The following is a 286,729-nucleotide window of genomic DNA, read 5'->3' as shown; positions in this document are numbered from 1 at the left end:
TCAGCCATAATTTCATTCATATTTTCCCAGTTTCGCTGCATGTTGTATCGTATTAAATAACGTTTTAAATGTTAACACAATCAAACTTTTGACAGCTCCAGCTATAAACTCACAGGAGCCAGAAAACTCACCTTCATTTCAGACTCCCACAACCGTTTCTCTCCCTGCATATGAGCAGGGCCAGAGGTTGGGAAGAGGACCTGTCTGAGGTCTGACTGCGTCTGCCAGAGCTTCCTCCCACCTGTCTGACGCTGCTGAGATTTATATGGCTGCATAGGAAGAGGCCAATCCAGTGTGTGGGGGCCATATGTAGGCTTCCCCTTTCGCTGACAGTTGTGTGCACGATGCTGTAGCTGGTTTCCAGTGAGGCTTGGCCCAGTGTATCTGGAATCTGTCATAAGTGAAAGCTTGAAAAGGTTAGGACAGTTCAGGGAAGATAAATGGTGAACTGGGAGGACAGCTGATGTAGGAACACAAACACTTCAAGACGATGGAGCGGACCGAGGCCAACCCCTCCCCGGCAGCCCCCACCCTCCGTCGACAACGCGCTGCGGTGGTTCCTCATTCATCCCCGGTGTGCTCCCCCACCAGAAGTTTCTACAGACATGAGTCACTCTATTACTCTCATCAAAACAAATGATAAAGAATGGTTATTAGGTTTTCACAATGTCTTTTTGTGTAATAAGGCTCGTTAACTGCATTGTGCAAAACAAATGGGCAGAATAATCAGTATGCTTATTGACATTGTGTCATCTCTGGTTAGAGCAGGAAGGGGAAGCTGACTGTGGCTCCGGGCTTCGCCCTCTCAAGAGGAAGAGCACTAATGGCTCTAAAAAAAGCAGGGATCGAAGGAACTCATAAAGCTCTGCAGGACGAACGCTATTAATCCTTTTTAATTTGAATACATAGCGTTTCATTGACTACAGCATGCAGACTTGAGAGCAGTGTTATGTCGCATCGCAATAAATAATTGCATTGGGCTGTCAGTGGGATGCAAAGTTGAAACGCTAATGGGATTTAAGATAAACTTTTGTTTTTCCTTCTTTAATTTCCCCAAAAAAAGAAAAAACCAAACAACAGAACTGAGCAGCAATCCAATTACACCCTCATAAACCCTGGAACTGAACTTTTTAGAAACTGGTCTGATTGCTGACAACTTAGAAAAATCTGATACTTGAATTTGAATACATGCGACTTTACAACATCGAACAATGTTAATGGATTTGACTTTAAAGATATTTCTTTACATAAAAAAAAAAATCTTCTCACATCTCTGCTGCTGGAGAACCTCGGCCATCAAGAAGACATCCACATTCATTTTGAATTAGCAGTATGAACTGAAAATGAAATCATGCACTAGTTACACAACATCTGACAACTTTAGCTTTTTAAAGGAGAAACGTGACGCAACTGCATGTAAAGAGTGTTGGCGAACAACAGCTATAGTGGACTTTCTTACACTCAAATTTTCCTCGATCTTGACCCTTCTGCTGCTACTCTGTATATTTACGATAAGAACATTGATGGTTGCTGTTAGTTTTTCTTCACATTGCCTAAGATGCTTGCTACTGAACGTGCACGGTCCTCTCTTTTTTAACACTACATTGTTCAAACATTCGTATTTGGTCACATCTGACCACGGCACTTTCTTCCACACATGTGCTGCAGCAAACATGGATCTTGTTGCCATGCCTCCAGAATAAGCAGATTTCTAGAGTTCCTGACTAATAGCTTGTTCTGCGGACAGATCGTTGTTTTTTTTGCTTTTGGGTTTTTTTGTAAAATATCTTGGAAATCACGTTTCATTTGCTTCCCGCTTCACAATTGTGCAGCACAATACGGATGTAGAAAAGTGTGTGTACTTACTCAAAATAGCACCCTGCTTAACACCTAGCAGGATTATGTAATCTGTTAGTCGCTCTATTGGTTTTTCAAACATCACAGGATGCTGTTTAATATTTGCTTTTAAAAAAAAACGCGTGAAGCCTGTGTGTGTGTGTGTGTGTGTGGCTTCACAGGTCAAACCCACAGCAGGAGAGCTGCTTTTCCTCCTCTGTTATCAACAGATGATTGACAGCTGTCATGTCTTCCTCAGTGCAGAGTGATATTTGTCAGAAGCCATCCCTCTGACAGAGGAACTGAGGGTCTCCTCAGCCCAGAGACGGCTCTCTGCTTCAGCGCCCTGCAAGGCTGCGCCTGCATCAGAGAGCCGCCTGTAATCAGCCTGCACAGGCGAAATTATGTCTGTGTTAATTTATATTGTGTTAAGTCATAACGAAGAGCAATACACCTTGGGTTTATTGTTATTATTACTGACTATTGCTCTTTATTATATCATTTCAGAGAGTTTTATTACAGCAAAGGCGGTGCAGCGTGAAGACACCTGGATTTACAGTAATGATTATTAACTTCAACTTTATTATTCACAGGGAAGACAATATACATACCTGCAATCTGTTCTCGCGTCAAGCTGCTGTCGGATTTTCATCGTTGCATACTTTATAATTTATTTAAAAGTCTATCGTTCACCGCTCGGGTGCGTTGGGTGTTTATCATCATTTATCATCGGCATCAATCTGCTCTCGGCTATAAAGAACCACGCTGAGCGAATGAGTCTCTGCTGTAAACTGTTGCTTTGTAACCGCCGCCTTAACAACCCAATCAGCTGGCCTCGCTCTCACTCCCCTCATCAATGCGGGCGTTGTAATGTATGATACAAGCCGTGATTTATAATCCGCGCTCAAAATTAAACAGCATAAATTACTCTTATTTACTCTGCAGGTGATAAAGATCCCGTCAAATAATGTCACTTGAGCATAATTTTTATAGAACAAATGAAATTTGTTATCAGGGAAAAGCAGGTCAAGTTCATCAATTAAAAAAGTCTGCTTTTTTTCCTCTCTCTCTCTCCCCATCTCTCTTCCCTCCCTTCCTTTGCTGTAAATGGTCCAGAGCTATTTAAGATGATTGATTTTATTATTTCTTCATTTATTAAAGTACTACGTGGAAGCTGTGGCATGAGCAATCAGGACAACAGAAACTGACTCAGCACGAATGTCTTAAATTCCCATTTCAGCGTCTCCTGTGTTGTGATTAGATCCCGAGTGAGTCAACAAACGGAGGTTTCCCGATAAAATTCACAAGGAAGCCGAAGATTGTGTTCGAAAGTGCTTTATTTAAAGGAACCTTTTAAGCAAAGCACAGATGTTAAGTGCTTTGCCGCGTGTGTTATAGGCCCGTGGGAAATGACTTTGTGAATAATATATACAGCCGAGGGAAGCGGAAGGACTTTTAACAAATGTCTTGTCGCCATCTCCAGTCATCCTATAATTGAGAGGGATTCATTTTCATGGAACAGATTTCAAAACTTGGGTTCTGGTTTGGCTCCACATAGAAAGGTGAGACCTAAAACCTGGCAAGGGTTAAAACCTGTGCTACTCGGAGTGTTCCCCCCACCACCACCTCCACCACCTCAAAGAAAAGGGATGAGGTCCCCGGGAATGTTTTACAGATAAAATAAAAAGAATCAGGAGGAGAATGAGGAGAAAGAAGAGAAGTTGAATATATATTTTAAGTGATAAGAGAAAGATGAAGCGAGAGAAAAAAGATTCCATTACAGCTGCGACAGTTACAAAACTGCTGCTGTGTAGAGTAGCCTCTGTTGAAAAGATTGATGCAATAAGGACTGACCTTGGCTTGGAGCAGGAGTCGGTGATGTATGTATGAGCATCTCCCTGCTAAATGGACCCAGATTTGTAGCACTAATATACATGGAAGCCCAGTACCAAATTCGCCACAGCTATAAATCAACAGCCACTTTGGATGTCATTTCTGGTTTATATTCTACTATTGTTCTGTGCTTTTAATTCGTGTCACTGCCATCTGTTCATTTGATGCAGTTTCATACTGTATGATTTGGCTGCAGAGATCCTGTGCAGACAATCCCTGTTAGACCATCGGAGTGGATTAACTGCACTGATAAATTCCACTCAGGCCGTCTCGCAGCCGCACCCAAATGGAATCTAGATGAAATCTTCGGCTGTAAAAAAAAAAAAAGAAAGAAAGAAACTCCAACTAAAAACTTTTATGAGTTGTCAAGTAATAATTTTTTCCCCTCTTTCTGCAAATTTTATTTCTAGATTTTTTTTTTTTTTGAGAAATGTGATGTTTTATCAGCTCATCAAAAACAGGTGCAGTCAGGAAGCACGCTGGTAAAGTGAGCAGGTTGAATTCGACCAGTGAAATGGGTGAAAAAATATGAATATACTTTAACAGCTAAAACACACTGAAATGAGTTTAAATCGAGGTTTTAACGTAGTTTCCCTGGTTCACTCTCCCATGTTCAAAAGAAACAATCGTAGCAACTGGTTTGTGATTAAGAGAAAATATGATAAACATGAGAGAGTGAATCAGAACCTACAACATTTTAAACTGGAGTTCAACTAATGTAAGTGTATATTATCTGTTAGAATATATCTAAACAAAGTTGTATGTGTTCTACTGATTTGGTTAGTTTAGTTTTGCAGAAGCCAGATCATTCTGGGTGTGATATTTACCCATTTAAGTGCAACATGCCACGCAGATATTTATATGTAAAATCCATCCAACGACAATGCCTTGTATTTGCGTACAAGGTCGGCCATTTAGCAACAGCAAATAGAGAACGTTGATGTACAGCCAGTAATCACACAAAGCAAAACCACAACCTTTCAGTCTTTTCAGGTGCAATCATGAAAAACAGACAGCCATAACCCAACAGAGGCACAAAGGTTACAGATGCCAAGTGTTTTCTCACCAAGAGAAAACACATCAGTCTGGTCTTTTAGTCTAAGTTTTAAATGTCTAGTTGTAGCAGGTAATTGTAAACCTCTTGTCGTTTCGGGAAATTTAGACAGCAACTCCTTGTTTTTTTGTTAATAAGGGGTTATAGTCACAATTACAACCCGAAGATCTACAGCTGTAATCAGTGGATGAGAAATGCTGACCACCCTGCTTGTGATTTGTTTTTACCCTGGAAAGCAGAGTCAACATGGAGCACTCTGAATCACGGAAAAACTACCCTGGTTCCTGGAAAATAGTCTTGCAGCTCAGCTGTCTCCTCCATTTGCCACAGTAGCTATAAATTATCACAGACTTTTATGATATGAGAATAAAAAGGCCTTCATTTTTGGATTTCTAGATATTGTACTCATTAAAGTAACATATATGTAAATAAAGATTTGTGTGAAAGGACTTCAAGAGAAAAGAAAATCAACGAGTGAGATTCTGAAGACTGCGCCTCAAGACCGTTTGATGTCATGGAGTACTTAGCAGAAACATTTAATTTCTTTTTTTTTAGCGGTTCAAACATTTGTTTCTGTTAGCTGGTAATACTTTGGTCTTCCTTTTGTTCTTAGTAGTGACAGGTGTCAGAAAAGCCCTGTCTGTTTTCTGTCTTGGCAGAGTTGCAGGGTATTGTGTCTTATTAAGCTGGGTACATCACCCTAAACCTAAAAATCATTCTCTGCTGCCTTTAATAAACGCACCCACCCCCCGCCAAATGGATAAGGGCCCTTTCATCATGCGGCCGCCTCGATTTTAGCAAGGCCCCGAAGTTATTTAATCAGTGCCGCAGCGTGTCCCATTCGCGGCGTATTACCAATTCCGTCTGCGATCCTTATCAGCGCAGTGATGTATGTATGAGGCAGATGTTCGAGGAGGCAGAGGAAACAGAGGCCATGAATGAATGAATTATTGAACTCGTGAAAAGGAGCTATAGATATAGAATTTTGAGCCCTGTAATATGTTTGCTTTCTTTTGCTTATCTTGCCAGACAAAAACATACCTTATCTCAGCCTGCCCGGGGTCTTGCGTGAATGTGGAGCCTCTCCAGATCGTCGTTCTGTTCAGGTCTCTTTGTGTTGCATCCAGATGGGATGTTGTGTTTGTTGGGGCTCTTGTTATTTTACTTTGCTGTTGTCGTCGCTTCTCTCCTCGCCAAGGAATCTGCAGATTCACTTTGTGTCTCAGTGCGGGTCAGTGAGGGAAGCAGGGGGTGGGGGGAATGCTTTTGATACTGAATGTACTTGAGTTTAGACAGGAGGAACATGATCACCGATACAAACATCACACCACCGTCACTACCGCACCGATCCCTGTGTACACATGCATGCCGTGTCCTCCCCTGCCCTCATATAAGGACCTTGACAATAACAAAAGGCAAAGATGCCAACTGTTTTTCCCTATGTTTACTGTTTTGAAAATCTGCAGTAAGCATGCAGAGAGAATGAAGACACACACACCCCCACACGCGCACACACACACAGAGAGAGGCATGCGCAGAGCTGCGAGCCAGAAATACACTTGGCTGCAAGATAATGAGGGTGGACAGGGCGGAATTATCACTTCACATCACAATAATATTATCCTTCTCACAACTCCCGCAGCATCTTCCATGACGGTGTGACATTTCCATTTTACTTGAGTTTAATCTTGGTCCTCTAAATAAAACCATAGCCTACAGGCTCTTCCCAAACTGACCCAGTCCTATTTTAATCACATGGAATTAAATAACTGCAGCTTAACACTGCACTTGTTCTGACAGCAGTCATGACAAGTGGTTTGCGCGGCGAGCCTCCCCTCTGGTCAAATACAGAATAAAAACAAACTAAATGAGGGCCTAGAATGACAAGAGAGATACTTCTGGGAACTATGGTGGAAAGAAACTGTTTGTTAATCATTTGTGAGATTTCATTAGTGGGGTTTTTTTGTTTTGTTTTTAACAAATATGCTCTTTAAAGTATCGCTTATTTCTGCAAATCATGCGTTTAGCCCCATGATACAAGCTAAGCTTCATTCATATAGTAGCTGAATGTGTCAATGTCAAAGACTTTCGTCAAATAAACTTTCAAGTGAGATTTTGCAGCGCACTTTAAACTACCAAGTGTCTTCTCTGCTTCCTTTACAGCTACAAATGTCACAGAATTAATATTTTATATCATGACTTTTTGTGTGCAAAGCCATCCAAGTCTCCATAAAAGTATTATCACCTGCTGAAGTTCTTGCAAATATTGAACCAGTCCCATTTAACCGGTTTTCCTGCAGCACATATGTTACTGTCGACATTGACTCTTCACCAGTTTGTACCCTCATTTCACACACACACACACACACACACACACACACACACACACACACACACACACACACACACACACACACACACACACACACACACACACACACACACTGCCATTCATCCATTCTGATTCTCATCTTGTACACGTATCCTTAAGTCATTGCACATTCTTTAAGCATTAAGCATTTTTTATGGAGATAAACTTAAAAATGCATCAATCTCCGGTACAATTTAACTAAATGTTATAATTTCTTTGAAAAGTTTGTATTTCACTTTAATACTTATGATTTTGATTCTGGCCTCTGAGCAGGTTGACTCTTGGAATACATTTTAAGTGAATGCCTGCTGATGAATATTATTTTATCTGATATCACTACTATCAGAGTTATATAACCTTACGTTGGACTATGAGTAAAATGAAGGTAATTACTTCAAACCGTTGGTTGCATAGTACAAAACATCCCATTAACAAGCACAAACTGATCCATGGTCAGTACCAAATATCCTGCAACACATTGTTTCCTTCGTACCCAACAACTACTTAAAATACAAAAATACAATATATGTGAAATTATGATGGTACAACATGACTGGCACCTTTTAGTATTAATAATTATTAATAATATTCTACCATTAATGATGGTAGAATTTATAAATATTTCATTAACTTGCATTGGGTCACACAAAATTGGCCCGGCACATAAAATTAGAGAAACTGCAATCAACATTACAGTTTCAACATTTGCAGTATGCCAGTCAGAAATAGATATTTCAGATGTCTTGCATTCCAAATCTGCTTTTCTATTCCATGTTTGCCCATTATTGGGTGAACAATTGGTGCCTACATTGTAGTAACTATGATACTAAAGCTCAAAGAAAAGCTCAATGAAGGAAAAGCTAAATGAAGTACAAACACACACACACATATACAGTATATATGTGTGTGGGGGTGTACTTGTCATCATGGAAAAATAATATATAATAAGATCATTTATATTGGTATTTTCACAGTGGTTTGTACTATAAAATACCTATTTTTTTATTTAGCTTAACCAATTCTGATTATTTTTTCTTCAAAATCGCTGAATGTTTGCATTTTCCCATTCAAATGCTCAGAAGCGAAGCCGATGATTGCGCAACCTCTCGCTAACTACAGTGGCTGCCATTCTATAGGAGCATGCTACTCCTGTCTGAACGTCGCCAATAAAATGGCTAAAAAAGATTTAATGTATGAACTAATTTTCCATAATTTAGCGTATGTATATAATGTACAGTGTTTTTTTTTGTCACCAACTGTGTGTGTAACGTGATTCCTGTGCTGAGGAGCGATCAGAAACGGCAGAGAACAGACTCGAGGTGAGGCAGGCAGTTCTCTTGCCTCATGGCAGGGGGCGCTCATGATCCCAGGCATTGTGACTCCACAGCTGCAGAGTAAGAGACAGTAACAGCGAGCTAGCCATACAGTAGCTGCGCTGATACAGAGAGCGAGAAAGACGTGGTTTCGAGTTGTACTTTAACGTTTTTTCCCTTTGATGTGGAGCACAGCACGACATTAATAATATCTACATTTCCAAGTTTGATTGGGTTAACGGAATTATTCTACGGCGGCAGCGCGGCTATGCATCACATGTAGAAGAATAGTCTTTTTGCCCTCCAGCGTTGTCCGCATGCGTGAAATTTCCTTCCGTAAACAATAACATGCAGGGGGTCTATATTTATAAATCTGATTATGGTTAAGTCAGTGCCTCACCAGCTATGAAGCTCACCGCACGTCACTGATATATATATATATACATATATATATACATATATATGTATGTATGTATGTATATATATATAGTTTTTCAAAACTAATAAGTTTCTGGAATCTTGCCATGGTAACTACTAATCGTCTCATCCCCAGTAATGGCCAGTTCACTTGACAACTCCCAGTGGTAAAGAGTATGATTTGTTAAAATAAGAAGGACATGAATTTTCTTTTTTTTTTTTTTCCTGGTGTCATGTGTTGCTCCAGACACTTTTTCTAATTTCTCCCACTCTGATGTGAAATTCGAACATCAAACCACCCTGATAGCTTTATGATTTCCCGAAAGGGATTGACATAAATATACACTTGCGAGATATTTTTATTGGCACCTCTGAGTTTTCCTCCCGGCTCAAATGGCACTGCAAGAACTTCCATTCTGCATCCCTTGTCAGTTCAAATGCTGTGCATCTCTCCCTGTGAGCCAGCTCTCTTTCTCCATCTCATTCCTTTGTTGCACTGGGGCTGAACACTATGTTAACCTAGTAATTGGCACTGGGCCTTCCCCATTATACGGCTTTCTATTGAGCCGTTCTACATGACTAGTTAAAGAAGATGGCATGAAGATTAATGAAGTCCAGCTAATACAGAAAGGGGGTGAGGAGGGGGCTCCTCTCCAACGTTTCCACTGAGGAGATAGCAGAGACCAACAACAGCCTGCCCTCAGCTCAGCCATTTCACTGCACCTTTTTTTTTTTTTCTTTTTATACTGCCTGTTTTAGCTTGTGATCCCTGGACCTTCCGCTTGTAAAGCAAATCCATGGCTGTGTCCCGGTGTGATTGATGTCGCTACAGCAGTCACTTTTTTCCCTTTGAATTGAAAGACACAGCTCTCTGAAATAGATTTTCCAGCAAAATCCACACTGGCTGCCAGCAGATAGACTAGCAGGGCTGCTGCCACTTATGCAGTTTCATTTAAAACCAAAAGGTAGCTGACCATTCACAAATGGTTCCTTTGGATAAGGTCTCTAGAGTTCAGCCTCATAATGTGTTAAGAAGGTTTATTATGATATTGTTAACAAAATGTTAGGGCATAAGCCTGAAATGTTTGATTGCGTAAAAAAAACAAAAAAAAACACACAATGATAGCCAACAGATTGCTTTTACTGATTTTTGATGGTTTTTTTTGCCAATTTGCCTGAAATTCTGACTGGTCTTTTTTTTTTTAATTCAGAGTTTCTTTTTAAAAAGAAAACTAGATGCTGTGGATTTCCTCTTATCCACACATGATCAAACGAAATATACAAACATATAGATACATTCCCACAAATGTTTTGTAGCTATAAACGTCTAACATGATCCTTGATGAATACTTGATCATTGTTTTTGTCATACCTGGTAAAGTTCATTTAGATATTTGTATTTATTTTTTCAAACTCACACAGCTTTTTTAAGAACGGTCCACAAACGTCCAACCAGGTTGAGGTCTTGATCATTTTTATTTGAGTACATTGTAAGACCAGTTTTCATGTGTGTTTGAGGTCAGTGTCCCGTTCCCAAGAAAACACCATCTTCTGCAAAACTGTCAAGTTGTTGATGATTCCTAATGCGTTGATAGTATAATTCAGCCTTTAAGATTCTTCTTTATTCTTTTATTTTGCACATTGCCTTTCTTTACAAACTGTGGTCTCTGGCAAAAAAAGAACCAAAAAAAACAAACAGCTGTTGCGTGACATCCACGCTCAAGATGATCATATGCAAACTTCACAACAGAACTGTAGGACTTCCGTCTCCTGTAGCAACAACTGGCTGTAAAACCCAAAACTTTGTTGGAGATTTTCTGTCTGATTTTTGGACCTGACGTGTGAAGCGGGAGATACTTACATTTTTTGACACACCACCAGATTGGGTGGCCATACTAGTGTATAAAGATTTAAATTCACTTTTCAATATATTTGGAAGAAGTAAACTACTGTATGTCATTCTTATTTTTTTATTTTTTAGACACCTGCTGAAGTCTTAGCACTGCGTCAATGCGACACGTGGAACGGTGAGTCTGGTTTGCTCTTTGGATGCTCTTGTAATCAGATAAATTAACCAAGGCTATCAAAAGATTGCAATAACACTCAGCGCCGCCATAAAGCTGAGAGCTGCGACTGGAGCTTTATGACAGACGTCACTAGATTTATTTGCGCGGCCCTGTCCTATCGATCTCTCGTACCGATGCCTAACTCTGCCTCTCAGGTTCTCACCAGGAACCATCGAAATGAACTCCAAAGCACCAGGATATTGAGCGTGGGCTGCTACTTTCATGACCCCCAGCGCCTAAAGGCGAGTTGTTCAGTTCTGTTTGCATGCCCGTGTTCCACTGGTTGCTTGTGTAACGTTAGAACATCGGGAAGGAACGCTGCTAATGAAATTAAATAGAAAGCATGTGTGGGTAGCAAAGTGACCCGTGTCCCGTTTGTGCATGTAATCAATATTATAGCTTGGCCTCTCTCAGTTGTTACTTTAATCAAGAACAAGCTCTACCTCTCCTAATCGCTCGGTCCCAAGATGAATGTTTCACAAATGCTGCACAACATATGCTTTGATATATATGCACCTGATTGGTGTGTGTAATATATGTGAACCCTCGTTTTTTTCTTTACCCCAATTGGTTCCAAGAAATTGTAGAACCTGGATGGAGAATTTCATTAATTATTTCTATCTGCAGCCAGCTTTTAGGAAATTCACTATTTTCCCCCCACGTAGACACCTTTTTTTTCTTCTTCTGCTGTTTTAATCATAAATGAAAAGTACGACACAAAAGGGCACCCAATCATATAGCGCGACTTGCCTCATCCTTTTAACAAATATGTTTCACAGCCCTATTAAAAGGGGTCTTCATCTGTCCTGTCAAAAGGCAGTCTAGCAAGGTTTTTTAGTTTAATTACACTATCCAATTAAAAAGGGAAAAAAAAAACACTGAGCCGCATTCTGATCCGCCTCTCCTTGGGTTTGAGTGGATATGACATTTACAAGGCTCGCCTTTCAAGCAGACAATGGCGTGATTGATGAGGTGCAGACGCTATGAAGGAGGCGATCGCCATGTGGAAGCAGTGCTTAGCGCGCTTTGATTTATTTATCATCTGTTTCTAAAGCCGGGGCTGCAGGAAAACTGCTAGGTGAGCCTATAGGTGGACTCCAGCTATAATCTGCGCTCTGAGTGCAATTTAACACCAGAAGCAATCCTGTTAGACCCTGAGTCGCAGTATCTTAAAAACCGCCCGACCCCACGAATTCTTTTCCTTCGTTGTTTTGTTGGTGTTGAGTCCACTAAACATTGCTGCTATTGACACTGACACGCTGCGGTCAGCCAGCAGGGGCCTCTTGTTAGCTGACTCTTGCTGTTTTGTGTGTTTAGATAATGATTAATTCATTCAGTTGAGGAATCGCTGGGATAAGTCCACAGACGGATGCTGACGGGTAAGAAATATAGGCTCAGGGCGCGAGTGTTTACATAGCCCTTCGTGTCAAAAGCCTTTGATGTAAGGCAGAAAAAGGAATCCTGCTCTATGTTTGTTGTGAATGGATTGCTTTGGAATTTTATAATTACACCCAGGAGGACAGCGAGACTATAAAAAACAGATCTCATTAAGTTGAAAGGAATTTTTATGGAACCAAATCATTCTGAAAGCTTTTGTCCCAAACCTCATAATCACGTCTTCTTTTTTTTTTTTCTTTTAGCACAAAGTCAGGGTACTTTATCAAGTCTCAAAACTCACTTTTCTATAGGAGACGGAAACGTCTTGATTGGAGCGTCTCGAAAAGGCGTAGCTGCATTGAAACTCAGTGAGGCGTGCTCGCTTTCTGCGACGGCGAGCACCAACCTCATCAGAATCCACTGATGAACTTAGCCTCTGACATCTCTCTTGTCTCCTCACTTGTACAGCGATGGGAGTCAGAATAATTCAAAAGCGGTATTGCATGTTGCGCACGTACACCGCACGTACGGGTTAACGAACGCTCAAACCACTGATCTTGGCCATAGTGATGGCTCTCTGTTTGAAAAGTAATTACTCCTTGTAGAACTGTGCTGTTGTTGGTGACCCGGAAAATGTGTTTTGTTTGTAATCCCAAGCTTTTAGGAAAATTCTACGAGGCTGTATGAGAGCACTGGCCGAAAGGAGCGAAGGCAGAAACCGCCTATAACCTCAGCCCACCTTCTCAATCTTAGTCTGACCAAGTGGAAACGGGTGACACTGTTAACTCAGCATGATGATGGTCAGTCCTTTGGGAGGCAGCGAGGTTGAGCCACCTTTGTTGTTTATCCTCTGCCTGTCCCTCCCGTCCCCCCAACCCCAGACCCCCACCAACCTCACAATGCAGAGACTGAAAGGAGGGGAGTCAGGAGACAGATGCTTAACGACTCCCTCAAGGCCAAGGCTCTGGCCCTTATCTCATCCCCAGTTTGTGCAGGTTGCCATAGTAACTGACCTGAACGCTTGAAAGGATGAGTAACATTATGGTGTATGTTTGCCCACAAGCCAGCGGAAAAATTTATTGAACGGGGTATGCATTGCCAATAAAAGCCTGACGTAATGTTGGGTTAATGTGTTTGTTGTGTTCGCTGTGCTGGAATGGAGTTAGAAATAACTCTAAGTTAACTTTTTTTTTTCCTGAAACATATTTGTGAATACATATTTACCACTTACAATTTTTTCCTGTTTTTGTTTTTTTGTGAATATTGCAGTATTGCAATCACCATGTATGTAAGTTCTGCATGCCACTAGTAAACTGGACCTGTTGGATGGACGTTCCTTCCCCCTACTCCCCACATTAGGTGTATAGTTTTATTGACCAAATTGTTAACGACTCTGCATCCCTTTTTTTGTTGTTTTTTTTGTCACACATAAATGTTTCAGATTATCAAGCAAATTTTTATATCAGACAAAGCTTGACACTGCTGTCAAGGAATTATGGCTCATTGTTCCTAGGAGAATTGTTTAATTCAGGCACATTGGACCATGTCTGGGCAATGACATCCTGTTTAAGGCTATATGCCACCATTTTTCAGTCAGATTTAATTATTTCTGCCTTTGACTAGGCCACTTTGGTTGAACTTTGGATGATGGTCTTGCAAGATAAACCCAGATGTGCTTGAGCTTAATTCTTCTTTTGCATGTTCTTATAGAGAACAGCATTTAGGCTTTGATTAATTTAGGTAAGTTGTACAGGGCAGCCCACACCATCACAATACCACCACTGTGTTTGACTGTATGTTCATTTTCTCAAAAATCTTTCTTCTTTTTTGTGGGTCCATATGTAACACTACACATATCTTCCAAAAAGTTTTGCACGAGTGCATAAAATCTTTTACGGAAATCTTGTCGATCGTTTGGATGTTTTCTGGAGAATCTGCGACGGGTCTTTGTACTTTTTTACAGTGACAAAAGGATTTCACTCTCTCCCCTGTCTGCCATTTTCACGTTAACCGAGGCCGGTTATATGCCATTCTTGACTCATTTGTGTCCTCTTGGAGTAATTCTGGTAATATTCACCACCTTCAATCCTTTCTAGCTTTCACTTTGGCTTGTTGAAGCCCCAATGTCTGTTATGGCTTTGTTACCCTTTTCTAAACTACCTCTAAATGTAAATCAATTTTCTTTCTCATCTTTTCTTGAATGTCTTTCATTTGGTAAATAACTTGTTGCATTTTGAGGTCTTTCAGCCTACTTTATGCTCTCAAATTCTTAAATGGCAATGGTGCAGCTAGTGAAATGGTTCAGCTGCCTAAAATGTGGTGAGTTTGAACAGCTTTATCTCCTTAATAAAGAAATTGTCTTACTGTGCATTTGACACTGTGGGGCGCACAATTTGACTACCAGCTAAGAAAGGCTGCCATAAAGTTTTTTGTATCTTACAGAACTGTAGTTGTATCCACTGCAAATCTCACATGACCTTTATGTCCCACATGCACCACAAGATATACCAGCACCAACCCAAATACTAACATTATGTTATCTCATTCAACATTATAATGGCTTTTCTAGACTAGCTCTAAAGGTAAATGAATTTTCTCTCATCTTTTCTTGAATGTCTCATCAAAAACGTAAACTGAAATGAAACTGATTTCATTACCTACTTTCTCATTCATCCGACTAATCATTATATGGCCACCAGGGGGAACTCATAAAATAATGAAATTCCATTTTCACAACATGAGTAATGTTGTGAAAATGGCAGAAAACTGTGAATTTCACAGCCTTGATCCCAATATACAAGCACTATTCAAAGAAGGAGCCAATCAAAAGAAACACAAACTTCAAAGACAAGGCAGGACTTGATTTCTGTAAAATACGCTTCATTTACTCATGTTTCGAATCAGCCAATAAAGTAGTGTGAAAGTGAAACTCCACTTGTAGTGTCTAAGTTTGAAATGTACAGTGCCTGTCAAATGTAAAAAAAAAAAAACCTGCAATGTTTAATACTGAAAAACTTTTTCAGCTCTATGTTTTTTTCTGTTTTATTTTAAGAATTACCTTTATGCTCATAGAAAAACAACATAATAGTTCATACTGGAAACAAAAACACTTCAGCACTGGATGAGAAATGGGCTGTTTTTCTTTGTTTTTTTGTTTTTTTTATTCGTGAACAGCAAGGTTGGAAAAATTCTCTGCAGGGTCTTTGTCAGTCGAGGTGTCCATTGTGTACTGTAGTCACACACTGATCCTTGAAAAAGCAAGCTAAACTAACAAGGACTGTTTGCACAGGTACTAGTTGCACCAGCATGTGCACCATGGTGATCAGACAGGTGTTTTGACATCTCCCTCTCTCCTCTCACAGAAACATCTGGCATGGCTGCCAGGCTTAATTGTAACAATATTTTGCAGGCTGTCAGTAACCTGGACACTAACAAGCAAAACAAAATTAGAATAATGATGCGAGTAAAGCCTTTTACTGTTGGCCCGCACCGACTGTTTCTGGAAGCTATAAAAATGTACTTCACTTGTAATTATTTATTGCTTGTTTGGACTTCTCAAAGTGCCTCGAATTATCTACATAAAAGGTGATTATCGCAGGCACTTCGGAGGAGATGGCGTCCTGAGGTTTGTTTTTCTTTCACGCTGCGCTTCAGGAAAACACAAACATCTCTGGTTATTCTGTGATAACAATTAACATGATCAGTACCTACAGAGATACTGTGAGAGAAGTTACTTATTACATCCATTATGCAACTCTAGCTCTGCCGCACCAGAGTCAATCATTGTCAGATTTAAAGTGGTAGGAACCCCGTTACGTTCCTCTTAAGTAATCCATGTGTAAATTAGTTTCTGATCAAGAGTGGACAGACATTACCACTGCGGGCTCATCGGTGTCTTGTTTCTGTTTTGAGATGAACTTTCTTGAATTTATCGAGGCATTTTGTCTACTGCAACACCAGATTTTACTTTTACAGTTTGTCTTGTGCATAATTCTGAGGCATGTAGAAGTTTTCAAACTTTTTTTCTGACAAACATTTGAAAATTGTGCCATGCAATTATATTCAGACAGATTGGATGGACTATTAGAGAATTGGTCTTAGACATATTGCCACAATTTAATTTAGATCGGGACTTTGACTGGGCCATTCTAAATGGTAAATGATGTTTTGATGGAGGCACATTTGGGGTTGTTGTTGCGGTGGGAGGTGAAGGTCTGGGGTATTTGTGATGCGGTTTGTTCACTAATGTTCTCTGAAAAATCTGAGAACAGCCGAACTTATGCTAGGTTTGATTTCCACAACTGTGGGCCATTTTATACTAATCAGGTGAATACTGAGGCAGCTGATTGCACATCATGAAAATGTCAGGTGGGGTGTTAAGATTTACTATATAACATATGTATTAATGCTGAAATAATGTGTCAAAAAATATAAGTTTATATCTATGTATTTGAGGAGCACTAAGGGGATGAAAGAAAAGTCCACATCTCACACTCTTATTTAATCTTCATACATGTTTCCGTTGATTTACCGATATCTTAAATTGAATTTAATCTGGGAATGCACACTGTTTATTGCTGTTGTCCGAAGGCAAATTATGGTCTTCGGTTGAACCTGATTTATTTACAGTAGCTCCACACCTTTAGGATTCTGTGAACAAAGCAGCTTCGCTTCCAACTAAGATTCGCCGCTTTTTTTTGATTAGCCAGCACTGCACGTGATGGTTTATGTGTGTGCATGTGCGTGTGTGTGACAAATAAAGAATGAACGGCGTTATAAATGTAGACAAAAGCCTGTTAAGTAGAGGTGTGGTAGAGAAATTAAATGAGTACAATAAAAATGGTATAAAACGCTTTACGAGTGACAAAGATGCTCACTTTTACAACGTCCAGAGGACAAATTCCTGTGGCAGTTGTAAGGAACAATTACTTAAATAATTGGGCTTTCAAAGAAAAGATTGATTGTCTAAAAGCTGTGTTCTGTGGCAAATCCATTAGGGGAAACCATTTTTTCTGGCTCCCTGATGTAGTGCTTTTTTATTAATTTTTGCTCACAAAAGATGCATGATTCTTTGTCGTATCGTTTTATTTATTTATTTTTTTTGCAGCTCTGTCCATAGTGTCTATGATGAACGACACTGAAGGAGAAGAAGCCATCAGATGAACAATTTGGATTCCAGCTCTGAATTTCTTTAGCTGCTAACATCTATAAATTGCCCTGGACTTTTTTTTTTTTCTTTTTTTTTCCGCCCCCTTCCATTGTGGAGAAGCTTTGGTGTGGCTGGAAGATCCGAGTGAACCGTAAAGTCGAGATGACAGAGGAAACGGAGGTTTCGTACGCTTGGATTCTTGCTTTTTTGGCCTGCATGTATCGCATCTTCTTTACATTCACAAAGCTTAATTAGCAGCCATTCAGTAGATGCTATTCACAGAGCAAACCGAGGTGAATGCTGGGAGGCATCCTGAAGGTTATCTCCCAGACAAGCTGCTCGGAGACGCCGCCACCTCATTCATGGTCGACCATGAGCCGCATCGCGCGGGTCGTGACCTGCTGCCTTAAAACCAGATTTTTTTTATTTTTTCTGTTTTGCTCATTTTGGAGAATACATTCCCTTATCTAGATCCCATTTTTAGGCCACATACGACAGGCCCTACCTTCCACTTTAACGTAACGGTATAAGTACCTCGATGATTGATTCAGCATCTCTTATAGTGCGGTGAGGTGTTCTGGAAAGACAGGGTGAGGGGGGGGGGTGTTATTGTTAAAAACGTATCATGCCGGCGGGATGATAAGGTGTCTCCATGAATGCCGTTAATGTGAGCAGGGGCCTGTGGCCATCTTGAGTCCCCCTTCTGTTGTGCTGATGGGACAGAGCCACCGCCATCTGCTTCCCATCCTCCCCGTTCTCCCACCCATGGATGCAGCCGCTCTCCGATGCCCTTTCATCCAGCTTGCTTACATTGTCTTCCACCTCTCCTCCCGGAGGTCATGCGGTGAACAAGTACAATAGGCAAAGCGCAAACAGTAAGCGCCCAGAATAAAAAGGGAAATTTTGGAGGCTGTCAGTTGATACCCGGCAAAAATGATTTAGTTTAATCGAGGTCGTGTTTCGTGGTAGAGATGTTGTCATGTCTGTTGCCCGGCAGATAACAGGAAGGCCGACGTGTTTATGTTGATTCAATCATGAATGAATGGGGTGAGCTCAGGTAATTACACTTGGATACGTTTTTGGTTATCAAGTTTAAAAAGATGAACCCAATGAATCATGCATTTTTTAGTTGTCAACTCAGTTTGTGTGAATAAAATAAAGTGTGTGATATTTTCTGAAAAGCATTGGTCAAGCAATAGTTGACAAAAAAATATAAAATTAAAGCAACGCACTTGGTCATTTGGAAGTTATACTCGATTACTTTAAGCTGTAAATATGGTGGTTATCACTGATATCTATGATGTGCTGGCATTCTTGTGTGGGAGCTTCTTACAGTCTTTGGAAGATGAATTTGGTAATGTTTCATGTCGGTGTCGAGGTATGTCTTCTCGTTTTCTCCGCATGACTCTAGTGCTTCTTTTGCTCTGTTTTTTTCTCCACTTTGTTTCTTTACAAGTAATTTTTCTGTGTTGTATCACCATGCCTGTATGTTTCTTTTTAACCCGGAAGACAAATCTGATGACGACGTTACCTAGCCAAGGTGTTGAGATAGTGGGGATCCTCTGCATCTTTAAAACTTGTTTGCAGTGCACTAATGTCACCAACAGAGACATTAACGGGTGCCTGCACTGCGAGCAGTGTGACGAGACCTTGCGATGTTAAAAGAGCAACACATTTCTCATCAAAGCAAAGTGCAGAGTCCAGTCTGAGCCATCTGACCTGCTGTGTTTCAGGTGAGTAAGTTGGGTGCACACCTGGGTCCGCTGCTCCTGGTCTTAAACCTGCCTGTTTCTGATATCCTCGACTGCTCCTGGTCTCCAGGCAGCAGGCAGTCGTGGGATTTTGGCCCGGGCTTTGGTCTGCTCTAGGTGTTAGGCATGGCTGGGTTGGTTATTTTGTTTTGCACCATTCAACTCTTGCACATTCGTGCTCTCACAAACATTCACACCGAACACCATTGATTTGCTGATGTCCACGTGACGTGCCTTCAATGTTTTGGCTTATATTTTTGGTCAATCTGCATACATTCAATAGAAAATGATTATTTGGCTGTTGACACTGGCATGTGTCTTCTTTTGTCATTTCTGTATGAGTCAGGAGTCAGAGAGGCGAGTTTTTCTGTCAGCACATACTTTTGTCAGATGAAATAAGTTTACACTGCAGCTATGATTCTCGGACGTAAAAGTGAGTATTGTAACCAAACTCTCTGTATCTTAGATTTAAATATTATTTCAAAGCATAAATGCAAATATTCCATGAGTTGTCACCTTTCAAAATTGGTTAATGGCATCTAATAACAAAGAAATAGTTAGGCTAGCTGATAGTGCTGACCGCAAGAAATTATTGAGTAATTAACATCACTTTTAAATAGCTCTGTTTTGTATAATTTAGTAGAACTTGTTGGACTCATTCAGAAATCCAACATTGATAGGTTTTAATCTTTTTTTTGTTATTTTTATTTCAAAGCACACATACCTATTTATATTTTTAATGGGGTTGATTTATATTATGACCCAGATATAAGTACTACATTTTGAAGGTTCATGTGGTAACTTATATTTTGGGACAAACAGGAAAAGGCTGTGAATCTTAACGTACTCCGTTGCAGTGTTGGTGCTGCATTAGATGTCATGGATTTCATGAGAAAAAGTTTCTTTCAGTAAGACACATGAAACCCAACTCAGACTTTTCCCCTCAGAGAAGTAAGACCTGACTTGGCATAATGACGCGTGAACATCTCCTATAATAGGGAAGATGATTTTTGGACCGAGAAAGTGTGAATGCGTGTTATTGTCATAAGTTTTTCAAACTGTTGTTTAAGACAGATTAACAAGTACTGCTTTTTGCATTTAAAGTTTAGATTGATATGAAGGAAAATAGACTCGTAGGTAATTTAAATAATCTCAGCAAAATAATCATAAAAATTTCATTCTGTTGACTAAGTAAATAGTCCTGGGACAGACTGGCGACCTGTCCAGGGTGAACCTGGACGGGTTCACCCTGGACCTAGCTAACCGGAACGTTAGCTGGAGATAGACACCAGCACCTCCCGACCCCACTAGGGACAAGGGTGTACAGAAGGGTTGGATGAATGGATGGATGGATGGAGGGATGAAGTAAATAGTTTCTTTTTACACAACTTACTTAGGTGCCTTTTTTTTCTATACTTTTTCAAGTAGCGGAAAACCACATCAATTTTATGAACCTAAAATAGTCAAAAACCAGGAGCAGCCATGATGGTTTTTTTAGCCGCTTAACTCATTCTTGCATAACTCCATAAACCTGAGGGCTGATAAAAGTAATAGTGTGCCTGGTAGAGAGTTGTGCAAATGTGAGGAGAGAGAGAGAGAGATGTGCAGTCCAGGAAAATAAGATAATAAACTAGAATAAATAAATAAAAAAATCCTCTTTATTTACATGTCCTACATCTCAACTTCTATTTCAATCATCCCCCCACCCCGCTCCACCACCCTGCCTCCCTCTGAGAAGGGGTACCGGCAGCGTTGCTCCGGGGCAGTCTGGTCGCCTTGTGACTGACACCCTCCGCTGCTGCCCTGCCCCACACCCCCCCACACACACCCTCACCCTCACCAGGATGCTTCACACACACAACCTGGGGGGCCCGTGTAGAATTAGCTTTAAAAGTAGGCCACGGATAATTGTCTGGACAAGAAAGTGTATCAGTGCTCTGTCATGTTCAAGCTCCTGCCATTCAACCTCGCAAAGCTAATCTGGAGGAACTACGTCGCTCTGCTTTTTTGACTCATTCCTCTGCGCTGGTACATACATGTTAATGCACTCCTCAGCCCAAGGCAGTGGTGTGTAATTAATATGTATGAAAAGGTGGAAAAGGGAAGAAAATAGGTGTTTTTGATTAATTGTCCCTCTGTGTTGGCTTTACCGTATTAATAACCAGGAGGATTAAGAAGGTCAGGACTGACCTGGTAAACATTAAAATTTCATGGAGCCACTACACAAAGCTGACAGTAAAAAGACAGTAAGCGTACGCATGCGGGCTCCCGCACTGGCATGAATATAAATTACTCACACGGAATAACAGCAACCAAATCTGAAAAGTGTGCTGCGATGTCATTAATAATAAACAGGCAGGCTCCCATTTATTAGAATAGTGAAAAGTCATGTTTTCTCAAATGTGGCCTATTTTAAACGTGTGTCTGTGGGAATACAGGAAGCGGTGTGTGTTTGTGCAGCCCTGTGCAGAGTGCAGGGCTTTCCGGGTCCCCGCTGGGAGGAGCGCGGCTCCAGACATATCCGAACACACTCCTCATCCTGCGGGGGACAAACAGCGGAGGGAGTGATCTGCAGAGGCTTTGGATTTTTTCCTTTCCACTGTATCTCCATTCTGCTTATCATGTAAAGATCTGGGGTTTTATTAGCCATGAAAATGTTCCGTAAATTTTTATGTCTTGAGCTATAAAATGTAATGAAAAGGGGAACACCCCACAGTGCATAAAAAAATTTGCTCAGTTTTCGGCACGGCGCCGGAAGATCCAGCTGACACGCGGGCCACGGGGTCCATTTTTATCTTTTGATTCCTGCATTAACCTTGCATTAAAATTATCTGTGTTATCATCGCCCCAGATTTGGCCTAATAAATTCCAGTTTTATGAGCCATCTTGGAGGAGAATTATCATGATGTTATGCTTTAAGTAACATATGTTCCAATTTACTGACATCCACTGGATTGGACGAGGCATCAGCCATCCATTCACATAATCATCATCATCATCATCATCATCGTTTTTTCTTTTTTTTTTTTTCCCCATGGCATGAAATCCCCTGCAATGAGATGCTTTTGGTTTTTGATGATCAAGCAGCACATGGAGCCAGAAATGAAGAGACTGGTGCAGAACAGGGACCGGCGCCGGAATGAATGGGCTTTTATTCCTATCATGATCATAGAACGTAATGTAGTGCTCTCTTTAAAACTGTAAAGATATCATCTCTGCTCTGAAATATGCTTCCAGTTTCCACTGTAAGAATCTAATTTATCAGCTATTATTGAATTGATTCGTTTTTAACAAAAAAAGAAAAAATAATGTAACAACGATTTGAAAGAGATTGTTGCCAGAATGGTAATGAGAAATTCTTTCTTACTCTATTGTTGTTCAGGACAGAATGCAGCCAAGAAATACTCCCCAGCCCTCATTTCGCATGAGTGATAATTGTTGGTTGATTTATAGCTGAAGTTGAAAGATTTTTTTTTTTTTTTGAAGTATTGGGAGATGTTTGGAGTCTCTGAGGTGTTTCCCGCCAGATTTACCGGGTGCAGCCTGACAAATGCAGACGTAAGTCAAATTTTTAAAGGTTAATGGTTTAGAGAATTCTGAATCATAAATAAGGAGTAATATTCCTTAGTTTTCTTTTTCCATCTAGAAATCAGTTAAACTTTCTCCGCATGCCATAGCAACTTTTTACTTTTAATGCCAGGAAAAAACTGCTTTTCACCGGGAAAGGAAAAATTAACAGATTTTACCTGCAGATAGGGGTTAAATAAGCAAACTTGTATTGGCAGCTGTAATCTATTGTGGCACTATAGAAAGATGAATCATACAACGCCGGAGACACCAGAGTGACATCACTGGCTGCCTTGACACCTCTGCACTGTGCTAGCGGCAGCCTTTCCAGAGGTCACTTGGAGTCAAGTGATGGGAGCAAGACTCTGGGGCAAAAAAAATTGAACTTCCTTGGACAGCTGCCGCAATAACGTGAATAGATGTGTTCCCCACTGCAATTAAACCCTCCCTGATTACGCCTCCCCGGCTATCGATTGGAAACTTTCACTTAATAACCACTAACATGGTTTCTTATCTTAACCCCGGGGTCTAGCCTTCGAGGACTGATTGTGCGGAGATTTATGTGTGCTTCGCTTAGCGACTCCTCCGGGACATTGTGTCATTTCTGTATTCCAAAGTGAGAAGAAGTCGGGAGATGTGGAGTTATAACCACATCATTAAACACAGGATTTTCTCATGTTTTGATTTTGTTTGTCTTTTTTTTTTTTTTTTTTTTTTTTTTGTGGGGCTTGGGAATAGAACTGCAGTAATAATAAGAAACAAGATATTACTTTGATCTCTGTCTGAGAAACATTGTCTGTAGATGATTTTACACAGTCACAACTTTTCGTAACCAGTTTTCGTTATTAAAAAATGGTCATTTAAATTAAGCACTGCTTTTCTGTTTGAGAAATATGACATTTTTCTTTATTTCTTTTTCCTGTGATGCTACCATCTCATTATTTTTCCTTTTCCTAAACTATGATCACCTGACCATCTTGGGCTGAAAGTGTATCCATTCTATGAAACTTTCACTCAATAACTTAATAACTTTCACTTAATATCCAGTCCCAAAATCTTCAATACCAATAATTATTAGGTGGTTGGACCAAAAAATACATTGACCTCCCCTACCATAGTAAGAGCTTCAAGCAATTCATATGCTGAAGTGAGTCAGTCTTATTCATCAGCGCTGATGACAGCCTATGCATGGCATAGCACAAGATTAGGTAATGCTTTAAGTTAAGCATATGAAGGACACAACTCCACACAATCTACTGTGACATTTGTATAACTTTGACATAAATCCCATTGCAGTGAGGTTTTCTTGTTCCTCAATGGATCCTTGCTTCTTTTAGTGGCTTTTGTTTTGAATTGGCAATAAATAAAACTAAACAGAATTGAATTCATGCTTAATCATTAATCGTTTGGAAATTCATTACTTTTTTTTAACTGACCAAAAACTGTCAGGGTGACTTAGCTCGTACACACTGATTATTCATTAAAAAAAAAAACAATGTGTGACTGAATGAATGTATTTGACAGATTATTGACCCAACCTCTTCTCCCTTTGGCAGGGTGTGTTTTTGGTGATGGGTGTGTGCACTCGCCGTTGAGGAAAGCCAGCAGTCTTAGTCTGCACTGTTTGTGTAGAAAAGTAATATTATTCTCAAGTATTATTGCTTTTCCAAGCAATATGCAATATGTTCATAAACGTGTGTGTTTATATAGACACAGGCTGATTAAGGTTCTTGCGTGGTTGATTCAGAGTTCAAATCAAACACCATATTAAAGTATCGGTGCCACGTATCAGTATCATGTATATGATTGAAAACATTTTTTTCCTTAGATAGCAGCAAAGTAACAAACCATATTTCATCAATATTGCATCACTTAAGGGAGATTGTTCTTTTCCTTAATGAGTTTCTGTAGGATGGCCCTGATTTGCTGCAACAACATAAGGTCAACACAATTTGTTTTCACGTAGATCAGTTAGCTGAAATGTTAGGCAAACACAAGCAAGTGTGCCCTTCTGTTTTTATATGACTTGTTGATATTTCAACCTGTAGCATTAGCGTAAGTGAGACAAAGAAAAATATATATTCTTATTTTATATCGTGCCAGGTTGTTGTTGGTAAAGTCCATCACAGGTTGGAGTTGTCTGCTTCATATGTTTAGCTTAAGGGTTCATAATATTTAATGGTGAGCGTTTCAGCTACGCAAGGCAGAGTTTAGACGTAGGAACGGGCACCTTGGCAGAGACAGGCTGCCACAGCAGCTGATACGGTATGTTTTCCACTAGGAATGTTATTGTAGTACATATATAATATGTATATAAATGATTTATAATGATTTCGCTGTCTCTCAACCATAATGACAGATAAACAGATCTAACAATTAATAATCTTTGCCTATTGAGGCCAACTGTTTTTATTTGCTGTAGCATTTATATGATGTTTTTTTTACTTACTTACTTTGCTTCTTTAATTCCGAATTGGATCTCAAGACATACTTGTTGAGTCGCAACCCCAAGTGAAGTAGCAATCTTTATTTCCATCAAAAAAATAATAATAATTTCTACATTAAAAATAAAGGCAATCAGCAAGGCAACATTAAGAAGGTCTTTAAAATTAATTATTAACTATGTAAGTTGAACACGAATACCAACTAAAAAAAGACTTTGGAGAACTGACATTTCCATTAAATTAGACTGATGATTCCATTATATTGTAATCGTTCGTATTTGTCTTACTAAAAACCTAAAGTTTATTATTTATGATTAGTAAAGTGACGATGACAAATAGAACGTAAAGCGCATCGTGTTCCTTGATGAGCTTGCTATGAAACAACAAAGATCACGTGGGACAAAAAAATAAATAAATAACAAAGTCAGTGTGTGTGTGTGTGTGTGTGTAAATGTTTCCTGGGCCTGTTCCAAGCTGCTATTTGTTCCAAATGCAACAATGACTTGTATAAGAAATTCACCCTTCACAGCTCACGCCTCTGAATCATACACCTGTTTGGTTTCAGTGTGCCAGTCTTCCTCGCTCGCTCTCTGCTCAGCCATGTGAACACAGCGCAGGTTGTCCACAGTACTGCCCTCAGGCCCCGCAATGTGTTCATAGCCCCGGCTTGGCTGGCTGGCTGGCTGGGTAACATGCGCGCATGGAAAGAAGGTGGGGGGAATTAAATAAATAAAAGTATGGCCTTTCTCTGGGTGAGTAAGCAAGGACAGAGGAAGAATTTTGAGGAGGCAGACACGGTGCCCTTTTATTTTCTGTAGCTTTGAGCCCTTGCTCCTTCTTGTTAAAGGAATAGTTCAGAATTTTGGAAGTAAGGTTCTGTTAAAAGGTTACATGCTGTTATAAAGGGGTATTATCTGACTAATACCCCTGCCATGCTGTGCATCTGCTTTTCATTTCAATTGCCTAGGAAAGTACTGGCAAACATAATAAAAATTCTGCTGCTACTGCTACAACCTTTACATGACTATTGCTCATATATGGCAGCAATGACCGATGCAAAAATAATATGACCTAATCTCACACAGCGCCATGAAGCTTCACTCAATTTGAGATGATTGAAACTGAAAGCAAAACTGGCTTGATCTAAACTTTAATTGCGTCCACTAATTATGTAACATATAGTATAGTATTACATATAGTAGTGTGAATTAGAAGATCTGTTGACTCTTGAGTATAAGAAAAGAAAGTTAATAACTTCATGGTAAAAGTAGCAAAGCCACTGACACTGTGATCTTAAATGTACACAGAACATTAAAATTGACTCATTGCATCAAAGAAATGACTCAACTTGATGTTTCCCAAAATGTCCTTCATTTTATTATCATTAGATGCATGCAATGTTTTCTTTCTAATATGCCATCACTGTCATGAAGCGGTGTGTTGAGGTGGTGGTGAGGCAGACGCAGCAGACCCAGGTAGGATGAATAAATGATTTTAATAATGAATGTCCCAAAAAAGTCCACACAACCAGGCAGCACGACTGAGCAGAAGCCAGGGCTCAACGCCGGTAGCAACTGGTAATTTGAATGGACAAGACGAAGGACTGAACGCACATTAGACGAGGACCCGACAAAGATGCAGACACACAGGTGGCATTAAATACACAGAGGGTAATCACAGAACGAGACACACCTGGGAACAATCAAGGGGGAGACAGGACAACAGGGAGACTCAAAGACACAGAAAACTCTAAATAAACACAGAAAAACACAGATCCTGACAATCACTTTATTTTTATATCGTGAGAATAAAAAGTGGAATTGGTCAAAATCAGAAACAGCAGGTTAGACCTCCAAGAAAAATGGAAATGGAGGTGTAGCACCAGAAATGATATTTTTGAGTTAAATCTGTACAGAAAAACAATCACATTTAGTGTTTTTTAGTCAGAGAAACTGCATGTTTTGTCTTCTTAACAATAACTTTAGACTGGAGTTGATTTAAGGCACTCAAAGCTTCCTTTGGCCTTGTCCCCATCAGACTAGACATTAGCTTTACTCTCTGGGACTAGCTCATCTGAATTTGTACTGAATGAAGTCGGCATACTGCAGAGATTAACTGCTTATAACCTTCTGAGATAGCTTCATTTTTAAAATCTTGAACTATATGCCTAATGCAAAGCCTAATAGTATTTTTTGTTGTTTTTGTTTTGTTTTTTCAAAATAAATCTACACGAGCCACATCTCAGCTCTGTTTGTACTCTGCTGCATTTTGGTAATGAAAAGCTGTACGAGTCGTTCATGTTGAACCTACAGGGTACTGCCTGGAGAGTCTTGTGTGTAGAAGGCTAGTTTCTGTTCCCTGTCTGGTGTCTGATCTTGGGCTAACTACTGCATTCATCAAAGGCCGAGTCAGACACACAGAGACAATAGCTAATGAGTGGGAGCTCCCAGTTGGGCTGATCGGGGCTTTGGTGCTTCAGACAATGCAACAACATCTGTGCTGCTGAGTGCTGGCGTGTGCTGACAGAGGCATCCCCAGAGAGGAGGCAGAGGGGGTTGTAGATTGCTGTGTGGTGTCTTCACATGTTCTGGACATACAACCCACTCTGCTGCATCCAAGCCCCCTCCCCCGTCCTCTCCCCATCACCCATCTGTACAGGGTCTTGACATAATGACGGGATGGATGCAGTAAAACTATGATGTGTTTCTCATCCAGACACACCTCTTGCACAGAGGCCAAAGCTAATGCTAAAAAAGCATTTGAGATGTCAAGAGTTTTAACTTACCCCTGTGTTACCCACCTCCTTGTGGAAAGTTCTTCTCGAGGGAAGGGTTAGGGATGACTGGGGCTGGATGGATGGCTCCCCCGCAGGGATAGAAGTGAACATAATTCAGGGAAGATTCTGGTCTCCCTCTAATGCACGGAATTAGGTATGCCGAGCGGCAACAGGCCAAGCATGAACAATAAGACTCCTGTTCTGGATCAAGCCCCACACTGCAATGTTTCCGGGAGTATCTTATTGTTAAACAAGCAGGCTGAGATAAAGACGGCAGGTTTCGCGCACGCACTCCCACCAAAGCAGTGACCCATCAGGAGGACTAGGTGTACCTGGTAATTAAAATGCAATTTTTGCTGCTGTGCCCCCTGGAGTGGCGGAGGCAGCAGACTCGTCCAGGAGCCTGGGGGCGAGAGGTGCCACCTGCACTGCCGCGCCACCTGCGCCACCACTGCCTCCCTTCATTAAGCCTGGTATTTACACTAGCGTCTGCCCCCCTCTCCCTCCTCAACACCCCACCCCTCCATCCGCCACCTCAAGCAGCCGTGGTCTTCATGGGCCCTGGTAAGGCAGCGCTTTATTAGAATTAATGTGGCACTTCAGAGGAGAGTGTCAGTGTGGCGCGTACCGGGGTGCCAGGAGAAAGAGTCCCCAGCTCTCCTCTGTCACATTGAATAAAGGCGCGGCGGTCGGCCCGGAGCTGGGATGAGCGTGGACAGCACATGACAGAAGTGTTTTCCAGAGCCAGGGGAGTAAAAGTAAAAGTATTCTTTATTCAATCTGTTTTCATGTTTACAGGATGAGCTATTACATCGCGGACGCCGAACATGGAAGCGGCGAGGAGAACATAAACGGCGCAAGACGAAAAAAACGTGTCAGCCTCTTAACGGGAAAGTGGACGTCTGATGGGGCTCGCCCAAAAGCGCGGGCGGGAAATGAATGCAGAGGTTTACTGCGGGGCCCTGCGTGCGTTGCGTTTTGAATGATGTAATTGTCATCTTTATTAGGACAGGACACGTCACATGCGTGGGCGACGCCCAGTGTTCTCACTTTGACTGCCGCCGCATGCCTCAGAGGGCAGTTAGGATTACACTTCCTTGAACCGGTGATGCAAGTATCACATTATAAACCCCTAACACATCAACGTGGCAAGCAAAAACAATCTGAAATCAACATGACCTAATAGGTTCTCACTTTAGTCATAGGGCTGAGTGCTACATGTAGCAATTTTTCACTTTGTGACAGGCCAAGAAATAAAGCCAAACTGTGGCATTTAGACACGTTTACTGTAGCACCTAATATCTTCCTGTTGTGCTGCCACATGAAGAGTAGGGGAGATTGTACGCGTGTGTTTCCGTCATTCCCAGGACGGCTCGGCCACTTCTGCCAGGATAAATGGGGAAGGAGGGGTTGCAACACCGATGCTACTTGTAGTCAGGCAGCAGGGGAGGGCATTAAAACCTAGTTTGCATCACTCAGCGCCTCCAATTAAACACGAATAACCAGATACAAGTTCCTGTCTCCGAATATGCTTTATGAGCTCCTGGGCAGCGGGGGAATTCTCCAGAATATACTGTATGTCTCCCCACAGTTTGGCCATCTCGCTGCGTGCCTCAGTTCATTAGTGTTAAAAATGGTAAGCGTTTTACAGCCACGTGTACTTTTTAAGTCTTATTAGCTTCAGAGGATGTTGTTTAAGGGGCAAGTGAGGTTTCCAATTAATGTTGTTGAAGATCAAAACAGAAGTTTACCCATTCCCCCTCTTCCACTCACCCCCGAGAGTTAGATGCAACTTTTTCATGAGACTGCTGCAGGTAATTCTCGCACAGCTATCTGTTAATCCTCAGTACGATATCTTAAAAACTCAAGGAATTAACATTTGATGCATGAATGTAATTTTTAAATATACAATATATATTTCTAAATACATTTTACAATAATCCTGTGTTGGTAGAACATGGTCCAGCTAATACCTACAATTTTTAAGAATTGAACATTTCGTAAAGCCGTTAGCCAGAATTTTCATGGAAATTAAACATGCAGTTTGTCACCTACAAAACGACACGCCAAGGCCAGTTTTTTCTTTTTGTTTTCATATTTTTCTGTAAATCATTACTAAAGCCAGATTACATCTACCCTCCCAAAACAAGCTGTTTCTGGTGCACATGCATCACATAAGGCAACTGAACACAGTTCTCTGGTGTGCTATTGGTATTCTTCTTTTTTACTCTTTATTTGCTACAACCCCAAATTTGTGAAAAACTGGCACATAGTCTGACTGGTGCGTTCTCTTAGTGCCTTTCTTTTCTAAGTTTTATTTACTTTTTTATGTTCAAAAATGTGTGTTTTTGCTGTCAAACAGTTTGGACATTAATTAGAGACTGTTAATTTGATTAAAGCACAAAGAACAGATGTAGATGTTGCCGCTTAGTGTGCAAATTACCTAACTTAGCTATAGCTGGGCGTAACTTAGACCCCTAGGTGGCACTAAAGTGATTCTAATAAAATCCTTTGTGTCTGTTAAATATGCATCAACAGGTATTTGTGTTATATAAGCAACGCCGCAGCTTTATGGCAACCTACTAGAGGTTAAAATGATTTTTAAATTACAATAATGTTGCTTGCAGATCTACATGCTCCTTCAGCAAAAATAAAAAATGTCTGTAAATTCTGCAAAAGAACAAGGAAATGTCTGTATGCTAAAGGTGGCATGAGCAGGAACACTGTGATAAACACATTTCAGAGCTCCTGGGATGCACACCGGGCCTTTAGAATAACAAGTTACACCATGCACTTTTTGGCTTTAGACGCAACCACATGAAAATATCAAACACCTTCAGTAAACCATATTGACTAGACCACAACACAAAAAAAGAGAAACATTGATCATGCCCTGTACGCATCAGGCTTACATGGCAGTGTAAGCCTTTAAAATAGTTTTTTTCATTTTAAAAATTAACTTTTTAAAATAATGCATACTTCTGCTATTAAGTATATATTGTTCTTTTTTAACTCTAAATCCTTCTTGTAATTACCCAGCTGCGTTTTCATCGTCAGTGTGCATTTATTTGTAAAAGAAGCCCACACACACTGGGTGGTATATTTAAAATCTTCACTCTAGGTTAAAGATAGAAAAATGATCTGGCAACTTCCTCCCAAATGCTTCCCGTTACTTTGAGAGATACATATGTCCGTGTCATTCCTGCCCAGCCAGTCCTTCTGAGTTCACCCTGAACAGTGGAAGTAGACAACAACAAAGATCCCCTTTTTTCTTTTCTTTTTTTTTTTTGCATCTTCCAGCAGCAGGGGGGGTTTCTTGAAGCCGGGCCGTGCTGCACTGCCGGTCCCTTTACAGTGCTGTCACTATTCATTCACGGCCTGCCCTTCCTCCTCGCGCCGCAACCTCAACAGGGGCATCGCTCATGATAGAAAACAATGAGCGTGATTTGTGAACTCTCGCCGTCTTTGTAATTTCATCAGTGTAATGGGATTATATTTCAAATCACCACTCCTTTGTTCATTACACATTTAAACTCCTCTGACAGACAAAAACTTAAATAAAATGTGCATGTCAACCCTGGTTGACTTTGCCTGCGCCCGCACTTGATTAGACAAACAGTGCGCCGGGGCTGTGGAAGGGGGGGAAATAACGTGCTCATTTATTCATTTTTCAGACAAGTCACAATAGATTTTTAACGACCAGCGTCTGACCTCCCTTAGGTGCTTCTTGCTTAGGGGGGTTAATAAAGCCTAACGCTGCGGTGCTCAGGAGCCACGGCGAGGAGCGCACCGAGAAGACGCCTGTGATGAAATAAAGACAGGACCAAATCAAGAGTCTCCAAACGCCCGGCTCTGGCTTCAGCAGGAGGGGACGGGGGAGTGGTGGTGGGGTTGAGGCTGCAGAAAAAGAGACTGGTATTCCACTTAGATTCCAATTCCACAGGTCTCTGAGGGACAATTAAACCAAGTGAGGAAGAAGTGCTCTCTTTTCTCAATGCACTGGGGCGTGCATATTAGCCGTTGCAACCATGGCGATACACTCACACACAGAAGGCTCTGCCAAGATTCTAAAGTGGGAGAGCTTGCAGGAGAAGGCGCTCTGGAAAAAAACCCCAAAAACTTCATGTTGACACGTTAGAACACGGAGATCTGGATTGTAAGCTTCGGTCAGCCTCTGCAGCATTAAAAGCACAAAGCGGTTTGTCCTTAGAGCTTTAATTCGCCCGTATGCACAAGATTATGTGCAACCCCTTGTTAAAGTATTCATAACCTATGAACTTTCCCACATTTTTTTCACATTGCAAGATATTTTCTTGGAAATTTGTATTTGTCAGAGCTACAAAGAATGTTAAACCCTGAAAGCTCCTTATTTCATACATAGAAATCGGATGAATGTGATGTGCGTTAGCTTGTAGTCTCCTTCAAGGTAATACCCCCAAATGAAATCCAATGCAGTTGATTTCAGAAGTTCCCTCATTTGTAAACAGCGCACGTCTGAGTTGAATGGGATCTTAGTATAAATCCAGCTATTCTGTGAAGGAGTCGGAGGTTTGTTAGAGAATATTAATAAACAAACATTTTTATGGAGACCCAGAAGCACAGCGGACAAGTAAGAGAGAAAGAAGTGGAGAGATTTAAAGCAGGATTAAATTATAATATAATATCTCAAAGAGCACTATTCAGTCAATTATGCCAAAACCAAGACAAGACATGACTGACAACATAAGCTGACTGCGCTGGGCAAGGGGAGGAGAGAAGCAGCCAAGAGTCTCCTAGTAACTCAGGAGGAGCTGCAGAGAGTCACAGCTCAGGTGAGGAAAATATCTTGACAGGATGGCGATTAGTTGTGCACTCCACAAAGTTGGCCTTTATCAAGAAAGAAGCAAGAAGAACGTCGTTTGAAGAAAGCTACACGAGCTCCTGCTTCAGGTTTAGCACCGGGTATGTACGGGTAAAAGCAAACGTGCTGAGGAAGATGCTCTGGTTGATAAAACCAAAACCTAGCATTTGGCAAAGTGCTATATGTGGTTCAAAAAACTGGCACTGCACAACATCATGAACACACTTTTGTCAGTTTGACATGGCATTGGCAGCATGATGCTGTGGGGATGCTGTTCTTCAGCTTTGACAGGGAAGCTGCTCAGACTTGATGAGGACATGCGGAGTTATTAGAGGGCAAGATTAGAAAAACAAACCTGTCAGCACACAGCAGGACAAAAAACACTGGAAGAGCCACAGTGGAACGGTTTCGATCAAAAGGCCTAGTCAAAGTTTGAGAATCTGAGGCATGAAAAAAAGTCTGTAGCTGTCAATTAAACAAAAGGAGGCAGTATTGACTCAAGAGGGCTTTATGTTGTACATTTTATTTGCCAAATAAAATGTAAAACACATGTATTCTTTCACTTCACAGCTCAGCAAAAAAAAAGTGATGTTTGTGCCTATAAAGCAAGAAAATCGCAAAGGGTGTGAAAACTTTTGCAAGGCACTGCTCAATATTTAGATGTGGTGTTCCTGGTGAAGGCGTCAACCATTAGGGACTGAGCAGTACAGCAAAACCGAGGGAGCATGTGCAGATGTGCTGCCATTAGACATCCATCTTGTTTTCACGCTTTGCTCAGAGCTCTATTTGTCTGAATCTATGTCATTTTAGCTCACTCAGGTCAACAGCAATTCAACCTCCTCCTTCGTCTGAGCCACTTCAGAATCATAATGTGATGCATGCGGGTTAGGAACCTGCTAAACACAGTCCCTGTCACTGCTCAGACATTGCTGGATATAAATGATACACGAGGCCTGCGCTCGCCTGCCCCATTCCGAGTCGCCCTGTTTCCACCTGTCTGTGATCACAGCCTCGTTTTAGATAGAATCTTGTTTTTGTTGTTTTCTTTTTTTTTTTTTGGCTGGTTGCAATCGCACCTTTAGTAGTACCATTAAAATAATAAATCCGCAAGAAAAAAGTAACAAAAGGATTCATTCAGGAAAGTCAATAATTTATACTTTTTCTAGGCTCAGCCTCTCTCTCTCTGTCTCTCTCTTTTAGTTGGCGCAGCTCGCTACCGGGCGCCTCATGGGAACGAAGAAAATTACATCCTACCTGATAATTAGCAAAGTTCAGAGCAAACTAAAAATCTGCCCCACTCTCTTAGCTCCCTACCACTGGCAGCGTCCTCTTAGCAACTAATTAAGTCCGCCTCTGAGGTTTTCAGACAGAAACGGTGCTGGATGCTGCAGCAGCAGAATTAAAAAACAAAAGGGAGGAAGGCTGAGAATGAAGAGCGCGAGTTCACTCTTCATTATGTTTTCCCCGTTTCATCTTTTCACACTGACGAATAAAATATGACAATTGTATTCCTGGAGGGAGTATTATTATTTCACACATGGATGCCTTCTTCAAATAGAAATAACAGCGTTGGCCGCCATTATGCATGGTAGCAAAGAGCGAGGCGCCCTCTGTCCATAATGTTCTTTAATTATTATAATGTCATCATCCATATCCGGCAATGTTGCGCAGACAAGAAAAAAAAAAACGGGAAAGAAAAGAACAGCGGGACACACCGGGTATTAAATGCAAATCACTAATCTTCTCACAGTTGAGGGAAATCACACTACAAAGACAGCATTATTAGTGATTCTATCATCACAGCTTTACATCGGAACTGAGACTTTTCAAATGAGACGTCTGTGGGTATGTGGCGAGGTTTCACACTTCTTTTCAACATTACACTTAAAAATATATATTTCTGCACTATCAAAAATACTTAAAGTCTCACATTGTTGGCTTGGGATATTTTAAAGAGAGGCTTGGTTAAGATGTTTTCAACTGTCCATACCTTACCTTAGCTAACTCTTTAGGCATCTTCGCTTAGTATAAATCCAGATTAATTGGCCTTGGAGGCTGAAGGTAATGGCCAATTTAAAAGATGCTGAGACCAAAGCAGACTTAAAATAACTCAAAAACATCACAGCTGTTCATGGCTCTGTGTCTTTTTGTATCTAATTTAGGAACACTTAAACCGTCATTAAGCGGTTATTTACACACCAGCCGATGATCAGTGTTGCCAATTACCCAGTCAGGAAGGTAGCCGCTGGTTCTCCTCAAAGTTAAAACTGGAGGAATGGACAGTCTTTGTCCAATTCTTGTCTTTTAATCTCACATTGCTATTCCCAGTCCTCCATCTGGGCATCAGCAAAAGTGATCTGTGTGATCCGAGTTTGTAGCATTTATTATTGACATTTTTAACTTTACATCTGGTTTGATTTTTGATCTTAAGGCAAAGTAAGGTCATTTTATTTATATATCACATTTTCAGCAACACTGCATGTCTAAGTGCTTTATCTTATGTACCAAAAAAGATATAAATAATGATTATTTACATAAGAACTAGAATTAAAGTGTTACCAGCCACATAGTGACAATGAAACTTGTAAAAGTGCACAAAGCAACAGAATAAAGGTTTAAGTGAATGATATTAAACCTTTCTGTGCTTTTTTCTGTGGGGCAATTACTCTGTAAATACGCTCAATACGTTTCAGATAGGAATGTTATTATTGGCGCACAACCTCCAACCTACATTTCCTGTGAAAATACTCCTCCACTTCTGTGCAAAACTGAGAGTTTGTGTCATTAGATCGGTGTCACACATAATACCATACAACCTCTATTTGTGAGAATTGTCCCTTAGGTGTTTTACAGCTTAAGATGGAAGGTAATTCTTTATTGTCTTGAATTGACAATAGTTGTTAGCACCACACCAAATACCATTGCTTTTCAGGCTAGCAGCTAGAAAACCCCCAACTTGGTTGTGATGTTATTCGCAGCGTTACACCAAGAGCGCTATCTAAACAGAACCTCGCTCGAAATATCCAGAACTCTCCCGTTTAAGAGCAGCTTTAGCAAAACGACCACACAGAAAAAGTGCTAATCAATGAGATTCAAGGGAAACAAAGATTGAATCTAACCGTAATCTGTCATAAGAAAGCTTCGGCTAAGCCCTGCCCAGCCCTCATTAGAGACGCCGCCGGTACCGGGCCACTGATGACTCACGGTGCAAATGGAGCCGGCTTTTAAAAGGCAGCCCAACCGCCTCCTTGATAGGGCTCTGGGTTGCACTGAGACTGTTTGTGATGTGCAATCCATGAGAGACAGAGCAGGCAGGCAAGCAGTCATTATTTTCTCCACAATTACCTGAAGTCCTTGATAACGAGCGAAAAAAAAAGAAAAAAGAAAAAAAGCCATATAATTAGAAAAACACCAGCAACACCATTATTGTCAGGAGAACACAACAGTATAATGAAGCAATTATAAATGAGCAGCTTTGTGCTTGTCATTAATTTCTGCTTTTAAGGATGTGGAGATGAAGCGCGGTTAAACGTCAGAATGAGCAGGAAGGATGTTTAGGTGGGTTAAACTAAAATGAAGCAATCTGGTGGGCGTGTGAAGGTGTGTGTGTGTGTGTGTGTGTGTGTGTGTGTGTGTGTGTGTGTGTGTGTGTGTGTGTGTGTGCGTGCGTGCGTGCGTGCGTGCGTGCGTGCGTGCGTGTGTGTGTGTGTGTGTGTGTGTGTGTGAGAGAGAGAGAGAGAGCACAGACTGGTCAGGTCTACAGAACTGCCAGTGATGAGTTCACACAGTCTGAGCTCAGGCAGAATGTCCTCTGGGGGACACTTTAAACACGTTATAATAACCTCCTTTATGTCTGCGAGTCTGACGCTTTAAGGTGGAAACGTGTGTTTATGCACAGATGAGGATGTGCAGGTTCCACTGTGGCTACACACAGCTCAATATCAACATGCTGTGCTCATGTTGGACTTTTTTTTGTGTCTGGATTAAGTGTAAGATGCTCAGCTGCAAAATGAAAAGTAATGAGGAAAACATGCACTCTTGGTCAGAAACTTGCCCTTTTCACACATCATCACAAAGATTGATCTAGCGTTCATTTGATTTTCGGTCTCACTCGAGAGCTACTACATTTGAAATTCACGCATATTTTTACTTTTCCTCTGATGCCTTGCAGTTAGCCAACATGTTGCATTTCATTTAAAAAAATAAAATAAAATTCAGCCCGAAATCTAAGTGGATTAGACACGTGTCATTCCCTCAATGAGCCTTTTCTTCCCTCTTTGATGCCTTTACATTTTGAGATGAGTCGAAATACCGCTTTTCCTCCTGACTTCTCAGGACTGCCTCCAGATCAGCTTTTTGCCACCCAGAAGGCATCAAAAACTAAAAAACAAAACAAATGAGACCGAGTGAAGTCATCCCACAATCTCCTCTGATAGTAAAACTCCAAAGCGTTTTCCTCCTCAGCTCGAAATGCCAGCTTATTAACACATAGCACGGCACACTTCATCATATTGTCTTGAGGAGGCAATTGTATGGAAGGGGCAATTAGGACGGAGAAGCTGTGAGGTTGCCATTATTTTAGAATTTAATGACCACGCAATACGGTGCTAGATGTAGAAATGAGGGCTACAATGCTACAATTATGCATAATCTGGCAGATCTTAGCAGCACCCCCCACACTCCTTTTCGTTGTGCCGTGAATAAATTTACATGGAAAATGCACCTCTGCCTAATTTATTCAGAAAAATTAGAATATACATTACAAATATTTCCATGGACGACATGAGCAACATGCAGTTAGGAATCTAATGACTTATTTTTTTGCATCCTTGCTTGTGGATTAGGTTAGGCAGAGCACACCCGCCCCTCAGGGTTTTTGAGAGAACAGGTAAATAATTAAGCACAGACATAGTGGGGGAAAAATGTATTGGACACCTCACATTTTTTTGTGGGTTTTTTCTCCATTAAAATATCTCTAGTGGGGCTATTTTCATGAAATTCACAGCTGATGCCAATAATAAAGGTAATTTGTACTTAGAAATAAATCAAAATAAATTTCTCCATATATTAAGCTATGTGCAATTGTGTTTATCTACAGAATAGGCACATAGTGCAGGAAGAAAACAAGTTGCAAAAAGACACAAAAAACCAAGAAACTAGCATTTAGAGAGCAATCCAGCTCCCGATCAGTGAAAATTAGTATCAGCTGTTTTAGTCCTAATTGACGGACTACATAAAGGTTTCTCATTACCAAAATATAATACAAGAAGCAACTTGTGATGGGTGGAAACAAAGAAGAGCTTTGCAACTTTTTTGTTTGCAAAACATACCAGTTACAAATGTATGTTTTCTCCCGAATGCTCCAATTAACAGGTACAGTCGTTTCAAAGAAAACAACTGTTTTCGTTCAACAAGTGCCTCGGCCTCTATGGAAGCTCACTACTCCACTGCTGGAGAAAGTGCATGTTAAAGATTATTCAGAGTTTGCTGCAGAACATTTATACACATCAGTGGAAGAATCAAGTCTGGTCAGATGAAACCAAAACTGAACTCTTTACACTTTTTGGTGGTGAAACCACCTCAAATACACCAACTGTGAAGTTTGAAGGTGAGTATGTCATGGCGTGGGACTGTGTCAGCATATGAGACTGGGGTACTTGATACAATGTCAAGTAACATCAATCAAGAAAGGTACCGGAATTGTCTTGATATGGATCTGAAGATTAAACAAAAAGTGGATTTTCTTTCTTTTAACGAGTGCAGCGATCCTGAACACACAGCAAACAAAACTCTGAACTGTTCTCATAGATAAAGCTGCTAGAAAAACCCAAACAATCGCCAAACATGAATCCACCTGAAAAGTATGGAAAGAAATTAAGATTGGAGTATCTAAAGGAGCATTCGAAAGGCAGTTTGTGTGGATAATTAAACCTATGTAAGTGGCTAGTTTCTCCATTCAGAATACATGTTGGAGCTGGCATTACCAAAAGTGATTTTAAGTGTTGATTAACTTTCATTAAAAATGTTAAACAGCTATTTTTTTGGGCCGTAGCACTTTATTACAGGTAATGTATTGAACAAATTTCTCTGTACATGTGAAGTACTTGGGTTGTTACCAACATGTGGGGTGAATTTAGTGTCAACAGCCTCATTAGAAAGGTAGAAAAACAATGATGTGTTCAATACTTATTTTAACTGCTTCAGAATGTTTTTGTTTTTTTTACATATTTATATTCAACCATCTTTTCTTTCCCTATCTAAATCCTGTTCAATGGGGAACAAAAAAAGCTTTCTACCCCATAACTCTAGGGACACTGAGGGGGGAATGAGAGCTCTATGTCGGGGTGTGTGTGTCACTATGTGCGCTTATAGACTGTAAAAACCTAAGTGTGTGTGTGCCACTTAGCAATGGCAAGATGCATGACGCTGGACACAACCCAAAAGCAGGGATTATTGACATAGATGCTCCACCATTAATAAGCCTGCTGCATCCTTTGTGTTCGGGGTCGCCAATGCTGCAGTTAACTATAACTTGTCAAGGCTGCTCCAGCCGCACAATGCGCACCTCATGCATCTCCTGTCAGCAGGCATAATTCCTGCATGCCGGTGCACCGCTGATTTCTGCATAAGTGATGCGAGCCTTCGAGTAGAGTTAGGAGCACGAGTCTTTTGCCATTGAGAGATGTTCATCATTCTTGATCTAGCTCTGTCAAGACCTGGTGTTTTAGTGCCTCTCACGATTAGGCAGAATTGACAGGCCAAGAAGGCGAGTGAATAGCAAAAATGCAAGGAACCAAGGGGGTGTGGTGTAGGCTGGAGGGTGAAGTGGAGTGTGGCCGCCATTTAATCTGCAATTTATCAGTTTAGGCTGCACCATGTAACATCAGGGAGATTACATTCCAGAGAGAAGGAGCTCTATCTCTCCATCCCCTCCTCCTCCTCCTCTTTCTCTTCCTCCCCTCCTCTTTGGCTATCTCCTCTCCCATGCCTCCTAATGTTGTCTGACGGCAGAATGCAGAGCACAAAGGGAGGACTGTCTTTATCGTCACCATTATTGTTTCTGAGTCCCCTAATTAATATATAGCATTGTGGGCCACTCCTTGAGTACGCAATGAGGTGCCAGTGAAAGAAAGATGGCACAGAGGAGTCTCGCTGCAGTTAGACGAGCCGCATTTTTTTATGGATGTCATAAAGAAAAGTTGGGCCATCTTGAACAAGCGCGGGAAAAAACAGAAAGAAAAAAAAAACTACACATCCTCCGCCAGTGAAGCACATGACCTCTGACAACACCAATCACTTTGGGCCAATAAACGCTTAATTGCCATTTTTCCATTGGAGTGCTTTATCGATGCCATCTCAGAAGTGATTAATATGAACTGTTAACTAGCTGTTGCATTTAGCATTGAGTACAAGTGAGCCGGCGTGGAGGACGTCGATAATTTCTTTGATTTTTCTAACAATGAACTCCGACAGAATTGATAAAAAAAATAAACTGTCTGTATAGATTCTGTTTATTATTTAGCAAATCTTTGAGATTCTGCTGCATTCCGGATGCAATCGCATATATTTATGCAAACACTGATGCAGCTCAATAAATTAGGAGAGAGGTGTTAGTTTTAGAAATTCTATTTCAAACTCACATGCTTATGAGAACCCTGAATTTAGCTCATCAGAAAATCAGAATATGTTCTTAGATGTTTAAAATTAAATATTTAACACAATAATGTTGATCTGCTAACAAATATGTCCATGCACTGTAGAGATATGCAAACTTGACCATGCCTCTTTTTTTGTAAAAATAACAATCAGTGCAGCATGGCACTCTTCCAAAATTTAGATTGTTCTTTTCAGTCATCTGAAAATAGGACTATGGCTCACTGAGTCTTTTTCTCTTTAGTTTGGGTAAGACGTCTCTGTTTCAGAAATGACTTGACACCAGGAGTGTGTCTGTTGTGTGTCCTGGATATGTCAGTAGATGTGGAAGTTCTGACCCCGGTGCCAGTCCACATCTTGTGTCTCTCCACCAAAGTCTTAAGTGTGTTTTGCCCCACAAAATACTGTTAAGGCAGCAATTATCTTTGTCACATGGGTACCTTTTTGTAGCCACAGCTTTTCCTTCCACTAAACCTTCCAGACATATGTTTATATGTGAACAGCCAGCTTCTTTAGTAATGTTGTGTTGTGACCGTAGCAAAAATATATTTCTATTAAAAATCCTGTTGTTTGTTTTTATCGTACTATGCAATATTCACATTTTTAATACAAAAAAATACTTGAAATAAGCCACAATGTCATTCAGGGTTGTTGTTTTTTTACTTAATAACTGAAATACATTTAATAAGATGACATCCCACCACCACCTCACACACATCCTCTTTGTGATATTTAAAAAAAGAAATGTATTTGAACAGGATCACTACCCCTTTTATTAAACACTGTTGGGATGACACCAGAAGGATCGTGCAGCACTCCGGTTTTTTATCTCTCGGTCTGGAAGGGCAGAAACAGAAATATGAAGACGTGGCTTACAGGAAGGAAGCCTGTGGCAGCCTGATATTAAAATGGTTCAGGAGTCAAGTAGAACAAGTCAAGCAGCTGGAGGGCAAATAAAAAAGGGAGAAGAAGGAGGAGAGAGAACAGGTCGTTCTTAAAAGCTAATGGACTGTCAATGGTCAAATTATATTATAGAAAATAATGTAAAATATGTTTGCTTTATAGTAGGAGTGTGCTGTCAGACTTAAATGATCAGTATTTAACTTAAGCCACTCATGTGGAGTAACAAAAACGTCTTAGCAAAACTCTCACGCTACAGGTTGTTAATATATTTTCTGCCTTGAATGTCACATTAATACCTAGAAGATAAACTAAACATAAAGTTATACATTCAAGCACCAACCATTCTGAAATTCGTTCTGCTTGCAAAACACACAGACATATTTTTTATGAGTACATTCAAGAAGTGCTAGTGGATATAAGCAGTAAAAACGGAAGTCGTAAGCTACAACTTAACGTGGAAAAATAAGAAAATGTGGGGGTTTTTTATCATGAAACTAACAATAAAACACGACTGGACTTATACTAGAAGGGTAATTGAAAACAAATTCTTAGAGGTCAAAATCGACCATAAACTCAACTGGAAGTCTCACATTCATCACGCAGAAGCCCGTGGCACTCAGATTCCAATTTGGTGAGAAACTGAATTTTGTCTTTTCATAAGCTTTAAGCCATGATCATCAAAGCTAACAGAATAAAATGCTTGAAATGTTCCACACTGTTTGTAGTTTAAAAATAATATGCTCTTCAGCAAGAACATAGTTTTGAAAAGGGCCAGGCAGATATGCGACTATGATTCCCTTCTATATTCTATATTGCTTGTTAATCTAAACCCATTCAGCATTTGCACTGAGGTCTGCAATTTTAGGATCTTGGTAACGTCTGAACAATTCAAATTATGTAGAACATTAGGATTTACCACCTGACATAAAGGTTATTCTGTGCTTAAGTGAGGCCTTCTAGTTGGAGAGGCTCAGGGGGGATTTTAAAGTGGCAAACGAGGGAAGAGCTTTTGTATCTTTATTTCTGGGATCAAACTCTGAAATGGTTTTAGACAAGAATCTGAAACTATGCCCAAGCATTCAGCAGCTTAAATCACAGCACATGGAAGTGGTGTTCATGAAGTACAAGTTAGAGACAGCGTAGTGGCAGGCATGGGTGTTTGCAGCAAACTGGGAATTTAATTATTTTGGCAAAACTAATTTTTCTGTCCCTTGTCTGGTTCTTTTTATAATGATTATCTTCTGTTCTCTTCTATTATATTACATTATGCAGACAAGGCTGTGGTGTGTCATGAGACAGTATCTCTATTTAAATGTTGTCTTTAAAGGTAATTTTGCTTTCTGTAACTTGTAAAATATATTTACATTATTTAAATGTCTATGCTCGAGACCAACAAACCTTACCTAACTGATTCCCGATTTGCATCACAGTATCTAAAGTTGGAAGATACCCAAGCTGGTGCAGCAGATTCCCTCATGATCATTCCTTGCTAAGCACATCTTCATCCAAGGGATGATTTTCTAGATGTACCCAGAAGGACCGATCTGCACTGGCTGTCTGCAGCGACCGAGAACTTGATCCACTCTGAAAGGGGGATTGAACTCTCACAAGATAAAGACATGACATCTTCAGCTTACTTGATGTCAATGATAGGACAGCTCACTTGCAGATCGGGCATGTCGCCAGCCAGCCAGCCCTCCCTGGGTCCCGAACGCTGTCTCTCGACGGAGGCCTGTGACACAGATGACATCCGGGGGAAGCCCTATCACCTGTTGCTTAAGGACAGAATAATCAAAACGGGTCATAGAGGGATGCCGGCCTTACAACGTCCATGGCCATGCAATGCCCGTGCATGTATGTGTCAGTGTGTTTTCTAGAATATGTCAGGGCAACGGCCCTGAAATCCACCCTATAGTGACAGAGACGATCAGCGTCAGCAGCACATCTTCAGCCTGGATCGTGCTCGCAGCGAGGACCAATGCCAGGCAGAAACACCACTGCAATCTGCAGACAGGAAGGAAAAACTCTGGCAGCCAACAACATTTCTGACACCTATTTTTGAAAATATGCAAATTAGTGTAACAGTATAGGCATGTTTGAAACCAGTAACACCAAAAGACATTACGATGTAAACAAATAACACCTTTATCGATTTACATGCATCTCGATAAAGTGCATGCATTATTGCTCTGTTGGGATACTTTTTCCCTTCTCTTTTCTTTTCTTTTTTTTTCCTTCTCCTGATCAACACTTGACACGCAAACATAACAATATTGCCTAATTGCAACCTTGACAGAACGCACAGGCACAATCAGAGAGGCCAGCAAACGGTGGAATTTATGAAAACGCACAAAAGGGGCTCATGTTAGTTGTAGGGTACACCTGCGCTTGTCAAGGTACTCAAGAACGCGGGGTAATTGGCTGTTGATTGCTGCCATTAACATGTGATGGCTAAGTGCATCTAATTCCTGTTCCATTTCCACGGTTCAGTTTAATGTCACCACCCACTCTTTCCCCTCGGAGGTGATTAGCCGGGACTGTGAAAATTGTTCTTTTTGTAATGATATAAGCAAAATAAGAGAAAGGCAAATGCAGTAGTGTAATTGACACTTCTGCCTAATTAAGAATCATTTATGGAGAACAGAAATGGAAAATGCAAAGGGTATACATTCGTTCCTTTGTACGCCTGTTCTGGAAATGCAACACATAGTAATAGTGCTATGGTGGAGCTAACACTCGATGTGTGCATTTGTTCCTTTCTATTGACTCGAGACAGCAACCTTATGATGCCTTTTTCTAACGAGGCACAAATCCCCTTTTCAAAGGCTTTGTCTCTATAGTTTTAAGCTGAAATTATTAGGGTGAGTGAGAGTGGGGCTCTCTTTTACTATTTGCATCTCTTTCAATATCAGCACCTCTGGGCACAGAGACTTGCTATCCCTTTGAGTTTTAATCTTCTCGTCTGCCTGCATCCTCGCGGCTGTTTCATTTAAGTTTTAATATGTGTATTTGACATTTTGTTCATTTAGGCACCCCCCCCCCCCCCCCCCATTTCCCCCTCTTCATCCCGTTCCCCCACATTTAATTTAATTGACGCCTTGTGTTGTTTTGTCCTGAGCGCAGGCCCAGCCACTGTAGCAGCTGGATGTGTACAGTCGCGCTCAATAACACACAGCCATGTGTGGGTGCAGGCAGGCTGGCAGCGCGCGAGGGGTGAGAGGGCGCGTGCGTGGCGTGTCTTCTAAAGGTGCTTGCCACGTAGCAAAAAAAATGGCACGTGGACCTTCGCATCATAGCGTAAGAATCATCATTAGCTTCACATACATAAGTATTGAAGAAGAAAAAAACAATCTTACCACTATTACTACAACAACAACAATACATAATAATAATAATAATAATAATAATAATAATAATAATAATAATAATAATAATAATAATAATAATAAAAGAACAAAGCATGTTTTCATGTTTTTACCAGATAGTAGGTCCCTAATGGTTTTAAATGTCAGTCGTCGAGCTCCATGGACTTCTTTGTCTGAGCAGCAGTGCGGCGTCATCAGGAATGGTGTGTCTGCCATCTGCAGGCCACCGAGGGTAAGACACATTCTGGTGCGCCTGGATTGTACAGATTTATCTATAAGTTATATTATCATTCAATGGTTTTTTTTCCCCCGTCAGTAATGAAAATCAAAATGTGAATCTCATAAAATACATACAGAGTACACAAAGATAAAATAGTTTCTGTCTGTGTTAGAACGCTTTATGAGAAACTCAGAGCGTTTCTCAGAAAACAGGAATATTACAAAAGCCCAATAAAAATATGAAATGTAATATTGTGGGGAATCTGGTTACCTAATAGTTATACAGAAAACACCCTCCACAAGGCGGGGGTAAGCCACAAAAGTGTTGTATCAAAACACATTAATGGAAAGTTGAGTGGAAGGTAAAAGAACAGAAAATGTGGACAAGCAACAGAAATAGTTCTTGTCTTGAGAGTCTGGGCGAGTCTGACCTCATAGACCTTCATACTTCATATGTCTTACCTGGGCTGAGGAGAAAAAGGACTGGTCTGTACTGACATAGTCCAAGGTCCTTCTTTCAGATTAAAGTAAATTTGGCATTTCATTTGGAAATCAGAGTCCAGTGAGAACGTTCAGGTATGTTTGAGATGTGGTGTGAAGCCATGTCATCCAGTTATTCGTCCACTATGTTATGAAGCTTAAAGTTATCTATCAATCTGTGTCTAATGATCCAATTTGTGTTTTACCTTTTGAGCTGAATGATTGAAATAATACATTTATCATATCTCAATTTATTAAGGTATACAATAGAAAACCCCTGATGTTGTTTTTTTTGTGTGTAGAAATTGCTTAGTACCATTCTTTATGTACAGTTGCTACAAGTTTTAAAATGCAGTCCACTAGATTTAGAAATCTATCAAAGACAGGTAACAGGACTCAACAAGGGGATATCTCTTATCGTTGTATAATAATCTGTGCTTTTTTTTATTTATTTCTAAGGCTTACACAACAACAAAAATACTCAACAGTGCCTACATTTCTTTTATTTTTGTTGTTGCACAATAAGTGTTGCTAAATAAGCGGCTCCCATTTGGGCACTCTTTACAAAACATACCCGTTTAGCTCTGAACAGTTAGTGGTCACTTCATCTTGTCTTTTGCAGAGGAAATCTGGGTGAACTCGTTGCCTTCCCACGAGGCGCGGAGAGATGAAATGGTTTATGGACACCATGAGATCATTGTCTGCCGGTAAGGTGGGAGGCCGTTGTTCCCCCTACAGCCAGGAAGCGCCACACCAACATGTGAAGTCATGCATGAACCCCGCTGGACTGATCATCTGTTATCCCACAGCCATCTGGGTGAGTCCTCAGGCCTGCTTATGTCTTCAAGCAACAGAATGACTTCAATATAAAACAAAGATGAGACCAAAAAAAAAAAAAAAAAAAAAACATTTAAAAAATTACATCTTCAAAAAGAAATTCCTGTGATCCATCTGTCATCACATGTTGAAATTAACTTTCAGCCCAACTCATCATCTCCATTGCCACATATCTTATTCCACATCTCGTCACATTTTGACCACAAACTTCAATGCGTTTTATTGATATTTTGAGTAAAATGTAAAAAAAAAAAAAAAAGTCTGGAGTGCACTTATGTTCAGTAAATGCATAAAGAAAAAGCTTTTTTTTGTCTGAATAAAAGCTTCAGAGAATCACCTTTGTTATGTCTCTACCAGCTTTGACATCTAGAGATTAAACCTTATCCTTCCTGAAAATTAGCTCACAGTATTGAGTCTCAATCTATCCTGCCCTTCAACTCTGACCAGCTTCCTGTCTGTACTGAAAAAAAAAACAACAAAAAAACATCCCCATAGCATAATGCTGCCACCATGTTTACCCATGAGAGTGTTGTTCTGTGCTAAGTTGTGCAACCACACACCTTTTGAGCCTAAAACAGTTACACTTTGGTTGTGTCCAAGACCTCTAATGGCCTTCTGTTGACTTTAATCTCGCCACACTGTGGCTGGAACAGCTGACAATTGTCCTGCCGATAGGATCTCCCATCTGAGCTGTGGATGTCTGCAGCTCATCTAGAGCATAACGCACCTCTCCGTGTCATCTCTGTAGGTTTGGAGTCGAGCCATGCCTTTCGTTTATGGACGACAGATTTAACAGTGCTCTGTCCAAAGCTTAATCTTGTTTAAGAATTTAATCCCGTTTTAAATCTCTCCACAACTGTCCGCTGTGTCTCTTGTTCTTCATGATGCTGCTTACGCAGAACATCTGTACTGTGAAAGCCTTACAGCCTTTTATCACACAGGTGGACTTTGTTTACCAATTAAGTAAGTTCAGAAGGCAATTGGCCGCACAGGATTTTATTTAGCTGTACCAGATTAAAGGGGCTTGATTACAAATGGAACTTCGGCCTTTTCAGAGGCTTTGTGAAAAACTTTGAAATGATGGAAAACCAGATTTCCGATTTGCAATTATGCACTGCCTTGTGTTGGTATATATCCCATAAAAGACATCACAAAAATGCGCTGAACTAAACATGTGATTGAGCTACGAATACATTTGCAAGAAACTAGTATATCCTTATTCGTATTTATATAAATGAATAAATTTAAAAAGCGTGCTCATCAGTTGAAATTTAAAACAAAACTCTGTGCAGCTCAGATCTGCTGAGCATCAAAAGTCTAAAAGATCCAATCTTGCCACTGGCTTATGCTGCTAATTAACTTTACTCACCAATATTTGAATTTAAATGAACAATTAAGAGATATCGTCAGGGGACACAAAGCACCCCACGAACAAGTTTATGATGGTGAAAAGAAGGGTAATAGAGAAGGCAGTCGGTGAAGGAAGGAGGGCTTTTAGACGGGGGGATATCTCCAATTACAATCCACTGAAACTCCACTCAGCAGTAATGAAATGTTTGCAGAGACGTTGCTATTTGTGGATAATGCACCTCTGTTGTTCCCTCTAACAATTATATTCTGTGCATTGTTTGTATAACCTTTTGCAGCTATTGTGCAAATAACTAGATACAGCTCTGACTATCCAAGGAGCTTCAAAGTGATCAAGCATTATTGTTCATTTATAATGGGTGTTGTTGGTTTTTTTTTTGTAGCTGTTGAGGAAAAAAAAAAAAGTTGAAAAAGGGGAGGAAAATGTCTGCATCTTTTATTTATTTTTAAAGAATTACATAATGCATTAATCACAGTAAAGACAAACCGGCCTTTCCCGCATGTCAGAGTTGTGCAAGCTTAAAATAAACTTACTAATCGGATGCAAAATTTAAAACTCTCAGTGGTTCAGGGAGCGGAGGAGGAGAGCTCTGACACAAACTCTTTAGACCGTTTGGTTGCTTACAATGAAGACTTCAATTTCATTTGCAGAAAGTTTTTCTTTTTTTTTGCACAATAATTTGTTTTCTCCATGAGTACTGTTGCCGCAATTGGCTGTCTGAGGACACGCTGACACACAAGGCCGGGTCCGAGTAATTTGATCCGATCTGTGGAGTATGTATTCCCCCAATTAAAGTGACATCACATAAAGCTAAGTAGTATAGATGCAACCTGCAACTTGATTTTCCAGTGCGTGGTTTTCTCATCGGGTTCATTACTCTGACTGCGAGGAAGTGCACCGCGCACACACAGAGAACCTGCTTGTGTGCTGTTGAGGACGCGTGTTAAGAAAAGAGGGGGGGGGAGAAAAAAACAACAAAAAAACCAGAAAGTTAGGTTGTGAAGTTGCCCATTACTTGTTCATCAGCTTGAAACAGAAATCAATGAGATGTTGTAACATTGCTATTCATTTTAATCACATTAGTTGCGTTCAAGGTTAAAGGCAAAAAATAAAATAAAATGCACTGCTCCCTGTCGAATCTTCCAGGAAAACAAGTTTTGTGCAAAATACACAGTTTTTCTGATATGCATCTATCGCCGACACAAAAAGAAAGCTTTGCATCCTTCTGCAGGTTCGGCTGCAGGTCTGTGGCACTAATCCTATTCTACGGTTTATGACGACTGAGGATGCGCAGACCGTCCGATGACTTCATGCAAGAGGCGGCACAGGGTCAACAGGTCGCACAAGCCTCTCGCACCTACACCAATCACTTTAGCGTCAACTCAAAAGTCAGTAACAAGTCAATAGTGTTGATTGTTTTCTTGTTTTTGGATCTTTATCATATTGTGTACTGTGCTGGCAGGTCATTAACTGTGAAAAGAAATGGATCGTTGAAAACTATAATACATGTGTCACAACCGTGCAGAAAAATGAAGCAGGATTTAAAGGGGAAGGGGGAAAAAAAAAGTCATTTTTGGATAGTTAATGGCATGCTTAAACCAAAACGAGGAAAAAAAAAAAAACAATGATACTGAGCCATCACAATGCACCGTAACTGGGGAAGACAAAAAAAAAGAAAGAAACAAGCGCACATAAGTACAAGTCCCTTTTGTAGAACTCATAAGGAGGTAGACGGCCAAAATGGTTTCCACACAGAATCGTGGGAATCTCAGGTATAACGTTACAAAACTTACTACAATGCCATCAACAAAAAAGGCTGCTTTGATAAAGAGAGACGATGGCACAACAGATATCACAGTAGTTCAATTAAATATTCAACTTCTCTTCTATATTCATCTTCTTTTTTTTAAACCAGTGTAAAGGTGATCCAGCACTTTTTTGTCAATTAATGCAGGACAATTAATCTGATTTTAGGCTCATTGGGTACAACTCTGAGGTAGGTTGGGATTTTTTAAATTATTATTTTGTTTTGTTCCTGCTCAGGTGCTTTAAAAAAAAAACAAAAAAAAACACTACACGTCTGAGCCGTGACGGTGAAAAGTGTGGCGATGCCCGTGTTCCAGCAGAGGGACATAAAGGGATCTTCAGTGGCCCAATGGAGTGTGCATGTGGATGGGGGACAGTGCCTATTTTGGATTAACAAACAAATGTAAAACCTGTACAGAGCACCCCACATCAAAGGCACTATTTCAGTATATCCATAAATGCCACTGTTGCTCTGTGCATGAGTTAACCCTGTACATCTTAATCGCCCTGCTAAGGTGCCTTCCCGTCTCAAGCATTTCAAACGAGTTTATTATAACCTAGACATGATATGCATTGTTATTTTTTTTTTCTTAAAGTTAGACAAAGCATTAAATAGAGCAACACGTATAAATACCTTGAAGTTGTTACACATATGTAGGCCCCGTCTGTTCAAATTAGTTAAATTTTGGGAAAAGATTGAAGTAAACAATTCCTCAAATAAGCTGCCCAACTGTTGAAAACTTTATGACAGTATGGTTAAATGTGTACTGATCTCACTGTATCCCATCAGCAGCTATAACTGTGAAATCTCCACCCTCCCTGCAACAAAATGCTATTAATAAACATTACAATGACATTAATTTGCAGGCCCATCCCTCAGACCTGGGTGAAAAACAAAAGAACAGCAATCGTCACCTAGGAAATCTGGTCCCTTTAGATAAGATTATATTTTTACATTTATTTTACCTCATATTATCAATTGTGAATACATAAAATTCCTAACAGATACCCACCCACCAAAAAAAAAAAAAAACTAAAAGAATACAAGGAAAATTTTTTTAATCAGATTCAGCACTTTTGTTGCCAAATTTTGCGCCCCCGCCGTGGCTAAAATCTGGATTTCTCCACATACGTACAGTAATATATATTTTGTTATCTATCAACGTCTCTGGCTATGTACAAGCTATACAAATTCGGAGCAGGGATGAGAGCCAGGATTTCTGAAGCTGTGCAGAGGGAGCAGTTGGTTGGGAAGTCTCCCAGTCTCCCGGCTCCTTCCCCCGCAGTCTGCCCGTACAGGTGGCTGTTCTGCTTCACTTGCGATCGTCGATGGTCTTAATGAATTCCACCGCAGCGGTGAACTGCATCCACCAATAGCACTCCTCCCCACTCAGCCGGCTGGCGTAGAAATTATTGATGTACTGAACGGTGGACAGCAGGCAGGGCGGGTTTGCCTGGAGGGGGAGGAAACGAGGGGATGGGCCCACATTAAGAGCATGGAAGAGGCTCGAGCAACAGCGTGCGGATTATAATCAGAAATGTGTCAACAAAAAATAATAACATACACATGCGGGTTTCTAACAGTGTGTTGCAATCGCAGTCAAAACAGAGGGAGAATTTTTCCCATATGATCATTCTTAATATTCACTGACAAGAAAATCGGCCAGTAAATCTGGACTGGAAGTTTAAGAGATAACTGCTAACTCAGCCCAATGTCAGACGGAACAAGTGGAGGAGGAAGAACTTACTCTTATGAGGACGAAGACGAGGACTGGGACGAAGTCGTCTGCTCCTGGCACCGAGTCCTCGTTGGCTAGACTCAGCAGATTCATGATGGTGGAGCACATACGCAGTATGCACTGGACTTTGTCTCGTGGGGTCTTGTATGCGTTGATAGTCCTGATCTCAGCCTGAGCTGAAGGCCAGGGAGCCTCTTTAAGGTAAACCTACAGCCAGGACAGGTTAAATAACACTGGACTCTGTCGACAGGTGCAGCTCAATAAATTAGAATATCATTGAAGAGAGAATATTTCTTTTTGCAACTGACTTTATAAAGTAAAACTATGTACTATGATTATGTAGGTGCATTACATGACACAGTGAAGTAATTTGGATGGCTTGGTGATAATGAAAACTCAAATAATCAAATATTTGACTCTATATATACAGCATATATATATATATATATATATATAATTATTTTTTTTTAATCATCATTGCCAAATATATTTCCAAATATGTTTTCCTTCCACCTAACTTTCCAAGAATACATTTAGATAACACAATATGTAGCTGTATTCCACACCTCCTCATGTCTTGAATGGGATTCCTTTCAAGAATGGAGTTTCTCTGTTGCTTGCTCATTTAACCTGCTACACTTTTTCCTTCTACTCAACGTCCTATTAAGTTATTCTGTGAAAAGCCAGCTTCCTTAGCAATGACCTCCTTACACAGGAGGTCAGTGACTGCATGCTGAAGAGCTGTCAGTTCAACAGTATTTTTTATGACGATGTAGGTCATAATACAAATAGAAATAGAAATTATTTTACTACTGGTATTGTGTAATATGATTTTTCTAGAAAAGTTTTTGGTTTTAATTAGCAGGAGGCCATAATGTTCAAAATTGCCAGAATCAAAGATGACAAATATATTACTCCACACGTAATGATTCTTTAGATATTTCAAAATGAATGACTAAATAAATTTACTTCTCAATTATATTTTAATTTCTTGAACAGCAGCCGTAGCTCCTGTTCTTTATGAATGCATCAGGGGAAAGAAAGTCATCAAGATAATACCTCTGGGATCTGCAGAGCTTTGTGATTTGCCGTCACAACTTTTGAAAGCCGCTGGATGTGTTCATGGAACAGCCTGCGTGCAACAAAAACACCACCATTTGAGACCAGCATGGCACATGTGGAGTTCACATATTACACATATCAGAAGATTACTTGGCACGGCAGATGCAACAGCCACTCACTGGTCTCTGAGAATATCTCCATCCTGATTGGGGTAGAAGGCCAGTTTGAAGATGCGGTTCATAACGCTGCGCTCGATAGCCATCTGGGCATCCTGCAGCTGGTCCTCGCTTGCATACTGCCAAATGGCATCACGGGCCATGGCACCGTACAAGTAGCGCAGAAAATCCTCCACTGCTGCAGTCTTGTCATCGGCTGCTGTGCACCCCTGGAAAGCTTGAGGCAAGCACAGGAACAATAACGAATGCTCATGTGCCAAAACTTGCCTTGAAATGATGTGAAGAGTTACAGGAAATTGCTTGAAAATAAACACCAATAAAGTAGGACTTTTGATGTAAAACATTTAATCAGTACAATTTGGTTTAGTGTTGTGACTGACAAGTAATATAGAGAAAAAGCATTGTAAATCATGTATAATATGTCAAAAAGTGTTAGAAATACCCTAGTAAGATTGTCAGAATCTCTCCTCTGAAGGCTGGCAAGTCAATATGCTCAACCTGGGTTTAGCTGTGGAGAAGATGGTAAAAAAAAAAATACCTTTAATGAACTCGAGCATCTTTGTCTCCATATGTTCGAGGAGGAGGCGAACGCAGACGGTGGTGAAGTAGCGGTTTGCCACCTCCTTGTCTCTCAGCACCCTCTGCAGGAGCCTCTCCAAGTGGGCCTGAGATGTCTGCAGACCCTGGCGGCACCGGGTCAGGTAGGCTATGTACGGAGCCCGCTTCCTGAAGAGAACACAAAAATTACCGCTTATTAGAATGTCCTACAAGCTGGCTCTTCAAATAAACCCCACAAAAATATACAGTTTTGCTAAAGTATTCGTACCTCTGACTATAATACGATTTTGTCACATAGCTTTAAACATTAATGTACTCCATTGGGATATTGTGAGATCTACAGACACAAAATAGTGCATAATTGTGAAAATGGAAGGAAAATTATACGTGAAGTTCAGTTATCTGATTAATGTGCTATTCATTAATATTCAGTCCGTATCTCATTACTTTGTAGAACTACAAATTATTCCTCTGTGCTAGAAGCTCGAACTCAGTCAGATTGGAACACAAAGTTTCAAGTTTTGACAGATTCTTGGCTGTATTTATAGTGCTTCTAAAAATGACTACATCAACCAAATGTGGCTTCTTAAGGGGAGAAAAAAAATCCCCTCAAAGTTAATGTGAAGAATAATTTCTACAAACTGACAAACCAAAAGTGATTGCAATGATATTTACCCCCATTAAATTGACTGACCTAATTTAACAGAGGTCCAGTCAATTGGCACCAGTAGTCTCACTACTAGTGGATTGAACATTACCTGAGGGAAGTGAATGTGTCTCAAGTCATTGTAGTAAAACAACTGCTGTGTGTCGTAATGGAAGGTCCTTTCACTGGTTAAGTTGAGTTCCTGGCTACCATTACAGCTTGAACAGCTTAGTAAGGAAGAATGAAGTAAAAGTCCAGCGTTCAGATGTGTAAACCTGACTGAGACCTATCCACACCGACTCTGTGCTGACATTGCAGTCAAAGCTGCATCTACTAAAAAAAGGGGGTGAATATTTATGTCATCACATGTTTTATGGTAAATATTTTTAGCAGTAATTTAAGTGTGTCCAGCAAAAAGGGGGCTGAATGCATCAGTTGTGTTTGGTAAAAATGTGAAAAACACGCATTACTTCCACTCTTATTGCCCAATTATGTATCACTATGTGTTGTTTAATCTCACAAAATCCTGATAAAGCACACCGCATTTTGTAGTAGCATGACAAAGTTCAAGGGACTGCACTAAAACCAACAAAATATTAATTACAGACCGACGTGAGTTGAATGGCCCGATCTCTAAAGGAGTTCTGAGTTACCTGTAATCTTCCGCGATGGCGGCAAGCAGCTTCCTGCAGGTGCGTGCATCAAAACGGCTGACACAGCGTGTGGTCTCCTGAATCTGGGCCATCTGGTTCTTATCCTGAAGGTTGATGGCCTCCGCCAGCTGGACCTTCAGGAAACAGACGATCTCATTGTCTGAGAGAAACGAGACAATAGAGAAAGGATTGATAAAACAGCCTGCTAAGAAAGGATCAGCATTCTTCCACCTTCAGGAGACATTAAGTTTATTTAAACTAAACCAAGTCACTCAGCAACACCTGTGTCCTTAAACAGGCAGATGGTGGTCATTCTACAGATGTGAAGTCGTTGGTTCATTGAAAGGAAACCTAATACAGCATGTAGTAAAAATGTGTAGATTCAAACAACAAATATAAAGACCTGGGTAACCATTTGCCATTTTGTCCAAATTTAACTTCAGAGTATCTGCTGAAGAACGAACTGAAAGGTTCCTTTTTGCAAAGCTTCATGCTTCTGCAAGCACCAGAGACATTATGTGTCGACACATGCAATATGGTTTAATACACAGCAGAAAAATTTTCTTTAAAGCTTGTCCCAAGCTTTTACAGTAAGGTCAGAGTCTGGAGGTTGTGCAAACTTGCTATTTTGCTAAAGGACACTTTGAGCAACAGGGATGTTTGCCAAAATTTTAGGCTTACACTTAGTTTCTAACGGGCATTAGGGACAAAGATATATATGCTTTTAGGAAGTTGTAAAACTTATTCTGCACTGTTGTGCTCAAACTAGTAGCAATCCATCATCACTAAACAGCTCAATCACCATTTTTGGAAGAAATACATGCCAAATAATAGTGCACTCCTTCCCTGTTCCAGTGCCGAAAATTATTGGCTGCTCAGCCAATGCTGCAAAAGGAAAACCAAAACCAAAAAGTGTCGATGAAAACAGAAAATTAAATGTAAACAGAACAATTAGTTTGTGGCCGATCGAAGAAGGTCTATGGTTACTTGTGAGTACTGTCACAATAAGATGAGGCTTATGTGAATCCAAACTATTAGGAAGTAGCTACTGTAAAGTCTGGTGTTGGCTCGGGTATCATAACAGGATCAGTTTGAAAACATCAAAATAACTGAAATGACCACGATGTTTTAAACTCAAGAATAAGACAAACACCAACAAGTGAGCAGCACCTTGGGTCCAGTCCGAGAGGATATGCATTAAAGAGCTGTCAGACCAATCTATAAACCTTAACCCAAGAAAACTTGCAGAGTGAATCAAACTTGCCTAAAAATTAGCAGGAATGGTAAAATGGAATACAATCCCCCTGGGCTGGAATACATCTATACATGTGCAGCTTTTACAAGCAGTTGTTAAACAGTCAAATATCAATTCAGTGACTCACAGAAAAGCCACATTTTCAAGATTGTTTTCAGTTCATGCAGTTTATATTGAAGTCTGCAAACTTCAATATATGCATTTGTGCAAACTCTGAACATGTTTTGCTTTGGAACAGAATGTGTATTGTTGCCAGTGCATTTCTATCTTCAGAAACATCAAGATCAAATTTGTATTTTAAAATGATTTCTAATCAATATGTGCTTTTATTATCCATTTGTGACATATAATGAGGTGTGAATCGCTACATTGGACTAAAGCACTCCCACCTTCAGGATCCATGTGATCAGGCAGTCCGTTACGCGTTGTTGTTGGCGCCATGATGGGGAGAGCTACAGAGTCTGCAGAGCACAAAGCCAACCTCAGCTTCTTCTTTGCATCGCTGCAGGAAAAGGTCCAATCAAATGTCAGAAAAGGCGAATTGAGTTGTAAAATTAGTTTTTTTTAAAGCACCATTTTGAATGTCTCACCTGAAAGAGAATTTGGAATCGTGCTGCTGTGCTGTCTGGCTGGCTGAGTCTGGCAGATCATCTGCAGAAATGTTTTGCAGAGCATCTTCTCTGGGAGGGTCATTCACATTGTCCTCCACACACAGCTCTGAAAATATACACCATTAAAGTCAATTACTGTATCTAAAGGCATTCATGTGCCTTGAACACATGTGTCGGTTTTCTCTGCTGACCTCCTGATCCATCATAAGAGGCTCCTCCGGTGGCTCCATCACTCGGGCTGGTCCTCTTGATGTTCCTGTACTTGTCCAGGATGTCCTCTGCTGCCTGGGCTTGAGTGTTCTGTCTTGGCACTGGGTCATCTGACAAACCACACAGCAACAATCAAGCAGCATGAAAACAAAACCCGTCATGGAGGAAGAGTTTCAGACATGCAAGGATTTTTTTTTAAAAACTTTAAAAAAAACAACAAAAAAAGAACCCAGTACTGACCTTGTGGGACACGATCCTGTGCAGCATCTTCCTTCTCATGTTTGTCCTTCTTCCTGAACGCCGTCATTGGCGCTGTGGAGGAGAGACGTGTGAAGAGTGACAACACTGTTAAATCCCCACAGGCTGATTAGTCATCACCAGTTCATGGCCACTTCGATAAAATTTTGTTATTTCATGGGATGTTTTGAGATGAAAATTATCACCGAGTTCCACTCAGAGATTAACATACACCCATAACCAGAAAGAGTGATCAATTTACTGATTCATTTTAACTGTTCTTTTAGGCAAAATTCAACCAACATAAATAGGTATGAACAATGTATTGGAACTAACATTGGTATAAGCATATATGTTATTTTTTTTAACATATTGGTATTGGTCTGATAAATAAAACTGGGCTGATTTTAACAACTGATATTTATTTATTTCTTTTTTTTTTAATCGCCCCGCAAGGGGTCTTTTTGTGGGCTCTAGTGTCCCTTTTTCAAAGTAGGCTGACAGGAAAAGGGGAAGGAGAGGGGGGAAGACATGCGGTAAACGTCGTCGGGTCCGGGAGTCGAACCCGCGACAGCTGCGTCGAGGCTACGTTGCCTCTGAATGTGGGTCGCACTAACCCCTCCGCCACCACGGCACACCCTACTGATATTTATTTCTATCTTGTTATTTGTTTCTCCAGAGGGAGGGAGAATGTTGACAATGTGGTATTTGTTTGATCTTGTGACATGATAGTGATGCAGTGCAGGATTTTGTGGATTTTAACTGAAGCTGCAGTGAAGTCAGGCCGTTTTTTTCTATGGTGAAACATAAATAATATTGGTAAATAGCGTTTTTGGCAATAACAGCAATATTAACACTAGATAACGATAGTGGCCCAAATTTTTTAAATAATTGCATTCTCTTTGAAATGAAGAGCATTCAGCTAAAATTATGTCAAGACTTTGTTGAGAGCTATAAAAAAGTTGTCTGAGACAGGAAAAGGGACATTTATCCAAATATTAATCTAGATTTCTGTATGTAAAATGTCAACTCTTCCTTGTTGTAGTGTAAAACTGCCCTGAACATGCAGGCATCCAGCCTCTCTTTACGGCATGCCTGAAATGCAGAGATGGGACATGTGGGAGGAAAAAAACAACTTTTTTTTCATGCTTTCTGAAAAAGGAACATTACAAATAAATAGCTAAAACTATCCCATTCATTCCAGTGGTGAGCGTATGTAAACTCTGAGCAAAACTGTAGCAACTGCATTTTTTTTCAAAAATGTGACCAAAATAAAATATAAAGCCAAAAAATATATGGGCATCTAGAATTAGACCTTTGGCATGTAGCAGAATTTCACAAAGGTCCACCATGATTCATAAACTGTGAATAAAAAGCAAAAACTCCTACTGATGTCCATCCTATTAAAAGTGGTGCCAAATGGACAAGCAAGTTACAAAGGCCTCCTCTGAGGCAACAAAAAGAAAACATGCTTTAAACTGTACGATGAATGACACTAGCATAAAAACAGAAGTGGGGGTGGATAAAACCGGATGCACGGAAGAGGAGCGTGACTGTGTGAACTTAGCCTACACCACGTCACACCACAGCTCTACAGCTCTAAGGTGACATCTACGAAGCAGCGTGGCGCGCAGCCGTCGGCTTCAGCGCTAACAGCTAGCACGACGACGACAGCGTGGAAGCGTTTACCTGGGACGTCACTCTCAGCCGTCCAATACAGCACTGCGAGGAACACAACAGACAAGGTTGGCCTTTGCGGGGACTACAGATTGAGCCTCACCATGTAGGGCATATGACACAAAAAACCCAAACGCTGCGGTGGTTTGGAGACAGGCTTGCTTGAGGCTTCACAATTCCTTTTTCTATAATTAAATAATATGATTCTAAAGAGTATTAAGCAGGATTTCTTTGCAGACAGAAGTTTGAGAAATGGTTATAGACTAGAACAGCAGCAAGAGATGTATCATCTATCGGTGCTGACAACAGAGAGGGTCTATCTAATGACCATTAGCTGCTGGCTGACAGCACTGCTGGGAGGGCTACAACCACACCATTCTACACAGTTAAAGTTCCTCTGGAGACTGATCAGCTTTGAAAAGTCTATATAAATCTGCAGCTGAGAGACCTGTGAGGAAAACAACCGGACGTGTCTCAGCGGTAACTTCAAACAACATGAAACATTATTTTCCAAATGGAATTCCATCAGCAATAGAGCAGAGATCACACATAATCATTCTCTTCCCCATGTTATAAATTGGTTTTGCTTTGCTCTTTAAAGTGTGATTTTTCCTGTCTGTAGTTATTTGGAGAATCTTTTTACCAACGCCCCACACCCTCCAAAAAAATAACAAACAAGTGAAAGTCATAAAAAATACGTTTAAAATGACTACATTTAATTTTTAATTTTAGCAAAAACAAAAAAAAATGAATGAAGACAATGCATCCATTTCCTTACCTTTGGGAATGGCTGACACAAAACGTTTCTTCCACCAGGGTCTGTTGCGATCAGATTTCTCATCGTCGCTGTCTTTTCTGTCTTCCACCTTTGGACAAATTGGACAGACGTTTAGACGTTAAAATGAGGAAAGCGTGTATTTAAAGGGCTACATGTGTGATATGTGACACCTTCTCCTTTATACATGTGGGCAATAACTCCAATTGCCCCAAAAAGCTAAGGTTTTAAAATAGCTTCTTTAGTGTTTCAGCTTAATAGAAAGTCACTTCTTTCAGAGAAAGATGTTTTTGTTTCTACTTTCACCCAGACCTATTCCATAAAATCCCATTAAAATAAATAAAAGCAAACATTTTGCTTTGCTTTTAACAAAAAGTACCACATTTACAGGTTCAACTTAAATATTTTGAATATGTGAAAGTGTTTTTTTTTTTTGTCAATGATTTTAAAAAGCAAAACTCATAAAATTATTGCACATAAAGTGAAATAATCCAAGGCTTTATTTCATGTAATTTTGACAATGAAAATACATCTATGAAGATGTTGATTTTATTTTCCAACAGGACTTGGCTTGACTTAAAGAGTTTAACAAGAACATGCATAAATATTCTTTTTGTAATTCAACTGATTGGAATCAGCCCAGCAGCTCAGTTGCACTGCCAGTGCAATTACTATATTGAATTAACCAATTTAATATTGGGTGTACTATTTTAGGTATTGTGTATTTTGAACATTTGAAGACAACAAGTGTCAATATCTAAAAAAAGACAAATGTCTGCTTTATGAGCATTAAAACACAGATTATGACAGTCGCTAATCGATAGGGTAAATAAAACAGAACTTGACCGTAGATCTTGTTACCTCTCCTTTCAGGGAGTCCTTGCTCGGCGAAGAGGAAGGTCCGGCGGCAAAAGCTCCGGGAGGGTCACGCTCTTCAACCGCCACCCGCCTGTTAAGGCCGGGGTCGCTTGTGGGCCGGCGGCCCGGGCACACGATGTCAGAACTGCGACTGCGGACCAGTCTGTCGGGGAAGGAATGGCGCTGCTTTGATTGCTCGAGCTCAGCCTGGGCCAAGCACTGAGCTGTGCAAATGGAGTGCCGTATGTCCGGGCCCATGGCACTGGCTTCAGGGATGGGAGGGTCAGGGGGAGGATGAGTGGGCCTGGCGTAGTGCACCTTGGGCCGAACTATTGTCCCTGTGGAGGAGCCTAAAACAATAAGGAAGAAAAGGAGTGAGGAAATCCATAAAACTATAGCAATCTAGTAGCAATATGTAGCAGTGTTCAGTAAATTATATCTATTTTCAAAGTAATTGACCAGTTTTCTAAAACTTTCTACAGATGTGTATTATGCTTGACTAAGAAAGTCCAAACATATTTATGAAATGGTACTTCTTCTCTGTATCAAACCATTTTCTGTTTCTAAAGAGACCACTTGAAACCTAATCAGCAGAAAAAAACTCTGTGTGTGTGGGGGAGAGAGCTAAAGAGAGATGTTGGTGGGAGATGAGCCCTAGGTGGAGGTAGGCCACCTGTTCCAAGGGTAGACTCTCTCCTGAAAAGCTTCCAATGGCAGCCTCGTGCCATAAGCACAGTGGGACAAGGGGACAGTGCCAAAGAGCCTGGGGTGAGGTCTCTCAACCTGTCATCCCCTCACCTTGCCTTAGAGTCACAGACATTCAAACATTTTCCTGCTCCACAAAATAAAATGCAAAAAGGGAAAAACTGTCAGAAGCTAAAGCTGGACATTTTATAACACTAAATTAGCTGAAAGAATGGGCATTTCCCTTTGTGTTCTTATAAGTCATAATGAATAATTTTAGTTTTAGATGACTCAAGCATGACCCATGCTCATGTCTAGCTTTGAAGGCCCACAAAACATTGTGAAATTGAAAATTACCTTCACCAGAGGAGAGTGGATCAAACATGGCGAGCAAAGAATCGGCCTGTGAAGGCGGGGATGTCAGATGATGGGCTCCTGCAGACGCATGAAAACAACGAAGCAATTAACAAGTGTTCCTGAAGATGAATGAATTTAAACTGTCGTGATGATGCACAGGGTTAGCCATGAGGTTAGGGGTAACGTAGTGGTCAAACTGGATGGGAGAAAAAGAATTTCCGTAAAAATTCAAATTAGATACCCAATCAATTTATTTATACTATATAAATTTTAGCCAATTATGTTATAAAGCCTGAATGAACAGCAGATTTACCTCCATAGAAAATTCAGTCGAAAAACCAACTTTCTAACTATCCAACTGTTCATGATAGTGGGCAGATTTTAGTTATCTTTGGTCAGTAAGAACCTCCACACTGAAGAATGTTACTGTTATTGTGACTGGTTAGTGCTTAGAATCAGAACCTGATTAGGTTTAGGGGTCGCCAATCATCAGTAATAGCTGATCAAGCTGAAAATCTATTTACTGCAGCCACTTACTCTTTTTCTCCATGCATCTGTTATTAGATAAAAAAAAAAAAAAAAAAAAAAACAACCACACATTTTTCTGACTCAAGACCAGAACTCCAAACACTTATACATATGTAAATATTTTCATTCCTGATTACCATACACTTTCATTTTGAATAGAATGCAATAATAGAAATATCAGAACAATGTAATACAATATAAGAATAAGCTCTGAAAAAATGAACATAGGGAGAAAAGCAGTTGTTTAGTTGTGTGGAAAGTATGGAAGTGGTAGCAGTTTTGGTAAAAAGGATCCAGTTAATGTGGATTAGACCATGTAAACAGCAGAGGAAAAAATAAATTTAAATCTCCTACCATGACCCGACTCCTCGCCATCCGGACTGGTCACGGAGTCCTTTCCGCCAAAATCTGAGCTACACTCTGATCGCAGGTCCTCGATCTTGTTTGGGATGTCTTCTGAGGTCGCACTGATACCTGCAGTGAACATGTACAAAGTGAACAGTTCTTTTGAGGTTAAAAGCAAATTCAATATCACCTCTGCAGATAGATGTTTTAACTTGGCACCAGTCAAAAAAAAAGTGCATGTGCAACGGTTTTTAAAACAAAAGAGGATATTTTTGTCTTTAGACTTTGCTGTATTGTCTCTCTCAGGTGGGAACCCAGTGGGAACTTTAAATTGGTAGCGTAAGCTCCCATGGGTTAAGGGAAAGACACGGGTAAGAATGATCATCAGAAGTGGACCATCCATCGGCAGGATCCTGTGGGACTTTCCTCCCGTGAGCTGAGCCAGGAATGTCACCGCTGGCTTCTTAATCTAGAATACTACTTCATGTACTTCCAAACTACACGTTCCACCTGAGCCCACGGACGAAGCAACCAGCATTAACCCCTGTGTCACTCAGAAAAAGTCACACACCAATGCAACTACGCAGGTTAGTTACCCTCCCAGCAACATGACCGCTCTAAAACAAAGAGCCTGGGAAAGAGAGGTCTTCTGTTTCTACCCAAACACACCAAAACATTAAAATTAATATCGATTAATATCTTTCCAAAGGACAAAAACAAAAAAGCACTACAGAGTCAAACACTGAGGACTCAAAGTTTTTAGGACACAGAAGCAAGCAAAGCAGCCTTTTTTTTGTTTTTAATTACATATTTACCTGAGACAACACTGAGGCCTGGTGTGCTGGGTCTCGAGCTGACTTCTCTGACCTCGGTGTCATCAGAGGTGCTGCCAACCCCAGAGCAGCTCTCCAGCTCCTGCAGACGCTCCTCCTGCTTCAGGTCTGGGGCTTCTGCAGACAAACCAAGAACAAAACTGTTTCATAAAAAGATTTCATTTTTATATTTTTCTCATGGCTAGTATTACAAAAAAAAAGCTTAAAAAAATTATGCCCTACTGCTGGGCAATAAATTGATTTTATCGATTAATCAAATTTTTGGTTTGGAAGATTTAATTTTTGGGAAATCTGAAATTTTTCTCATTAAAACAACTTTTTTCTCAACTTTAAAATATTTTAATAAAATTGAATCTTTATTCTGCTAATATTATAACTATTGTCATTGTTAAACAAAAATGTTCACAGCCTGGTCCTAAAGCTCTGTCATACAATTCACAGAAGGGATGATTAAAATAAAAATAAAGTCAAACATTTTATCTTTAAGCCACATCACCCAGCCCTGTTATGCTCCTTCCCTCAGTGACTGAGCACTGGCAGTGAGCTGGCTGATAGAAAACTCTTGAACTTTTCCCTCTCTTACAATAAAGACAAATTCAACTCTTTAGAAATAACTCACAAAAACCCTTAGAAACAACAAAACAACAACAAAAATCAGTATTTTCACACAAACAACAAATACTCAGATCCCACTGTAACTCATACATGGGCATTTTTAAAATCTTCCACTCACTTTGTTATGATTATCAGGGAAGCAAAAATGCACATATGAAAAACATAACACAGCCTACATCATTATTAGCCTTATAAGTGCCAATCTAAACAATAAAGCAACCGCATCCAATTTTTTTTTGCTACCCTGTGGTGCTGTTGGGGACGACCCAGAGGCTTTATTCTAGCAGCAGTGCTCGTTTGCATGCTCGTTAGTAATAATGCGTTGCTGAAGTGCTCTTTAGAGTGTAGTTTTCTGCTGCCTAGCCATGAAACAAGCACTGTGCTCGAACTGAGCACGATTTCGCACCATTATCGAGCAGAACAGGGGCAACAAATGGAACAAAAAAAAAAGCAATCAAGACACTCATGCATGTCATTTTTGTTGCAGTGCACATATTGAAATACTGCACTGCTTTAATTAACACAGGCCCAAGCTTTTCAAAGGAACACTTAAGACTGTTAACAAAGCTCTCTATTGATTTCCACAAAGCACTCGTTTTCAAAAATGGGAAGTCAGACACGGCATCTCTAATTGATATAAGATAAGAACTTTAATGTGGTTCATAAGGATGCGAGGAAGCGGCTATGAGTGCTGATGTTGCAGACGGAAATTCACAAACTTGGTCTCAAAGCAGCAGCTTGGCAAATCTGTCCAGATAAAGAACTGACAGTCTATAGGCTGACTGTAAACTGAGGACAGCTGCTGTCCTTGTGCTTCCTTCCCTGCTGCTGTCACAGGTGCAATCGCACCTGGTGGTCCCTCTAAGGAAACCCTTAGCTGCCTTTTACTGGCACAAGCAGAGCTGCCCTGAAAGACAGGCAAGTGTACAGAAATATGATGACAGATGTGCGCATACGTTCCTAGTGTGGAATGCGATGGAAAACACACCTGGTATTCCCCCCACTGTACTGAAGAAACATAAATGTGCACACATAAACACGTGTGTTCAAATGCACATCTGAGGCTGTCATTTAGTTGCAGAACAATACACGACACTGGAGCCAGTCCAGAAGCAACCTTTCGTTCCCACCTGAGTCACTTGGAAGGACCTCCACGCTCCAGGCCTCGCTGGTGGTCTCTGACATGGTGGAGCCGTAGGGGTCCAGCAGAACCGAGCTGGAGCCGGGAAGGCACAGCAGGCTGCCGAGCATGTTCTCCGCTGCTGCTCCTGAGAGCATGAGACAAAGGGTTAACGTCCTGAATCGGCACAGAGCAGCTACACTGTCTGGGGGAAAAGAAAAATGCTGACCCAGCAGCAACTTGCAACAGTGGTCTGACTTACAGACATGTTTACTTTATCAAAAGGCAACTACAGATGTGAATAGAAAAAGACTGTAAATATGTAGATTGTTGCAGTAAATCTTGAACTCAAAAATTCAATATGTAACTTCGGTAAACATATTCAGTGGCGGTTCTTTGCAGAAAGTTAAAGTCCCATTACAGTTCAACACAATCCACATTTATATTTACGATGATAGACCAGTAAAGTCTACCAAATAGCAAGTAGATATGTAGATTGCGTCTAATGGTTGTTATGGAGAATTGCTGACCAAAAGACACCACTATTTGCAGCAGTTCTCCATCAGTGAGCATTGGAGCCATTTGTTAACCTCTGTGGCATCCTGCTCATTGTGTGTGGGACATTACATATGGATCCTCTTCATCCAGCCTGTAGCTAATGACAGTGGCGCTCTTTGTCAGGTCATATTTGTACAGGAGCCAGAATGACATGGATTATGTAGTAAACATAAGGTAAAAAACACTCTGATTACTTTAAAAGAGGAAAGTGTAAATAAAAAAAAATGCTTTCTATTCATTTATCCTTAAAGGGAGTGCTCAGGGGACTAATAACTGTAAATGTAATTATTTTTATCATGTATAAAAAACATCAAAATGGAAAATCCTTTTTGTTTGTCTCATCCTATATTATAAAAAGTAAACTATTCTATCAACTGATGAATAACTTTTACAGGGTTCTGCAGGTTTCATCAACTCAAATTCAAGACTTTTTAAGAAAATTGCAAATGGCATTTAAGACCTGTATCACTACAGAAACGTACAAAAGAAAATCAAAAATAAATAAATCGTATCAGTTGGCAACAAACGTTAACCAATGGCTACGATGAATGTCACCCAGACAACTGCAGATAAATTTGCACCAACCCATAATCAACATAAGCTAGCTAGAGTTACCCTTGCAGGGTATATTAGCAGGTAGTTAGCTGTAGCCGTAACACCCTCGAGTCACAGAACCAAGTGAAAATGTCTGCACACGACTCAAAGTTTTGCATAATTTTGAAGTCCCGTGAGAACTACACAGAACATATAAGATTAAATACTTCTGCACAACAAAATTTAGGACCTGTGCATGAGGTATTTAAGGCCAACTTAAAAAAAAAAAAAAAAAAGACATTTAAGGCCTTAATTTTAAATACATTAAGTTGAAGCTATTTTAAACTGAACAGCACAATGGTTTGTGATAAGCAAAAACATGACCCGTCAAAGGACTGACAGAGTTGCACATAGATACACTAAGGTGTCCATTTGCTTTACTGGGACACACAAGTGGATGCACCACTGTGCCAAGGGTCAGAGGTTAATAGGAACATCTCATCCCATACTGGCCTCCGGGGCCACGACTTAGAGCTGCTGATTAAGTGCGGCATAATTCACAACCAAATTACTGCTTTGTTCATCGTCCTAGAAAGTCCCTCTATCTCCATTTGGGAAGCCGTGACTTAACAAGGCGGAAAAATGCAGCAGAGGAAGGGAGGGGGGAGCTGGGCAAGCAGGTGTGAGTGGGAGACGGTGTCCACGGCTCATGACCAAAAAGTCAACCTGTGGTAGGTGCACTCCCTGGTTAGTGAAGCTTCCACATCACAGCACATGCATAAACACTGTGAGCGCGCACACATGCCAGCACCCAGACAACAGTGTGTGCTGCCTTTTGGCAGGGGCAGGCCTCTCACTGACAGTGGGAGCGCTCCATCCCGCTGTCCATGTTTACAGTCTTCAAGGTAGGGGCGCAGAGTACTTGTCTTTCAGGTGGATGATTAAATGAGTGGCACAACAAGAAGTGAAACAATTAGAATTTCTGCCTCATTATCATGGTAATCTTATCAGAGGGATAATGAGGTATTAATGGATATTTAATGTGCATCTCATAACCCAATCCCTTGGAGAAAACACATAAGGAAATCGCTGTAAATTCACTTAATGATGGAAAAGTCCCCCAACGCCATATTCCGAAGAATGAAAAATGGTGGATGCAAATGAGAAGGAACCAAGGTCAATAAGACTGCGGGGACTGAGTGAATGTCAGCGAAGAGAGAGGAGGAGAAATAAGCAGGGGAAAGAGTACTGACAAAAAAAAACAAACAAAAAAAAACAGCAGCAGCAGCAAAAAAAAAAAAAGAAACAATGAGGGTCTCAGCGACACAGACGCTCAAAGATCCTTTCTGGTTGGGCTGTAAATAAACTTTTCAAGCTCATAACCTCAGTGTTCCCATCACAATTTTAGCCTTGTTTAAAGAATGCTCTATCCATTACATCCTTGGAAATAATCACTTTAAATAACATAGCTGCATCATTTCTTTTGAAACGGCAACTAGCTACTCTTTTTTATCTCAAATTCGAATACTACTAAAGAATGTTATTTTATTGATTGAATTCGAAATGTAAAGCTCATGTCATATAGTTCAGCAGATACTACACTATTTATGATCATTTGAATGATGATTAGAACTTCAAGTAAAAAAAAAAGTTTCTTTGATAATTAGAAGTTTTTTCAATCATCACTGCTGACTTGACAGTTGTCAAACTAACAGTAGTTGACACCCAAAAGCAGGGTAAACTACAAAAACCCATTGCTTGCATGTTCACAGAGTGCTGTATACAAGAATCTTGATGAAAGGTTTAGTGGAAGGACAAATGTGGTGGAAAAAAGGTGACTATATAAGCCTTGAGAAGATTGTCTTCGTACTTGAGAAGCAAAATAAGCAAATGCACTGTCCCAAAAAAGCCCAAAATCCAAGTGAGATACAGTGTGAAGTTTCCACACTCAGTGATTAATTTGGGAGACAAGTTCAAAGTCAGGGCAGCACACCAGTTCATGCTTACGTCAGCTGACAACCTTTATTGAGATGCTGATTTCATTTTCCAACAGGACTTGGCACCTGCCAGCACTGGGAAAAGTGTCAATACCTGGTGCAATGATCATAGAAAACCTATGTATCATCAAGAGGAAGATGAGACACATGGCAGCCAACAATGCGGACAAGCTAGAAGGCCGCTATAGAAGCAGTCTGGGTTTTCTTAAGATCCCAGCAGAGCCTAAGGTTCTTTGATGCTATGCCACTCAGTCATGCAGACGGAGGCCTGATCAAAAACTGCGTGCACATATGGTACATAGACATACGTTTCCATAAACCAGAAAAAGTCTCATTGCATATTAAATTTTTTACAGAAAAAAAAAAAACATTAAAAAAAAATTTGGGGGGGTTTCTGTAAGCATTAACTGCCAGCATTACTTGAAATGGATCACTTTGTGATGAATTTCAATAAAAACCAAGTTTCTCTTTTTGAAATGAACCAACTACAGCTGTATGTGTTCTACATTTCGCAGCAGGGGGCTAAGACATGAAAATGTGCTTTTGGATGCTGTTTCACCCAAATACCACAAGGTGATGACATTTCTCTCCATTTCCCTAAATACAGACGGTCTCTGTGTTCAGCAAACAAATGACTTGTGTACGTTCATTAATTACCTTTTGATACACAGAGTGAAAGTTTACACACATATGAAGAGCACAAAGAGATTCTGCACCTGCTATTTCCTGCAGTCGATCTTCATCCATATTTGGGTCAAAGTCGCTGCCAAGGACGTCAGTGCTCCAGGTTTCACTGACCGTCTCGGAGATGTCCCGGTCATCCGTCAGACCCATCATGTCTCTGATCTCGAACTTGCGCAATTTGTCATCCAGGTTGTCCTGTGTGGTAGCTGAAGGAGACAATCAAATTCAGAGTGAGCCGGCCCATTTTGTGGATAATTGTGCATGTATCGTGCTAAATATTTTAGTAACATTTAGAGGTGCGAGCACACACCCTGTTCGTGCTCCAAGAGCTGCAGCGCTTCTACGCCGTTGCTCCCCGAAGGTCCGGCTCCCAACTCGGAAACAGACTCTCCCTCCAGGTCCAGTGAGGACACAGAGTTGGAACGATTGGATGGTCCTTAGATTGGTAAATAGATCAATAAATAAATGCCAATGAGTCAACAGAAGCGTAATGTTGTGACCTCATTTATCAAACTGGAATACTGGATCTATTTGTTTGTTTTTTTATTCATCTATGCATGAAAAGATGAAAAATATTTTATTTCCTTTTTGTAAAAATACACAAAAAAGTCAACCAATTGTGATTTAGCATGCTTTAACTGTTTGACCTCAGGCTGCAGACTGACCCTCTGAGATTCCTTCCAAGTTGTCGCTGCACAGCGAGAAGCGCAGGGTTTTGTCTGGTTTACCATGCAGCTTAGTATCGTCAGCCGGGCCGTCCCCCTGGGGCCCATCAGCCATCTGCAAGTTCAAAACCTGCAGAGCAGAGGAGGGATAAACAGACAGCTCGTAGAAACTAGATCTGTGATCCTGCTTTGACATGAGCCATTCTGGTTAGGGGGTAGAGGTTACCAAATAAAACGACAGCAGTTCAAATTTCATTTGGAGCAGAGAATTAGTTTTCCACAAAGTACATATTTCCTTTTCCATTTATTGCCTATCCTTTGTTGGGAATGTAAAATGTATAGAAGAGACGATGAGAGGTCTCACTCCCCTTCAGTGACAGGAAATAATATTGGGCTGAATTTATCACATCATCATCTCCCCCTCCAAATGAGTACATTAATTCAAGTCCCATTACCTCATTCTCTGACATCATCCCAGGGACAGTTTGAGGACCAGTTCCGAATGAAATTACTAGCACCTCCTCTGGCATCAGCTCTTGCAAGGACTCCTGGGAGCTGGCCTCTGCCTCCCCCTCCTGGGCTATGTTGGTACGGCTACGGCTGCGAGCAGCTGCTGGGTTGTAGGTGACAGAGAAAAGAAAACGTATTTTAGAAATGTTAAATTTAAAAAAAAAAAAAAACTTAACCCCCCCCCCAAAAAAAGCTAGAGAGAACAAAATGTAAGCTCTGACAATAAATCACAAGTCTAAGACAGAAAACATAAAACCGTAACGACACAAAGACAGCTATTAATATAAACTAATACAATTTTAATTTATATTAAAGGTATTAATCATTAATAAAAGTGAATTACTTTACTGTATTAGGCATGGGTCGGTTACCGGTGACCAAGATTTCAAAAGATCACGGTGTTCAAACCTCTAAATCACTCATGACGCTCAGCTGAATGCAGTGCTGCACACTGCCAGTCAGCTGGCTGACACTGGCACCGCTTGCATTATGATTTCGCTGTTACCAAAGCTACAGCTGACAAGCCATGACCTGCATGCTTATTAATCAGCCCAGGCTGGCTACCCAAGCAGATAGTTTGATTAATTAACAAGCTAATTTGCAACTTGTTTTACTTGCTTTTTAGAGCAGAGGAGGAAAGAAAAAAGGTAGAATATTTCACGTAATAATCAAGTTTACTTGTACTCTGATTCTATATCTGCACATTTTAATTATAACTTGTTGCGTATGTGCTGTGCAATTTTTACTCAAGGTTAACACACCGTGAGAATGCCACACCGTCCCATGCCTGTTGTGTATGGATTAGAAGCAGCAATTAATTTGTTAGGCTGCTTAAAAGCAGACATATACAAAAGCTCATGCATCGCTTATCATGGGCTCCAAAAATAAAAAAAATAAAAAATAAAAGCCAACATGTCTTTTTATGCCTCCCTGTTTTCTAGTACAATTTATTTTTCCCAATTCCACTGATAACAAAAATCCAGATAATTCAAGAGTTTATTTTTTATATACATTTTAATAATAATAAAAAAATTATAGTCTAAAAATGTAATAAAAGTCTAAAGAAATGTACTTCAGTAATGTTTATTTTAAAAGGGATTCTTAGAAGCGACACTTCTAATATATAAATATAATTATTTCTAATTGTGTTTTTTCCCCATTTCTGAATAAAAATGGGAGGTTTTATTTTTTGAAAACATTCAGTGTGAGGTTACTCATACAATATTTTTTTTAAACTTCTTACACATTTGTACTAGTAGTGCCAGTAACTACAATGGTTGCTGTATGATTATTTTCAACCTGAGAAACAGAATAATAGTAATGGGTTATTTTCATTTTTTCACTTGATACCAATGGAATTACATCTGTATTCAAAAATACAGATGTTAAAAATACAGATGTATTTTTGAATGCATCTGTATTGCACTTATTGCAACTGGAGACATACTGGTGAGACTTTTTCTGTCCAATGCAGATTTCAGATTCCAAATTGAGACTCAGCCTGCTGCTGATTGGCGGTTTCAGTATTTGGCCTGTGGTCACAGCTCAGACCAGTTCAAGAGAAAATATGTTTTGTTTTTACACTAAGATAAAATTAAATTTTCTAAAGTTCCACTGTATACTAGTGCTGGTTCGAATATGAATGCTATGTAATCCTACAGAACAGAATAAAATATTTTGTCTCCACTCTACCTGGTAACGAATAGCCAAAATCTGATGAATGGCGAAGCAAAAACAATAATAAAAAAAACAGTTTAAACAAAATTAGTAAGCAAAACAAAACAAAAAAAACCAAACATTTTCTTTATCATGATCAGTAAAAGCTCTGTGCACACATGGACGACAGCAGTATTACGCAACAGAAAGCACGGTGGTCACTGTGCAGCGTGGAGAACGGACTAAAGCTTAATGTGTGTTATCTGACACGAAGGCTGGGTGAGACGACAACAACAGTGGGTTAGGTGCTCTGAGGCTCCCAGCTAACCGACAGGTTACCCACCAAAAGGGGTTACTAATGGAATGTGAGCAGACAGAGTGGTGGTTGAGGGGTCCCAGGATGTTATAGCGGCTAAATGTTGTCCTGGTCATTCAATGGCAGCACGAGAGGGGAAGAAAAGGACAAAGTAGGGAGTTGGAGACAGAACAAACACAGTATCTCAGAATTCAGCATAACATCTGAGTTTGAAAAGAAGCAAACACAAGTGGTTCATTTTTATGCAAGAGTGCTGCTTCACAATCATTTGAGAAAAAAAAATCCTAATGGCAGTGCTCTATGCTTCTTTTTTCTATCCATTACAATTAAAATAGTTCATTTATATTTGGTAATTTAATTGGTTGTCATTTCTGTAATTGAACCTTAATACAGGGCATGCCAATTATCCCTGTAACAAGCTGAAAAGTAGCACATTAGCTTCCCATGAAACAGCTTTTCACCACTCAGCTCTGCTTCGATGTAAGGAGTTTTATGAGATTTAGTGCATATCTTTTAGTACCTTATATCTAAAAATTACATCTACAAACAGGTCAGTAAATAGAGCCTAAAAACCTGAACAGCAAGAAGACACAGATGGAGAATGCAGCACAGGAGGGTACCTATGGGTAATCTGTTCTTCTTGTTGGCAGGGGTTGTAGCTGGGGAAAGCTGAGGGGTGTTGGAAGGAGTAAGCTCCAAACTGTTGCTCTTCACGGTTCGAGAATGGGGAACGTTAGCCAGCAAAGTCTCCAGGGCCATGTGATCCTCCTCTCGAAGGTGGTCACCTGCCATTACGCTCCGAACAAAGTCCACCTATAATACAAACGGAAGACATTTCTCTCAGAATCAAATGAATTCATTAACTGTTAGTTGACTTGGACAAGTTTATACCTGACATTTTAAAGTCTAAAAAGTAACTAAGAGTATTTAAGACACACAACACAATTACAAGGTGAATTATGTTGTGATATCAAGTTACATTTTTTTTATTTTTACTAATAAAAATCTAGAAAGCATGGTGTGTATTTCTACATAGCCATCCTGAGTCAGTATTGTGTGCGACCATTATTCGCTGAACTTACAGCTGCAAAAGTTTATCAGCTTCACACAAGCAGACATTTTTATCTGCTAAAGTCATACTGAGGACAGTCTAAACCTGATCCAAGAAGAGCAATCTGCAGAAAATTGTGAAATGGCTCCGTTTTTCTTACATGTATTATTGATGAATATTTAGCTCAAGATTTTTTTAGCAATAACTCTAAAACTAGGGCCCTAAAAACTTTTTTTTTCTTCCAGAGTTTTTTTTTTTTTTTTTAGAAATTCTAATTTCTCATCTTTTGGACAGTAGAATGAGAAATAAAGTTTGGTAATATTGTGATTCTACATTTCAGTTTTCTTTTTAGTTATAGGAAGGTCCTGACAGTTGACTCCTTAATGTATTCGTTTCGGTGTTCCTCTGAGTAAACTCTCCCTCTTTAAATCGCTGTAAGCCTTAAAGGAACATTGCACACCACACCTTTAAGATTTTTATCTGTAAAAAAAAAAAAAAAAATTATAAAAACAACCATGAATCATTTCCCTTATACTTGTCAGATATGCACTGTGAGTGTCCATCACATAAAATTCTGATATAACACGTTGATGGTTTCTTTACAAAGCACTTGTAAGGAAATAACAAAAGTAAAAAACGAACATAATATTTTCTGGACCGCTTAAGCAAAACCTACCAGTGCAAGCAACTGACTATGAGTAATATAGACTGCAGTTCTACTGAGCCCTTCGAGGAGATTCATGGAGGACATGGGCGGGGTCTCAACTGCTCGTCCTCCAATCACCACATCCAGAAAAGCGGCAACACAACTCTGGAAACAGGGGCAGAGCAAAAGAGAAGTTTTTCTAAAAGCACATCAAGAAGTGGCTCCTCCACAAGGCACCTTGATAGCTGAGTTAAAATAATGGGCTGCAGCTAACAATTAATAATCAATTATTCTATCAATTAGTTTTGATGATTTATCAGATTAAATAATGGGCACATTCAACAGATTTACAAAAATGTTTCTACCCTAAATGCAAAAAAAAATTTTTTTGTACAGGTTTGGCTTAATTACTGCTCTAAGCATGTTGTTTTTTCAACCAATGGTCTTTTTTTGAGTGTGTATACTCCAGTTAATGATTAATTAATAACTAAATTAGTTTAATTGATTCATCATGATTAATCCGATTAATTGTTTCAGAACTACACAGCATAAGACTGTTAAGTACTGCCCTTCTAATCCAATACTAAGAATAAGACATTCATTTGTCTTTATCAATGGTCAACCAGTGTGCAGAAAGTTTGTAATCACCTTATCAAACTTAGACAAACTGCTTTTCTTCCTGGGGTCTATATCATCATCGGCCATGGCTAGCTGCTGCAAAAGCTGCCCCACCTGTAGAAGAAAAGCAAAACAGCACCAGATAGTTGTTTTGTGGTCTTAATGTGCAAATATGTGCCGATAGAATCCTTCAGGAAACTCACCTGCATGAGATTAAAACGAGCCACTTCATTGATGGGTGCATCCGAGATAATGCCGTACTGTTCTGGGTTGACTATAGCCGGGCAAATGAAACAGGTCAGCAGGAGGTCGGTGCACATGGTGCGCACCTCACCCACCTCGAGTCGCTCCACACACGACAGAGTCTTGTACATCTGGGACACGATCCAGCGCAGGCTGTGAGGGAAGCAGTAGGTGTTCTGCTTCAGGTAACCAATGAACTTGTTCACCAAGGCAACCAGCTTGGCTTCGTTGGTCTCCACAGCTGCCTGAACTCTCTGCTTGTAGTCCTCAGAGCCTTTCTCCCCGAAGCGTTCCTGTTGGGCCGGGGTGAGGCGCTCCGTCACCTTGGCCGGGTCGGTCTCCAGGTGATCCTCATCCTCCACCAGCAGTTGCATTATGGGTTCGTGAAGGGTGGCGGTGAGGAAGAGCTTGGCCGAGTACAGGCCCTCTGAGAAGAGTTTGAAAAGGATGCTGAAGGCACAGGTTCCACGTCGCAGAAGGCGGCGGGGGTTGTCATTCTCCTTCAGCTCAAATTCTACCAGGTATCGCAACACCTGCCAGGAAAAAAATATACAAGTTAAGGCCAATCATCTTATGAAATGCCTACCAGACTTGTTCTGAACGTCTGACCTGCAACAGGTAGCTCTCATCCTCCTGCATGATACAGTTGCCATAAAGTGAGGTGAAGACGTTATGGATGACGCCCTGGGTGTGCTCCTGGTTAAGTCTTTCTCCTGCCACAAGGCAGGATGCAACAAGCCTGGGGTTTTCCCTCAGCCTGGCCAAGAATTCGCCATAGATCGTCTCCTGGAAACCCAGAGTCTTGTAGCCGTCGATGAACTGTGTATCTTCCAGCATCTTGGCATGTTGGCAGCACTCAGCCGGAGAGGCCTCCACACTATCGGACAAATATTTTTCATAATCAAAATAATTTAACTTAAAAAGAATTAAAATTCTTGCTTCAACAGACAGTTAGTTTTTGATTTTCTCACAACTAAGGCTCCACACATGGTTAAAACTTAAAACAGAGTTTAAACGGTGAACAATGATCACAGACATATAGTAAAGTTGGTCTTGAAAAGGTTGACATTGGGCTTCCTGATTAATCCACTCAAAGCCCTGAAATCAGTTTGATTCAAAAATACTTTTTTTGATCCCAAAGGGAAATTAAATATAACTCATACTAATTCAAGATTCTTCAAAGAGTTAAATGACCTACGCTTTAGACTCATGGCAGGACTAAGCTCTACCGACTCTCCTGTGAGGGATGGTTTATGTAAAATTGTGGTTTCTAAAGCCTCCCCAGTCAAACAGAAAGCCTCATGGCAGTCTGACCTGGTGAGAATGAGCCGATCAAGGTTGATCCTCTGCTGCTTGGCGATCCAGGCCGCTCGGTACAGCCTCTCGGCCGTCTTTAGCACATCGCTGTTGAGCCTCTGGATCAGCTGCTTCTCCGATGCCACGTACAGCCGCTCCTGCTTTAGGTGGTGGGCCAGAGTGTGGATGTCTGGCTTCACCATCTTCACGGGCTCACGCAGACCGAGAACGAAATGGCTGCAGAACGAATGGAGACAAAAATTAGAAAATGAGACAAAGTCAAAAGCTCCAAAAAAAAAAGTCTTTCAATCAAAACGTCTCAGAGATACAAGTGACGGGAAATAAAAATCCTGTTAACCAGGTGCCATAAATAGTTGCATAATGCCTTTCAATGAAGTTTAGAAGAGGTTTTTTGAAGTCTGGGAAAACGGACCACAGTGATATCATCAGGGTTATCGCTGCTTGGGTTTCAGTTCCATTATTCTCCAAAAAAGGAAGTCAGCATTTATGGTTGAATGGATTGCACCATAAACCCTTCCAGTCACTTCATTGGAGAACTCTCAGAGCCATGGCTTAAATTATTTCATGAAAACAAAAAAGATCACACTTTTTGCTCATCTAATGAGAGCTATCTATTCAATTCAATTAAAGAACAACTTTAATCACCCCAAAGGGAAATTAAATGTTTCCGTAACTGCAGGGTTTCACCTAGAAACTTACCAAGGCGGGTGGTTCGGGCGCTAAGGCAGTCATCCAGAGGCCTATTGTATTATTGTTTTAAGGTTTTAATGGCTCTAGTGGCCTTTATTGGAGAGTGGTTTGACAGGAAAGTAGGTCATGAGAGAGGGGGAAGACATGTGGGGGAAGATATTGGGTCACCAGGCCTGATTTCGGGCCACCAGGCCAGAATCGGCTTAGTAGCCGATTTCAGCCACCAGGAATCACCCTGGTGGCCGGAATCGGCCTCCATGGACACGGTCGAGGCCATGATTATGAAGGCCTCGACCAAGGCATCCTTACATGAGCTGTGCTTTTTTTTACGAGTTGTAAATACTGAAGGCTGGGGGCAGGAAGAATTTTCTGTAGCAGTCTGGATTACAGCGGATCTGACAAAGCCTCTGATTGAAGATACTCTGTTGTTGTATGGCTGATTAAGAGCATTTATTGTATTGATCTTCATCTTATGAAGTATCCCGAATTGCACGACCATCTCCAAAGGTTTCACAGCATTTTTCTTTATCAGCTTGTTTATTTTTTTATTTTTTTTACTGAGGATAGTTTTTTTAGAATCTCCTAAAAAGTTTCTAGGACATTTTTTTAGAATCTCCTAAAAAAACAAAATAATGTATGAAGAACTTGTACTCAGCTGGACTTGGAAATGGTTGTGTTTTCTCCTAAGTATTGCGTGAACATTAGTTTGAGTGATGACAGCCCCATCATGCGAGGGAAATCATCATTTGCATTCTGTATTCTTTTCACAAGGGGCCCAATGACAACAAAAGAAAGCTCTAAAGCTCCAGCAGACATCACATGGCCAAAAAAAATGCAAATCACTCTTTCTATTCAACATACCCACGGCCATAATATGCGATCCAAGCTAAGTGCATGAAATCTGAATGATTTCTAAGTGAATCCTTCCCTCAAAAGCCTCTTTATAGTCGGCTGTTTACAGTGAAAACGGAGATTAAAGTGTGGAATTGGGGCTCCGGGCAGAGAATAGGACAGGGACAAGAGAAAACCGCCTGAGAGTGGGAATGACTGCGAGGCACTGTCAACCCAAACAATCTAACAGACAGTCACAGTGTTTTCATTGATATGCTTGACAAATTAAATTGCTTATGTGTTTTTAAGACAAAAGATAAGCTCTACAGTTAATTACTGTATCAAATCATAAAGAAAAAGGCCCTTGAAATACCAGATGTTAAAATTCTGAAAATGACCCAAATTTGGGAGGACATCAAACAATTCATTAGATTTAGAAATGCAGTTTTTTCTTTTTGGTGCTGGTATCAAAGTTCTCGTACTGCATTCTACAGTGAGATAAATGTAGTGACTACTGGGCTGGAAAATCTTTCAAAATTTGACAATGGTAGTCAACCAGCAGATCATTTGGTGTAAAGGAAGACAAAGCATCACCTTTAGTCTTCCAACATAACCTTAGAACTTAACAGAGTCGTCTTAGTTGAATCTTTGTTCATTTCCCAACTAATTTCTAAACACCTAAGTTACTTCTCCAATTGTACTTGATGGAGAACTTCAATAAAAACCAGCAGTGTTACACTGTATCAATATCTGCTTTGCTGTTTCCCCAGTGAGACTTGAAACATCATCAGCAACTTCCAACACACAATGTCATCAACCAAGAATGGACTGCATAAGCCTTGGAATGCTATTGAAAACAAAATTGTGATAATTTATTTTATCAATCCAAAAAACTCAAAAAGAAAATAAAATAAATTAGATTGTAATTTGGGCCGGTCTGGTGATATAGATAAAAACACACTGTTTTCCTCAGGAATAATCCCACTCATAATTTGTCAACTTGAAGCTCTTAAAAAACTATTCACCATTTAGGGAAACATGGATTTCTAAACATATTCACATCAGTTTGCTTTATTATTACTGTATTGTTATTAGAAATAGTAGCAATATGTTTCATAGGTTCACTTTTTCCACCAACACATTTAAAGTATCTTCTATATTATGTCATATTTGTTAGGGAAAAATAGCAGTATTTCATCCTGAACACAAAATAAAGCTTAACAAGATATGTTGTTTAAAAAGTAGTGTGCTTTGTATGTTGCTCTCTTTTTGTGAATCTAATCTTTGAGCAAATTGGGAGTACAATGACAATTGACCAAAAATACATTGCACAAACCTAACATTTTCATGAACTGTTCACAAAATTCACAATTGTAGAACATTACTTACCTTCCCGTTCATCTTAAAATAATGCATTAATTCCACTATTTTGCCACCCTTACAAAAAGCTTCATTGAATGCTCATGGAGTGAATTGCTGTTTAGAAAGCAGCCTCCTAAATTGTTTCCACAACAACATCAGTGAAATAGTTCTGTGTAATCCATTTAGAGAAAGACTATTTTTAATCCAGTAACCAGATTAATGTAACTGGCAACCATATTACCACCAACTGTGGAACTCTTCTCCTCAAAAACCCATCAGGCTCAAGCTTATGACTCACTTTCACATGCACAATCATATTCTTAACACGGAGCATTCTTCACACAGAAGTGAAAAAGGCAGTCAAGATACTAAGTGGCTAGCAGGAAGGAGGACCGCTGTCACTGGGCTGTGCGCCCTTCAGCTCTGTTAAAATCCACAGTTTAGAGATAACTGGTGAGTCAGTCAGGGAGAGCGCTGGGGAACTCTGAAGCAGAAGAGAAACCCAGTAACGCACTATGTGGATAATCTGCAACTCTGAAGTGTCCTGAATGAGGATGCTAATCTTAGTACAGGAGGCGAAAGGCACTAAATATTCCTAACATGAATCACGACAGGGGCAGTTGTTCAGCAGAGTCATTTATAATTCTAACAAGGTAGAGAAAAATAACAGGTGAGGCGAAAGCAAGGCGAGGAAACAGGAATTTTGTACGCCGATCAGGTTTGGAACACTGGCCAGTCCTCCTAGTACATGATCCCACACACATTCAGGCAGCCCAACCAAAAGTACAAAGCGTCTCTGACGGCTATTAAAAGGATTTCACTTTCCACTAAAGGCATTCGTGACTCTGAGCCAACATCCTCTTCACACTTCCTTTTCTGAAAATTTCTTACACTGCTCAGCAAGCAAATAGTACAACTGAAGCCCGTGTAGTTTATCAAAACGGACCCTTTCCTCCTTCTGAGAAATCTTTCCGGAAAACGTAATAAATTCCAGCTTTTAGTGCTTGGACAGATTTTCAGCTGGGTGCAGAGTAAAAAAAAAATAGACTCAAACATTTTACCTGGCTTAATTCCTCATTCTCATCTGGAGTACCTTGGTCTCACACACCTGCCTCCCCCCCTCACCCTGCTTTCTATAACGCTTCAGAGACCACAAATTGAAAGGAAGAGCTGAACATGTGACTTTGTATTTAATAAATCCAGAACTTTATGTTTGACACGATAAATGATTATGCTAAAAACACTGAGGTACTTCAGCTGACGGTTACAGAGTAGCTGTGGAATGTGCTGTCAGCACTCAGACTGCAACTGCATCAACATCTGTGTTATGGTTAGCAACAATGCTTATATGAGGTTAAACAATAGCTAAACATTAACGTCTACTGGACAGGAGGTCAACTGAACTTTAATGAATAATGCGCATCAGTTCTAACACTACATATTACAAAAAGAAAACAAATAATGTAACTCAAAGTATCTTCGAAGAGTTGTGGATGGTGATGCTGTGGGCAGGAAGGATGTCCAGTAGCAGTCAGTGTTGCAACAAATCTGAAATATGATTCAAAAACCAGGCAGAGAGACGTGATCCTTTCCTATTATCATCAATGGAAGAAATGGTTTGTACTTCCTCCTTTTCTCTCTGCTCTGCATCCATGATGCCTCCGTTTCAACGCTTCTGGTATTTTGGGGCATAGTTCAAGTATTATTTGAGTGTTTTAAATGCTAATCAGCATCTCCCAGTTGTTAAAACAATATCTTGCTGCCTCAATTACGCATCATAACTGACGGAAAGTAAAAAAGTAAAGCAATAATCCATCCAGTTGCACAACATCCAAAACCAAAAGGGACAATTGTCCAAACATGCAATGCCTCACACAAAAAAATTCAAAATAATGAACCAAAGTAAACAAAAAGAACAAATCATAACTACCATACAATTGCCACCATGAACGACGCAATTCTAAAACTAATGTAAAGAATTGTGCATCAACATGAATGTACAATGAAGCAATTTAAGGATACATAAGACTACTTTCTGCAAAAATAATTATTGTTCATTCATAATCATGCTACTTTAGTGTTGAAAATATCCTGCAAGCTCCAGCGTTTCCTCACTACATAAATCAAACATGTACGACAACCTTTCTAGTACAAAACTCATTTTTCAAAAAAGGGGCAGGGGAGGGGACACATGAAGGAACATGAGATTGTTACATTGGGACAATCGGTTCCAGGACACACAGTCTGCACACTTCAGATCTCAAGTTTTTCTAACAGTGATCAGAACAGCAGGCTCATGTTACATCTTCTTACGGCAAAGAATAATGCATTACCATTAATAAAACAGGCTTTTAGACATCCGGATAGTTTTCTATTCAGTGAAGGCACAATAATAGAGGTGTATTAGTTCACCCACAAATGTAAGATCGCCATTATCCATCATTAAGAATAGTGGGTTGGTATTTTTAAAGCTGAACAGCAGCTAAGAGCGCTAAGTGCTACAAGCCACACAGCATCGGTTCTGATCAGCAGAACTGCAGCAATGGGCTTGAAACATGTTAAATTGTACCTGCAATACAGTTATAGTGATCAGAGTCATCAATGTGCTTCAGGTGGTACTAAATAGAAGAAAATTAAACAACTAGAGTGTAAGCTTGCTAGATGACTATAAATAAGTGCTTTATACCATGATAGTTTCATCAACAAAATAACAGACTTACAATTTGCCACTGATTAGGGTTGGGTTCTCAACTAAAGCTTTAAATGTTCAGTGTTGCTCAGTGGCTAAAGCTAATCATGGGGCAGAAGAGCGCTGTGACAGAGGTTAAGGTTAATGAAGGGGGGTGAAGGGTATATAAATGTGACTTTTTTGAGCTAAATATCATGTTAAAATGTTATTCCCTCATCCAAAACACACCTGGTGTGTTGCTTTGATTTCTTTCACACATGTATGAGAAATCCTTTAATCTCCCATGGCAACCACTCATGGGTACCTAAGCATGCTCTCACAAATTGCCGCCTATTTCCACAAAGCTCCTCCTTGGAGCTACAGCTCCCACTGAGCTTCCACAAACCAAAGAATGGTTGTAAACAGCATAATGGAGGAACACTGTTATAAAGGCGGAGTGCTGAAAAGAGTAGGAGCTTCTTAAAGAGACATAGGCCAATTTAAAGACAAATTGTGAAGCGAAACTTCAGCATTTTTACAACAACTGAGGGTAACATAGTTACTTGATTGTGCTAAAATATGGCACTATGTGCCAGAAAAATATGTAATACTGCCCCTTTAAAATATATCCCTCAGTTATTGGTGCACGCCTTGTAAACGGGCTGTTGTTCAACAGGTGCATGTTCTGGGCAGAAGTCCCTTAATTCACAAATAAAGCTCAAACATGGGTTTTTTAATCAAACAATAGAAAGCAATTATAAAGTAGCCAGCATATTTCAAAGTTAAAGGTGGAGTTTATGACTGATGATGATTTTTTGCTAATTCCACTTAATATTTAGAACTATAATAAACAGTTCAAATTAGTTCTTTCTAGCCATACAGCCAAGAGCAGCCATTATTTAAGTGGATTTGAAGCAGAGGCGATTTCACACCATCTGTGAGAGAATGTGGTTGCAGTAAAGCTGAGTTTTAGTTAAGATTTGTAAAACAAAAGGATTTTGGCATTTTAATGTATTTTTAACATCTGCAATAGACATCACAATTGGGGTGGTTATGATTACTAAATGTAAACATCAGTGTCTGTGTAAACCTTGTAATGTAGACCTTAACTCCAATTTACAAAAATCTGCCAACTTTTTAAATCAGCACATTCCATAACAGATTTCTAAAGCTGAAAGATCAACTTTATTTCTCCCACTACATTTTTTCTATCTTCTTCATATCTATTAACGTCAGTTCTGGATCAGTTCACTCCTTTAACAACTTGACAAAATGTCCAGAGTGTCCTACATGTGCTTCCAGTTGACGGAGGGAACAACAACCAAAGAACACACTTATTTTATGTGTCAGATAATGATTCCTAATTTATAAGAGGAGCAAAGACGGTTCAGCGCAGATTCATAACCTCAAACCGTTCCAAGAACAAGAGTTAAAAAAGGTTTATCATCCAATATACTCTGTGTAAGTTTCTGACCGTTTCAGATACATTAATTCTGGATGAGCATGGGCATCACAATCCAAAAACAATGCATAGAAAGATTGTTTAGGAAAGCTGAAACATTCAGTTTAAAATGCCAAACTCAGATCTTCTGGGAATTGTACAATCAATCAAAAATTAATACTATGTACATCTGGAATCAGATAACTATTACAATAGGGTCAATGAAACATTATGGTTCAGCGGAAAGGAACATTAAGATCTGAGTCAGAATGAATGCAAGCAAAATTCGTTAGTAAGTCGGAATATCTTTCATAACTGAACAAACTTGTAAGGAGGGAGTGTAATCACATGGGCCTTATTCATCCAAGTCACATTTGTCACTAATTATGAAAACTGACAATTTATGAGTAATGTGATTAAATCAGCAGAACAGTTGAAGTAAAAGCTTGTTGACTAAGCTTCACATGAAGTTGATGAGAATTTAAAAATAAGTAATCTCTTAACGTTTACATTAAACACAAAGTACTAAAGTACAGACAATTTAGGAGATACAGTGTAGTTTCTAGAACGTCAATTATTAACTTTGCTATGACGTTCCCATTATTTTTCAGCAAGTAATGTGTGGGAAACATTCTCGTTTTAATGGAAAACACAACAGAAAAGCAACTGTCCCATTAATCACCCTACTTATTGTTGTCATTACAGTATCTTAGGGAAAAATGAGGACATGATTATGTTCGTCTCCTCCTTAATCTCCAGTTGCTACAAACAGCTGCCAGTAATATTTGGTGTTTAAACATTTTATCGTGTCAAATGACAGCATGCTGTTCAACTACCACCCCAGGCCTAACTCGTTCCAGCGTCCCATCATCTATTGTGCAGCTCGGTATTTTAGCTCGGACATTCCTCTCACGGGCTGGAGGGGGACACATTTTGTCAAACTGGCAAATGTTTTAAGGCATAAAACTCAAAGTCCTACTGTTAAAAGATGAAGAAGAAAACCTGGTAAGTAAGGCAGTCAATAAATTCCGATAGCGTCTATGAACGTCAAGTGAGGTTTTATATAGCCAGCTAAGGTGGCTTGTGCAGGGCTCTTTCTCTATGTAAAGGACCATTGAATAACCAGTTTGACGGATAAACACAACGGGAAAAAATGAAGGCAGTAAAAGAAACCAAAGGGCAACAAACGGACGAGTAAACGACAAAGTGTGTGTTTGCACTGATTTGGAGGAGGGGCGCAGAAAGCAGCCTGGTGAGCAGGCTAACATTAACGTTAGCAATTCTAGCAACGAAAGCTAAGGATAAGCTAGCAGACTTAGCTTAGCTTTCGACTATGAGGTTCCACAGAGACCAGACGTTGTTCAAAATACTTGGCGTGAAGAAGGTCGTGCTACTTACCAAATGTAACTGGCCTCTGCAGGTTATTCCCGGAGTCTCTAAACACGGCTGGTCATTAGACTTGTCAGGTCAGACGAACAGTTTGTTGGCGGTTAGCGGTTTAACACAGGCTGCGGCTAAACAGGACTGTCATTCGCTGTCATCACGAGGAGACATGCGCAGACGGGGGGTTGTTGCTGTTAAAGGGAGCTTCCCACTTTAAAATAAACAGGTATGTACTGTGCATCTTACAATGTGAGCAGACATGCACACTATTCACCAGTGCTTTGGGAAATTATCCATATGTTTAAAATTACCCACGGTACATTAATATATATATATTTATATATATATATTTTATTATTATTATTCCAAAGGGAAAATAAATGTTGTTGTTGTGTGTACTCATCATCCAAGTATCTTCAGAGAGTTGTGAATGGTGTTGCTCTGGGCAGGAGGGCTCTCCAGTAGCAGTCCATCTAGCAACAACTCTTAGGCCTCTTACTGAAAACTGTTGATGCATGATAGTCTCATGACTGTCATGACATGGTAACAGCTCAACATTCAGGGACAGAGACGATATTTCACAGTAGCATGACCTGGATAACACTACCATATGTTGTTAGCATGCACTGCTAATCCACCTCATTTGCCTTTGCCACTTTCTGCTATGTTGTCCTGCTATGCACCCATGAAGCCTCCGTTTCAACTTCTTTAGGATTTGGGGGTCATAGTTCAGATATTACTTGAGTTTTGGGGATGCCAATCAGCCGTTCCCAGTTGTGGGGGGAAAAAAAGGTTACGCAGCATAACAACAGTCAGTAAGTAAAAAAGAAAGAGCACAAAACTTTTCAGCTTCATAGCATCCAAAGCCAAAGGGAGTAATTGTCCAAAAAGCAATGCTTCAACCAAAAAAAGATGAACAAAAGATGAGTCTGCAAAAAGAACACATCAAAACTAAGGTAGCAGAGCTATTCTAACATGATGCCAGTACAAGCTGCACAAGTCTAAAATGTTTTGGTGATCTTCCCTTTTTTCACAAAAATAATTTCTATCTGCAGAACTACTTCTCTGGTACCATTCTCAAACCAAATTTACTTCTATACTTTTCTGTATTTTTTATCTCATGATAGCATTGATAGCATTGTAGTGTGGATTTATCTTGTCATGTCCCTTTCTTAATTTCACATCAGTTAGGCAGTATGTTTGTTTTGTATAAAGAAGAGTCTGAATCACTTTTATTGGTAGATCAGACAGGAGCGAATAACAAGTGCTGCTGACTACTTTATTGCCTCTGAAATCAATCATAACATTGATCTGGAAATAAGACTGACATAACCATGTTGAGTTTCCATTTTGAAAAAACCAGTGGGACTTGCCCTCTGTTGTAATTTGTAACAAACTAACTAGTATTAGCATAAGAAACTAATACCTGCATTCTTTTTAAATTTATTTATTCAAACATTAAAGGAACTCAAAGTTCACTAGTAGAGGTTGCTCGATATGGCGTTTCGGGCCTCCATATGTTCATGCAGGTTATCAAAAATATTAGTGGAAGTAGTAAGTGTTTTCCTCCACTTGGTTGTGCTCTAACAACAGAAATGCCACAGAGCCCTTGAATAAGCAACACTATACAACACACACTAAGAACTGATGCTCACTCACATTTTGTGCAAAAACATTGTTTAAACAAGTCACTATGCTGATAACTGGAACTAAATCCTTCAGAAAAAATTATTAAAAATAAGATTTGGAGCACAGCTACTTAGCTAACATGTTAACAATCCCCAACCTTACTTTATCTGCCTGATAATGCTATACTAGCATGTATCTCACATTCAATTGAAAGACTTAAAGGACTAACAACATTGGATTCAGTATGTATAAAATATGTAATTGAAGTTTGTTTAAAAATATTTGTTCAAGTTTGACGTTTGTTCAGGCAGCTGAAATCTCGGTTGAGCATTTAAAGTGGTGTTGTTGCTAAATGGAACTGCATTAAATCTAAACTAAGTTCAAATATTTCACACTTGGCCACTTGTTAAAATCCATTTATTATATATTTATACAGGTTAGAAACATGACAAAATAGAAACTTGAAGAGAGCTCTTGCACAAAGATATATAATCCAGTAAAAGAGCAACCTTAGCTTAGTGAACAAGGGCAATTAAAGCAGGCTAAGTTCAGTGCTGGAGCTTTGTTAAGAACTATCATTTTAGGACTCATGTCTTAGTGCAAACAACTCTTAATTTAAAGGAATTATTCATTTTTTATAGTAAAATAGGATTTTACAAATCAAGGTTGCTCTTTCATTGCATATGGTTAAATTCAGAATGTGTGGTGGTAATAGTTTCAATGAGGTCTCTAGGTCAAGATGTTCAAATGATCCAATATCCAGTAAATACTGTGCGATATACCTCTTGCATTTTTAAGCAGCAGCTGTTGTCAACATAATAAATTCACTTATAAGCAAAAGCAATTTAAAATACTTAAATATAAATAACATGCTTTGAGCAAAATAGTTATCTATGTACAGTTCTAGTTAAACAACCTATATCTAAAGCTCTTAATACTTTAGAAATATCTATCCCATACATTGCTCTGTGTCAAATGCATTTGTTTGTTCTTAACTGAAGGCCACTTTCATACTAAGCAATTTTTACAAGAATGACATCAAGCATTAGTATTAAATGAGATAAGCTCCAACTAAAATGCTTAGTCAGACTGGCAAAAAAAATAGATGGTTCGATTGTACTTCTTTGTCTATGAAACATCATTGAATAAAGTGTTGCTAAATAATATCCACATAACCATACCAAGGAAATACTTGAATACAAACAGTTGTAATATTACAACCACTGCAACATGGCATTTCAATTTCTGATATAACATTTGATAGTGAAAATAAAATTACCACTGCAATATGGTATGGGCTGGCTTTACTACAATATGGAGTGAATGGATGTGCACTCCCTGAATAATATGTGCTTGATATATTGTCTTTCTACACTTTAAAACACCTGAATAACTGGGTTTAAGCCTAGTCTACATGCAGGCTATAAGTTCTTCTGAGTGCATCATGATCGAAACAAGCCAACACAGGTAAACCTTTAAAAGTGCATTTGTTTTGTCTTTGAATTGGGGGAGAGTTTGGGAACAGACAAAACTAAGAGAGCGTGAGAAAATGAGTAAGTTAAGTCACATATTTATACATATACAGTTGTTCAATTTTCCAAACCACCATATGAATTAACAGTAAATACAATTAGTGCTGCTGACATCATTATTGTTACTATTAAGTGCTATACTATATAATATCATCTAAAAGATGAGGAGTACCCAACCAGTCAAGTGTTCTTGGCTCAGATGCCGCCATGATCATGCACATGAACTGCTTCCCTGTTCTCTTGTCTATCGGGTAAATTGTTGTGGGAGTGAACCTTTTGTTACTCTCCACAAACTCGCACAGCTGATTATAGATTTTGGGGTACTCATGACGGAGGAAGACTCCCCTGGTCCTGAGTTCACGCTGGATGTTGACGAAGCACACCTCCCTCGCTTTCCTTCCCTCCTCCCCTTCTTTGTCAATGTCGGGTGTGCCTGGAGGTGGTGTGAGAATGAGAGTTTCCATTTCTTCATCCTTCTTGAGCACTTTTTTGTCTGGACTCGAGGAGGCCAAAGACACCTTTGCATATTTTCTAACTGTTGGTGCTGGGACCCTTGGTGAAGGTCTGTTAGGCACTAGTTCACCAACAGCTACTGAAACATTCAGAAGGAAACATTCATTGGGGTCATATTCATTGCCTGCCTGCTGCAATTCCTTGCAATATTCTCCTAGGTTGTCCTTAAATCCATCCAGCTCTCTAAGAGACAAATATGTAGGAGATATGAGGAGGCTTTCCAGTCCAACTTGCAAGAAGTTCTCTGCAGTCTCTGGATTTGCAAAACCCAAAAAGAGAACTCCTCTCCCTCTGGAGAGGTAGCCTGCTTTAGCAATGCGTGAGAAGGCCTTGTGGATTTCTGAACTCTCTCTGCAGAACTTAAGGGTATGCCGACACACACTGCTGACACGACCATACAGACATGTCTCTTTATGGATCTCCCAGTCATCTCTACGACAATTTCTTGAGCAGTAAAAGGTATAGCAACTGTGACAGGACTTGAAGTACAAGCAAGCATTGAACATGCTCTCAATCCGATTGCACTTCTTATTAGCACATGCCATAGTGTCATCTTCATCTGTGCTGTGGTCTGGAGAACATTCTTCTGCGCTCCTTTGGAAAGCATCACACCCACTATCAGGATCTTTCAATGTGTCTGGGCTGGATTTAGAGGATGGAAGCTGTCTGCTGAGGCATTCTAAGTTTTCGAGTCCCGGGGATTCTGTGTTTTTGTCGTTGTCTTCTGTGATCAGTTGTTTTAACTGGTCTAAAAGATTTTCACTGGACTTTTTGCTCGTTGGGGGTTTGTAGTCAACCACCAAATCAGCTAAGAGTTCATCCAGTTGTTCCAAACTCTGCTGGAGGGAGAAGTTATTATGTTTCCTTTCTTTGGTGTTTTCTGTCTCTGTGTTGGACTGCTTATTTTCATTAAGTAGCCTCTGAGTTGATGCCTTATCACCATCAGAAGTATCCCAGCTGACAGAATGGACATCACGACGCCTGGCATTTCCTGCACATAGGTCATTGTCTGTTATGGTGATCTCTGGAGTAACAAACCAGTTTGTACTCTTAGAATTTCTCCATGGTTTGTTTGAATTCCTCTCCAAAGAGTTCTCTGATAAAGATAGTGCAGCATAGCGCCTTGGTGAACTCGAAAGGTTAAGTATGACCGGCTTAGCTGTAACATCAGAGGTTGTCCCTTGCCTTGCTTGGTGAAAGAGATTTTCATAGCTACGTCCACGCGGCACAGTTTGCTCTCGTTCGTGCCGTGGACAGATGATGTTGTCCCAAGACTTAGAGTGGTTTTTGACATCAGCTCCAAGTCGACTGGCCTCTGTGTAGCTGTTAGTAAACCATGGAGGAATGCTGAGGTCTTGTCTCACTCTTGGTGGTGTGTTCTGCGATGAGTGGCTGGAGAAACCAGAAATACTAGAGCGATACCAGTCATCTGAAAAGGCCTGAGACATTCGAGGGCGTCGATAACCCTCTGTGTTGTATAGCCTTGGTGGAAAGTACTGCTCTTCAGGAGAGAGCGGTTTAGAACAAAACGACCTTGAGCTATTCATATTGTATGGAGTGAACCGACTGTCTTCTCCATAGTAAGCCCTAGAAAGTGGAGTTTGGGAAAAATATGAACCTCTCTCACTTGTGGAGTAAGGTCTGTTATATACAGAGTGAGCTGCCTCTCTGTTGGTAAGGTGGTCGGTATAGTATGACCTCACAGGAAGTGTGTGCACCCATCGAGTCCTTGGATCATACTGACTTGGGGTTGTACTACCAAAACTGGTTAGGCTGGACCGATCATCCTGGAAATACGTCCTAGCGTAGGGATGAAGTGGATACCGGACAGCATCCTCTGTATAGAAAAACTTTGTTGGTATGTTAGGATTAGAATAGGCTCTGTGTTCTTGGCTCAGATATGGTGTTGTTGGTGACGGCATCCGGTGTGTGTCTAGATGCTGGTAAGAGATCGGAGACATGCTGGTGGTATAGAGATATCCTTGTCTAAAATCTCCACTATAGCATTCGCTTGGAGTTGGTGTTGGAGAAGAGGCAATGTGCCGTGGGACATATAAACCAGACCTGCTACTGGCCTGTGAGTACCTTTGCCAAAGATGTTCACCATGTGTGTTGGGAATCTGCCTTGATGTGTGCTCCAGTACAGCAGCATCTGGTTTGATGTCCACACGGCACCTGACATGAGGGCTTACAGCAGGTTTTTCAGTTTTATCCTGCTCAAAACAGTCTGAGACATAGAGGGGCGTGTGGGGCTGTAGTTTAATAGGATGCACCTCATTCAAGAAAGGCTTGCTAGTGGATTCTCGTTGGATTTCAGCAGTCCTCATGAAATCTGAAACAGCCTGAGATCCGTCCCTCCCATTCCTGGCTTGTGGTGGAGATACAGAGATGGGGACAGGGGTGAGGGTAGCCTTTAGTCTAGGGGCACTTTTAGACCTTGACCTCTTTTTGGACTCTGACCACGTAAGATAATTTGTTTTGTCTTCGGTAGCTTGCTGCTGGAACTGCTTGGTATTAAAAAGGTCAGGAGATGAAAATCGAAGATGGCCTGGCTGATCAAGTCCATTCCAGAGATCTTTGTTTAATGGCTGATTTTCAGGCCTATTGTAGTGTTGCTCCATTGAGGAGAAGGACTGTGGGTCATCCAGGGATTCAATGAAGTCAAAACTACGGCAGTGTCTTTTATTAATTATCTCCGATTTATCGAGCATTTTCAAGTCACATTGCTTTGAGGAATGGAGAGAAACGGAGTGACCAGTAATGTCGCCTAGTGTGATGTCCTGGTACAGATTTGACGCCAGTATCTCAGGGGGATGGGTTCTGGTCATCTTGAAGAAACTTCACGGCTCTCCTGTCAGTTCCATTTAGGATCAAGACCGCCTAAGGAAGAGACAGAGCGACAAAAGAAATGCATTTTTCATCATATTTCTATTTTTCCTAGAAGCCACAAACAGATATGTAATGGAAACCCAGTGCTTTAAGTAAGTATTGCTCAGGGACAACAACTGATACCAGCAAAGGTGCCTCTAAGTAAATAGTTAGATACTCTGTTACTCTGTATGGTTGCCATGGCAAGAATCATCCCGCATCACAGTATGTAAACAAAGTAGCAATCATTTACCTCTTAAGGCTTATGTTAACAGTTAACATAAAAGAGTAATCAAGGCATATATGTTTTTTTTAGACAAGAAACAATTTTAAAATAGGATATAAGTAATCATTCTTTGGTAACTAAGTTAGAGAAAGAAATGGAAAAAAATATGTATACTTGGCAGTACACACAACAAATTGGCATTTATGTGCAATTTGATCCAAAAATAGTTTTTATTGATGCTGCTGAGATGCATTGTTGCCAAAAACAGCAAAAGAACTTCAGCTTAGGTTTAATTTATGATTAAAAAAAAAAAAAAAAAGATTTGTTATTTCATGTGGGTTTTTTGGTTTAACTTATACACTATCCTAATTCCATATTATTGCTTCAATCCAGGATTTTTGAGTTGTAATCAATCCCAATATCACAGTTTAATATCTGTCATTAGCAAAATTTTCAATGCTTTTACTTAAATTTAATGCTATTTTTGTTGTGATGAAAACTGGCACTGCCAGCCCTACGTTCAGTTAGGATCATTTCATGCATTTCAACATTTAACTTCAGAGCTGGTAAATCTGTTTACAGACTGCTGAGGCTAAGTAGGGGAGCGAGGGTCAAAGGACTTTAAAACTTAACAGCAGTTTAAATATTCTGCTGCTGTCAACTCCTTAGCTTTATTGAGTTGTAGCCACTACATCCAGCCCCTACTTAACAAACGTCTCTGCAACAACTGGTCATTAATTATTCATGACAAGGTGATTAAGAGAATTCACTTAACAGCTGAATGAAATAGTATTTTACTATTTGGCATGATGAACATATAACAGGGACTCATTTTTATGAGGGTTCCAAGGAAAACATGACATTCTGATATTATTTTTTAATACTGCAATGTCAGTATCGATTGGCATCAACATACTTATTTGCCACTCTTTCTTTTCCATCACCCCAATCTCACAACTGCCGAACCTTGGGATTTTGATCATAATTGAGGTCTATAAAAGGTGTGAAAATGAAAAAATAGTGAACATTTCTCCAAGCTGCAAAACATATTTTCAGCAACCAGGTTTTTAATTCAACACTTAATAAAATACCATGATCTACCAAGTGCACTATAGGACACATTGTGATGACAGCTGGTACGTCGTGCAACCCTATTTTTATTTAGCAGCTAAAACTGTTCGGACCGTAAGCGTGGCTAAGTTTAACATCTACCTTACTGTGTTATTTCTAGATTGTATACAGTCATATATAACAGACTGGAATATGTGTTCTGATGAGGCTAATTTTGTTAGATTAAAAATACCTTTTGAAAATAACAATCTAAGTAGGTATTAAACATGCTTTTTCACTTAGCCCACATTAGTGAATTTAAAAACTGTTATTTTTGGACTGATGCAATGTACTAATGTTAAATTTGAATTGAGAATTGTTATAGTAACAAACTTGAAAACATCAGTCTGTGAGTAATTAAATAGTATACTACGTTTCACTTAGTGAACGGAGTTAATGAAATAAATTAACTTTTGAGTAATTTAATTTATCAAATAAGTCTGCATTTGTACAGTGTGTCAAAGTCTTCACGTAGGTTGCCAAATTTTCAACTTTCATGTTCCATGGAAATTGCTAGCTACTTTACAGTTAGCCTTCCTGTTGTCTGAGCTCTCATTGTTTGCCACAGTTTTCGCCTCGGTTTTTAATACTTCAACAATTTAAGGTACCTTCCATCATAACAAATACCTAACATCTTTCTCCTTTTCTCAGGGCTAAAATATTTAAGAAGAAAGTGATGCTACAAAGCACAGTGCTTCTCTGCAGCTACAGACTGTCTACTAACAGCAGGCCTCCATGAATTAATATATATAACAATATTTTTTTATTAATTTATGGGATTGCTCTATGGTTTATTTAACTATGCGCTAAATATAACGTGTTCCTTTGTTTTATATACATTAGTTTTGTGTTTTTACATTAAAAATTATAATTGTAACAAGTTAAGTAAGTTTGACATTCAGACAGTCTTACAGTTTTTTGCTTTTCAAAATTTTACTGTTGTGCTTTATGGGGTACTACTTTGAAATCCACGGATTTCTATTTTATTTTATTTTTTGCAGTGTACAATATTTTTTTAGCAATCGGCTTAAACTTCGAGAATTGGTCAAAATACATCCTGCAGGAATCTGTGGATGAATCGGTGACCTCAGCGGGATGTCTGAACCGAGAATGAATTCAGATATGACATATATAAGAAATCAGTCATAAGTAATTGAATAGAATATCGCCCCCTGTCTTTACTATGCAAAGACATAAAATGTTTTAAATAGATAATAAATAATCTCTTACTAATTTTTTTATTATTATTTTTATTTTTAGGTTTAATAAGAACACTGGGGACAAAACGTTCCAAAAAGGGGCTTTTGTGTATCTAACACAAACATGGACTTTCTAGTTGGCACTCACCCACAAGCCAACCGTGAGTTACCATCTGTTCATCATGATGAGAGGAGTGACCAGCCATCTCCCCATCATGTCTCTGCAGCTCACCTTAATATCACGTCTGTTTACAACCGACCTCTACGCACAAACCCCCATCATTAGTCAAGGTGCACATGTATTATTAAGCTCATTTAAATTATACTAATTTGGGAAATGCTTTTCTACTTTAAGTGTGTAACATCATTTAAATGTACACACAAATTAGGTTTGACCCAATAGCTATAGAGTAAAACGTGTGCCTAAATCAACTTGAATGTTTTAGGTTGCACTCTTCTAACACCAAAACAACAAAAACCATGTGTAACAGTCCATTGTGGTCTCATCTGGATTGAAATCGTCAACTGCTAAGTCAAAATTTTATTAAAATAAAACTGATTATATATGCGATAAAAATGTGATAGAGATTTGGGAATTAGTTCACAATCACAACCCACTTCGGATACTTTCATAATTCCATAACTTTCATCTTGACTAGGTAAATATGTGCACTCCTTCCTCCATTCATTCCCCTGCCTCAAAGCTCCTTTGCAGCAGGAACACTGCACTTTCTAACAGTTTAAAGCCACATGCCACATACTGTCTCCATGGCTACAGCCCACAGCAAGGAAACCATTCAGCCCCCCTGCAGTTGCACAAATCTGTCTGAAAATAAAACTGACTAATAATTAGCGGGCATCGCCATTAAACTGGTGCTGAGTGCAATCTGTGGCATGCAAGTAACCATAAAGAATGTCACAGAAACATTTTTTTTAAAATTAATATCCCAATCTTGTTTATACGCAGATTGGAAAAGAGTAGTCTTTTCTGTCCTTTAGTTGGGTTTTGCAGGCAGTGATAAATCTATTGCAGATCCCACAGGCCCATGGGGCGCATTCAGCCTTGGGAGGACTTGCTTTAACGCTCTATTACGCCCCTTTAATTTTAGTGCTGCGGCAATGGCGCACAAGGCCGTCCGCATCCTGCCTTGTCCCTGGTCGGACGCGTTTGAGCTCGAAATGACATGGTTTCGGAAAAAATGCGGGAAAGAAAAAAGAAAAAAAAAAGTTTGGGCATTTAGGAGAGGTACCGGAAAGGCCTTACCGTGTCGGCGGTGAGCTGCTGATCGGATGCGGTGGGCATGATGGTGAAGAGCGGCAGCCTGTTATTTCTCCGCGAGTTGAAGCCTCAGCCTTATCGCACCTGCTGCGATTCTCCCGTAGCCGAGCACTCGTCCTTCATGATGTTATCTGCATCACCCAGCTCGTCCCTCTCGCTCTCGCTGGTACCTCTGTGTTGGTGCGTGATGGAGGAGGAGGTGTGTCACAGCTTGCGCCTGTGCGCGTGCCTCTGGGGGCGTGGTTGTGCGTGTTTTTAGCGGGCGGGAGGGAGGAAGAGGGGAGGGGGGTTTGTTGTGAGGGGCGCGGAGGGGACGATCTGGGCGTCGGAGCAAAGCAGCAATGCGGTCTCTGCTGAGATTTTATGGGCATTTCCGGGGGTATTATTTTTATTTTACTTTTTTGTGTGTGCATTTTGCAATGGTAGATTCGCGTTGGAGCTGTCCACTATGAGAAAATGCAACTCTGGCAACCCTCAGTCCCAGAGATTTTTACAGTAAACTAGTTATCTGCAGATTTTCTCACTTGACTGACTATTGCTGATGTCCCTCCCACACTCTTGGGCAAGAGGTAGAGAAAACCTGTCCCATATGCCAAGATTTTTATATATATATAGAGAGAGAAAATAAATGCACTCTAAAAACTGCAAGGTGAAAAATAATCCAGAGCCAGTCATTTTTCAACTCAGCTCTGGATCAAATATTAATAATGACATCCCACCTACAGCAAACAGGGACAACATTTAACACCTCTTTCCTCTTTTGGAAAATGAAGAGGAACTATTTCTTAGTTTTTCTTTCAATATATTCAACATGTTTGCTATGAATGAAGACTTCAAATATCCTACAGCAGCCTACTATTGTTAAAGCGGCAGGTCTCCTTGCTCACTCATCTCTTCAACCCCGACCAAAAATCTTCCTTGTTACTCAGAGCGCCTCTTCAAAATATTAACTTTTTGTCTTCAATTCACCTAGCTATTTTGCCATTATCCTTAGGGTCAATGTTCACGTGGAAAACCCAGTTTGCTTTTCCTTTATGATGTCTACAGATACTCGAATGATATTCTTTCAAAGCTTTCAAATAATGTCCTTTTCTTAAGACGCCATCTATTTAGTAGAGTGCACCAGTCCCTCCTGCAGCAAAGCACACCACATGTTGCTGTAAGGTGCTTGTAAACACTCACCTCTTTCCCTCCAAATTTATTGACAGTCATCATGGCTAAGCAATTCAATTAGTGTCACTAGCATGCTACTTAGCTGCCTCTGCTGTAACACACATATAGCAGCAGAAATCCAGTTTGGGAGTTTGAAAGAGCTAACTCTGTAGCTTTTAGAATATAAAATATGCAATAGCAGCAAGAAATAATACAACTCTTTCACTTACATGTGACAAATTTACTTTACAAAACAGATTTAAAAAATAATTTGAAAAGAAATTAAATGTTATTTAATTTCAATTTTTAATTGTGAAGCAGTTTTGTTTGTATGACTGATTCATTGGTCAACGTCTGAATTTTGGCTATTGATAGCACTAGCTAATGCCAGGTATTTAGCAGGTGAAGGGCTATTTTTGACTTATGTGGACAAATATGTAGTCATTAGCACAGTATATTGACATTGATATTATTATCCAGCAACATTTCATTTAATTTCATACTATAGAAGAGGGTCAGTGAAGTTTGATCAGATTCTTTGAATAGGTCAAAATGGCGGTATGGTCAGCCTCCCTTTCCTCAAACCCAATAAACTAGGGCCAAAGATTTGACTCTTTCTTTGGTTCTTCTGTTGCAACAACATGAATCCATCATTTGGGTTTAAGGATTAACATCTATTGAACAGATGTCCCGTTTGCTTTATGTATGCTTTTTCTTTTCTTTTTTTTACTTTAACTGAATAACCAAATAGTAGACCCACTTTTGCTATTCCAATGTGTGTGTATCCAAACTTGCCTAGCCCATGGATACAGGTGCATGTTGGAAGTTGTGAGTTTAATCCAACAACCTGTTTCCTTTTTCTGGCAAATCTTGTCGTTTCTACACCCATCTTCCCCCGTTCAAAATGCTTCTGCTCCGAACTCCAATCTTACGTCAACCTTCTGCATTGTCTGAATTCATGATGGGTGCAGCTGGCTGCGAGCCTCAGCTCAAATCATGTGACTCCAGCAGAGAAACTGCTTACTAAGGCTCTCTCTCCCTGCGGATGGAAGCCACTCCAGACAAACTCTGCTGATCACGGCGGTGATTGTAATGACACTCGGTGACAGAGGTCTTTTTTATCACTGGAAAAATGTGTCTCCCGTGTTAAGACGATGACCAGTGTTGTTCTTCTTTTATGTGTGTGTTTGCATGTTTGGATACGGCAAGTCTTCCTGCCCACTGCACGCTAGTTACAAAACAACCCCCGGCTTACTTACCGAGAACCCATCTGTGACACACCACGTGTATGAGATATGATTCACAAAACATTGGATCTCACATTGTGCATGCAGCATCTCTATGCTAGTATGTGCAGCTTACCGGCTCCGGCATGGCAAACTGGCATCAGCGTGTGTCAGCTGTTGATTAGCAGTGTCTGTCAGCTGGCTGCCAGCAGGTGTCTTGGGCATCTCATAGAGAGCGTGGAGAGAAAATCAATGGCTCTCTGTTGATTAGAAACCTTACTGACGGGGATCAATCAGGCTTTCTACGCCTCAAAGCAGCAGCATTGAAGCAGAGCACTGTCTTGACTGCTCAAACAAGCTTTCATGCTTTTTTTTTTCAGTAAACACCCTTCAGTTCTCTGGCTGGCTCCCATTAAGTCTATGTTAGATTAAGCAACTCACTGTAGATTTACTTTCTGGTTTCTGAGTTCCCACTGGAGGGAATTACATAAGAGATGTGGGGATGGACACGCAATCAGAAACCCAGGCATGTACAATAGCTATTGTAGACTGGAAAAATTACTCATAACTCTTGAATTTTAACACGATTTGAAACGTCACAATCACAAACATTTTTTAAAATTTCTTTTACATCTTTTGTTATTTTATATGATAAGTGGAACCTGTTTGTCCTGCATTCAGCTCTACACATCTTCCTTTCACGTCTGACTCTTCCTCTGTGAGAAAAAAGCACATCTCCAACATGATACGGCCACCATCATGTTTCACAGTGGAATAGATGTGTTCAAAGTGATTTGTTGGCATGTGTTAGTTTTCCAACACATAACTTTTAGATGTAAACCACAAATTCAATTTTAGCGTCATTTGACCAGAGCGCCTACTTCCACATGTTAGCTGGGTTACGACAGCTATTAGATTTTTATTTGCACAATGTATATGCTTTTGTTTTTGCTTTCAGCTCACATTTATGTGTTCCCTTTTGTTGGCTTAAGACACAGAATCATAATAAAATACGCTACATTTGTGGCTGTAAAATGGTAAATGGTTTGTCAGTTCAAGCGGTGTGAAAACCTTTGCAAGAGACAAATGTGGGAGTATGTGAAGTCTGTGCTTTTATTTTAGACTTCAACAATGTGCCACAGCAAACAAGGAAAAGGCATTACATAGGGATAATAAAGGCAAAGCCAGAGATGTTGTATATGGCCCCTGCACTGCTGAATATTTCAAACAGCCAGAATTAGACCCCTTTGGAGAGCCGAATCTGAACGAATATTGTTGGTTTTCTGGGATCCACCAGCAAGACATCTAGAGTCAGTGAGCTCACACTGAGAAGGAACAGACGTCCAGCAGAGGAGAATCTGAAGACTCACTGGGAGACGCACCCAGACTTCCACATAAATCCAGTCAAACCCTGATTAAATCTTTGACAAATTAAACCAGTGAATCCTCTGTCCACGTTCCTGGGCCCAGATTGTCGCGGCTGTCCATGCAGGATGCACACCACTCAAAACTTTGATGAGGATTTAGAGGCTGCCATGTCAAGTATTTAGATGCTTTACAGCTCAGCAAGGGCTCTTTAGATTCCACATTGCCATAATTTTCAGTCCCACTGGATCAGACCAGATTAAGCGCAAATGACTGTTTTCACTGTGCTTTAGTCCCGTGCAGCAGTATTTATCTCCCTCGAACCTTCCCACGTTTTCTCACATTACAACTACAAAGTATTTTATTAGCCAGACTAACACAAGGTAGTGAATACCTGTGAAGGGGAAGGAACAAACGCATGGGTATCAATAGTTTATAGAAGTACCTCAGCTGACTTTTAGACTCCGCATGTGAATTTTTGTCACACATGAAGAGAAAAATTCCTCCCGGATCAATACAGCTGAAGCTCAGTCAGTCAGCAATTATCAAGTCTTCACACAAATTGTCCATTTGATTTAAGTCAAGTTTATATGTATAACACATTTCAGCAGCAAAGCAGTTCAAGGTAATTTACGTAACAAGAAAAACAATACATGTACCTTGTAAATTGAAGTCTTTGAATGGTCAAACGTCACCAAACCTTTATTCCGTCTGGTGTGTTCTTTGGTCTTTGCGGTGCTGTTTGTTAGCTATTTTCTTTATGTATTAGCTTCACAGAACAGCTGGATTAATATATCAAACTACAGACACAATTCCAACTACGAATTTGGTGACCTCTGACAACAACTTTGTTGCAATGGATTTTATTTAATGGTTTTAATATAAAGAAAGCTGAACATATCCAAGTGCCACATTTTGTTTTTAAGATGTTTACCACATACCCATTTCCTTCCTCTTCAGGATCATGTGCTACCTTGTGTTGATCTCTCAAATAAACTCTCCAAAAAAAAGTTGTAAAGTTATAAATTATGCAAGGTTCAGAGGATGTAAATACACTTCAGCAAGTCATAATTAGAATAACCAGAGGAGGAGCAGATTTCCCTTATGTATCTGAAACTTCATGGTCTAAAAATTCGCACCTGACGAGATTTTATGACAATATCTTGGACAGAAACGAGAAAAGTATTAGACATAGTTTGCTTGTGCTTAATTAGAACATTGTGACTGCACACGGAGAGCGAGAGAGAGGGAGAACATTTCAGTCCACTCAGAGAAACATTTATAAACAAATTCATGTGCCAGCCAAACCGGTTGGGAGCGGTATCCATGGCAACCCACACTGAGTAGGAGCAAAAGAGGCAGGGTTGATTTGAAAGGGAATAAAGTAAAGGACTGACGAGAGTTATCCGCATGCAGAGACCTTAAAATCTACGTCACATCGTGAGTGAGAGGCACCGAGGCGAAATGGCTCGGCAAGACGCAAAGAAAGTTTGGCGTCGTGTGGAACGTACACCGAGAGGAAACATTGCAGCGAGCATGTGCTCTACAGAGCAGATCGTCTCCAGCTGAGATTGACAGCTTGAAGTGCAAGAGTTGTGTGCATGGCAAATCAGATAAAAAAAATAAAAAAACCTGCAGCGATGCGGCCTCTCGGATCCTCCTACTCTCTGTGCATTTGGGTCAAAGTGGGGAATGCTGTAGTGCAGATATTATTCATAGCTTGCCTGAGCAAAACACAAACTCCTCTGTCCGGGTCTCTGGAGTCCCAGCAAAAAAAAAACATCCCATGGTGAGATTTAATTAAATCTTCATTGCACACACACTCTCTCTCTCTCATCCTTCATCATCTGCCATTTTGGCCGAGGAATCACTCAGTCATGTGTGTGCAGGTTTATTAAAGGGGGAAACACTTTGGAATGAGGAGATGGGGCCTCTCAGCGGGCGCCCGCTAATTTCTGAGAGAGCTCCCGGTGATGTGAGCTGTTCGCGCTGCTGCATTGTCACCGTGATATTGTTATGTAACAGAATAGAAATAGAGCGCGGTAATGGTCCGTTTAGAGCAGCCTCAACGTGCAGTTTTATGGGTTTTTTTTGTTTCTGTTCTTCTAACACAGATTAAGGTCCGGGGAAGGGGTTTTGTAAAGCCGGACTGTCATTAAGGTCCCCACTATTCAAGACCGGACAGACAACAAATCTTTTGTGCCTCGTCGAGGGAGAATCAATGAGCGCCTTCTAAATATGGATATCATTCACCGACCACCCCGCAGCAGCACAATGCAAAAGCAGTACTGGCTTGCACTAACTGTGCCGAGCTGTAAGCCTCCTATGAAAGCTGTAACAGCCTCTTCGGGCTGCAGTTTTCAGAGTTGAATCGTGTACGTCTGCCTCTTTATCCCGTCCAAAAAAGAACAGCTGAGACTGTTTGTTATCTTCTGTGCTTGAATGGAGACACGTGACGAGGAGCTGGAAACACTTCTCTCTGCCTGGACAGCTAGGAGGTCTGTGCAGTTTGCACCAGTCGCCCGTCAAAATTGCGTGTGCATATCGGTTTGGACACCCGCTTCTATTTTTGAATTAATGCAATCTTAATACTATGTAGCTGAGCACCCTGGTTGCAGCCTTGCACATGCACGGTGCACCTGCACTTGCAGCTTCCCTGGCTGTTTAAATGGGTCAGTTCTACAAATATCCTGGATCTGAGAAGAAGTCGTGACACCCCCCCACCCCGTCTCCACCACGCACCCACGCACACACACACAAACATGCACACACCCCAACCCCTCCTCTGCTTTCTACTCTCTTGGCGGTAACAGAGCAAAACTACTGCCGGCAATATTTATGAATCCTTTGTTTGTTACCAGCAAAGTCATGAAATCTGTATCAGCAGGATTACACACAAAATGCCGCCTGTTGTTATTTTTCTCATGAATGAATCTTTTCTAAGCTATGAAAAGCAGCCTTTGGTGTTCTGACAAGATATTAAAGTCATTATTTTGGTGCCGTCATAGAAAAATCACCCTCTCCCTCCCCGATCGGATGAGCATCCTTCCCACTTCCTGAACCTGGATTTTCCAGGAGGGAACAGTGCGGTCTCTCCGTGTGGAAAATGCAAGGCAGCAAAACGAAACACCAAAAAAAAAAAAAAAGCACTGACCTTTCATGAGTGAGCAATGCATATATATATTATTCTGTCTGCAAACTGAAATTTACACATTTCTTTTTTGTCTGCAATGGAAGCTTGCAGTAGATGTAGAATCTGATCCATTCAGTGGTTAAAACTGCACCTTTTGTAGCTGATGAGAATAAGTAAAACACTCCGCTTGGTTCATCTGTAGATGGTGTCAGCTATGTATGCAGAACAGGGCCCTAGAGATGAGTGTGTGTCTGGAATGGTGGGTCACATAGTACAATGTATTAGCCTTTATCAGCTGCAGCTGCTGTATTTAGAATTAAACCCTTTAGGAAAGTCAGACTAAAATATACCACATGACATCATAAAGCAAGAAACAGGCCACGGTCCTACCAAAGACGATTTGATGATGGGCAATATTCAGTATGTTTGCGTTATTGCATAGATCGACATATATAAACATATAAATATTTATATATATAAATTGTACAATTTAAGTGTTAAAAGTAAATGAAAATAAATTATTCAATTTCAGAAAAGATCTTTTTCTATTGAATCCTCTCAAGCGTCACAAATACAACAATTTGTTCATTTGTTACACTGATAAACTGTTCATAAATGTGACCAGAGTGCACATGATGCTATTGTGATTTTTTTTTAACTGAGAGTGAGAAAATCGACCTACTTTGACCAATTGTAATGTGTAAGTGGTTCTGTGCTGCCAGAGGCTGCAGGCGACAGACTGATGGTCTGCACCACCTTGTGGTCAGTGTGTAACTGTTACACTAACTAAACGGGGAAAATCTTTTCAGGTCTGTAGTTAGTTACAATTATTTCCAAAGATTTCAATTTAAGAAAAAGAAAAACTTTACTGGACGTTATTTTTAACTAAATGCCTCAGAAAAGCATATTTGTCCCTAACAGTGCATTTCTCCTGAGCTAAAACTACAAATTTGTTCATGTGCAGAATCTGATTAAAAAAATAAATTGAAGTGAGATGAGTATCAAATTATAAACAGTTAATGCAAACAATTAAATAATGATTCCAACATATATCAATTCATCTTTAACTAAAACTACCTCCTTTTAAATTGTCTGCTGTTTCTCTTGTATGTTATATTTAGACTTGTGTGATTCTCATTCACTGCTCTCATTTGGATCGTTGCTTGTCCGCAACCCATAATCTTCCTGCGGGAAACATGTACTAATAGAACATGTAGAATATTTCTGCTAAGTGGAACTGTCTGATATGACAACAAAGCAGCAAAAAAATCAGAAATGTTATAGGAGGTTAGCCAAGCCGAAATAGCAGTGCCCACTCCAATTAATCTACAGGAGGCTTTTGAAAAGTGATATTATGGCACATTTTGTTGTTAAAGACTTGACATATTTCTTGTTGTCACTCTACAAGAACTTTCTTGGAAGCATGCTCTCCTATCTGTATTATGTTTGGGTCACCTGAGCAACCCGGCTTCATTAACAGTTTTCACTACAGTCCTTATAGAGGACAATAATGGTTTTTAAACTGTTTACTTTGAAGTCATAAAAGGAAGAAAAAAGCAGTGACGTGCGGTCAGGGGAGGCTGGTGAGGCAGTGCCTCACCAGCCATCATGGAAAGAAAGAAAATATATAATCATAAAGTAATTTAAATTGTTATATTCATCCGGTGGTTTGTACTAAAAAATATTTATTTTTCATGTAGCTTCACCAATTTCGATTTTTATTTGTTCAAAATCGCTGAATTTTCTTATTTTCCCATTCAAATGCTTGGAAGCGATGCCGGTGAGGCAGCAGCGAGCTCTGCCTCACCTTGGATTGCGCAACCCCTGGCTCTGCGCTGGCTGCTAAGCGGAGAGAGCATGTTGCTGTACGGCGTAAATAAAATGGTTTAAACAAATTTAATATGTGAACTTATTTCCAATAATTTAGCTTATGTATATAATGTACAGTGCTTTTTGTCACCAACTGTGTTTGTGTAACGTGTTTCGTGTAATGAGCGATTATAAACGGCAGAGAACAGGTTCGAGGTGAGGCAGGCAGTTCTCTTGCCTCATGGCAGGGGGCGCTCAAGATCCCAGACGTTCGTCTTGTTCACTCCTCAAATCTGATTCTGATGACGTCAGTGCCTCACCAGCTATGAACCTCACCGCACGTAATCTGGAAAAAAGTGATATCGCACCAGAATATCTTTCTTGTTCTTGAGAGATAAATTGTCCACCACAGGAAAACAGCAAATTTTTCCTCAACGTTTTTTTTTGAAAATGTTTTTTTTCCTTTTATTTTACTTCTTCTGCTCATCCCCTCATTTTATTTATGTTCTCTGTATTTGGCGCCTCCTGTGACTGAAGTTATAATAGTCCTCTCTAACACTTAAAAGTCTAGTGGTCCCAAAAATCAGGGCTGCATACAAACATGTCTAGCTATAGCTAAAGGTGGAAAAAAAGAAATGAAAAAGTGCACAGTATAAAAGTTTTGCAGTCGAGCAGACTGTGAGGTGTGAATTAGGATTTCTTCCCTTCAGTGAGCCGTAGTTGGTCCCAGCAGCATGTACCCCGTCCCAAAGCACTGACCCAAATAACTCTCAACTGTCTTTTTTAGGTCAGTGTTTGTGGATCTCAATAAGATGTGGACTTCTGACTTACGACAGCAGAAGAAATTAATGTTTTTCTCTCTGTTTTACAAAGGGACATCATTGGTGGTGCACCACTTCCTAATTCAGTCTCCTGCGTAAATACTGTCCGCTTCTGGCTAAAAGAAAATCCTGCTCCTATCTGTTATTCTAAGCGATCCCTTCCAGGTCTTCGTAGTTCCACAAGAAGAAGAAGCACAAATAAGAAGTTCGTATTTGGTCATAGACTTTATTGGACGTGTCCATGTTTCAATAACATATTCATTTTCACATGATATAGCTACATTGCATATAACATCTATTTTATTTTTACACTTAACTCAATAATCCACCATAAATTATATGACACATCGTCTTGTCTGCGACGATGAGGAACCTCGGGCGTTTGCACTTTTTCACATTTAGGGTGTAAAGATTTGAACATGAGAGGCATCAACTGACTGCTTTAACCCATTCACAGGTTCATAATGATTTTATATTTTCACAATGATTATACAGTGCAATAGGTAAACAATAAAGTCATCTGTATGAAAACAAACAAAAATGTACATTCACAGTCAGATATAGCCACAGTAAAGGATCCAAATTGGTGAAAACCCAAAGAAAAGGAAACGTCATTGCATTGCTGCCTCTGCTCATTCAGTGCGCCTTGCATGTTTTATGTCTCAGAGTGGCAAAGAGGCCTCTGAGGGTAATATATTTTTTAAAACAACCATCCATGGTAAATGCGATGGCTTGCTTTTACACATTGCTGATTTTGCTGATAGACTTGCGATAAATCAGACAATAATACGCGCCGACAGTGAGTTGCGAAATTCTCAAATGATACCCTGAATCAATTAATGCATAACATTACAAGCCCCATTCTGTGGAACCTCAGATTTCACAAAGGCAATGCCAATATAAGTAAAAAGAGCCACTTGAATACCTTTAACGTAAAAACTGAACAATTCGCCAGCACACCTAACATCAATAAGCATGAACAGCAGCAAGGGGGAGAAGCTCAGAGCTCTTTACAGCACATCTATTCGGTCTGGACATTTGCACATTAATGCACTGTTGAGCACAAGGAGACACTGTGGCTACACGAACAGACCAATAAGCACAGGCAGCATGAAGGAGACTCTGCAGAATCAATATTTTGTGATTACTGTCTACTTCTCTAAAAAAGAAGAAAAAAAAAACAGGTTATTGCAGCTCTACATGAATATTCAAATGGATTGCACTCTTTTTTGGAAGACATGTTTAGCGTCTGGTAACAAGAGTTGATTTCCACTAGCAACTTGGATTTCTGCTGCGGTTAGAGAAGACTTCTGCAGAGATCTTTCATTACAATTGTTTTGCTGCTGTCATTGTACACACAAATCTCACAATAACATTCCTTGGCTAAGTATAAGGGTGTGTCCCAGTGAAAAGAATAGGAAGCAGCGTTGGAAGTAGATGTTGAGATTCATAAAACAGACTCAGGCTTGGAGTGCAATGCAACCGCCCCTCCTAGAAAGTCAGGGCCATTGTAAAACCTGTTGACCGTTTTCTAACTCTCGGTGGGTGCTGCTCCCCTCTGCAGCTCAGCACCACCTCTGAGAGCGAGAATAAGTGAGCTGTTGCTCCATCAAGTGCCTCGTCAAATAAACCTGAAAATGCAAACTTCACACATTTGTGCATGACATTGTTTTCAAGTAAGATTTTTGCTAAATATCTGTGCAAAAGTATCTGAAACAACGTCACAGCAAAAAAAAAAAGAAAGAGAAAAAAGGCATGCATGTCCCTCATCATCTGTAAACAGCCACATAATGCCTGAAAATGGAAGACCCTCAGCCACGCACGAGTGTCACAATCAAGTGGACATCCCTGAGACAGCTCCATTTAATCTGATGTTCTTGTCTGTCTAAGGCGTGCTTTCTTATGTTCTTTTTTTTATTTTCCTTCTTAAGGTGAAGAGCGTTTCATTCGTGTGCAGCAAAAATTAATGTAAGGAAAGCGAGAGTGACGACATACCCACGACACCTACGAAGCTACTTTACTGACTAATCCACTACATGTGACGACACAGTTACAAGCGCCGGAGTGAGATGCTGGAAACCGCAACAGTTGCCTCCTATTGACATGCAGCTACGACATCACCGTGAGCAGTCGAAACGGCTCGAACACATCTAGAGTGTCTGCTAACACTGCGGGGAGCTGTGGAAGTGGACTGTACAAAGATTGTTGAGGCAGGTGGTGGTGGGATTTTGCACCTTTCAAGTCAAATTCCGACGATATTGAGATAACAAATCTATTTTCATTTCTGCCGTAGCCCTCAAGAGATCAAACTTTTTTTTTTTATCAACAGCATTTTGCTACATGCTGATTATTGAGACTAAAATTCAGCTGCTGATATTAAAGCGGATAACAACTTTTGAGTGGGTTATAGGAATGTGTTTTGTCAGAGGCACAGGATCCCCAAGATGAGGGTCGGGACCCCACTGGAGTACACAAATCAGGATGTGTGAAATCTCAGTCTTCTTCCCAATCAAAGCAAATAGCAAAACGGATCATGTTTAGAGTGAAACCATGCTTTAAGAGTAGCATAACAGAAAATAACATAACAGCAAGAGATAAAATAACACATTTGTTGCTGATGCTATTTGTATTGTCAATATATCACTCTTTAAATGACTTTTTAGTAATGCTTATCATTAACAATATCCCAGCTAAGCATGGGTTTCTTTAAAGTTTTCATGATATAACTTTGATGAAAATGCCATAGTTTCATATTAGCACCCTGTTAATGGAAAAAGTATACCAAGCTATGAAATGGTAATTGGTATTTGGTAATGGTATTTAAAGCAGGAAAAACAAAAATATATATTAAACTGCTAAAAAAAATGAAGTAAAATATGGATTATTGTAGTTGCAAAAATGTGAAAAATATGTAAGCAGGAAGCAGCAACAGATGTAAAATTGAGAGCTTGGAGTGTGGTGCTACTTTATGCTTCAAATATCGGGAGAAAACTCAGGTCACTATCTGGCATTTCATCAAAAGTATTTTAGAGCACAGGAAGAGGAAGATGAAAAATGTTTGTAATCTAGTAGCCGTAATTTGATATCTACCTTCATATATGAAGAAACTATTTTATCCCATCTACATTTTCTTTCCTGAATGAGAGCTTGTTTTATTTCATTAGGATTCGGTTGTTATTTGTTGCGGTATTTTTATACATTTTACTATTAGCTATTTTGATTTAGTATTTAGCTGAGATGACATTTGATACTTTTTATACTTTTAGTGCTATCTTGATCTTTACTGTCTTGCTTTTAGTTAGAGTGTGTTTATGAACCAATGAAGCAATGGTTCATGGGAGTTTTATATCGTAACTTCCTAATTACCTGCAGCTAGCTGAACTATTTAGCTAACTCTAGCTTGTACAAGAAAAGGAAGAAGTGGAGATTATAGCTTCTACTGTGCTATTTTTTTTATTTCCGTCTCCTCCTCTACTCTAATGCTACACCATTATAGATGGCTTCTTATCTTAGGAATAAAATGCAACACTCTTTGCCTTTGCATTAGTGAATTTGTCCTTAGTTAAAGTTGCTACATCACTTAATCACCACAAGAAGATTTGCAACCCACTTCCTGTATTCAATTTTGTTACCAAAGAAAATATTTTCTAACATCTCTTTTCAGGAAAATGGAGTGTATTTTTTTTCACTTTTATTTTAGAATAACTTGCAATAATTGTCACCAGAACAGGATTTTACAGAGGAATAGGAAACATCTTTTACTATTTTCCTCATCCCAATAACGATTGTACAGTCCTTCAGATTTTTGACCACAAATACCACAACGGATTTACAGCACCAACAAATAAGAGGAAGGAGTATCGTGTTGCTTTGTTTCTGATTTTAGTTAATGGTTGTCGCATGCACATATGTAGGCTTTTGTGAGGTTTGCTATGATGACCCAGTTAAGCTTTAAGCAAGGCGAGAAATGTCTGAAGCATCACATCATCTGACTCTATTCTACCTTTTTGTTCACTCTAATAGATATTAACTGTTTGGGCAGTGGGTGTCAAGTGTGTACACGTTCATATCACACTCATAAATTGGAGATTCTGTTGGTCCTTGCTCGTTTCCGGAGTGGGGTGGAGAAGAGAAGGGGTGTCTGTCCATCAGTTTGCCTGTCTGTTTTTCTCTCAGCTGGAGGAGAAGAAAGAGGGATGGGAGGATCTGATGCCAGCTCACTCTGAGAAGAGACTGGCAAAAGATTTGCGTAGATTGCGTATGGTTTCAGCCTTCACCTCGTCCTGGCTAAGGCTGGCTCGGGGCGCTGGGGTTTCTGGAATGTTGAAGGTATTGGTAAGAGACTGGGATTTGCTATAAAGAGAGGGAAATGGCAATAGAGGAGAAGGAAAGGCTATTAAAGTCATGCAGCAAACCAATGGAATGAAAAGACTGGAGCACAGCAAGGCAAAGACACAGAGATAAAGAGAGAGAGAGAGAGAGCGAGATACAGAGGAGAAAAGACTCAATAAAAGATGAAAAAAGGGTCAATCCTTCTCCGAGGTCATTCAGAATTACCTTATCATTTCAAGTCACCATTGACATGATATGAATAGTGAATGACGTTTTTTGGATGCACATTGGTGTGTGTTTTGTCTGGGATTGATCGTGAAAATATTTTGGCAAAATATAAATGAACAGAATCCAAATTAAAAAGGGGCATCAGAAAATTGTTGGCTAAAGAACGGAAAGAAACTCTTATGGTGTAGTTGTATCTGTGAGTAATGAATGTGTGTTAGCTTTTGCTTTTAGACCTTTTTGACAATCTGGTGTGGTTTCGGTGATTATTTCAAAAGAAGAAATATTCTGCATAGATTTGTTACTAGCTATTTGTGACTTTTGCAATCTGGCTTTGTTGCAAAATCTACCTTTTTTATTTTGCATAAGATTTATTTCAGAAATTTTCAATAATTAAAACATCTTGTCCTGTGTCCGATAAAACACAGGAGGTCCAAACTATGATACAAGTACCATCATGTTTAGTAATGTGAATGTGGTTTCTATTCTACATACTATGTTTTTCTTAATACAAAAGGCACTACCAGTGTAATTTGAAACATAAAGTGTTATCCATTAACCTGCCAGCTTGTTGGTATCGTCTTAGCCAACTTCCAGATGAATACCTCTGTCCTAGCATTAGCACATTTGGCCTTTAAAAGTAGCAGTGGGAAAGGTTCTCACTTCAGAGTGAATTCTGTAGGTTGACCACTACTGCAGAAGTTAGAAACTGTTCTTAGCTTCATTCTTTTCGACATAGGGTTGACATTTTTTCATGTCTATTTTCTCATGTGCTCAGATATGCAATTCAACAAATAAAGGATTAGACTTTTATAAGTACCCCTGATGTGTAAACAGCAGGGGTACTTACGGCTTTACCAACCGTTTATTAAGTTATTACCTGTAATTTGGTGTTTAAATGTGTCCCTGAGAAGCTTGCTTCAGAACAAGGATTTTAATGCTTGTGTCACCTGAATTCCCGTTTGTTAAAAACTGCCTGTTGCTTTAACGTTTCACAACCTCACCAGACAATCTGATATGTTTCTGTTTTATAAAGACTAACTGCTGTAAGAATGACAAATGTAAGAATCGATACAGCATGCGCATTCAAGTGGATAGCCTCTGTATGAGCGGATTTTTTTTTTTTTTATATGTGGCATGCATGCCTCAGTGCAGGCAAAAAAAGAGGCAAGAATAGACATTCTGTGGATGTTGGTTCTGAGGCTCGAAAAGTACAAATGAGATGGTACTGATCCAGTTCACTGTTCTGTTCTCGTGAACGGCTACTTACTTTAGTTGTGGAGAGCTGCCCATAGCTGGGCTGTCCTGACTGGGCTTCTGTGGGGGCTGGGGCTTTTGCTGCAGAGGGGGACGTCCCCCGGGGCCACCCTGACCTTGGGCGGCGGGTCTCGGCTGCTGGGTGGTTGGAGGCCCGGGACGGGTTGGCTGGACCTTCTGTGATCCTCCCTGTGACTGTTGTCTAGGGAGTGGAGCCGGTTTCTGCTGCTGCTGCTGCCCACCAGGAGGTTTCTGACCGGCAGAAGGTTTCTGGGAGACGGACTGCTGCCTCTGAGTTTGAGGGGAACCTCCTTGGCTTCGCTGAGGAGCGCCCTGACCTGGGGGTCGGGTTTGGGCTGAGGGGCCCTGGCTAGGCTTGGCCTGAGAAGTGGGCTCAGCGGGCCCCGGGCTGGCAGCAGACTGCTGAGCTGGTGCGGGAGGCTGGCCTTGAGGCTGGGGCCGCTGCTGGGTCGGAGGACTTTGTTGGGGACCACCTGCAGGAGGTAAAATAGGGCACCACTCATATTCATACACTGTGATATTACTTTGGTTTTGACTTTTTCAATGAATACAAAAGATCAGGATAAATTACCCTGAGGGGAGGGGCGCTGTTGAGCCTGTGGCACTCTTGGCTGTGAGACAGGCTGAGGAGAAACTGCTTTCTGCAAAACAAACAGATGGCTCAGAAAATGTCGCATCTGTCACAATATGTACAAATTATGCAGGTGGAAGCGTCCTTATAAAAGATTAAAGTTAGAGATAATTAAAACAACACTAACTGCTGAACTGTTATTTATTAAGAATGAACAACATGTTCATATTACATGACCATTTTTACCGGTTTTCTACTTCAAATATAGATCGTCTTTATTTTCACATAAAGAATAAAACACTGTAAGAGGATGAACTCTACTTTAGTCAAACACAGACCTTCACACCTTACATGAATCCTCCATTTCAAGAAAAAGCAAAGAAGAAGCATATTGTGACAGGAGTTGCAATTACAAAGAAAGATGGAGAATAAAAGAGTGTTTTTTTTTTCTTTGCTACCGTAAGCATATTGTGCACTCAGTTTAAGCACCTGTGCTGGCTGTCCCGCTGCAGCGCGTACCGAGGAAGAACTGGGAGTGCGTGGAACAGTCTCTTGCATCTTAGAAACCACAAGTTCTGCAATCTGAACTCTATCCTCATCCTGCTGGTCCCCAATCAGTGGCATCGAACAGTCGTCAACCTAAAATGCAACATAATGTTTAAAATGTTACGAAATGCCCTCGTAATAGTAGACAAACATCAGCATGCTCGCACTGCGATAAAGTACCTCGATAATGTAGTCTTTGCCATCTTTACCGTGTAGAGCCTCCACAGCACAGATGTCTAACCCGCCAAAGATGTCTGCGCATGAATCCACCCACAATTTGTACCTGCAACCATGTGTGCAATAGGAATTCTATTATCCTGCGAGACATACTGTTTGGATTTTAGTACCATTCAATCACGTGTTCTTACTTGTCTGACATGGCCACTTGCTCCAACATAGAAGAGCCCGTGTTAGTTTTCCAGTTTCCAGAAATGGAGGTCCTCCTGGTAAAGAACGCAGTTTATGATGCACTTCCAGTGAGGTGAGTGAGAGTGAAATGTGACATTCGAAATCACCAACACAACGAACTGACTCACATGTAAGCCTTGTAGTTGTTACCAATCTTCTGGATGCGAACGTCGTACTTTGCGTCAATGAAAGGCTCGGAAGTGGCGTAGGTCTTGGTCAGCGCCACAACACTGGCGATATCTTGAAAGTCATACTGATTGTCCACTTTCACCTAGTTGGCAGGTGTGAAAACACACATTTGGTAGTACTCGTTAGTCCCATATGCGATGTGTTCTACATAATATAAAGGGATGATCATTCCATCCCTACCTTTCCCATTCCTGAGTGAGCATGGCCCATCTTTACGACAACAGGGTACTTTGGGGCGCTGATCTGTAAAAAATACCCAACAAAAAAAACATTATATTATGAACTACCACACCATTTAATCCTAAATCCAGAACTCTGATGGCATTTGAAGAGATTGGTTAAAAACAAAAAAGTATGATCCTGGTAATTGGGGCGGGGGTTATGTAAAATCAACTTTTTTGAGCTTTAGATCATGTTATGATGTTATTCCTTCATCAAACCCAGACTATTGTGTTGACTTATTCATGCACCTTTAAGAAATCTTAAATCTCCCTTGGCAGCCATTCGTAGGTACCTTAACGCTCGCTCATATAACGCTCCGCCGATTTTCACAAAAAATCTTCCTTGGAGCTTCAGTCTCCAGTCGAGCTTCCACCCCACAAAAGCAACCCAATCCACACAGCTCCACCAGTACTTTATTTACGCAAGTGATGCTCAATTTGTCCTAAAGACGCAAAAGAAAAACAATCCCGTTGCCATGACAGCACCACCATCAGCAGTTGATAGAAAAAAGGATTGATCCATGCTTTCAGGTCGTTAGCCTCAAATTCCAACCCTACCATCTGAATATCACAGCTAAAATCAAGACTGGTTAGATCAGGCGACATTTTTACAATCTGGCATTGTCTAGCTTTCTTGAGCCTTTTAGTTTCCTGTTCTTGGCTGCTGTTGTCTTCTGCTGCTGTAGTCCTTCTGTTTCAAGGTTCGTCAAGATATGTTGGTTTTCCACATATCTTGATTGTAATGAACTACTTTTGCCTTTGCGTCATCTCAACCATTCTCGTCATTCTCTCCTAACTTGGGCCATCAGCAAGACATTTTCATCCACTCGACTCCCGCTCGCCAGATGTCCTCACTTTTTCAGATTGTTTTCTGTGAACGTGAGAGATGCTTGTGCATAATAATCCCAGCAGAGTATACCTTCATCACGGAAATTGCTGAAGAAAACCCCTGTTTTTGTAACATATAATTTCTAATGATTAAAACATCAATCGTTTAATCCAACAGAGAGGACACAGAGTCATTCTGATGACTTGAAAGCCAGCCCAGTTCTGTCAGCCTGAGACTGCAGGGGTGGAGATGACCACTCTGCAGCGACATTCACTCAATGTTCCTGACACTGACTCGGCAACCCAATAATCGGAAAACTCTGCCGCCGCAAGCAAGAACCCAAAGAGATATAAGCTCACAAAGAAAGTCAGACTGGCTTTAACTGCTATGTGAACTAAATCATGAATTACAACTGGACATCGGACGCCTCAGGAAGTGGCGAAGAGGAGATTTCAAAGAACTCACCATTTCCTTGTGATTTGGATAGTAAACCTGCTCAATCAGTGGGAACTCCTCCGGTCCCAGCTGCTTGTGGAGTCTTGACATCTGAGCAAACTGAGGGAGAATTTAACCCTAAGAGGCCACTCTCATTGTCTATAAATCTGGAAGCTGCTCGCCGTGGGCCGAACAGAGTTTTAAAAGACTACTTACCACCCACGGTTTGTCACAGAAGTTATAGACAGAGTGCAGGGTGTTAACGCTTGGCAGGCCAGCATACTGCAGTCCGATCACCATGTTGCGATGGTCTCCGTTCCTGTCCATACTGAACGCATGCTGCCTGATCAGCACAAAGTCTGGCCTGAAGGATCTGGCACAGAGGACATGAGGGAAATATTGAACGAAATTTCAGAAGCTAAACTTTGCAGCAGAGTGATAACTCCAAATTAAAAACAGGACTTACTTAGTAACCTTATGCCCATTCCTGATGGCGTCAATGTTGACGTTATAGGTGCCGCTGGCATTGGCCACTAGGTTGATCTCTGAGAACTCTGCCTGGGAAGAACAACATCAAATTCAAACCCTTTCCAACCGTAGAAAAATTGCACTAACTGTGAGGGTGCGTGAGCAAAAATAATAGTTAAACCATCAGCCAGGTAGACTGATTACAAACTATTAGTTACTGAAGAGATTGATTTACCCATCTGATATGCTGTGAGATTATTACTGAGTTCATTTTGTCACATTACGCCCACAAATCTCTGTGATAGAACAACACAAAATAACATGTAATTTACATGTTTTCCTCTGACTTAAAAGTCATTATTATTATTGATCTATCAGATCCAGTCCAAGTGAAATAAAACAAAGTTTGCAGCATAACAAAACGTCAAAAGTTCAGGGGTATAAATACTTTTGCAAGGCACTTTAAGTCAGAGCCGAGAGTTAAAGGGACCAAAATACACACGGATAAAAGTGCCTGAGGCAGAGAAGATGATTTTTGAAACATCTGGGCACATTCCTGCTCCTAGCATGCTATAAATAACCACCGCTTACACCGCAACCACAAACACCATTGGGCAACACGTCTCGGCTAAAACTATTAGCTAAATTACTCCTGGTCAGTCATCAGGTCACATTAACAGGTGTGGTACTTGCGTAATGTTTTGGACCATTCATAATGACTTCGTAGTATATTAATAAGTAAGAAAGCATTTCACTGAAAATTTATGCAGCTGTGAGTATCGGCTCTTACTCGATAGTGAAACGGACCCTGAGACATTTATTGTTCTGAGCTCTCTGTGAACATGGCAGCTCATTAATAATGCCACGGCTTGTTTTTTCTGCCAAGAAAAATAAACTGTACGCTAGGAGGCCTATTTCTGTTTTGACATAAGAAGATCGGAGGCAGTGTTGTCCATCAGCAAGTAAAACACTCTACAATCTCTTTAAAACAAAGCATGCAACATCGCTCTCACTGCAGACTCCATCAGGTAAACTGCTTGGACAATTTCTTTACCCTTGATCAAACTATTGTTTTGTTTTGTACATTCAGTCTCCTGCTGAAATAAAACTTAACAGTTGGGTTTAAGACCTACCTGTTCTACTTTGATGTCAAATTCGCCGTGAATCTTTCTTCCTCTGAAAACCTTCACCCTGAATGTGAAACAAGGAGGTGAATCAATTTGTTTGGTGTGTTTGGGAACAAAATGAGAAACAGTTCAAGCTTGTTTTTTGTTTTTTCTCTCCAGCCCAAGCAGGACATTTTGAAACTGGGAACAGTTTCGTCTTTGACACATTCAGGCTGCTGGCACTTCAAATTAAATCTGAAAGTGCAACTTAATTTTGTGCAACGCTGAGATTTGCATGTGATAGTGAGTCATTTTGTCCGCGTAGTTCTTGCTTTTTGAAAACTTTCAGTTCACGTGGCCAAACTTTTACACATTTCGTCGCAAACTTAATTGCATGTTATTGGGATTTTATTTAAATAGTGCATACTTGTGACATGGAAGGAAAACATTACATTGTTTTTAGAAACTAGAAATGTAAAAAATATTGGCTAATTTTTTATTTTGTAACACGTTTCACTTTAATTGCAGCTACATGATATTTGTGTTATGTCGCTACCAGGCTTTGCGCATCTGGAGGCTGATGTTTTTAACTCAATGTTCTTTGTAAAATAAATCAAGTCTGAGTAAGATTGGAGTGTTTATGAAAATCTATTTTGAGGTCTTGTCATGTCCAATCTAACATTTTCATATACTTTGATCTGAGCAACTGCATTACTCATCTGCCTGTATGTTTAGCAGTTGTTGCCCTGCTGGAAAAGGAGCAGCATTAAGCAGGTTTTCTTCCTGGACTGCCCTGTATAGCTGCAAGAAGCTTGATTTCTTCTATCCTGAGTACATTCTTCTGCAATGCTTCCTGTGTTCTTTCATGCTTTGTGTCAAACTCTATAAGTTGAACTTGTTCAGGCTTTACTTTGTTCTTGCCGCTCATCGGAAAAGGTCACGTTTGGGGAGTTCATGAGCTATAGTTGTCCAATCAAAAGATTCTGCAGCTCCTCCAGAGTTAGCATGGGCCTTTTGGCAAAGCTTCTGATTAATGTTAGGTTGCGTTTAGGTGGATGCTCATGTTTTTGCATTTTTGTCATTTTTTTCCAAACGACAATTGGAAAAACGAATATTGTTTTATAAAACGTCCTTACAACTAAATCAGGCATGAAGTGGATTTTGTTTTTGTCTATGTGGTCTAAATAGCAAACCTCTGAGAACAAAAGATTAAAAACAATGTATTGGTTTCATTCCATTTAATTTCACAATTATGCATAAACAGAATGCACTGAAGATTGTGGTTGTGATTTGACAAGAAACCTACAGGTTCAACGGTTGGGGTGTCAGTGTTTTTTCAGTGTAGTGTAACTTTCACACCAATCAAACTGTAACCTGGCTATGTTACATGATGCAGATGCAGGGTTTTCTTTCTCTCTCTTTCTTTTTTTTTGCATGCAAGGTTCATCTTTGCCATGTCACAAGCGCAGGAGCACCCTTCTTATCTAAGCATGAAGCCGTTTGGCAGCTTCACGGAGCGCCTCTCGGCATCACCTGAATCATATGACCTTCCAGATTTTGTGCCACTGCAGCCCACAGTGGACCTGGCACACATTCTGTGTCTAGACGGGCCCCTGATGCGCGCCGCTCTCTTACCAGTCGGTCTGCTGGTCGTCGATCACCAGGAGGATCTTGCCGTGGCTGGAGACGCCAGCCCGATCCGCCGCCTCGGATAGGGTTGCTGCCGCAGCGGCGGTGGTCTGCTTGACGGCATTGGATATGGAGGAGAAGAAACCGGAGCCTCCGCCTGCAGGCTGCGGCTGAGCGGCGGGCTGGCGCCTCTCCGGCGGCCCGGGCGACACTGCGGGGCTTTGCTGCGGCGGGTCGGTGCGTTGGAGGTCGCCCATGTAGCCATTGGGCAGATTGGACATGAAATTACTATCCGAGAGACGTCGACGCAAGTAATTCATGGTGGAGGTTTGTTGAAATGACGTAGAGAGAAGTAGGTCCAAAAAAAAAAAAAAAAAAAAAAAAAAATCCCACCTACTGACACAGAACTTGGTGTTCGGCAAGAAAAATATATGATTGGACTAGTTTCCCATGTGCATAAACGGGAATCACCGCCACCTAAAAGAGAATAAAGTCGGGTTTTATTAATTTGATGGTGATGATTAATGATTTCAGGTTTTTCTTTTTTAAAATGAACATAGTAAGAAATCGTGACTGCAAAGAAAATCAGCCTGCAACTAGATTACAGCTGAAATATGCACAGGTTAAATCACTCGTTCGAATCAAATTAATTCCGTTTTAACGAGACTCACCCGCAATAAAATAAGCATCAAGGTATTTCTGAAGCCTACTTGGGAATGTATCCAAAGTGATCCGCCCCAAGGATGGATGAGGCGATGGTTTCCTACTGGTCAGTCACAGGAAAAGCCTGCACGCAGGTAACCGTCATGTCCTCTGGGCGCAGAGCCAGGCCGTACATCCGACTTGAAAGCGGAGAAATAAATACGAGCTAAAGTCTTCCCAGCATCCCCACCGCCCTGCTTCCCTTCAAGACCCAGTGTTTTCCGTCTGCCCTGCGTCACTCCCAGTCATCCTGAGGGAGAGGAGGCTGCGAGGCTGGACAGTTGTCAAGGTAACGCGAGGATGCAGGAGCTGATTTCCGGTGCTGTTCAGAAGGTAAAGCCAATGACATTCTCTTTGTCGAATTTCCTGCAATAGATAGCATTAAAAAATGACAAGAATTTAATTCACTCGTGTCTACTTATTTACAGTAGTATGCTGATAGTTAAAATTAATACATTTCTCATCAGACTAGATCTTCCTGCTGATTTGTCCAGCATTAATTGTGAGGGAGAATATCGGACTTCCTGTGTTACGGCTGTGTTTAGGTGCATTTGACGCAGCAGTGTGATGGGTAATGAGGGTGGTGCTGATGAGAGCAGTGACAGGATCGTGTGCCTCTGACACACATGAACCAGCTGCTGACTCCACGGGACAGTCAGGTCGGTAGGTTATATGGGATCCCGCTGGTGGCCAATAGAAACACATCTATTTATTGCCGAGATGCTCATTTGATTTTCAATACAGTCGGGTTTTTAGTGATGCGCCATCTGTTGGTGATCAACAGACCACCCCCTCTACATACCCCCTCCCGTGGGAGCCCTTTATCCTCTACTGTACTATGGAAACTACACTGTGGTTGGAACTTGACGATGATCACAAGGGAAACAGGCACTCCTGCTATTCTCTCTTGAATCATTAATACAATGGAGGGTCAATGTATAGCTCACCCGCTGCTCAAAAAATACACATAAAAAAATGTGTTAATCTCTGGATTTTTACGTGTTTCTTGACTTACACCATGCATCCTGTAAACAAGTCATCTGCAAGGGGCGTCTCCAGAATGTTTTTGTAACGGGTGACCAGACACACCAAACTAAAAGCCATAAAAGAATGGCATGAGTTTTATTTTAATGTCAGAAAAATAGCTCTTAAAAAAGAACTAAAGATTCTTGATTTGCTTAAGCAACCAATGTGTCTTTAAATTCGTAAATTCATTGTGCAGGAACCGCTTGCACAATGGAGCGTCAATAGTTTTAGGGAAACACCAGCAAGTACCTTGTTTAAAGTTTAACCACTAGTTTATTATTCTTTACACAGAAGTTTATGGTAACAATAAAACCATTTTGGAACAATATCGTCCTCAAGTGAAAGCAGAACTTAAGCATATCAAACAAAAGTTACAGTGATATGAACACACACATATATATATATATATATATATATATATATATATATATATATATATATATATATATATATATATATATATATATATATATATTTATCTTGTCAATCTCAAATTAATGGCGAACCAACCAGACATTGTCGTAGTGGATAAACAACAGAGGAAAGCCGTTGTGGTAGATGTAGCAATACCAAGCGACTGCAACATCATGAAAAAGGAGCACGAAAAACTAGAGAAATACCAGGGCCTCAGGAAGGAACTGGAGAGGGCCTGGAAGGTGAAGACCACAGTGGTGCCTGTGGTCATCGGGGCCCTCGGGGCAGTCACCCCCAAACTGGACCAATGGCTACAACAGATCCAGGAACAACATCAGACATCTCAGTCCAGAAATGTGCAGTCCTTGGCACAGCCAAGATACTGCGCAGAACCCTCAAGCTCCCAGGCCTCTGGTAGCGGACCCGAGCTCAAAGGATAAGAACCACCTGCGGTGGGTGAGAAGGGAATTTTTTAAAATTTATTTATTTATTTGTTTGTTTGTTTGTTTCGGGGTTTCTTGTGCCACCCTTTGGCTTTAAGATGTCGTGATTCTATGACTGTTCATTCAGCTCTGTAGATAAACACAAACCTTTTGTAGATTGCCTAATTTTTCCTCAGAGTGGTAACAGCGAGAGCTTTATTTATGTTATTTGAGAAATCCGTCCTTGTCATTCCAGTTATCATGTCACCCAAAGGTTTTGGTGTGGTTTATGAGTTTTCTCTTTCATGACGAGCTAAGCTTAACCCAACTGCTTTTACATCCCGAGATTAGAGTCTTGACACCTTGTTGCACAATTGTTGCTATATAATGATCATTTTAAATTGAGTTAGAACAGTCTTAAAACATTAGCGGTCTCTCGCGTCATGTGTCTGATTTCTATTTGCATTATGGAAATACTTTGAAACGGTGAGATCACTGAGTAATGCAGTTTTGTTGGAGCATAATGCTGTCATGACACACAGGTTTAGATAATGTCATGAACTGCATTCATTAAAGAGGTTTGCTCTCAGACTTGCTTGTCCACTCACAGATTCCTTGCATTTTAAGACTAAATTCCTCATGTGGTGAAATGTTAACTCTGCAAAGAATCAGTCACTGTGTAAACACGTCTTTAAACGTGCACCTTAAAACAGGAATGTTTCATCCCTTATTATCGAAACACGCTGTAGAAAGTCTTGTTTCTCCAGTACATATCGACGTAAGGGGGCACTGTTGTGCTGAAATTAGACCAGGTTTTGTTTATGAATACTATTCAGGCAAGACCTTTGCAGCAGGAGTGCTTTGAAATTTTTTTGTTGTTGTTGTTTAAGGCCAATATTCCTCGTGCATGATTAGACGGGTGTTTTCTCGCAGTAGCACACACAGTGCGGGGTTGTTTGTTTCTCATACCGCCAATGTCGTAGTGTCTGCAGATAAGATTGTCCTCATGGCTGCAGTATTTTCAGAACTTAGGAGTCTTTGTCCAGCCGTTAACAAAAGCCTTTGGATTATATGTGAGGCGGGCTCAGAGTACAGCTGCAAGCGTGTATGGGCAGGTCAGTGGAATGACTGAAGCCACGGTGGGCTAAGTAGTCAGAAAAATGCCGTTTGGTGAGATTTCAGATCTGGGGGCGGGGTGGGGAAGGACAGACAAGGGTGGGCAAGGTGTTGATTCCACGGAGGGGAAACAAAAGGCATTCTTCACCTTTAGGAGTCACTGAAACCCCTCTTGGAAAGGAAATGTACATGCCTAAAAACTGGTTCGCTTTTTAATTATTTTAGACTTGGGAGCATAGTTAAAGGATTTGTGAATGCTCTTCTGGTAGGAGGGAGCAGTGTAACCCCGTGACATTTCAACAACTCAACTTTCCACTTTGGAAACGAGTTTACCTGTGAGAACCTTTCGCCTAAAAAACACCGCAACAATGGAGTGAATGAACGAGGCGGTCTGATTGGCCCGGAGAGCAGCCAATCTGCGTGCAGGCATGAGTCACAGGTCGAGGCGGTCCGCGCTCACCTGACACTTTACCTACCTGAGCGCAGAGCCAGAATCTCATTACCCTTCTAATACAAGCCATACCTGAGCTTCAGATTGCTCCACCGAGTGTTTTTCTCCACTCAGACAAAGTCCAGCAGCCATGGCTGTGGCTAACTTCCAGTACATTACCCGGATGAGCAGTGGCTTCAAGGTCTACATATTAGAAGGTGAGTTTGGGGAACACTTTCTCTTTGTTTCTTTGTGTTGCTTTGTGATATAAAAATACATGTACTTTTATGACCAGTAAAAGTAACACGAACCGCTTTACGTTTCCGTGATCTCTGTCAGCATGTATTTGTCTCATTAATGGACAAAGTCGTTACCTGTTTTTGTTCCACCGCTGTGTGCCTTTGTTCTGCCATTGATGTTTATGTAAATAAAGTGATTGATAAGAAGACGCTGTTCTTATCAATCTGATCAATTTGATCAGATATCAAGTTGATATCTGATCAAACTGAAGCTAAAATCCAAAAAGTACCTCATACAACGCACGTTTCAGATGAATATTGTTGGACTGGAACCTTTTTTTTTTAAATACAGGAAGTCTTGTCAAAATTAAAATGACGAGGGACTCCACTTTAAACCTCCTTTCTAAAATGTCAACAAAGGAATTGCAAAGTGTGTGCCGCTTTCGGATTTCAGCAAAAGTCTGATTAAATTTAGCCAAACAGAAGGTCATGCGGCGCACACTCACAGCTAATAAGAAAAAAAAATATCCATGCCCGAGGCATTAGAAAATCAGCATAGGTGTGGTTATACCTGCTCCCCCTCCATAATGGCACACTGTGTGAAGGAGTAGCACGCAGGTGATGGAATGTTTATGCAATAGGTAACGCAAGCTGACGAGTCCAAGCAATGACGCTGAACTCCCCCCTTTTTTTGTCCTGCACTGCGAAAACAGATAATCACCTATTGTTTCAGTCCAGCCAGACTGCAGTGGTTATTGTTGTCTTGCAAACGGAATAATCCTCCAGTCCCTTGGTGAATGTGGACTTGCGAGTGTCGAGAGAGCACGAAGCATGGGGGTGATCGCAATTTCAAGGAGTGTTGGTGTTTTGACTATAAGCATGACATCCCATCGTAAACTCTGATGGCACATTGATTTGGTTTAGTGTGTGCTCCATTTGGAATCAAATGCAGCCACGAAAGACCTGTGAAAATCACACCCTTTTCTTTTTAAACTGATGGACTGAATCTCACGATTGTGAATCTCCTCAACTCTTCAGCTTATCAGAGCCAACCTCAGCTCATGTGTTTTGGCTTGAGTAGACTCAAAATAAAATTTAAAAAATAGGCGCATCTACATTCACAAAGGGGTTTGCCTATATAACAGTTGGAGATGTTTAAATGTTTGCCTTTCTACCCCACAAAATTACATTAAAATCTGTGTTGATCGTGTTCTTGGAGGCGTGTGAACTGGCTGTATGCCAACATTGAAGAAAAACAACATTTACCGTTAGCATTGAATCAGCTGTGAAGTGTTGAAACCCTCACTGATCAGGTAGATCGAGTTTAGCTACTTAACGGAGCTTACAATTAACGGTGAAAAAAATAAAAATTTTCCCACGACTAGCTGTCATGCAGGTTGATGTCATGGGATGAAAACAACTGTTAGTCACCCATAAGTGTTAAGTACTTTCTAACAGGTAAAAACATTATGACAGGTCACTTCAGATGAAAGATGGTATCCGTCCAATAGTATATCAGGATGTTGTCATCATGTTGCGTAAACCTTTCTGATCGTCTAACTCTAGCCCCTGTTTTATAGGCCAGCCTCATCTCAGAGGTGAAGACCGGTACAGGCATATGGGGAACGAGCGACCTCGAGCTCCGGCTGTGTTTCCGGTCAAACGCAAGCGCAACTACGAGAGAGGCCTCACGTTGGAGGAGAGGTTAGCAGAACTTTTTATTTTTGCCCACATAAATGCACGTTTTCTTGAAGAAACGAAGCCATTTCTGATGACTATATCTGTTTTAGGCGAGAGCGGGCAATAAACAGGAACAAGATGGTCCAGAGGGCTGGTCCAGTGCCTGCACCCTTCAGTACCCAGCAGAGTCCATCATCTCCACAGAGCCCAACGCCTAGTCCTACCAGCCCTTTCCCCCCCTACGTCTACTACACACCAGTCAGCGATGAACCCCTGGCACTCATCAAAAAACCAAGGAAAGACCCTGAAAACGCAAGAGAAAAGACTACGGCCTCTGCTGCCACTCAGATCCAGGTATTTCAGCTGTTCTGAACAAGGGCCGCTTGTTTCTTCAACAGGCCAGATTTTGACTGAGATAAAGGAAGTTCAGGCAGTCATTACTTTGGAAACGTGGCAGCTCTGTCTGATGTTCCTTTTAACTTCAGCATAGCTTGAGGGTAACCCACAGCAGGGGTACATCTCTACTCTTTAGTCAGTGAAGTCTATTGAGTGCACACAGGCCTAAGCTTGCCTGAGCAATGCAATCCAGCCGGATTCAAGTAGAAAATGTAAGCAATGGAAAGAGGAATGCCCTCAACAAGACCAAACAGACTGCTTTCCTTCTGAACTGTTTATGGCATCACAGTAGAAGTGAGTTGGCTTTCAGGAGCAAACCCAACCAGTTTAATCACTTCTGCGTTAAACTGTGCACATTGCTGTGGTTGTAATCTTAACAGAGTGCATTCTCAGGTTTAGGCAGCAACAATGAAGGTTAAAGATTCAAAGGAAAACAAAACATAGGATCACTGTTGAAATTCTAATAGTGATTGACCCACTTTTGTCTTTTTTCCTTTTCCACAGATGCGCCCATCAGTGATCACCTGTGTGTCATCAGTACAAAGCCCTTCTTCTAGACCCGATGTCCGCAAAAGCCACTCCTCAGGTCAGTCTCTCACTCTCTCCAGACTTTCACACTCAACTCATAGACTAAATAACCACTCAGTCTTGAACAGACTCTCTCTGACTCACAGAGGTGTGTATTTGACTTGTGTCATACATCCTTCCTTTTTCCAGGAGACTCCAAATGCAATTATGATCATGTCCTCGAGGAGCATTTCCAGAGGAGCCTAGGGGTGAATTACCAACAAGCGCCCACCAAGGAACTTTCCATCAGTGTGTCCGTGGATGACCACTTTGCCAAGGCACTGGGAGAGGACAAGTGGCTGCAGATCAAATCCAAGTCGTCCTCCTGCTCCTCCACGCCTCCCAGTAGCCCCAGCGTCACCCACTCGCCCACCTACAGCCACAGTCCCAACCATTCCCACAAACAGTCACCGCTGACATCCAGCCACTGGACCCTTAACTAAGCGGAAATGGCACCACTACTGAACTTTTTTATTTTTTTAATTTTTTTTACATTTCAGCGCCTACAGTTTGCCTGTCCACGTAAAACAGACGAGCCAGCGCAAGTGTTCAGAGATGGTCAACGGATCACAACCAAGTGCACTCACCGTGGACGTGTGCACATCCAAACCCGATGCACTAACCTCTGATAAATGTAGCATTGAGCCGAAGAACGTTGTTTTGTTACATTTCTACCCTGTGCGTGCTTAGCATCTGACACTTGAAATACTATAGATGGTGTTTGGGCCAAGTAATCCTCTACATTTCTTTAAGTTTGTGCCATTAGCAGATTGCATGTTTGCCACAAATTGACTGTATTGTATTTATGTTCTGATACACTGTTTGTTTTTTTTCCCAGTCTGAATGACTGGTCTGTCTGCTGTGTAAAATTTTGCTTGTAAGCTTTATACAAATCTAAGTTTTGACAAATGTTTTTCTAAAAAAAAAGAATAAAATGAACAAAAATATATATTTTTTTATGTTTCTTTCTTTTGCATGGATGACAAGTCTGAGAGGAAATGGAAGATTATGGGTATCTTTTAAGTGAAGATCAGAGTGATCCGGACAATCTAATTTAATCAGTGAGTCAGTGAACACACCTGGCCAGAAGACGGTATCCAACAATAAGCATTGTTGCCCAACTCTAAAATTAAATGGCTGCATGAGCAACTCATTCCAGACCCCTTTTCCAGTAAATCTGAGAGAATGTAGGGAGCATGTCCCAGCAGGCGCGCTGACATTCCTGTGTCCTGAGAAAATGACTCTCTCAGATCTCACAGATCCTGTTTGGCAAGGGATATAAGGTAGGGCTGGAGGGGAATAAAGGGTTGGGCTGATCGGCCTGAGCATGAGAACTAGTCATGCTCTGCTGTTCCCTTTTTGCATGTCCTAGCTTGTCAAATTTTGAAAACGATTGGAGACTTTGACTGAAAAATACCAAAGAGGCTGTGTCTGAAATTCAAATTCTAAAAGATTACTTTGAACGTCTGGATAATTTGTTCTTGGGCGAGAAAACTACAGTTGAGTAAAGCTGAGCTATGGATATTGTTTCTGTCTTCATCTTTATACAAATGAAATAAACTTTTGTATTTGTTAGAGTAAACCTCTTTACGACAAAACGCCATCAAACGTTTACACTCAACAGTGTCTTGGGTGAGTTCGCAAGTATGGGAGCAAAATATTGATCAACCTTGGAAGATTATTTTCCCCCAGTGAGTCACAAACTAGTATTTCAACAAATTCATCCAGTGTAACCTGAATAGGGGCTTTGATGCCACCTAGAGGCTCCCAAGAAGTGCTTAAACAACCAATATTTCCAGTGACTCATGTCGTGCGATAAACAACTTCACCAGTAACTATCAGTTCTTTTGAAAACGGCTGTTTGGACGCAGGTGTTTTCACACTGAAGCGAAAGAGGAAATCATTTTCTCTCATAGAATCACAATAAAATGCATGAAGTCTCACTACATTTGAGGTTTTCCCTCCAAAATCTGGAAGGCAATGCAGTAAAAAATAAAAAAAATAAAAATCTATCAGTGTAGCAAGGAGGTCAGGACAAGCACAGCATGTCCTGAGTGCCATCATTTTGATAGATAGTTTTTGAACTGTACAGAGCAATTTGCTATGAGAATGTGACGAGAAATACTTCTCATGCAGCTGCATAACAAATGCACATTGTTGAGTGAGGGAGCAGTCACTGCTCACTGCCATCCCTAATCCTACATAAATGACAGAAAACAGCATTTAACTCATGCAAACAGTTATTAAAAATCTCTTACCATAAGAAAAATTGCCCACACCATTCTGGGAAAATTCTTGAATTTTTGTTGGATAAATCGCTGTCAACAAATCCGTAATCCTTTCTGTAAACACGAAACAGTAGTGCACTAATCTCATGAGAACATAAATGTGCTGTGATGTTGGTAAATAGATCTTGCGAAGCGTTGTGTTTAATCAGGGAAAGTTGTCTGGGATATACACTTTTATAATTCCGAGCTTTTAACCAGCCGGTTATTGTGAAAGGATACTGGCGCCTCTGGTGCAACAACGTCGCCTCATGGTAGAGAGCTTGTTTCTGAAATTTTCCATGTTGTATTCACTTAAAGTACTTTTTAGCAATTGCTTTTAAGATTAGCTAAGACATGAGAAGCTTCAGTTATTAATGAATTGATTTTATTTGTAGTAAAAGTTAATGTCACCACTGTTTTTCCCTCGATGTCCACACATGGCAAAATTAAGGGATTTAAATGCTGGTAGAATTGCTGAACGTTTACCGAAAAAGAAGACCTTGCTGGTAAAATTTTCAAAACCAATTGTGAAAATTGATTGTCTCTACAAAATGAGAAAAGTTATCTTTTTATGATCTGCAGCATTTTTGCTGCTGTGCTTTGCACGAATTTTAATATTCCTCTTGAATATTTTCACTTTTCATTATAAAAAAAATTGGAAATTTTGGTTTGCACTTTGACTGGACCACCATGAATATTACTTGATCAAAACCATTCCATTGTTGCTCTGCCTGTATGTTAAAGGTCACCGTCTAACTGAGGTTTGAAATTAAGACTGAATTAATAAAGTTGAATTAATAAAATCTTCTTTCTTCTTGGGCTTCTTTAAGCAATTCCATAGTCTTAACATTCGCATTGGCAAGAACCTATACTCCAGAAATTAGCTGATTTAATATGTTAAAACTGTTTTTTTGTTTTGTTTTTTTTCCAGTTCCTGCAAAATGTAATTCAGTTTTGAACTTTATAAGAGATATTTTAAACATACATTTAAAAGGGGAAATTTGAATTGCACAAAAAAAGAAAGCACATACAAATAAATGTTCTCATCAAAGCATGATTTATTTTCTTTTAAATCCATGCACTAAACATATAATGAAATAAAGCTGTCTTGTCAGAGAGACTGCTTGACGTTATGATAAGTTCCAGTTCAAGTTAATTTTATATGGGTAGAAGTTGCTCCACTTATCCACTCAAAACCCCTCCATTATGTGCTTTGTGAAATCTTCAAAGCATGGATATTGTTTTATAACCTAATCCTGTTTTAAATTTCTTAACAATTGTATTTCTTATTTGCCTGCTGTGATCCTTGGGCTTTATTATGCTGTTTGTTCACTAATGACCTCTAACAAGCGCTCAAGGCCGTCACAGAACAGCTTAACTTAAACTGAGGTCAAGTTACACACATATGCATCCCACACTTTTAATATTTTTATTTTGAAAGTAAAATATTGTGGATCTTTTTTCCTCTGCTTCCCAGTGAAGCGTGGCTTTCTGTTGATCTAATGCTTAATATTCCATTTAAAAAAAAGGATGAAAGTGCTTGTGAGCAGTTGTGTAAGCGTGGCTTCGGTGAGGTGAAAATATTCCACGTAGCTGGCACTTCTGTATACATGTCACACATGCAGACCTCACCAAGGACAAACTAAATAAGTAATGAAAGGAGGAAGTGATCAGCATATTCAGAGGCATCAGAGCATTTTAGGACGAAGTCAGCACTGCTGACGTTAAACATGTCTCCAGGACATTCCCGGAAAAAGGGACCTGAGCAACAGGTTGATTAGTAACACTGTTTGTGACTGTTGCTTCGCAGTGGCTGAGCTGTTTATAGTTTGATTTTTTTTTTTAATTATTATTATTATTATAATACGGTCAAAGTTGTTTCCTTTTTTTTTCGGATCAATTTGTTGAACTTACTTTTAAAGTGCTACTGATTTGTAATGAAAACACGTCATTGAAATCACCAGCCAGTGTTAGTGATTTCAGTCCAGCAGTGCCTGCAGAAAATATTCAAAGTAATGGCCAGGTGGGGGCCAGCAGTACATTTTGAGCCAATAGCCATTTTATTTGCAGCTAATAAAATTCTACATCTGTACAGCAACTAAAGTAATTTGTTTCTGGTTTTCAGTTTGACTCAAAATGAAAACTGTGTCAGATTCTTTGATCTGTTTTTTTTGTGTGTCATCATCTAAGTTTTAAATGGGTGTGATTTCTCCAGTGATTCATATTTAAGTTTACAGTAATGGTGAGTTCACCATTGTCTCTAAACAAATAACACAAATGGGTTTAACCCCTTAACCGTCACTCCCAAAATGCTTGCTTGTCAGTCAATGGTTCCATGGCGTCTTCATGATAGTTCAGGATTTTAAAGTCCCCATTTGAAGAAACTAAAGTGTTGGGTATTTCAGGGGGCAGGGTTTAACTTTTACTGCTTTTTCACTCGCTACATTCTCTCTGCCAGAAGAGACATGAAGCATGCAGTCTCCTGTATGTGTAATTACTGTAAACAGTAACATAGAAATAGACAAAAAAAAAAAAATACAAATCAAATCCCATAATCACATGGTTCTCAGAGTTGGTACAAGTAACACCGATGGTACTTGGGTTGTCTTTAGTGGTTGTTCAGGAATAATTTTTGGTTTAAACTTCCAGAAAGAGGAGTTGCTCAAGCATGTTTATGTTTCCTTTAAACAAATACTTGAAAAAATGAGTAGTACTGTGGAAAATTTTCTGAGAAGTCCCTGTATAAACTGAGGAGGACAAAAATGAACCTGGCGCAGTGGCTAGTGGTAGCTCTGTTGAACGTGATCCGAGAACGACCCAAGTAAACCCAAACAAACTGTTTTCCAGTTGCAAGTCAGAAAGCTAGCGAGTTATGCTGTTACATTCAGTGACAAGCTAACTATTGTTAGCTGGCCTATAATTCTGTAATCTTCTGTGTGTCTTATTTATTCAAACACCAATCATGTCAGATTCACATAAAAAATATATCTCTACTATTTTTGCTTCAATTATCCTCAGTGACGCGTGGTTCAAGGAATTGCAAGTTTAATTTAGAACCACTGATACTTCTTGTTAATTCATGTATAAATTGATGTTGAGTGCATAACTGAATTGAATCCTTCAACAGAGTCTACAGTACCTTTTCTGTTTTCCTTTTAGAAAAAACACAAATTGTGTTGTGTTACGGTTTTAAAATAGATGTCGGCTCTGTGGTATATGGAAACATGAGTATATGTTGAAGTGGTACTTTTTATGAAAAGTATGAGGACCACTGCATATTTGTGGCTTCTGCTTCTGAGGGTCCTCTGGAACACGTACTTGTATGCCTTGCCTTGAAACATCACAAACAGTATATATGAAAATGATCTAGTTTAATAGTTCATCACTCACTACTGATAACTGCCGTTTGCATCTGTGCTGGAGTCACACTTCATTCATTCTGCAAAAGTAAATTAATCAGTGGATAAATTACCATCTTCTGTGTGTGCTGGTAACCAGATGATTAAACTTGCCCCTCCTTCCCAGCTCTGTTAAGTCTGAGCTGAAATACGGCACTCCAGTCATGATGGCAACACCAAATGAGTGAGTCAGAGTAAGAAATTACCTTTGTTATTAATTTACTATTATTCATTTAATAGGTAATGTAAGGTGAGTAATCTGGGAACAAAGTTAGATAAATTATATAGTCACCTTACACAAAACCTGATTTAGGGTTGTTAAATTGAGAGCATGCAAAAAAAAAGTCTGGGCAGATTAGTGGTTTGCAGACTGATGAGTAGGGCTAAAAACAGAAGAGGTGCGTCAATTATGAGCTCATAAAATCTTGGCTCCAGTTCCAATCGGGATTTTTCTAGGTTTTGGGGGCTGCTATGCGATAATTGGCCAGCAGGTGTCTCCAAAGTGCACTCTCCTGTGTCCACGTTTTTGACCTTATACTGTCTTGAAATACTGTGCGAAATTACACTATCGTCCAAAGAATAGTATGACCTGAATTAGAAAATAGATTATATTCGTCATAGCAATAGCTTTTTCTCTTTCTTTATTTCGGATGTAGAGGTACAGCATAATTTGAGGATAAAATAAGACAAGATAATCAGCACACAGCTGTAATTATTCTGCACCCTGTCAACAAACAGGCTAAACATTAGCTTCTGCACGGCAGCTGTCCCATGACCGGAGTGAAAAGGCGTGTTCTCGGCTCGGCATATAAAGCAGCCCCCAGCAGAAGCCCCACTAATGCTACAGGCCGCTGCTCTGCCCCCTCAGCCTGCGTGGTCATCCTGCAACTGTTGGTCCTGCTCACAGCTGACAGCAGCAGCCTGAGGACAGACACCAACACGCCGAGGGAAACTGCACGTCTCTCACGTGAGTGTCGCTTTTTTCCCCTCCACTTTATAGAGTGGCTTGCATTTTTATGTGGCCTCTTTGAATTATGTAAGGGCAACTAAGGAGATTAACATACCACCTGATGAAAACTGGCTCAAAACTACTGACTATTGTTGCTGTTTTTTTACGGCAGTTATTCCAAAACTATTAGGTGCTTTATTTATTTATTTATGAAAAAAATGGTTCTTTTTGTATACGTTTCCACAATACTTTTTTTTTCCCTATTAGTCTGAACTTGATATGAAAAATGGATGTCAGAATCTAAGAGATTACATAATTTCAAAATTTTACTTTTATTGATATAAAAATTATATTATTACAGAGGCTTAGTGACTTCAGCCCTTGTGTTAAAAAGTATTAGGGGAAAGCAATTTCTGAATTACTTTCACGTAAGATATTTCAGGCAGGTGCCTTGTTAGTTATTGAACCTTAAACAAATATACAGTACAAATACAAACATTATGCAAACATTTACCCTCTATGTGCTTTAAATACAGAAAAAGCTTGGCTGCATATAAAAATCTATTGAAGGGAACAACAAAAAAGTTTAGTTTCTTTATTTCTCTTTTTAAAAGTAAATTTAAGGATTCAAGTCTTAAATAACTGCAGCAAGTTATTTTTTTGTAAACTCAAATTCCCATTTACAATTATTATATGCTTTCAAGCTAATTTGTGTGACTTTGTGTCCCAAGGTTGGGTATGCATGCGCAACATTTTTTAAAATTTGCCGAACTTTTGCAGTGCGTTTTTAAATAAATACAATTAACAATGCTGTAGAAACATTTCTCTGCATAATTCTTTGGTCTTTGCATACTCTTATTATGCATATTTGAGTAAAGCATGAAAACCACACTTTATGCATCATTCGAAACTGAACAGAATCATTCTACACCGATCACAGGTTCTTACAAATTGGTTAAAACTTTTACTTTGTAGCAATCAAAAAAAAAAAAAGAGGTCACTAGAGGTGCTTGGCCTGGCCACCTTCAATGCAAGAACCATAACTGACAACACCTATAAAAGCAGATGAGTCATTAAGTTTTGTTAGATTAAAAAAATTCTAAAAAGACTCTCTATTGCGGCAAACCAATTTCAGGGTGAGCTCACTTAGAACCTCCTGAGAGCATGCTGAACAAGTTCAGATTTTGCATCGATCAGTGTGTTGTAAATTAATTATATGCTGTACCTCGGCATCAGTGGACTTAATGTGGATTTGATCATTAAATCATTTAAAAGGTTCTTCTCTTTTATCGCCATGGGAATAACCTGATTGAGGCATTAAAGGCTTAAATACACTCATGAGCTCTTGCCCTCCAAAACATATTCCAGTTAACTTCAGTGCTCTCTGCTTCCTCTGACACACTCTGCTGTAAAGTTATTTTTAGCGCTATTTATCCCTGATTGAGCCATTTTGTTCACCAGTCAAAGAAAGTGCTTTTATTTTACTGGCAGGAATAGCTCCTCCCCCCAAACCCCGCCATATTTGAGTAAATCATGCATGTCAAGGTAAAGGATGCGTGCCGCTTGTTTTTTGTTGGGTTGTTTGGGCTTGTTAATGTGTAACTCAGCTTAGTGTTTGCTTGTCTATGGGATGATGCCTATACTGACTCATATATATATCTGTGTTTTTGCAGCGTGAATCATCTGAGGATCACAATGGACTCTTCTCCCATTTCCATACAGGGTCATTTCATAATGAGCCTCACAGAAAAACCCTGCATACCCAGCTAGCAATAGATTTAATCAATTTTCCACTACTAGGTTAGTTTATTCTAAGTCTTAGAGTTTTTGTTATTATTTATTGATACATACTACCTCAAAAGTTACTATCAAACAACAAATTAGTTTTTTTTTTTTTTTTAGTAGAATAACATTGAGAATACTCATGGATACAACTACTCTAGCAACGTTGGCTGCTGCCACCACTGTAGCTCTGGTCTCCCGGTCAGACATGTCGGACTACCTTTGGCTCTTGGTGGTCGGATTCATCATCGCCTTCATCCTGGCGTTTTCGGTGGGAGCCAACGACGTCGCCAACTCTTTCGGCACGGCGGTGGGCTCCGGAGTGGTCACCCTGCGGCAGGCCTGCATCCTGGCCACCATCTTTGAGACGGTGGGCTCGGTGCTGTTGGGGGCAAAGGTCAGCGAGACCATCCGTCAGGGGATCATCGATGTGCGCATGTACAACGGCTCAGAGCACGTGCTCATGGCGGGCTCGATAAGTGCCATGTGTGGTGAGCCTTCACACAGATTTTGTTTTCGTTTTGAAAGTGCGAACCTTTAGGCCATAAACAAAAGCTCAGCTGGTGTTTTTGTGCCACAGGCTCTGCCGTGTGGCAGCTGACTGCTTCGTTCCTGAAGCTCCCCATCTCTGGAACCCACTGCATTGTTGGGGCCACAATTGGCTTTTCAATGGTAGCGAGAGGCCCCAAGGGGGTCAAATGGATGGAACTACTTCGCATTGGTAAACAGACTTTCTCTTTCCAAGTATTCCAGCAAAAAGGAAGAATAATCTACAAAAACTAAAATCCAAGTCAGTAAATAAATTGTACGTGAAATGTTCTGTTTAAAGTGGCATCATGGTTCCTGTCGCCTGTTCTGTCGGGAATCATGTCGGCAATTCTCTTTTATTTCGTCCGCAAATTCATCCTGAATAAGGTAAGTAAATAAAGAAAGGATCTGTGTGATTAGATCATGAAATGATAAATCATATTTAATATTCTTGTTTTGTTATTTGTTACATTATTATAGTTGTAGTACTGCTTCAGTCCTGGCTGAGCATCATTTCATGTAAATAATAATGTACACAAAGCTGTAGATTTTAACTATTTGTTGAAAGCACCGCCTCAATACTAAGCCTACTAAGTACCACCATCATGGCAGACATTTTGAAACATCAATACAGCAAGACTTTGGATTTTTTCAGTTTGCTTGATATTTTATTTTTGTGCTATTCATTTTTCAACACGGCTGTTAAAATGTTCAAGCTACACATTGGGAAAATAAATGGCAGAAATAAAAAAGTCAGACTTCTTTTACCCACCCCGACCTCAGAATCCAAAGTGGTCGTCTTAAAACGTAAAATGTAGTGACAGCTGCAGCAACTGCCTAAAAGTTGTCTATTTGAACTTCTGATATTTCATATCTCATAATATAGTACACAGACCTAGTCCGCTACAACCTCTGTCAGCATTGCGTGTTACGGTGGGAATGCACGAAATACTACGGAAAAAAATTATTAGCTTGTGTTGCTAATAGTAGTTAGCATGTCACTGATCCCTCAGATTTCCAGTTTTAAAGTGGAACAAGGTGAATTTGGATTTGAGGTCTGTACCAAATCCACATCTTCTCCCAGACTGTGAGAGAACACTTTTAGGATCGATTGACTTCACTGAAATATCCAATTCATAATAATCTGATACGTCTGCCTGATCAGAGCAAACTTTACTCTTAAAGGCTAAACTTAAAGAAAACAGGAACAAAGACTTTCAGCTGGATATTTACTTCACAACCTTGAACGTGCTCAGTTTTCATACCCATTTCTTGTTAGGAAACTGCACTTGATTTAGAATTACAAAAGGTCTCTTTTTTTTCCCCACAGTCTAACCCTGTGCCCAATGGACTGAGAGCCCTTCCTGTCTTCTATGGCATCACTATGGGCATCAACCTCTTCTCCATCATGTTCACCGGAGCTCCACGTGAGTATCACATAGGCACACCAAGCCAGAAAGTCACTTGATATTTTCTCCAAATGAGCCTGAGGAAATATCAAGGATGGTTCATGACAAAATTATGATCCAAAGAATGAAAATGTATTAGATTATTAACTTTATTCCTTACTAATATTTGTATTAATTGCAAAAAAACATCCCCATACTAGGCTTGATATAAAATTAATGAGGTACAAGAGAACAGAATAAAATAATCCCCTATTGAATGGATTTTTGAAAGCCCCATTGGCATTCATTGGCAGGATTGGACTTTTCAAAAGGGCACCTGACTGCACACCACTGTGGCAGAAAATGTCCAAAATAGTCCTGTTGTACAAAAGTACTGTGCATCTTTTCACGATCATATCGTGCAGAAGGTCGTTGCGGTTATCTCTTGCAAGTTTGATGGAAATCCATTAGTTCTGTTGAGTTTTCTTGAACTGAAATGAGATTATCTCCTTGCACGCCTCGCACACAGTGTTTGAGGCCAGTCCGGTTTAGCATGTACGTTAGAGATAGGCTACACCCATAGTGTTGCTTGGGCTTATTTGGTGTTATGATCCAGCTGCTCACAAGAAAGAAAGATTAAGCTCATTTTAATCCACCTTCAAAAGGCAGAAAACAACATCACACTGTATGTGTAGTAAAAATATTAGAAGAGAAGAGGAATTACTAAAACTTCCACCAACTGAGTTTTTATCACCATGCCGCAAGACTGGCCTCTTCCTCAGTATCTGATTGGAGGAGTGTGCACTTTCCCTGATACTGCCGCCTTTAAACAGAAAGACATGCTGGCATCTGAGGAGGGAACATTTAAGAAAAATGTGATCATTTTCTACAAATTACATGACTAACTTGTTATGTTGGACACCTGCTGTCCTGCTTCTAAGGCGATGTAATTTTAGTAAGACAGGTTTTGTTGCTTTTCAGTTTTAGAGCGTGAAGGCAAAAAATAAATGGACACAAGGTTCTGTTTGTGTTTTGTTTTTTTCCTGAGGCAACCTTTTCTGACATGTCTCTTTTCCTTTGTCCATAGTGCTTGGCTTTGACAGGATGCCCTGGTGGGGCACTCTGTGCATTTCTCTGGGCTGTGCCATCATCACCGCTCTGGTTGTTTGGTTTGTTGTCTGTCCACGCCTCAAGAAGAAAATTGAACGTGAGTGTAACAGAGACAGCTTCAGTAAGACATTGCACAAACATTCTAGATTCGAGGATGAAACTGTTGAACTACTGACTAGGAAGCACAGTGCTTCATAGAAGAAATCACGCCCACTCAACTCTTTAACGTTTTGTCACGTTGCGACCAAAAACCTCAGTGTATTTTATTGGTAATTTATTGATACATCAACAGAAAGTAGCAAACAACTGGAAAAAAAAGATACATGATATTCAAAGTGTACAAGTAATTTCAACGTTCTGTATTCTGATATACGTAAAGAAATGTAGCGGAGTTTAGAACTTCTCTAATGAGTAAATAGAGTCAAATTGTGTGTTTCTTTATTATGAGTATAAATCCATCTGTTCCACACAGCAGACAGGCCAGGGTAAAAGATGTGGAGAAATTTAAAGCAGGATTTTGTTGTAGAACAATAAACCCAGTTCTGGTTAAATAAGACTACGACTGAACTGCTCATCACCCTGATGATTGCAGAAAATAGTGGTGGCAGCATCATGCTCGGGGGACTATTTTTACCTCAGCATGGACAGAGTGTTGTGGTCCTTAGGACTTTGATTTTGTACAATGATCATTTTGTAGTGTTGTTTACTTTTTTAGTCTTGTTGACGACCCTGTTTGGATCCCATATCAAACATTCCTGCAATTACTTCTCCCTGTTATTTAGTCACTTGAGCAATTTTGCAAAGAGAAATTTGCACAATATTCAGTCTCTTGATGTGCACACACAGTGAGGAAATACTTTAAAAACATCGCACAGCCATAACTATGCTTTTATGCACTTCTTTGTATTGGTCTACCACATAAAATCCCATAAACCATTGTACGATTACATAATCTATCGCCACGGATCCACCAGCAATAAATTCAATTTAATAAATCTGTAAATTCTGCTGCAGTATAACTGTCTGCAACAAAGCCGTTTGACTCGTAACGTCTCACTTTTCAGGTGAAACAGCTCCTGCTCCCTATGAGACTCCATTAATGGAGAAGAACTCGAGCAAACCTCCAGCAGAACAACCTCAAATCCTGTCTGACCTCCATCTGCAGAACCCTCCGGTAGAAACCCAGAAGGTGGCCTTTAAACTGGGAGGCTCAGAGGAGACTGATCTAAACAGCGACATAGAATCCAAAGATCTTGACATCTCTAACGGTGAGAATTTTTAAATCTGGTGCTGGGAATCTTACATTTTTCACACCAGTGTCACAGTTATCAAGATGTGGTTACACCACAAGCAGCTACGACCGACCAGTTAGCAAGACAATATTATAAGAGAGATTTTCCAACAGTTCTGAATGGCTCTGTAGGCCACATGACGATCACCGATCCCCACAGTGGACGCTCCCATACCATCCACAAGGACTCTGGCCTTTACAAAGACCTGCTGCACAAGCTCCACAAAGCCAAGGTTGGGGACTGCATCGGTGACAGTGACACAGAGGAGCGACCCATGCGGAGGAACAACAGCTACACATCCTACACCATGGCTATATACGGTATCCAAGGCGATCCTAAATACAGAGACGTGGACACCGGCTTTCAGAGGAGACCTCGGGTGGACAGCTACAGCAGCTACAACTCAGCAGTGACCACTGGAAGCACCGTCCCGGACGGGAGCGCGACGCAGGAAGCCGACGCAAGCGTTGCTGAGGCGGAAGACGAGCTGGAGATCGACCAACCTGCAGTTTCTTTGCTTTTCCAGTTTTTGCAAATACTAACTGCATGTTTCGGCTCCTTTGCTCATGGGGGAAATGACGTCAGGTAAGCAAGGGTGTTTTTTTCAGTTTGCCTAAGTATGATCTTTTTAATGATTTACATTTAATTTCTTTCTCTAGCAATGCTATTGGCCCACTGGTAGCCCTGTGGCTTCTCTATGAGAGCGGGTCTGTGGTGTCGAATGCTCCCACTCCCATCTGGCTGCTCCTATACGGCGGAGTAGGAATCTGTGCTGGTCTCTGGGTTTGGGGTCGGAGGGTGATCCAGACCATGGGTAAAGACCTGACCCCCATTACACCCTCAAGGTATGCCTCGTAGCTATGCCCCCTCTGAGCAGAAGTTATGATTTATCAGGTTGTTAAACCAAAATAAACTTCTCCTTTCTCTGCAGTGGATTCAGTATCGAGCTGGCTTCAGCTGCCACGGTCGTTGTAGCATCTAATATTGGTCTTCCTGTCAGCACGACACATTGCAAGGTAATAAAGCTAAAATCTCTGATCCTTTATCACAAACAGATAGAGAGGTGAGCTCTGAGCATGTTATGAAAGTCATATATCACAAAAATGCTTAACTTGCAAACATAATCACACCCCTTGAATTTTTTTTCAATTTTTTTTATGTAACAATGTTACATCCCCAAGGCAGTCTAGGGGTTTTGGAGAGGGGCTGTAACAATAGATAAACCAGGGAAAAATGAAGAGACAAAACCAGGAGGGTAAAGTTAAAAGTTTATTCTTTAAGTGGGATCGGAAGAAGTCTCAAAGGTGAAAATGAGAACCTAAAAGGAAAGAAAGGGGAGAATAACAACAAAAACCAGGGTTTCTAGCAGACAACTCCTCCATCACAGCACCACAAAGCTGCAGAACACATGCTGCCCAATTGGCCGAGAGGCCCTGAAAGTCAGTTTCCCAGCTAGCCTTATACTCTGCTAATCAAGCGGCAGAGTGAAACCAGCTGGGCCTGCTTAACCCGCCGGAGCTCAGCAGCAACCTGAACTGGGGGGGAAATCCTACATGCAGCCGCCACTGCATGTAACAAACAACCATAAACTTAAATCTATTTCATTAGGATTTTGTATGATGGATCAACACAAAACAAGCAAAATTGTACTTTTTTGTTGTTTTTTTCCCAGCTTTTGGGTTTTTGGATGCTAGCCTGGTGCTTTGCAAAAATTATAGATGATTCAAAGATTGATGATCAAATGCAGTCTATGTTCTTGAAGCAAAAACCTTGAGAAATAAACCTTTATTTTAGTGCCAAGTACCAAAATTGGCTTCTGATTACAGTTGCAAGTCTTTTGGGCGATGTCTCTCTGCACATTTAAAGACTGAAAACGTATTTCCAAAGTTTAATGGAAAGCATCCATCAAAACTACATATTTTAAGTCTTGCTACAGATTTGAATTCAATTTAGGTCTGGACTTTGACTGGACCATTCAAACGAACAAATATGCTTTGATACAAACCTCCAGCAGGTTTACTGCAGGGATTACTCTGAAAATGTGTTTACCTTCATCCAGCTTCTCTGCTTTGGATGAAGAAAATCAACTCCACAGCACCAAATTGACAATGACGCATGCTTTATGCTGGAGTTGGTGTATTTACTAATTAGTTGACTTCTACAGACAGTTGGACTCAGTTTTATTTTAGGGTATTTCTTTAAAGTGGGCTTAACACCCGGAGCTTCAGGTTGTTAAATTGTGAAGAATTTTTAAACACGTCCTTTTCATCATCATGCACTTCATTTTGTTGCTATATCACATCAAAAATCAATAAATTATATTCAGGTTTGTGGTTGTTTGATCACAAAAGTTAAAAGTTCAAGTGGAAAGATGTTTTCATTCTTCCAGTAACTCTTACTTGCACACAGGTGGGATCTGTGGTGGCCGTCGGGTGGCTGCGCTCCAGGAAATCAGTTGACTGGCGTCTGTTCAGGAACATCTTCATCGCCTGGTTTGTCACAGTTCCCATCTCTGGGCTCATCAGTGCTGCCATTATGGCTCTCTTTGTATATGTTATTCTGTAAAACCCCCATCTTGAAGCACTGTTAGCTTCCCGCTCTCTACTTTCACCAGTTTCTTAAAAAATATGCTTTCACTTTGTTACCTGCTAATGATTGATTTATCATTTAGCGTAATTTTGTCTCCATCCATCATTTTATAGGAATGTTTTCAAGAATGACATGGAGTTTTAGTAACACTGTTCAGCTGTCCAAAAGACTGCGATCATGTACAGTATATTCCTCTGTATATTTGTATAAAAATTATGTGTATAATCCAAATCAGTTTTCTGAAGATTAAGAGTATGCAGTAGCCAATAGCTTGAATGGAAATTAAATTATTGAACATATTTGAATGGAAAGAGTTGTTTCATGAGAAGTGATTTCACAGTATGTATGAAAAGAAAATATTCACTTCACATTGTTCTGTGGGGGGAAAAATACTCTGAGCTTAAATTTCAAATTATAAAAATAATAGAACAAAATTAACAGGTTTGCTTAGTTTGTGTTTGTTATAATATCTATGTATATGTATACATATTTGTTCTGCACTCATACACATTTAATAATATTTCAAATAAAAGTACAACGTGAATTACAATTCAGATGAATTGTAATTTCTTTTTAATTTCACCACAAGGTGGTGCTATTTCTGCAAAGGCCTATAGATAAACAGTTCAAGCTCAGTCAGATTGCATCGAAAACATAATGTGAACATTACTTCACATGTGTGTAGTCTATTTGTTTCATTGATATTTGATAGATTTTTAAAATGTTTTTCCAATGTTGTTGTATGATTATCTCTGTGTTTGTTTGGGTTTTGTTTTTTTTTTCTTTAGTATTTTTCCCCCTATCCTGCTGCATGGAAAAAAAATCCCAAAGGGGACAATAATATAGTGATACCGAGACTTTTATGAATCAGTCAAACGTGTGTACATTGGAACAATAATTGTGAACGATTAAATTCTATTTATTTTTAGTGTGTAGCACCAGTTCTCAACAAATCTCACCTCACGACATTTCACAAGGTAAACAGGTCCAAACTGGGAGATGAGAACAGAAAGCAAACAGGAAATCACACAGAATCATTAGTGCAGGCACAAGTTTGAATGCAGAAAGTTTACATATAAGCAAATTACTCATGGTGCATTGTTATTGAAAGGTATTTTTAATAAAACCACTTTCCTGCTGTTCCTGTTATGTGTCATTGCTCACGTGCTGCTCATTCACACTGGCCAAACAAAGGTCCCTAAGCCCTGTTCTAGCACCGGCCTTAAATATGAGTAAAAGTCGGATTTGATTTCGAGTTGCATTACCTGCCTTGCTTGATTTCCCTTAACAATGACCTTTATCCGTACTTTCTATAAACCATCCACCCAGACATGCAAATGTCTCTCTCCAGGATGGCATCAGGCAGTGTGCTACAGAAAAGGTGGGAAAGGTTGCCTGACCTTCAGAGGGGAAAACAGAGACACTCAGGACAAATAGCCATGAATGTACACACTCACACCTAAGTGCAACCTAGAAATACCAAATAACCTAACATGCATGCTTTTCGACTGTAAGGAGAAGAGAACCAGGAGAGAACCCACGCAGACGGACCCCAGACCATGATTCCAACCCAGGTCCTTCTGCAAGGCAGGTTCAGCCTTTCTCATTCGTTTTTTTTTTTTTTTTTTGCATTTATATATCCATTTTAATCTTGCAACATGACGGATATTCTTTCTTTGGTCTCTGTCTGTTTGCTAGTGTAGCTCTGCCAGCAGTGAAAAACAGCACTGGAGTATCAGAAGAGACATAACGTGACCCTTAAGAAAATGCATTGTTTTGTCTCAGGCTGCACATGGCTAATTTCTGACACTGCCTGGATTATAAATAAGGCTGGTCATTCTGGACTTTGACACATCAGGTAAAGGTGTGGTTGGATTTGGGTGTTGTTCCAATTTTGACTGCTACTGAAGTTCAATTTGTTGTTTCCTAAAATATCTCAATGTAACAAAACCTTTTTTTTAAATAGATAAAGATGGCTGAGTCTGTGTTAAAGACTCATCCCAGAGATGAACCTGACTGATCTGAAAGTAGGAAGAAAATTGCAAAAGAAACTTGAGTAACACAAAGCAACCTCTATAGAATAAACATTTTCCAGATTTTGCTTCCGTTCTGTTGCTTTGCCAGTATATAATAATTAAAATAGGTTTCATTTCCAAAAGTCCACAGCAAAAAAAAAAAAAGAAAAAAAAAGCTTCAGACAAACATCTATCATAAAGTTGCTTTGTTTTTTAGTTCTCAGTTCACTAACACCAACATTCCACGTGATGGCGCTGTTTTGTAAAGCTAGAGCCGCTATTGTTGGTGGGGTAAAAAAAAAAGGAAGAACATGTTTTTTCATCACACTGATCTCTCCATGTAACCAGGCAACACACTTGTGTAATTCTCACATTATGAGACCAGTGAGTGACCCTTTACAATCAGGCAGGCTAAGAAGAGTAATCATTGAAACTAATGAAGAGAAAATGTATTTTAAAATAAGACAGCCATCCATCCATCCATCCATCCATCCATCCATCCATCCATTTTCTAACATCCTTGTCCCTAGTAGGGTTGGGAGGGGTGCTGGTGCTTATCTCCAGCTAACGTTCCAGGCGAGAGGCAGGAAACCAAGAAATCATGATCGGACATAAATTTGTTATAGACGTATTACTGATTAAACTTTAGCTTTAATAACATAAAGCTACATAACTTTTAAAGTTTAATCAGTAATACTTTTATAACAAATTTATGTCAGATCATGATTTATTGGTTAATGTCAAGTTGTCATAACAAAGACATTTTGAATAATGTCAACTTTGTATTAAATGTGTCATGATTTACCGAATGACACTTTATGACAACAGTCATAAATATTCATGAAGACTTACTCATGTTCATGACAGGCGTTATGTCATGTTTACGACGATGTCATGACGGTCTTATTCACAACCTGGCAAATAAAAGTGTTACCAATTTCTTTCTGTTAGGCCACATACTCTCATCCACGTCACAAAGAATATCTTCTCCTGTGATGCAGAGTTTGAATTTGCCACAAATCATGTAGGGCACACAGCAGCACACATGCGGAAGAAAATTTAGTTTTCTGGCCTACATGCCAAAAACACCTTGTATAGAGAAAAAACTAACACTGTACATCACACTGAACACACCATGCAAATTTACATACATAGTGGTGGCAGCATCATGGTGTGGGACTGTTTGTCTTCACAAGTAGGAATGTGTGAAATATTCAGATTCTAAAGGTGCAAAGATGGTCTAAAAATATTTACTCAGAAGGCTTGCAGCTGTGAAAGGTAGTTCTAAGATTAACTCAGAAGCTATTTAGCACATCACACTTTGCAAGTTTTCATTTGTACAATGACATTGCAAGACATGTATCATACTCCTTTCTCCTATTTCAGCTTTCCTCCATTGGCTCCCTGCTATATCCAGAATAGAGTTTAACATTCTCCATGTGAAACCCTGAATCATCTGACTCAATAATAAATCAGAGATTTGATTGTTCCACATGTTTCTAACAGAGCAAAGTTGCATTATTTGCTGTTGTTTCCGTTTTCAACTTTCCTATCTTGATTTTTGTACTCTCTGTAGAATCTACATCTGGTCTTTAACTCCAGCTGTGACGCCTTTACTACAGGAGAGGAGGGGGGCATCGGTTGAGCTACTGCTGCCTACAACTTGACATCAAATTATAGATCATACTTGATCCCATCTTTCAGTGTTTAACCCTGTTTCTCTCCCTAACAAAGCTACCGGCTGAGCTTTTGTTGCTCCTAACTTCCTGTGCTCTTTTTCTTTCCATCAGCCTTTAAAGCTATAAATGAAGCTGCTAAAGGAGCTACTACTCACATTAACTCCCTACTTTTCTGTAACATAGAAAATACTGATGTATTGGTGCTTCTGTTTTTTTGTTTTTGTTTTGTTTTTTGTGTGGGCGTGTGTGTGTATATATATATATATATATATATATATATATATATATATATATATATATATATATATATATATATATATATATATATATATATATATATATATATGCTTTTTCTTGTCAAACCTCCAGTTGGTCATGGCAGATGATCGTTCACACACAGCTTTTTCCTGTTAAAGGGAAGTTTTTCCTCTCCACTGTTCCTACATGCTCATCCAGTCAGTGACTTGAAGCAATCTGCTTGGTTTCCTTGGATAAAACATTGTTTTATGACCAATTTGAATGATAATGTCAACTCTACTGACTTTTCTGTAAAGTCTCTTGAGATGGCGTGTGTTGTGAATTGGCGCTACATAAATAAACAGAATTGAACTGAATTGTGCCAGTCCCTCACATGCATTCTCAGTGATAGACACACTGCGGTTTTCACGTTTCAAAAATATATAGATAAGTTCAAAGGTCATGGTGCGTGTGCACCGTTTATCGTCAGCTCCTCTCGTAGAGGATGCAGAGTTTATTTTGAAACCGGATACCGGAAGTGCCAACTTTTCGTGTTTTCTGTGTAATTGACCAATAGGCGACATTTCTGTCCATGCATACAGGTGTGCACGGCTGCGCATACCGGAGCAGCGTGGGATCTGGTGTTTGCGTTAGGAGCGTCTGATTGTTAGTGTGACACGGACGGAAAGGAGCCTTCCTCCCCCACCAGCGAAGCGGCTTCTGTCTGCAAACCGCGCAACTAGGGCATGCATTCAGCCAGCACACAGCAGCGGCAGCGCACCAAACAAGCCGCTGTGATCTGAGAGCCTCTGCACGGCGACGGCTCGCTCTTTCGTAACGGAGTCCGGGCAGCTTCAGCGTTTGCGGGACAATTTCGAGCTTTGAGTATAGGGACAGGTCTGTGACAAGGCAGGCGTGTGTCGGAGGGTTTGCATCCCCTCTTTTTTGTTGTTATTGGGGGTTTTTTTTAACCCCCTTCGTATTGCTCTCTGGTTTTCATCCCGGATCCCGCAAGATGCAGCCTCTTACCTGACAGATCTGTGGCACCACAGCTGCTGCTGCTGCCTACAGGTCTGTATCTGTAACATCTCTTTTGAGGCATTTTCTCTGACTAGTTTTAACAGTTAATCTGGAGATCGCATGTGCTATTTTGTTGCTGTTGTTGTATTTTTTCTGCTTCAGAGCAGATTGATCTGTCTCTGTAAGATACCGTCTAGATGATCTGATAATAGCTGGCTCTATTTTTATTTTTTTTATTTATTTTTTTGCTGTGTTTGCACACTGCCCATCTATACATCTGATGGCAGATATTTTTGCTGCTGCTGCTGACACAGCTCCCATGCAGACTCGCTCAGTTTTCATAGATTTTTGCAAGAAATCCGGCTCGCCAACAGGAGCAGAGCTGCAGCGTCCAGAGCAGATTTAGATGTGCGCCCTTTCCTGCAGAAACAGTAGCTGAAACTCATTTAGGACATCTCTTTATTAGTGGATTTATTTATTTATTGTTTTTGCTACTTGTCATTTGTTTAGTGAATGTCTTCTGTCTACCTGCTGTAGCTCTCCTGTCATCATCGGGATCTGTCACTTCAAACAGGACAAGATAGACTTCGGCTCATCATCGAAAGTGGCCCCTGTCAAGAGAGAAACCTGCTGAAGATGACTTCATCCGAGCCGACTGCCTGAAAGCAGCATGAGATTACTGAGGACTATCACGCTGACCGCTGATTCGAGCTGTTTTCTCTTTTGAGGGCTGATCCAAAACGATGTTCCTGTGTGTGAGCTGACTGACCGGGGCGTCAGGGGCCTGGGGGCTGCTGCTGGTGTTCTAGCACAGGGACACAGCCCAGCAGCTCAGACGCAGACACCGCCGGAGAAAGATGGCTCGCCCCGGGTCTGGGCTGCTGGTGCCCATGAATGGCGTGGGGTACCCGCCTCAGAACCTGGCCAGGGTGGTCGTCTGGGAGTGGCTGAACGAGCACGGGCGCTGGAGGCCGTACAGCGCGGCGGTGTGCCACCACATCGAGAACGTACTGAAGGGAGACGCCAGGGGAAGCGTGGTTCTCGGGCAGGTGGATGCCCAGCTCTCCCCTTACATCATTGACCTGCAGTCTATGCACCAGTTTCGGCAGGACACAGGTAAGAGGCAGGAGACCCTGGGCAGAGATGACTTAGCTGTTGCTTTCCAGGAGAGTGGAGACACTACAGTAGAAATGTATTATTGCCCCTTGCAGACTTTTTGTGTTGTTTTCTTTTTGTGTGTGTGTCTTTTTGTAAACTAAGACAAAGATAACCTGAGTAAATATGGATCAGTATTCATATAATGATTTAATTTAGCAGCTGGTAAACGCTATCCAAACCAAAAGTGAATAAGTAATATCCTCTCAAACCTAATTACAGCCTGTGCCATCCTCCTTGGTGGCAACAACTGCCGCCAAGTGTTTGTGATAACTGGGAATCAGTCTTTGGTGTTGTAATTCAGCCACGTTGGAGAGATTTAGAGCAACTAGGGGAGATTTCAGTCAGATGTATGTCTGGATTTCAACTAGACTTCTCCAAAATTCTTCACTTTTCTCTTTTTTTTGTTTTTGACTGAGTCAGAGGTGGACTTGCTGCTGTCTGTGGTTTGGATCATTTCTCTGCTGCATCATCACCCAAGTGTGTTTGAGCTTAATGTCACGAAGCGGTTGCTAAACATTTTCCTGTGGGATTTTCTGGCAGAGAACACACACACACGCACACACACACACGCACACACACACACACACACACACACACACACACACACACACACACACACCTTCCAAAAAGTTCCACTTTTGTTCTGGTCATTCCATGATATATTTTTTGGGGGATCATCTAAATGTTTTAAGGTAAATGTGAGATGAGGCTTTTTGTTCCTTTTGGTCATCTGTGATTTTCACCTTAGAAAGCTCCATTTTCTTCGACTTTCTCCCTCTTGGAAGCGAAAACAGAAGAAGTATAACTATGTAGGCAAATAATTTTCACAGCACTTTAAGAGTAGTTTCATGTCTTAAGCAGGCATGGGCCAGTTTGGGATTTTCACACTCTGGTAAGCTTGAGTAAAAACACCACCGTACCATCCTGTTAATACTTCGCTATGGCTGCTATATTAATATTTTGTGTCATTCATTTGCTGAGGCTGGTGAATGTAAGATGCAGAACTGAGAAGCAAACAGAAGACAAAGCACTAATGTGCTTCAAGTGAAGTTACAATGTTTTTTTTTTTATGTTGACTCGTCGTCATCCAGCAGTTTGAAAGCCATGACCTTGACTAAGGTCAGCAGGAGTGACCACCGTGTAGTCAGTGCCTTTCTGTTCACTCTCCTTTCAAAGAAAACGATTCCACTTGCGCGTGTGTCATGGGACAGTTTTTACATCTTCACAAGGTGACAAGAGGTACAGGATGACCCAGGACTGATTTCATCTGATGTAAACATGATAACCACAATCTTTTTTTGTCGTTGTTGTCATTTTTATCTAAGCAGGTAATGAAGGAAGGAATATGTTCACCTTTGATGACCTTCCAGTGGGAAACTAGTGCTGTAAAAAAGGAACATGTAAAACATTTCCAGTCAGAACAACGGTCTGCTGTAAAAGTTATAAGCAAAATATATATATATAGCACTGTAAGGGAAGATTTTATTTTGGTTTACACAACCTAACTGCACTGCCTCCTACCTTCATTTCTGATGTAAATAATCATTCACTTCTATATAAAATCACCATGCAAACATTGACGACAATTCAACGGTTTCCAAAGCAGCCTTTGCATAAACCATGTTTCTGGGACTGGAGGTGTCTTTATGTGCTAAAAGTTTGAGTTGGTTCCCATTTTGCACCAGCAGTTGGCTTCTGTCTCGAGGACCAATTCATCAGCTTTTGTACAAAATGCAGATGAAAAGAGAGTTTGCTATAGCAGGTCACATAATAACTGCTTGAAACCTTTTAACAGAGCCTTCCTTAAAAAAAAATGTCAAAATGGCGGAGTTCACGACTTCTGTTCAGTAATCCAAACTTTCATGTTTCATTTGTAAGCCTAAATGTTTCTGATCAGCTAGAAATAAAGATGGCCACAAAATGAGCTTTATATCTGAAGCTTTACTGTGAGCAGTTTTCACATCTGCAACAAAAAAGTAACCACCTAAACATATTTCATAATTTTCTGTCATATGCTGTGGGTTTCTTGGTCTTCTTCTGTTTTTTCTTTCCGTAGACGTTATGCAACATGAAAGCGTCACGTGGCTCACAGACGTACACATGGGATCTGCAGAAGGTGACCCCGCAGTGAATGGAACTGCTCTGTGTCACCTTTAATGGGTTTGCTGTGGTTAATTTGCGAGTGCATTATTATATTAGAGTGCAGACGGAACAGAAGCACGGCTCTAATTCGGTAAGGACTCTTCCTCATTGAATTAGATCCATCTGAAGTTTTACTGAGATGTGTGTGTGGCTGGTAACTGTCCGGTTTTACAAGCAAACATTGACTAAACGCAGATTATTTTTCTCCGGTTTGACTTTATTAGATGAGCAAATGTTCTGGGAGAGTTTTTCAGGCTTTGTGGGTAAAAAAAGTTCATGCAGTTGCTGGTGATTATATAGTGCCCTTCGAAAGTATTCATATCCCTTGAACTGAAAATATCTGATGTGAATTTGTATTCAATCAAACCATCTCCACCATGAAACACGGCGCTGGACGCATCATCCTACGGGGATGCTTTTATTCAGGAGGGACAGGGTAGTTAAGCCGGAGTCGGTGGCATGGTTGGATGGAGTTAAACGAGGCAACCTTAGAGGAAAACCAGTGAGAGGCTGCAAAAAGAATCAGATGGAGGTCTGCCTTCCAGTAGGTCATCAGCCGCGCAGCCAGAGCTAATATGGAATCCTTTAATCAAATTGCATTAATGTGTTTGAATAGATCAGCCCTAAATCTAATTTAGAACTTGTGATGAGACTTGAAAACTGATGTTCACAGAAGTTTGCTGTCCACTAAGACAGAGCGCTGATCACAGGGAAATGTTGCTTTTAGACAATTTACTCAAAGGGACTGAACAGAAATACCAAGAACTAAGTCCTTTATTAGTAAAAGACATAGAAAAACAATGTACATAAATGTACATAAATCCCTCTTCCACTGAAGGAGTATAAAAACCTTTTCAAGGCGCCTTGCATTTTGTAGAATTAGTTACGGAAGGAACGAGGATTCATAGTAAATAACGGCTTATTTCAGTTCCATTTGAATAAAACACATGGAAACAAACAGCTGTTTTTCTTCACATCCCTTCAATCCTGGAATGCTCTACGAAGATGTCAGGCTTAGTTTCTGATCCTTCTCGTTGGCGTTGCCCTGTGCGCAGCTTTACACGTGCCTCGAGTTTGACTGGCTGTGAGATGAACCAGTCAACACTTTGTCAGCCATTACCCCAGAGCAAGAGCTGGGCCTGACGTTTATCTCGTCTCCCGGTGCCGTTCGGAGCGCTGTCTTCACCTCTGTCTGGGATCAACCTGTCACGGCGCAGCCTGACGAGAATCCTCTGAACTCTCACCCCTCCACCCCCCTGCTCCTAAATGCGGCCAACCTCCAGCCAGGACATCGTCTTTGACGGATCGTGAGCTTGTCAAACATGGTGTTCGACGCATGCTGTTGGAAAATCTTATTCACTAGGGGAGTTGGTAATCTCATCCTCTGAGGCCTGTTTTAGCAGGAAACGAGAGTCAAATTTATTTGTGCGGCCCAATTGGGCAAGGAGGCGGTTCGACGTGCTCTACATCATAAAAAAAACATTATGAAACAAGCAATAAACATAAAATTTTGTCAAATGTCATCATCAAAATCATCAAGCAAATACACATCAAATATTTTGATCAATGTTGTTCTTACTTCCACTCACAGGCAACTAAACCGGCGGGTTTCTAGTCCTAGATTTAAAGGAAGTCAGTGTGCTGGCTGTCTTGCAGGTTTCTGGAAGTTTACTTCAGATTTGAGGAGCATAGAAGCTAAACGCTGCTTCTCCATGTTTGGTTCTGGTTCTGGGGAAGCGGAGCAAAGCAGAACCAAAACATCTGAGTGGTTTGCAATGTTGACACAACATCCATCCATTTTCTGTGCACCCTTGTCCCTAGTGGGGTCAGGAGGGCTGCTGGTGGCTATCTCCAGCAAGACATTGCGGGAGAGAGGCGGGGTCTACCCTGGACAGGTCTCCAATCCATTGCAAGGTTGACACAACAACAGATCATTAAAATATTTTGGGTCAGTGATTTATCTATTTTCCTGGTTTTAGTCAGAATGTGAGCAGCAGTGTTCTGGATGAGCTGCAGCTGTCAGATTTTATTTGTTTTTAGGCAGACCTGTGAAGACGCAGTAATCAACAGCGACTAAAGATAAACGCATGGATGAGATTCTCTACATCTTGCTGGGACATTAGTCCTCTAATTCTGAAAATGTTCTTCAGGTGATTAGAGGCTGATTTTGTAGCTGCCTTTATGTGGCTCTGAAGGTTCAGGTCTGAGTCCATCACTTCACCCACATTTCAGACCTGTTCACTAGCTTAGCTGTAATAACTGAAGCTAGATATTACTAGCTGAAGCTGCGTACCGACTCTGCAGGTCCAAAGATAATGATTTCAGTTTTGTTTCTGTTCAGCTGGAAAACGTTATTGAAGAATTCTGCCGTCCATGTATGAGAATGAAACGTTTACAGGATCTCGTCTGCGTGTGTGTGTGTGTGTGTGTGTGTGTGTGTGTGTGTGTGTGTGTGTGTGTGCGTGTGAGCGTGTGTGTGTGTGTGTGTGTGTGTGTGTGCGTGTGTGTGTGTGTGTGTGTGTGTGTGTGTGTGTGTGTGTGTGTGTGTGTGTGTGTGTGTGTGTGCTGTTCCATGCAGTGTTTGTGCCCCGTCCCAGTGAGCTGTGCAGGGTGTGTGGGTTTGGGAGGATCTCCTGTGGGCAGCAACCAGGCCGACTTATTCCGACTAATGAGACTGCAGGTTTTGTTTACAGTGCGCTCCCTGTAATCGGAGCGTCATGACGACGGCTCTGGCACCGCAGATGATGCTGCAGGGTCCCTCTCTTCGGCTGGCAGTCCAAACACATGTGTACTTAATTTGCACACGGCGCGGAAACCTCGGTGAGGTCGGCCCACCGCGTGTGAAGGCAAAGGCGACGACTGGCTGCCGGCCAATCGGGATCGATCTGTTCCCCTCCCCAGATGCACGGCTGAAAATCTGAACAGTGCTTCGGACAGATCCCCTTGCGCTACAGCGCTCCCTGGGTGAAACAGACAGACCCGTCTGCCGTCACACACCAACGCTCCCGGCCTGTCAGACAGACGTTACACTGATTGATTCTGCCGCCTGGCTTTTAAGCACTCACATCTTCAATATTTTCCGTTTTTAGGACGAGGGGTACGTGTCACAGATCAGCTCATCTGCATTCATGTGTGTGCGTGTGTGTGTGTGTGTGTGTGTCGCTCTCGCGTGTTGTGACCTTTTTTCTAGCCAAATAGAAATTTGCTTTGTGGGACGCAGAAATTGAAATGCAGCACGTGTCAACCGTGAATGATCTTTCCCACCGACATTGTGCAAATTCAATTTATATCCTGATTATTTGCTCGGGTGGCTTCCCCATGAGTTTAAGTCAGCGTTCAAGTTTGATATTTGCCAATTATAGGGTGACTGAAATGTTCATTTCCAAGTAAGCTATGAAATAAAATTCACCATCGAACAAAATGCACGGTACCTTGCAAACGTATGTATGTGTCAGAGGTTTTCTTCACATTTTGCCACATTGGGGGACCAACAAAGAAGAAGATAGCTGAGAAGATGAATAGAAACTACACCAGGGGTGTCCAAACTTTTGCCACTTGAGCCAAAATCATCAGCTCAAAAGTACTCGTGGGTCAAAAAAATATGACTCTCAAAAACTAAAATCAACAAAAATTTGGCCCCGGGCCCCACTTTGAACACCACTTGATCTAAGGCCTTCTTTTAAACTTCAGCTCACAATAAATCCCAATCTAATATGTTGAGGTTTGTGGTGGCAACGTGACAAAATCCGACAACGTTTCCGCATGTCGGCATGTGTGCTGTATCTCGTTGCTGGGTATCTGAGGCCCCTGCAGTCTCATTGTGCGCAAGAAGGCCCATGTGCGTCTCAAAGATAAACCTCTATCGGCCGCTGATGGCTGCTGTGCTGCCACACCGAGGCTTTGTTTGTTTTGGTTGCAGAGGCTCCAGAGCCTCCTCTCTTCTGGCTCATTACCTACGACTAACTGCCCTCTCTCTCTGGCTAATTACTGAGCGCAAACAGCAGAAGACAAAGACCTCATTAGGGGTTACGGGCTGGTCGGGGGACTCGGTGCTGCTACCTGTGCACTGAAAAGGCTGCATATTGTTGAGGGAAGAGCTGTGAATTTGTTATTTTTTTCTCTCTCTATTTCTCTTTCTCTCCCTCCTTTGTTGCTCAGTATGGAGTATGTGTGGGAACAGTTTCGGTGGTCTGTGGGAGGAAGCTGTGAAAAGGATTCCTGCAATGTACGTGAAAAAGGTCAGGTGGCGTGCACGCCAGCTCTGACTGTGAAATCCCATCTGCATGAGAAGAAAGTGAAACCGAGCCATGAGTGGAGCCTATAGGCTTTAAAGTCTGCGCTTGTGTGCCGAGAGATGTAAGGAAGCCGGCTAGAAATAGAAGCGGAGCGTTTTGTCATTGGGTGTGATTGTGGTGCGTTTGCCGTTGCTTTCAAATGGTTTCCCGCTGAGTGTATGCATCAGCGTTGCTGTGATGTTGGCTGGCACCGTGTGTTTGGTACGCTACTCTGATTACAGTAAGAAGCATCACTGTGTCGACAGTCATTCAGTGACGGACGCGTTTACTGACACCGTTTGCTTTTCATACTTCATCAGTGTCCAGAAACGTCTAATTATCTTGAGTTATATCATTACGCCAGGAAGTTCCCTCGGTTTGAAAATATAGAAATGTACCAACCAGAATTTCCTGGCCAGTGTCATTTTCTGTTTTCTTTTCATTTATTTATTTAATTATTTTTAGGTCTGAGCTGCCAATTCTAAATTTGACGGATGCATTTTTTAATTAAGCACTATAAGACATAATTGAGCAACATATGCTGCATTTTCTGTGATAGATTGTAGTTGTGAATTAAACAGGAAATAAAGAAATTGCAAGTTTCTTCCAATGTATCCATCAAAGCACATCTCTAACTTTTATGTGATTTTTTTGCTCAATTTAAAAAAAACAACAACAACAAAAAACGTCCATTAGGGAACTTGATAGGACTGGACAATGAATTGATTTGATCAGTTAATCAGAGTTTCTGTTTTTGAAGATTTATTTCTTAGATCGTTGTTTCCACCAATGCACTCCTTGGATTTCTATAGTTCAGAGTGGCAGCAGTCTGACCAAGAACTACCATCTTGTTTTACAGCTTCTATTGATTTGGACTTTCAATTCATTCGGTCAAGTGTTTTTTGTTTTGTTTTTTTTCTTAAGTAAAAACGGTGATTAAAATCAGATTTGGTATTTAAAAAAAGTAAGAAATGTTATTTTTAAACCACATCTCCCAGCCCTAGTACCTGCTGTCGTTTGGTGCGTTTATGCCAAACAGAAAATTGTGGGAATTCATAGTTTTGACATACTGATTTGTTGATTACCAGTCAGAGTAAGTTCTTTTTATTGGTCCTGATTTTAGGTCTAAAAATATTATCAGGATTTTACAATCCATTCATCTTTAAAATCTCTATGTCTACTTCTAGTATCTCCACTAGCACAACTGCTTCCTCGGTCCCTCAAACCAATATCACAGCATATTTCTGTACGCTTTGCACAAATCCTTTTTGTTTCTTTTCTGTTGGCTTTTTGTTATCGTTTTGTTTTTTGCCTCCTGATTTTACTAAAATCTTAAAGACGGCTTTTGTCGCCTTCATTCATTGTGTGTGAAAAGGTGGTCTGTAAAAGTAAAAACCGACTGATTGGTTGATGAGACCAAGCTTTGAGGCAACAAATGTCTGCCGACAGATCTGGCGCAAAGCAAAGGTTTAACATGTGGCCCACTGCTATGCATAGAGGAGGACCTGTGATGCTGGGGGCCACTTCTCTTGTCAAGGGAACAAGGACTCTTTGAAATGGCAGGCAGATATGGGTGTGCTATTTTTATAGTGTTCATGGCCAGTGTGAGCTTAATAGTTGCGATAATAAATATTCATCCTCTGTTAGTAAAAGCTAATTGATGATCTTCACAACTCTCCCACTGCTTACAACACGATCAAGTTTTTTACTTTTGCTGTTTCAACTTCAGCATGGATACGGTTTGTTGCTATGTGTACAGCCATTGCAATAAGTACCACGAAATATTACCATCAGTATAGGTTAAATTGTGATTTGTCAGAAAGAGGTTTTTAGCGGAATCGGAGCCGGGGCGGCCCTGAGGTGTCGCCCTCCTCGCGGGTCCGTTAGGCCCGAAGCAGCTGGCTGGACTCCACTCGGAAGTCTGCAGGAAAAGGGAGATGGAGGGAGGAACCTGCAGAGGTGTGGAGTGAGGAGGAACACGGGGAGAGGTGGAACGGTTTCCTGATGGGAAGTGACAGACTGGAGGAAGGGAATGAATCACAGGAGGCTGCTTGAGCGTTGTTGCTGTGAAACATCCACTTAAGCCTAATGGTTTCCTATTAAATTTTATTTTAATCAAGCCTTATTTATTGATATTTGTTGCTGGCTATCTGATTAAGCATTTCTTCTGGTGAGTGCGATGGTGGGAGGCTGATGGCTGCCACGAACACCGGCATGATGCTGCACAGGACTTTGAAATAAACTGGAGCCTCCAGTATTTATATGTTTCATGCACATATTTTACAGTTGTTGTTTTTTTGGTAGTTCAAATGAATAACATCATCTAAAACTTGCAAAATATGTTGTTTATATTGTTAAATATTTATTGTATCAATTACTGAGTACAGTATTTTGATTCCTGACCATTTTAGGACTTTCAGGAATGAACAGTCAAAAGTTCTAAACACAAGATACATTAAAAAAAAGACAACTTTGTAATAGAACGGTTTGTAAAACCAACAAATGAAGCAGAACCATTGCATATTGTTCTGGGTACACTGCTACGAACAGAACAAAAAACATTCTTTTTTATTTTTTTACACTTTTTAGTAGTATTCAAATTGTGATATGTGACGAGAATAACCCGAGCAAACGCAGCAATAAAACAACAGCGACAAAACAGAGAAGCAACCTTCTAAACTCTTATTTCACTTTTTTGGAAAGCTGACTTTAATTTCACTAGCCACACCCAGGTCTGAATACTCCCAAATCTGTATAATCAATAACCCACCTAACAACATGAAGTAGGCTAAATGACCTCAAAAGCAACGCATAATACCAAATATAATTTAAGAACAGACAAGAGACAAAGTACTTGACTTTTATAGTAAGAAACGCTATCCACAAATAAAGAAAACATGGAACGGTGATAAACCTTCCTAAGAGTGGCCCATCTACCAAAACTACGGCAAGATTGCCATGACAACAATGAGATTGCTAAGTACCCAGAAAACATCTAAAGCAATGCTGAACACATATTTGCCCCAATTAAGTTTGAAAGCAAAAATCACTGCTAGAAAAAAACTACACAAATTTCAATGTCAGATTTACTAAACAACGCCTTGATGACCCTCTAGAAATTTAGAAACATATTTTGTGGAATGTTTTGGAGAAAAGTTTGATTTTTTACATTTTTTTCTGCACATCTGGTTTAAAGTTCACACAGGATTCCAGTGAAAGCTCATCATGCTCAGAATAAACATGGTGGTGGCAGCGTGATGGTCTGTGGCTACAAAACAATAGAGTCAGTCCGCACCTCAGCTGTGTGCTTAAACAGGCCTCTTTGTGTGCTAACAAATGAATTCATTGTTGGGGGAAACGTGTTTTTTTATTGGGTCAGGATATCTTTTATATTGAAATTTGTCTTAATTCGAAACATCTTACAAAAAAGCTCATCAGAACGAAATTACGGTTCTCCTCTTAATAATCCCCGTAGTTTTGTTTTAAAGCATCAGGCAGACAGTTATTGAGTTTAAAGCCAACCTGATTTCCACCTTGTTGGGTCTGTTTCTCGCTCCACATCTTTATTACATTACTGTGATGAGTTTAGTGTCCGCAGCTCCTAGCAGCTTCTGGCTTCGGTCGTGGAATCGTTTCCTCACGTCACGTTCGAACTCGTAATCCAGCAAGTCGCCACTTTCAACTTCTAAAGTGGATATCTTACTTTTCCATCAAGGAGGCGGTTTTAAAGCTGCTCTCCGCACTGCTTTTACCCCAACCCCCGTCCCCTTATCAGGCTTGTCTGGGAGGTCGCTCAGATCAGAGCTCGGGAGTCTGACTCGGCCCGCTGCTGCCAGAAAGCGAGGATTATCAAAGGCATTATCAAAGCATTGTCTGTGTAAACTCCGCTTCATCTCCTGCTTCCGTTTATTGGCTGACTCCTTGTTGAACAAACGTGCGTCGAGCCTCCGTCTTAAAGTATCCTGGCGCTCATGTAAATCACTCCTCTAAAGACCGTCTCGCACAGGTCTGAACAGCTTTAGCATAATGTGATTAAATGTAGTGAACATAAAACCATCTGAATGAATGATGGTAAATAGTAAATCATTTTGTATTGGTTGTCTTCTATTTTTATGTCCTACATGTATAGCTCTCCTTTTGTTTTGAATGTCATGAACATTTGCTTACTTTTGAAAGATATTTATGTTGAATGACCACTTTGTTGTGTTGTTGGACTGTTCTCACTGCTCTGACACTGTTTAAAAATTAGGATGTTTTCACACCTGACAGTCTGGTGGACTCGGTTCTAAATTTGTGACAGTTTCAGCTGGTGTAGTTCACTTTCAAACTGCTCTGTGTCAAACGATTCAAAGTCTTTGAGAAACCTGTTTACCCTCGGCCCGTGGTGGCGCCGCACCAAGAGCCACTGAAGGAAACGACATGAAAAACCTCCGAACGAGACACCGAGCGCAACTTCCTTCTTCACAAAATGACAACAAAAGTGGAGCAGCGTCAGATTTGAGCAGTTGTAGGATTTCTCTTTAGTCTTTGGTAAAAGACTCCGAGACATTTCTCCTGCTAGCGCTGGACCCGCACAATTGTTTGGGTTGGATTTAACCAGAACGCCCTGCGACATAGTCCACTTCCAGCTTTTGGAGCAGTGTCCGGTCGGCATCCACTTGCACATTCAAACTGTGCCAGGTCACTTCAGCCGAACTGAGACCCAGGTTTTTAGGTGGATCCGGATCACGGTTCGCCAAACGAACCGGACTTTCTAATCAAAAGGGCCAGATTACAATTAAAGCAGGCTGAACTGGACTGGTGTGAATGCCCCAATTAACCAGTCGACCAGTAACTTCACTTGAGGATTATGGTTTAATGTTCATTTAGCAATAATTGCTATTTATTCAATAATAATTCAGGTCATTTTGAACATCCTTTCCTAAAAAGCTCCCAATACCATGCTAAGTATCGGTTGCTCCTTTATCCGAAACCATTTGGATCTGCATATCTAGCTGCAAAGGTTTTGACGTCGACTTTTCCTTCTCACAGCAAGGTCAAAAGCTGTTTGGAGCGATGACAAAAAGAGGGAGAATATTTGTGGCGAAGCGTGGCTCAGGCCCTACAAGCAATATCACTTATTTTGATTGTGTGCTGCCTGAGCAGTTGCTGGAATATCAATGCGAGGTGTTCCCCGCCCTCCTCTCCTCCGTTCTCTGTGTCACCTGTAAGTACTTCTAAATCACGGTTCTTGGTACGAGGCCAAACCCAGCAAGCGTCCTGCAGTAACTTGTGAGAGGAGGAAGTGTGCCAGGTGGTGCTGGCAGCCTGCATCCACTTCTCCTTCTCGGAGGAGCTGCTCAGATACCATCGCATGTCTGGAAATGTGTTTCGAGGTTTAAACCTGCGGGCCATCGTGATTCCACGCCGTTTGCCTCCGGTTATGTGCTTTGCATCAATGCATTTCAGTCGGAGAGGCGTTTGTCAGGTGAAAGAATGTGAATGTTGTCGTTGCAAAGTCTTTCAGGTGCTGATTCATGTCCGAGTCCCATCGTTTTTTTTATGACGGATTTGTTTCAGTGTGAGAAAGACCATAGCAGCATTAGTATATACGTATATATACAGTATATATATAATGCTTGTCTCTATTCTTTGTCCTGCTGCTCACCTTGACAGATGGTGAGCAGCTTGGACGTTTTTTCTATTCTTGATTGAAAATGGGAAAAGTGATTAGTAAACGAAACTCAAACATAAAGCAATGAATAATCAAAATGTAAAAATAAATAAGTAAAAATAGACATATCGCATCTAGATTGAAGTTTTAAAATCCACTGGTGTAAGAATTATGCATGCATCGAATAATAAGCCTTCACAGCGCTTTCACTGCTCGGGAATAATTATAAACCTGTAAGGAGTCTTTACTGGGAATAAGTCATATGGAGGTGGAAGTTGGTATTTTTTCAAAATAAAATACTCCAAAAGCTGCAGTTAAAATGAGAAACTTGACAGACCGGCCAAGTCGACATGAGCTGCACGAGAAGTAGAGAAAAGCCGAAGAAGCAGATTAAGCTTCACATCACTGTGTGAGTTGTTATGCAGGATTTAGCTAATGTACATCGTCAGTTAGAATGGCAAACATTGCAAAACAGCAGCCTTTATGTGTATTTCCTGAAGTTTGCAATTCTCAGATTTTCAAAAAGGCTGCCAACATTTTTACACCAGGATGTTGAAAAACAGACAGAAATGGAAATCTCAAAAGGCTTAGAAAAAAAAAGAAAAAAGGCATTCCCCTCTGGCTGGCATTAGCATGGTTTGCTAATGCCATTTACTGATACAGAGATACATTTTCAGTCAAAAGTTTACAAAGACTGAGATTACTACGCCTTGAGTCACCTTGGTAAATCCCTGATGATGATGATGATGATGATGATGATGTCATGGTTTTGTAAGCTTCTGACAGGTTGAAGCACACACAAATCAGAGACATTTTAACATGAGTTAAATGAGGACATGTTTTAAAACAATACCTCAACCACACTGCTTCTTCATGTGACAAGATATCTGGAGGAGAACTGTGGCCCTCTGTGGAGCTGGATCATGCATCTCCTTAAGGTTAAATATTCATCTGCTCAAACAATACAAGCATGAACAGCATGGGAACCTCCAACCCCTCATACCGTTCAGAAACCTCTGTTGTAAATAAAGTGACTTCACTGTGTTGCTACAGTTACGACTAAGTGTCCTTCCTCTGGGAGCTGCACAGGGTTTATTCTTCCTGTTGCACCCTCTTATCCTGCAGCAAGAAGTAAAATGAAATATATATATATATATATATATATATATATATATAATTTTAGATTCAGTTTTCTTTTTTTCTACATCTCTGAGTTTAATACTAATTAAATGAGTTGACCCTTATCTCCTCTAGAGTAATAACACGTTCTAAGAATGTCATAAATGATTCATTAATCATAGGTCCTTTTGAATTATGCATATTTCTTCCAGCTGTTGGGAACCCGAGGGCATGAAATCGTCTCATTGAAGCGAACCCTTTTCAGCGATATCTGTACAATGAGAAGAAAACCATCTTTCTGTCTCAGAAACAATCTACTGTTGATAATTCAGCGACTTCCACTTCCTCCTTTGCCAAATCAGCACAATCGATAACTTTCGAATCGTTTATACCAAAAACGAGGCGGGCTGCATTTGTCGAAACTCCTAACAGTCTAGCGGTAATCTTTGCAGCCTTATTCATGCTTTTAGCCCTAAAATGGCAAAGATTTGACCTCAACCACAGCCGGCCTCTTACATGATCCGTCTACTCCTTATATGCGGAGGGATTACAGATGAACTGTGCAACGCAGAAATATAGAGGAGCATTTAGGACGAGCACTTGATATGTGCTGAACGCTGCACAAATGTGACTAAAGTTGTGAGTCCATGGGGGAAAGGTACTGGACCTGATTTTTAAATAAAAAGAAAAATAAAACATCCTTGAGAAAGAGCAGCACAGTTGAGGTGAAATTGTTGAACACATCACCACTTTGTGCAGTTGAAGCACTTTGACGCCCTCTCAACGCCCTCACACCATGTCCACTTTAGCGCTGATCAGAGCCGACCACTGTCGTCTGGCACAGGGACAGCTTGTGCTAATGTGGCCAGACGTTTCCTCTGATAAGGCCCGAGCGCGTCTGACAGCCGCGAAGTGGATTATGAAAGCCCATCTCGGCAAACGCGTTCGCTGCGTGTTGTTCATTTGGATGAGTCACACTCGCTTTCAGTAGTCCAAGTTTTTTTTTGTTTTGTTTTTTAATGGTTGATTTGTTGGAAGTGATTGTTGTTTTGCGGGGGGTGAGGGGAGAAGCCACCCACTTAACATATTTTGTGAGCAATGAGTGTCGAGCAGGCCATCGGATAGACCTGTGTGTGGTTGTGTGAACAAAGCAGTGAGTCAGAAATCTGTGACGTCCAAAGAGATGAGGTGGTTCTTCCTCTTTTTTTTTTTTTTTTTTTTTTTGCTTTTTTAAAACCTCATTTTGTGCCAAATTGTTTTTAAACTGAGTCGTGTAGCGACCAGTGTTGCATGCGCCGCGTGGCCGAGGTCATTCGATGGAGAACAACGTGACCTTTTTTCTCCAAGTCTCTCCTCGTGCGAGTCGGCCCATCCGTCAGGTTCCAGCTGAGCAGACGGCGAAGTCTGTTGCCGCGGTGCGACGCCAGGCATGAATAATGGCGCCGTTGCCGTGGAATACTTCACCGTGTAACGGCGTGGGGAGTAAAAGTTGGATGCGTCACTTTTTCCATGCTAAATGGAGGGATTAGTGTTGCTGTTGGCAACGTGAGGTCAGGTGGCCATGTTTAAATATTCACCAGACTTCATCAGGCGAGATTCAGTTAATTGGAAAGCTTTGGAATCTCAATTTATCACATTCAAATAAAACATTTTTTAACCAAATAGTGATATTTGACAGTAATAAAATCATCTATTAAAGTATTAAAGAACATTAGATAAATATTAATTATTATTTTTGCTGTGGACATGTGTCAGCACTGCTGTAGCTAATATCAGCTCTAATGTCTTTGTTGAGGCACATTTTGCACGACTGGCAATAAACCTTGAGGTATATTAACACAAACTGAGAGAGGTCTGTCTCAGGCTGATTTTCAAGGTTCAAATTTCTGCTTTTAGCGACGCTGTGATTTTGTTTTGGTCTCTCTGTTGTAAAGGAGTTTGTGAAAATATCTCCACATTAGCTAAGTGGCTCAGAGGTTTAAAATTGCTCGTTCTTTGGTTGCCTGCATCAAGAATTGGTCACATCCTCCTTCTGTTTCTCCATAAAAAAAAAACTTCATTTAAAATAAAATTTAAAAAGATTTCTCCATATAAATCCTAATTTTACATGTTTATGTTGCTTCATGTTGTGTTTGTTTTCAACTATATCGTTTTAAATCGTTTTTAAACTCGGATTAGTGCTGCTTTTCGTGCTCGTCTCTCCCAACAATCTGGCTGCGTGTGTTTGAGTTATTTGAAACATTTTCAAAAGGACTTTCATGCTTTTATTCAATCTGCTCTCCAGTAATACTTGGCTTCACTGTTGAACCGATGCCTGGATGAAATATTTAGCTGTTGCTCAGGAATAAGAGCCCTTCTGTGCGAGTTGGCAGTAAATGATTATTAATACAGAAGGTAAGCAGGTGAAGTGACTATTTTCAACAGGGACGGTCCCTCTAAAACCCCTCCGTCCTCATCGGCTCTGTGTTTTCCAGTTGCCGTTGGATGTGTTTGCTTGAAAAATTAACAGAGCTGGTTTTCGCTTTCCTGGCGAAATTGCGTCTCCTGCTAACAAGAAATCTTATTCACGGGAGACCTGTCAGCTCTCTCTGCTTGTGCTGCCATGTTATGCGACGCCAAAGCTGCAGATTTAGTGTGAAGCAAATGGTGCCTGAGTTGTGCCTCTTTATTTTTGTTCCTTTTTTGTCCCAACAACTCAACTGCACTGACGAGGTTTCCCCTGGACACGACGCAGCCGAAGCGGCCTGAAAGGGAAGCAGCTTTGTGTCAAAATTCAACGTAATGCTGCTCGCCTTTGCTCATGCCCTCAGCTGCAGGTCGACCACAAGTGAGTGAAAAACGCCCAAAGTCCTCAGCCGAGGGACGGCCACAACATTAAGGTTGTCTCAGCGCCTGCTGCAGTGCGGAAGCTGGCAGGTGGACAGGCCTCTAACTTAATTTTCTGATGTTTTTTTCTTTCTTACCCACTCTGTCTTTTTTGCGAAACGCCAGTAAGTGCAAACGCTGCACAAGCATGCAGAAACTGGCCAGCTCCCCTCGCCTTGCCAGGCTGTAGGAAAGCTGGAGGGGCTGAGGAAGAGGAGGACGGTTGCAGTGGGAGTCGGTTTGCTTTTCTTGACCACTTTGTCTTTCTTGCAGGCGAAACTGTAAGTTGGGCAATTTCTCTTTTTTTTTTTTTTTACTTTTTTTTACTGCAGCGTTTACGTTTCAAGAAGTTGCTACCCCCACCGCCGCACTCCTTGCTTCTTTTTCTTGTCAGCTGATAAGCTCCTCTCATCAGATGCTTTCCACCTTCTCCTCTCCTCCTTTTTTTCTTTCTTGTTTTCTGGCCTTATTCCATCTCTGATTCTCCTCCCTCCTCCCTCCTCCACCGTTCCTCTCTTCTTCTTCTCCTCCCCCCCCTTTCTCCCTCATCTGCCGACACTTTTGTTCATCCATCACTTTTGCAGGCAAAGAGATCAGGATGCTTCAGGGAATCCAAGTCACTATTCATGACCACAGCCCTTTATGAAGAGGTGCACCCTGGGAAAATAAAAGCAATGAATCAGGACGTGGAAAGAGCTTCGTCGGTTGAGTTTTTGTCTTTCCTTTTTGAAAGAGGAGCTGAAGAACAGAGATATTAAGATCCAATACTGCTAAAACGGCTTAATCCCAGTCTATCTCACTCATTACGATGTTCTCTGATCTCCGCATGTTACCTAACGAGCAGATAAGTCTCTTACTGATCTCTGGGACTTTGATGTGCAGGTATGCAGCACTTTTTTTCTTTTTTTTTTTACACGGGAGAGAGAGATTTCACTTCTAAAGCCTCTGCTTTACATGCATTTCAATAAAATAAAATCTCCTTTTATCATATTCAGGTAATATCACAACTTTTTTATTTTATTTTTGACAGTTTGAGGCATTTGTATTCGAAGCAACTTCTCTCTCTTTCATCGCTAATGGCCAGCTTGGGTTTATTGTTTGTGAGGGATCCTTTTTCCAGAGATGAAAGTCTTTTAAAGATTTGCCCCAGGGAGTTATGTGAAAACATCAAACTGGCTTTAATTATTTTATGTCTCCCATACCCAAGAATGTATTAGCATATTTATCACGAATTTGCTATTTATATGAGGAAAATTATGAAGGTCGATGATAATAATTCATGGAGTTTTTTTTTTTGTTTGTTTTTCTTTTTTCTACTGCAACATTTTTGACGCATTTTAGTTCAGGGTTGCAGCGGCCGGATCCTTTCCAGCTGAGTTTGAGGTTGAACCCTTTGGATATGTCATCCTTCCATGGCATGTTTGTCAGATTGCATTGTGTTTTTAGTTTTTTGACACATTTCTTTGGATGTTCTTCTACGTCAGACCCGGTGTATCAGATTTAAATTGATTTGTTCCTTCAGGTTTGCTTTAAATATTTGTTTCAGTGTACAACATGGATACTGTGGCAAAATGCTTGTTATTGAAGACACTGGTGATCACATAATTGGGAAGTTACAAATAAAAATCTGCTTGATTCTACCTCCCCTTTCTCTCATAAACCTTAATAAAATCCAGTAGATCCTATAATCCTGGGAATCCTTTAATCTCATTAATCTCACTATAAATCGAGTTGTTCAAGGCGTTAGAAGTTTTTTTTAGTGTTTTTTTTAAAGGAGAATTTAAAAAATGACTTGTCATGTTTTTCACGGTTCTCCCAGACTCTTTCAGGAGACAAAGTAAAAGTTTAACGGATTTTATTGAATACAGTGGAGTCTTGGAAAGTCGGAGGAGGCAGGAAACGGCAACGCTATGAGGTAGAGGGACAGAGGTGATCCAGGGAGACAAACCCTAATGACGGTTGAACGGTCGATGGTTTTCGGTGGATGAAGGCGATGAACGCCAGGAAAGAATGAGCAGAGTCGTTGCCTGGCGCGGTACAGGGGATGTTGGGAGCTGACATGGAAGCAGGACATGTCGGATCAGTGGTTGCATGATGACGATAAGAGGTCGTGAATGGTTGACCCAGGAACTATTGCAGGGAGATTACGAGTGAGGAACCCTAGGAGGAACTCTGGAGGTAATGACGGAGGAAACCTTGAAGGATGAACACAAAGAAGGAATTAGCGAAAGGCTAAAGCACATGAGGGAAAACACAAGGAGTCATTAGGGGGCAGCAGGTACAGCAGAGGTTAACACTCAGGCACTATGCCCTCTTATCCTTTGGTTGATGGTGTTTGATGATGATAAAAGGTAAATGGCCTGTACTTGAATACTGGTTTATCAAGTCTGAGGACTCCAAAGCGCTTTACGCTACATTCAGTCATTTACCCATTCACGCACACGTTCATACGCCGATGATGGCGAGCTACGTTGTAGCCACTGCTACCCTGGAGAAGACTGACAGAAGTGAGTCTGCCATACAATCAGAATGGTGCATAGCGGGTGTTCAAACTGGCAACCCAAATCATTGTTAACAAGATTTGAGAAAGGATGTTTTCAGATGGCTTTCTATCTAGACTGAAGAATGGATGTACAAAGCAGGTAGAGATGCTCCTTGAAAGACTCGAGGCTTTAATTTCAGTCCAAGGTTGTCTTATAAAGGAGGCAGAGTAAAAATGCACAATACAGTCATCTGTTTTTCCTTCCAAAAGAACTTAAATACCATATTTAATTTCCCTTCCCATTGACAATAATGTGGTAGTTTATTGTTATTCTTTACAGAAGCACTGAAAACATGCTTCTTGGGGAGTTTGTGACATGTAATAGTTCCTTCGTTGAAAGTTAACTATTCTTGACGTGCAATAGAAAAGAAAGCAAAAAACTTTTGGGTCAAATTATGTTATATGAACCCTAGAGTGGATACCTGCAGTGAGTCATAGATTATTGCCAGTGTGGATTAGAAACTTCTCAACAGTGTATTGATAAAGCACAGTGAAGAGCATTAATGTTTTAATGTTGGCGCCTAAAGGGAACATTTCGGAGGGGAAACCGGTGCTTGAGAGCATGTATTTAACCGAATACCAAGTTCAGAAAAACATTTATAGCACAACGTAGTTTTCGGGTGCTGAAAGGAAGAGTAAAACCAATGTAGTGCTGGGACTTTGTCTTGTTGTTTTCATTACCCCTTAAAGACTTCTCAGACATATGACTGAGCGTTTTGCGAACCCTCCCCTTCCAGTTCAGGGGAAACCACAGCAGAATGTTTTAATACGATCAACGGGAGCCCCTGGGAAGTGGTAGAGGTTTGTCAATTATAGGGATTTATGATAGAGCTCGATCCAAGCGCAGCGGCAGCGGCGCAACCCAGAGCAATGAATACAAGGTGATGTTTTTCACTAACACAGATCTCTCAAGTCTGTCCAAAAGCTGAGCGTTGTATGTGAGAGAGGCCGGGACGGGGTCCAGTGAGTGACAGAGTGGAAAATGTGAGGAATGGCTCAGTTTCACTGCTTTGGTCAGGATCCAGAAGAGACTGGAGGGGTGTTTGGGCCGGTGGGGGAAGCTGGCGTCAGCAGCAGATGATGAGTACAGGAGGAAGACTCTGCTGGTGCTGTTCTCAGGGAAAGTAATAGTACAGTGGTTCACATGTGGACACACGCACCCACCCCATCCTGCTCACTCTTCTCTCTGCGGAGACGCTTTCGTGACAACGACATCTTGCCTCTCTGTGACGACACCATTTCAACCTGGTGCATTTTGCCATATCTGGAATTACCTGTAGCTACTGATCGAGTCACAGATGGCTTCTATTAGGAGTGGTTTTTTTTATTATTGTTTCTCGGATGACCACAGCACAAATGCACTGAAAGCGTGACACAACTTCAGTGGCATATTTATGTAGCATATTCAGTAAGATAACAGAAATAGCACGTTTTTTTGTTGTTTTGTTTTGTTCTTTTATCTTGTTTTGAAATGATAAAAAAATTTATATTCTTTTTTTAAATGTTTCTGGTCTGGATAAGTGCGCAAGAATAAAAGGTGATTGCAAATCTGATGGTATTTCCAGAATGTATTCACCTCTATTCATCCATCCACTTACAGTTGTATTTTCTTCTGATTCTGTCCATAAAACCTGTAGAAACTTCTAGCAAAGAAAAACAGAGACATTTTATTATTTTGGTTGTTAGATGAAGTTGTAAAAAAAAAAGGGGGGGTAACAAAAATTTAATTGTGAAGCCTGGAAATTACATTCTTCAAAAGTCTCATTTTGTCTTCATTTTGACCTGAAAAATGAGGAAAATCCTTGAGGAGGGAGGGTAAAAAGAGAGCATTAGAGTTCTGCTTTGAGAGTAAATTATCCCCTCCGGCTGTGCTGCATATTTTCGTTCAGAATGAGCAGTAATTGTACATCCGTTGTAAAAGCATTCAATATTGCTATCTATAAAGTATCATTTTCCCAATCTATTTACTTCCCCTGCAGGATACCTCTAAGGGCAGTCAAGGATGTTGCAATTTAATGATGCATGTCCTTCCCTTTTAAAGAGTAATTCTCTCCCACTTGCAGGCAAAAACAAAGCTATTAGGGATGAGGACTGGAATGGCTTCTTTTTTTTTCTGCTCCGGCTAAGATGTGAAAGGCCAATTGAGCCCACCTTGAACCCGCCCGGTGCTGTGTGACAGTGGGTCGAGAGTCCCGCGGCGAGATTCGATTGTAACAATACATCATGCAGCTATCTTTCACCCGGAGGAGACTGTGCTGGGGTTGGAGGGAGGCGGGGAGGGAGGGACAGCTGGAGGACATCGTGGGAGTGAGGGAGATAAGTGAGGCAGGAAAGATGGCCGCCGAAGGCACAGAAGGTCAGACAGGAAGTGGCCACTCTTGCTCGGTATCCTGTTAGGATGAGCGGGAAGGGTCACAGGGAGAACATCAGCAGCTCAGGCCAGACATTTTGGTGAGGCGGGGGGAAGTGGAGTGTTTACACAGCAGTAAATTACAGGACATAATAGGTGGCAGAAGTTTCAGAATGAATGTTTGGACAAAACTTTTCCACATATGGCTCTGGGACTGCTGTGTTGTGGCTTCTGGTCTCCAGTCCTAACAATCCTCCATCAGCAGTTTACACAAATCCTACAGCAGAACGCAAACATGACGGCACAAATGTTTCTGCCTCACTAGGTCTCACCTCTCAGTTTTGGAGTTATGGCAGCTGGTTATATTTGGTTCCAGCATCCCTTTGTCTTTGTGTGCAAATCCAAACCTCAACTCTTAAGATTTTTGCAAGACTGCTAAAATTATTATGGGGTACTGTTCTTTTACGTGCAGTACTATTCAGGATTTTCTTTTCCCCCACACATAACTAACAGAAACATCTGCATAGCAAAATTAAATGAATTTATACAAAATCATTATAGCGGACAGTAGCTATGTTTACTTGCGCAAAATTACTTTATGGGACTGAAAGGTATTCAGACCAGGAGAGAGAAAAATAATTGTTCATATGAGAACAAAAATCCTTATCTGACCTTTACATGCGTTTCAGCAGGTTTTATTCGGAATAGACGCACTGACATTCGCAATGTTGGAAAATTACTGAACATAAAAACAGACAACCACAGTAGTGTGTTCGTTCTGTGTTTTCAAAGCGTCCGCCTCTGCTCCAGGTTCGGTTGAGACGTTAATACACTCCCTAATTAAGTTTGCTCTATAGCTTCTATTCACTGAAGGTGTAAATACGTCACGTTAGCATAGGACACACATGTGGGGTTAGGTCAGTTTACCTCCGTCAGAATGAAGACAGAACAAGGCTTTATGCATTATCATCATTTCATTTGGATGACAACTTTAGATGTCAAAATTCTCAGATTGAGGCATTTTTATTCCCGATTACTTATATCCTATTGTTCCTATAACTCATCTATTTTGACCATTGGCATTAAACCTGAAACCTTTCAGCACTTTTACTTCATAATTACTGTGTCATAGGTAAACAGAGGGCGTACTAAATTAATATTGACAAATTATTTCATATGACAATGGTTTCTTTTAAATGTAGCATTGTTTTACATCTTGTCTCTGCGCAAACATTGAAAATAAATGACAAACCATGTTTAGAACTGCTCACCTTGGCATTTCCTAGTCCTCAATCCCATGTAGACCCAGAAAGCCCTCTGTAAAATGTTACGGGTGGAAGTGCTGATGTAGTAAGTTGCTGATTACAGTACCAGAAGCAGAAACCAGTTTACTTGTGTACTTGACTGAATGTCAAAATGACTGACGCCTGTGTAGATGGGCTGAGATTGGTCTCAGTCCAGCCTACCTCAGCATCATTTTTTTGGTTTATGACATGGTAGATCAGTGTTGCACAAATTTCATATCATAAAGCTGATTGTCTTCTTGTTTGCCTATATGATATTTCTTTCTGTAGCTCTATATACCAAAGGATGTGTGACTATAGGTCAAACATATGATAATTTTGCAGTGTAAAGCCCTTAAAGCTTTTAGTGTACTTAACAGAACAGTTTTCATGGTTGAGCGACTGGTGATTAGATTTAGCCATTAGGATTTTCTGTGTTCAAATGAATAAAGCTATTTACATTAAGTGGAAAGAAAATAAAACATTAATTTGAGTACAGGAGTAAAAAACAAAGATATGGTCAGAAGCAAACACACTTTGCTATCCTTAAGCTTTCGGTACAATACTTCACTAAGGACCAGGTAACTTTTGACATGATGGTAATCACACGATGAGTTCCCCAAGGTTCCATCTTGGGGCGCCTCCTATTTTATATTTACATTCTCCTGCTAGCTCAGATTATACCATTTCAATATGACCAGGTGACTGTGAACCCATAAGTCTCGAGTAGATGTGTAGGACAAATCGATGTGTGATAGTGCCATAACTATCTTCGGCTGAATAAAAACGAAACTCGAGTTGGCACACAGCTTCAGGTATTACAGCAAGAAACTACTGATCGGGTCTAAAATCTGGAAGTAGTGATACAATCAGACCTAAACATTCAGAAACACATAAAGACAATTACAAAGACAGCCTTCTACCACCTGAAGAACATTTTCAGGATCAATGGTCTAATGTGCCAACAAGATCTTCAGAAACTCATCCATGTGTTTATCTCTAGTCAAATTAATTACTACAGCAGTGTCTGCACAGGTCTGCCTTAAAATATCAAGCAGCTGCAGCTGATCTAGAATGCTGCTGCTCTCACTAACACTAAAAAGATGGAGCACATCAGTGCAGCGCTGGAACACTGAGTTCTCTCCTTATGTTCTTTAAATCGAGGTTTAAAACACAGTTTTTCACCTTGATAAAAACCCAGTTTTTATTACTTTTTTTAATTTATTTATTTATTTATTTTTTTTACCCCTCCAGGGGGTCTTTTTGTGGGCTCTAGTGTCCCTTATATGACAGTAGGCTGACAGGAAACGGGGAAGGAGAGGGGGGAAGACATGCGGCAAATGTTGTCGGGTCCGGGAGTTGAACCCGCAACGGCCGCGTCGAGGACTCAAGGCCTCCAAATATGGGTCGCGCTAACCACTACGCCACCACGGCACGCCAGCTTTTATTACTTTTAGTCTATAGTTCAATTTTTCCCTTTCTCTATCACTGTAATCTACTCGTTTCATCATGTAAAGCACTTTGAATGATCTTGTTTCTGAATAGTGCTATGGAAATAACCTCGCCATGCATTCGTCCTCTATCAGCAATTCACTCCAACACATTGCGTTCATAAGAAGCTCACAATATACAAGTCCTGCCAGATGTGCAATGTGTACGCAACTTTATTTATTTCTTTAAATAAAGATACTGCACCATGGGGAATATTTTCTAAACCAACTTCATTTCGTTTCACATATTTTTGCTTCTACTAGACTGCTGAGCTTTGTAAAGCCAAATTTCTCTCCATCGTCATTTGTCAAAATCACTGTAAGACCTTTTGTGTAATTTGTACAATTAATATCAATCATTATTTGGCAGTTCTGAAACACAAAGAGAGCAGCTCTCTCACAGTTTTTTTTTCTTCTCTGACCAATGGTGTAACAGTGGTGGGAGGATTTTTAGCGAGAAGCTGCACACAGGCTGTCAGACAGAAGGAAACTGGATGTCCTAGAGCGATGAACGGTGTAGAAATAATTGATAAAAATGATGAGTCTGTAAATGGAAATCCCTTTTACATTATAACCCTTTTTTTTCTTACCTCATTGTTTTATTAGTCATCAGGTCGTCAACTCAGCAGGACGGTGTCTTCAGCTTTTCAATAATGCGACTAAACAAGCCGCTCTTCCAGAAATTTCTGAGATGTGTACAGCTTTTTAATCATAAACTTCCCGTTAGGAGTTTACGTCCACCCATCGTTGGCTTTGATGACTTGGCTTTTAATTGGAGCGACCAAATGTTTTCTGGAGAAACGCGTAGTCGCCAGATGAGACAAAAATTGGGCAGCTTAGCTGTAAGACGAGCCTTTCAAGTTCGGGAACACTGAACCAGCAGTAAAGGATGGTAGTGGTATTATGCCGAGGGCCTGTTTTTGCTGCATTCCGCCATTGTATCCGCCATTGTACAGAGCGGATGAGCTACATCCACATTTTGCTTTATTTCATCTCAAACCAGTAGCCGGGTTGCAGAAACCTGGACACAAGTTGGCTTTCTGTCCAAGTTCTGATCGCAGACACACATCAGAACTGATGCTGGATAAAGCAGACATTAGAACAGCGTTGTTCCAGTGTGTTACTTTAAGCTCCCTGAATGACCTCTACCCTTTGGGGGAAAAAAAAATATTCTAAACAGCTTGTCAGGGACAGAAAGCAAAATTAGTTCCACCAGTTTGGCCATTAACAGTGCTCAAATATCCAGCCAGTTTCTAGGTGTGCATAGATTAAAGGCAATCCTTCACAAATTCAAACCTGTGGTCCAATTCCAGCTTTTAAAAAAAAATAAAATATGTCATTATAATCCCTGAATAAATATATCAACAAAAGTAAAACTATTTGCTTTTCTTTTTAAGACTAGACAGTAACTGTTGCACATTACAGACATTAACCACATAATATTTTCACGTCTGTGTTATGCATTTCTGTCAGATCAGTTTAAGCTAATAAACAGTCTTCAAAATGAAATGCTGTTCATCCCTCCTTACCCATGTGGATAAATTAAGGCCTGGGGATAAGCAACTGCGCGTGTTACATTATTTATGAAATTTGCACAATGCTTATTTAGTTGTTGATTTTTACATCAGTTTAAATCATACTTGCATGTTGCACATCTGTTAACAAAAACAAAAGCCCCAGTGAAGAACTGGAACACCACAAAGCCTTTCTCTTCTACAGAGAGCAGAACATGAATTTCAAAAACCACGTGGAAGAGGTTTCATTTTGAAACTTATTAAACGATGTTGTGTATTTTGGCTTTCTTCTGAGAAAAAGGAGGTACACCTGCGAGCGACGATCACAGATTGGTGCAGATTTGTGCATGGACGGCTGGGTGAAGATGTGAGAGACGCACGCAGCTGGCTGACCAGTCATCTGTGAGCACACGGCTCAGACTGAAATTAGCCACCAAACCGAGTCCTTTAGCAGGAGACTGCAGGACACAATCAAGGTCAGAGTCGCCATTTCTGCTGATGCAGTTTATTCCCTTGCGTTGGCGCCAAACTGCCGAATGAGGGGGTTACCGCTGCCCAGCGGCCCTGCTCAACCCATGTCAATCCCACGCCTATTTATTCTCCACACACACTCCCATTCCTCCGGCTCTCCCTTGTCACAGGACTGTGCATTTAGCCGTTAAATTAGCTGGGGGAGGAAGAGGGGCGACGCTTTCTGCAGAAGCGCCTGCATACCTTTGTTGATGTGTGGCGTGGCGATGGATAGGCTGAGGTGTCATGATTTCCCATGGGGCTACGGTAATTGTGTTATAATGGAGGAGGGAGCTGAGTGCCCATCGGCGGTGGTACATGGGCATAAAGTCCCCTTCCACGATGTCGTCATACAGAAGAATGGCAAACTTACCGAGTAAGGGATTGTGGGTATGACGTGTGTCTGTGTTTTATTTATTTATTTTTTTCTTTTCAAAGGCCAACTTTACACTTTTATGTGAAGTGGCAGCTTTATGAGGGTGAAGAATTTATCAGTTTGTACATCAGCATTTGTTCTTCCCTCAGGGCAACAGAGCAACGCTCATTTCCATCAGCGTGTCATGTCCTCTCAACACCGCATATCATATTTGATGTGCCTGAAACTTGAAAACATTTGGTCTGGAGGAAATGTCTGTACTGGCCATAGGTCAGTGTGGGTTTCCTACAGCGTAATAATCCTGAATAAAAATACCATGGCTTCATTTTCTATTGACACAAAATGTCGAAATAAGCCCAAAAACAACATTACTTTTATTTGAAACGAGAGCAAAAATGTGATCTTCTCGCTGGTAAAATATGTAAACATATTTATTATTTCAGGTATAAAAAAGTAATCTGTACACTTAATGACTATTTGCAATTTGTCACATATATATTTATATATATAGTGATAGTCATACATCTTTAAAATTCAATATACCTTAGTGATATTGATTGGTGGTGCTCTTTTAGTTTTCGTGACCAAAAATATTTTCAGTATAATGTTGATTCATGACTCATTACTGAATTTTTCTTTTAAAAATGCATGAAATAAAGACTTAGTGGCAGTCTTTCATGCAGCTGGGTAGCAGTGGGCAGGAAAGAAAAAAAAAAGTCAGCAAATATTTTTCCCACCAGTAGGGGGCCTAACAATGCTTTAGTCTTAATGCAATACAAGGAATGAGTTTGAGACAAGCCTCGCTATAAAAACTAAAGTTGCAAATCCTCTCATTTACCAAAGTGTTTACCATTCAAGTCAAGAAGTCATTTTCACATTGTACTTTTCTCCGCTTCCTCTCAGGCACCATGAGGCCCGTGCAGAGGAACTTCTACGAGCCGTCGTCGGCCCCAGGGAAAGGCGTGGTGTGGGAGTGGGAAAACGACAACGGCTCGTGGACGCCGTACGACATGGAGATCTGCGTGACCATCCAGAATGCCTACGAGAAGCAGCACCCGTGGCTGGACTTGACCTCTCTGGGCTTCTGCTACCTCATCGACTTCAACAGCATGTCCCAGACCAACCGGCAGAGTCAGCGCAAGCGCCGCCTTCGGAGACGCATGGACCTGGCATACCCGCTCATCATGGGCTCCATTCCCAAGTCCCAGTCGTGGCCCGTGGGCGCCAGCTCTGGCCAGCCCTGCTCGTGCCAGCAGTGCATCCTGGTGAACAGTACAAGAGCTGCCTCCAATGCCATCCTGGCCTCGCAGCGGCGTAAGCTCTACGGAGGGACGGCTGGCAACTCGGGCGCCGCGGGAGGCCTCGGCGGCGTGCGGCAGAGCAACACCTTCGCTGGAACCTCCCTGTGGTCCCCGACGTCCGGCTCCTCCGGTGCCAACCACAATAACATAAGTGTGGGAGGTGGGCAGTCGAAAGCCGAACAGGTGCAGTCGCCGCTGCCTTCTGCCAACTTTCCCTGCTCCCCGGTGATGCCATCGCTTTCATCCTCCCACGGTCACCACGCGCTCACCATCAACGGACAGAACAATCTGAACCGGCCAGGCACCCAGCGGATTTCCATGGGGAACACCAGAGGAGCCATCCCACCCGGGTAATGGTGTCTGTTTCTTCTTTGGTCCTTGAGATTCTCTGAAGTCCGCCGCAGCCTCCATGTGTTCCTGCCTCAGCATAAAGCTCAGATTCGACTTAGACATTGATTGAATATTTAAAAAAACAAAAACAAACAGCATGTTTGCCTCACAAAGCTTTACGCTGAACGTGTCCGATTTTCTGTACTTGTTTTTTTTTTTTCACTCTCTCCCCGATTCTTACTCCGCTGATTTATGACTGCTCTCTTTTAACATGCTGATCAATGGATCTGCAGAGGAATCATAAAAAAATCTTCAGCTTAGTCTTGTGTGCCAGAGTCCTCCCTTTCCTTCCCTGTGTGTATGTGTGTGGGTGTGTGTGTGTCTGCTCCATAATGAGCTTATGTTGGCCCCAGTAGGCGTGAAATACTGCAGCTCTTCTGGATCATTCTGCTTTGAACTAATTTGTTGCTATCAGGGTGCGCTGGGGTTGTTGAGTCGCTTGGAAGCTAAGGAGTCTGACGGGGCGAGTCGGTGGGGGTGGGATGTGTTTTTAACAGCGTCTTTGTTTGACTGCGCGTCGTTTCTGACTCTTGTGTACGTGGAGTGACTGATGGGCAAAGTGCGAAGAGGGCACTGGTGTAGCTTTGGACGCCTGTTTGCCATGAAGGCAGAGCTCCAGCGGGGAAGAATGAATAATGGATCAAGGGAAAATCAGAGCGCCAGCATGGTGCTGACCTCAGTGCAGTTCAGAGAAAAGGAACTAAGAAAAGGAAGTTTGTTCACGTTCAAAGCAGTCCTTGTCCCTGATCCTGTTTTGGGTTTTTTTTCTCCCCCCGTTACAATAAACCTAAGCATAGGAACAAAGTAGAAACTCATTGGAATTTGTTGCACGATATAAAAGATACGCTAGCGTCGGCCATGTTGCGAGCAGCAGCCTGGCCCTGAAAACCAACACCGTGCTTGGAACCTGGGTTTTTAGAACAGACACTCAAGTTTGAATTGTGTTTCTTAAAATCATTTCTGCTTATTTATTTTAGTACTTTGATCATAATATACAAAATCTGGTGATCACTGAGATATAAAAAAAACGGCAATAAAGAAGAACTATCTGTAGAAGAAAATGGATTTAAAATGTGGGAGAGCTGATCTCGACATCACAGTGTTTTTTTTTTTATTTGCTTTATTTTTACAAAGTAAAGTTTCTGAGGTTTACCTGTTTTGTGTACAACTTTTATTATGTGGTGGATGTGAGACACCTTAACAAATGGTAATGGTATTGTTAATATTACATCTAAAAAATAACCTTAAATAGTACTATTAATAAGGCATAAGGGGAAAATAGGAGATAGAGAGTTGTCATGGATATTCTGTGTGAAGGTTTTTCCTTAGTTTGGGGATCACAGGCATTGTAAGTAGTTTATTGCCTGAACAATTATGCAAGATGTAAAATTACATCAAGATGTTTAGAGTTGGTCCAGGCTCCAGTCTCAGTCCATGCCCTATGAATTTTACTCAACATCACAAATGGGCTTTACGTTCCACTGCTCTCAAGCCTTCAGGTGTCCCTGGAAAATCGAGTGGAAGGAAAAAGCAACATAAGCTTGAATACAGTAATTTATCAGTTTCCCCTTTTTCGTAGAAAAGGTCAGGAACCTTTTGGAGATGTGTTAACTTAGCAGTGTTGTGTAGGTCTCATCATAACATTTCTGCTTTTTTTTTAACTGGTTCTGAAAAATTGCATTTTGGGGTTTTTTGTCTTATAATTCTTATTGGTTGCGAAGTGATGCTCACAGTGTGGTGGTGACACGGACACGGTCATATCACGGACACACTCGCTTGTGTCCGTGATATGAAACCCTCTCCCTGCTCTAGTTTGATTTATTTTTATTTTATTTTTTTTCATTCTTTGTGCTTCTGGGGAGAAACGCACTAAAGTGCTTGCTAGAATAACATCCTGTCACTACTGTGGACTGAAACGCTTTTGCTTTCTGCAGCCCGACTCGGGTCACTAAAACGTCCCCCGGGGGGTCATCCCGTTCAGGGACATCTCTTCTGGAAATTCAGGACTCAATCAAAGCTCAGCCATGCAGAGTTGTAGGTAAAAACGTGACTTTCTCACCTCGAGGCACAGAAACACTGAGACCCACAGCGGTATAGAGGAAAACAGATTTCGGGGGGGCGGTAAGATGGGGGTGTGGGGGATGGCGATGGTGTTGAGCGCAAGGCGGAGCAGATCGGTTCCCAGGCGAGTGGGTCGACGTACAGGATGAGTGTGGTTAACATGCGCACAGCAGGACATGAGAGCTTGCAATCTCACGCAGGCACAGCCTGAAACACAAACTCCCAGCGCACGTTCCCACAAGTGTGTGCTGCACACAGATAACAGAGGAACCCACGCAGAGTGTAACACATCAGACTTTTTTTCTTTTTTTTTTTCCACACACCCACGCCCTAATTTAACTGTTGTTGGGTGCAGGAAAGGTATTTGGCACACGGCGGTTTGTTTTGATCAGCTGAATTTGCGTGCAGAAAACAGCCGCCGTGCTGCTTCTGATCGCAGGTCAATTCTCCAGATCGATTCAAAAAGCTACAAGAATCTCGCGTGTTGTTTATGTATTCTTGTTGTAAGATCGCCCGGTGTCATAAATGTTGGCATGACATGTTCATTGTTTGATGGCGACAGCTGCTGTTGATATATGGATCTCTAGCCAGCGTGTCATAAAACAACTGGCCGTAAGCTGTAAAAAGGGTGGAGGTTGGGTGTTCTGAGCCTCGCACGCACAAAAACATTAGAGGTGGCACCATCTGCTGGTGTGTGTCAACACATCGGCGTATGTGAAAACTGGACTGCCCACGTCCCACCACCTGCATGCTATGGCGGCGGACGCATCTGTCGGCACTGGAGCCGGAGCTCCTTCTTTCGGTTTTGATTTCTTTCACATTTATCCGATCTAAATCTGAGTCCCAAGGAATGACAGTGCAGCCATCAGCAGATGCATGACTATGCAAAGACGTTGCACAAACTTTCATTTTCAGTAAATATCTTTTCAAATTTGTGATATCAGCAAATGGGGGGCGGGAGGGGAAAGCTGACACAGGCTCATAAAGAAAACTGGATACCTAAGACGGCTTGGATGCACTGATGAAGCTTTTACTGCCTGATGCCAATTTGCTCAGAGGGACAGAGAAATCTTGGTTCACTCTTTTTTTGCGTGGAAAACCTGTTTGGAGTCATCCCACGGCATCTTAATTACATTTAAGTCTGGAATTTGCCTGGGCAGAGGTCAGAGGTGAACTTGCCGTTGTGCTTTGGATCATTGTCCTGCTCCATAACTCGATGCTCCCGTGCCGAAGGTCATAAAGTGATGGGCGGACGTTCTCCTTCAGGACACTGACCAGAATTCATGGTACCATTATTTACGTAATGTTATCCGGGACTTGAAGCAACAGGGTGGGCACAGATCACCACGCCACCACCGCCACGTTTGACTCCGTTGTCTTTCTGTGAGGCGGTGTTAGTTTTACAGCAGACGTAACGAGACACGACATTTCCAAAAAAGTTAAACTTTTGTCCTGTCAGCCCACAAAATACAATTATTAATTATTTATGCTGGTCTGTTTGGTCTTTAATCTGTTTCTCATGATGTGAAAAACGAAGGTGTTACAGAAAAAGGCAAAAACCGAAGAAAACTCTCACTGAGCAAATAGTTATTCAAAAGTGGACTTAACATAGCAATGATTTGTTTGTGTGTAACACGTTGTGGTTTAACAGACAAGCTAGTTCACACGGTCTTGAGTGTTTGGTTGGTTGTTGTTTTTTTTTACTCAGAGGAAACCACTTCCTCTTTTGTTTAGCAGAGTTAGTGTCTGTGTTGCTAAATTACCTCCTGATGAGTAAAAAACAAAATGTAAAACCAAAAGAAGGAGGAAAAAAAACCAACAGCTGAGTTTTCTGCTGAAAGGGATGAAAAAAAAAATGTAACCACATGTTTGCTGTTTTCATGAGGCCCCTGAGGTAGGAATGCTAATGTGGGAGCCGATCGGAGGGCCCGCGAAGACGAGGAGCAAACAGACCATTATTCTCCATCGAGCTGCTCCGTCGCTTTGTTAATATTAAATTAATATTATAGCAAATAAATAAATCATGAGAGATTATGTGGGCCAAACTGATGCAAGTTTGAAATTTGCTGGTGTCAGTGTTGCTCCTCTGCGCTCTGCTCCAACTCCGCCGCTGCAGGGAGAAGCGGCTCTGTGTCCACCTGCTGCTGCCTGCGTCAATGCAGTAATTTAATAAGTGCTCATACGTTTTTATCCACGTTTTTTGTGATGCATGATGAGCAGATGAAGTGGATTATAGTTCTTTATCAGCGTTTCTTTTTAAACTGGGCTTAATGCCGTGGGTCTAATGAAGAATGACATTCGATTAGGCCCTAAAAGAAAGTTGAATATTCCCTCAGGAGTGAAAGAATGGCACCGAGAGGAGGAGAAGAAGCCAACCCACATGCCCCGACCTGCCAGAGGCCGTGATTAATGTGGCATTACAGCATCAGCTGCGGACTCTTTAACAGTTTAAACGTGTTTCTTCTGACTTAAAAGCCCCAGAGCAAGACACCTTAAAAACACGGTCCTGCGTAAGATTTTTCTTTTTGTGAAAACAGGAAAGCAGAGACAGAAAAACTGCGAGGTGAACTGCAGTCGAGAGGAAAAGCAAAAGTTGTTCTCACGGCGTAAGAACAACTTACGCTGTGAGAACAACAGCGGTGGTGACAAAGGTTTTGTGCGGTTTGCTCAACGTCCTCGGCGAAACTGAAGTGCCACAACAGCAGAATCGCAGAGGAAACGCTGGAGCTCGGCGCCTGTTCACGCTGATGTTGTGCTGCGATATGTTACGTCTGAGCGCAGACCCACGTTTGATCATGAGGTGTGGGAATTTTTTAATATTTCTTATCTTTAACTGATTAGAATCAGTTTTAAATTGTAACTCTGAAGACCACGAGTGGCTCCAAAAACGAGCCTTGATTTAGTTTTGAGATTTCAAAAGCAAAAAAAAAAAAAAAAATCTGAATCTGTTCAGATCAATGCTTTATGTTTAGCTTTCCCTCCGTTTTTATGCCAAGTGTTGGAAATAAATTTGGGTTTATGTATTTAAGAAGAAGGGACAAATAAAATATGAGCACAGGATGTTGCAAATTTCTGAACACTTTGTGAGAGAAGTTTTGGATTTCCCCGGCAGAACGAACCTCACGCTGCACTGAGGAGGTCTGCCCAGATTTAACTGAGGCATTCAACTTTTAAGGACAAATTCTCAGAGAACAACGAGATTTACAGCATGCAGATTACCTGAAATATTACAAACTTCCTTAAAGTAGGTCAGGATTTTGACACAGGAGAATTAAAAGGTATCACAGATGATAAAGTTCAGCCTGATAATTTGCTAAATTATTTCTCTAGTTGAATAAATTCTCTTAATTGTGTTGAAGATCCCGTTGGACTACAGAGAACTAAAATACATCCACTCTGTAAATACAATCTGCCCTTATTTTGGGTGAAAACAGTATAATAATATATTCCAAAAACTTCCCCACACAACAGTCCATACCTTTAGAGAGTCCTGCATAATTCTGATGTGTTGTTTCTTTCAGAGCGGACTCTTTTGTGATGAAAAAAAAAAATAATAATAATCAGATGTTCTCACAGATGTGGGAGCTTTCTGTGAGGAAATACTTTTCTTTTTCTCTTTGATCGCCTCTGCACCTGCTCTGTTTGTGGCTGTGGTGAGAACATCTGTTGCCTGGTTAGCTAACGAGTCAGAGTTGGCATCTTTTTGACCTCCTGTTCTGTAAAAAGCTCTCTATATGGAAAAGAAAAAATATTATTATTACTTGCACAAAAGCTGATTCTGGTTCTGATCTCTTATATTTCATGGGACGTATTTGTGTCTGCCTGTAGTTAGGGAGAGCTACCTGCTTTGTAAGTCTGCTGCAGATTGCACATGCAAAAATTTTTGCCCCACATTTTATCAATCGTTTTAAAGGAACGAACGGGGAGCTACTCCACGGCTAAACCCTGGAAGTCGTGCAGCTGCAGGCACTGTCATCACTGTTTGAAGGGAGCTGGCTTGAGGTGCAGCCGTGATGGACAGGGTCGCTGCCTCGAGATGAGGGATACTTCTATATTTAAAGTAAACCGGCGAGGAGGAAGGAGGAAGAAGACGGCAGCGATTTATCCGATTTTAAGATGCAGCTTTGTAGAATAACCGCTTTCTAGCACTGAAAGTGTAAAACATCTGATGATGGACGGGAGTTTGTTTACGAGTTCAGAATGAATGTTTTGTCGAGGTGAAAAATAAATAATTCGGATAAGGGCTCATTTCTTCCCGCCTGTAGCAGACAAAACTGACCAAAGGTTTGCATCGATACATTTATTGTGATGGGAGTTATCGTCACTGGAACTGAAAATCCACGAGACAAAACAACATCTCCATTAAGCGTGGAGCCGTGTTTCCGTGATAGAGGGATAAATGTCGTGTCCTGGAACAAAATGTACGTACAGACAGTACATTACATTATGCTAAAGGCTCCTTCGCTACTCTGTCCCATTCCTTCCCCTGATGTAAATGACCTGTTTGATCACGGCTCTTTGTGGACACCATGAATTATACATGCACACACAAACAGAGGCATGTTGTCCCTCATCTGCTCTCATTTGGTTTCCATTTAAGTGTGTGCTTAAGTGAAAAGGAAAATTTCCCACCGGGCAGCACAATTATTATTATTTTTTTGTCTTTTTTGGGGGGGGGGGTTGTCCATTTGATGCCTCACATCATCGACCTTACCTTTGAAATGTATTGCTAAGCTAGCGTTCCTTTATCTACAGCAGTGGAAACAAACACTGGCTAAGCTCTCAATCAAGCTGATACATTTATTGAGTGAAGGGGCAGCCGCGCGTCTTGAAGTATTGACCCTGTGTTTTGTTTTAGCTTTTTTATTTTTTTATTTTGTTTTCCTGAGCGCCCTCTCTGAGCTGAGAGACAGCATTAATTCCTCTGTTGCGGTTTAAGGTGTGAAATCACTCTGTTGTTGGAAAACCTCTCGTTCTTTCAGCTGCTGCCTGCTCGCTCTCACAGTCCCTTATTCTTTGACCACAACACCAATGTATTTTCTTGCGTTTTCATGCGACGGACCAACACAAAGCAGTGCGAGGCAGTGCCACCGTGTAGAATTGTCATTAAAGACGACGATACATAAAATGAAAGTCTTGAAAGTGTGCAGACAATAGCTGAATGTATCCTGACATTATCGGCTCTACATACCAAGTGGGTGATTTCCGAGGGGAATTTTTTGCACTGGATTTTATGTAGGGGTGTCGGATGAAGAGGTGGCTGCACTGCATGCTTCATAGAAAAGTTTTATTGTGAAAATCACAGAGCATTTTCGTTCCACTTCAAAAATATGCGCTGATTTGTGTTTGTTGAAATTTGTGGTTAGAACAATAATAAAAAATGTTAAAAAATCAGCAAATCAGAACAAATGCGTTCCTGCTAAATTCCCGCCAAAACGGAGGTGAGAAACCGCACATGCTTACAGAAGGGATGGGACACACGACCTCGTGTGCTGCTTCTGTTGTTGCATTTAATACACTGAAGGGCATCCCCTGGCACAGGAACAAAGGGCTTTCACTTGTATCAAAGCGCACTGTCGATGTGGATCTGTGCTCTTCTGGAGTACTGGAGGGCCAACGACTTCCGACGGTCCACAACGGTCACACGGTAACAAGATTCAAAGCCTTTGTGCACCTTTAGGCCAGTTTGTGGTTAATAAACTTGGGAATATAAGATTAACTGAATACAGATAAATGAGCATTGTGTCTGTTTTTCAAAGTTGCAAGAACAAGGGGTCAGGTCAGTGCGGACCCAGTGGGGTCTACGTTGATGTGCACCCTGCTTTGCCTCATCTGCTCCTTACTCCTTTTCTAGCTAAAGTTTTGTAGACATTTGTATGGAAGCTGAAGCCTCTAAAGCCTCTGGTCTTCGTTTATGTGCAGACTATAGTGAGACAGATAATTACTGTCCTCAATCAAGGAACGACTTGGACTGCTTTGTGAAACCGTTGGTCAAAATTTGTCTTGACCTGTGTTTTTTTTTATTTATTACCATGCTGGGGCACACAGACATTAAACCCATCTATCTTTAATGCAGATCTTGTAAATTTACTGTTGACCTCTCCGCATGCTGCAAGTACGAATGTCAGTATGGCCATTGCAAATTTAGTTCAGCACAAAAACAGTAAGTTTGATCATGTCATATATAGTGGTACCATAAGTCCTGTGTTTGCTTGTCCTCCAACAAAACAACAGGAAGAATGCACTCCTCACATTTCGGATTTTGTTGTTAAAAAAAATAATAAAATTCTGTCAGCACAAAGTGTTTTAGGAGTTTTGAACCAGTTTTTTGTGCGGCGCTTTGGTGTGAACGGAGACCTTTCTGGAAGTAACTGAATATTTACAGAGAACTTTTCAGGATTTTCTAAAATAAAATCTTGTGGTTGTTTCACCTTCTTAAAGAAATTACAAAATGAGGAAAAAATAAAAAAAAGTCAAGCCACATTTCTGGCAGTGAATTTGTTTGGCGAATAAATTTATATTGAGAAGATCAGATTTTTTGGCCCAAAGAAATGTCAGAAGGTGTTATGCACTTTGCCAGACCGTACAGCCAGAGAAACAGTGTTTTGAGGGAAATAGCTTAGCACTAGAATGGCTAGAGTTAGTCCACTTTGACGTATACCTATATCGGCTTCGATAGTCCAACTGGCCTGAAGGATTTTATCTAGCAGGTGCTTTTGTTCAGTAAATAGGGCCATTACCTTATCAGTACCCTGGTAATGGCCTCAACGCATCTCACAGTTGCACAATAGACTTAGACTTCGACTTCGACTTAGACTGACTTTGTTGTCATTTTCAATGCACAGGGTGTATAAAGAACGAAATTTCGTTGCATACGGCTCAGGATAATGTTTGAAGTTCCAATGTTGTGAGTAAAATAAAAGTCTGATGGCAAGTAGGAAAAAGCTGTTTCGGAACCAGGTGGGCCTGCACCGGATGCTGCAGAACCTCTTTCCAGAGGGCAGCAGGGAGAACAGTCCATGGTGGGGGTGTGAGGGGTCACTGATGATGTTTCGGCCTCAGGACACGCATCCTGCATCGATGGTTGACCTGACACTTCGCCCTTTTGCCTGAGCTGGGTGTGGAAGGTTGTTGCCGAAGCAGTTTCTCCTTGTGTGCCTTCTTCTCACTCACATGAGAGTTACCGAACTCTTTTGCAAGCTCAACCAGGAAGTCCACCCGTCTCTCCTGCACCCCAATGCATGCCTGATAAAGCACATGTGCATTCAGTGCTGCCATGTCAATCATGTTTGCCAGGTTTGCTGACCAGCTGTCACATAGTGATGGAACCTTGGTCACCCCCCGCAAGATTATGACTGAAATAAATGCCATTAGTTCTTGTGAACTAAATAGGTGAAGCAGTCACCTATTTATCCTCCACAGCACAAAAGGCTGCATGCAAATTTGCATGTGCAAAGTCTCCCAGATTTCTTTTGCTTACACTTTTTGCATGATTTTTTTGAGGTGGATCAACACAATTAATTTGGTTAGTTTATTTCTAAACTGTCATGTTATACCCTCTTAGCTTTATTTCAAAGAGAAACATTACTAATTTCTTTTAGAAAAACCTTTGCATATTTTTTGAAACAGATTCTATGTTTTGCAAACTCTATGTACATTTGGCAAAATGACCTGGATAATGCAGCACAACATCATGGATCAGCTGCAAAAGGTCACATCTCTCCAAAAACACTTCATGTATGCTTCAAAACTAAACTGAAGAGCACTACCTACAGGAGACCTGATCTCCTGCAGGTATCATAGATACCCACCCCCAACATGGACTATTCACATTCCTACCTTCTGGCCTGACGGTCAACGACCACATTTACAATTGAAGAAGGGATGCTAATTTGAGCCATCAGAGTCGTCAGGGTGGACTCCGGCCTATTGGCCCTGCTGAGCCGATATGGGAAGGACTCGAAAACTGTATCATCCTAGTGTTAATTATGTCAATTCAAACTAGCTAATCTGTCACTATGTGTGATATGTGCGTCAGTATGTGTGATTAGCATGCATTCTCTATCTCAGCTATCTAAACACATTTAGGACTTTGTGGTCACATTTTCCACCACAGGTAACAATGGGGTCGACTATGACTAACTTTAGAAAATGTTTACAAAAGTATTTGGTGAAAAGTAAAGTGCTGTTCTTCTCCTGCATAATCTTTTAACAACAAGAGCAATTGCTTTGAGTGTTATTTCTTCAGTTATAGCTTCATCACTGATGAGTGTTGTTTTACATCAGAACTTGCCAGTGCTCAGGCAGGCGAGGTGTATTCACTGGTCGTAAAAAGATTGGATTGTCTAGTTACCAACCGAACAGTCAGAGATGAAGCTAAAAATGAAAAAAAAAAATCCTCTGATTCTTGTCCGTTTATAAAGGGACCTCTTTTTAAAAGTGAACTTCTTGTTCTGGGTATGATTTATTTTATTTTTTTATTCCAAAGTTCAATGTCTTTTAATACAAGCCTCTCATTCTAGCCTCTCTAAAACACTAAAACTCGCAAGAAACAATTATTCTGTTGAGCTTTGGCGTCAGCTACGCAGCATCATGTTTTGTGTCAGAAGAGGCGATTGTAGTTCCTGAGCTCTGCTCAGCAGGGCGACGCCGTTTGAATTGAGGTTTCGGCCCCTCGGAAAGAGTCACTGGATTCTGCGCTATTAATACACCGCTGGCTTTTGTCCGCTCTGCTCCAGAGAGTTTGAAATGTGGGCAAGTGAACTGTGGTCTGTGTTCGCCACAAAGTCCAAGCTCTCCAAATGTCATCCTGAATCAGGCTCTGCTGTGGTGCTTTGTACATGAGTCAAGCCGTCTCAACCCATTGCAGCAGTGTCTGTTGAAGTGCATGACATTTTAGCTTCAGTGTTTATGGTGGGATGCAAAGAACAGTAGGCTGCTTTCTGGTTTCTTTTTTTCTCTCTTCTTCTTCTCAGATCTCAAGCAATGGTGCACCATTTGGGCCATTTACTGTCAGCAACATTACTCACTTCTGTTTTCTGTTTTTGGCTTTTTCTCCTTACAGGGTTCCTGCTTTACCAGTGAAAAATCTGACCGGGTCTGGACCTGTGCACCCAGCGCTAGCAGGTAAGAAATCACCACGCTTGCAGCATATTTCTCAAAAAAAAAAAAAAAAAAGAAAAACTAGAAGAGGTTCTTTACGTGCAAATGTCTGATTTTTTTCCCCCCTCAAAATGTTTTAATCTATAGATATTTATCCCAAAGGAAATGACTGTCGCTGTTCTTTTTCCACTCTTCTCTGTGTTTACGTGTGCGTGTGTACATATGTATCAGGCATGACAGGTATCCTGATGTGCGCTGCAGGTCTACCTGTTTGTCTGACTCGAGCTCCAAAGCCTATACTGCACCCGCCACCCATCAACAAGAGCGACATGAAGCCTGTGCCAGGGATCAATGGCATGCGGCGCAAAACCAAGAAGAAGCACCTGAAGAGAGGTGAGTCTGAGAAAACTGGTCTGATCAGAGCAAACAAATTGAGGTTGAACTCTTTGCACGGAAATCCCACACTCTGCGGTGAAAGAATCGTTGGTCTACTGACACTCAGCTGAGTGTCCTGCCAAGTTTCGCAGTGTGTCTGTATCAGCTGTCTGTCCGTCTGTTGTTTACATTTCATCCCATCCTCTGAAATAAACTGTTGAAGGTTTTCATGCAGGCTCTGCTTGGATTGCAATACTTTATAATCATCAGTGTTTTCTGCTAATGTTAGCAAAACGTTTCTGGACAGCTGATGACATAAAAGGATGGTTTACCTTGCAGAATGTTCCACTAAGCTGTAATTGTAATTTGGTGAAAGCAAGCTAAATTTACGTTTGGGGTTTGAAAGTGTATTCAGTGCATGTCAACCATTATCTTATCTCACTTATCTTAAAATGGCAGGTTTTCACTGAGGCAAAACAGTGGCACCACAGTCGATTAGTTTTTGTCTGATGTAACCAAACGTCACCGGTACAACCACAGTAAGAGACCCACAGGGAAACATGGTGGTGGCAGCATCATTTTTCTCTCCTTGCTTTTATTCGGATGTCAGTGTAGACTTTTTGTCGTGTTGTGTAAAATCGTGAACGGTTCTAAATGCCAGACATCTCTGATCCAAAACCCTTGCACCGGTGTTGGCTAGAGAGAGATGGGGAAACGGGGAGATCTTGTTTTTCAACTTCACCGAGAGTCCAAGCACACGTCAAAATCAATGCAATAATCATAAAATGAAATTAAAAAGGTAGTCCAACAAGGTATTCGTTTTACGGTTGTCAAGCACATCTATACACTTTTCAGATCCCGACCAAGGAGACGTTTTATTTTTCATACAGGATACTCAACTCAATTACGGAAGAGAAAGTTTGTCAATTTTATAGCTATCCATCCATTTTCTAACACCCTTGTCCCTAATGGGGTCGGGAGGGTTGCTGGTGCCCATCTCCAGCTAACGTTCCGGGCGAGAGGTGGGGTACACCCTGGACAGGTCACCAGTCTGTCGCAGGGCAACACAGAGACAGACGGGACAGACAACCATGCACACCCACACACTCACACCTAGGGAGAATTGAGAGAGACCAATTAACCTGGCAGTCATGTTTTTGGACTGTGGGAGGAGCTGGAGTACCCGGAGAGAACCCAGCATACACAGGGAGAACATCCAAACTCTGTGCAGAAAGACCCCGGGCCGGGAATCGAACCCAGGACCTTCTTGCTCCAAGGCAACAGTGCTACCAACTGCGCCACTGTGCAGCCCGTGAATTTTATATGTTTTATATATTTTAACAGATGTGTTGTCTTTTGTATCCACTGTATGTTGTCTGGGTGGAGCAATCTGGCCTCCAGTTAATTGCTGGTTGATGAATGCAGGCCTCCCAGTGGAGCGGCCTGGACCACAGGACACATAATTGATTGAGGTGACTGTGCATTTGTCCTCTCGGCTGGCCTCTTAAGATCCCCTTTGCTGTACTCAGACACTTTACTGTGCGAGTACAGCACACACAGTAAAGTCTTTGCACAAACGCAACGATAAAGCTTAGTGGTCGACCTCCACGTAACGAAACACGAAGGAGATTATGTCAATGACAAATTACAGTCCAATAAATTAATTAATAAATGCGAATCTTGTCCAATTTACAATTCTTGTCATCAAACGTTTAGTCGTAGTTTACATCAAAATATCCCTCTCTACTATTTTGACGACATGACTAATCAATTTGACTGTCTTATCCAAACTCAATGAAACCAGTACTTAACACTCTGAAGCACTGTCTAGTTTATACATACCAATATTTAATTTTGAGAAATGAACTAAGGAGTTTGAGGAAGAAACTGGAATGTTGCTTTGCTATTTTGTACGAATCACTTCGATAAATGCACCTGCTGCTTTGCAGATCTCGACAATGATTCGAGAAATGCACCAAGGCGACCGAGGAAAAACTGTAAATAACCCGTTTCCTTCTTCAGTCTGGGGATCCACTAGAAAACCTTACAAGGCGGCTGGAGTGTTGCCAGATTTGCGAGTTCACTATAACTATAACACAAGAACGCATCGTGCCAAGTTTCAAGCCGCGCGTTTGTGGCTGAAGCTACAAACTAAATCCTGTACTGGCAGCTGCAGACGGATTTCAGGTCAGACAAGTGTCAATGCTGAAAAAGAAGCTGTAACAGGATTTAGGTGCCAGGTTAATAATCGGATATATAGGAACTGGATGATGTAGGACAATTTCACAGTCAGAAAACTTGGCATAACGTAGCAGGAAATGCACTGATGTATTAATAAGAGCCGTCTCCCTTAAGGGAATAACCTGCTCCAGTGCAGGCTGATTTATTGTCAGCATTTCCTCAGGCTATCAGCAGAACTTAGCCATCGTTAATGGCTTTAATTACATTGGCGCCTCTCATGTTGTGAATAATTGAGTCAAAAAATACCTGCAGTAAAGAAAATGGTCATTTCCATTTTAATTTCATTATTGAGTAAAAAAAAATCAAAGGGTTGACAAGTTTTCTTAGCTGAAGATGTGTGTTTTTGTGCGTGTTTTTTTCTTTTTCTTTTTTACTTTAGCTGCATACATTTGCTCATACCAAGCAACTCTCCTCAGTTCGTATCAAAGCTTGAAGCTAACCTTTGATAGGCAGAGGGTTTATTTATTCACCCGTCAAGTCTTGGTCAGTAGGCCTTTTGTGATGTTTTACAAAGAAAACGTCTGAAAAAAGTTTGCTGCATCAAAGTGGCGCAATGTTGAGGAAACAAGTAACATTGGTCTTCCCAGCCCCTACTAATTACTTTGGTATTTTGTCTCATTTAATACAAGTTTACAATGACAATAATATTAGAAATTATAGACTTTGTGAGCAATATCAGTGGGGATATTGTCCCTGTCGGCAATCGTAGAATAAAAACTCACGTAAACTGGGTGGCACTGAGCAGCCTGGAGATTAGCAGGTTTTTTTCCTCTTTTTTTTTTTTTTTTTTATTCTCACTCTGCTTATTGCACATAAAAAATGTCTGGGAGGTTTCTGATCTTACTATTTAAGCCCTCCCAGTTGTGCAATATCCTTTATTCATGCACCTATATCTCTCTCCTCTTTCCTGTTCTCTCTCCTCCCTCTCTGCTTGTTCTGTGCCGAAGCTTTTCTGTCTCTTTCCACCGCTGCCCCTGCTTTTGCTCGCTGGCTGTGCCTCAAATGAACAAACAAAGCCTCATGGGGGAAAGAGGTTGCCTATAAGCGTATTAGGGGTGTAAGCTGTGTGTGTGTGTGCTCTCAGCCATGGTAGCCTGGTTGCACACAGGGATTATCAGGGAGTGTAGGGAAAGGCTGTTTATGTGCCAGTTTGAAGGTGACCTCCTCTTTAACATCACATGTCTGTACCATATACGGGCAAAGCATGTTTTCTTATTATAAAAACATCAGTAAAAATCCCAGTGCCACATTTACAAACACAATTTTTTTTTAAGGTGCAACAATATTTTAAAATAAATTCATGTTTTTGTCATAGTAGGAGAATCTCAATCTGAAAAATGTAGAAAAATCGAACCTTTAATTTGTAAAGTAGAGATAAAATCCCACAACAAGAAGTAATTATTGGTATATAGATTGAACCAGATCATTTTAAGGCTTATTTTAAGGTTCCAGTTTCTAGGAATGTTTAATTAATAATAAACGATGTGCTGTTTCCCTGAGGGTTTAAATATGTCATGATACAGAAGACCATTTCATTTAGCCACTGGCCTCTATGCCAGAGAAGAACCCATATTTATTTTGTCACCATAGATTATGAGCAGGATATAGTAAGGTAAGTTAAAAACGCAGTTCACATCTCAGCCACAAGCCGGAGAATAATGATGTCAGGAGGAAAATCTTTTTCGTCATAATTTTAAAAACATAAACATGGATTTTTCTGAACTCTGCCAGCAGCTTAACTAGAACTCTATGCTTTTGGTTTGTGAGAATATCAAGTTTTTTTTTCACATCCCAGTGTAGGGGTGGCTTGAAACGAAGCATAAATATGTGAAAACGCCCTCCAGTGTTGCGTACGATGACGAATCTGCGATGGTGTGGGTGTGTTTCTTTTCCAAAGGCCACGGTGAGCCTTTGTAGCTAGAGTGCATGGCATAATGAATAATGAAACTATCCATAATGAAAATGGGTCGGCATTGAGTCTTTCAGTAGGATAATGATTTTTTTTTATGTTGCCTAATTTACAGAAATGCTTCACCTAACATAAAATTAACCTTATCCCAATGAGAACCTGAGACCTAAGTCATAGAAAACCTGTTGGGAGGAGCGCCGTAGAAAAGATAGAAGGGTCAGAGAAATTTGGGCTGGATTAAAATGACATTCCCATTTTTAAGTTGCATTATCACAGTTACTTGTTTTTCTTTGTGCAACCATAATCTATATTTTAATACACTTATGTTACAAACTCATAAAACTCAAATTGGTGAAAGCAAGTGTTTTACAAAAAACAAATGTGTTAGGTTTTGAGGACAAAAGGCAAAACCTTTTAATTAATTTTGTGGGTAGAAGGTACATGTGGTAATACATCCAATCATTTGCAACATTCAATGCAGGAATTTCTTTTAGCCAAATAGGAAAATCCATTTCTTAGCTTAGGACTCCTAAGGCCTGTGGCACAACAGGAGTGCCAATAACTGTGCCCATTTTTTATTTTTTCCCCCCTGCTGAATGAATGTTCCGAAATGTTCAGGGTGAGTTTGTGCTCCTGCAATAAAAGATTAATTTGTTTTAAGGCAAAAAAAAAAAGTGTCTTTATCATATTTCAGATTTTGCTACAATTTGTTGGGGGATCATTTCTTTTTGTTTGATTTCATAACCAGGTAAAAACCCGGAGGATGTGGTCCGAAGATACACAGAGAAGATTAAAGTGGCGCCAGACGAGGTAAGGACAGAAAAAAAAACAGCAAAAAGTTTCCTTTCTCCCAACAGATGCAATCTGTCACTATTCAGCATCCTAACTGGGTGTGAAAGACTCTCTCTCTCTCTCTCACACACACACACACACACACACACACTCGTGCACGCACATACACACGCACACAACCATAGCAGCAGAAGTATTTCTGGTTGGCTCTTCCAGGACTGTACCATCTGCATGGAGAGGCTGGCGATGTCATCGGGCTACGAAGGCATCCTGCAGCACAAAGGCATCAAGCCAGAATCGGTGGGCAAACTTGGCAAATGTGGTCACATGTACCATCTGCTGTGCCTGGTGGCCATGTACAACAATGGCAATAAGGTGGGTAAAAGCTTGCGAGCCAGACGTTGTTATGATGTCGCTCCAGGCTCAAATAAACCTTTCGATATCTTGGAGCTCGACTAGTTCTCATGACGTTGGTAAATTATCGGGCCTAGAAACTGCGGCGCGCGCAGATGGGGGATCTTATGCACTCTCGGCGGACCAGTCGTGTCAGCATAGCGTTTCAAATCAAAAATCACAGTAAAATCTATTCGTTTCATTTTGACTCCTTGAAATGCAGAAAGCACATTTAGTCGGCCATAATTGGTTCTCCTGATTGCATCTTAAAATGCGCGTGGAGCTATCGAGCAGCGTGGGGACAGTTCCAAAGGTTTTGTCTTTCAGTTTTCAGCTTTTGTGCTAATCATAACATTAAATGTGGCATTTACAAATTATAGCAATGCCTTTCAACGAGTATTCAAAGTACTTAATCACTCAAAGCGCCAAACCCCCTCCTCTCTCTCACCACCTACACGGGTTCACTGGTGAGTGTTCAGTTTTAAGTTTTAAAAAGAAAATCGAATGTCGTGCATTAAAAGGCCGCCATTGTTCTGCCTAAGCAGGTTTCATTTTTTTTCTGGAAAAAACATTTTTAAATCTGCTACTTGACCTTCTTAGTAATATAACTTCACATTACTTCTCACATGAGTTTAGACTTTACTCTGAAATGCAACTGTAATTCGGTTTTCTTTTATTTTTATTTGCTGGAGTTATGCAAAAAAATAAATAAATAAATCATGCATCGTTTCATCCAGCTCAATTTTAATGTGCTAATTTTATTACAAGATGCATCGTACAACAAAACCCTGAAAGTAGGTAAATGACAGACTGTTTCTAATGACCTGCTTTACAGCAACAAATATGATCCAGGAAATAAAAAAGTACTTTTTTTCTAAATTGATTTTTTGGGGTTAAAGCTACCCAACTTGTTTGGTTTTTTTTCATAATAATGAACTAACTAACTAAGATTAACTTCTTTTTTTTTATCCATAATGCAAACCTAGACTGAATAACTTGCAGACATCTAGAAACAATAACATCTTTAAACATGATCACTGCGTGGTACAAGTTTGGTATTCTGAAAACTTGAAGTGTGATAAAAAGCAAAAGACAGATGAAATCTGTAAAAAGAGGTTTATTACTTTTTAGCACAGCGAGTATAATCGCCAGATATAAACTGAGTAATTAGCCCAGCTATCTGCTCTTTTAGCCAGTCTGCTGTCAGACATGCAGTTTGTAGCTTACAAACTGTATCTTTATAAATCCAGTCACATATTTTGTTTTTGCAATTGTAAATTATTTGAATCAGTTAAGTCTTTCTTTGTTTTAAGTCAAGTAGCTTTCTGTCGCTCCGTATGCTGCAACAGGTGGGGGAGGGGATATGAAGGAGAAAACTGACCCAACCCAGACATGTACTTACCATGTCAATTCACTTTAAATACAAAGTATCTGGGGGGGGTTTCCGCATCTTTAACTTCAGGACTTTAAAGTTCTGATCACAAATTGCCTTCAGATTGTCTCAGAGAGAGTATTTTATTTCTCTCATTGAAGTCTTTAACTGACGCACCAGCAGCAGTCATTATCACGTGATTGACCTAAGCTTGTTTTCTTTGCAACCAGGACGGCAGCCTGCAGTGCCCAACGTGTAAGACAATCTACGGGGAGAAAACAGGCACCCAACCCCCTGGGAAGATGGAGTACCACGTCATCCCCCACTCTCTGCCCGGCTACTCGGAATGCAAAACCATCCGCATCGTGTACGACATCCCCGCCGGGATCCAGGTGAGACCCGTCTCATTTCACCGGATCCACCACAGCTGCCTCCTCGCATCGATCCGCTGCGTCTCCCCGCATCTGAATCTCTTCAACCGCTTATCTGCTTCATTTCGTCAGAAGGACACTTGTGCAGAAAGGTGAAGTGCTTGGGACTTGGAGGAAACTGCAGTCTCAGGCTGTGGGTGTGGTTTGTCTTTTGGCGTGCGCAGTCCCAGTCGGAGCTGAAAACCAGAGTGCTGCGTAGTTTATCCTGACTGCTGAGATTAGCATTAACGGAGACAATAAACTGACCTCTTCCCTCCACCGGCAGAGAAGCCTCCGCGTCCCCAGGGTCAGAATACTTGAGGTCACCACCACTCCGGTCAGCACCGCAGCACAATTCATCATTAGCAGGGACATTACTGGAGGTCTGCTGAGTTTCTTTGTGCCCTCTCCCTCCACACTCCGCATACACCCTGACAACTCAGTAGATTTTGGAGCTTGAGTAAAACGTTACAATAATATTATTCGTAAGGCGATCTGTTATTGTGATGTCTGAGGGAAATGTCTGAAATAACAGCGGGACCTTCTTCAAAAGAAACAAGGACGATAAAACGATTAATCTCAAGATGTTGATATCAGATTTTAGTTATAACGATTGCAGGTTTCTCTTCTTATCGATATGATGTAATTTTATTTCCACGTGGGGGAGGTGGGGCTTGAAACAGCCTTTCTGAAACATTATTAAGTACTGTACGCACTACATCCTCGCTCCCCAAGGGCCATTTAAGTAATGCTGACAATAAAGCTCGTCATGTGGGCGCTGTGGGAATTTCCAGCACTGTTAAGCCGTCTTTGGTCTAAGTAGAGTGTCTAAAAATGTTTTCTGTTCTTCACGTCTTCGGCAGACCAATGAGCACCCCAACCCCGGCAAGAAGTTCAGTGCAAGGGGCTTCCCTCGACACTGCTACCTCCCGGACAACGAGAAAGGCAGGAGGGTGAGTGCCGACTGCTGTCCCAGGAAGTAAACGTGCTGCGCAGAGGCGGCAGATGATCTGCGGCCAATCAACGGTTTTGTCCCTTGTCCCAAGCACTGATATTTAGGATATTCTTTTTTTTTTGAACTGGAAATAATGTTTTTTTTTTCTACTTTCTTTATAAATGCGTTGTCTCTCTCTGCATCTGCACATGTATGTAAATTCAATAAAATCCTGCAGGTTATGGGACAGAGGTATCTAATTACTCTAAGAGGAATAAGCCTTAAGAAGCCTTCCGGTAACAGAGCAACAGTTAGCTATATAAGGAGCAGAGGCAACTTCTTGCATTGTGTGCATAAGAGAGAGCAGTAGGTGTTACACAGCTCTGCAGTTAAATGGGATTAAACGTCATTTGAAAACAAAGACACCAAGATTGCAGGTTTTCCATTTAAATTTTCCTTAACAGCCTATCGACTAACACAATTAGCATGGTTAGCATTATTAATAGCCCCGGTGAGTTCCCTTGAAAGTTAGATTTCTAAAATATTGCCAACATTTCCAAATCCATTATGTCCATTGGCAGACAAAACTGGACCCTTCAAAAGGATGAAACAAAGCTTGCTATCAAAAATCAGGAAAGCATGAAGTCCCCAGAAGATTTCTTGGCTTTTCTCCGGTTTAAATTTTTTTTATTTTTTACCTTTTGTTCAAAGTTGGATTTATACAACTTCCCCTGTTTTTTTTTTTGTTGTTTTTTTTTCCTGAATCTCCAGGTCCTAAAACTCCTCATCATGGCTTGGGACCGTCGCCTCATCTTCACCATCGGCACATCCAGCACCACGGGAGAGTCGGACACGGTCGTGTGGAACGAGATTCACCACAAGACGGAGTTTGGCTCCAACCTGACCGGCCACGGCTACCCTGACCCAAACTACTTGGACAATGTCTTGACGGAGCTGTCGGCCCAGGGCGTTGGAGAGGACAATCTGAAGGACTGACGTGCCGGCCACAGTGGCGACCAGCAACACAGCATCCTTCAGAGAACAAGGGACAATGCATGATGTGCCAGTCTACGTCTGGCAACTCCTTAACAGCTTACAACCTGAAACGTTCTTCAGAAGTGGCTGACTAAGAGCAATAGAAGCAGAAACCAATGGTTCAGATTTATGTTCGATCTCCACCCAGCTGTCTCCCGATCCATGCCTTGAGGATGTCGAGTCCCGCCGCAATGAGCTCCCTCCTTCTGAGAGGAGGATGTGAGGATGGTTTTATACTCGTGTCGGAAGCTGCAGGCCGCAGTTTGCACGTAACCCCTTTTAGACTTAGACCTCTAAAGCGCTCTACACTTGCAAGTTGGAAGGTCAGGGTCCAAATCAGACATATTTTAAAGGCTAAGCTTTTGAATGCTTGACCCCGACTAATGCTGCATAATGAATGTTGAGCAAATATGGCAGGATAAGCTGTGGCCTGTCATAGCAAAGATACGCAGGAGAGAACTTTAATTTGTAATTTGTTTTTGCTTTGCTGGTTTGCCTTTACAATCAATAATTGCAGTACAGTGTTTTGCATAAGTATTCACACCCCTTGTCACATTATTACCACAAGCTTCAAATTGGGATTTCGTACGGCAAGCTCACAACAAAGTAGCGCATAGTTAAGTGAAACAAAAAATGATGGTTTTCAAAGTTGTTTGCAAATAACCTTTTACTACAACTACAGCAATTCTTTTGGGATAGATATGTAGGTCTGGGCTTTGACTGAGCCGTCTAACTCGTTAACATGTGCTTCTGTTGTGGCTCTCGGTGTTTGCTTAGGGTTATTGTCCCGTTGAGCCTGCGCTCGTCTTCAGATTCTTCTATGTTTTCTTCCATTACTGCCATTTAATTAGCTCCATTCATCTACCCATTAACGCCAACCAGCTTCTCCACCCCGATTGAAGAAAATTATGCTGCCGCCATCTTGTTTCGCCTTGGGGATGGTGTGTTCAGGGTGATGTGTGGTATTAGTTTTTTTTTATTTATTTATTTACACACATAGTTTTGCATTTGTTGTAAGAAAACATGTTTAATTTTAGCCCAGTTTGACCAGAGCTCCTCCTTTCATTCAAAGTTTAGATGGGGCGTCTTAAACAACGTCTTCAAACAATGTGGTTCTTTACGTTGCAGCTCTGCTTGCCTTTAAACGTCTCAACAACTTTCTCGCTGTGTTCTTAGACTTTGTGATGCAGTTTGTTCACTAAAGTCTGCTGAGGCCTTCACAGAGCAGCAGGACGCTCTGATAGCCATTTACTACTTAGATGAAGGCAGATGGTTACGGTGCGTTTTGTTTAGAGTTGTCAAAGGTGACTTGATTACATTTTTGAGTGCAAAAATCATGATTTGCAAGTCATTCATCATTTCCCTTCCACTGCACAACTTTGCGGTCATTTTAGTTCATCTCCACAAAGAAAAATACAAATAAAATACTTACAAGTTTGCGGTTGTAGACCAGGGGGTGTGAATACAAAGCAAGCCGCCTGGGCAACTTTTAAGGTGAAGATTCCTGATTTGGTGAAAGCTATTTAAGGTTATCTTCAGCTTTTATTTATATTTGTTTACCAATTAGTATTCTGCAAAGTGCTTAGATGTCTGAGAGGTGCAGACCCAAACGTATATTTTTGATTGTTGGGCAGAGAGGTCACACCGGCCGAAACTAAGCCTGCAAGAGGATGTCGAGGTTGTGCAGCAGCATTTCATCAAAGGCCAAACTCATCCGCTTCGTTAGTGATGCTGACGAGGCTGACCTCTGCGAACAGAAAGCCCGCTTTATTATTATTCTCCACTGTCGAAGGTTTCCCCGTCCGTTGGCTCGATCCATGACGCCCGGCCATACGGGAGGAGCGAGAGCAAGAGCTTGATCGCCTGCTGTGAGGCGTCGCAGTTCTGGTTCTAAGTCCTTGAGTGGAGCAGCTGAGCGCCCAGATGGACGTTCCTCTCTCAGACACCAACGATTTTTTCCTTCTCCGAGCTCCATCGCCGGGCTCACCTGCAATACGCAAGCCTCCCGTGAGCCCCCCTGCTCGATGACGGGCAACACACCAAGCTCAACGGCGAGCAGTGAAACATTTCATTTCCCGACTGAGCTCATGCAGAGTTGCTTTAAGCTGATCCTGGCGCATGGCTTCGACCTCGCTTCTTCTCAGCTGTAGAGTTAAAGAGGGGTGCAAAATTTCATCTTGCGTTTTGGCAGAGAAGGTTGTTTTTTTTTCCTGCATCCTCCTCATTTCTAGTATCTGAGAGCTGGAGCTTCTGAAGGCCCTCATAATGTTTCTTTGCAACCTATCGGTGGATAATCCTCCTGAGTGTATGTGATCAATTCGATGAGTTGGGCCGGGGGCTGAATCATAGTCTTCCATAGCACCTTGAGGCAACTTTTCTGTTTAATCAGTCTTTTTATTTCATTTAATTTCTTTTATAAGATGTCTAAAATGACTATTTACTGTCTTTTTTTAAGTTGATGTTTATAAACTAGCTTGCGATGCTTTAAAGAAAAAAATAATATATACATATATATAGAGAGACATATATGTATGATATATAATTGCAGATGTGATATACCTTTAATTTCGAGCTCAGTTTGAGTCGGTGGTGTAAGTTTAGTTTATTTTTATACTCTTATATATACGGGGGGGGGAAAAGATTGTCCCACATATTTATACGCAAACACATGTCAAAATGGATTCTGGCTCAGTTTGTCAGGGACTGAAACATGTGACATGTCATGAACGTTGTATATTACAAGTAGTGTTAGAATGCGGCTGTCGTTACCTTAACGTAGAATCTGCATTGTTGATTGCCTGTTGGACGGCAGTAAATTCAGTAAATTGACTTTTATTATTGGCGAGGGAAGGTTAGCATGGAGATATTTTCTTTTCTCTTTTTTTTTTCCACAAGCTAGGCACTTTTACTCTTCTTCTACTTGCCCAGAACTTGAAATCCTTTCTGAGCAGTCTGAAGGCGAAATTGCAAATATAAATATAAGAGGCTGATTTAGCAAAATGAAACATTAGACCAGCATGTAAACCAAATCAAAGACCATAAAAACAAAGAGGTATCATCTTTATCATCGGTCATCATTGGTCGTTTGCAATAATGTGAGTAGGAAAGAACTTCCTAGTCTAATAATTTAACACTCAGCCCAACAAGATAACCCAAAAAATGCTTGACATATTTCTTACAAGTTAATGTTTCTGGTCAAAAGCATCTGCTCATCGTTGCTTGGAAGTAGGAATATTTCCATCGGATCAGCCATGGTGTCAAATAATGCTAAAATAAATGAACACATGCTGATGGTGAATAAAATACTTTTATGAGAAAGGAATTTGGAAATGTATCTCCCTCTCTATGTGTTTGGTACCCTGGGTTAAGATGTGGTATGGAAAATGAAAAGAAAAACAAAAGTATATGTAGTGACTATTTGTCTAAAACTCAAATTCAAAAAACTTCAGACTTAAAGGTGATCAAAACAAAAGGTGAATCCAACTCAAATAGTCACCTGATGCACCGTGGGTTTCTGGCTTATGCAGTCCAAAAGGATCAAAAAAGTCAGAATGCAGTTCTTTGTTTTATTCCGTATTCAGGCAAAACAAGTTACAGGCGTCACAGGATTCTGCTGGTTCTCCTGCTCCGATTCCTGCACCTGTTCTCTGCCTGATTGACTGATGACTGACTGGCAGACTGGCAACTGGTGACTGACTGAAGTGACTAACTGGCCGACTGGTAAAAAACCTTATGACCACCCACGTGCATAATGGCCTTCCTAAAACCTCCCTATTTATACCGTGAAACACCCACTGAAAACCCAAACTGAAATTAATTAACTAGTTAAGTGAATTACTAACCAAAGAACTTATTTTAAATAACAAATTAAACAAAAATTCTAATTGTAAATCAACTAGAAAATAAGCAAATAAAAATAAACTAAATCTAAATTGTAAGATGTAACTGAAAATAGACAAATAGCTCCTACAGTGTAGTTTTTTTTAGTCCAGATAAAATTCCACTTTAAGAGAAATTTGCTTTATTTTTATTATTTTTAATTTTTTCAAAATTACAGTTGCCACAATTATTGGAACTCCTCACAATTCATTATGATGAATTAACACAAGCATTTTTATTCCTTTAACACATCTTACTCCGATCCGCTTAGGTAAATTATAGTTAGTCGATATGATAGAGGCCAATATGCTCTTAGCCACACCTAGATGGGAAAGACAAGAGAACATACCTTTCCAGTTGTAATGCAGCATATTAATCGTTATAAGTCAGAAAATAGCTTAAAGAAAAGAATACTGGAACTGCAACAAATAATCTGAGTGTGAGTTTTGTCAGTAAGTTTAGCTGAATCTAGGTTTATCTTTGGCCCTTTACACTAGGTTTATCAGGGGCAGGATGTCCCAATAAAATATGAATTTAAGAGTTTTAACACATCTTTACCAGGGCTACCAATAAGTGTGTAGGGTACAAAGTTGTGCACATTTGCGATTCCACAAAAACAGGATAACTGAGGATAGTTTTGGATTGCATGACACAAAAGAATGTGTTAAATTTCCTCGATTGATGTGTAGAACCTAAACAAGATTTTAAAAAATATATATGTTTGATAAAAAGTGCATAACATATAACCTTGGTAACCTACCAAGACAAGTTGTTCTAAACTTCCATATTAAATGCACATTAAACAGAGGACAAAACCACAGAAAAGCTCCGTTCCTCTATAAATATCTGCAGTACGGTCAGTCGCCAGCGGCTGGATAACACACCCTTACTGTAGGCAAAAAGCTGAAAGAAAAGGCTTGTGTCTGTGGAGTTATCCTTAACTGTGTGTGTACAACATGAGTGCAGTGAAACCCATTGCCAAGCTATTAGCTGGAAAACAAGCATGTAAGCTCATAGCAAGAACAAAAGCTGCAACCACGTCCCCAGAACCAAAGACATCAGCTGTTAGAGATGTACAAAATGTATTTATTATCTAAATTGTGTTACCTGTTTTAATCAAAAAAAAAAAAAAAACTTCTGAAGAATTACAGTACAATGTTTTGACTCCGGGTGTTAAAAACGGTCACTGTTCCAGGAGTTTCCTCCTTCGCACCTTCCTGACACTCTTTTAAATTAAAAAGAAAGAAAAAGATAAATAAATGAATGGGACAGCAGGAGAGAAAGCTGTGAATCAGGGATTATTTTTTTTTTTCCTTCATTCTTTTGATGTCGGATGAAGTTTTGGTAACGGAGAGAAAATGATCTGCCTGAATATAAAGAGAGAGAAGGCTTTTATGCAATTTCCTATTTTTAATCTCTAGTACGTGGCTTGTCTGTAGCAGGACAGCAGATTTCCGGTTTATATGACAGCGGATGTTTCCTTTGTAGTTTGCCTACCTCCTGGTTTATGAGCAAAGGGGGTTTCAGTCTGAGGACGTTAATATGCTATGTATTTGAAAACATATATTTTTATGTATTTTTTAATGATCGTCTCTAAAAGGAATCTTATGTAACATTACTGCTTCGTTCTGTTTATTCACTTCATACTTTGCATTTGATTAGAGGTGGAATAAGTGGTCAGCGCTATTATTACATAATATATTTACAGCTGTATTCTCTTGTAGTGTCTGCTGAAAACTGTGGAAATAGTTGGGGGGGGGGGGGGGTTCTAGGTGTGTGTGGGCGTGTGTGTGTGTGTGTGTGGCAGGTAGGTGTCCAGTAAACAAAGCTTACGTTCATGTCCTTTCAAGATGCAGTAATGTTCTCCTAGAGGTGCATGTCAGCCAAACTGTAAGTGTATTGACAATGCATAGTTGTGTCTATGAAAACATCATAGTGTCTTCTGGAAAAAAGATTGATTTATTGAATTCTTTAGTTAGAAATATCTTATCGCCTATATTGGTTTTGATTTACAGGCACATCTGTATAAATAAAAAGTATCATCAGAAGTACATTTATTTCAGTTATTTAAGTCACCAAGTGAAACTTATCTCTATAGATTTGTTACACACATTCTGACATATTTTAATCGTTATGTATTTCTGTTCATTTTCTTCATTGTAGCTCACAACTGATGAAAGACTAAAATTCAGTTTGTCAGAAAATAAATGTGAATATTGCAAAAGACTAAAAAACATCTTTAATATAAAAATGTTATAACTATGTTGTTGCTTACACAATCATGAAGCAGACAGCTTCTTTCACAGTTGACCAGCAGTCAGTGTTTGACACAAAAGTCACTGCTAGTTTTCCCTCCACTACATTTTTCGTTAACACACTTTTATACAGCGCTTTGTATAGAGGTGGTTATGTCAACAATGATCTCTTTTGCTTATTCGCTTTTATGTTTTTCCTTCCCCTTAACTTTCCATTAGCATGCATGCATGCATGCAGCACTCTAACAGGTAGCATGTTCCCCTTTTTCCGCATCACCCTTCTTCCACTCAATTTCCCATGAACACGCTTGTGTATAAGAACCAACTACCACACTTTTTCCTTCTACTGAACATTTCATTTACATGGGGCGCTATGTGAAATCCATTTTCTTTAGCAATGATCCCTGTTGCATGTCCCCCCTTTTTGCACCCTTACACTTAACTCTCCATCAGTGTATTTGGATTCAGCCCTTTCTGAACTGTAAACCTTTGTTGTTTCCCTTCCTTTGGAAACATGTTAGCGATTGACTGCTGGACAACCGTCAGCAGTTTTCCCACGATTGCTTCAGCCATTACATAACGTTTTCCACACAACACAATCTATACAATATGTTTTTAACTTTTTGAATAGATCTATGGAAATAACATTTTGATGATATTCTGATTTATTGAGATGCACCTGCTTGAGGCAGCACCAGGCGTCTACAAACTCCATATGGTATAGCTTTTTTAATGCATTTAGGTGGCCATTTCAATAAATATTTTAAACGGTCACTTATTGTTTTTTGATTTAACCTCCAGCAGTGTGACACTAACAAAAATGCAAGCTATTGAGAGACACTGATTAAACTATAAAGGGCTTCTTAATCAATCAGTCTTTATTGAATTGTGATGACCTTGTTGCATGTTTGTGTGTTCCTTGTGGAAAAAATAAATATATGTGCCGTTGGAGGCTCTGAGGGATTTTCTCACCTTGACTCTGATTCCACCTTGATTCCCTCCCAACCCCTTCTTTTTTCTGAATAACCTCTCAGAGATGTGATGTGCTCTTACTTGGGCTGCTTCAGACAGCTCTCTGCTCCGCTCCTCGTTCCGTGGATCGAAATGAGCTTCGAGGGAGCTGCAGAGATGCTTCTCCCTGGCAGTAAATCTGCTTTACGGTCATTTTTGTTACTCTGACTGTTGGAGCTGTGGTTGGTGGAAATAAAAGTGAGCTCTGGGATCTGTCGGTGTCTGGATTCATTTAATTTCCCCGTTCAACACCAGCTCTCCTCAGCACAGACCCAGCAGCTCCTGGATCGGCTTCTTTCCGGTTCGTGGTTTTGATTAAATGATTCATTCAACCGATGGAGCTTTCTGGGATCAGCTGCAGCGTCACATTATTTGCTTAGTCGTGAATGAGTAGATGTGGCTGTATTTAATTAGGACATTAGCCTGCAGACTAGTTAACACTGCCACTTTATTTCTTTCTGCAGCACAAGGGGTGAAGTCATTACATACAGGCATTCCCACAATTACAAATACACCTGAAACAAATCGTTATTTTGTGTTTCCCACCCAGAAAAATGCTAACATGTTTGTTTTGAACTTTCAACAATGCTTACTCTGGTTCTGAGAGGATTCGTATTACTTGGCAGGTAAACACGTGGAATTCACTCAAAGCAGAATAAAATAAAAACCGCAGGTAAAACAGCCTGGTACTGGTATTTTCTTTTTAGAAAAGACACAATCAATTGATTTAAAAAAAAAAAAATCACATCATTTTTATCTAATTTTATTTTTGTTTTCTACACTTTGATCATGGGAATAAAACTAAGAAGCACCAAGGTTTGGGCACGCAGACACTTAAAGAAGTCGGATATGTTTAAAAGTTTTAGTTGAACTTATGGCTTGTTTAGTGTCTTCATAAAATGCCTTAATATGCAAACTGCAAAGAGTTGATTTTTTTTTCCAGCTGTCAGACAACGTCCCTCCAAAGCAGCAACCCTAAACTCTTAAATAATTAAAGCACAAAACATTTATAACATCTAATTCCAAAATCGAAAATGTGATGAATAGCTTCCACTTTTCTGGTTCTTTTGAGGTCCCCCATTTATAATGATGTTCAATGTGACTTTGTTTTTCTATATCTGTGAAAGGATGGACTTAAAGTGTCTTGGGAAACTATTCATACCCTTTAACATTCCCACATTTTGTCAAACTTTACTGTTAGCTGTAACCTGACAGCCGCAAAGTGGCTTAAAATTGAGTATTGAAGGAAAAGAAAGATCCCAAAAATCTGAAAAGCCTCTTTTACTTTGATGGCCTTAAATGAAGTGAAGTGCAACCAGATGTATTTGAGTCTCAGTAAAGATCCAGCTGAAGGCCTTAGAAAATAAAGGAAAGAGTATGGCACATAAGTGAACCTACAGAGACACGGCCACCTAAACCGACAGGCCAAGCAAGGAGAACATTAATCAGACAAGCAGCATCCCTATTCTGAAACATGGGGGTGGCAGCATTTTGCTGTGGGGATGCTCTTTCTTTTATCAGTGACAAAAAGACTTCTCAGAGTTTATAAGAACAGGGATGGAGCTAAATCCCAGACAATTGTGGAAGAAAATCTGTGAAGGCGGGCTAAAGGACTTTTTTCCAAACTTTGTAGTTTTCAAAAACGTCATATGTGTAAAAGTTTGAAAATCGTATGTCATGTTCTGGTTGACATCACTTTGTATGGGTCAACCTAATAAAATCCTAATGAAACGCATCAGGGTTTGTGGTTGTAATGAGGGTAAATATTCTTTCTTGAGGATATGAATTCTTGGACAAGACACTGTCTGTATGGCAGGAAGAATGTTCCCCCAAAATAAAATAACATAAAAGCAACCTGCTGAGGTTCTCCTCCATAACATCTGATCTCAATTATTGTCCCCTGCTCTGCTTTTTAAACACCAAACCTGCTTAATTTTCAGAAAATAAATTTACCAATTTCTGTATTGGCTTGTTGAGGTTTGTAAAAGAAAAAAAACAACTAATTGGCATCTCAAACACAGCCTGACACTTTTGAGCCAGGTAAATATTACCCATACAAATTTCTGAAATGCTTAAATATGAAAAACAATAACATCAGAGCTCAATTTATATAATCAAATGGCCACAGCACCAAAGACAAAAGCTGTTTGTTTTTTAAAAAAAGGACATGTAAGCATTGCTAATTTCACTCACTATATAGGCAGCGTTACACTGAGCGTTACTTTAACGTAACATCACTTGGAATGACGTGTGATGTTAAATTAACTGCTACAAAGTGGCCGTGGCGGTGAATTGCCTCAATCAGGGTACAAAACATGAGTGATGAACCACAAGTATCAAATCACCTTACATTTAGGAACTGTACAGTACACTACAACAAGTCTTTTTGCATAAAAATATTTCAAGTCCTGTAAAATATCTTGAAATATAAAAGCTTTTCACATTTCACAAGTGGATGCAAGCCATGCAATGGACTTCTTGTTATCTACAAATATATATATATATGTATATATATATATATATATGTATATACATATATAAATATATGTATGCTGATCGTGCTGCAAAGAGCCCCTCCATTTTAGCATCGCGTGTCGTAACCTTCCTCATTGGTGGCATTCAGAAAGTACAGAAGGAGATTACAAAGTCTCTGTTGCTCTTTACACCAACAGGCTGGACGAGGTCACAGTTTCTCCTCTGTGACAGTCATGAGTGTGTATAGCTGTTGCTCCCTCTTTCTGCTTCCCCTCCTCTTCCTCCTCCAGCATCTCCACACATCCAACCCTCCTTTCAGGCATTAATAGATCGGAGGCCGTGTGCAGCCTAGGGATTCAAAATGACTCTGGTGGCGTCCTCTATTTCTCTGAGCTGGAAGGTGGCGTGAGCTTGCTCCAGATCCTCTATCACCACCAGCAGCCGAGCAGCGACACTCTGACCGGACCTCGTCGGCGGAGTGTTGCATTCGGCACCGTCTAGGAGGCAGAAGTCCACAGAATAAGCTTTCCTCGTTAATTCAAATCCAAGAAAAACATAGCAAGCGATCTGAAAAGGATTTTTGTCATCAAAATGCATTTTTACTAGCAATAACACTGTCAAAACAAACTCACATTTAATGGTTCCTCTATAATAAAAGTCTAATCTCACCTGGGTGAATATCAGGGCTTATCCTCTTTTCCTTATTGCTTGACGTCAGATCTGCGTCTTCCATCTCCAGGTATTTTTTCCTGCAGTATCAGTTAGAATTTCGTCACATTATCTCATCTTTTACCTCTGGAAACTCATCTTCCTGTTCATTTAATGACAGAGAAATGCATGACTCTCTGCGAGGTTGAATATCATGAGCAGCAGCAGCAGCCGAGCCGAGCAGAGCAGTCTTGCGTTGCAACATAGACCTCTAGTGACTGGCAAATGAGCTGCATCCAGGCTGAAAAAAAAGAAATGCAGATGCTGACCTGAGTTTGTCTCTGCCCTGGAGAAGCTGCTTGTATATCATCTGAGTCTCCACGTCGGGATCCAGTGGGTCGCTCCAGTCGCCCAGAGTTACAGCCGAGTGGGTTCTGCTGCAGCCTGTAACTGAGCAAAACCTTTTGGTTAAAAGGGTGGCGCTCCACATGACAACTAAAAGGTGATACAGCTACAAATCATGGTGTAAACAGTGCGGCACCCTGCAGGAAAATTATTTCGACACCAACAATACCCCTTTCATTTTGCACAGCGCTGCAGAATGTTTTTTAATAAACCTGAACACACCTACACAGAGCTAACATCTTCCAATGTTAAAGCTGCTACAGACAGCTTGAGCACGAAGCAGCAAAAACACAAGAGCTATTAATTGAAATGCTGACGTGTTAAATATGGTTCAACTAAACTCATCTGAGGTCGTCGACAAGTTGGTGAAAAAAGGCTTGTATTTTTGACCCAAGCTATTTGCAGACAGAACATGCTACGCTCTGAGACGGCAATGAGTGATACAGGGTTTTGCGTAGTAGATTTTTCAGTGCTTTACAACTATAAATGTATGTGGATTTTATTGGGATTTATGTAAAAAAAACAACACAAAGTAGTGTATTAAAGGAAATCTAATACACAGTGCACAAATTAGTGTCTAAAAGTGTAACTAAGTCTTGCTGGAGATGGACACCAGCACCCCTGCCGATCCCACTAAGGACAAGGGTGTAAGAAAATGGATGGATGGAAGTGTAATGAAACTAAACTAACTAATGGAAATGGAGAAAAAGAAAGCGATTGTTTTAAGAAGTCCTATTTGCAGTTTACCACAAGCCATACAGGGGACATAGCAAACTTATTATAAGTATTTTTCTTTTAATTCGCCTTCCAATAATATGCCACTTGTGCTAGCTCTACAAGTATTGCTCATTAAATCTTAACGAAAAACAATACGGTTTGTGATTTAGATGAGAGAAAATGTGAAAAAGTTCAAAGCGTATGAATAATTTTGCAGTCAGTGCAAGAAAACTGGTGGACAATCCCCTCCTGAGTCCTCTTTTCAACTCAGGATGGGAGTAGCAACGCTGTGATTCACCAGCACGGTCCGCCTGCAGGCAGCAGGTCCACTTTCCGCTGCGATGAATGCCCGGGTGAAAAGAAGGCAGCATGCGCTCGTTGTAGATGCTGACTTTCCTTATTGCAGACAGCCACTGGTTCAACTCATTCACGTTCTGTTAGGACAAAAACATCACAACGGGAGAAAAAAGACATATTGGTTAGAAGGAAAACAAGGCACAACTGTGGCCAGATTTTTGTGTTGAATAGCACACTAACAAATGGCAAAAAAGTAATGAATTAGATGGTGACTGGTTAGCGAAGGCACTAGCGCACCTTGCACTGGATGTACATGGTGTTCAGCTTTCCATCGTTGTCCTGTGTAATGACCTGCATTACATTCTGCTGCTGAAAGGCATTTTCATCCAGCCTCTCCACGGCGCACACACACTGAATTGGTATGGAGGAGCGCACCTGCAACAGTTCATCCAACAATTAACGCACACGATACATAGTTTTTGGTTTATTTCAACTAAAGCTGACACATCAAGAAACTAATAAATATGGCAGAATGTGTATATTTCACGAGCAGTAAAAAAAAAAAAAAAAAAGATTCGAATTTGAAGATGAGATCGGTGTGGCAGCGAAGGCTACTTTTAAGTGTAAATCAGCCGTTTCCGACGGGAGCTGGCCTCACTGAGGATGGAGTGCTCCGACCGTGGAGGGAAGGGGCCAGGACATTGTCTGCAATCTGATTTGCAATGTTAGCATGAATATCCAGAGCCTTCAATTAAACCTCGCCTTTTATTCTGGTCACACAAAGCGGGGGACCGGCTCAAAGAGAGCGCTTTTTAAGGGGTTGTTCCTCAGCCGTGTTTCTCTCTCTCTCTCTCTCTCTCTCTTACAGCCTCTGGACAATAAATAAGAGGAGATCATTATTACAAGGTTAGACTCTGCATGGTAATAACTCTAATGATGATCTCACAAACACATCAAAACACGATGGGGCTGACTAAAAGGTTTCCCCAATATTCTCGTTTCCTCCGCGCTGCTAAATCTCTGTTCAAAGCCACGACCTGTGAGTAATTCATGACAAGACAGCCAGCCAGCTTCCAAAATCAATGACTCGGTTTCACTGGTCTTTCATTTGGCAGAGGAGAAATAGTTATTGTTTTATTGCTAATTCGTCCAAGCGTCACAGTAAAAGACTTGAAGAAATAATGCTCTCTTCCACCTGCTGTTCAGGGCCCCTCTGGAAGTCCGATAAGAAAAAACCTACATAAAAACAATAAAAAGCAACAGGTAGATTCAAAAACAACTCGCAGCACAAATGCCTGTAGAAACTGCACAGCCTTGCAGAAGTATTCATATCCTTTGAGCATTTCCACGTGTTGTCATGGTACAATCACAAAGCTGTATGTGTATTTTTTGTGCATATTTATGTATATTGTTTTTTACAAATAAAAATATGAAAATATGTTGTGTAAATTTATTCAACAACCCTGAGCATTTACAGCTGGAGGTCTTGAACGTGTTTTCCAGTGTTTTTCTGCAAAACAGGTCAGTCAAAGTCTCTAACGCAGGAATATACTTTGATTTAGATCTTTCCACTGGCTTCACATTCAGGGTCATTGTCCTGCAGCAACGTTGATCTCAGTCTCTAGTCTTTTGGAAGCTCTAGACGTTTTTCTTCTAAGATTGTTCTGTGTTCATCTCCATCTTCCCTTCAGTTTCCTGTCCCTGCTGAGGTTGGTGCTGCCACCACCATGTTTCCGTATTTAAGTGGGCTAAAATGTCACACTTGAACACACCAAGTGTGACAATTGCCCAGAGTGTAACACTTGATGTGTTGGTGTGAAATGTTGAATACAGCATTTCACACCATTTCAGAGTGATGTAGAGTTGGTACACGACCACACGCAGAGATTTGCATTTTTTCTTTCATGCGACCAGAGCAGAGTTCCACAACCCTGGTCCTCAAAGCAGACTGCCCTTCTTGTTTTGGTTGATTACCAAGCATTTGTTGAACTGCAATCATCTGAATCAGATGTGTTAAAGCTGGGAAACATCTAAAACATGCAGGGCAGCGTGCCTTAAGGACTAGGGAAACTTGGCCTTGTCCCCTACTGGTTTGGGTCAAGCTGCAAATGGTGTCTCTTATGCATTTCTTTGAACAATGGCTTCCCCTTGCCACTCCTTTTTAAAGCTGCTAATCCAGATTTAAGCTAACCCTGGCTCAAACATCTCCACAACTTTACTGCTGACCTTTCCTGTTTTTTATGATGCTGTCTGTCCATTAATGTTCTCTAACAAACAAACACAAGCAGCTGATCACCCTGGATTTTATTTCAACATATCAGATTAAAGAAGTCTGAGAAAAAATCCACACCACAAATGTCAAATTTGTCTTTGTATAAAAGTTTGAAATCTATGTATCATGCTTCCTTCCACTTCACAGTTCCAATGTAACGAGGTGACAAAATAGACAATAGCCTGAGAGAAAAGAAAGGTTTTGAAAGGCACTTTATGTTAGCGGAATATACCAACCTGCCAATCAGAGGTCTTGGCATAGGACAAGGTCTCGCTGGTCAGCCAGAAGTAGCGTTTCTTGAAGGCAAAGCGGGACAGCAGCTGTGGTCCCTCTGCTTTGTGTTTGTGGAGGTATCCCTCCTTCACCGTCACTGAAGGCATGAACACGGCCCTCTGAGGCACCGAAGACACTGCGGTGGTGAGAAGAAAACACTTTGTTCAACCTGACAGGCACAAGGGAGCCCTATGCTACAAAATAGATAAGATCTAATTGTTTGGTGATAGTTATTTATACCGTGATCCCCTGTTAAGGCAGTGGTACCTGAACCTACAAAAGGAAAACCTCATTACGCGAATAATGAGTGTCCTGATCTGTAAAAATCTCCACCTGAAGAGTACTAAATGTCAAACTGGCACCAGAGAGAAAAAGAGGGGGTGTGAAATACAATATTTCAGAAGGGTGGGGGTGACAGGGGAGTGTTTTCAAGACGTGCTGGGTATCCAGTGTTGTGTGTACAAGTATTATCCCTTTTCCAGACTTCCAGCTAGTTATGAATATTTCACCACAGAGCAACAGTATAGCGCTCATATCAGATCCCTCTGACAGCTGGTCTCCTGCTGGTTGATTAGAGGTTCAGTGGAGCGCTCAGTGTCGTCTGCCTTACCGATATTGTGATCGACGTCGATCAGCTTGTCCAGGAAGTCCTTGACGGAGGCCACACTGCGGAGGATGATGGGATGAAGAGGCGACATCCACTGCTCCTTCCCATGACCCAGCTGAAGGCCCAGGTTGCCCACACTCTGCAGCGCCTGGGGACCATAAACACACGACATGCGCTCTCCACTGATATCTTTCATCATCTCAGAAATCCGCCCACCGACAGCAGGTCTCAAAGTCAAAGATCAGAAGGGTCCCAGAGGGCCAAAGCGTGCTGTGAGGCTTTGTGTGGCCTCTACCTGGTCCCAGTAGGGGGTTAGTGAGGGGCGAGAAGGAAGCCCCTTCGCTACAGCCCTCTCTGATGCTCCACTTTGAACTGCGGGCTGGTTGCTGCACATACAGGAGTAAAAATAGCCGCTCACTGTGTCTGCAGCAGATTCATGGCAACAGCCTTTCAGCACCATGGACAGCAACCGCAGAGCCATGCGCTGGAGAGAATATGAGGTCTCAACAACTAACAAGTGATCGTGACATGCGTTTGCTATTTTTAAAGATATGGTGGGTGTTGATTCAAGCGACACTGGTGGATCATTGCCATTTCAAGGTGTGGTTAGCTCTCTGTCACAGTGTGCTAATGGCTTTCTAGCGCTAGTCTATCTAATCTGTCACACAATCTATTTGTGACGCTGTATTTTGAAACCTTTATGTAAAAGTGGAACCCTCTGCTCATTGCATGATCATCAGTTTTCATTCAGTGCCTTGTGTCAAGTATTCACACGCCCTGAGCTCTTCTTTTTTTTTTTTTACCTGCAGGTTTTTATTGAAAATAGTTTTTCATACAAGTGTAGATACAGATTTTACAGTTTTTTTTCCTTTTTCCAAATGTTCCATACATATCATCCAAGAGAAGCTGCAGGTACAGAGAATTCTGTACCTGCATTGGACACAACAACTTTGCTAGTCTCGATATTACCCAATCTGCCCATACACTTGCTAAATAAAATTAAAAAGAAAACAAAGAACAAAAAAAAAAATCAAACTTAGGCTTTCTTGTCCGTTCTTCTCTTCCAAGTCATCACAATTTTAAATCTCTTCTCATCGGAAATGAACTGTAAGCAAACTTTACAGTCTGAAGCTCTATAAGGATGCACAAACCCACAATATTAATCAACATAGTCTGATCTCTATGGTGAAATAAAACCCTGCCAATTTTTCCAATAATTCTTACATTTTCCAGATTCTAATCTGATGGAAAAAGTCAGCCTTTCCATAATATAAATATTATGCATTACGTCAACCCAATCTTCCCTTTTAGGAGCTTCTGCCTTCAACCATTTCCTAGTAATGGCTTTTTTGCTTGCTACCAATATAATCCTATACATATATTTATCAGCTTCTCTTGTTAATCTTTCCATCCCTCTTCCCATGTACAGAACGTCAAATGTGAGTGGAATATTCACCCCCCGGTACCTTATCCATACAATTTTTTAGATCCTGCCAATAGGGTACCATGTAGGCACAATCCCAAAACACATGGAAGTGACTTGCTTTGTCTTTTCTGCATTGCCTCCAACATCTTGTATCTTGGTATTTTCTTTGTGCTGGTGTACTGAAATATCTTACAATATTCTTCCAGCCAAACTCTCTCCACAAAAGAGAACGAGAGGTTTGCCACTGTTGCCCAGTTCTCCTGCGAAAGCCCACAGTTAGCATCTTACTTTTCCCATCTTACTTTTATGCATGTTTTGCATGTTAACATGCAGAAATTTGCTTTTCTTCAAATTTTCCAATCCTGTATACAATTTAGAAATTATTTTCTTCCCAAAGTTTGATGTATTTGCTGAAATAAACATCTTAATTATACCAGATTCCAATTCAATTACATTTATCTTTTTTAATAGTTCCTCCATATAGTGCCTCAATTGTAAGTTCCTGAAGAAGTCCTTGTTGTTTAAATCATATTTATTCTTTATTTCTTCAAAACCTTGTATAGTATTTTTCTTAACCACCTCCCAGAATATCTTTGGATATTTTCCTATTTGCTTAATGTTTTGTCTGTTACATTAGGTTTAAAATCTCAATCATGCACTATCCACCTTAGTACTCTACTCTGCTCTGTCAACCCATATTTTACCTCAAAAGTGTGAAGTGCATTTTTTATTCAGTCTCTCGAATCAGTAAATTGTGAGCAGTCACAGCAGCCAGCTCCATAACTTCACACATCTGGAGTTTTTGCTCCTTCTTCTTTCAAAAAAGTGCAAACTCAATCAGAGCCTCTAAACGTTTTTCTTCCATCTTTAGTCCTTTGTAGCTCATCCACATCCACATTAACTCTGATCAGTTTCTCTGCCATTCCCGAAGAAAAGCATCCCCACAGGATGTTACTGCCACCACCATGTTTCACTTCGAATATGGTATCAGGTTGATTTGCAGTGTTGATTGGTGTTTGTGGTTGTGTCATACTCTTTCTGTATTCAGATAGTGGATTGAACAGTGCTCTGTGAGCCGTTTAAATCCTGGGTTATTCTTTTATAAACTAAAGCGCACTTTAAGCTTCTCTACAACTTCCTGGTGTGTTCCTTGTTCTTCATGATGCTGCTGACTAACGTTTTTTAAAAAGACCTCTGAGGCCTCAGATGAAACGACACACAGGTGAAATCTGATGTTCATTACTTCCCTCTATTAGGGTATATTTTGAAATTGTTCTTTGTAAAAAATGAAATTAAAATAAGGAGGAGAACTGTCTATATTTGTCTTCTACTTTATGTTGGTCTATCAGATGCAATCCAAATAAAATACATTGAACCTTTTGGTTTTAATATGACATCATTTAAAAATGGTAATACGTTTCTGAAGCGCTGCACACAGGGAGACTGTTGTCTCCCTCAGCTATGAAGTGTCAATTAGAGGAACTGAGAAATATCAAATCTAAAGACTGACCCCCTGGTTGGAATAATTACCAACATAATTATGTCATTCTTGATCATTAGCCTTGTGTTTCACCTCTCTGCAGACTTCTGGGACACACAACAATTCACCTTTCGTTTCCTACTAAAAACACCCACGTTTGTTCATATGTCGTACCTTGGCAAGTAGTAACAGCGTCCTGCTTGTACGTGTGTCAGCGTGCTGGTCTCTCAGCTGGAACAGCTTAGGCGTCAGTATGGCAGGGGCAAAGAAACGCAGAAAGAAGAACCCGCTGATGGCGAGGTATTTCACATCCTGTTCAAATTAAAGTGAGTTTCAAAGAAAATTTTGTGAACTGAGAATGATTTCCCAGAGGATCTTTCCCAGTTTTTAGGTGTCGGGCTCGACACTGACCTCATTCTCCGGCTCTGTGAATTGTTCCTCCACTCTCTTGTGCAGCTGTTTGAAGGCCACTCTCATGACTGAAGGACACTGATCGACAGAGCTGACGATGGATTCGATGATGCTGGTTAAATAGGTCTGCAGCATCTCCACGCTGTAGTCCCGAACCTCTGCCTCTGACACGCCGCTCTTAAAGGAAATCCGTCTTCAGGCACAAAGACAGATTTGGGAACACAGTAAACAGCCAAACTCATTTTGTGCTTATATGTACTTGCAACATGTAAGAACTAAGCAGGTTTTATACACTCTAAACACAAGTGGTGGCCTCCCTGCTCTGGATAATTATGATGAATGTGCCCTGGATAAATGTAAGACACTGATATTGTGGAGATTGGACAGAGGAACACGGCTACTCTGTGTTAGACTGAGAATGTCAAAAGGGACACATTCAGTGGGAGGGAAAATGGGGAAAAAAGATTAGGATAGGCATTTCTAGTGCAGACTCAAAGGATGTTACATCCTGGATCTCTCTCTCTCTCTATGTTAGAAATAGAGACACATCTCAGGGGGTTCATGGTTGTTGCCAAGCAACAAACCCTCCCCATTTTAAAATTCTTTTATTTTTTTTAATTATTTCTTTTTATTTTCTTGTATGTATGTCTTGCTCTCAACCTCTTGTAGCAGATTCTCAACTTGAGATTTTTAGCAGCTGCACACATAAATCTGCGACTTGAAATCATCTCTGAACCTGTCGTAGACAATGCTATTAGATCAGAATCAGATTTTTGCATTAGTGGTGTGATCCAGCATGATGTTTGCAGTAGATCTGTTTTACCTTGAGCGGTTCAGGTCAATCTTACACGGGTCCAGCTCAATGTACTTCCTCTCATCAAAGATGCGATTGATGATGGGTTTCAACACTTCATGCAGATACAGCATGCCAACGGCCTGGCAGCAAGACAGCATCGTTTAATCAGAGTACCTCATTTACATCACTGGAACAGGGTTTGGCTTCAAAATGTGTAAAAGTCCTCCAAATTCTCCAAAGAGCAGAAAGTTAACCGCATACAGTCAGATGCATTAGATGTGCATTTGCAGTAAAGTGCCCTGCAACAGCATTAAAACCTCTCGAGCTTTTTTCTAATTTGGACGCAACACAACAAGAAACTCTCATTTTTTGTTCCTTTTGCAAAAAGCTCAGTGAGATTTGAGCAAAGGTCATCTAAAAAAAAAGAGCAAATTTGAAAACCATGGTATTGCAGCTCTGGCTGCATGTTAAAGGTCATTGTCCTGCTGCCTCAACAGGTTTTCTTTCAGGATTGCCTTGCATATAGTTTCATGCATCCACTCATCAATTCTACCTGCAGAAGAAAAGCATCATCATGTGCTACAGTGAGGGTCTGTTTCAGGTAGAAATTGAATTTTGCCAATTGTACCTTCACAAAATGTGTAAAATTTAAAGGGGAATTAAGACTTTTGTAAGGCACTGTAACTGACACAGGAAATGCAATAACTGCAAACAGGGACAAAAGAGGGTTAGTCATAAATAAAAGACAAATCATGCGTTCAGAAAAAAAACAAACACTTACTCTTGCATCAATAAAATAACATAGTTTGTCACACCTTCATGAACTGCTCCATGGCTTTGGAGGCAAGAGAGTTGGAGCGAAATAAGGTGTTTGGATCAGCTGTGGAAACAAAACAAAGAAAATGTCCAAATTAAAGCAAATATAAGTGAACTGAATGAGTGATGCACAATAGCTGCTTTAAAACTGAAGATATTTAAATGATTTTGCTCATTGCTCATAATTTTGTGATGTAAATCTTCAGTGCTGTATTGAAACTATTAACACTTAAAATCCCTCAGCACCCACATTAACTAGGCTTGATTACAACCTTTGAAATTGAAGGATTATATCAAGATGAAAACAAATCACACACAGTTTCTATATTTCATGTAGACATTTCTTGGATATTCATTTTGTTGCAGCTTAAATCAGCCAAGATACAATATTGTTCACAAATAAAACAGCCCAGTGTCGAAAACGAGAGCAGACTGACTCTGCTGCTTCATCACTGTAAATCCTTTTAAGTGGTGGTCGTACAAACGCCCCTGGTGACAGGACTGTGTTGTCAGGTGAAACATTGGCACCTACAGGGCTGGCAGGACTGATTTCATTCCCATGCAGAGGACGTACAATATGCTTTCCTCGCCTTGCCCTTTGCTCCTAATTTTAATGTCCGCCTGTTCGCAGCATCTATTCCTGATCAAGCAGTTACCAGTTGAATCGTGTGCAGTTGCTATGGAAACTTGGGTACTGTACTTATTATCTCGAACTACACCGACGGAGCTTGAAATCCAAGCACAACTCTGTGTGAATTATCTCTGGCGGGGGGCTACAGTGCGAAGGAAAAAACATGACTAATCCAGACCTCGGACAAGCCATGAAAAGACTGTTGGGGTGAGTAAATAATCGCCATCAGGGTGATAAATATAGTGCCGGTGGGCTTTAACTGCCCACGCGCAGACAATATCTGTGGTGTTCAGAGACCTTGATGTCAATTCTGACTTAAAACAGCAGCAACCTTTAGAGAGTCTCAGGAGCGAGAGGTAATAGCAGCAGCTGGCAGGTTTCAGTCTGTGACTGATAAACTAACACATTTACGACAACGATTTGGACAAGTTGAGGTACATTTTTGAGCTCGTAAACTGGCAAAGCATCAAAATGAATTCATCTTTTGCTGCAGTAGCCTGAGTCCACATTGACATTTGTAATACAATCCATCTTTAAATTGAAACATTCAACTTTTGATTAACAGAAGAATGTTTCATATTTTTTTGCTCATAGGGTAAAAAATACAGCACTTTCCCTTTTCCTGAATATAGTTGGAAAATACAGAGAGATCAAATGACAACACATTTTCAGTGTTAAAAACACGGTGCATGGTAAGGTTCCCAGACTCAGGCCCACAGCATCACAGACCCTTCACTATACTTAATTTCTACATATTCTACTGAGATGTTTGTTGTAAAAAAAAAAAAAAAAAATCAATTTTAACCATTTTAACTGCACATGTTTACATTTGTGATGGTAGAAGTGGAAAAGCTTTTCTTCCTGGCATCCTTCTGTATCTTCTGGTCTCTAGTCAACCAGAAGATACAGTAGCTTCATGTTCTGTTTTGACGTTTGGCCCAAACACAGACCTGAAAATGACATTCTCATGTTGATGATGATTATTTAATCAAGAGAACCTACAAACCAATGAATGGGCAGGTGTAGAACTAGAGAACATATGATGGGACAGCAAGGATAAAGTGAGCCACAAGAACACAGAAAAACTGCAGTGGTGGAAAACCAACAGAGCAGATGAGGATTAAAGGGAACTAACTGACTAACTTACAGTAAAGCTGCAGAGTAGGTGATTAGTGACATGGGAACTCAATTAACTAACTACACTGCAGCAGGGTGTGGACCTGAACTGAGGACTTGAGGGAAAATGACTAATTAACACAGAAACGAACACACAGGGATCCAGAAAGGACATGAGGGGATCCTACTAAACCAAAACCTAAAGAGTAAAAACAAAGAGAAACCTAAACCAATAAAGAACAGAACACAGAAATAGCAAAGCATCAGAAAGTAATGAGTGAACAAAGTATAAAACACCATGTAGTTCAAGTCAAAAATTAATCGCAACCTCTGTTGTAAAACTCTGTTTTACTGCATATTTTTACTCCGGGAAACAGAAAGTCGGGGATTACTAATTAGAAGTTTCTACCAAGTGAATAAAATTGAAAAAAATATATCATTTCCTATATTTTGACATGAATTTTAAAGAGGTTCCAAAGATCTTGTCGCTGGTGATTTTATTAATGATAGTTTCTTTATTCTCTTTATATATTTCTCAGTGTTAGTTTATGCTACGGCAATAAAAGATGAATGCAGGATATTTACTAGTAAACTATCAATTGTGGCCAGCACAGTTTGTGACATGTTTAGAGCTTAAACGTTTAGATCTGAAAATCCAGTTCAAGATCAAGATCAAGAATTTTTATTGTCATTATAAAACTATAATTAAATTGATGTTGAGACAGATTTCACACATGAAACACAGACAGAAATTAAAAGCACTTCCTTCCTTAGAGGACAACACAGTTAGCACTTATTTACAAATAAACTATTTAATTTCAAAGCTCCATCTGAAGCATATAACCAGTTATTAATAATGTCTACTCATTCTAGTTTCCTAATATTTTCAACCTGTTTGTCCTTACTTGTGTGGTTGACCTCTCTGGTGTTAAGGTAATCGAGGAATGGTACCACCAGGCCCTGCCCTAGGTAGATCTTCACGAGAGTCATCGCAACATCCTGCCTGCTCTCCACAGTGGTCACTTCCTCCAGCATGGTCAGGGCGCTGCTGTCCTCCACCTGTTCAAAGAAAGACCCTCATCACACCTTAAGGAACAATGTGCCTTTGGAAAACAGACGGAAGAAATGTAACGCATGGAGCATTCTCTGTGGTCATGATGAAGGTGAACGAATGAGTATCCGTAGTGAGGACGAGCTACGATGCTGACCTCTGCGGGGGAGATTACCGACTCAACCAGAAGTTCAATAAGTGGCTGGTAGTATGTAGATGGCAAGATCCGGTCCTCCACCAGACGCACCTTCAGGCGCAGAGCTCCCAGCTTGCCACTGGAAACCAACAACGACAAAAGGATCAGTTCAGGAATTGGTTAAGTGGGGAATTTCCTGCAGTAACCTCAAACTATAGTAAGTCCCTCCGAGATATTTAATATATTGTAATACATAACAAAGCCTTTTTATCATAACTGCACTAAGCAGCATGTGATAGTTCCAAATAAGCCTGTGAAATTTACCTAATATGACATCTCTTTTGCATTTCATTCTGCCCTCTGTTCTAAAATTATCTCAAGAAACAGATGCTGTCAGAGCCCTTGCCCTCCACCTGTTACTCTTCATTTAAATGCATAAAAGGGAGCATGGAGGTGAGCAACTGCCTGTCCTCCTGTGCATTGAAAGAAGAAAAAAAATCTACGAGCAAAATACACTTGAGGGGTATAAATACACAAATTGGCGTCATTGCACAAACAAACACACCCATGATCCTCACCCAGCATCAGCGTCATTGTTTCCCAGGGGCAGCAAACGAAACCAGCCCTCTAACACAGGTGTCTTGTGCAAAGAAGCAAAAGGGATTTCCACCTATTGAGTAAGAGAATAAACAAGGCTGCTACATCAGCCAAGAACACAGATGGTAGTTTTGTGTTGAGAAGTTTATACATTGTGTCATGTTACAACGAGATGGGATGTTGTGGGATACACCAACAGTAGTGCATAATTGTAGTGGAAGGAAAATTATACATAGTTTTTACATATAAAAATCTGATAAGCATTGTGCATATTTGGATAAAAAAAAGAGTCAATAAAATGCTGATTCCAGAAGTTGTGGAGATCATCAAGTGTTGATCATCTTACAAAGCAATGTTCAATCCATCACTGAGAAAATAAAATACAACGGTAAACTACTAAACATGTTGTCATCCTCCAAAACTGACAGGCTGGGCAAGGAGAACATTAACCAGAAAAGTAACATGGAGCAGCTGTAGGAATCGAAAGCTGGTGGTATCTAATGTCAAATAAGAATGTCACTTAATAATTGTGCACTTCATCAATCTGATCTTAAAAGAAGAGTGGCAAGGGGAACGAAATTGTTGAAACAAAGCCTTACGAAGACAAGGACAGAGAAATTGATAGGGAGTTGGAGGAAGCTAAAAGCAGGGCTGGAAAAAAACTGTTAGAGAAGACAAGTTGGAGAATAAACTTCTCTAACTTGAAGTTAGAGAAGTTAGGATAAAGGCTCACAGGAAACTAACAGAACAATAGACAATAACATCTTATTATTGGTGGACCAATAATAAGATAACACTCACAATGATCATAATAAATATACCACAACCCTTGTGGATCAAAGTACGCTACCTAGCGAGCTTGGGAGAGTCAGCAACAAGGAAACGTAATCAATTTCCACATTGCCAAATTATGACAAACCAAATCAGTCTTAATGTGTTATAAAGTGCACAGTTTGCTACTAAAGAGCGCTGGTTGTTTAGTTGCACAGACCTGAAAGATCTATTCTCAGTGATGAACATGATCCAGACAGTGCACGGAGTCCATCTTGCCTCCAACATATTTATAGAGCTTCCTTAGCTCAGAAAAGAACACCAAACTTTAACTTGTTGCAAAGAAACGATGCCAAGCATGCTCCTCACACTATCCAGATAAAACACACTGAGATTTGTAATTGTAATGCCTTAAAATTTAACAAGGTTCAGTAGCTATGGATTCAGTAACCTGCATTATTTGACAGCAATCATAGCATAAAATTCAAGAGATCCTGACCTTTCCCAGAAAGTCATTTTTTCCCACCATGTCCCAGTCCCAGACCTCCACGATCACAGTCCCCTCCTCATTCAGTTCCTCTGCGTCGAGCTCCAGCTCTAAGGTTTCCCCCCAGTGAGGAAAACGGGTCTTCTTGATAATCTACACCCAGACATCAAAAACGGTAAGAGATCCCAGTATGAAAATTATGCACTAAAGAACGCACCGAATAGAAAATAAAACTTCCAACATAGTTGCTCTGTCAGCAAAGATAGTTACATTATTAACTCCTTGCAGTTGTTATGTTTGACAATGTTATGAATCCAATCCTAACTGTCTCAAAAGTTAATGGAATATGTTGCAGGCTTAAAATGCAAGAAAGGACACATATACAAAATAAATTAAGCTAAATGAAAATCAAAATATCTATAATTATCTCTACATCTGCCTTACTGTCTAAGATGCTAATGACAAACCACAGCATCTTAGACAGCCACTATTTACAAAAAACAACCTTTTTACTCTGGGAATCTCTTGAATGCTGTGCTGCATAGAGGTCATAGAGCTCACCGAGGTCTCCGCGCTGTGGTTGTTGAAAATAATTCTTCCAAAAGGATCCGATGTTCCGGAAATGTCTCTCGGTGCCAAGTCCCTGTGGGTATCAGCAGACCAAATATCAACAGTGAAAACAACTCTCAATCTACAGTAATTCCTTATTTTATACAAATCATATAAGTTTCATCTTAGTATGACTGTTTTGTTTTTTTGGGCTAAACTAAGAGCTATCTTGACTTTGTTGAAAACCAGTGTCAAATTGTGATTGGCAGACTGATCGGTGGCTGAGCGATTGGGACAGGCAGATGGGGCAGTGAGTGGGGCGATAGAGGCAATGTGATTCAGAAGGAAGTGTGGAAGCCTACATAGTGATTGAGAGAAGGTTTCATCGCAGATATAGACATGGTGTGGCACTTTGCCCTAGAAATTCAACTATGTTAAAGATGGTATGAACATTTGTTTCTAAGTTATTTCTATTCTTTTTATGACAAGTTTGCTCCTAAACTATTTGAGCCGTTCTTGTCCATTTGAGTTTCTCCTCTCCACACTAGCAGTGACTAAAGGTAAAAGGTAAAAGTAATTTTATTTATATAGCACATTTTCAGCAACAAGGCAATACAAAGTACTTTACAGGATTTAAAAGGAAATACAAACAAAAAAAAACAAACCAAAAGAAAGAGCAAAAGAAGAAAAAGCTAATAATGTTGATCCAAAGTAAATAAACTAGATACTAGTTTTTTATTTTACCTGGCTTCAATGACCTGGCATCGCAGGCTGCTCTTCATTGTATCTTTAAGGAGTTCCAGACTCAGGTGGATCTCTCCTTGAACTTCCTCATCGGGGTCAACCCTAGTCAGGTTCATCCAGCTATCAAGCCCTGTGAAGACCACACAGACAGACGATGTTATTTAGGATTTGTAACAGCAAAGCAGGTTAGAATATGTTAGATATGAAGAAGCAACACTGTTCCGATTATAGACATTTTTAGATAGCTATCCAGACATGTTGCCTCATTAACCAGTCGTATTATAAAACTACAAGCAGGTTAGTCTAAGACATAAAACTTAGACTAACTAAACATAAAAGTACCCAGAGTGCTCTGTTCTTCTTTCCTTTTCATTTCAAATACAAGTTTCAAAGAAAAAAGTGTCATCCCTGTAAAGAATCTTATTCCAGAACTTGTTTTACATGTTTTCTCACAAAGCCTTATCTAACCCATCAGCCTGACCGAGACATAAAAGAGCCACTCAGACAGAGTCCTAGTCCATGTTGCACTGTGAAAACAAACAACAAACAAACTATGAATATATGTATATGGACAATACATCTCTACTGAGATTTGTAGAGCTCAGAGATTTGTCGTCTCCACTACAGTAAGACGTCTCACTAGATTAGACTTATTTGTCCAGCAACTGCAACAGGAGCTTAGATTCCAATCTGGACACACGGAGGCATAAATTTTTGGTTTGAACAAATTTCAGAGGTGGAAAGAAGTCAATAGGAGTACCGTGACTGATTGATGCTGCCACATCACAACCAACTATGACGCACCGCATATTTTGAGACCTTTTTCTAAGATCCAGCTATGATTCCTTTTACAAATTAGCCTTTGCTTTATGTAATGCATCAGTAAAGTCTTTACACTGTGTTGGTTTACCACCGATCCCTCCTTGAACAACTAAAACAGTTGTTGATAGATACTGGTGATAGAAGGTGAGTATCCCAAGAAAGTTGGAGTTCTGAACTAAAAAAATCAAGAATAAATTTCTTATATCTCTAGTCTTATATGGCTTAACTTTGTTTCATTATTTTCATGTAAACCATGTTATGTATGAACATATAAAACTGCTTCACCATGGCGAATCATCCACAATTTTTCCCTTATGAAACTCATTCAAATCCCAACCCTTTTTCAGTTGTCTCTCTTCAAACACATCATCTTTGAGGATAAAATCTTCACTTGAATTTGTTTCACCTGGTCATAATGTTATGCCTGACTGGGTTATGTGGGATGATGGAAGGAAACAAAAAAAAGAGAAAGAAGCAGCACAAGTAGGTACAGCCATGAATGCACTCCTGTCGACTCCAACTCTTCTGCAAGTTATGTGGCTGTGTTTAGATTTTATTTCAGTTTTTCAGAAACATCAAACAAACATCAAACCTGTGAAAAAAAACCTATAAAATCAAGGCCAGGTTGTGAGAAAAATCCTGCGAGGGAGTCAGTGACTCAGTACCGTCATGTAGTCATGAATCACTGGAATGAAGGCCATGCCAGCTGGTTCTCACAAGCACCATATCTGTATGCAGCAAACATAACATGATAAACTCCGCCAGTATTAGAGTGAAGCTACTGCACTATCAAAGAGCTTCATGCGTAATATGCCATATGTTTGGCCAAGACATTGCAGAAGGTGTAACAGTTGATGCTGGGTAAACACTGGGAGCTGAAAGAGAAGCTTTTCTGCGAGGGAACCAGGCATTTTATGGTGTAAGGCTGCTTGAAATGCATTGGCTGCCTTCCTGGTTTATGATGCACAATGAATAATCCCAAGGTTTACGCAGATGAGCAGCAGGAACACATCACAAAAAAAATATCCCAATGAGTTTGTGGTAGGAAAATATTCCAAAAAGTGATTAATCAGCACAAATAAATCATGTTTAACATGTGAGAGAACACAAAAAAAAAACATTCCCAGACTAAAAACGGATATTTGACTGTTCGGTGTCTTGGGAAATCAATGTATGTTTAACTTTTGACCTCTGGTCATGTTTTCAACCGATTACAGGCTGAAGTTTATTTTGTAATCGGTCATACCTTTAGCTTGAGATCCAATAGCTTCTTTGCTCAGCGTGATCTTTCCAATAACGTCATCGTGTCTGCAGAGTAGAATAAAAAAGCAGATTATCAGGTAAATACAACTGCATCGACATTCTGATGAAGCAGCAAACAGCAACGACTGCAGCCCTAATATTCTAAAATAAAAAATAGCAACTTGATCTGGGCAACCATCTGCCTGATGATGCTTGTCTATTCAAAGCTTGGCTGTCATTTTTGTTTTTTTCCCAAAACAGTTGAGCTGAACTTGAAGTTCAGTTCATGAGCTAAGTTAAATAATGAGGGCTGTAAATCAAATGCCAGCCCCTGCCTGATACTAGGCTGTTTAAAAATGAAGACGTTCCAAACCTTCTTACCCAATTGTGTCTTCGTCCATCACGAGGAACGACAGTGAATGAAACCCCATTGGGAGGTGCAGCGTGTACTCTTCACCCCAGAATGGGTTTAGATTCTTCCACACTGTAGCGGTTCTGGAAAGAGACGTTCAACACATTTGGTCGAGTTCATTTTTAAATTAATGCCTGAATGACGCACCTCTAATGTCTACAATGCTTTACAAAACTGTACATACCCCTCATACTTTTCACATTCTTTCCCTTTTCACTTTTTACCTCTTCTAGAATGTGGCAACATGCCGGAGTAGCTCTGCTACTTTCATTCTGACTTTTCTTTCTTCTTTTTTAATCATTCCTCTTTTTCTGGTGGAAACATTTTTGGACAGTTATTCCCTCTTGTACTGGATGGTGTGCAGCTAGAAAGATTTTTGGTGATACGTTTTATTTTTTGACATTTGTAACCATAGCAACAAGGTGGTTTACAATCACGAGCAGCTAAGTAACACTACAAAAACCGAAATAATACCTCAACTGCAGAAACAAATTTCAGATTAGCTGAAAAGAAGGTGTCAGGAGCAAAGAGTTGAGAGAAAAGAAGGGGGTTCAGGACATCTTTTGGCAACATGGTATTGTTTGCAAACAAGTTGGGTGAACTCCAGCCAGAGTATCTGGAAAACAGCACTATGCATTTCATTGAGACATGGCTGTGGGATCAAGACCAACGCCAATGTCTCTCTGGCGGTCTTCCTCATAATATGAGCAGGCAGGGAAGCGGCAAAGCAGGTTGCTAAAGAGAAGCGGCAAAAGCAACTGAGGAGGATTAGCAGTGATAGTCAACAACAGATATTGTAATCCAGGACATGTAACTGTGAAGTGTCATCTCTGCAGCCCAGGTAGCAAATTGTTAGCAGTAATATTTTGTTCATATTATTCACCAAGAGAGTTCAAAAGTTTTATTTTGGAAACCACTTAATCTCACCATCGGCTGTTGCAGATGGACTGATATCTGCAACAGCAACATCTGGACTGATATGATCAGGACTGATATGATCAGTCCAGATGTTGCTATGCTGCAGACACAACATTCCAGTGCTTTTGTGGAAATATCTGGAGATTTTAATCACGTTTCATTCTCTGCTACATTTAAAAAGTTTCCACACTTTGTCAGTGCCTCTACCAAAGAAAGCAAAACATTTTGCAACAACGATTTTGTTTTATGCAAAAGTTAGAGATCCATAAATCTGCAAATACCTCTAATTGGTAGTTATTAAGGATCTCTAAGGATCCATAAACCTCACTGGACAAGTCAGATAGCCTTCTTGTCTTAAATATAAACCTGTTGTTTAGAGGTCACAAGGTGACTGATGAGGTGCAACAAAAAGATTTTAAATTACACTAACTAGTAATGACATGTGGCATCACACAACATATAATATATAACACCAATGTTATATCTTCTAGTAATGACGTGTTATTTTGATGCAAACTGTCAACAGCTTTAAGTGGAAGCTTTGCTATATTTACAGAAAGCTTTCAAGTTTACCATCCCAATGTGACTGAGAAAGGATCGAGGCATAAACAACAAAGTTCCTGATATGTTCAGAGACAGAGTTTCAGACGCTCAGTAAAGGTTAATTTGGTCAATTAATTTGGTTAATTTGTAAAACCATTGTTGCCTGCCTGTAGTTTGATAGAGACCACAGACCCAAGTCAAAACAGCTTTGGTCAAACGTTGTATTTAATTAGTCCAAAATGGAAGCTTTTCTCTTAAGCTAGTCTTAAGCTTAAACTGACACTGCATAATGATTGCTGGCTAATAAAAAGATGTGTTGCATTTATTGCAGATCAATGTTTGCGACCATCATCCTACAATAACTGTGACTAAGATTTCAGATGCTGAATAGTTTGCATCTGGGAGTCACACACACTCAGGTATTAACCGAATAAGTCTAATAATTTTTTTTCTCATTTTTTAGAAACTGGATTACTTTTGTGCAATTTTGAGAGCATTCAAACAATTTGAAAAAGTCAGAAGCCCTATCGATGAACACTAATTAAAAGTTAACACAAATGACAGCCTGGAAATAACACTGTGTCATAATGAGCATAGAAAAAGTTTTGTGTATCTGTTATTTACCAGCGCAATCTACCAGGCTCATCATCCTTGGAAATCACACTCAAGAGTCAACTGCCCAGTAACACAGCAAGTGAAAAATAATGTGCCTGCAGTGAAACACTGAGCAGTTTTCAACACTCCAGATGGAACAACAGTCATACTTCCCATTTCCTTACTAAAGTTCTTGAATTTTTTTCATTTTTATTTTTTTTTTAGATTATCAATAAATTTCAAATACACCTGCAAAAAGGTGTATTCTCTCATCTCCCCAGTATTTTCTTTTCTTACAGGTGCCCCCTGCAATAATTGATGCATGCTCACCATGGTTACCTAAGGGTGTTTAAAGGCCAGAGCAGTATCAGGTTCTCTAGCTGTGTTGAACGGGCCATGCTGTGGGCGTTTGAACACACCTTCCACATGGGTAACATACACTTGTAACCATTGTAGGTTACATGTACTATTTATTACATGCTTACCAGAATATAGCATGTAATAAATTATGACGCAACAGACCATTTTGACAAGATTGCTGATGTTTGTAAAGCAGAAAACTTGTTTTTTTTTCTCACAGGATCCTTATGTTAATGTTGATTGAAACGGACAGAGCTCACCTGGCCACAACTTCATTGTCAACTTTAACGATGCAGTAAGGATCACTCGTCCCAGATCTGGAAATTAGGAGAATTGGGAGAGCAGATAGTAATTAATTAAAATACATTTCCTTTTTCTTTTTAATGGTGCTCAGATCAATACGAGCAGGTAAACATAGTTTTGTTTTGTTTTTTTCCACACGTGGATCTTTGAATTTATTCAAATGAAAAACCAAAATAGAGTTCTTCGGAAACCAAATTTTAGACGCAGGTTATTTTATCAGGTAAGGCTACAACACAGAAGCACATGTCATTGAGAAATTACTTACACGTCTTTGGCCGGAAGGTTCCTGCCCTCGACAATCCGAAAATAAAGAGACGTGTTTTTGGCCATTTTCGCTCCGGTAATTTATTTATCCGGCGAGTATCTCTTATGTTGCCATGCGAGCTGGTATAAATAGCCCCCTGCCTTTCTGCGAGTGAGTTTTCTCCGTTTCATGACACCTTCAGCTCGTGACGGCGCTGTGCCCACCAGCAGCGCGCGACCCAGGCGCGCTTCGTAGCGCTGCGCGTTAAAGCCGCGAGCCCCATGTAATCAAAGCATGTGATCGGTTTTACAGTCCATGGTTGTACCAAATAATTCAGTCCATGCATGGAGTGAACAATGCGAGCCTCAGTCAGTCTGAAAAGCTTTTAATGGGGTTTAAATATAGTATTCATGAGAAAAAGAAAATACAATAAAATACATGTGTTTAACAGCTTGTTTACAGCTTTTTTTTTAAGCTAAGTCAGAAACTGCTTTATGTTTCCGGGATAAAATTACAACTTAGTTCAGGTAACAATATTTGTAGAAGCGTCTGCGTTGTCGTCGTAATACATTTTAGACAATAATTTTGAAGCCCTTGTCTTTTGATATAAAGCGCCATCTGTCGACCATTTTTATTGAGTGCCAAAAGTTGAAATCGACCATGTATGTAACAGCTGTTACATCCGAGCTTTGGACTCCAGAGGGCGCTGTTACGAAGATCAATTAAAATTCAAATGGTTACTTATAGCTGTTATCAAAAAAAATCTTATTATAATTGAAGAAAGTCCGCATATTTGAGGGAAACATTTCCATGTGACTTTCTTTATCCCACGTTTTTTGTTTTTGTTTTTGGCTGGACCTTGAGTCTGAGAAAATATTGAAACAAATTCTAACAACAAGTTATAAATTTTACTTTCAAAGCCCAGGTTTTGGTCTTCCTTAATTGTAATTATGAGATACAACATTACAAAGTCACAATTTTGGGTTTCAATACCAAATTGTGGACTTTCAAAGTAAGAATTATGGGTTTTAAAGTTCTATTTTTAGATTTTCAGTCATAAATATGAGGTTCAACGTCAGAATTCAAAGTCAAAATTATGTGCTGTTATTTTTTTTCTTTCAAGTGCCAGTTTGCACTACCATAGATCCATAAGCAAATTAATTAAAGTAATTAATTCAATAATTCATTAATATACAACAGAGACACAAAATGTCCATGATGCAAAACAGGGTCAAGGAACAAAGTCAGAAAATATAAAAAATATTACAGAAATAAAGGAACAACAATGACAATCAATTGCATGTATATAATACATTAAAAATGATCAAATTACAGAGGAACATAAAGTGGACATGAACCAATCTAACACTCACGATTGGTATGTAAGAGATACATAGAAAGAAAGCAGTTGAAGGAAAAAGTTTATATTGCTTCAAAATATATGATATGATATGTGGAAAAATTATTCATAAGCAATGGATCATTCTTTGGTCCATTGCTTATGGAGCAAAACCTCAACTATTAAAATAGTTATGGAACTTTTTTACGGATTATGTTGCCACACCTAGTCCAGTAGAGGGCGGCAATATACTTATGAACTGATTGCCAAGCACCAAAAAAAATTGAAGAAGAAGAATCTCAGCAATTACAGACAGGCAGGTTTACAGGCTGCTATTTTGGGGTCCTCTTAGATTAAACAGAAATACATTTAAAGCAACCAGTCTGTTTCGGTATATTAAATAGATTTATAAAATTATTCGGGTTTTAGTAACTTAAAAAAAAAAAACAGTTTATATCCATGGTGTTGTAAATTACTTGAGCGATGTTCGTTCTTAAAGTTTAAGCCATGAACAGCGAAATGGGGTTAGCTGAACTTGGTAACGTTCATTATCTATTTTGACCAACGTTTCAAGCAGTTGTCGTATTTATAGTTTAAAAACATGGATGAGTGCCTCGGAGTCACCGACAGGGATTCAACAAAACTACAGGAGAGACATTACTACCTGCTATCTGAACTGCAAACTTTAGTCAAAGACTTACCAAGGTATGTTTTTTCCTCATGATGTCTTTTCTCCACTACAGAATAATTTCAGCAAGTAAACTTACTTGCAATACTTGAATTCAATCGAGCTCGCATAACTTACTTAGATGTAGTTTGTCACCTATAAAAAACATAGAATGGTAACTCTGTCTGTTTTACTACTTTGTTGAGAATATTTATTTATCGAAGCTGCAACAAACCTGTAAATGTAATTTAGTGTCAGAACACACGCAGGTTTAAACTGGACTTTTATGACTTGTTCTTTTCCCCCCCATTGATCAGCTCCTTCCAGCAGCGGCTGACCTACAACACGCTGAGCGACCTGGCTTTAGCCCTCATTGATGGCACAGTATATGAGATTGTGCAGGGCCTCCTGGATATTCAGCATCTGACAGAAAAAAATCTGTACAACCAAAGGCAGAAGCTGCACTGTGAACATCAAGGTCTGTACCAGTCATACAAAACGTAGTCAAAAACAGATTTCTATGCCTGTGTAATTCTCAAGAATTACAGTCTTCTTAAATGAAGAGTTTTGCTTCGTTTTATTTGCCTGCAACTTGCAATTTATTTTTAATTCTCTTCCCCCCCCCCCTAAGGACTCAAACAAGATCTGGTTCGAAAACACAAGGATGCATTACAGTCATGCAAGCCGCACAACCTTTCACTTCTCAAGACAACCCAGCAAACTGAACTTGAGGTGAGAAATAAAACCTCAATTGTTATGTTTACTCCGAGGAATGCCAGACTGTTTTGTATATTATGTATTGTTTATGGGTTTCAGGCTTTGGAAGTTCGGGTTCGCGAGGAGCAAAAGATGATGGATAAGAAGATTGTTGTAGAAATGGACCAAAAAGTGACTGACCAGCAGAACACCTTGGAGAAGGCAGGAGTCCCAGGGTTTTACATCACCACTAATCCTCTGGTAAACATTCCCGCACATTCATCCAGTGTAGTTATGTCTTTCTGATTCACTCTACACAGAATTTTTTTTTTTTAAATGGATCAAACATCCATCAGATGCAGATTTATATCTTCTCTAACCACTCTTCAACCAATTATGTGCGACTGCAGGAGCTCACGATGCAGATGAACCTGCTTGAACTGATTCTCAAGCTTCAACAGAAGGAGTCGCAAGCCGGACTGCTATGAGACAGATGTGCCAACAGAGACAGTATTTTTCTATTTTTGTCATATACAGAAGATCAAAAAAAAAAAGATGTGATCAAAGATTTGGTCACATCCTGGAAAAATTAAGTTTTGGCCTGAAGGAGAACAGTGGGACATTTTGACAGACCAGATCAAAGTTAAGAAATGATAAAAGTGGGCCTAATTCCTGTTAATGCACTGTAAACTTTCTTAAGGACACTTTGCCTGTTATTTTGTCCTCTGACTTAAAGCAGGGGGACAGTTTTGATGCATCTCTCATTACCTTTCTGAGAAATAGCCACAGTTTTGAGTATTTTCAGTTTTTTGCACATTTGTTTTGGGGTTTTTTTTATCCCATGTGCACTTGGAAGATTCATCTGTTATTAGGTCATATTGAGTTTAGTGTTATAATGACACATGTGACCTTACTTTAGTTGTCAGTAAATTTATGTTTTGGAATTATGTTCCTAATGTATGTTAATCTGCTGAAACTGTGAAGAATAAGTCTTGAGGTTAGAGTTTTTTTTATTTCATAAATAAAAGACAACTGGACAAAAAATGGTCGACTCATAAAAACTGCATTTCATCCAAAGACATGAATCACACTTTTGAAAGACCTATTGAGCTTTTTTTCTGCTTCCTAAAGTGGACATTGTTAATATGAGGAATAATCCCATCATCTGGATAAACGTTAAGTAGAAATCTGCATAATGGAACTGAAACCTGTGCTCTATGTACCAAAGATATAAATTACATTTCTGGTAGATTTATGTGTAAATTATCTCAGATTAAAATTTTCTTTTACCTTAACCTACATGTTTCTTCAGATTTAAAGGGTCTCATATGTGTCAAAATACTACAGTCTGCCACAGATTATCAGTAACAAAGTAGCAATGTCTGTGTCTTGCTTGTCTGGAAGAATTCACAAGCATTGGAAATTGTGAGCTTGTGGGGAAGGTTAAGAATCTACACAATTTCTGCAGCATGTGCTGTTCTAAAGCAGATGGAGGACAGATCCTGGCAATATATCACTATGGAAGGGTCTGTCCTTTCTAGTTTACCCCGATTATTCTGGAACAGAAGCTTTCGTCAACCCAGCAGGTCAAAAGCAAAAGAGCCCAGTCAGGAACTGTCACTATATTGCATATCAAGGTAGTCGTATTAAACTGTTTGGTACTTTGGACTGGAAATGTCCACTTTTAATTTAACTTAAAACTTGCCCATTTCCATTCCTGAGCAAAAGTAGGATACATACGCCTGTTCTGCTGCCACGCATAAAATGCAAGAAGATTGGTGGTAAAGATGGTGCTACTTGATAATCTCTTGAGATTAAAAGTTTGAGGATTTTACACTGACTTTGTGAAAGTAGTTTTGAGAGAATGAAGACAGCTTTATTTTTTCTTTTAGTCCAAATGGAGGCGCTAATGCACCTTCAGCATGGTTTGATAGTTGCCAAAGAAGCAGCAGCAGCAGCAGGAGGATAGCGGTAGTGAGTTAGTGCACTACAGTGGGTTGTCTCCTCGTCACTAGCTGCTGTTTGGCTAAATAAGCTGCGTACCGATTTGCAATGACTGCACCGGGTGTCGGGTTTTTCTCAGTAGCAACGTCGGAGCTACAATGAAGGTGCACTTTTTAAATGTATCCGTTGTCCATAGCAGCAATTGCCTAACGCTGGCTAACCTAACGGTGGCTAATGTAACGGAAGCCCCGGCGGAAATCACAGCGGTCGGTGCTACATTAGCCTTTAAAATGCATCGCTTATGCGTGAATGACTTTTTGGTGATTTTTATTTCTTACTGATTCATATGTTCTGTTGTACTGTTATTGTAGTAAGCTCTCGTTTAGACTAGCATTGCTGTTTTCTTTTTCCTCTGTAAAATGGTCACTATATGTAATAATGCACAACAATTTTCTTGAGCAACACATTGGTTGTTTTTTTTTTTGTTTTTTTTTTGTGGTTGCTGTGTTTATACGCGACGCTGGGACAGCAGCTTCTCCCCGCGAGCAGCGTTGCTTACTTACATTTATTGAAGAACATCTTCATAAAGTTGACATGGAGTGACACCTTTGAGATAAAACTATGTTGTCATGTGTCCAGGCTGGGGCTTCGTCGGTGTGGGCTTCATGCTGTGGTCTGCTGAATGAAGTCATGGGTACCGGGGCCGTCCGAGGCCAGCAGCCAGGGTTTGGTGCCGGCGCCGGGCCCTTCAGGTTCGCCCCCAGTGCGGGATATTCCACGTACCCACCCAACAGCTCAGGGAACCCCGGTCTTGTTTGTAAGGCTTGTGGACAGGCCTTCTCAGTCTTCAGGAGGAAGGTAGGTCTCATTAGGTGCTGTAGATTCCCGTCCACGTCAAAAATGTGCGTCATATGAAAACTAATTTTAAGGTTATCAACAGATTTGAAATAAAAAAAAGAAAAAAAAGAAGCTGATCACTGGAGAAGCTTTTTTCTGTCACGCTTTCTAAATCTGCTCACAAAATGTTTAAGCAATAAAAAAAAAAGCTTTAAATTATTCAAAGGTCATAGGTGACACAAAAGTAAACACTAAGACAGCTACAATATGTTAACAGCTAAAAATTCAGGGTTAGTTTATTTTACTTAATCTATATGTGAGTTGAATAGACTTTTTGCTGAGTGTCTGAGACAATAAAGCTCAATCAGACTTGTATGGAAGGGAATTTTGAATTAATCAGAGTTGATATCATCATTGAAATATTTAACAATATTGTTTTTTTATATATATATATATTTATATATATATATATATATCTTCCAGCCTTGTTTTAATTGCTCAAATGTGTTGAAGCAGGGGGGGGGGAAAAATCTAAAACATGTACTACAGGTAATTAGCATGGATTGCAGCTGCGTAGAAACTTAACAAATCTGCACAAAACACTTTGATTTCCTAAATGTTAACTGTGCATTAGTTGTGTTGGACTAAACTTAAGGGATTAGAAGTGGAATGAGTTACTTAAGAGATTTTGAGAAGATCAGAATTAGGGTTAATACCCTGACAGTCTCACACGGACCCCCTCTATGTTCATCTGACACTCCTTATCTGTCTCGTCTCAAAGTGAGTTTTTCTTAAATGCTGCTTCTCCTTTTTTCTCCCTCGTGTCTTCCTCATTTTCCTGTGAATTTTGCTCACCTGTAGATTTTGTTTTCTAACCGTGACGTTACAGTCTGTTATCTCAAACGTTTGTTTAAAGCTTGTCATGAAATAGGACAGTTACAGGGTTTTGCATATGTGTCCTGCAGCGTTGCTTGGTAATTTGCCTTTTTAATGGTGCACGCTGGAGCGCTGCCTGGATTCATAATGGGTCATCGTATTTTTAAAAAATATACAAATTAATACATAAATACAAAAACAGAGAAAAGGTTGTAGAGTTTTAGAGAAAGCAAAAAGTATTTATCTTTGTGAGCAAATTGAAAAAACAAACAAACATAAGCATAGACTTTAAATTTGTGACAGAATATTAGGGCCATTTTTTTTTTCCAATTACAAGAATAAAGTTGTAATAATACAAGAATAACATAGTCTTTTTATGAGAAATCCAACACAAAAAATAGAAAACTTAAAATGAATAATCAGACCTCGTCAGATCTCGTCAGACCTTCATAACTCTAGAGGCTTTTTTTTCAATAAAATGATTTTTCTCAATTTTAAGACATTCTCCTGATAAAATTGCGTCTTTATTCTGCTAATATTATGACGAAACTCTGGTAATTAAGCAAAAAGTATTGTGGCCTAATGCTTCTTTGTGTAACTCACAGTAGAGGTGATAGAAATAAGTCACTTTTTGCAAATATTTTCTGTCGTAAAAGAAAGCAAGACAAAAAATGTGATTAAAAATCCAAGATTTTATACTGAAGCCATGTCACAAAGCCCTAACTCCCAGTAACGTTTCAGATGTCTTAAATTTTTCAGCTTAGTGTTTTCATCAATATACTCTCTCCGTCTCCCATTGGACTCTGAATTTTACCGAGGCGTGACGCGTTAAACCTCTGTGAAATCGTCCGTCTGCCTCTTCCCCGTCACCCCAGCTTGTCGTTTCCTTCCCGCTGCAGTACACTTGCTGCGACTGCAAGAAGAGCTTCTGCTCGCTGTGCACTGTGGTTCTGGAGAGCCTACGTATTTGCTCCACCTGCCATTTGCTGAAGGCCACGGAGTTCCATCGGCCGCGGCTCATGCGTCTGCGAGTGAGGGACCTGCGTCAGTATCTGCTGCTGCGGAACATCTCCACTGACACCTGCAGGGAGAAGGAGGACCTGGTCGATTTGGTCCTCTGTCATCAGGCTTTTGAGGTGGAGGACGAAGAGGAGGAGGAGGAAGAGGAGGATGACGACGAGGAGGTGGAGGACCCTAACACAGCCAGCCTCCTCTCTCATATTCATCGCACGCTAACAGATTCCATCACACCGCCTGCCTCTGAGCTGTCTGCTGCCACGCTGGAGGAATCGCTCAGCAGGAGCGAAAGTCCTGAAACCAACCAGGTGAGAAACCAACCAGAGAGCCTGATCACTTTACAGACACAGCTTACCTGTGAACTGTCAGGAGTCGCTGTAAATACTGTTACAGCCTGCTTGTGGTGTTGTAGTCTTGTCCGTGAATGGAAAGTACAATGCACTTTTGTTTCCAGTTCACCCAATAAACTGGGTAATGGAGTGTGTAACCCTAATCTACTGCAATCTGGCACGTTCCTGACTGAACATTGTTTTCCTGCAGGATTCAGATGAGACCACACCAGTGTCGCTCCTTAACTTGGACTCCAGTGAACAAACTCCTCAGGTGATCCATGTCATTTGGCTCATACTTGTTACAATATAAAAACAGATTTTAAATCCAGATTTTTTAAAATTGTTTCTAAACTGAAACAAACACATTTTTGTGTATAAAATGTTTTTTTGTTTTGTTTTTTTTAGACAAGTCCTCAGACACGCCATGGAGCCGGAGCGTCCGTCTCTGACATCTCTGGCGTGAGGGACATCACGGGCCTGTCGGTCAGGCAGCTGAAGGAGATCCTGGCAAGGAATTTCGTCAACTATTCCGGGTGCTGTGAAAAATGGGAGCTGGTGGAGCGTGTCAACAGATTGTACAGAGAAAAGGAGAAGAATACAAATACATGTAGGTGTTTACTTGGCTTTTGGTCACACAACTTTAATTATTCAACATCATATTGGGGCCAAAAAGGGGCATCATACAGTTAGTCATTTTAATTTTGTTTAGATTTCAAGTTAGATTAGTTTAAAAAAAGAGTAAATTATTTAAATCACAATGTACCAAAAAGTGATGAAATAATATCAAATATTTCCTGAGATCTGATTGGTTAAGTGGGGTCTCTTCAGACCAGCTAATTAAGGGCTAAAATTCTGTTTGAATGCATACAAAAATGTATGTCCAATTGTTAATTCATGCGCAATTATTTCACTATTAATGGTTCAATTTACTCCACATCATGAACGTTATTTTTTCACTCGCGGTGCATCCGGAAAGTATTCACAGCGCTTCGCTTTCTCCACGTTTTATGTTGCAGCCTTATTCCAAGTTGTATCGATTGAGCTAACCTATTTCCTCAAAATCCTACACACAAATACCCAGATACAAACAATGTGGGGGAAAAGATAGAAGGGTTTTGTTTTTGCAAATTTAATAAGAATAGGAAACCAAGAAATGCCATTTCTGTAATCTATCACTGCTGGATGTTATGTTATGTTAAAGGCTCTAAGGTAAAATGTGGAAAAAGCAAAGTGCAGTGAATACTTTCCAGATGCGCTGTACTCTGCTCTTCTCAAGCTGATTGGTCTGAAACGTTGGCTTCCTGGGCACATTGACCAATCAGGTTTCATGCTCCACAGGAACAGCTTGCGTTATTTCATGCGCACTGCAGCACACAGAAACCTGCACAATTGTTTTGACTTTTCAATGATCAGTAATTCAAATTTTTGAAAATGGCACATTCAGCGTGACATGTAGTTAAATATTCCCCTCAGCAGGTGGCCGCTGTGGCAAGTGGTATTTATGTTTTTGCAGTGTAAATATCTTTGATTATCAGCACTGGCTGGGAGGATCCTGTTTTTAACCACAGAAACTTCATCAATCTTTTCTCATTCTGACATTCTGTCCTGTAGGCGGTAACATTATCTTGCCATAAATTACACAGATTTAAAAAGAAAAAAAAAAGGATTACTCGTATAGCTTTTCTTTTGAAGTCATAATAAACTTATCACATGCTTGCTTTACTCCTCCCGCTATAAAGTGATGGCCTTCCCCTCTCCTCTCTGCAACGGTGCCATTGGAGGTAAGGTTATAGCTTATTACCGTGGTCAGGTGTTCCACCTCTGCCTCGCTTTTTTTCCATCGTATGAGCAAAGCCGCATTCTCGCTACGCATGTGTCCATTGTGAACCCGTCTTCATCTGCTATCCATCCATGCCATTCGTCCTGCTGAATGGTGGTTACTGTTGTGTTGCCAGGGAAAGTAAATATTCATTTATTTTTACCTATTAACACAAATTCACGCCGTTTTGATTTTGTGTTGAGCTTTGCAATCAGGCTCCCTCCGTCGCTGTTTGCGTTGATCGTCCGAAGATCTCATTGATCACGAGGTGCCTGCTCTCTACACGCAGCATGTTTTCAGTAAAACTGTACTGCTGAAGAAGAATGCTCAGCCATGGCTGGAATTAATATTTTTGACCTAACGCAAAAATATACAAACGGATACCTTTAGAAAACATTTGTAGCGCTTGACTTTTACAACCTCAAATGTAAAATGTATTTTGAGGTTTTGCTTAAGAAAGTGACAAAAAACCAATGCAGAGTCGTGCAGTGGAGGTTCAACACGGCCCATAATACAGTCCTCATGTTCACTAAACTTTTCTGATACACTTCTGAGACCTTCACACAACACTTGGTTACAACGGATTTAATTTAAGGGTATCAGAGTAAAAGGGGGATGAATACTGATGCGTCTCGCGTGTCGCTATTTTTATGTTACAGTTTAAGCAAATGCAACCTCAATCCACTTTACCAGCTATTCCAGTTAAATGTGTTTATGGCACAAGAAGTAGAAAAAAAAATGTGTTTGGTTGATCATTTCTTTGATTCTTGACAAACAAAAAACAACAATAATAATAATAATAAGCTTGTATGTTTTACCGTAAATGAAGCCGAGCTGCATTTTCCTAACACATGCGGCTCAATTTAATTGGAATTAATCAGGCTATTCAACAATGTTGCCAAGGAGTTTTATTACGACAAAGAATTTCGAGACCAAATACCAATTTTCTTCTTCCTCTGCACTCAGATCCAATTACAGGCAGTGCAATATCACCCAAACTGTTAATGTATTATAGATTATAGATTTTATTTCACACTGATGCGCTAATAAAATCCAAATAAAAGATATTGAAATTTCTGGTTGTAACGTAACAAATCGTGGAAAACCCCCAAGGGGAAATAAGCACTTCAGTGAGGTGCTCAAATGCAGTTAAATTTATTTCATTGCCTAATGCTTAATTTATTTACGCCCTCTTTTTTTGTCACCTCCCATTTCTCCTCCTTCTGTCCCCACGTCTCCAGACGGTGAAAAGTGTCCCCTGACGCTGCAGGACGACAATCTGTGCAGGATCTGCATGGACGCGGTGATCGACTGCGTCCTGTTGGAGTGCGGTCACCTGGTCACTTGCACCGACTGTGGCAAGAGAATGAACCAGTGTCCGATATGCAGGCAGTACGTCGTGAGAGCTGTGCACGTTTTTAAATGCTAATGCACCACTGACTCGAAACCCCCGAATTCAAAATTGCAGCTCATAAAGTTTGAATCCTACAAAAAAAACAAACTAATTTTCAGATCTTTATATTGGCGGGAGTCTTCATGGTCATTCGCACGCAGGAGAATAATGGTTTCTTTCTCTTTTTTTTTATTTATTTATTTATTTTTGGGGGTGAATTTGACTTTGATCGACCAGGAGGTTTTTGTTCTTTACGGTATTTCAAAGCAAAGGTTGCCGGGCACTTCTTTTTTTTTTGTAAACATCCCATCCTTATCTCTGCCTGTGAACTGTAGCTCCTCCTCAGATCTACGACTCTTTACCTGCTGCTGCAAGCGAACACTTATCTTAGTAAAGACTTGCACTGAATCTCAGCAGAGGTGGGAAAGGTAGGTGCCAAACGATGCAATCGCCTTGGTGCTTCTTTTCTCATCTTCTTCCCTCAGCTGCGGGATGACACTGTGTTAATGTTTCAGCATGTTTGATCGGAAAGCACTTTGCCCATGCTCCATGCTAATGCAGCACCACTCACAACCCCACCGCACCTCACGACAGCTAATAGTGGCTTAGATAATGTGCGCCTCTCCCTGAATGCCTGATGAGAGACGCTAATTAGATTTTTTTTTCTTTTGAGATGTTGTTTGCCGTTTTAAATGTAGCGCTGCGCGGTCCTCAAAGGAGCAGATGCTCTGGCGGATATCTTACTTGCGACTGATTTATGGTTATGCTTTGTGAGGTCGATGCATTATTAATTGTGTCGATTTCCTCTGTCATAAAATACGTGCTTAATTCAGTGCGTTACCCGTTCCAACGTTCACGCAGGGTCTTATCACAGCAACGGCTAACGTCTGTCACCTCTTGTCTCAGTCCGCGAACAGGAGACTCAAACTAAACTGGTGCTAACTCATCCAATCATCTGCCCTGTTTTCTAGCAGACGGTTTTCACGTGAAGCTTACATTTTCTCAAGTTGTTGGAATGAAATGTATTGTTATTTTTAAGTTTGTCATATATAAGATGACTAATGAAACCGTGTGAGTGATGTGAAAGTATATCCAGATAATGACTTGTACATATATCAGTTTGTATAAGATGTACATAGCTCTATTTTTCCATTTGGTTTGAATTGTGTGCAAAAATGTTTATTTTTTCAGGATTGTGTTCTGTGACGTGGCCTGAAATGTGTTGGATCTGTTTTTGGTTGACTCGAGCTTTTCTTTGAACCGCAGCATAACAAGAAGCTTTACATCGTTCTCTCTGTAGTATCTCCCTCCCCGTGCTTAAAAAAAAAAAAAGTACACTCGCTGCTGTCACAGTACAGATGTCCGGAGCAAATTGCACTTTTCTGTTACTGAAGGTATAATCATGTACAAGGCATGGTCTTTGTATTTGCAGATGTTGACATTTATATTATGGTAAATTAAAGATTTTAATTAATGTCTTCTCTTTTTTTGTTTAGTTTTTTTTGTTTTGTATTTTTACCATTGTGCATGACTTGCAAGAAACACCTGTGCTTTTCAATAAAGTCGTTTGTTTCTGAAACGGAAAAAAAAAAAACATCTACCGTAATTCACACTACACTTTTTTTCATAATTTGTTTAACCACGAGTTTGTAATTTACAGTATTTTCCTAAGAATTTTAGAAGTGTAGAACAAGAGAACATTTTAAGAAAAACTCCCTGTCAAATCAGATCTGTGGGGAAATATCTACAGATGTGTTTTAATCTTGATTTGACTCAAGTTGTCTATTCTGCTATCCATCCAGTAAAGAGTAGATGTTAAACTCAATTTTCTCCAGCGGCCTAAATAAAACCCTCCTTACACCAAACGGCGCTGTCAGCATTTGCAGAGCAAAAAGTCATGTAAAATACAAAAAGCAGCATATTGATAGCTAATTATAGCGCTTCACTACTTTGAGGTTGTCTAGGTTTTTGTGTAGCTGTCTAGGTTTTGCATCACATGACTAAAGTCGAGTTTGAGGTCTGAACTTCGGTTCACGGCAACAGTTAATAGTTTTGGTCATTCTGTTGCAGATTTGCTCATGTATGAATAATATTTACTTTTTTGGGGCTTGACCCAAGTTTTGGCGCATTTTGGAAAAACAGAAGTCAAGCTCGGTCTCTCCTGCAGCTCGGGGTCTGCAGGAGAGACTGGGTGTTGTGGCGGTGGAACAGTCTTGACTCGTGAGCCTTCTACCACTGAGCCTGGCAGCACAAGATGTTTGAGGTTTTGCCAAACTTTTGCTTTCTATGCCTTCAAATGAAATGCGTCGTCTTGTGTGTGTTTTGTTTTTCTTTTTCTCTATCGAAAAGGGAAATGAGGAGACTTTCGAAATATGGGAGTTCAAATTGTAAATAGCCCCCCACAAGCAGACATCTTCTCCTAAAGCTGCAAGGCCTCCCTGATCTCGCTCCTGCTTGGTTTGCCTTCGTAAAAACCTGACTAATCCACAGCTTGCTTCGACAGCTGCTCACATTTACCATTAATCTGTTGCACGTAATGAGTAGATCTAGGCCTTTAAATGTACCACAGCAAGTTCCAGTTAACCACTCACTTTTAGTAGGAAACTCAGCCACGTTTTGGCGTAACTCTTGCTGGATTTTACTGTTCCGCTTTTGACAAATGGAGGAGTTCGAGTAAACCGGTCGTTTTTCCGAGCACATTTAAAAATAGTCCGTGCAATTTAAGACAAGGCCATTCTTGAAGCTCGGTGTTCATAGACACCATCAAGTATCACTCAAATATGGCGAATGGGGTGAGAAGTTGTGGCATTTGGACACGATGACAGTAAGTTTGTTTGAAAGACTGTCGAGCACGCTTGTGGCGGCATCATGCTGAGGGTCTGGTTCAGTGCCAGTGATGCTGGCGCCACAAACCAAGAATTTAAACAGTGGAAACAGCTGGATCCAACATAATGAACATTTTAAATCTGATGAGTGGAGCCAGTTAGCGGCATAAATCCAGATCGAGATTCTGGAAAATCAAATTAATCAAATGAGCTTCACCAGTTTCTGATAGGAAGAAACTTAAATGTACAGCTGAAATTAAATCCCAGATTGTAATTGCCGATCTGGAAAAAAAAAGGTTTTCTGCTATGTTCCAAGGGACATTGAACTACATATTAATTTGGCTTCTTGACTAAATTACCCTCTTCTGTTTAGAGAAAATTCCCAACCCAATCCAAGTTTTTAAAATTTATTGAAATGATTCCACGGCAAAACACGAGTCCTCAAATGAATCATTGGAAGCCTGTAACATCCATGCTATTGAGTATGTACATTACCGGTCTGCACAGTGTCTAATGCATCGTCCAGTTGTTCAAACCAGGATGGGTGGTTCCACAAGGACTGTTCTCAAACTAGGTTCACCCAACAACATGTAAAGTAAAAGTTGGCAAAACAGAATCACCGTTCATAGATCTAAGACTGAATTGTAATAAAATTAGTAACATTTTAAAGTAAATCAAATATTTATTATAAAGTGAAAGATAGGAAACCTGCACTTGAACATGTTTGTATTCTGTGGCTTCAAGCTCAATGTCTGCCTATTGAACATTTATATACAGAAACCTGTAAACAGATTTTGGGATGCTGTTGCCACTGAATACATCTTGTAATAATTATAACTGTAAGCTTTTCAGTGACATTGTTGATTATATATTATGTATATTTATATAGATATATATCTATATATAGGAATATGTTGTTGCTTTTTTTCTCACCTTTCTACAGGTGTAGAAGCAGTTTACTAGGGTGTCTCACTCTCTCTACCTTTCAGCTTTATACTTCTATTATCCTTCCTCCTCCGCCTTTTTCTATATCCACACAGGAATCAGAATGCCATAAACCTGTGCTTAAGCCATTTATCAGTCAAAAAGTCTCGATGATGATACAAATTAAGTTCTTTTAATGCAAATTAGCACTTCTTTTTTGATTTACATGTATAAACATAATCACATTCACCTGAGGCGATAAATTTACAGCACAACACCCAAAAATACAACACCGACTGTATGAAGTATATTTTTAAATGTATGCAAATACTTGCAGAGGTCATAATTAGTTGTCCATATAGTTGCGTGAGGTCGCCTGCTTTAAAGTCATTGTTAAATTCGCTTTAATTAACTTTTGGGCACCAAAACACAAACCAGGTGGCTGGGGACAAGCTCCAACCACCCTGATAAATTATTCACACGCATCATTTGAACCAACTATGTAAGACACCTATGTCAAGTCACTGAATAAACAAATAAATACAAACTGTAATAAAAATATAAATCAATAAATTAATATTGAGAGACTGCTGAAAACCCCTAAACAAAACGCCCCACAGTTAAAAGTCTTTTGTAAAACATCCAAGGATGTAACAGAAATATGAAATTTATCGCCTTCTCTTCTCTGAAATTTATCTATTTAACGTAGCTATGGTAATTAAATCACAGCACATGCATGTTTTTCTTATCTGTATACTGAAGCGTCGACGTCAAACAGAGATTTTGGCACTCAAGTAAAAAGAAAAAGAAAAAAAAAAAAAAAAGGAAGCCAAGTTGTTCTGTTGAAAATGACAAGAGTCTGATATTTGGGCTCCAGAAACAGAAAGAAAAAACAACTTGATGGATTTTGCTTGTACAAAAATATGTTCAAAAATGAAACAAAACCAATAAAAATAACTCAAATACAACCACATGTTTATAAAAGTAAAAATATAAAAAGAAATACATGCAACCTTTTTCCTCCTTTTCTGTCCGATGAACATCACCTCCCACTGAATTCCCTCTCATTGTATTCTATGACGACAGTGATTCAGAGACTTATCACAGGACGTGTAGTTTAAGTGCAAAAACAGTCTGAAAATGTTGTTGTTTGTTTTGTCCCGATGGAAACTAGCTTATCTTCTGCAGCAGCTTGTCTTCTTTCAGTCTGAACGGGACGCTCACAGACATCTCTGCAATGAAGTGCTCACAGGCCGTCTTGGTCACCTGCTTACAGAAGCGAAGGTCGATCTGGCAGATGCTGCCGCAGCGCTTGAAATAGTTCAATGAATGATCCGTGACTCTGTTACAAACTAGAATATAGTGGGAGGAACGGAGAACGGTTATTAGTTTTGTGTTAATCAAGGGGGTCATGTTTTTTTCACATTTTGCATTTCAAAACTCTATAAATACCGGAGCTCCTTATTGATTTGTACAACAACAAGAAAAAAAAATACTGACAGATTTACAACTATATACAACTTTCAGAGAGTAGAGTAGGGAATGGAGGTTTACCATACTTCATTTTCCAGGCACGTCAGAAAAGGAAGCTCATACAGTAATCCTATTTTCAGACAAACAACTTAGTGTACAGTTCTAGCTTAAAAATAAAAAACAACTGCTGACAAATGTTTGTAGAGGCGCAACATTTCAGTCACCCAGGTTTCGGTTCCCTCTTTTCGGATCACATGAGGTCAAAAAAACGGAGAGAAATATGGGAAATATAGATTTCCCAACTTCCTTCATGTGAAGAGATAAAACACAGAACTCTTTCTCTGTGAGAAATCTTAACTATAATATTTTATAGCTATTCTAGCAGGGCTGAGCCTGAAGGTCTGATTACCCATCTTATTCTAAACATATCTGAGGTTCTGAGCCGTAACACCAGTATGGTATTCTATGAGAAAATTGTGTGTGCTAAAGTTTGTACAAGTGACAAGCATAAACTTACATGTCCCGCATTTTAGGATTCATTTTTTATAAGTAAAAGAAAATAAGTTAACACATTTCAGATTTTTTATGAATAAGATATTTAGACTTTTTTTTCCTAAATCAGATAAAACACTGTGTTATTTTAGTGTCGCACCTGAGTCCATTTAAAACAAACTGGTTTGGCTTCGTTTGTGTCGAGGTGAAAAACTGTTCTGAGACCGTTTGGAGGAGGTGGTCCAGTTCCAAAGAAACTCTACTGTAGAGCGGTTCTGTTACGGTGTGAATGGGATCCAGCAGCTTCCAGATACATTCTGAAAACTTGAGCCAAACGGCTTCCCGTAGCCAGGTTTGCGTTGAAGTAAGCAAGCTAATAAATAACGGAGTAACTTTTTCATAAAGCATAAAGTTCTATGCAACTTTCAAGAAATCTCAAAATCATTTGGTATACTTTTTAGATTATTCCTCATAAAAATTATGTTGAGAAACAAAGTAATGATATGATTAAATAATGTTTTTTTTACTAGTTAACACAGCCTCTGCTTCGTGTTTTTGGACACATCTAACCAATCGTGATTACAGTTCACCTGGAGTTTTATGTGGAAAGAATTTGAGCCACTTGAAAAAGTTACAAGTGAACAAACGGATTCAGACCGAAGTAAACAAACTATAGATATGAAAACACCCTAAAATGCAGCTATAACAATAAAAATGATGTAGTCATCTTCTATGTGGCTGTGCATCAAAATAAATTTAATTTCCGTTCGAGGCTTTCTGAACGTGCACATCGGTATTTATTGCCACCATTCTAGTGCAGGTCTCACCTGATAGGTTGATTTCTGTGAGTGAGTCTCTGGTTGTAGTTCCTGCTGCAGTGAGCAGGTTCACAGACTGGTCGTTGATGTGGTTGCAGTAGCTCAGGTCTAGCCTGGACAGCAGAGGCATCTGCCGACTGATGAGACGCAAGGACGTGTCGGTGATGTCCAGCCCTGCCAGCCGCAGGTCCTCCACGTTCCGCAGCTTGCAGCGATTATCCAGCTGACCTGTTGGTACGGCACGCATTAGTTCACATCTAATGCTAGGAGGAAAATGGCAGTGAGAATTGTCATCAAGACACATTCAGGCATAGTAAAAGTACACCAACAATTTCCTATGATGTAAAGTGAAAACACTGAATGAAGTGAGTTAATATTAGCCAACATGCTAGTGATAGCCCATATGCAGTTAAGAGTATTTGAACTAACATTAACTTTCCAGCTAATTTGGTGTATGCTACAGTAAGTCAATAATACTCTTTATGCTAATGTTATAATTTTAGAAAAAAATTTACATGGTAGCTAATTTTTATATGAAAGCTAAACCTAAAGTGAGTGGAGTGAGTTAATGTTAGTCAACATGCTAGTAATACTGTATATGCGATTGATATCATTTTAGCCAATATTAGCATTCTGTCTGTCTAAAATATTATTGCATGGTTTCATTTGTATTAAATTGAGTACATTAGTGTAGGCCATGGTGATACCATTTCTGCTAACGTTAGCATTTTAGGAGAAAATAGCATGTTAGCTATTTTTGATATAAAAGCTAAACTTAACATAAAGAATGGGGTGAGTTAATGTTAGTCAACATACTAGTGATAACCCATATGCGATTGATAGAATTTTAGCTGTAGCATGTTGCCCCACAATGCTGGATGGAGTATGTTAGTGTAGGTCAACATGCTGGTGATCTGGTGTTTTATGACTTTGTATTTTTGTGTTTTTATGATGCAAAGCACTTTGAACTGCATTGAAATGTGCTACACAAACAAACTTGATTGATATCCCTCATGCTAATGTTAGCACCGTAGCTAATTATTACTGACAATTTCCTTCCTAGTAGGTAGATCTGATATAATTTGCACTATTCTGTAAATTTCTGAGAATGTTCATTCTTCTTCACACTCGCCATAATGTGCTTATGATTTATGGTGCTCCAGACGAGAATAATCTGATTCCTTGTACCGTACCTGGTCTGTTGTCTGTGGGTGGTGAAAGGAGATCCCTCATCTGTGCGTCTTTGAGTCCCTCCACCCACTGGACATCCAGAGTGCGCAGCAGGGGGCAGCTGGACGTGCAGAGTGCAGAGACAGCAGCCCAGGAACAACCCGACAGCTTTAACACTCGCAGACCTGGAAGTTACAACCGTATTTTCCATCACTGATCCAAAAATGAAAAAACAAAGGACACCTTTATTCTCTACATCCTGTGTGCGTCTCATATCCAAGTACCTGGTAATCTATTAATGAGCCAGCTCAGCTGCTTTTTGGAAATGTTCGTCCAGCTGAGGTCCAAGGAGACCGGCTGCCTGCGGATTATCCCGCTGAGCATGAGCGGTGTGATGGAGGTGCAGCGGTTTAAATCGATGTTTGTCCAAAGTCTCTTGTCACAACACCTGGTCACAGGAAAAATAAAGGAATAAAAATCTGTGTGACACATCAGGTCCAAGCAGAGCACATGTACAGTTATTACTGAACATTTAATTTGGCATTGCACTAATCAACAGGGGGCTATTATCATTTTATCTCCCCTATTTTGTACTTTTGCCTAAATCTTCAATAGATTTCAAATGTAAAAAGACTGGAAAATGTTTTAATATTTTCTTATTGTGCCTCTGCAATCATCTGTAGTTAGTCTTGCACTCCTTTCATTCTCTGATTCAAATTTACTACCTCTATCAAATAAAAGACAGCATTTTCATGTTCAGCTTTCTTGTATTTCATAACTGCAAAAAAAACAAAAAAAAGGAAAAAAGAAAGAAATCAGCTCGAGTTAGAGAAGTTTGTGCATTTACCATCGGTTCCACGTCTTGCAGATTCTCATGCAGACACACAACTCCTGGTGTGACAGATAGCCGAATATCTTCATCCAGACTTCGCGCTGGAGGATGTGTGCTTTCCCGTCTTTCAGGGGCAGTCTGTCGGGAGGCGGGCTAATCGGAGGCGGCCGGATTACGTGCCTTTCCATTTGGACGCACTTGGGAGGGGAGCGCGGCGGCACCGGCCGCGTGGTCGGGGTGCTCCGGTTGAAGCCCAGGGGAGTGATCTGACTTGGGTAAAAGTGGCGCAAATCCCAGGTGTTCCCGTTCATCTCTTTGGTCTTGAGGTGGGACCTCTGGTCGCCAAGTTCGTTACCGTTGCGGAACAGCTTCTTTGGCTCCTCGTTCTCTGTCTCTGGCTCCACCTTGAGCGGCTGCCTGTTCTCGTTGGCCAGGCAGTCCTCGGTCTTCTGGATTTCCTGGTTCAGTGCTTTGCTCAGTTCTCGGCTCAGCTCCCTGTTGGGCAGACGCCGTTTACGGCGAGCCTTCGGACGGGGCCCCCTTTCCTGCGTCTCGCTGCCCCCCTCGCTGCTGGGGCCGGCCTGCGGAGAGCTGCAGAGAGAGTGGTCGCTGTCTCCAAGTGGGGTTTTGATGGAAGAATTCAACGAGTCGTTTCTGGAGTCTCTGTAGTCACCATCCTCTTCGGCCTCTCCGAAGCGCCCTTTCCTGTCCACGCCGCTGCGGAAAGGATGCTCCCTTCCGCCTTCTTCATCATCATCATCTTCCTCCTCCTTTTCCGTCTTGACTTGGGGTAGAAGTTTAGAAATGTACGAATCGTCTGACTTGTCCTTCAGAAGAGAGATTTAGCAACAGTTACTAAAAGTCATTTGGTGCCAAACTCTTAGAGCCTCAGGCCTGTCGCAGTAATCTGTGAATTAATCTCATAAATTAAAATGGGCTTGATAATTCCCATTCTGATGATTCAATTCATGAGGATAATTTTGTTCAGAGACTTTATAAACTATTTTTGATGTTATCGGTTGTGTGTGGTTTTTATTTCCTTTTTATTTACTGTTTTCATTTGTTTTGGGTTTTTTTTTTATGGGGGATATTTAAAATGTCTTCCAGTTCCAGTGTAAAGTGCGCAAAGTCAATTTTATTTTGCAACAGATTATCAACTGAATTGAGATCTGAACTTTAATGGGGCCATTTAATATGATTAGGTTTTTGTCCAAGTCAATTCATTATGTACAATCCATTCCAGTTGTAAGTTTTTACAGCCTCTATCAGATATTGCACTAGGTCTGTCCTGCATTTACCTCCCACAGGCTGCAACCAGCCGTTCCCTTATGAACAGAAGAATCTCACATTATGATGTGTAGTTTTTTTGTTTTACAAGAGGGAATGTAAAGTTCTCATCTCACCAGATAACTTTCTTCCACATGTTTGCTTATGTCGCCTACATAGTTTGTGGCAAACTGCAGAAGAAAAAAAAAACAACAAACAAAACTTATGACTTTTCTTCTGCCAAGTCTCCATGAAATCCACATTTGGAATGTAATATTTGCCATGTTGACATTTTCCCCACCCGAGCTCTGGGATTGTTATTGCTTTATTACCCAAACCAACTTTAAAGCTCTCATGGCTCCTAAAGTAAAAGAGCCCAGAAAATACAGCATTCAAGGAGTCATTTGCAGTTGTGATGATGCCGATTCTAATCCGCCGCCTTGTAGAAGTTAAATGTATCTGAACAGTTTTGCAAGGAACTGCAAGTCACTGGCAGTTATACCAACCTTCTTCCTCACATTGAGGTCCTCTTCGTCATCATCATCGAAAAGCTTCCTCTTCTTCCTCAGTTTGTCCTCGGGTCTGGGCCTCGGCAGGCCGCTGGGGGACAGCAGCGGCGGCTGCCGATGGAGAGCCTCCTCAGTTCTGTATCTTGGCGTCTCGTCTCTGTCCGGCTTCCTCTTCGTCGCAGAGGAAAGGTCCCCCTCCTCCTTTGCGGGTTTCTGTTCCCTCAGCAAAGAGCCGGGGAGGTTGGAGGCGTACTTGAACCCGGGGCCCCTTTTTTGCTTCAATACCAAAGGGGACAAAAACAGTGGAGACGACTTTATACCTTTAGCCTATCATGACTAGAAAACCCTGTCCGATATTTAACTAGCAGAGCTTAAGGTTTAAGAAACACTTCTGGTTGTCTGGGGTTTCCTGCCTCTGTCCGATTCAGTGATGTGAAGGACTTTCATAAACGGCAGAATTAACAGGAAGTGGCCAGCAGATTATCATATATAAAAAAGATATACTGAAACCATCTAAAAGAGGAAGCGACTCTTCTCTTTATCGTTAAGGTAACTTCACAAAACGTTATCAAAACTTTGCAAGATTAAGACTCGGTGCGCAGCCTTCGGCTCGTGCATGATTGTACTCACTTTTCCACTTTTTCCTGCGTGGTTGCATTTGGGACATTCCCAGCAGTTAGGCAGTTCATCATTCACCACACCTGAGGCGTCACTCACCTGACAGGAGAATGGAGAGAGAAAGAAAAAAAACTTAGAAAGGGAGTAGGATTTCAACCACAACAAGCCTAAACAGAGTCCAACAAGTAGTGAGTTTGTGGGAAGCGAAAGTGACTGTTGCGATGTGCACTCGTCAGGCCGGTCAGCGCTGTTCAACCTGAATTATTATTATGTATATAAACATTAAGCCGAAAAACAACATGTCAGTTGATCATCTGTGCAAACCTGAATCAAAAAAAGTTGATTGCTTTCATTTTTCTTTTTACAAAAAAGTATTGAACTGATTTTTGTCAAATGTAAATTCATGTACCGTCATTCTCCAACATAAAAGGAAAAATAAGTGACATGTAGCCAAAAGATGTGCATCAGTCCTAACCAGCTTCTTGGCCACAGCATGATGCTGCCACCACCATCTACCTTGCAGATATAACAAGATAAAGTGACATGCTGTTCTTTTTACCACATATATTTCCTATGCGTCATCTCCTTAGAGCAGGCGTCTGCAACGACTCCCAACAACTCTGCCTTAAAATGATAAAGAATAAACTAAAGTTTTAAATATAAATTTAACAACAAATACTAGTTTAAATAGTTTTTTTTTGTCATACAATTAGCTAATTTCACAACAGAATGACACTGAAAGTGCCAGTGATATATTCTTTTCAATTTTGACATTAAGTTGGAAATTATGTTCATCCCACAGAAGATGGAAATGTATCCATCTTCTTTTCTGCTAAACTTTTCTTTATTTTAAAACCTATAAACCATTATGAAGTGGGGCTCTTTAAAAATAACAAACTTCCTGCAGTAGATATTTATTAACAATTTTAAGCTGTCTTTTTCTTTTTTTAAAAGGTTATGCAAAATTTGTGACTCTAAGCAAGTATTATTTAGCTGTACTGAAGGCAACCTTTATAATTGCAAAGGTTGCTCCTTTACAATCCCCCCTGCCCAGGAATTTTAATTTCTATTGCAACTAATCATCTTGCAGCAGCAGAAGCGGTGGTCCGCCCAGATCGCCACGCCATCAACATGTATTGGCTGCATGAAGAGGAAGTGGCTTTTAGATGCCAAGAGGAACTTACACGTCTTCAGCTGCACTGTGCAAGTGAACAAGGCATTTTTATGAGAGCTATTTTTCCTCAGCTGTGTTTGTTTAATAAAATGAAAACACTGCTGACATTCTGGTTCTGTGTCGTCGGCTTAAGTAGCAGCACGGCCTTAAAAAGCAGCTCTGATCACGTCCGGACTAGCAGCGACATGTTTCTGACTCGACAAGCAGAGTTTTTGTTCTTTGGCAGTCGACTACCGAACAATTACAGGTTTAGTGTTTTCCTCGCAGCTTAAAGGCTGAAAGTCAAACTAAAATGAAATAGAGTCAGGCTTTAGCCACTATAACCTCATAACCACATGAGTAAAAGCAGCGGGTTTCATCAACAAAAAACAATTTCCGCATCAAATTAACTCCAGATTCCAGTGTAAAGGGGCTGAGTCATGTCGTAATGACGTGGCCTTCCCGGGACGCTGCTCCAACAAAAATGAGTCACCATGGGAACCGTCTGTCTGAGGTACCTTGCGTACCTTGAGGCAGTTGGGGTGAACGATCTCGTTGCAGATGGAGCACTCCATTAGCATGAAGTTGAACTTTTCCTCTTCGTCCTCCAGCGTGTCCTCCTTCCCCGCCTCTTTACACACCACACACACGGCTGTGTGGGGCAGGACGGGCTGCGGGGAGCGAGGCAAATGAGAGCAGCAGAATTTAAAGGCGCTCAAATGGCAATTACTCAATCGCTTCATTCTGTATTTTAACTAGCTTGGGAATGACTAGCTCATTCGTTGACTCACCGCGATGCACTGCCTCATGATGCAGGACTGCTTCATGCGCCCCGGCCCCCCAAACTTCTTCATGTCCTTGCAGAAGTGGCACTCTCCGCATTCTGTGCGGAGACACGCCTCGCACTTCCGGCAGCGCGTTCTCCTGCGCCTGGCTCCCGACGCGCTCCGGTTGGACGGCAGCTTGACGGCCGACGTTGACCCCATCTTTGGCTTCGGACGGTTGACTGCTCGCTGCTGGAAGACAAAGACGGCTCAAATGGTTAATCGAAAACCAATTAAACTACAGGCCCAAGAGCTGATATTTTTATATGGAGAGGTTTACAGAAATTCTCTTGGTAAAATGCCAAGTCAGCATACTTTAATGGGAGTCGCTGATGCTGAACACACATGTGATTTATTGCTTGTTCTCCTGTTCATTTCAGCTTCTGGGCAAATATAAACTACAAAAGGTACGAACTGAATCTGCAGGTCAAATACTGAAAAATCTGTTGAATTTTTGCCTATTCATTGAACACATCAAAACTAACTACTCCTGCAGTTTTCAGTCTGTAAACGCGTCAAACAACAGCATGTTCTTTGATGCATTTTTAAATAAAGTTTTCACATAGGAACACATGTCAGTCATCTTTTTTTTATTTTAAAACCCCTTGGATTTAAATTTCAAACTTAAACATCACAAAAACTACTTAAATAGAAACTAAAATATAACATTAGATAAAAAGAATGTTTTATTTGCAACTCAGCAGCTCCCAGGGTACAGTTCTTTGTTGTTTTGTTGTAGCACAAAATATCCGAATTCCTCTGCAAAAACTACAACAAATATAACAGATGAACTCTACTGACACCAAGACCAAAACGCAGTGAATGCATGTATGGGTTTAAGCATTAACTAACAGCAGTTTAAGATCCTGCAGAAACCATATACCTGCATAAGGGGGAAGTTGTTTTTTTTTTTTGAACATCTGCAAGGAAAAGTGGGAAAGCATGTCAGAAGGAAGTCACTCAGTTGAAAAATCCTGATATCTCCACCATGCATTCCTCTACAGAACACAAGCAGGCCACACAAATGATGCCTCATCTGGTCCAATTGAATTTAAACATATAAAGTAGAGCTGTAGCAGGAAGGCATACAAAACAGTACAACTAACATCCACATCTTTACAGTAGAAAAGCTGCAGCAATGTTTATTAAATTATCTTCAATATCAACCTCTTTTTTAAAATAATAATAATAATAATCTTCCTCGTTTCCATGGCATTACTATAAAATACAACAAAAAGAAGAAGCCATCTCAGCTCCTTTCATCTTCGCAGGAGACGTTACCTTGGCAACAGTTCGCCTTGCTGGTGGCAAATGTTTAAATAGGGGAGCGTGACAGATGGATAAAAATAAACTCGCTGGAGGTGGTTATGATTTCCTTTGAGGCTGTGAACATCTTTCTGATTTATTCTTATAGCATTACTTTTAACAGGTGCACAGCCCCCACACTGCTGACTTACTACTGTTGCTAGCTCCTTAAATTGTTACACGTTAGCAAACAACAGGAGGTAAATTTTGCTTCCGCTTGCATCCAGAGGACAGGTATAACAGGTAACATGCATCGGGAGGTCAACAGGACAATCTGGGTTAACGACAACAATGACTACAGCTTTACTGAAGAGGAAAGGTGAAACTTGTCCTGATTACTCCAACTGAAAACATCCAAAGTAAATCATTACATGACTAATCTTCTCTCCCTAATCCTTCAGATAACAGATTCCAGGGTTTCTTCACATTCTTCCCCCCACAAGACTGATTTCCAGACTTTTCCTAGACTATTTTCTAGTGCTTTGTGCCATTTTGAAGAGAACACAATAAGGCGTCAAACACAAAAGTTCACGATGAGTTTATTTCTAAAGGAACTAGGGGGAAAAAGGAAAGAAAGAACAACGACAGAAACAGAAGCTTGGAGGAATGCACAGATATAAAATTTTGCCTATAAAGAAGGAATCAAGTCTGCAATCACATTTTTTCCAAATTGTACACTTTCCAGATTATTTTCCCTCCCCGCCGCTCCGATAGCTCGCCCTAACGACTGCTAACAAATTATTTCGACAAAAAACACACTCCCGCAGACGCATCCAGCTCCTGTAAAAAAAAATAAATAAATAATAGTAATAAAAAAATGTGGGAGGGAACCAGTGAAGGATGAGCAGCTGCTCCAGGGATGGCTGTGACTGTCAACATCACTCACAACTGTTTCAGCCGAAGTTCCCTCATCCCTCGCCTGACCTCTGTGATGACCAATGCTTACCACTTTCAAACGAGGAGTGTCGTTTCACTCCAGAGCATTTCAAATCATTATGCAGCAGCCTGCTTGTTTTGACCTCTGATCAAACCAAAATACCTCAAAGCAAGCAAGTATGCAAGTCATGTATCAAACGATAGGCTAGCAGTAGATAGTAGAAATCAGTAGTGAAAGCAGGCGTAAGAACAAACTGCTTATAAAAGCACGAAGGTACAAAGTCCCACTGCTAGGCGGAAAGTTTGGTACAGAAAGATGGAGTATGAAAGGGTAAAATGCCCGTTTTTAGGCGTCACATCTTTGAGAAAAATAAATTATAAGTTTGGACCACCACAATAAAATTAATTTTCGATGATCTGCAGCAGAGGAAGTGGCCGTAAGCAGTGAAACGAGAGGTTTTAGTTTTCACAAAAGGTGAATAATGTGATTTATCTTCCTTTTTTCATTTTATCTCCTCTGAAGTCTATGTAGTCTGATATTTAAATATTTGTAGATTTAAAGTCAAATTCCTGCTTGTGCAGACAAAGTCAATATAGTGGATCCTGAGAGTAATTTGTGCAATTCTCCCATTAAAAGAGACTGCCAGGATGAAACACCTCATATAAATAACACATCTGGCTGCTTGGACCGACTCTTTACATGTTTCCTGTCCACACCTGAAATGGATCCAAGTGATCGAGATGCTAAAGCTTCATTATAGAGGTGGGGCCATCTTGATGACAAAATAGAAACTGAAGAGTGAGGAAAACGAAGTAAATAGCAATTAATACCATTGCAATTTTTGCAGTTTTCTAAAATCCCAAAAACTGGGATTACAGTTTTCGGGAGGATAAATTGAAACAAATGCGAGTATTTAAAAAAAAAAGGATTATATTCTTGAATGGTCCACTTTACCTCGAAGATCCGCTTTAAATAAAACGAAAATGTACCGCAGTGAAAGTGTGACAAACAAAAACCCTGAACACATTAGCTGAAGATGGCCCCTAGAGCCATTACTGCATCAGCTGATTCGTGCTGACTGTTACTCTGCAGTAATATGACAGGAATTTGGGATTGGCTGCAGAGGCCTGTGAACAAAAAAAAAAAAAAAAAAAAAATACAACTTACTATGCCAAGCACAGTCGTCTGACTCAGCCTCAGCTCGGATTTTGTAGGAGAAAGTCACAAGGCTCATCATCTGCTGAGGTCCTCATAACAACAAGTGCTGCTGTCGACAACCGCGTGTCACGGTGGAAAGAAGTGAAAACATCATCTTTGATGTTGTACTGATAATGGAACCGTGTTGTGGGTACAAATATTGTGCAACCACATTGATGTGCATCTTGCATCAGCACTTTTAAGCGTTCCTCATGAACTCTACCAAGCACTCCGTCTTTAATTTGCCACAAAACGAGTAAAATGTTAAGATCTGCGCAACCGGATAGTGTTTTTTTTTCTTCCTTGTTTGTTTGTTGTTTTTTTTTTAATTTAGGGTGGTGGGTTTATGGGTAGCCCTAGTTTGAGAAGCAGAGGTCCAGCAAGCACCAGAAGTAAAAGCCACTTCATTGTTCCCTCTCCCCATCCCCCTCCCCGGTCCCTGCCTCAACAACATTTCGCCAAAAGCCTTCTTAAAGGCGCAGAGTGGCAGGACAAGTTTTGGAAGAGTGAGGAAATGAATCAAAAGAAAGAAAGCATTTTTTTCAACGTGGCAGGTCGGTGTTCGGGGAGCAATAAGCGCTTCACTCCGGGCTTAGATTTAAAACATGTTGAAGCCGAGCTGGTGGCTGGTGGAGGCTTCTGCTAACAGGAAATTATCCAAATCATGACCGGACCGAAGCTGCGCCGCGTTAATGGCCAGCTCAAAATGGGTCAGTTGTAGCTAACATCAAAGGAGCAGAGTATGCGGTGTGTCCCGGACAGCCAGTGTAGAACAGCTAATAAACATCTTTATATGGGCACATAATACTTAGATAAATGTCCATTATTACAGGTGAGTGATATTTGTGAACACCTTTTTCTAATACCTTTGGCTGAACCTGACTCACACAAACACAGAAGAGCGGGGTTATCGTTAACCTTAAGCAACCACACACACACACAACCACACACACACACACTCAAAAAAACGCCTTTCTTCCTCACATTTCGTTAAACTTCCCACGGACTAAAATAGTCAATATAACGAAGAGTAGCGGTAAGTACCTGCTCGGACTCTGACTCATATTCTTCATCGTCTCCGCTCATTGACAAGGCCATGACTCTCCTCTCTCATCGTTTGTGAACAGCAGAAGGAAACCAACATGGCTGAACGAGCTTACAGCTCGGCTCGTCCCCCCTCCCACACAGCAACACGGCCCAGCAGCTGCCAGCTAGGTTCACCGCGCTGCCTTCAGGCACCACAGGAAATAGCAGCTTCCTGTTCATTTAAAGAGATATCTCTGAATTTTTGAAGCAATATTCTTGTAAAAGTCTATAAAAAGGTAAAATATTACCTACAATATAATAATAATTACAGTAATGTAATCATATTATTTTTTACCTTTACCATAGGATATACCGAACAAGTGAACTTGGGATTCATAATTCCATAATGGTTTATCAATAGGACTCAATTTTTATTTTTTGTGACACGCTTCTGTTGATAAATACAGTGGTTCAAATTCATTTACCTCTTTATATATTCAACGTTACATGCACATTGGTTACATCTTTCATGATCATATTTGATATATGCCTAAGTGTACGCTAAAGCTTCAATGAAGTGGTGGGATCATTTTGATGATGGAAAAGATAAAGAATGGGTTAATCACAATCAACTGCAATATTAAACGATAGTGTTATAATTATGCATTTTCCGAATATATAAGGGTAGATGGGAAAAACAAGGTGATGGGTATATTTGAATAGCCTAATTTACCCTGGTGCTTCTCTTCAAATAAAAATAAAAATGTAATGACTAGAAAAGTTGTGATTAGAAAAAACACTGAAAATATTTGCTAAAGCAATTGTTAGGGCAAGCATTTTTGTAGGGGAGTCTTCCTTTTAATATAAAACCAGATTAAGGTTACTGCTGCCAACCTTTTAAAAGATTTGTATTTAAAAAATTTCATTCTATCCCTTTAAACAGACAGCGCAGCAAAATAAATAAATGAAGGATGGAAAGAGACAAAAATGAAAACCAACACATCGCAAATTGTAAATGTAAATTTATGTAAAGAAATCTACAATATTTACCGAACTGATTAATGTCTTTATAGTTACGAACGACACATACTGCGTAAAGTGAATGCACCATGGTTTTAGCAGGAAGTGAAGATAGTCAGATACAAGATAACTCTCTCTTGTAAATTTCCGTCTTTGTTTATTTTATTTACTTAACACGTTAACCTTTACCAATTTAGAGGAAGACTTGTAACTAGACATGCAAACTGAATATTTAAACATCTTTTGTAAACATTACCCCAATCTTTATTTACCTGTATTCTTTTCTTAAACTAAGTAATTACTTTTTATCTCTTAGACTAATTAACTATTTAACAAATGTTTCACAGTAACATTTATATATCTCAGAGAAATTCACTTTTTTGTGTATATGGAATGTAATGGAAAGTAAACAGATTTTATTAGATTTCGTGGGTAAAACCAGTAAGAAATACATATTTAAACATTAGTTCAAACATAAATGCAATCAACAATAATGGTTTACAATAATGTTTAATTTGAGTACAGCACCAGTTCGCCTATGTAGGTAACAGTGGCTCTCTCAGCATTTATCTATCTTACATAAGTACAATGGTGACTGACAATTGTGCAGTTTAATTGTGAAATGTTGGTGAAATGCTTTTCTTTGGCACCATCTAGTGTCTCTGATATTGTTTCTCCTTCTCCATCTTCACAAATAATCGTTGAGATGTGCATTTAATATTAATACGTCTGTTCTTACCATTTGTACCAACATGAAGTAAAAATCATTTGTGCGGGGTAATAGGTAGCATTCTAAAACACGTTTCATGTCATAGATTAACAATGTAAATCATAAATCTAGGTCTGTTTGACGTGACATCATCACACAATTCCTGTAGATTTGTCAGCTATGAAACTAAGATTCGTTTATCTCCTTCTCCACCACATGCGGAGGTGCTTTACTGAACTTAAACGTGGCGACTGTGGAGCCCATTGCAGTACAGCCTTCTTACTCATTGTTACTGTCAACAAATCAGTTTGAGACCGTTTGAGCTTTGTGACATGGTGCGTTAAAACAGATGGAACAAGCCATCAGAAGATGACTACACTGCGGTCGTATAGAGATGGACACAGCCAGTGGCGATACTCAGAATGTGGAGTTTAAACAACGCTCAGATTGTAGCAAAGGGTCCAGAATGTGCCAAGAATAAATCTATTGTAGTATTTTACCACCACCATCAGCAGCAGCCTAAGCCAATGATAGAAGACAGAAATTAGGATTGATGTGCTTTCCTGTTGCTTATATTTTTGACCCCTTCCATTTGAATGTAGTTAGCTGAAACTGAAACAGAGACTCGTCGGACCAAAAAATTGCCTAATTTTTGTAAGTGTTCAGGAAATGTAGGATAAGTTTGCTGGTATTTTACATAAACTGGTTACAAGAAATAGTTATTCGAGCTGCTGTTGCCTTTATGTCATATCCAACCAGTCCACCCATTTCCATCTGACCTCTGGAATGGGCATCCACATGGATATGCTCAATGGATATTTCAGACCATAAGTCAAATAAATGGCTATATCTGAAATTCCCATGAGATCAGCAGTTTCCAAAGTACTCAGACAAGCGTACCTCAGTCACCAACAATGATCCCATATAATTAAGCTCACCTAAATCGTCTTTATTCTCCATTATAATGCTCTATTTGAAGGCAGAAAGTAGAATATCTACATGAATTGAGTCGCTGTCATGCCATTGCCTGTAACTGAATGGGTTTACTTACTAAAGTGGAGCGTAGAATCGCACAACAACATTTATATTTACCCACTTATACATTTTTAGAGTTGAACCGGCCTCTCGTTGACACAGAGATCTCTCTGTGGAAAAAGACAGTTTGTTTTTTAATTCACCTTATAGCAATAATGCAGAGGTTTACTTCAACTAAATCTCAAGGTGATCAAGTTGTGTGCACCATAAAGACTGACTGCACACGCAGAAGATTAGCTTAAATCAACTAAAGAATGAACGAAAACGAAAAAAGAAAGGGCGTCAAAGAGAGCAATGATGTCAAACAATTTATTTTTCAGAGGGAAGCGGAGCGGAGGGGGCAGACCTGACAGTTGCAGCGGCTGCGAGCAGCATTGAATTGTGGGTATCTTGAGTTTCCTCCTCATAGACTTCCACAGTCAGCTGTTGCGGAGAAGTTTTTGACAGATTTTCAGAGCTGCCCTATAGGAGTCTTATTTTTAGCATCCGGCCGGGGCTGAAGCTCCTACGTCGACTCCAAGCGTGTTGTCTGGGAGCATATTTCCGCGTCGTCAGGAAAACTTTTCGGTCTATCCTGGAACAGCTGTCAGAATGAGCCTGAACGAGCACTCCATGCAGGCGCTGTCCTGGAGAAAGTTGTACTTGAGCCGAGCTAAGCTCAAAGCCACCAGCCGCACTTCGGCTCTGCTGTCGGGTTTCGCAATGGTGAGTAAGTGAGGTTTAAGTTTTCACAGATATAATGCGCAGCTTCACAGGCCGTGGGCACCAACACCCGGAGAGTTTTTGCGTGTGACGCAGATTATTGTTTTCAGCTACGATCCCTCCTTTATAATGGCCAACAGGCGAGCGCCAAAAGTATTCGCTCCCCTCTCAGCTTTTCCGACTTCAGTCAAGCTGCAACCTCAACAATTACTGTAGTTGGTTGGGTTTTAATTCTATGCTCCAACATAAAGTCGTGCACAAGTATAAATGCGATTAAAAACACTGAAAATGATTATGTGCATATGTATTCATATTCAGCTACCCCTAAATAAAATCCTGTGGTGCCTGCATTCAGATTCAGCTGCTCTGTGAAGGTATAATAGGTTTGTTGGGGGGGGGAACAAACTATCATCATGAATCAAAGAACACAGCAGATTGGTCAAAGTTCTGGATCAGTTTAAAGCAGAAGTGGTTAGTAATGTCTCGAACTTTGAACTTTCTGTGGAGCAATTAATGCTCAATTTATTTAAAAATAAAACAGTACATCTCAGAAGAAAAAGTTACAAGACAAGGACGTCCATTTGAACTGACAGGCTGGTCGAAGACATCATTGATTAGAGAAGCAGCCAGAACGCTTGTGGGTAACTTTGGAGTAGTTGTGGACATTCACAGCTCGGGTGGAGAGTTCAATGCAGTTTTATATAACAAACGTTTACAAGAGAGGTAATCTGACGTTACTTTACAGGAAAAAAGAGAACTAATGATACAAACACTGAACTTTTTCACTTGCATACAGAGTACTGCAGGAAAAAAATAAAAATAATTCAGATCAACCCAAACAGTACAGCAGCAAGAGACCTGCAGCTGTAATTGCTGTGAAGGACTCTGGTTTCAGGACTAAAAACATAAACACGGACACTTTTGTTTTAACAAAAATATATTTTATAAAAGACCCAGTTGAAATGTGGCAAAATGTAAAATACTCCAAGGGTATAAATACTTTTTTCAAGGTACCGTAAATATTTGCTCACTTCGTTGCCAGCGTGCCAAATATAGCCGAAGTGGAAAGAAAATGCTTTGAAGAAAAGGTGTTAGCTGAACTGAAGTGTCATGAAGGGAAAGTAACACACCATGTCTATTTACTGAGACCTTGTTGCATCCTGAAGTACAAAAACATTTAATAGATACACAAAACTATTTTTAGTGCATATGTGAGAGATGCAAAAGGATTTTTTTATATGTTTGGTTTCATTATACCCACAAACATTGTGTTCTATTTGATTTGTTGTGATAGATTGACACAAAGTAACTTACGAAGGATAATGAAAAACATTTTATTTCATTACTTTTTACAAGTAAAGATCCCAAAGTATGATTCAGCCATCTGGGGTGAAGACTATTTTTCTGCACTTGAGTTTGGTGACCTTTCCCAGTTTTAAATCTTTGGCAGCCTGCAAGGATAACAGGTTATGGATAATGAATAGAGGCATGAACTTATTGTGATCAAGAATGAATAGATTAATTGTTAATGCATTTATTTGAGGAAATAAAATTTTTGATGCATGTCTAAAGCAAAGAAAGGGACTATAGTGGGAGGAAAAATAATGTGTCAATCTTTAGAACTGAGTTGACAGTACAGACCATGAAACTGATTCCATTTATACGAATCAAAGTTTAACATCAGATATCCACAGTTATAAAATGAATTAGAAAAACATTGATGAAATAATATTATTCTAAGAAAAAGAAAGCAATCGTTTCTCTCATGTCAACAGAATAATTATCTCGCAATTTCAAAATGACAGAACTAAATAAAAGAAAAATCTTTACTGGTTGTTGTTGCTTAAACATTTCTCGATGTTTTCTCCCAGGTTGCCATGGTGGAGGTACAGCTGGAGCCCACTCACACGTATCCTCCCGGACTGCTGATCGCCTTCAGCGCCTGCACCACGGTTCTGGTCGCCGTGCATTTGTTCGCCCTCATGATCAGCACCTGCATCCTCCCGAACCTGGAGGCCGTCAGCAACGTTCACAACCTCAACTCCGTCAACGAGTCCCCCCACGAGCGCATGCACCGCCACATAGAGCTGGCCTGGGCCTTCTCCACGGTCATCGGCACCCTCCTGTTCCTGACTGAGGTCATGCTCCTTTGCTGGGTGAAGTTCCTGCCGCTCAAAAAGGAAACCAACACCACCATCAGCTCCGGCGAGGCGGCGGCCATCGCGTCCACCTGCATAATGGTGCCGTTTGGACTTGTCTTCATCGTCTTCGCTGTCCACTTCTACCGCACGCTAGTCAGCCACAAAACGGACCGGCAGATCCGAGAGCTGGACCAGGTCATTCAGCTCCAGAAACAGCTGAATCACGGGGCCGAGAACGACGAGCTGAAGGCAGCCGGACATTTCCCGTAACTGTAACCCATCGAGTTCATGCAGACTTCCCTTATAAAAAGGCTTTTTTTTTTTTTTTTTAATGTTGATATTTCTTCTGATGAGTCACAGCATGCATTTCACAGCTCTATCCTTTTCTACATATTGGATGTCTACAAAATTTGATTTACTTTTATATGCAGGGAATTAAACCATTTTTAGTTGCCGACATCCTGACAAGATAAAAACATGTGATTTGTGAGATAAAATTTCAAAAGCACTGAGATGCTGGGGTGGTTTACACATTTTATTTGCTATAATATAAAGATCTATATTTTACTCTAGCAGCCATTTGTTAATCTGTAAGCAACTGGATGTGTCACTTTGAGTACCTTCTTGTTGATGAGGGAAATGACAAAGTCAGCTGAAGAGGGCAAGTGTGGGTAATTGTGCACAACATGCTTTATTTTAAATAGATTTGAAAATGCCACATGTTCTAAGATGAAAACTGGGATAAGTTGAATCAATATTTCTCTCAAATTCAGTATTTTAGGCTGTGTGGAGTCTGCACTATCTAATGTATACCTCTGTCAAAGTGCTGTTTTCTTCTCAGACATGCTACAGGTTGCTGCATGTCAATAGTGCAGCATTCAGTTTTTCCCACCTTGTTTTCTTGTTAGTTAATGAGTGAAATGATTGCATTGCATTTGTTTTTTGTTATTTTCAATACGACTAAATCGCTGAATGTTTTATTACCGAACCTGTTGAACTAAAGAACCGTTTTCAGGGTTCACCTCTGGGATTTACGTTTAGCTTTTTTCAAAAATTACCAAAGATCATTTTTGGGGAAAGACATTCAGCAGTATTTGAGAAAAAAAACCAAACAAAATATATAGAAATGTTGTATTTGCAGTTCAGGGCATTGTATAATAAAGATGCCTTTCCTGGACCATAGTGATTAGTCCATGAAAGTAGGTAACCTTTGACCTGCCAATCAATTCTGCATGCACTGCATTGATCAAGGATAAATTGACTGATGCATTTTTGACAATAAACTTTAAATAAGTTAAATATCACAACAACTGTTAAACTGTTAATTAAGAACACCCTTTTTTTCTCCATGTTCTCATTTTCATACTGTCCTGTTTGTTTGTTTAAATCAAATACACTGTAAATCAAGAAGTGGTGACTGACTTTAGAGAAAGTGTTCTTGAACAACTTTTGCGGAGCATCATATTGTTTAAATTGTTATTTGCAAATTTGTGTGTTTTGTACATTTTGTGCAGTAGTTTACAAGCTGAAGCATGGTTACGGATTGTTTATGTTGCAGAATGTGGCTTGTGTTTTTTTCGTGTCCACAACAATGAACGCTTCGACGTGGCTGAGGCTGCTGTTGTCTCTCCGTAGCAAAGCTGCATGAGACGCTGTCTTTACAAAGTTTATTTCTCTGTGCACTTTGAGTTCTAATGGTGATGCCACACTTTGTTGGAATATGGTTACACTTTTCTGTTGATATCAAGGTTGTGTTATTTTATAGGGTCATTTGCGTATGTATTGCTGACAACCTGCTCATAGGTTGCACAGAGCTTTGTAATTGTCCTGCTTGTCATTTTCAGTATTTAAATGTTTTAATTTTCACTTTTGTCATTTAGTCAAACACCAAAAACTCACAGGAATGCATCAGTGCCTTACCAAATGTCTGGTTGCGAGGTAATTACTCACAGAATTAATCAGAAAGCAATCTTCCGTGACACTTTTCCTTTCTGTGCTTATTTATTAAATCGAGTGTATGCCTACTGTGTGTTTTGAAAGCACGGCTTGAAGGTACGGTTCATTAAATGCTCTGTTTCCAGTTTCGCTTCCGTGTGTTTCTAGTCATGTTACCTTTGGATCAGTTTGGGAATAAAATATATTTATTTATGCATCCCTGACATTCTCATTGGCATGTCTAAAAATGCAGAGGGAAACAATGCAACACTTTAGAGAGCAGCTGAAGTTGGGTCACAGTGGAATCAATCACACAGGAAACGTGGGGACATCGTGGTTTAAATTAGGACAAGGCTTTCAGGCTTGAGCATCTGTCACAACAAAGACCCACAAACCATTTTTCTTTACTAAACTAAAAAATATTTCTTTTTTTGTTTGTTTTATTGCTAAGACTTTCTCTGCACAAATTTCAAGATTGTTTTTCATAAACCAAAAGTCCATTTGCTGTGTTTCAACGAACAGTTTCTTGAGGAGACGTCTGCCTGTTTGCAGCAACAATGACATTCCCCTCGCTGAAGACACGGTTAGCGCGCCCACCACAATTGGATGCATCAACATTTTTAGATGCAAAGCGCTAGAATGTGTTGAGCTTAAATTTCAGAATGCAGAGCTTTATGTAAACCTCTGGACTTAAACTGAATCAGGTTATTTAGCAAATATTCATTGGTAAAATATGGACTGATCCAGGTCTGGCTTGGCTTAACACAACATAGTTGTGTTATAACTTTGAATTAAATTATTAAACAAGTATAATTTGGGTTAAAAATGTTTTAACAGATCTCAAATTTGCATGACATATACTAAGATTTAACCCTGTTGAAGGTGGATAACAAAATTGATGTTCAATGTAAAACTATACAAAGTGTTGTCTCTGAGTTTCCTTTTTTCTTTGGTTGAAGTGAATGTTGAACTTAGCATGTGCTATTGGATTAGATATAGATAATATTTAAAAACGAAAAAATAAAAGTGAAGTATATGGACAGTGAAAGAAACCTGATACAGACTATAAATACAGTTTCTTCTTGCAGTCTATTACACACACAACACATTTTATGACTGCAATACTCGTCATGAATGTATTAGAACTTAATTATTATACAGAAATAAAACAAGTAATTTTCTATAAAATTGCTCAATCTATATTTAGATTTTTGTATAAAATTCCTTAAGCATATTTTTTTCATTAAGAAGTTGTGATAAGGGAGGGATATTTCCCTAGTTGCACTTTCCATGTACCTCCACTCTTTCGGTGTTCTTCCGCAAGGCCCCAGGATCTACATTACATTCTCTGTTTCTGCCTCCTGGCGGATGAATCCATTATCCTACCAGCGCGACGACGTGTAAAAAAAAAAAAAATCACCGAAAATTTTTAACAGCTTTGCAACAATGTTGCCTGTTCAAAAGACAAAACTTCGGTACAGGTAAGCGAGATAAGAAGTGTTTCGCTTGGACTAACTTTGGGTATTTGAGTATGTGTCGTTTCACAGCCTGTTATCTTTCAGATATGGACACAGGTGATGCTCTCCATCACCTGTTCGGGTGTGTTAACCTCTGCTGGAGGACTCATTTCTGCTAGCTTACAGCGGCGTTGACCGTGGTGCAAAATGACGCCATATGGCCTTTATTTTTTACGTTCTTACAGGTTTTGACTAATGTAATGGAAAGCGAAAACCAATTTACAGAGACAGTGACACCTCCTCAGCAGTGGAAAAGTTGCAAATTAATCATCGACCCTGCCTTAACTAAAGGACTATACAAAGTGTGTCGCTTTGATGGACAATATTTTAACATACCCGTAAGTATTAACCTCCAATTATTGCGTCCATCTTTTGCCTAAACATTCAAATTAGTTCGTTTTATATTCCACGATAATAATAAGTATTTTTTTCGTTGTCAGGTTGAGGATTTAGGTCTGTTTCCTGTGGACACCGTCAGAGATCCCAGAGTCTGCCGCCTGTGGAGTAAATACAACAAGACTGATCTGTTGGTTCCTAAATATAAGGTACTTTTCGTATGTAGCCATACATACAGGCACATAGCATTAAATTAAAAATATTATCAAAAGTTTACTTATTTTATTAAGCTTAAAAAAAGCACTTATTTCAGTTCATTTGGAGGATTATGAGCTAATCAAAGATCCAAATATATATAGACTATTTCAATTGAATATCAATAAAAAATATATATATTTTCATCACAGAAATCTTATGTTGGTCTGTTGACTTGCTGCCAGTCAGTGACACCCTCCACTAAGAGGGGAAGCAACAAAATGTCATCTGGCTGTTCAGAGTGCTGCAGAAGAATAGAATAAAAAGAGTCGTTATCGTCCTGCAAATGGGAAATTCAGGTGTAACAGCAGCATCAGGTGTATCGGTTCACACAAAAAGTTCCTAAACTGTTCAAATAATATATAATAAAACAAGCCTAAAACAAAAAACACTGTGCAGTTATTAGAAATAGCGACATCGGCCTAATGAGCCAGACTGCTTTTTTAAAATGTGCATTATGTCGATGGGTTTTGAACATTAAATAAAACAAGCATCTTGAGAAAAAAGTACAGTGGAAGGAAATAGTAGGGTGAAAATAAAAAGGTGTACTGCAAGTAAAGGTAACTGCTGCATTGAGACGATTATGAAATTAACCTTCTGAAGGCATAAACTTCAGCTGGAATAAGAGCTCTAAGAGAAAATCTTTAGGTTTTTTTTCTGAAAAAAAGTTTTTTATTTAACTGTAGGCTATGATCATTAAAATAATAGAAACAGGCCTGAGTCCATATGTGATAAGTTAAAATTTAAAATTGAATTTCATGTTTTAGTAAATTAACTTCTGTTAATTATCTTTTTAGATTTGCCTGTAAAGGGACTTGGAAAAAAAACAAATTAAATGTTTATGTATGTCTTTCTAGATCGATGAGTGGTACGTTGGGCCTGTTCCTCCCAAGGAAGTGACATTTTGCAGGTTAAATGATAATGTGAGGGAAACATTCCTCACAAATATGTGCCAGAAATATGGTAAAGTCGAAGAAGTGGAAATATTTTACCACCCGAAGAACAAGAAGCATCTGGGGGTTTCGAAGGTCGTCTTTGACACGGTGAGAGCTGCAAAGAACGCCGTGCGGCACCTTCATCAGACATCTGTGATGGGAAACATCATACATGTGGAAATCGATTCTAAAGGTAAAAAGGGTTTGTTTTCCCTCTTACATTTAGGTAGATGTAATTGTCTTTGATTAACTGACTAATCAAAGATTTCCTCAGGTGAGAAAAGGACGAGATATCTCCAGCTGCTGTTTAACGGCCCATATACTCCCTGGACGCTGCCTGTGGGAAGCAGTGAGCGCGCCCTGCAGAGCTTAGTCGACAACCTGTTGGTAAACAATAATGCTTTGAACGCTGACACCACATGCTAGGGCTGGGCGATAAATCCATTTTATCGATTTATCAAATCCTTTGGGTTGAAAGTCTGGACTTTTTTTCACCATTGCACTCCTTGGCTTACCAAAGTTCAGAGTGATGTCCATTTAGGCTGTCAGGCTAAACTTGAAAAAGTCACTCCCGCACACATCTTCATTGCCTTCTGTGACTCAAAGCAGTTGTAGCTACTAGGAGCTAGCTGCTAATATACCCTCGATAGCTAACTAGCTAGCTTTTTACCGTCCTTCCTGGGTAACAGCAAATTAATCGCCAATTTATTGTCTTTTGTACATTTGTGTGCTGATACAGGTGTTCAATTTGATTCATAATGGCCTTAAACTCTGAAGGATTTGAATGAATTGTAGCAGCATTTACTTTCTTTTTTGGATCACTAAAGTATTTTTTAGTTGAATATCAAATTGAATTGAAAAAAATCGTAATAAATCATGGTAACGATTCCAGAAACCCTGATGAAAATTGAAAGTTGGATCCGGTATGAAAATATTAGAGATTTCATTTTGAAGCCATTTCGCCCAGCCCTACCAGAGGCTTAATAACATTATGGCTTCATGTTGTTTCCCTCATCTGTCCCTCCTGTTGTAGACCAGCACAACCGCTCAGCAGTCAGGCAATGCCTCCAGCCCTGCCAGCATTGCCACACCCCTCTCCCTGGACACAGCCTACTCCAGCATGTGGGGGGACACTCCTTGCAGCCTGGGCCTAACGCCACAATCTCAGGGAACCCCCCGCACTCCCTGCCTGTCTGCGACTCCTCTCTCCCAGGACTCCTGCTACTCCAGCCTTCAGGCGACTCCTGTCCTTCAGGGAGAGCCTTCCAGCTATAGTCTTCATAAACATTTAAGACGAGCGCTTTGCCGTTTTAGACCCGTGAGGCATCACGGGGGATCTCGCCCGCCTTCAAATGTCAGCCTTCTGTTTAAGAGTAGCCAGCCGCAGCCTCTGATCCCGCCCTCGAATCAAAAGCAGCTCGCAGTGTGGCGTGACGAAGCGAAATGCTCTGCCTACAACGAGCCCCCCTGCAGTCCTGCCTCTGGTCTTCAGCAGTCAGAACACACGGGTAGCTCTTCTTCTGTGATTTCCTCGCACAACGATGTCCGCCTGCGGAGCATTCATTTCACAGCTGACAGTCAAACTGCAGTAAACGTCCCACACAGAGAGCAGCAGCTCGCGGTGGAGAGTTTGGACTCCCGCATTGAAAGTTTACTGATAAACAGTCAGATTTCTGATGCTTTATTCTTGGATAGGAAAACTTTAAAGGCTGATGAACCCTCTCCAGACAGCCCTGCATCCAGTCGTTGCAATCCTAAGCGTGTTTTCTCGGAGGATTTGCTTTTTTGCTCTCTGTCACCTAATGACTCCTCTACCAGCAGCCACCATCGCCCCTGCCTCGATGTGGGGAATATCAGTCCATCGCTGCTCGTTGAAAACGAAGAGGATGAAACCAATCGAGCTGTTTTGTTTCTGGAAGCAAACACCCAGTCTCCCACTCCCTCTGAGTCTGAACCTTCGGAAAGCAGAGTTCATGTAACACAGCAGGAAGACACTGAAACTCCTCCCTGGATTTCATCCTCAAAGGTAATTTTTCTATTTTTCTGCATGAGCATTTCAGATACGATGCCTTGGTAAAGGTTTTATACTCGTTTCAGGCTCCCCCTGAACAAGCAATATACAGCCTGTTTGTCTTTGCAAAACACTAAAGATCAGTCACATCAAGCTTTGCTGCAAAATTTTAATTTAGGTCTGGAGACAGAAGCCAGCTCTAAGGGACTGTAGGCCACGCTGTTGGAGCTCTGGCTGAATTTATTTATTTTTTTTTTCCCTGGATTTTCCTATATTTACCTCTCTCCATGTTTCCATCGATTTTGACCAGTTTTGACCAGTTACCATGTGGCATACTGGTATCATTTTCATTTTTGGATGATTGATTGAACAGGACTCATTGAGATCTCCAAAGCCTGGGATATACTGAGATCAAATTACTCACAGCTGCTGGACACGCAGTTTCTTCTGAAGGGAATCTTTTACATTTGATTTTGTTTAGGGGTATGTGAGTAGAGGGGGGTGATCACAAATGTACACCCCTTAGATTTTCATTTAAAAGAATTAAACCATAGACTGTTCTTGCTCTGCTTTACAAACATGTAATTTTATGTTGGTATACCACAAAAATGTGACAAGACAAAGTTCTAGACTGATAAAAGCTTTTTCAAGGCACCATATCATGTAGATACTAAAATAACTATTTTATTTGCATTTGTAATATTTATGTTATATGTTGTTTTTGTTTGTTTGTTCCTCAGGAACATTATGCTGTAGATAAAGATATACGTCTTCCACATATTTTCCAATCTGGATCTCTGCTACCAGCAAAAGACACATCCTCATTCCCTAAATCTCCCTCTGCAGCTTCTCTCACTAATCCCACTCTACCCAGCCTCCCCATAGCTGCTCCTCCAGTTTCAGTCAGATGTTCACATCCTCCACAAGCCTCTTTCCCTATCCCTCCCTTCCCTCCACCTATCCCTCCTGTCCCTCCTCGCCTACCGAATGGCACCATCCCTATCCCACCTCCAGGCTGGATCCCACCTCGGGGCATCCCCATCCCACCTACTCCTATTCAACCTCCTCCTTCCATTGCGCCTCCCCCGCCAACCTTTCTGGTTCCTCCTCCACCTTTATCTGGACCCCTTCCACCCCCTTTGCCCATATACCCTGCACCTGTGCAGCCTACAGCACCATTACCTCCGAGGCTCAGGGGCGCACCACCTTTCCCGTTCCCTCGACCACCCTGGCTCGCCCCGCCTTTTCCCTCTTTTAACCCCTTCGTGCCACCACCAAACTACAGTCCTGCACAGGAACACCGCCATAAAATAACAGTGGAGAAGGTTTTAGACATTCTCATGGATGAGCTGAAATCCATCATCAGGAAAGACATCACTCGGAGAATGATCGAAGGAGTGGCTTTTAGGGCGTTTGAGGACTGGTGGGACTGTCAAGAGAAGAAAAAGGTTTGCTTGTTGTATTGTAAGATTAATGCCCTGATGAATTGATTTGGGAAAATGTTTTGTGTGTCAAGCAAATAGGGCTGAAATGGGGCTCAATTAATCAGATTAATTGTGATGAATCAATTATTCAAATTACCCTCAACTAATTTAGTAATTGATTAATGGCGTGGAAGTATACAGACCCAAAAAAGACCAATTGCTGAAAGATTAAGCCAAATTAAGCCAAAACTCTGCAAAAATGTTAACATTTTAATTTTAAGATAAGAAAAAACTTTTTTAAATATATTCAATCCAAAACTCCTCAAGTTGCCTAGTTTTAGCTTCACCCGGTTCAAATACTGCAAAAAATAACCTCTTTTTAGGCACCTTTAGATCGCATTAGTGGGTTGTTATGGTCTGGCTCTGGAACCATAACAAATCAAAGGGAAGCAACGCATGGGATAACGTAAAATGGGATTTATTTAACAAAAAATCATAACTATTATTATAGTTCTCGGTTAATCTGACGATTGTTCTGACGATTTATTGATTAATCGGATAAAAACTTCGGCAGATTTTTCACTTTAACCTTTTTATACAATATCAGAAATACATCTGTTGACCATTGTTAGATTAACCGTGTTACGGCCCAAGGCCTTTCCTCTGGGTCTTTAACATCCCTATTCTAGAGCTTCTAATTGGTGCTGATTGGAAGTGGAGGCAGCTGGCCAGTGTCTCCAGAATGACATCACATCCAGCTTAAGATGCACCTTGTTTTCTCACTCACCAGCCCATTCTTTTCTGTCTCTCTGCTACCTTCTCCCCTTTCTCCCTTTTCTCCCTCTCCTCTCTCTCCTCTCCAACCAGTTAGTTGCAACCCTCCATGCAAATACATTTTTGCATCATGAGTGTACACTTTCTCGTTCCAGGTCCAGGTTTCTCCTGTGAAAAGTGGAGCATCAGGCGTCATGAATCTCCTCAGCCATATTAGTGAGAAGGGCAAAAAACCTCCTTTGCCTTCATTCAGGGTAAAATATTTTTCCAATATTAGACACACTGTTATACCACTGCAGAGTGAATGAATTATTCATGCTGAAACACTTTTTGTACAGGTAAAAAGAAAACGATCAGAGGAAATAGAAAACCAGTCAAGTTCTGCCCAGAAAGGTTGTAGTATTTTTTTATTTATTTTTATCTTCTTGTTACCAGACCAGAACATTTCCCTTTTACCAACCTGTGTCCAAATATTTGTTTTAGCTTTAAAGTTGCAGCAGGAGGATGATGATGTGGAGAAATCAGACGCAGCCAAACGCAGACATGCCAGACCTCTGGAGCTGGACAGTGATGATGAAGAGAAGGAAGAAGATAATACACATAATGATAACCAGCAGATGTCAGACCAAGTAGAAGCTATTATCCCAGTTCTTATGGTAAATGCTTGTAAAGTAATTAGAGTAGGCAATAAAATTATCACTTATAGTTAAAGAAGAACCTATAAATCCATGATGAGGAATCAGCTGATTTTCAGCAGCAGTGACCGGTGCCTGGCTGGTCGGAAACTCAGAAATACCATTTTCTTTCTGATCAGTGATTATGTGATACATTATCGCTACCGGTTACAACTGATGTTGTCTGTGCTTGTAATATGAATAATTAATGAACTCTTACATATTTTGAATACTGTTGTTTAGACTTTCTTATCAAATTGACTAAGTCAGCCGATTTACAAAAAGTGGAAATCAGAAGTTAACAACATTTTTGATTAGAGCATCTGTTGTTAGAATATCGTCCTGATGTCATTTAACATGAACTCAAAAACACTAAATCTTAGCAAGTGTTTTCCGTCTAGTTTCTAGTGCAAATATCTTACTACACCTGACATAAGACAACTAGCTTAAAATCAATGATTCATCAAGATAAATGAGCTTGTTTTCAGTAAATAATTCCTTAATATTGATTTTAAAAATGTGCTATTTCCACTGGCAGATTTTTCCACGTACAACAAAACATTTTTCCCATGTTGTGAGTGAAAAAATATTCCAGTTGATGTAGTACTTTTTAAATCAATGTTAAGCGATTATGGACTTAAAACAAGCTCCTATATCTTGTTGAAAAGTTTCTTGTAAATTAGTTTTGCCTTATTTCAAGTTTACTAAGATATTTGTGCTTGAAACTAGACAGGTATACTTTCTAAGATTTTGTTTTTTGCATCGATGTCTTAAACTGTTAAGTTTGAATTTGATAAAACTGTGGCATATAAGATACACTTTAATTAGTCTGACAGAGACGATGGAGATGATGTTGGTCAGCGATGTGAAGAAAGGACATCAGCACAGAAAAGGTTTGAAGATGAGGATGCTGTTGTCTGCCGGACTAGTACCGAGGGACAGCGCCTTGGAAGAGGTTTCTTAAAGGGTCATTACGCTCATCACAAAAAATATCTAACTTATCACATACTAGTCAATAATTTAATCTTAATTTGCAGAGAGATTATCAGAGAGCAGCACCACAGAAGAACTCGACTACTCGTCGGAGTCCTCAGAAAGCTTTGATGACTCGTCTTCCGACCTCAGTTCACAACATGATGACACCGAGGAGGAGGACAAGGAGGAGGATGAGGATGACAGGAGCGATGACAAATGCATTGTGATATCTTCTGATGAAGAGTCGGTGGAGCTGGAGCTCGTTGTGACTCCCTCTGCTCCTCTAACGCCTGGAGCTCAGCTGGAGCTGGACTTGGAGGACTGGTTAGAGTCACGCCGTAGGGATCAGATGGAGCAGAACTGCAGCGATGTGGACTCCATGGTGGAGCTCCAGCTCTGTGAGCATTCAGACTCAGAGCTCATTTTACCTATAGGACTGGAAGGTAATTGTTTCAGAGTGTTTTGTATTTTTTTTCTAAGTTGTAGTAATTTTTCCAAGATTCTGCTTTTTCTCAAACCTTAATGAGTAGAAGTTTTCTTGATTGAACTTAAGTAAATCTGTTTTCTTCTTTGTTTCGTTAATCAGCGGAGTCAGGTCTCTGTGTGCAATCAAGACGCCGTGCATGGACTCCAGAGTCTGTGGAGGGCATAGACGACCTGATGCCACTCACTCCCACCGGCAGCTTGGTGGACAGTGACCCTGACAATCTGATCAAAAGCAAACCGGCATCTCCAGCACCTCTGGAAGAAGTGGAGAGGCCACCCACACCAGGCAAGGGGATCGCTGCCGAACTGATCGATTTAGACTCGGATGAAGTCAGTGAAGTCATGTCTCTCTCCCCAGCAAGTAGTGATATTCTTCTAGCTTCTTTCCATTTCCCGCCTCCCTCCTACCCATCGTTCGAGGAAAAGCCTAAAACTCCTGGGAGGGACGAAAGCGGTGGATGGACTTACAGCAGTATGTCAACAATTGGTCAAACGACTGCAACTTTTGAGGGAAACACAGTTTTTTCACCTCTCCGCAGTCCTCCAGATGTTCTACCACTGTCCAGCAATCCGTATATCACTCCCCCAAAAACTCCGGGTAGGGACATCTTCTTACCTAGAAGAGACATTGTCCACAGGAGGAAGACACAGATGTCTCTTCCTTTGCTACATGACAGCCTTCATCGTGTTTCTCCCTTCCCTATATCCTCTCCATCCAGTCTTTCTGAATCTTCATTTGACTCTGCCGATGGAAACCGTGAACGCATAGGTTCAGGTGTGAGAACAAAACCCTTGCAGGGACTGGAGAATATGCCGGGGCTTTATAACGACGTCAAACCCTCATCGAGGCAAAAACTGTGGAGGAAGCTGAGGCGGAGAAAGAGGGCCCGCCTTCGTCAAAGATTGTTTAAGGGAATAAATTGGTCGTGTCAATATCATCGCCTGAGGAGACGTTCACAATGTGAAGAGTATAATATCCTTCATAACATCTGTAGGGACGGTTTGGATGAAGAGGATGCCAGACATCTGCAGAGTACCTATGAAAGGCTGCAGGAGCAGGATAACAGTCCTGGGTGGCTCAGTGACACCTTCTGGATTCCTCATCCTCATATCCTTTTTGTTCTCTATAGTGCTGGATCACAGACACACTATAGAGATTAGATATGTTAATTCAAATATTAATTTAAAAGAAATATGTTTAAATCCCTTTTTACTATAGAAATGCTTAAAAGGTACATGTCATAATTTAGTAAAATATTTGCACCGCTTGGATTTTTTTCTAATTGTTTCCAGCTACAAGCACAAAGTGTCAGAAGTGTCACAAAGTCTTTTTACCCCCAAAAAATATTGGTAGCCATTATTCTTTTTCTTGCCGTTTCACAATTGTTCACTAATTTGTATTATTCCCATGAATTTCATATACAATACATTCAATATTTAGAAAGTAAAGTGAAAAATTAAAATATTCGAGGAATATAATACCTCTTGTATACGTGATCTTTGCTTCCTTTCCTTAACTCCTGTTTACTGACTAAGATCCTGACGGAGAGCAGCGAGGAAAGCCAGGGGCAGCCAGTCCACAGGACAGGCTGCGCTCGCAGTGAAGGTTTCTACAGAATCAGCAGGAAGGACAAGATAAAATATCTCCTAAACACCAAGCCTCCTGCTGACCTTCACCCTGCACTGGATCAGGTAGGGAGGAAAGGATTATAAAATGCATTAATCTCTGTGTAGCGCCTGTTTCATTAAAGGTAAAGGTGTTTCTTCACAGGGTTTATGCATTCCTGTACAGCAACCCACTTCACTGCGATCTGGATCCGACTTCAGGTCTGAACAGCGCCGCCTGCTGTCCTCTTTCAGCTGCTATAGCGACCTGGTTAAGTTCAACCAGCTGAAGGTAAACAATTGTTTAACTGATGGAAATGAGTTATTAAGGCCATGAAATCACTTGTCTCTAAAGTAGTAGAAGACGGAATTAGAAATGTAAAATTGATAAGCTCCAAACATGAGGTTTTTGTTTAAGTCCTATTTTTCTGTTGGACAGTGTCTTGATGTGAGCAGAATCAAATGACGAACGCTGCAATAAGCGCTAATCAGAAATCCAACTTCTCTTTGTGTATGTTTTTAGGCTAAGTCATCCTGAGACAATTTTATCCACAACAATTCTCAAATAATCATATCACTGAATGAGTTTGCTAGAAGTTCTTTTTGAAAAAAAATAAAATAAAAAATTTGAATATAATTAGAATTGCTGAATGTTACAGAAAGCTGCAGAAAATGTATCTTTCATTTTGTATTTATGGTTAATAAACATTTGTATGTGTTAATTAGCATAAAATTAGCTTTTATTACTTTGGTTCATCAGAAGGTGATGTAGATATTTGCCCTCCACACAGCAGTAAAATGTAACCAAGACATTGGTGGCATGTGGAGCTGTAATCTAAATCCTTTCATATTCTGTTAGTTTCGAAAGAAGAGGATTCGTTTCAGTCGGAGTTTAATCCATGAGTGGGGCCTGTTTGCCATGGAGCCCATAGCAGCAGATGAGATGGTGATTGAATATGTGGGGCAGCTCATCAGACAGGTAAAAACAATCAGATAAATTCATCTGACAGATGTTTATTGACAAATCATTTCCACTGAATGTTTTTTATTTTTCTGAGAAGTTCCTCGGGGACCCTCTGGTTGTTCTTGGTAATTTCCAGTGGTGTAAGTGCAGCAGTGTATCATCACACTCTTTGTGTAGGTCATTGCAGACATGAGGGAGCAGAGATATGAGGACGAAGGCATCGGAAGCAGCTATTTGTTCCGCGTCGACCAGGACGCCATCATTGATGCAACCAAATGTGGAAACTTAGCCAGGTTTATCAATCACAGCTGTAATGTGGGTACATAGCGGGTGCTAAAAGCAACAAGTGATTATTAAATGCCTTTATATTGTATTGACAATTAAAATATTCTTTTCTGGATGTCTTGTTATCTTTACAGCCTAACTGTTATGCAAAGATCATCACAGTGGAGTCTCAGAAGAAGATCGTGATTTACTCCCGGCAGCCGATTAGCGTCAATGAAGAAATTACGTATGACTACAAGTTTCCCATTGAAGACACAAAGATTCCTTGTCTTTGTGGAGCCGATAGCTGCAGAGGATCCTTGAACTGATCTCTAATTAACTCTCCTTATTATGCAAAAATCCTCTGGGGTCCTGAAAAGCTCTCTCACCGGACCATAGCTGCTGTTTACAACTGCACAGTTGCTAAAAACTGCCGACGGGTTGATTATGCACAGTAAAGAAAAGGCTTTTAAATTTGATGAAGAAAGGAATGAAAAAAGTATTTGGAGCAATAGTTTATCTCTGCATGCTTTGAAACAATCGGCTGAATAAACTCTACCATGTGTGAAATCTGGTAAAATGCATTTTATGTATTTTTGTTTTTTGACATGATTTTCATCTTTTGCTATTATGTGTGCCTTAAAAATGTACAAACTGATGTATTTTTGGCTCTTGATATGCCACGTGGTTTTGTACACATGTTAAATATGTTAAATAAACAAAGTCAAACACGGTCGATGTTTTTCTCTCAAAACACTTGCAAAAAGTGTTTTTAATGTTTTTAAAAACAAGTCACCAAAAATAATTTTTGCACAAATACTTATGATTTTATTATTCTAAACACGTGAGGACATTTAAAGCTCCATCAGACATTGCCGAATCTACCTACAGGCTACAGAAAAGACGCTAGTTGTCTCATCACCTGCAGATTTGTATCGACATCATTAGAAATTGGAGGCTCTCACCTTTCTAACAACGCATCACCCCGACTTTGTCAGACGTTGCCTGGTGACGTAATTTACGTGCGTGACAGGTAATGGGTAGCTTTACGCATAGTCAACACTTGTTTTGGAGATACCTTTCCGGTTGTGGTTTTTGCGTTGAGTAACAACAAATATGGCGCAGAAGAGGAAATTCGTCGTTTTGGAAGCTTTAGAAAGGATTCGGTGTAGCACCGAGTGATGTTGAGGTCGACGAGTCTCAAAACAAGGTGGAGTTTGAAGTGCAGGAGGAAGTAAACGAGGAATCTTGTGAACCCGGTCCATGAGTAAGTCATACTTCTACTTTTTGGAAATAATTTACTATATTGCAATTAGAAAACTTAGCAATGAACTTTCCTTCTCCGTCTCATCCCACTAACATTTACTCGCCATCATAATTTACTCGCCACTGAAGAGAGGAAGATGTGGAGCAGGGCAGTGTTTCTCTATTACTTTGTTGCAGAGTGTTTATTTATGTTTTTTATTTTGTGACTGTTTATATATAGCTTCTTGCTTTTATACTTGTACATTTGTTTACAGTCTCGTACTCATATTTTTTTCAACAATAGTTTGCAGTTTTTTTTATTGATAATTTTTCCCCCCCTTACATTTGTTGACAAAGTTTTGTCAACAGTTGAAAAACATTTTCACCTCTTTTTTTGTAAAAAATTTCCATTAAATGGAGCCAAAAGGATCCAGCTGAGCTCATTTTCTACTTTTTGTAGTGATTTCATGATGTGCACAATGACATATTTTGAAGATGCAGAGTAAATGTCTTGAGAGAGTGCTACAATAATGCATAATACCCGATTCCCTTTTAGGTGAAATAACCATTTGGCATAATTTTGGGCACATTTGGTGAAATTGTGCCAAAAGGACAAAATCGGCATAATCTTCTTGATGGTTTGAGTCAAGCCTGTAAATATTTTGTGGAGTAAAATCCACATTAGGACTTTCAACTTTCTCTTTTTTAAAATACACATTTGGGAGATTTGCCAAGTAGGAGTTTTTGTACTGCCAAAATAGATAAGACCTACAAAAAGTGATTAAGCATAAGAAAAAAAAAAGAAAAAGAAATAAAGATCCTGAGAATTACCCAGGTGCTCAATGTGCATTTTATTATCAGAGACTGGACGGAGTAACTCACTGGGAACTTGATCAGTACTATTTGTTATGAATAATTCTTGTGGTTTTTTAAGATGCAAAAACCATTAATGGGTTGCTTCACATGCTCTTTGTGTCTCCATTTGGTGTCAGGATGGTCAGATTTCCCCGAGCACGCTGGTCTGCCTCAATGGCTTCAAAAAGAGACTTGAAATTTCCTGCACCAAAGCCCTGGAGAGGAAAATGAACAGTTTATAATTATTTTCTGTGCTCAGTAGGCTAAGTAATGGGTTTCCCAGGGTTATCCCTCACCTGGTGATTGTGTCTCTGAATGACCTCCAGGAAAACCGTGGGACGGTCCTGAACTGGCTTGGTGAAGATCTGAAGTAAATAACCTTTGTCATCATAGTCCACCAAGATTTTCAGTTCCTGGAAATAAAAGGATTAGAAAGAACAGTTTATCTGTTCAGCATGACTAAACATAGACACAAGTCACCCAGTTGTCTTCAGGTGTAGGTCTGACCTGCAGGACGTCCAGGTTCTCGGCGATTTTGACCTTTGAATGCTTCAGCTTCTCCCTCAGCTGATCGTAGTAAGTTTCTGGCACTGTCATAAACTCCGTCCCTCGCTCCTTCAGGTTGCGAATCTAACAGTAAATTGGATTTAATAGTTAGTCTTCCTGGCTAATATAGATTTCATACAACTCAGAGTTGTAGAGTCTTACTGATGTGATGATGTCTGACGTGTTCATGGCGATATGCTGCACTCCTGGACCTCCGTAGTACTCCACATATTCCTGAAAGGAAAGAACTGTAAATCCACATATTCTTGTTTGTTTGCTTTTAATCAGAGCCGACTTCAGTACACGTGCCTGTATCTGAGACTTTCTCTTCCCCTTGGCAGGCTCGTTGATCGGCATCTTCACCGTCTCCTCGTAGTTCGCCACTACGATGGAGCGCAGGGCGCTGAATTCTGTCTGGAGCTGTTTGTCGTCCACCGACCAGAAGCGGTGAAAGAGGAGGTTCCTCTGATACCTGTTGGACCAGGAACCAACCAACGACTGAGATCCTTAGAAATGCAAATCCAAACTTCATACAACTGCACAACATAACAAAACGTCAGACAGTTCTCTTTTACCTCCCCTGTTAAATGATTTCAAATATGTAGCTTCTGTTTTCCACTGGAATATGCATAAAAAAACTAAGACTTTCAAAACTTGAATGAACCAATGAGGTTGCTCATTTAGAGAACTGCCTCATTTCAGCCCTTTTCTGAATAATAGGGGTAAAAACCAGTTCCATATGTGAAGAACCACTGAAGCCCCTCTTAAAACTGCAGTCATCCAGATGCCTGGTTCGTGCCAGAAAAGGAGAGTTGCGTAATCTCCCCCCATAAGCCCCTTCCACTAGTGTGCAGACCGCCACCTCGTCGAGTTAGTTCTGACAAATTAAGATGCGACCAATCGCTACCATTCTACAATTGGAACCATCTCATCATCTGATTGGTTTCCCACAACGTGATCGATGAAGTCCAGTTTTCCACTCGATCTGCAAAGCAACAGAAGAAAAATTCAATCTTTGGCTCTGATTCAGGGATGTGTGTTATATTTTAAAGCAAGATGCCTACTCACAGTTTGGGTAGCAAAGGGTCTTTGAACAGAGGGGGATGGAAACCGGGCAGGAACAATCCCTTGTATCCTTTCCTCTCCACAAACGTATGGGTGGTATCTCCATACTGCAGCGCAAAAATTAAAAGATGATTTATTTCTTACAGGAAGCATCATAATGACAAAAATGTCGGGTTTGAATAAAAGAATGCTCAACGTACCGTTTGAAGCACAGCCAGCCGGATTTTCCCGTTCTTGTCCTCCAGAGTGTGGGGCTCTTTGATAATAATTGCCCCTCGCTCACTGGCTTTCTGTAAAAAAATATAATAAAAAAATGCATGATTGAGGTGTTTGACTTAAAATCTTTTATGTTTACCCTGAAAGAGATTTTAAAAACATCAGGGTAGCAAAACCTGCTGCCTTACCTGAACCAGGAAGTCACAGTCCTCCACTGTAAATGCAATGTCTTTCACTCCATCCCCATGTTTCACCAGATGATCCCCCATCTCTGGAGAAAAAGACGCTTTTATTAGCCACGTAGGATCAGCCTTTATATTCAGGGTTTCTACACATTCTTGAAAAGTCAAGTGTTTGTGGCGTGAATAAATATGGACGAACTAAAACAGGATAAAATACAAACCAGATCACTAAAACTTTTTTTAAAATTTAAATAACAGGATTTAAGCCAAAATCCTATTATTTGCAAACCATGCTATAACAAATCCACATTTAGTTAACAAGACCAGGTCGTATGGAGTTTAAAATAAATCAGCTCTACAACGAATTGAAAGTCAGAAGTCAGTTTTAAGATTCCTGTTTCATAGTTACTGGAACGAAAAACCCAGTTATTATTTGAAATTCTTCAGATTAATATTTTTACTCAAATGTCCAAGATGTTATAAAAACTGCAGCAAAAAAACAACAACAAACAAGTATAAATTTGAGCCTAGAAAAGCACTGAGGTTTGAACTGAATAAGAAATATTTAATGTTTTAAACCATCTTTAGTTTTCTCTCTCAAGAACATCTTGAAACATTATTTGATTTGCATACACCAGTAACATTTAAAAAGGACGATCCTGGACTTAAAAAAATGTCACGATTCTTGATCAGTGCTTTACCTTTGTTACCAGGATTCAGAGCAGACGAGAAGACATAAATGATCTGTGAAACAGAGAAAACAGAAACGGGATAAAAGCAAATCCTTAATCTGACTTCACCTTCATCTTTTCTGTGCAGATCTGCAAAACAGAATGTGCTAAAGTCCTCCTGACAAAGCTGCTGCTGGGTTTAATAATCCCAACCAGTTTATTCTCAGGACAGATTTGTGAGTGGATCAAAATAAATTTATTAATTGTGGTGAAATCATTAATACTCCTGCAATTATCCATCAAACATTTATTGATTTTCATTTTCATTTTTTATTTTTATTTTTTTTGTGGTGCAGTGTGACGTTCCTCCAGGTTCTCCTCACCTTCCCTTGTTTCACTGCGTGGGACGCCACGTCACGGCTGCCCGTCTCCAGGCCTCGGTAAGCCAGCGGCTCAAATCCGAGCTTGTTGCAGTAATACGACGCAGCCTGTTGGCGACAATGATTATTGCATCCCTTTGTGACGGAATACCTCAAATTTGGCACGATTGCAAAACGAGCTGAGTTTGAATTTGTGTGTTATAGCTCCATCTTCCGGTCACCGTTTCCCTTGCAGTTTGGGGGAAATCAGTATGTGGTGGTAATAAAAAAGCTGTTTGTTTTACCCCTGAAAAGAACTGACAGCAATATGTATGTAACACGAACGTGAGGATTTATGAGATAAATTACCTGCTTTGCATTTCCAACCCAGAATGTTAGATGATCGAAGCAGATGAACTTGCCGTGCTCATGCTGGAGACAGAAGAAAATTAGTAAAAAAAAAGGGGCTTTTTAATGGAGTACTTCTTTGTAACCCTAAATTACATTCATTATTACCCAAGTCCAATAGAAACACATCTTAAAATATAAATTGCATTAAAATCCGGTTTTATCTTTGTTTGTCCAGTGACAGATAAATAATAATAATAATGAAAAAAATCTATATTCAGTACAACACAAATTAGCTGGTTAATTACCTTTTCGCCTTTGTCTGTGTATGTTGTCTGTTGCAAAAAGAAGAAATATTGTAAATTTTTTAGATACAAACAGCTAAAACAAGAATAAACAGACAAATATAACATACATTTCACTGTTTGTGATGGTTCACAGTAAATGAGACCCATAAAGTTTAATAAATTATAAACTTACCATCTTGTCTGCGTTGATCTGACCCGGCTGCCAGAATGAGACCCGCAGCGAATGCCTGAATTTAAAAGGCGAGCAAGACGTTTTTGAACACACTCCCACCAATAAGGAGCTGGTATTGGTGGAGGACAGAGAACTACGTTTGCTGTTATACAATGATCACTTGGACAATATTTGAGTAGACTGGTTGGACTTCCCAGTCACTTCATTCCCTCCAAGAGCAGTAATACTTACTTTGATGCTTATAGTAAATATCACATCACTTTTAATATCAATCTAAAGTCAATATCTATGTTTTTTTCCCCCAGCAATCAATAGCGTCTCTTTGTCTTGCCTTAAAACGCAGTATATCAGGTGTTGTGACGCTTTATTAAGTGACTATCTAATTTAATCTGCACAGATACAGTCATTGTCCACAGGTTTAGGATTACAGCGTGATTTTTCTAGAGTAATTTGAGTCCCATATGTTAGTGCTTAGTGGCAAGAGGAGGCTCACGCATCCTGGGCTCCCATTGGCTCTCTGGGGGTGAGGCTGAGCGTGCCTTGAAATGCTCCCCATTCCCACGAAATCCATCGTCCGGAAAAAATACACTGGTGTCGGTAAACTAATCATAAAAGCACGAATGCTGTCAGCATCAACTGTCAGCTGTCTACATGAAACTGAGGTTGATTTGACTTAAACTGTCAATACACATGCAGTTAAAAAGTATATATTTTTTATGTGGATGCTAAATTTTGAAGTCATAGCCTACTTGCATATCTGCAGCGTCACTGTTTGGGTCGCATGCAGTTAAATTTAATTGTATGGTTTTAATGCTGAAACTGCTATTTTCTTTCCGAGAAATTTTAAAGATGATGATTTTATGTAATTTCTTCGAAAACATCCCCAATTCAAAACCAATGGAAGACAAATTCCTATTGATTTGCAGCCAGTTTTCAGGACAGGATAACTGCATTTTAGTGCATGCAAGTAATCTCTGATTAAAATGAAGTAAAACATCTCTTAAAAATGTAATTTAATTAAATTTTTTTTATTATATTTAATACCTTCCAAAGTTAATTTTATAATATTTTCCTCTGTTTATAGGGATTTTCTTCAATTTTTCGAGTGCAGCTGGTTGATTAAAGATTAATTTGCACAAACAGCAGATTTGTTTCTTTTGTGTTCCAGCAGCAGCAGCAGCAGCAGCAGCAGCAGCTTATTAATCATTTCTAAGAAGTCGAGGTTTTCCCCCTCAAGTGTTACTGTCCCTGAAGGAGTTTGTTATTGATGCTGTTGCCAGGCACCTCACTGTTGTCATTAGAGACAGCTACACGCATCCAGACGCAAGAACGCAGCCTTCTAGATAAAATAATTACATGCCTTATGCAATTTCAGCTGTGGGATAATTTCATGTGAATGATTGGAAAGTGCATCAAACATTAACATGCTTCTTTACAAAGAGGTTTTTTCTATTCTTTAAGGATTGTTTCTGTTTTTTAATGAAAAAAATAGCTATTAATTTGGTTGTAATGTTGATCTGAACTGCGTTATATTTCCCTCTGGGCCATAATCCCTGCGGTTTTCAGACTCTCTGAGGAGATGCACCCAAGTCTGTTATGTTCTTCCCATGCTTGCGTTTCTCATCTCGTCGCTGAATCTCACCGAAAGCTGACTAGAAGTAAAAATGAGCGATGCAGCGTCAGAGACGGTTCCAGAAGCAGGTACTTCAAAGGCTGAACAACAGGACGGCGCCGCTGGGGAGGAAGGTGCAGAAGGGAGCGGCGTAACGGAAAAAGGTGCACAAGCGAAGATGATGTCTGTTTTTGAGCAGGTGCGTAACCAGATCAGATCGCAGGGGGGGTTGAAAGCCCCAAAGAGCAGCATACTGGAGCTGGTGTCGAAAATCAAAGACATAGAAACGGCGAGTGAGCAGACAAACGGCCAGTCCGGTGGCAATGGTGTTGATGCAGAGGAAGAAAAAGAAGCTGAAGCTGTAAAAATTGACTGCAAAGACGAAATAGACTTAAGGTTGGAGATGTTGAGTAAAATGTTTGAGGAAAAGCTGGAAGCTAGTGAGAAGCTTCTCAGAGAGGAGTTCAAAGTTCAGGTATCTGCAGTGCGTAATGAAATGCAGGCCTACACGGATCAGACCCTGAAAGACCTGGAGTGTAAGATGACAAGCGGTCCACCTGGCGGTCTCCAGCCGACACGCTCCAAACCACAGCAAGAGGGCGCTGACGCCAGGACAAAACGGAGGGCCTCTGCAGCGCCATCGCTGGCTTCCAGGCGAGGAAAGGTGCTGACCAGGACCCAGTCCACCACCCTCATTCCCAAGACGTCTGCTCCCATCATCAGTGGCTCACACGGCAAATCAAAAAGCAACCCGAAGGGTCAAAGTTCACTGGTGAGAGATCACGTGCTGTCGCTGTCGGGGAACAAGTCCTACCAGGGCCGCAGTCCTCTGCCCCCGGCTCAGCCGCTCCCACATCAGCGCAGGAAGTCCGTTCAGGTGAAATGTAAGACAGGAAACTGACTTTGCTTGGGAGACAACTCTACGCCTCATGAGACACAAGGAGAGACGCACACAAATCAAGGCTGAAGCCCTTATATTTGAATTATGTCGATTAGCTTCATGTTTTTGGTATTGAAACATTGTAACCGAGAATATGTTTATAATAAATTGTCTTGGAAAAATTTAAGACATTTCCAGTTTATTTTATTACAGCCAATGTACTTTTATAGTGTAATTTAACTTTGTGAAAAAATGAGAGAACATACTGCAACTTAATGCTTATTTTGTGAACAGATCAGCAGTCCATCACACAAATACACAACTTCAGATATTTGTGGAATACAGGAAACTGTTGTCACATGTTTAGCACACAATTTGTTATAAAAATACCAATTCATTACATCCAGTAATATTCATTTTCACACTTTTAAGAGACAATGCTGACATCTGATTTGAGAAAGTCTGCTGCAAGCTTAAATTCATTCGTGTGTAGTTATTTGCAGATTAAAAGATTAAAATATATATATAAAAACAATAAGTAGACAAGCCTTTGCCACATTTTACTTATAAACAACTTAGTTCAAATTGTCAATCTTGTTTTCTTCTACTACCCTATATACGCTCCTAGTATAAAACTAACCAACCTTTAGCAGCATTATTTGTTTTGAACTAAAGAACGTCTTTCTTTAATTTGATGGGAAAAAGTTTGGTCTGGAATCAATATTTATTATCAGGTTAAATGTAAACTATGCTACATATGAAAATATTATTTTAATTTAAGGGATAACATCCCATCGATGGATTATGTGGATTTAATTTAAACAAAGAATAACATTGATTCAATCTTGTTCCACTATCAACAAGTTTTGAATGTAAAAAGGAATAATTTGATTGACTCGGTGTGTTGCTTGTTATTGTAACAGATACCAGCCTGCTTTAGTAACATGTGGATTCCTGTAATCATTAAATAATCCCTTCACAGAGAAAACATGGTCATTTAGCAATCAATTCTGTTATGGTAAATATACAATTTGACCAGCAGATGGCAGTAGTAATTAATGTGTGCACAAGGAATCCCATCCTCTGGATGGAAGGAAGAATATGTATGATTCTTCAGACATATTTTGAAGAATCAGAATGTCTGATTCTTCACCTTAGAATCAGACATAAGAGAAGCTATTCTTAGTTTAAATGATCAGTACACAATGTAATTAATTTATTTCAGTATACTTTTCTTCCAAGCAGCCAGACTTTCTTGGAATCTTTCAACGTGATCTTCAGAATAAGAATCAGAATTATCATTCCACTGTGGAACAATTGGAGATCCGTGTTTGCATCTCTAAGCGCTTAACAAATTATCATATTAATAGTATTAGCTGATTATATCAATAATGAAATGTCACAAAATGACAGTCTGATCAGCACATCGTTTGGTGTGGTTTAGAGTCACTGAAATGACAAAGAGCAACATTGCCCTTTCCCTGTCTTTGTCACACTGCAACCTAAAAGCTCAATTTACTTTTTGACTTTATATGTGATAGATTGACACAATACACTCAAAGTGCAAGAGGATGCAGCAAACTTGTGGTACGCTAGTCAGATGAGACCAAAACGTAGCTTTTTTGGGTTTTATGCAAAACACCACATGTGCAGGAAAACTAAGACTTCACATCACCCTAAGAGACACCATCAAACTTAGCGAAGACAGTGAAACACAGTGGTGGCCTCATCATATTCACAGACCTCATCCTGTACTTTCCCATTCATAGGCAAAAATGTGGATCTCCCGATATGTCTATATTTGACAGATAGCCCAAATAACTTTGAGGTTGGAGTTAATGGTTCTGCAAAGCATTGCCTATTTGGGGAAAACTATTTGAAAATTAATATTTTTCCTTCCACATCACAGGTACGCAACTACTACTTCTTGTTGGTCCATCACACAAGATCCCAATGTAACACGCTGACTTTTGTGGTTGCAAAGTGGGAAAATGTGAAACAATTTGAAGGGTGTGTGAACAGTTTCTCGAAAGCAAGAGGATCAGCAGTAAGAGGATCTCTTAAACTCTGTGACAAGGGAGGGTGTTCCTCTTTTTTTGGTGTTTTTAGGTGATTTTTTGCAGCGTGTTGCTGCTCCCTAGTGGCCCACGAGATAACAGCAGCTCATAATAAGCTGCCTTCCTGAAATCGACTGGTTAAATGTAAATAACGTGAAGTGAAAACAACTTGATAGTTCTTACTCAACATAGTCATGACGAAAGCTGTCTGACAAACAAAAACAAGGACAATACTTTTGTTTATCTCTCTCTCTCTCTCTCTCTCTGTGTTTTTGTGGAAGTGTAAACTTGTTTTTGTTGTGAACTGAACACCTGAGCGCTTCCAGCAGCTGAACTGGCACTGGGACCAGCCCAGTGACAGGAGATGCATTTACTCTCCGAGGCGGGCTCAGGAGCCGAGAGCCTCAAAGCCGGTCTCTCACAATGGACGGGATAGAGAAGGCTGTGAAGAGGACCTTTGTGTCTGAGGAACGTCGAGGCCTCCCCGAACCACCGTATCCGGAATAGGGGGGCGGTGAGGGCTCCTGCTGCACATTCAGGTCTGGCCAAGCCAAGCCGTTCACGGAAGCAGCGTCTCCCGCCTAACGATGTCCAGCAGCAGCAGGAATCATTAGTATGGAGGAGGCAGGGAGACACTAGTCTCTCCTGGAAATATTCACTGGTGAATTAAGTCTAATCTCAATGGATGGATGGATCAGAAGATAACGGGCATCAGCATTAAACCCCCCTCAGCTCATGTACAGGCTATTTTTCTCAAGGTCTGCACAATTACACCAAGGGGCCACTTCCAGGTTGAAGCAGACAGATTACAGAGACAAGCTGATTTCATGGATATCCCTAACATGGTTACAATTTACAGTCATCATATGAGGGCTGGTGTGGGAGGGGGCTGGAGAGGGAGACCACAGAGTGTGTATGGCAGCTTTCTAACAGCTTGTGTGAGGTTATGATTAAGCACGTTTTCCTGGCGAATGTGAAAGTCGTTTTTGATAAGATTTGAGGTAATCTAAGTATTTTTTTCCAAGTTCTGCAGGAACAGCAGTCTACATGTCCAGCTGAGGGAAACAGATATGCAGATAACTGAGAGTGGGAATGTTTTTGTTTTTAGCACGAGAATCACATACTTCAGAGGGATTGTTGCACTTTGCAGAGCTATCCGGAAGGCTTAAACGTTTTCACGTTTTGCCACACTGCAATCCAGAAAAGTGTTTTTATTGGGATTTTATGGGTTAGGGCCAACACACAGTGGTGCATGACGCTTCAGTGGAGGGGGAATTGATAAACGGGTTTTCAATTTTTTGCAACTAATAATCTAAAAAGTGCTGATTGCATTTTTATTCAGCCTTCTTTACGCCGACAGCAGTTTACCACAAACCATGATGGGGACCCAGCAAGCATGTGGAAGAAAATGCTTTGATCAGACCAGAAGACCAAATTTCTTCTATACCTAGATGTATAGTGCTTAATAATGTTTGATCAAAACCAATCATTGCACACCACAACAGGGGAAAAAAAACTACCGAGGGGACGCTTTTCTTCTGCATGGATGGATGATGAGAGTTGTTGAGAAGGTGGATAGACTGGCAGTAAACATGTTTGCACCAGCATTCGACTTTAGATTAGCATGGAAGTTCAACCTGCAGCTAGAGCTGCAATGCCACGGTGTAGCGCTCAGAGCATATTTGTATGTCTTAATGGTATAGTCAAAGTTCTGACCTGACTTTCTGATAATACTTGGAACATATGTGTTCATAGATGCTCTCCAGTCAGATTGGTGGGTTTTGTGAAGAAGAAGAAGGGTAAAAGAGAAATTGTCTCTGGAAGATCCAAACTAGAAGAAACGTTGCAGCTAAAGGTGCTAAATAAAGGAGGCTGAAGACAAATGGACACCACTTTTTATTATTATTATTATTATTTTAGATTTTTATTTGGAAAACAGTTTTGAAAACCTAGAGACATAACATCCCAAGAAGCTAAGTTGAAATTTGTGGTTCTAATGTGAGAAAGAGTGTGAAGATTTGAGGTCTATCTTCCCTTTTTTGTTCTCTAATATATATTTATATCTAGGCTGAGACAACATCATCATTTCAGAGAGGACGAGTTTTAAATTTGCAGAAAGCAAAGCACGTTTAAATTGTTATTTTATGTTTTGACAATAATGGATGGAATTGTGATTGCTATACTTTGGGAGACCTGCCTATGTTAGATAAATAACAGAAAAAAGACAGTTAGAAACATCTGTGGGGACTGAAACGTGACGTTACTGAGGGGTGGAGGAAGTTATGGAAAAGTCTAACTTTTTCAGGTTTCTGTGTCGGGGTGGACGGACTTGTTTTGGTCGATCAGAGCCTCTGCTGTCTAGACTGGAGCCGGGGTCATGCTTAGACTCAGACACCTCATGTCATTAAACAGTATGGCTCTGTATTACCAGCACAATGTAAGCCTTAATCCTGTGTACATTCTGACATCACTGTGCTGTCAGCTTCTTTGTGAGCGTAAAACCTGGGGGATTTCCATGAAATCTGACATGTTTACCCAGAGTTTCTGAGATGTCGATCCATGGCATTAATGGTGACAAAATACAGTTAATTTAATTTACCCAAGCTAAACTAAGACAGATGTAGCAAATATGTTTAAGGACGAACCTTTTATATATTTGTGAAAACATTTTGACCAACCAGCTTTGACTGATTTGGCATTTTTAATGTTTTCCCTTCGACTGCAAATAATTTTACATGACATCACTACCGCTCTCACATTTATTATTAAAAAAATGTAGTCAAACTGTGCATGATATAATAGCTTTGCCACTTTTTCCATGTAAGCTCTGTTTCCTGAAATAGAAACAAAACAATTCTAGTTCATAGAAAAAAAGAATTTTGGGAACATTTTTGATTAAGATGCCTCTGTTTACGTTGTTACAGAATGAATATAAGGATCTGTGCAGCGTCCTTCCTCCGGGAGCTCCTCTCTGCTCCAGCGGAAGCATCAGATTCACAGGTATGGCGGGCAGGCAGAGGCAAAAAGAGAAGAAGAAGAATGTTCATGTGTTCATTTATATTCTGTGTGTGTCATCTTTGGGCAACAGGTGGATGAATGCTACAGAAAGTTGGCGTTGACAGTCCAAGGAGTGTGTCGGGTCTCTGTCTACGTGTTCGTGCTAACACGCATACGGTAACTTTGGGGTGCATTTGTTGCTGCTTGGGTGGGATGGAACAGCAGGGAGATCTGAGGGAAGGACAGCCGTCGTGTTTTGGTTCAGATGCCCCGTCTTGGTGTGGCAGCTCACACTGAGCTCACACTCTGATATTTGAGCAGGCACCTGTGAGGGCTGATTCATTTCTTCTGCACTTTGGAGACACCGACTGACGGTGAAATTAAGGGAAAACAGACAGGTTATATTTATTAACTTGTCGACAGCGTGACTGGAAACCCGACATTTAAAGGGTTTTGTTGTGTCTTGTCTTGAGCTCGAGAGTGTCTTATTCTATTTCACAAAGAAGAGGAAGTTTTATTTATATAGCAACAAGTGAACTAAATGAAAAAGACATCAGAATGATAACTTAGATAAATTATTTAAGTTTGTTTAGAAAAGGTTTCAAAAAGAAGACATTCTGCTTCTAGTCTTGCAACCATTAAAGTGATAGTCTAAGATTTTTAAGTTGAGATTCTCTTATATCTCTTCTATTTCCTATCAAGAGTAATATGTTGTCGTCTTGGAAAGGATCAAATAGTCTGGAGTTAGACTAAATGAAGGCACTAAAAACAAGTTATCTACCCAAAGTGAGATATTAACTTCTTACAATCTTACAACAGAATGTTTTGGGTGTTTACACTAAAATTAGCAAAGTTGGAGTCATACTGCCATGTATTTTGCTTTATTTTTATTCTGAAAATAAACCGAAAAGACAAAAAAAGAGTCTCACTTCAAAACCTTTGGAATATCCCTTTATGTGTGTAACTCAAGGTAGCGTAAAGTAAACGTGACATGTGTTATTTATTGCATGGAAAAGGCTAAAACTGTTATTTAACTTGAATTTAGAAATGAAATAGTGATAACAGCCATGGACCGGCAGAATTTCTGTAAGAAAATGAACACGAACCAATCCAAACTCCTGGCACACATAACAGGAACAGACCCCCGGGGCGCAAACGGGCGCAGACAACATTTAGATGAACTCTGCGACCCAACGCAATAGTGGTTTCTGTGGCGCCGTTGTCCCCCGAGGACCCCTGGTGCTTTGGTCAGCTGGCGTTTTGAGTGGATTTTCCCAAGGCGAACTTGTTTGCTAACTGCATCAGACAAGCTGTCAGGCCGGGTCATCTCAACATGTCTGACCAGTTCGACATGCATGACTAAGCCCTCCCTATTTCGCTTTGCTTGCATCTACATTTATATTCAG

At 40.4% G+C, this 286,729-nt stretch overlaps 13 protein-coding genes across 28 annotated transcripts; 7 read left to right on the top strand and 6 right to left on the bottom strand.

Annotated features, from left to right (window-relative positions):
• Positions 1-48,098: 48,098 nt before the first annotated feature.
• On the bottom strand, positions 48,099-83,753 carry gapvd1 (GTPase activating protein and VPS9 domains 1). Of its 6 annotated transcripts, none has more exons than XM_023343668.1 (29): positions 83,611-83,753; positions 75,218-75,436; positions 74,513-74,780; positions 73,864-74,436; positions 73,691-73,774; positions 73,073-73,207; positions 71,966-72,158; positions 71,373-71,453; positions 69,319-69,476; positions 68,864-68,993; positions 68,509-68,634; positions 68,231-68,404; positions 64,436-64,573; positions 62,673-62,807; positions 61,867-61,986; positions 60,985-61,062; positions 59,947-60,293; positions 59,089-59,176; positions 58,323-58,355; positions 56,637-56,708; positions 56,378-56,506; positions 56,166-56,292; positions 55,965-56,077; positions 54,321-54,480; positions 53,002-53,189; positions 52,467-52,680; positions 52,285-52,357; positions 51,235-51,432; positions 48,099-50,940 (listed from the first exon to the last, which is right to left on the bottom strand). In XM_023343668.1, exons 2-29 carry the CDS (start codon positions 75,400-75,402, stop codon positions 50,800-50,802), a joined length of 4,461 nt encoding a protein of 1,486 aa, XP_023199436.1. In that variant the 5' UTR covers positions 75,403-75,436; positions 83,611-83,753; the 3' UTR covers positions 48,099-50,799. The 6 variants fall into 6 exon arrangements, with proteins under 6 accessions (XP_023199436.1, XP_023199438.1, XP_023199439.1 ...); XM_023343670.1 differs by having other exon boundaries at positions 69,319-69,473; XM_023343671.1 differs by lacking the exon at positions 58,323-58,355.
• A 1,877-nt stretch (positions 83,754-85,630) lies between these two features.
• Positions 85,631-94,166, bottom strand: LOC102225906 (uncharacterized protein C9orf172 homolog). Its single transcript, XM_005808956.2, has 2 exons — positions 93,937-94,166; positions 85,631-90,149 (listed from the first exon to the last, which is right to left on the bottom strand). Exon 2 carries the CDS (start codon positions 90,095-90,097, stop codon positions 86,897-86,899), a length of 3,201 nt encoding a protein of 1,066 aa, XP_005809013.1. The 5' UTR covers positions 90,098-90,149; positions 93,937-94,166; the 3' UTR covers positions 85,631-86,896.
• A 9,497-nt stretch (positions 94,167-103,663) lies between these two features.
• LOC102226166 (synapsin-1-like) lies at positions 103,664-116,941 on the bottom strand. Of its 2 annotated transcripts, none has more exons than XM_005808957.3 (14): positions 116,366-116,941; positions 115,701-116,171; positions 114,093-114,150; positions 112,958-113,049; positions 112,708-112,864; positions 112,522-112,611; positions 111,187-111,249; positions 110,946-111,088; positions 110,778-110,852; positions 110,590-110,692; positions 110,353-110,502; positions 109,864-109,933; positions 109,285-109,765; positions 103,664-107,810 (listed from the first exon to the last, which is right to left on the bottom strand). In XM_005808957.3, exons 2-14 carry the CDS (start codon positions 116,012-116,014, stop codon positions 107,675-107,677), a joined length of 1,932 nt encoding a protein of 643 aa, XP_005809014.1. In that variant the 5' UTR covers positions 116,015-116,171; positions 116,366-116,941; the 3' UTR covers positions 103,664-107,674. The 2 variants fall into 2 exon arrangements, with proteins under 2 accessions (XP_005809014.1, XP_005809015.1); XM_005808958.3 differs by having other exon boundaries at positions 103,664-107,772; positions 116,366-116,936.
• Positions 116,942-119,633: 2,692 nt separating this feature from the next.
• LOC102226584 (transcription cofactor vestigial-like protein 4) lies at positions 119,634-123,635 on the top strand. Its single transcript, XM_005808959.3, has 5 exons — positions 119,634-120,022; positions 121,624-121,747; positions 121,834-122,077; positions 122,624-122,705; positions 122,837-123,635. Exons 1-5 carry the CDS (start codon positions 119,956-119,958, stop codon positions 123,127-123,129), a joined length of 810 nt encoding a protein of 269 aa, XP_005809016.1. The 5' UTR covers positions 119,634-119,955; the 3' UTR covers positions 123,130-123,635.
• A 5,563-nt stretch (positions 123,636-129,198) lies between these two features.
• On the top strand, positions 129,199-139,129 carry LOC102226845 (sodium-dependent phosphate transporter 1-A-like). 3 transcript variants are annotated; one of them, XM_005808960.2, is made up of 12 exons: positions 129,199-129,318; positions 130,974-131,100; positions 131,206-131,573; positions 131,663-131,803; positions 131,912-131,997; positions 132,941-133,037; positions 134,086-134,205; positions 135,173-135,376; positions 135,514-135,985; positions 136,060-136,245; positions 136,332-136,416; positions 137,810-139,129. In XM_005808960.2, exons 3-12 carry the CDS (start codon positions 131,225-131,227, stop codon positions 137,963-137,965), a joined length of 1,896 nt encoding a protein of 631 aa, XP_005809017.1. In that variant the 5' UTR covers positions 129,199-129,318; positions 130,974-131,100; positions 131,206-131,224; the 3' UTR covers positions 137,966-139,129. The 3 variants fall into 3 exon arrangements, with proteins under 3 accessions (XP_005809017.1, XP_023198778.1, XP_023198777.1); XM_023343010.1 differs by having other exon boundaries at positions 131,203-131,573; positions 135,532-135,985; XM_023343009.1 differs by having other exon boundaries at positions 131,203-131,573.
• Positions 139,130-142,337: 3,208 nt separating this feature from the next.
• On the top strand, positions 142,338-199,887 carry dtx1 (deltex E3 ubiquitin ligase 1). 3 transcript variants are annotated; one of them, XM_023343948.1, is made up of 10 exons: positions 142,338-142,991; positions 143,478-144,056; positions 171,120-171,867; positions 183,033-183,094; positions 183,332-183,463; positions 188,344-188,405; positions 188,604-188,762; positions 190,383-190,544; positions 191,426-191,515; positions 192,268-199,887. In XM_023343948.1, exons 2-10 carry the CDS (start codon positions 143,798-143,800, stop codon positions 192,490-192,492), a joined length of 1,899 nt encoding a protein of 632 aa, XP_023199716.1. In that variant the 5' UTR covers positions 142,338-142,991; positions 143,478-143,797; the 3' UTR covers positions 192,493-199,887. The 3 variants fall into 3 exon arrangements, with proteins under 3 accessions (XP_023199716.1, XP_023199715.1, XP_005809018.1); XM_023343947.1 differs by having other exon boundaries at positions 142,340-142,991; positions 143,515-144,056; positions 183,302-183,463; XM_005808961.2 differs by having other exon boundaries at positions 142,340-142,991; positions 183,302-183,463.
• A 218-nt stretch (positions 199,888-200,105) lies between these two features.
• On the bottom strand, positions 200,106-224,083 carry rasal1 (RAS protein activator like 1). 3 transcript variants are annotated; one of them, XM_023343946.1, is made up of 21 exons: positions 223,841-224,083; positions 223,533-223,589; positions 220,827-220,940; positions 220,450-220,511; positions 218,382-218,511; positions 217,650-217,731; positions 217,101-217,241; positions 215,812-215,903; positions 215,273-215,372; positions 214,952-215,105; positions 212,299-212,363; positions 211,511-211,623; positions 210,688-210,880; positions 210,451-210,588; positions 207,374-207,518; positions 206,727-206,899; positions 204,516-204,653; positions 204,220-204,355; positions 203,129-203,249; positions 202,821-202,900; positions 200,106-202,648 (listed from the first exon to the last, which is right to left on the bottom strand). In XM_023343946.1, the coding sequence occupies exons 1-21, from the start codon at positions 223,903-223,905 to the stop codon at positions 202,500-202,502; spliced, it is 2,448 nt and encodes an 815-aa protein (XP_023199714.1). In that variant the 5' UTR covers positions 223,906-224,083; the 3' UTR covers positions 200,106-202,499. The 3 variants fall into 3 exon arrangements, with proteins under 3 accessions (XP_023199714.1, XP_005809019.1, XP_005809020.1); XM_005808962.2 differs by having other exon boundaries at positions 215,255-215,372; positions 223,841-224,082; XM_005808963.2 differs by having other exon boundaries at positions 203,129-203,243; positions 215,255-215,372; positions 223,841-224,082.
• Positions 224,084-225,447: 1,364 nt separating this feature from the next.
• LOC102232049 (protein DGCR6-like) lies at positions 225,448-227,829 on the top strand. The gene is made up of 5 exons (XM_005808978.3): positions 225,448-225,863; positions 226,143-226,303; positions 226,457-226,557; positions 226,642-226,782; positions 226,932-227,829. The coding sequence occupies exons 1-5, from the start codon at positions 225,760-225,762 to the stop codon at positions 227,007-227,009; spliced, it is 585 nt and encodes a 194-aa protein (XP_005809035.1). The 5' UTR covers positions 225,448-225,759; the 3' UTR covers positions 227,010-227,829.
• Positions 227,830-228,113: 284 nt separating this feature from the next.
• Positions 228,114-236,222, top strand: LOC102227808 (E3 ubiquitin-protein ligase RNF34-like). Of its 2 annotated transcripts, XM_023344254.1 has the most exons (7): positions 228,114-228,629; positions 229,105-229,323; positions 231,078-231,503; positions 231,736-231,798; positions 231,933-232,134; positions 233,267-233,308; positions 234,588-236,222. In XM_023344254.1, exons 1-7 carry the CDS (start codon positions 228,624-228,626, stop codon positions 234,773-234,775), a joined length of 1,146 nt encoding a protein of 381 aa, XP_023200022.1. In that variant the 5' UTR covers positions 228,114-228,623; the 3' UTR covers positions 234,776-236,222. The 2 variants fall into 2 exon arrangements, with proteins under 2 accessions (XP_023200022.1, XP_005809021.1); XM_005808964.2 differs by lacking the exon at positions 233,267-233,308 and having other exon boundaries at positions 228,116-228,629.
• Positions 236,223-238,659: 2,437 nt separating this feature from the next.
• LOC102228067 (lysine-specific demethylase 2B-like) lies at positions 238,660-252,204 on the bottom strand. 3 transcript variants are annotated; one of them, XM_023343929.1, is made up of 11 exons: positions 252,067-252,204; positions 247,611-247,835; positions 247,347-247,490; positions 245,679-245,765; positions 245,046-245,333; positions 244,677-244,730; positions 243,289-244,100; positions 242,726-242,889; positions 242,465-242,626; positions 241,281-241,499; positions 238,660-239,840 (listed from the first exon to the last, which is right to left on the bottom strand). In XM_023343929.1, the coding sequence occupies exons 1-11, from the start codon at positions 252,118-252,120 to the stop codon at positions 239,659-239,661; spliced, it is 2,391 nt and encodes a 796-aa protein (XP_023199697.1). In that variant the 5' UTR covers positions 252,121-252,204; the 3' UTR covers positions 238,660-239,658. The 3 variants fall into 3 exon arrangements, with proteins under 3 accessions (XP_023199697.1, XP_023199698.1, XP_023199699.1); XM_023343930.1 differs by having other exon boundaries at positions 245,046-245,324; XM_023343931.1 differs by lacking the exon at positions 244,677-244,730.
• A 2,973-nt stretch (positions 252,205-255,177) lies between these two features.
• Positions 255,178-259,742, top strand: LOC102228317 (calcium release-activated calcium channel protein 1-like). Its single transcript, XM_005808965.2, has 2 exons — positions 255,178-255,517; positions 257,386-259,742. The coding sequence occupies exons 1-2, from the start codon at positions 255,404-255,406 to the stop codon at positions 257,923-257,925; spliced, it is 654 nt and encodes a 217-aa protein (XP_005809022.1). The 5' UTR covers positions 255,178-255,403; the 3' UTR covers positions 257,926-259,742.
• Positions 259,743-261,253: 1,511 nt separating this feature from the next.
• LOC102232308 (histone-lysine N-methyltransferase SETD1B-A-like) lies at positions 261,254-272,527 on the top strand. Its single transcript, XM_023343299.1, has 17 exons — positions 261,254-261,445; positions 261,548-261,652; positions 262,556-262,826; positions 262,908-263,020; positions 263,667-264,659; positions 265,385-266,092; positions 266,998-267,096; positions 267,181-267,235; positions 267,326-267,498; positions 268,345-268,471; positions 268,554-268,934; positions 269,078-270,085; positions 270,506-270,669; positions 270,749-270,874; positions 271,442-271,561; positions 271,724-271,861; positions 271,966-272,527. The coding sequence occupies exons 1-17, from the start codon at positions 261,308-261,310 to the stop codon at positions 272,137-272,139; spliced, it is 4,893 nt and encodes a 1,630-aa protein (XP_023199067.1). The 5' UTR covers positions 261,254-261,307; the 3' UTR covers positions 272,140-272,527.
• A 1,355-nt stretch (positions 272,528-273,882) lies between these two features.
• Positions 273,883-277,927, bottom strand: LOC102232563 (4-hydroxyphenylpyruvate dioxygenase-like). Its single transcript, XM_023343183.1, has 14 exons — positions 277,778-277,927; positions 277,606-277,632; positions 277,319-277,381; positions 276,974-277,078; positions 276,621-276,663; positions 275,926-276,008; positions 275,722-275,811; positions 275,525-275,628; positions 275,364-275,441; positions 274,766-274,928; positions 274,619-274,690; positions 274,418-274,540; positions 274,207-274,323; positions 273,883-274,125 (listed from the first exon to the last, which is right to left on the bottom strand). The coding sequence occupies exons 1-14, from the start codon at positions 277,778-277,780 to the stop codon at positions 274,015-274,017; spliced, it is 1,182 nt and encodes a 393-aa protein (XP_023198951.1). The 5' UTR covers positions 277,781-277,927; the 3' UTR covers positions 273,883-274,014.
• Between the last annotated feature and the right edge of the window lie 8,802 nt (positions 277,928-286,729).

The sequence above is a fragment of the Xiphophorus maculatus genome, chromosome 12 (genome assembly GCF_002775205.1).
Source record: "Xiphophorus maculatus strain JP 163 A chromosome 12, X_maculatus-5.0-male, whole genome shotgun sequence".
Classification (NCBI taxonomy): Eukaryota; Metazoa; Chordata; class Actinopteri; order Cyprinodontiformes; family Poeciliidae; genus Xiphophorus; species Xiphophorus maculatus.
The sequence above is the reverse complement of the archived record's forward strand: the minus strand, read 5'-3'. Positions and strand labels throughout refer to the sequence as shown.

Excerpts from the sequence above, each read along its gene's own strand:
- gapvd1 (XM_023343668.1), bottom strand. The coding sequence starts at position 75,402 with ATGGTGAAGCCAGACATCCACACTCTGGCCCACCACCTAAAGCAGGAG. Across the intron at positions 73,775-73,863 it reads CTCGTTTTAATCTCATGCAG|GTGGGGCAGCTTTTGCAGCA; the intron begins GTGAGTTTCCTG and ends TTTCTTCTACAG. Across the intron at positions 52,358-52,466 it reads GGAGATATTCTCAGAGACCA|GCTGTTCCATGAACACATCC; the intron begins GTGAGTGGCTGT and ends TGTTGCACGCAG.
- LOC102225906 (XM_005808956.2), bottom strand. The coding sequence starts at position 90,097 with ATGACCAGAACCCATCCCCCTGAGATACTGGCGTCAAATCTGTACCAG.
- LOC102226166 (XM_005808957.3), bottom strand. The coding sequence starts at position 116,014 with ATGAATTACTTGCGTCGACGTCTCTCGGATAGTAATTTCATGTCCAAT. Across the intron at positions 111,250-112,521 it reads ATCCAAATCACAAGGAAATG|ATCAGCGCCCCAAAGTACCC; the intron begins GTGAGTTCTTTG and ends TATTTTTTACAG. Across the intron at positions 110,503-110,589 it reads GCAAAGACTACATTATCGAG|GTTGACGACTGTTCGATGCC; the intron begins GTACTTTATCGC and ends GTTGCATTTTAG.
- LOC102226584 (XM_005808959.3), top strand. The coding sequence starts at position 119,956 with ATGGCTGTGGCTAACTTCCAGTACATTACCCGGATGAGCAGTGGCTTC. Across the intron at positions 120,023-121,623 it reads CAAGGTCTACATATTAGAAG|GCCAGCCTCATCTCAGAGGT; the intron begins GTGAGTTTGGGG and ends CCTGTTTTATAG. Across the intron at positions 121,748-121,833 it reads GGCCTCACGTTGGAGGAGAG|GCGAGAGCGGGCAATAAACA; the intron begins GTTAGCAGAACT and ends TATCTGTTTTAG.
- LOC102226845 (XM_005808960.2), top strand. The coding sequence starts at position 131,225 with ATGGATACAACTACTCTAGCAACGTTGGCTGCTGCCACCACTGTAGCT. Across the intron at positions 131,804-131,911 it reads GATGGAACTACTTCGCATTG|TGGCATCATGGTTCCTGTCG; the intron begins GTAAACAGACTT and ends TTCTGTTTAAAG. Across the intron at positions 133,038-134,085 it reads CATGTTCACCGGAGCTCCAC|TGCTTGGCTTTGACAGGATG; the intron begins GTGAGTATCACA and ends CTTTGTCCATAG.
- dtx1 (XM_023343947.1), top strand. The coding sequence starts at position 143,798 with ATGGCTCGCCCCGGGTCTGGGCTGCTGGTGCCCATGAATGGCGTGGGG. Across the intron at positions 183,095-183,301 it reads TGTGCACCCAGCGCTAGCAG|GCATGACAGGTATCCTGATG; the intron begins GTAAGAAATCAC and ends CATATGTATCAG. Across the intron at positions 183,464-188,343 it reads GAAGAAGCACCTGAAGAGAG|GTAAAAACCCGGAGGATGTG; the intron begins GTGAGTCTGAGA and ends TTTCATAACCAG.
- rasal1 (XM_005808962.2), bottom strand. The coding sequence starts at position 223,905 with ATGGCCAAAAACACGTCTCTTTATTTTCGGATTGTCGAGGGCAGGAAC. Across the intron at positions 223,590-223,840 it reads AACCTTCCGGCCAAAGACGT|ATCTGGGACGAGTGATCCTT; the intron begins GTAAGTAATTTC and ends CCTAATTTCCAG. Across the intron at positions 211,624-212,298 it reads CCATGGAGCAGTTCATGAAG|GCCGTTGGCATGCTGTATCT; the intron begins GTGTGACAAACT and ends TCTTGCTGCCAG.
- LOC102232049 (XM_005808978.3), top strand. The coding sequence starts at position 225,760 with ATGGATGAGTGCCTCGGAGTCACCGACAGGGATTCAACAAAACTACAG. Across the intron at positions 225,864-226,142 it reads TTAGTCAAAGACTTACCAAG|CTCCTTCCAGCAGCGGCTGA; the intron begins GTATGTTTTTTC and ends CCCATTGATCAG. Across the intron at positions 226,783-226,931 it reads ACATCACCACTAATCCTCTG|GAGCTCACGATGCAGATGAA; the intron begins GTAAACATTCCC and ends GTGCGACTGCAG.
- LOC102227808 (XM_023344254.1), top strand. Across the intron at positions 229,324-231,077 it reads TCTCAGTCTTCAGGAGGAAG|TACACTTGCTGCGACTGCAA; the intron begins GTAGGTCTCATT and ends TTCCCGCTGCAG. Across the intron at positions 232,135-233,266 it reads GGAGAAGAATACAAATACAT|TGATGGCCTTCCCCTCTCCT; the intron begins GTAGGTGTTTAC and ends CCCGCTATAAAG.
- LOC102228067 (XM_023343929.1), bottom strand. The coding sequence starts at position 252,120 with ATGGCCTTGTCAATGAGCGGAGACGATGAAGAATATGAGTCAGAGTCC. Across the intron at positions 244,101-244,676 it reads ATGTGGAAGAAAGTTATCTG|GACAAGTCAGACGATTCGTA; the intron begins GTGAGATGAGAA and ends TCTCTTCTGAAG. Across the intron at positions 241,500-242,464 it reads ACCCACAGACAACAGACCAG|GTCAGCTGGATAATCGCTGC; the intron begins GTACGGTACAAG and ends CCGTACCAACAG.
- LOC102228317 (XM_005808965.2), top strand. The coding sequence starts at position 255,404 with ATGAGCCTGAACGAGCACTCCATGCAGGCGCTGTCCTGGAGAAAGTTG. Across the intron at positions 255,518-257,385 it reads TGCTGTCGGGTTTCGCAATG|GTTGCCATGGTGGAGGTACA; the intron begins GTGAGTAAGTGA and ends GTTTTCTCCCAG.
- LOC102232308 (XM_023343299.1), top strand. The coding sequence starts at position 261,308 with ATGGAAAGCGAAAACCAATTTACAGAGACAGTGACACCTCCTCAGCAG. Across the intron at positions 262,827-262,907 it reads TGTGGAAATCGATTCTAAAG|GTGAGAAAAGGACGAGATAT; the intron begins GTAAAAAGGGTT and ends AGATTTCCTCAG. Across the intron at positions 270,670-270,748 it reads TTCACCCTGCACTGGATCAG|GGTTTATGCATTCCTGTACA; the intron begins GTAGGGAGGAAA and ends GTTTCTTCACAG.
- LOC102232563 (XM_023343183.1), bottom strand. Across the intron at positions 276,009-276,620 it reads TCTGAATCCTGGTAACAAAG|AGATGGGGGATCATCTGGTG; the intron begins GTAAAGCACTGA and ends CTTTTTCTCCAG. Across the intron at positions 274,929-275,363 it reads ATGGTTCCAATTGTAGAATG|GTATCAGAGGAACCTCCTCT; the intron begins GTAGCGATTGGT and ends CTGGTCCAACAG.